This window comes from Coccinella septempunctata, chromosome 5, assembly GCF_907165205.1.
Source record: "Coccinella septempunctata chromosome 5, icCocSept1.1, whole genome shotgun sequence".
Classification (NCBI taxonomy): Eukaryota; Metazoa; Arthropoda; class Insecta; order Coleoptera; family Coccinellidae; genus Coccinella; species Coccinella septempunctata.
This window is the reverse complement of record NC_058193.1, coordinates 7,492,596-7,730,145: the sequence shown is the minus strand read 5'-3', so window position 1 is coordinate 7,730,145 and position 237,550 is coordinate 7,492,596. Positions and strand designations below refer to the sequence as shown.

At 37.5% G+C, this 237,550-nt stretch overlaps 5 protein-coding genes across 5 annotated transcripts; 1 reads left to right on the top strand and 4 right to left on the bottom strand.

Annotated features, from left to right (window-relative positions):
- Positions 1-1,130: 1,130 nt before the first annotated feature.
- Positions 1,131-227,274, top strand: LOC123314419 (rho-related BTB domain-containing protein 2). The gene is made up of 7 exons (XM_044899706.1): positions 1,131-1,595; positions 99,051-99,296; positions 99,380-100,141; positions 154,472-154,690; positions 154,747-155,022; positions 179,203-179,436; positions 226,799-227,274. Exons 2-7 carry the CDS (start codon positions 99,096-99,098, stop codon positions 227,096-227,098), a joined length of 1,992 nt encoding a protein of 663 aa, XP_044755641.1. The 5' UTR covers positions 1,131-1,595; positions 99,051-99,095; the 3' UTR covers positions 227,099-227,274.
- On the bottom strand, positions 8,660-10,567 carry LOC123313959. The gene has a single exon (XM_044899071.1). It carries the CDS (start codon positions 10,565-10,567, stop codon positions 8,660-8,662), a length of 1,908 nt encoding a protein of 635 aa, XP_044755006.1.
- Positions 62,704-65,844, bottom strand: LOC123313958. The gene has a single exon (XM_044899069.1). The coding sequence runs from the start codon at positions 65,842-65,844 to the stop codon at positions 62,704-62,706; it is 3,141 nt and encodes a 1,046-aa protein (XP_044755004.1).
- Positions 216,143-217,566, bottom strand: LOC123314420. The gene is made up of 2 exons (XM_044899708.1): positions 216,328-217,566; positions 216,143-216,233 (listed from the first exon to the last, which is right to left on the bottom strand). The coding sequence occupies exon 1, from the start codon at positions 217,563-217,565 to the stop codon at positions 216,543-216,545; it is 1,023 nt and encodes a 340-aa protein (XP_044755643.1). The 5' UTR covers position 217,566; the 3' UTR covers positions 216,143-216,233; positions 216,328-216,542.
- Positions 227,275-235,887: 8,613 nt separating the features above from the next.
- Positions 235,888-237,343, bottom strand: LOC123314460. The gene is made up of 2 exons (XM_044899762.1): positions 237,206-237,343; positions 235,888-236,269 (listed from the first exon to the last, which is right to left on the bottom strand). The coding sequence occupies exons 1-2, from the start codon at positions 237,219-237,221 to the stop codon at positions 235,962-235,964; spliced, it is 324 nt and encodes a 107-aa protein (XP_044755697.1). The 5' UTR covers positions 237,222-237,343; the 3' UTR covers positions 235,888-235,961.
- Positions 237,344-237,550: the final 207 nt, after the last annotated feature.

The window sequence follows — 237,550 nt, the reverse complement described above, 5'->3', positions numbered from 1 at the left end:
GAAATAATTCTGAACTTAATACGCCGCGCCGTCTCTTGACCAGGTTTCAGATGCATGCAGTGACTGCAGAATGTGACTACCCATATGCAATTACCAAGCTTCAGTCACATTCTGTGACTGTGACTCATTTGACTGTAGCATTGCATCCGAAGCACTGCCGAAACCATACCTTTTTTCTCAGATTTTCGAGTAACTTTGGTTTCGAAATACTCAGCCCTGGTGAATATTTTATATAAACGATTTTTGGTACCATGACTTATTTCGAGCAGTTCTATTACCTGTCAAAAAATAAACCTGACCTTTGAGAACACCCTGTATTAATTGAAAATTTGACACAAAAATGACACTGGTAACTTTTGATGAAGTTGATGGCGTCTTTTTGCTATATTTGACAGCTTTTGTTTTAAAATAGCGACCACCCCTGATTGCAGACGCTTACGATTTCAATTCAGTTAAGTTCCTAGACCATTTTGACACAAAATTATTCTTGGTAATAATAGGAAATTTCTAATCGATTTTTTCTCATTTTTTAAATTTTTTTTATTCAATAAGACGACCACACACGCACGGCAACTGTGAGGTAGTTATTTTTGCTGCCAGCTTTCGGACTATAAGGAACCAACTGACATCCGGTAATTTCAGAATTAAATGAATCAACGTCTACGTGTGTTGACAAATGTCAATTGACAAACTGAAAATCTACAATTATAAAAATTTTCACGAATTCGTCTGATGAAGAAGACCGATATAGACTCTGAAACGTAACGAAGTTATCATTTTCAATCAAGTTCCATTTTTGGTTCATTGTCAGGCAAAAAAAAATTCTATCATTCTGATTTGATCCGGACGAATTAGTGCAAGAATTTACGCAGGAGCAAATCGATTATTTCAACTTTTTAATTGGTTTTTTTTCGAGACTAGGAGTGTAAACCCTGAAGAAGTTCAAAAGATGCAGAGTCCTGAAAAAGATTGAATTTCAATCGATATCCCGAAGAGTTAGTGGAAAACTGGCGGAACTATCTAGAAGATCGATTTATTATTTGGGAACCAATCTATTACATAGGCCTTATAATTTTTGTACACATTAAAAAATAATTTGGAATAATTCATTGTGTAGTCGCTATGTACAATTATTTAATCAAGGACAAGAAATTTCGACTGCTCCCCACCATTTCCATTGACGTAATACAGAAAAATCAATGGGAGCATTCGCCGTTACAGCACGCGAAAACTCTCCGATTCTACGGACTGCTATGCTACGCGGATAGCGAATCAAGAAATAAATTCCCTTCAATTGATTAATAGTAGTTTGAATCCTCAATAGATACATCTTCCTATAGTGAGTAGAATCTTTCAATTAGTTCGCCGATGATGCATCCAACCTTGCGCCTTTTTGTTCTGTTCGACACAAGATAGAAAGTGCATCGAGATGCCTTTGGTTATAAATTTTGAGGTGAGGTAGCGGAGTTCTCGGATAGTTGAACCTATAATTCATTTGAAGAAACATTCAGTTAAAATGTGGTCTGGAGAAAACGTAGAACAAACAGCCCCTTCACGAGTAGATGAAGACTTTGACATTTTGTATTTTTTCTAATGTGAGTATTTTGCATCCAATTTTTCTATAAAGTTCATTGTACAGGATATTTATGAAACCGCAGTGGGCGTCGAAGTATTGTTATTTTGCCGAATTAAAAAATTATTACGGTTTTGATAGTAGAAGTTTCAAGAGATTTCAAGCTGAGTTGACAATAAAATAATTAATATGAGTGTAACTATGATATTTCATCGAGATTCTTCGTCGAGGGGGATTGAGAATTCAAAGTTCACTGCGACCATTTATGAACACCCTGTACTCGTATGCATCACCATAAAAAAAACAATAAATAGAAGCAATGAGGGATTTCTATCCAGTTGGCGCAAAATTCCAATATATATGGAGAACAAGGACAAATATGATCCACAAAGTGCCGTTGAAAATTCGTGTATTATACAGGGTGAGTCTTTGACTCGTACAAATATTTTAAAAGTAGAAACAATTTTTTCTCATACCATTTTCTACGATTCGGCCCGGATAAAGAGATAAAGCCATTTTAAGTTTTCATAATGTGCTATGCCCCTCTGGGAATCTACGAACACATGATAAATCATTTCAACCTTGAAAATACACTTATATATATGCAAAAAATGCAGAAAATATGCAGGAACTGTTTTTTTCCATTCCGTTCAGGGAACGAAATAGTATTCATAAATAATAAGTGACTAATTACCGATACATATTATTATTGAATATAATAAATTACCAACTAATCGGCAATAGTCCATCTTTGAGATATATATCATCAGGAGCTTTGTCTAGAATATACAGACTCTGCACAACATCTGTATATTCTAGACGAAGCTCCTGATGATGCCTTTATAGGGCGAAACATGTAGAGCAGGTTGTGAAAGAATAAAGATCCATTTACGTACGAGGAATTTCCTTATATTATTGAATATTCTACTCTCGATTTCTAATTCATATTCGACAAAAATAACGAATTCTGCTTGAAACCATTCATATCGCAGTGAAGATGGCTACAAGTAAAGATGTTGTGAGTGTCGTTCCTCGGAATTTGTCATTTAGATGCGCTGATTGTGATCGCCCTATGGCCAGGCTGGGTTTAAAGTGCAATTTATGCCCCAATGTCTTCCATAGTCGTTGTGGATCGCGAGTTGCTAAATGTTGTGGTCATTCCTTCTGCGGGTAACAAATCTGGGGATGAACAAGATCCGCGATCGGTGACAGTCATTGAAGCTGAACCCAAAGCTCCAGTTGTTGATGTGGAATTTTCATCTCACGAGTTTTTGAAAAGAATTGTGGCTGAACTAGAGGACAAAAATGGAATTCTTGCTGAGAATAATGCACTCCTGAGATTCAAGATCTCTGTCTTGGAAAAACAACTGAATGAAAAAACTGAAATTATTTCAGACCTGAATAAGAAGTTGGAAAACTCTACGAAAAAATCCAGTACAGATATCGCCGCTTCAGGTAAACAACAACAATACATATCGTCATCACGAGTCTTATCGGATGTTCAAAAAAATGCGGCACCTGAACGGAACAAGCGTATTCAATCTTCACATGTGAATCGATCAAGTCATTCACCTGATACTATAAACAATCAGATTACCAATGTTTATGAAAACTTAACCTCATCAACGTTGTCTGGAGTTGATTCGAAAGGTTATTCCGATGTTACCAATAGGAATATAAATAATCCTGAGAGAGATAATACAGATTGGTCAGTAGTTACGCGGAGAAAGGAGAGGAAAAATACACGACGTACATTGGTTGTTGGAAATTTCTCGGGTTCCTCTACGGTAGAAGGAATTATCAAATACAAGGCTTTACACGTCACAAACCTAACAAAGCCAACAACTACTACAGAGGATCTTACGACTTTTCTGAAGAATAACTTCACGGACGTTAAATGTGAGTCCCTGAAATCTAAACACCCAGAGAGTTACTCGTCATTTAAGGTTTTAATTCCTTCTACTGAATATGATAATGTAAAGGTTGAATCAAATTGGCCCAATAGATGTAGCGTCCATTCTTTTTACCAACGCAAGACAGACATTCAGGATCGCTGAATTCAAGCTTTTCAGATGTCCACGTTGACTCGGAGAGTGATATATTTAGGTTTCGGCTAATGCAGCTAAATGCGCGATCACTTTCCAACAAAATTAACAATCTGAGTGTTCTTGTGTCAGATAGCAATCCATCTATCATCAGTATTGCTGAACATTGGTGCGAAGACATCAATCTGAGCGTCATGTCGATACCTGGTTTCAAACTAGTATCAAGTTTCTGCCGATCATCAAGAGAGCATGGTGGTACTGCCATTTTTGCCAGATCTGGTCTTCAAGTGACAAACATGGACATTTCCAGGTTCTCCGTGGAAATGGAGTGCGAGTTCTGTGCGGTAAAGGTAGTTTTTGATAGTATGAAAATATGTATTTTGAGTGTCTATAGGCCTCCTTCAGGAAGTGTTAACGTCTTTCTTGAAAGGCTCTATCATGTTTTAGACTATTGTATTAACTCTGTTAATTTCTGTGCGGTGATCTCAATGTTGATTATTTGAGCGATTCTAGAGATAGAGATCTTATGGTTGATTTATTGCTTTCTTTCAATTTGAAGATATCTTCTTTACTGCCAACTCGCATTTTTACGAATGCGGCAGGTCATACTTCCAGTACAAAAGTTGACTATATAATTACTAACGCTGAGACGACGGTGTTTAAGGGTCATTTTAGCGATCACAATATAGTATGCCTCGATTATTTCTTTCACACTAGTGTTAAAGTTTCTACGAGAGCACAAAGATATACCTTAACTAGAAACATAACATCTGTAACTTTACAAAATCTTGTAGTGGAGATTTCACATGCCAATTTTGATAATGTATACACTGCGACTGGTACTGATGAGTCTTTTGGTTCTTTCGTTGACATTGTGCAGTCTTCAATAAATAATTGTTGTCCACTAAGACACCAAGATATTTCTGAAAGGTCTAATGTGAAATGGTTGACACCTGAAATTAAGCTGGCTAGTCAAGAACTCAAGAACCTCTATTGGCTGCTGAAAAATTGTAGAACTCAACATGCTTTGGAGGTCTATAAAAAAGCTAAAACCGACTATAATAGGCTTCTCAAGTCTTCAAAACTAGAATACCACAGCAATCTCATCAACCTGTCAGATAATAAGAATAAAACAGTTTGGAAAATTGTGAATCAAGAAACAGGTAGACAAATCAAATCAAATCAAATTTATTTCGACATTAATAGTACACACATTCTAAATATGAAGCATGATGATGTTATTCGTTTGAACATGAACGGTTCATTATGTTCGGATTCAGATGTGGTGGCTGATACCTTCGCGAATTATTTGTCGTCGATTGCGAAAACTTGCATTTTCGAAAATTATGGAGATAATATATTTCAGTTCTGTACACTAAGTTCAATTAAAACTGAAACTTTTTTTTCTTCCAGTAGATAAATATGAAATTATCAATGTGATCAAATCGCTCAAGAACAAAAAGAGTTGTGGAGCTGACTTTGTATCAGCTAGGATATTGAAGGAAATAGCGGAATACGTAGCTGAGCATATTGCTTTCCTGATTAACTCTTCGGTTATAGGTGGTATGTTTCCTACGGCCTTGAAACATGCAACAGTACTACCGATCTATAAGAGAAATGATCCTAATAATATAGCCAACTATCGACCCATCTCTATACTCAGTGTCTTTTCTAAGGTTGTTGAACGACTAGTATTAAACCGCATGACAGTTTTCCTCACAAAATTCAATCTCCTTTCGAGTTGTCAACATGGGTTCACAGCTGGGAGATCAACGCAAACAGCCGCCTTACAATTTTTCGATTTTGTTTACCGTTCTCTGGATGACGGTCTACTTGTTTCGGGTCTATTTTTTGATCTTACGACAGCCTTCGACCTTATAGCCCCTCAGTTCATTGTGAGCAAGTTGCATAATCTCGTTTTTCGGAGGATTTTTCTGAAATGGATTCAAAGTTTCATTTCGAACCGGACTATGTCTGTTAGGGTCCGTAACTCAGTTTCTCGAGTATTCTTGAATGAATTGGGTGTTGCTCAAGGTTCTGTTCTGGGGCATTTACTTTTTATCCTCTTCATTAATGATTTGCCTGAATACATTGTTGAATGGCTTGTCATTTTTGTGGACGATACGTCGGTGGCGGTCTCCGCTCGCAGCCTTGCTGAGCTTATAAGGCGTTGCGAACTCTTATTCGATAGTTTTGTCAGATGGTGCAGGGCTAATACTCTCATTGTGAACATCCCTTAGACTGAACTAATAATCTTTGAAATTAAAAACTATTTAAAAGAGCCTATTTCCATTCGTTGCTTAGGCAATGAATTGAAGTCCAAAAACTCAGTTAAATTGTTAGGTTTATTTGTTGATAGTAATTTGAAATGGAATGATCATATACATCATGTATGTAGGAAATATATATATATATTGTTATGGTTTAAGTTTTCTAAGAATAATTTCGTTTAGTTTGCTGTGTTAGGAAATTTTGGGTAGGCATGGAGACATAAAAAAAAAGAGAAGATTGTCAGTCAGAATATAATTTTTGAGAAAAGTCACTTATTTTTAGTAGAGAATTAAATATTTTTTTATAAGTTGCGATTCCGTTGCTTTGAATTACAAATTAATTTATAATATAAAATAAAGGTGTATTAAACGGATCGTAACAAAATGGCGCAACCAACGTGTGGCAAGTTGAGTGATGGAAATACTCAAAATTTTGAATCCAGAAACAAGAGTTCAGCTGGAGCACAGGAAAATAATAATTCTACTATACTTGATTTCTTAATGAAGTTGAAAGAAGATTTTAAAGAGTTTGCGGAAAGAATTGAAAATAAAATGGAAGAAAATTCGAGAGCAATGAAAGTAACAGCAGAAAGATTGGAAGATATAGAAAAAAGATTTGAAAATAGAATGGAAGAAGGTTTCATGAAAATTAATGGAACTTTCAATGAAAGAGTCAATAAAACAGAAGAGAAAATAGATAGGAAAATGGGTATGATGATGAGACAATGTCAGGAAGATTTGGAAACAACGGAAAATAACATTCGAAAGGAGGTGAGAGAGAAATTAGATATGGATATAAATAAAATTAAAGAGAATATAGACAAACAAAATGAAACATCAGACGGAGTCATGAACAACGAAAATTCTACGTCAGGAATAGTCAAGTTATGGTATCAAAAATGGAATTTCAATGGAAAAGTAAAAGCAAAATTCACTGTCCTGTTGTGGAATTACACAAGGAACAGAAAATGGGTGAATATCATCCAAAGAGTGAGAGAGGGAGTGGAATGGATTGGAGAGAGTTATTTAAGGAGAAAAAATAGAAAAAAATTGAGAAATCATAAAAAGTTCAAGAAAAAAGATTTAGGTTAATAATTGATGATTTTTTTTGTGTGTGTAAAATACAATTTGTTAAATTTATAATGTTTATTCCCAAAATTTTCAATTTGGGGAATAAATATTTTAATTTTGGGGATTTTGTTATGGTTTAAGTTTTCTAAAAATAATTTCGTTTAGTTTGCCTTGTTAGGAAATTTTGGGTAGGCAGGGAGATATAAAAAAAAAGATATTGATTGTCAGTCAGAATAAATGGGAGGAAAGTCACTTATATTTTTAGTAGAGAATTAAATATTTTTTTATAAGTTGCGATTCCGTTGATTTGAATTACAAATTAATTTATAATATAAAATAAAGGTGTATTAAACGGATCGTAACAAAATGGCGCCATGTTACGATCCGTTTAATACACCTTTATTTTATATTATAAATTAATTTGTAATTCAAAGCAACGGAATCGCAACTTATAAAAAAATATTTGATTCTCTACTAAAAATAAGTGACTTTTCTCAAAAATTATATTCTGACTGACAATCTTCTCTTTTTTTTTATGTCTCCATGCCTACCCAAAATTTCCTAACACAGCAAACTAAACGAAATTATTCTTAGAAAACTTAAACCATAACAAAATCCCCAAAATTAAAATATTTATTCCCCAAATTGAAAATTTTGGGAATAAACATTTTAAATTTAACAAATTGTATTTTACACACACAAAAAAAAAAATCATCAATTATCAACCAAAATTTTTTTCTTGAACTTTTTATGATTTCTCCATTTTTTTCTCTTTTTCCTCCTTAAATAATTTTCTCCAATCCATTCCATTTTTTCTCTCACTCTTTGGATGATATTCACCCATTTTCTGTTCCTTGTGTAATTCCACAACAGGACAGTGAATTTTGCTTTTACTTTTCCATTGAAATTCCATTTTTGATACCATAACTTGACTATTCCTGACGTAGAATTTTCTTTTTTCATGACTCCTTCTGATATTTCATTTTGTTTGTCTATATTCTCATTAATTTTATTTATATCCATATCTAATTTCTCTCTCACCTCCTTTCGTATGTTATTTTCTGTTGTTTCCAAATCTTCCTGACATTGTCTCATCATCATACCCATTTTCCTATCTATTTTCTCTTCTGTTTTATTGACTCTTTCATTGAAAATTTCATTAATTTTCATGAAAACTTCTTCCATTCTATTTTCAAATCTTTTTTCTATATCTTCCAATCTTTCTGCTGTTACTTTCATTGCTCTCGAATTTTCTTCCATTTTATTTTCAATTCTTTCCGCAAACTCTTTAAAATCTTCTTTCATCTTCATTAAAACATCCAATATGTTTGAATTATTATTTTCTTGTGCTCCAGCTGAACTCTTGTGTCTGGATTCAGTATTTCCATCACTCAACTTGCCACACGTTGGTTGCGCCATTTTGTTACGATCCGTTTAATACACCTTTATTTTATATTATAAATTAATTTGTAATTTTTTTATATCTCCCTGCCTACCCAAAATTTCCTAACACAGCAAACTAAACGAAATTATTTTTAGAAAACTTAAACCATAACAATATATATATATATATATATATATTTTTTTTTTTTTTTTTTTTTTTTTTTTTTTTTTTTTTTTTTTTTTTTTTTTTGCACACTAGTAGTGGTGTTTACATCTATGATGGCCCGAGCTGTATCAGTTAAGAGCCAGCAGAGTTTTCACTGCGGAAAGACAATTTGCCTAATAATTGCTACAGTTCCCAACACTACAGCCTTCTGCATCCATTGTAATGTGTTGTCTGGAAGTTGGAGCTCGGCCAGGTGTTTCGTGGTGTTAACGTGCACGAGTCCATTACTGCTGATGACCAGAGGAAGTATCCTCACCTGCCTCTCAAGTTTCCACAATGTTTTGAGTTCTCTTGCTAATTCTGTGTATTTGACGATTTTGCTGTCATAAGCTTGTGCTATGTTGTGGTCGAGTGGCACTGAGAAGTCTACTATAACAGCCATCCCCTCCTGTTTCATCCATAGTACAAGATCTGGACGGTTGTGTTCTAGAGGTCTGTCCGTCACGAAGGGAAAGTCCCAGAAGATTTTGGCCTGTTCATTTTCTGCTACCGCTACCGGTGTGTATTTATACTGGGGTGTGAAGTTCCCAATTAATCCCCATCGCAATCCGAGCAACTGGTGGACCACCTTGCCCATATTGTTGTGCCTCCCTAAGTATTTGGTGGATGCAAGTGGTGTACAACCCCCCGACAAGTGCTGTACGGTTTCCTCCAGTTGGTTGCAGATCCTACATTTCGTGTTTTCTACTTGCTGTTTCATAATGTATTTTGAGTAGTTCCTAGTTGGAACTACTTGATCTTGAATGGCGTGTAGTGCTGCTTCAGTGCTTGCGTATAGGTAATCAGCAACGAGGTAAGTATGAGACCGTGTTTTATCCACTTCTGGCTGATTAATGCTAGCGTGAAATCTCCCATGAAGTACTTTGCTACGCCATCTTTCTCTCATATTTTCTAGTGGATCTACATCTGTTTCAGGTTCTGCTGGGCTGGCTAAATTGAGGGCAGTATATTTTTTGTCCCATAACACCACTCTTTTGTGAACCGGTAAGTTGCTCGAGAGGAAGTAGTTTCTTAGGGATTTAATTTCTTTCTCGGTTGCAGCTTCCAAGCTGGACAATCCACGACCTCCCTCCGATCGAGGGAGATATAGTCGCTCGATTGCTGAATTGGGATGCAGTATGCCATGCCTCGTGAAACTGACGCGAACCCACTGATCCAATCGGCGCAGTTCCGTAGCTGACCAGGTAAGTATTCCGGAGGTGTATGTTAAAACCGGTATTGCCCACATGTTTATGGCAGTAATCTTGTTCTTAGCATTGAGCTCAGTTTTGAGAACTTTGTTGATTCGTTTTTTGAATTCCTCTTCAGCTACCTCCATACTGCGTTTCTGTCTGATCTCAAATGACTGTTGAATTCCCAGGTATTTGTAGGTGTTCTCTAGACCCAGACTACGTATGCTTGTACCGTTAATCAGTTCCATGTCACCCTCCTCCGCCATTTTCCCTCTCTTCACGTGCACAACCGAGCATTTCTCGAGGCCAAATTTCATTTTTATATCCGCGCTGAAATTTCTCACCAGTTCAAGTTCACCTTGTAGTTGTGCAGTTCCTCTAGCATAGAGCTTCAAGTCGTCCACATAAAACAGGTGAGTGAGCTTAGCATAATCGTCTATTCTGTATCCATAATTGCTGCGATTGAGTATGTTACTTAGTGGGTTTAGTGCAAGACAAAACCACTCCGTGCTCCAGTTGTCTCCCTGGAAGATGCCTCGTTTTATACTTATCTCCTTCGTTCGATATGACTTCGTTCCTTTTACTGACAGGGTGGTTCGCCAGGTTCCCATGAGATGTTCCCAAAGGTGTATTATGTCAGGACTGATTTTGTATATGCGAAGAATCTCAACAAGCCAGGAGTGCGGCACGGAGTCATAAGCTTTCTGGTAGTCAATCCAGCACATCGATATATTTTTGAGTCTTCTTCTGGCCTGCTTCGTGACGACATTATCAATCACCAATAGTTCTTTACAACCTCGGGCTTTCTTCTTGCAGCCATTCTGCATATATATATATATATATATATATATATATATATATATATATATATATATATATATATATATATATATATATATATATATATATATACAGGGTGGCCATTTGAAAACGAAACAGACGAGATTAAAGACGAAATAAATTTGCTCGGACAGGTCGATTTCTGTTTCGAGGGGGACAACTTAAGATGTAGGTTACGGACGCATAGCGCTACAACCCTTGGTACTACAACCCTCACCCCCAATTTTTGAATAGGGAAGATGGGGTGAGTGATACCTCATTTGAAAGGTATTTTTATACTGATTTCAGCACAGTAATTGTTTTTTCATTTTATGCATTATTTCTCGAAATATTCTTAACTAAGTATTTGAAAATGAAGTGGTGTTTTCATGGCACTTGTAGTGTTTTTTTGTGAAAAATCGACATTTTGAGCTTCAAAACAACCATGACTGTGGCTTCCTTCCTCCGATCCACTGACATAGAAATCTTTAATCAAGAAAAAAAAAGTGAAATTATTTCCACCCGCTCTGCAATTGAATAAACCATGTCGAACAATGAATTAGAACACATACAAGTCTCGATTCAAAACTAAGAATAATTCACATGTCAAAGAACCAGTAAGCCAACTTAATGATCTGTTCGTAATAAATAAAAAATTATCGATTCTCATTTTTTTGAAAAAGATATGAATTCAATAATCAACAAAATGAAAACATTATTGAAGCCAACTGAAAAAACACTTCATAATTAAGTCGGAAATCGTTTCACGAATTGGGACTGGAATATTTCTGTGGCATCATTAATGATTTGATTTTCTTACCTGGTAATCTGATTAGAGATATGTACGTATTTGGACTTTTTGGAGATTTCTATCGATCAAGTGTTACCGCATGTTATTGGAAATACTGCAAATTATATCGAAGATAATTTAGAATGAGTTTCAGCAAGATTGAGCTCCTTCGCAATACGCTTTGTTTGTTCGACATCTTGATTAAAGATTTCTATGTCAGTGGATTGGAGGAAGGAAGCCACAGTCATGGTTGTTTTGAAGCTCAAAATGTCGATTTTTCACAAAAAAAACACTACAAGTGCCATGAAAACACCACTTCATTTTCAAATACTTAGTTAAGAATATTCCGAGAACTAATGCATTAAATGAAAAAACAATTACTGTGCTTAAATCAGTATAAAAATACCTTTCAAATGAGGTATCACTCACCTCATCTTCCCTATTCAAAAATTGGGGGTGAGGGTTGTAGTAGCAAGGGTTGAAGCGCTATGCGTCCGTAACCTACATCTTAAGTTGTCCCCCTCGAAACAGAAATCGACCTGTCCGAGCATTTCTATCGAAAAAATTTATTTCGTCTGTAATCTCGTCTGTTTCGTTTTCAAATGGCCACCCTGTATATAAATGTTTATTATATGTGAGAGACAATAAATCGATCTTTGTTAAGCTGTGTAATTTTCATTGTTATTCTACTAGAAATACCGAAACTCTATCTTTACCTCTACATAGAACCACCAAGTTTGAAAAATCTTCCTTCTATCAGTGTATCAAGCTTTAAAACCATTTGCCTGATTCTGTTAAAGTAATGAGTAGATTAAATTTTAAGAAAATTGTTAAATCGCTAATGAATCGTAAGGCATATTATAGTGTTAGAGAGTATTTGGATGATAGAAATATGTTGTTCTAATAAATCTGTAATGTGACCATGTGACTTTTCCTATACCCAACATTGGGTCCAAAAGGACCAATAAATATTATGACTTTAGCCTTGCGGCTTTCACACTCCTCTCCAGAGGAAAATTCACTTATCCTTATTGAGCAATATGAGGTCTGGTCTATTGTGGGTTATTTTCCGGTCTGTGAGAACCGTGCGATTCCAGTATAGCTTGTGATGTTCATTTCCAATACAGCATCCGGATGGTAATTGTAATAAGGAACCTTTTTCGAACTTAGAAGTTGGTGTTTTAGTGCCAATTCTTGGTGAAGAATCTTGGCAATGGCATCATGTCTATTTTTGTACTCCGTGCCTGCGAACTTCTGACATCCCCCGGTGATGTGCTGGATAGTTTCATGTGTCGCACAGCCATAAAGACAGCTATCATCCGCCACTGACGCATCCTTGGCGATATATTTCATGTAGTTCCTTGTTTTGAATCACCTGATCCTGGATGGCGAGAATGAAGCCCTCTGTCTCAGGAAACAACCTTCCGGAAGTCAACCAGTAGTTCGACGCAGATATGTCGACGTAATCATGGTTGACCTCGTTCTGGTGCCTCCCATGCAAAGGTTTGCCAATCAGTTTCTGCAGAGTGTTCGACGGTTTCCAAGTGGTCCTGGTGTAGCTTTAACGGTGTAGAAGTATCAGCAACACAAACAACTTGATGGAGTTATGATGGAGTAGCCTTGCTCAGAAAATATTTTCGAAGCCCTTCAATTTCCTGGGTCATATCCTGGCAGCTCGGTTCCGTGATGTTTATTGTGTTTAGTCAGCATCGTCCTTATTTTTCTCTGTGAGGCTGCTAAATCGGTGGTGGTCCAAGAGATGATACCGAATGAGTAGATCAGCGCCGAGCAAGCGTAGGTATTGATAGCTTTTATCAGATTCTTGCTGTTAAGGCCAGTTCTCATTATCCTTCTCAATCTTCGGGTGAACTCCTCCGTTAGTTCTTTCTTCATCTGGGTCTGATTGATTTTTCTTGCCTGTTTTATGCCCAGATACTTGTATGTGTCTCCTTCCTTTAATGCTTCAATTTCTGCACCTTCCTTGAGTTTGAACGTACCATCTTCTATTTTCCCTCTCGTTATGTTCAGCAGTCGACATTTTTCTAGTCCAAACTTCATTTTGATGTCTTCCGAGAATTCTTCCATCATTTTCAGCATCAGTTGCATTTGCCTCTTGGTAGATGCGAAGAGTTTCAAATCGTCCATGTAAAGGAGATGATTCAGTTTCATCATAGTTCTACTGCCGCTTTTGATGGCAAATCCGTAGTCCGTAGAGTTCAATCTATGAGACCAGGGATTCAGGACCATGCAGAACCACAGAGAGCTCAGCGAATCCCCTTGGAAAATTCCGCGTCTTACTGGAATAGGTCCCGTTGTAATATTGTAATTATTATTATTACTATGACTTTAGCCTTGCGGCTTCCACACTCCTCTCCAGAGGAAAATTCACTTATCCCAGATATCTCAGATATCAAAAGGATTAAGCTCTGTTGGAGCCCTTTCCAGGTTTTCGGGCTCGTGGTGGTGGTCGGGTCCGGGTCGCTCCTCGGCTTCCTGCCGCCGGTTGGATTCCTGCTCCACCCGCACTTTCTGTCGGAGCAGACGGTGTTCCTCTGAATTTCCCATGTACTTGCGTACAGTTCTCGCCGTTCCGAGCAGTACCGCCTTCTGCATGACTCTATAGATATTTTCGTCCAACTGAAGTTTCCTCAAGTTCTCCAGTAGTTTCTTCGGTATCAGGCCTGTAGAAACAAATTCTTTACGTTGCTTAGGGCTTTTCTTCTTATACCTATCACAGTACATGAAGAAGTGATTCTCATTGCACAAGAGACACTTATTTGACTGACTCACTACTTGATGTACTCTGGTATTAGAAAACAAAATTGGTTTTGAATTGTTGGGTGGAGAAGAATGGTTAGAATTGGAGAAAGTTTTATTGCTATCCTCTAATGCTTCCAGAACAGTAACTTGATTTTCCAAAAAGGTCATCAATGAAGCAGAGGTTGGGGGTTCCAAGGAGCTCGAAATGTTACCTAAATGTTTTTCCCATTGTTTGTGCGTTTCTGAATCTAATAGAGAAACAACATGATATACCAAAATATCATCCCGAGTGTTGACAGGACGCTTGAGCACCTCAGGTGCTGCTAACGGGGTGCTGATGCCGGATTGTTCAGCAATGTCGAATTCATTTTGTTTGAAATAACTGGATTTTTTAATTTCATCACTGATTTCACGCAAGAACTGATAATGGTTTGATTCGAACTTTAACCAAATTTTATCTAAGTTTTCCATTCGAGTTTTGCAATTACTCAGTGTCATTTTTGAGGCACCATCTTTTTTGAAATTCGTGTAAGACCTCGCTATTCTAGCAGATATAGATTGTTGCTCAATCAATAAATCAGCCATTTTGTTCAATAAACGGATAATGGAAATATTAAAGCAGAAAGAGCAAATGAAGCAAAACAAAAGCAGTACCAGAAAACTCAGCCTAACAAAAGCAATATAAAATCAAACAATTTGCAGCAATTATGAGAAAGTTGAAAATTTCGAAGCAAATTTGAAACAAGCAAAAGAAAATTTCAAGCTAATTCGAATATTCGATGAATAAGAGCGAAATTCAGATAATATCTATCGTGAAAATTCAAATCATATGTGGCATTACAATCGTAAATATTCAAGATAAACAATGAGAATGATGGAATATATGGTTTTACAAGTGAAAGCAAATTTTTCCAATGTCCAGCAACGAGCAGAAAAAACATACAGAGTTCTGCAACAAGTGAATATTCAAAGATTTATATCAAGTTATTCACTGCATTATTTTCTTCCAAGAATGTGAAAGACAGAATTCCTGAAACGATGATGGAAAGTTGGTTACCTTATGGCCGATGATAAGATAATTTTCTTGACGAATTTTCCAAAATTATGTTTCCTTTCGCCTTAGGGCATCAAATTAATGCTCAGGAAATTAGTAAAACAGCATGAAAAATATGGCTCTTTGTTTCTAGGTGTGATATTTCTGACGAAACCAACAAGCAGATGAAAATGTGAATCTCACCAATCCAATTAATTTGCTGATCGGTTGATTAATTGACAGACTAATTGACCATATGACTGTCTTGAAATCGTCGTTGAAAATTCCGTGAATCCAAAGCAAAATTCAAAATCCGGCCCGAAGGACCAATAATGTTAGCAATGGACTTTATTTATTATCCATTTTCAGGGAGAAGTGGACTGTATAAGTTGTTCATTAGATCGTTATTTCTTGGAACGCAGGAAGAAAGACTTTTTAATTAACAATGATCTTTATTCGTTGTCAAGGTCGAATACAATCTGCCTAATTCACATTATCTCAATCTCCGTCAACATATGTCGAGATTCTTTCGCTGCATGCGTGATGGAAATATAAATTAAATGCATTTTTACAGTGACGGATCTGTGGATGCGAATATAATAATTATTGATCCTTAACACCTTTGAAATCAGGAAAATAAATTGCGGTCAGCAATGATGACTTACCAGAGAGACTTCACGATCATGGTCACACAGGTCTTTGTGGTAGGGCTGGATATCAGTCCAGCTTCCACGTTCCAAAATGCGGTGTTGAAAACCGAATCCAAGAACGAATGCGAAATTTTCCAAATGCGTGGTATGCGGTTATATTCAAAAGCGTGATAGTCATCAAAAACCATGAAAATAGCGAAATTTTGCGGAGTTTCTGTATATCAGTTCAAAGCGGAATGTGTCAATCAATGTAACAAATTGATAAAAAAACTGCTTATGTTTTCCATCCGGAGGGGCGAAGTCACCAGTGTTGATTTAGTTTACGCGTAAGTTTATGACATTAAGCCATCGCTTCAGCTTCAGAATTATTCGAAGAATATTCTAGTTTTACATCAACTCAACGTCAAATAATCTCGTAAATAATATATACGTGTTTTTGTTGACATTATTTCTGGTAAGGTGAAGGACAAAGTTTTACTAATGGTCTTTTTAGTCGACCACTTGCAGTTTTCAGTAGAGCAACTCTAGCAATACCATCCCAGTGGCGTAGTGAGGGGGGGGCAAGGGGGGCATCATGCACCGGTCGCTACTCACAAAGGGGCGCCAAATGGTTCACAAAACAAAACAATTGCTGGTTAATTTCAAAATTGATTTTTGGAAAATATATTCTAAATCAGTGTTATGAAATAGATGTTAAATCGTTAATAATAAGGAAAACAGGAACATTATGGTCTAAATCAAATTATAATAATATATTCACAATAAAAACTGACAGGGCTGACTAGACCTGTATCTGTCAGCACTTCCTTATGGCAACTACTCTTTGAGGTTACATAAATTGTCTCCTTTCTTGATTTTTTTGATATAGTTGAGGAGCCCAAGAGGGAAATTCGGGATTTACTCGAGCATGTCAGATCAGTATAAGGGGAGATACCTTGTAGCCTGTAAAGTATCTCTACCAAAACTTAGACCTATATATGAGGGGAATATGAGCCAGAATAGTAAAAAAAATGATCATTGTACATACTTGGGCGTGTCAGATTAATATAAGTGTGGTTAATTACATGTTGAAAAGTATATATTTTCGTAGTCTGACAATTTAAGCGTGACGAAAATGTGAGGGCGCCAAATTTGCAACAAAAAATTCACATGTACATTCTCGAGCGCGTAGCCTTTTTTTCTTATTACGAAGCTAATGATTCAACAATAATGGAAAAAATATAGTCTGAGAGTTTCAGCATGCTGAAGCAATAAAAATTGGCCATAAAGATCACAAAAATCAGTGTTTTTAAATTTTCTCCTCTCCTTGCCCGTTTTAAGGAAGGATTTTTCTTGCAGTTCTTATGCAATCATCATTATTAGCAGTGTTCATTATCTTGATTAGGGATTAGGAATGAGATAAATGTGTTTCTAAATGAAAATGAAAATGGTAGAGTACATCTACCAAAAATTAGATCTGTATATAGGGGGATCGTCTAGGACAGCCTGTCAGAATACTAAAAAAAAAGATCATTGTACATACTCGAGCATGTCAGATTAAGATTTGGTTGATTACATGTTGAAAAGTATAACTATATTTCCTTAACCTGACAACACTATTCAACAAGGGTTCTCCCACCTAAGAGATTTATATTTTTTTTTTATTAGGAATCCCTCACCTTATTACAAAAATAATAATAATAATAGTAATGTTTAGCTCCCGTTATCAAAATAAAAGACATGCGTGAATTGTCCATGTTCGCACTTCTGTACCCTACGATACTTTATAAAATAAACAAACTATTGAAACAAGTTCAGTTTCTGACAGCATTGAATGACTTTGAAAAAGAAGCCTGATTGTCTTTTGTAGAAGTGACCAAAAATTTTCTTGGCAATCACAAATCTCCGCAATATGTAAATATCGTCAAAACGTTACAGGCTCATCAAAAAATGGGATGCAACATGTCCTTAAAGCCCCTTTGCAACAGCCGAGAATTCTCTGGAGAATTCTCTACAAAATTCTCGCAAGAAAACGGCAGAGATTATTTTGTATGCAACTGAACAGAGAATTCTACCGAAAGTGCGTATGCAACGGTATAAAATTCACGGCGCATGAATATTCTGGGCTGTTGCAAACGGGCTTAAAAATACACTTTTTGCAATCACATATTAATGTATTTCCACAAAATATGGGGGCCGTAAGTGACGAGCATGGAGAGCGATTCCATCAAGACATCGCGTCATTCGAAAAACGCTACCAAGGCAAAGGGGAACCCTCTCTGCTTGCTGATTATTATTGGTCCATCGTTAGAGAAATACTGGAGTCGTCCTACAGCAGAAAAGAAAAAAGATCTAAGCGATCGGAATCTTTTACACCATTGCAAATATTATAATGCATTGTTTTTGTTAAAAATCATGAATATAATTATTAAAAAACAACAAGAGCTAACTTTTTATTTATCGTGCGTTTATACCTTAGCTACGAAGATTAAAAATATATATATTTTCCTTAGGTGGGAGAACAAAGCTATAATTTTGTCGCTCAGTGCAATTTAAGCGTAATAAAAATGTGTGGGACGACGCCAAACTTGCCAAAAATATCTTCTCCTGTACATTCTCGAGCGCGGTGTCTCTTTTCTTATTTTCAAGCTAATGGTTCAAGAATAACGGAAAAAATATAATCTGACAAAAATTTGTCATAAAGATTACAAAAATCAGTTTTTTTGTATTATCTCCTCTCCTGGGCTTCAAATTGTTTTCGCATTCCTTATAAAATTTGAAGCGCATAACATTTTCCACAAATTTTGTCTGAAGCAATTTTTTCTACATCTGCAAATTTTTGAGATATATGGCGATAAATGTACATCAGACTGGGTTTCTACAATGACCTTGGCCTTTCTCAATTGTGGCTCAGCTCCTCTCCTTTAGCGCCCTCTAATTCGAAAAAACTTGAGAGTATGTAAAATTGATTCAAAAAAAGTTGTATAGCATTTTATTATCTACAAATTTCATAATGAATACAAAAACGATCAGAGGTACAGGAAGGGAGATATTTGAAAAAATGCCTTGTTATCATCTTCAAACTGACAGATTAAGAAAACCCCCCTTGATTAATGGGTCAACATGTCTTCAACACCGAAATTAACCATCTGTATTGAAATCTGACACGCTTGAGTATGTACAAGTAACGATTTTTTTTTCATTTTCAAATGACCACTGAGACCTTCGAAATTGTCAGCCTTTTGAAAAGTAGCTTCCTTTGGGTCCAATTAACATATTTCCCAAATATTTGACATGCTCGGAATTTTTTTTTACCATTTTCAAATCTTCCGTACGGCTAGTCCCACCACGCAAACTGTCAGATTAACATTAATTTATTATCAGAGACACGCTCGAGTATGTACACCTGATGTTTTCCTTTTACATCTTTGAAAACCTTTGAAAACGCTTTTTCCACCGCTTAAAGTGCATGCCTCATAGAACCTTTTTTCTTTCTACCATCTATTCTTCAAAATCCACTAGGCCTCCACGACGCTCGAGTAAATCCCGACTAAGCATCGTCGGCTGCCCAACTAATAAGATAATAATCAATATAAGAATATAAGCATCATCACTGAATCGGACGAAAGGCGAATCAGCCTGCAAAGGTGAATCTCTATCTACAAGGTAGTTCTATGGGCTTACTACTATGTTACAATTTATAATTGTTATGATAAATATTTGCAGTGTACAAACATTCCTTCTTTCAGAACACTATTTTTATATATTTCCATTATTTTATTGACGATACGTAGCTTACGCTTGTTATTTTAAAACGATAATAATAATGTTATTCAAAACGATAATAATAATAACACTCTAATGTGCAGTACAGTAAAAAAAAATTCCGGAACATGAAAACTAAGGAATCGTCTATTTTTCCATACAGATACTTCTCAGATACCCAACAAATACAATGTTTAGTGGTTTTCTAGAAAGTAACTGTACTATATTCATATTAAAATTAAATTTGTATCCCCTTGAAAATAATGAATATTAACATTTTCATTGTTTTAAAAATGCGTTTCTTTTAATATTTCTTTATAAATTTATAAATTGAATGATACGTAACTTTTGTTACGTATGATCATATACATTTGCTTGAGCCTATTATCATATTTATCTTACTTTATTCATTCATTAATTTGCCAGTACCTATATTTAAAATATAATATTATATGTCTATATGGTTTTCGAATGAGTGTGGGGGGGGGCGCTAAAAGGGTATTGTGCCCCGGGCGCGAGTTGAGCTCGCTACGCCACTAACCATCCCTTCCGTGATATAATTCAATATGGGACCTACTCTGTAATCTGTGATATGGGACCCAATGGCTAGTTCAGAGGAGAAGATAGTTCATTTTTTAATAGAACTAGGGAAAGTTCTTTAGGGTTCATATTTTGCGGAGTACATTTGGATTTCTGATGGAGCGTATGTAAATACTCTCGAGTCCATCTATTTGAAAATCGCGGTGTAATCTTAATATTAATTGCCATCTAGTTAAGAGATCGACGCAAACACCAGTATAATCCGGATCAGGTATTGCAACTAGAGGTTCAAATGTCAAAAAATGCCCAGTCGTAAGAGCAGTTATGTCATTAGGAGCGCTACTTAAAGGACAAAGCGGGCGAGAATTTAAAATCACTTCTATTCTAATGATCAACGTATTTAACTCTTTATAAGTAAGAATTTGAGCTCTAACGACTCGTATCAGATGAGATTTCGCACTTTTGATATTAGCTAATATAAATGCCACCCATATGGGGTGCAGAGAGTGAATTGAAATACCGGGAGATATTTTCTTTCGTAGATGTATATACATTCCATGATTTGTTTCAAGTACTTGGAACCAGAAACAAAATTTGTACCACAATCGGAGTATACATTTGAACAGCGATCTTCGAGAAATGAACCGGCGAAATCCCATCAACAAGAAACATTCCGCTGTAAGATCCGAAAGTAACTCTAGGTGGACGTTTTGATAGCACAACAAATAAATAATGCAATGCCATTTTAAGTAAACCTATCTATCCATTGTGTCAGTTACTGAAGATGGAAACACCATCTAATTTCTTTTCTATGATGTAATATCTGTAGATCCATTGTAGAATGGTTTCCAATCATCAGTAAGTGAAACGATGGATAGATAGGTTAGGTTAGGTTAGGTTAGGATAGGTAGTAAACCTATCTATCCATTGTTTCAGTTACTGAAGATGGAAACACCGTCTAATTTCTTTTCTATGATGTAATATCTGTAGATCCATTGTAGAATGGTTTCCAATCGTCAGTAAGTGAAACGATGGATAGATAGGTTATTGAAAACGGCTGTTAATCGTAAATGTTTCCTAATGGTTTTATTCTCGCATCACGGAATTTATGTAAATTTCCCATCGTGGGTTCGAATGGTTTTGGATACTTTCTGAAACACTTGTAACATTTTGAAATTACTGAACGTATTATCCTTTTAGCAGACTATATCCAGAACATTTGAATCAAATGAAACAATGTAGTATTCACATCATCAGCATGTAGAAAATTAGTATGAATGTATGAAAAAAGCAATTCGGTAAAAATATGCTTACTAGGTAACAATATAGGATGTTTGCCATCATAAGGTAAATTTGAATAAGACAGACAGACGTCCTCCGACACATATAATTCCATTTTTGTCAATAAAAGGGCTGTTTTCTTAAATTTTTCGGAATTTTCCTCGCCGAGGATAATAACATTAATTCATTTTTTAACTCCGTTCGTTGAACTCGCTTATTATTTCAATTTCGATTCCTCATTCATCATAACAAATAAAATAAACAATGTTATAAACAGAATTACAGAGGCATACAATCTAAACTTAGGTTTGTATACTGTATGACCCTTCCAATTTTTGATGAATACCAAAAAAAAAGAGCAAGCCAAAATCAACAATTTCGCAGAGTCTAAACATGGTGAGGTCCACACTGGGCCACAGGAATATGCAAGATATTAGATGCACAAACAGTAGGTACATAAATATCATTTACTGTCAATTTAAAATTGCTCTATGTCGTCCCGGTAAGTAAAGCAGAAAGATATTCTGAATTTTCTAAAATAAAGTTTTTAATTTATCCCTATGTTGTTTTTTTTAATATTGAAATTCATTTTCAGCTGAGCAGGAACAAAACAATAAAACTTCGGACCGTAGTAAAAAAAGTGTGCTGCAGATGTGAACTATCAAATCTAGGAACTATGATCGTTTTTCTCTGATAAAACTTCAAATACAATACCATCTTCTAGCGTATTGAACCCACAAACAAATGAAATATACGAGAACCAAAACAAAAATACCGTCCCAGCTAAGAAAAGAATTAAATCTTTCGATTTAATAGATGTAGGTCCATTTAAAATATATATTGAGGGTCTAAACGGGAATATTGGCTCTTTACTTCCAATGAGCTAAGGTCAATTAATACATAGCCACGACAAAACAATCAGTGCAGGTATAATTGGTATCGATAAACTGGGAAGAAATAGACTATGCATTGAAATGCGTTCAGCTCTTAGTGCGAACAGGCTAATAGATTCGGAAATTTTGAAATCGAAAAATTTGGAAGCATACATTCCCCAATTCCTGTCACGAAGAGTTGAAGTAATCAGAAATGTAGCTGTTGACATCACAAAAAAGGAAATATTTGAGAATTTGTGTATACTCGAAAATGAGTCTATTAAAGTTTTAGAAATTAAAAGAATGAGAAAACGGCTAAGAGATGAAAACAACAAACAGACTGAAAACACTCGTCCTCTACCAATAATTTTAGTCACATTTAAGGGTCAAGTGCTACCAGAAAAAGTCTCTATTTTCAAAGTGGCTGGTCGAGTAGAACCGTACGTTCAGAGAGTTATACAATGTTATCATTGTTTATGTTTCGGACATATTTCGGAACAATGCAAAAGTGAACAACCTAGATGCAAGAAATGTGGCGAAGAACATAAGTTCGATGACTGCAAGGAGATATCAATAAAATGTGTTCATTGTCAAGGTAATCATTTCAGTACGGACAATGTTAATTGCCCTATTTATGATAAACAGAAACGAATTGAAAAAATTATGGCATTTGAAAACTACGACTCGATATAAAATTATATCATGCGGGTATTCCCCGAGAGCGTCCTAACATCCAGAAATTCATCGGTTGGTATGAAAAGTGCACATGCGTGCAAGAACGCCGTCAGGGCTGGCAAACCGGGCACAAAGCCGGGGCGACGAATTCTATGACGGAAAAATCAGTAGTTAATAAAACAATAGAAAATTTTTGACACTAAAATTTTGCTTCTTCAAAATCGAGAAGTCGCATGCCGCATTCCTCTCATCAAAAACTATCCCAGTCAGCCAATAAATTTGTCCCCTATGTCCCTTTATTAGGAGTTAAGCCTTGTTCAGATCAGGCGCTCAATTATCCAATGTGGAGGAACGTCATCCTTTGGGAAAAAACTTAATAACGTCACATCCAGGTGACAAAATTTCGGGGCGATAAAATGTCTGTCGTTCACCACATACGGTATTCAATTTACGAATTCGGACTCAATATGTTTTTTCAATAATCATAATATTTCCTATTGAAACTCTATAAAAAATCACAAATGGATTTCTAATTTCTATAAAGTTGATGTTTGAGAGGTTATTCGGTCGATTCTTGGATGTTGCAATCTTTCGGAATCGGTATTGAAGACAGTACGAATTAATTTCCTTCGCACACTTTCTGTATCACAGATCCATCCCAAATTAACGACAATTTGATTATCCTTAGGAAATTTTTTAATTATATAATGAATATAAAAATCACCACAGATTAGACAACGCAACGGTACTTACTTCAAAATCCATGAAAATACAATTACTTGGACGTTACACATTAACTAATGCCAACTACAACCTATTTCAGCATTCTATCTCGTATCTCAGAATTCCGACTTGTAACTCAGAATTCCGACTTGCAAGTCGGAATTCCGACTTGTAACTCAGAATTCTGACTTAGCAAGTCGGAATTATACATTTGGATTTTTTTCGTATGGCACTTCAGCGCTTTCTTACAAATGTCATAACATTTTGAATAGAAATTTCTTGGAAGATAAGTGTGAAGAAATTATAAAAGACCATACTCTCAAATGAAATATTTCTTGAACTTAAGGTATCTACCATCCTTATTGCTTATATACTATTATAAAAGTGGATGATAATAATCACATATTCCCATGATAAAAGTTCACGTGATATATCTGTGAATTCTATTCTTGTGCACAGTACTGTGTGTTCCATCTTCGTCAACAATCGTGCAATTAGCTTCAGTCAAAGAGACAACTGTAAAAGGACCTTTTCACCAAGGATCGAATTTTTGTTTAGCTTCATTTGTGATGAGAATTTTACTTAGTTGAGATAAATCTATATCATATAACTATTTACGTTTCATTTAAGCATTTTCGAGATAATTTCTAGCTCTATTTTGTGCCAGTTGCAACCTATAGCGTATTTCTTGGTGATAGGCTTCAATATTGTATAGGGTATCATCAACTCGATTATCGGAGAATATATCCGAGCTAAGATTTGCCTTCTTTGCAAAAACCAACCCATACGGTGTGAAATTGTGTTATATCATTGGGGTCGTATTGTACCAGAAAGTAAAATATTTTGTCCAGGTATCCCAGTCAGGCTGACTCATTAGAATACATTCTTATGACATCATTCAAGACTCTATGATTTCTCCCACATCCCCCTATACATATATCTATTATACCAATATTGATAACACGCGTTCTAGGTTACGGGAAAAAGTGAAGCCAAATTGCTGACAGGAATTGACTAACACGCATGCGCGAATTAGAAATTCGAAAATGAAAATCTAGATATTGGTTAGCTTGAATGATGAATCATTTCAAATTCTTAAGTACAGATTTCGAGAATAATTTTATATGAAGCGAAAGTTTATGAACATTAAATTTATCGAGAATGTATCCGTTTTTTTCAATTTTCAGATCAATCAACGAAAAGAGATCGAACCAAATAAGTGCATACAAACTATTCATCCAATATTATGATTTGTGAAATAATTGAGTTCTGAATAGGAATGGTGCAGTCCATACTCAGTAAACTCAAGAGAGACATAATAACAAGTTCGTTTTTCATTTTATATTAATGTTTCGATATTGCATGTACGTGTAGATACACATCAAAGGTACTCAACTCCTGAGTTTCCCCTCTTGTAAATCTACTCGATAGTCAATAGAAAATATTTTTGGTTCAACATTTAATGTAATATAATAATTCAATTGTATATAAAAGTACCAAGTGTTCATTGAAAGTGTATGCTTCATTAGAAGCAATACAAATATCAATTTGGTGATAAGAATATTTAAAAGATGAGAAACAGATAGATAACGATAATAAATTGAACTAGATTTATCACCTCAACTGACAACTGAATTTCAAAAGAATAACAGACTTATCCAGAAACAATGCAGATAATATACGACAGTAACCACACTAGAAAAATGTTTCACAGTCGTACAATTTTGTTGATTCCACATTACTTTTGTTTATCTCCGCAGGTTTGCTGAGAAAAACACATAATATTTTTTTTTATGAATCCGAGCGTTGCAAGTGATGCAATATGATGAAGTTTCATGAATTTTGACTTTTAATTATTGAAAATAAACCATAAAATACAAAGTACAACGTGATGCAAACCTGAGCTTGAACCTGATTCCAATCAATATCAACATTTTGTTAGGTTGAGGTCGAAAATATTCAAATGGTTGTGAAATAAAATCATTTCATTTCTGTGAGTTCATAAAACCATTTATCAGAAAGAGACAGAGCAAATCAGGAATTTTTATTCTTAATATTTCTGCACATGCGCAGAAGTCGATTCCTGCCACGGCCTGGCTTCAGTTTTCTCTGCCCCATTATCGATATAAAATATAAAAGATAAAGGCCTCTATAGTCTGACTGTGATAGGCTGTTGACATCCTGTCTTACATTGACATTGAATCTGCAAGATTCGAGAAAATTTCATTTCTATATTCTGTACCCATATCTGTTTTAACCTCTTCTATTGGTTCTTATATAAGAATGAAATCCTCTAGGATTTTTTTCGCCACCGTAGGAGCTTCTTTATCCGGTATTGGTGATATGACCAATTAGTTTACTTTGTGAATAACTACTGTAGATCGATAGAACCCAAATTAGAAAACATTCAATTCAGTGTCTCTTTTGTATCTGAGGCTTTGGTGAGGGATACCATTATGAAACTTAAGAATAAGAGTAGTAGAGACATCTATGGATTAAATAGCAAAATACTCAAGGGTTTGGTGAATGAAATAATTGGTCCGCTCACGAAATTAATAAATTTGTGTTTAAAAGATAACATCTACCCGAAAATATTTGAGGTAGAAAGAGTTGTCCCTGTTCATAAAAAGGGTTCAGTGCAAATGGTCAGCAACCATAGGCCGATATTAATTATACCTATATTCGCGAAAATCTTTGAGAGTGTTATCAAGCTGCAGTTAACCTCCTATTTTGAAAACAACGGCCTTTTTAACAGCTCTCAATTCGGGTTCAGAAGTGGCCTCTCCACGGCTGCTGCCATCTCAGAGCTCATGAAAGTAATAAATGAGGGTTATAGTCAGGGTTCGTACATAGCTGGACTCTTCTGTGACTTAAGTAGCGCTTTTGATTGTGTCTCCAGATTATAAATTACAGCGATATAAGCTCGGATCAGTGTGCAATTGCGCTTATAGATTCCTATTTATCTGATAGATCACAGTGCGTCGATCGCGAGGGGGATATGTCTGATATGTCGGATGTTGATTGTGGTGTGCCTCAGGGATCGGTCCTCGGGCCGCTTCTCTTTCTTATTTACATAAATGATTTTGTGGGCTGTGACCCAAATGCAGATTTTGTTCTCTTCGCTGATGACGCAACAGTGCTAAAAAAGCTCAGTCTAAAGAAAGAACTTTTACTCGACATCATGAGAGACTTGTTTTCCGTTGTCACCGAATGGTTCAGCACCAATCAGCTCAGCTTGAATGAAACTAAGACGGAGTTCATGTTTTTTTCAATGAGAGATCTGGGGGATATGAATCCACCTCATCCAATCAAATTCTTGGGTGTACTGATAGAGGGTAAGTTGTCGTGGAGTGCTCATATCGATAACGTTTGTAGTTGTATATCGTCAAGTGTTTATGCGCTGCGATCATTAGTGGGGGTTGTGTCGGATTTTATGTTGATATCTGTGTATCGTGCTTTTGTAGAATCAAGTAAAACATATGGTATTTTGTGCTGGGGTCATGATACTAGTGTGAAACGACTGTTTGGATTGCAGAGAAAGGCTATTAGAGTTATAGGTAGACTAAATTACAGAGATGAATGCAAACATGTTTTTCAAGATAAGAAAATACTTACGGTTCCCTGTCTGTTTATATTTCAATGTTTATTGCATGTAAGATCCCATTTGGGTGAATATAGGACACACCAGGATATACATGCACATAATACACGTCGAAGAGATCAAATTTATACTGATTTTCATAGAATTGATAAAATGAAGTGTGGTGTAACATACTACGGGCCCAAGTTTTTCAATAAGCTGCCAACCACTGTGAGGGCGATGCCTGCAAAGCAGTTCAAGATTTGTTTGAAGAAATATGTATTGAGTAAATGATTATTTACTTTGGAAGAATTTTTCTGTGATGATTTTATTGATATTTCATGAATGTTTAAAATTTTTTTTTCCAGTCGCATGAATAAATGACTTTAGCCTTGCGGCTTTCACACTCCTCTCCAGAGGAAAATTCACTTATCCCAGATATCTCAGATATCAAAAGGATTAAGCTCTGTTGGAGCCCTTTACAGGTTTTCGGGCTCGTGGTGGTGGTCGGGTCCGGGTCGCTCGTCGGCTCCCTGCTGTAGGTTGGATTCCTTCTCCACCCGCACTTCCTGTCGGAGCAGACGGTGTTCCTCTGCTAGTTGCTTCGGTATCAGGCCTGTAGATGAAATGACAATAGGGATGGTCTTTATATCTTTCAGCTTCCACTGTCTCCTGGTTTGTTCCTCGAGATCTCTGTATTTTGAATTTTTTTCAGTGTGTCTATCTAGAAGATTGTTATTATTTGGAATTGCCACGTCGATGAATAGTGCTGTGTTCTCATCCTTATTGAGCAATATGAGGTTGTTCAGTAAACTCAAGAGAGACATAATAACAAGTTCGTTTTTCATTTTATATTAATGTTTCGATATTGCATGTACGTGTAGATACACATCAAAGGTACTCAACTCCTGAGTTTCCCCTCTTGTAAATCTACTCGATAGTCAATAGAAAATATTTTTGGTTCAACATTTAATGTAATATAATAATTCAATTGTATATAAAAGTACCAAGTGTTCATTGAAAGTGTATGCTTCATTAGAAGCAATACAAATATCAATTTGGTGATAAGAATATTTAAAAGATGAGAAACAGATAGATAACGATAATAAATTGAACTAGATTTATCACCTCAACTGACAACTGAATTTCAAAAGAATAACAGACTTATCCAGAAACAATGCAGATAATATACGACAGTAACCACACTAGAAAAATGTTTCACAGTCGTACAATTTTGTTGATTCCACATTACTTTTGTTTATCTCCGCAGGTTTGCTGAGAAAAACACATAATATTTTTTTTTATGAATCCGAGCGTTGCAAGTGATGCAATATGATGAAGTTTCATGAATTTTGACTTTTAATTATTGAAAATAAACCATAAAATACAAAGTACAACGTGATGCAAACCTGAGCTTGAACCTGATTCCAATCAATATCAACATTTTGTTAGGTTGAGGTCGAAAATATTCAAATGGTTGTGAAATAAAATCATTTCATTTCTGTGAGTTCATAAAACCATTTATCAGAAAGAGACAGAGCAAATCAGGAATTTTTATTCTTAATATTTCTGCACATGCGCAGAAGTCGATTCCTGCCACGGCCTGGCTTCAGTTTTCTCTGCCCCATTATCGATATAAAATATAAAAGATAAAGGCCTCTATAGTCTGACTGTGATAGGCTGTTGACATCCTGTCTTACATTGACATTGAATCTGCAAGATTCGAGAAAATTTCATTTCTATATTCTGTACCCATATCTGTTTTAACCTCTTCTATTGGTTCTTATATAAGAATGAAATCCTCTAGGATTTTTTTCGCCACCGTAGGAGCTTCTTTATCCGGTATTGGTGATATGACCAATTAGTTTACTTTGTGAATAACTACTGTAGATCGATAGAACCCAAATTAGAAAACATTCAATTCAGTGTCTCTTTTGTATCTGAGGCTTTGGTGAGGGATACCATTATGAAACTTAAGAATAAGAGTAGTAGAGACATCTATGGATTAAATAGCAAAATACTCAAGGGTTTGGTGAATGAAATAATTGGTCCGCTCACGAAATTAATAAATTTGTGTTTAAAAGATAACATCTACCCGAAAATATTTAAGGTAGAAAGAGTTGTCCCTGTTCATAAAAAGGGTTCAGTGCAAATGGTCAGCAACCATAGGCCGATATTAATTATACCTATATTCGCGAAAATCTTTGAGAGTGTTATCAAGCTGCAGTTAACCTCCTATTTTGAAAACAACGGCCTTTTTAACAGCTCTCAATTCGGGTTCAGAAGTGGCCTCTCCACGGCTGCTGCCATCTCAGAGCTCATGAAAGTAATAAATGAGGGTTATAGTCAGGGTTCGTACATAGCTGGACTCTTCTGTGACTTAAGTAGCGCTTTTGATTGTGTCTCCAGATTATAAATTACAGCGATATAAGCTCGGATCAGTGTGCAATTGCGCTTATAGATTCCTATTTATCTGATAGATCACAGTGCGTCGATCGCGAGGGGGATATGTCTGATATGTCGGATGTTGATTGTGGTGTGCCTCAGGGATCGGTCCTCGGGCCGCTTCTCTTTCTTATTTACATAAATGATTTTGTGGGCTGTGACCCAAATGCAGATTTTGTTCTCTTCGCTGATGACGCAACAGTGCTAAAAAAGCTCAGTCTAAAGAAAGAACTTTTACTCGACATCATGAGAGACTTGTTTTCCGTTGTCACCGAATGGTTCAGCACCAATCAGCTCAGCTTGAATGAAACTAAGACGGAGTTCATGTTTTTTTCAATGAGAGATCTGGGGGATATGAATCCACCTCATCCAATCAAATTCTTGGGTGTACTGATAGAGGGTAAGTTGTCGTGGAGTGCTCATATCGATAACGTTTGTAGTTGTATATCGTCAAGTGTTTATGCGCTGCGATCATTAGTGGGGGTTGTGTCGGATTTTATGTTGATATCTGTGTATCGTGCTTTTGTAGAATCAAGTAAAACATATGGTATTTTGTGCTGGGGTCATGATACTAGTGTGAAACGACTGTTTGGATTGCAGAGAAAGGCTATTAGAGTTATAGGTAGACTAAATTACAGAGATGAATGCAAACATGTTTTTCAAGATAAGAAAATACTTACGGTTCCCTGTCTGTTTATATTTCAATGTTTATTGCATGTAAGATCCCATTTGGGTGAATATAGGACACACCAGGATATACATGCACATAATACACGTCGAAGAGATCAAATTTATACTGATTTTCATAGAATTGATAAAATGAAGTGTGGTGTAACATACTACGGGCCCAAGTTTTTCAATAAGCTGCCAACCACTGTGAGGGCGATGCCTGCAAAGCAGTTCAAGATTTGTTTGAAGAAATATTTATTGAGTAAATGATTATTTACTTTGGAAGAATTTTTCTGTGATGATTTTATTGATATTTCATGAATGTTTAAATTTTTTTTTTCCAGTCGCATGAATAAATGACTTTAGCCTTGCGGCTTTCACACTCCTCTCCAGAGGAAAATTCACTTATCCCAGATATCTCAGATATCAAAAGGATTAAGCTCTGTTGGAGCCCTTTACAGGTTTTCGGGCTCGTGGTGGTGGTCGGGTCCGGGTCGCTCGTCGGCTCCCTGCTGTAGGTTGGATTCCTTCTCCACCCGCACTTCCTGTCGGAGCAGACGGTGTTCCTCTGCTAGTTGCTTCGGTATCAGGCCTGTAGATGAAATGACAATAGGGATGGTCTTTATATCTTTCAGCTTCCACTGTCTTCTGGTTTGTTCCTCGAGATCTCTGTATTTTGAATTTTTTTCAGTGTGTCTATCTAGAAGATTGTTATTATTTGGAATTGCCACGTCGATGAATAGTGCTGTGTTCTCATCCTTATTGAGCAATATGAGGTCTGGTCTATTGTGGGTTATTTTCCGGTCTGTGAGAACCGTGCGATCCCAGTAGAGCTTGTGATGTTCATTTTCCAACACAGCATCCGGATGGTAATTGTAATAAGGAACCTTTTCCGAAGTTAGAAGTTGGTGTTTCAGTGCCAATTCTTGGTGAAGAATCTTGGCAACAGCATCATGTCTATTTTTGTACTCCGTGCCCGCGAACTTCTGACATCCCTTGTGATGTGCTGGATAGTTTCATGGGTCGCACAGCCATAACGACAGCTATCTCCGCCACTGAGGCATCCTTGGCGATGTATTTCATGTAATTTCTTGTTGGAATCACCTGATTCTGGATGACGAGCATGAAGCCCTCTGTCTCAGGAAACAACCTTCCGGAAGTCAACCAGTAGTTCGACGCAGATATGTCGACGTAATCATGGTTGACCTCGTTCTGGTACCAATCAGTTTCTGCATTTTACTTTCTGCAGAGTGTTCGACGGTTTCCAAGTGATCCTGTTGTAGCTTTAATGGTGTAGAACTATCAGCAACACAAACTACTCGATGGAGTTCTGACGAAGCTGCCTTACTCAAGAAATATTTTCGAAGTCCTTCAATTTCCTGGGACATACGGTTGGACAAATCAACAATTCCTCTACCCCCAAGATGTCGTGGCAGCTCTGTCCGTTCTATTGAGCTTTTGGGGTGATGTTTATTGTGTTTAGTCAGCATCGTCCTTATTTTTCTCTGTAAAGCTGCTAAATCGGTGGTCGTCCAAGAGATAATACCAAATGAATAGCTCAGCGCCGAGCAAGCGTAGGTATTAATCGCTTTTATCAGATTCTTGCTGTTAAAACCAGTTCTCATTATCCTTCTCAATCTTCGGGTGAACTCCTCCGTTAGTTCTTTCTTCATCTGGGTCTGTTTGATTTTTCTTGCCTGTTTTATGCCTAGATACTTGTATGTGTCTCCTTCCTTTAATGCTTCAATTTCTGCACCTTCCTTGAGTTTGAACGTACCATCTTCTATTTTCCCTCTCGTTATGTTTAGAAGTCGACATTTTGCTAGTCCAGACTTCATTTTGATGTCTTCCGAGAATCCTTCCACAAGCAGATGAAAATCTGCGAAACGTCGCCAAATATATTTTGAAAGTTCTCAAGTATTTGTCCTTATTCCCACAAAGAATACCCCCTGTCCTTCCACAATTTTCAGCATCAGTTGCATTTGTTTTTTGGTGGATGCGAAGAGTTTCAAATCGTCCATGTAAAGGAGATGATTCAGTTCTACTGCCGCTCTTGATGGTAAATCCGTAGTCCGTAGAATTCGATCTATGAGACAAGGGATTCAAACGTCCATTTTGATCAAAAAGGTTTTGAATGTTTTGATTCTCGTACCGCTTTTTGTTTATCTAGCCCGTTATAGTTGCTGATTATTGAATTTTTTTGTCTTATTTCTTGGTGAAAACACCAAAATATTGTTCGAAAATTATTGAATGGTGAAGAACTGTGGCATCCGATCTGTGCCATCTGTGGCATTTCTTCGTCTACCTACTGAGAGGTACTGGCGAGTTGAAAATAATGTAAACTTCTGGATATCTTCTCTAGACATCGCATAGTTTGCCTTTAGAGGTTTATTCCAGATAAAGAAATCTACAATTCACCTATTTCATATTGCCGCCTTTTCCATTTTCTTCGTAGTTTGGACGGTGGACAGTTCGGAGTTGAAAGTTGATTGGTATGATTAGTATAATATTAACTACTTCTGTGTTCGTTTTGGTTGTGAATTTAGGATCGATCTCTTCATTGTAACCAAATACAATTAAAATGTAAGTATTACATTAATTAAATGTGTAGTATAATGTCCAGAAACATACTTATAACCTCAAAAGAATCCACGCTGCGTGGTGACTTTTAGAGATCATTGTAATTTGATTGGAATAATCGAATAATATGGAAGGTTATTATAATTATTCAAGAAATATCTTTATAAAATTTAAAATCATATCATAGAGGATTTCAACATATTTCGATAATCTATATCTGCCGTTGTTATTCCCAAAATATTTTGTCAGATTACTCTTCCGACGATGATGAATGATGATACTCATTCATCATTTATTTGTGAATCACAAAATAATTCAAATTGTCCCAGAAAAGTTCTTGTTTTTGAAAACTCCTTCATATTGTTCCATCTTTGATTGAATACCAGTACAAATAAATAAAATCAAGTTCCGTAAATCAACCTGTTCAGGAGGACCTGACAACACAAATCTTCCAGATCCTTTCATGCAGCTAGTTTCTCTGTTATTTTAATTGAAAATAATCATCTCAACCATCATATATTTTGTGAATTATTGTTCTTATTTTGTAGATGTGATCCACAAAAAATCCCAAATCACTAGGAAAGATTTCGAATTCTATGCCAAAGATTGACGTTTTGAAACGTTTTGAAATGTTTTCAAACGTTCGAAAACTCAGTAAGGGAGGTGTTCCCACAGCCCGCGCCTGTCCGAACGAGCAGTTGTTCTTGATAATTCAACGAGGTCTCTCTAAAGTGCACCGACATGGAGCCCTCATTATCTAAAATTGCAATTTCTACTGAATCTATAGTAATCAGAGTCTCTGATAGTGATAATCTCTCAAATGAAAGAACTACGCCAAAGGAGGAGACGAACAACCTGGGTGAATTCTTTTCTGAAAGGAAGAACTTACACCCATTTCTGCCGCATTTCATTATCGGACAAAATTGAGGAAAAAGTGTCAAGAAAGACACCAATTATCGAGAGAGCATCCCAGCGTTGGTTAGACTGGCACTAATGATTTTTGGCTACAGGAGATTCTTATGGAAGTGTCATGTACCTTTACCGAATTTCAAAACCATCAATATCGAAAATTATTACCATGTGTCTGTGAATCCATCGTAAATGGACTCCATTTCAAATGAATTGATTAATTATGAAATCACGATTCGAGAGATCTCACCAAAATTCAAAATAAATTAAATACCAAGACCCAATAACTTATCACGGTCCACAGGTGTTTTCGATGATATGACGTCAGATGTGCAAGGAAATCCGAATCCCTTTGATGATTCGTCGGTTTACCGACATGAGACGGAACGGGATCGAGCTTTTTAAAACGTTTTGAAACAGGCTTAGTGAACTTTATTCGGCGTCGATGAGTGTTTACACCGCCTGTGCATATTGCGTGCATTGTTCGCAAACAGTGAATTATAATGAAACATTGGTCGCATTCAGCGGACGGAGCGCAAAGCGCTTCTGCTACCCATCTGTAGCGGTAGCGGTCGGGAACATGTTGAACGTCCGCTGGCAAGCCGAGATAGGATATAAGGCAGTCCAACAAGCTGTCAGGATGAGCTGATTGGTTGAGAAGTCTGTAGGAAAGACGCATAGACTTATAATACATGTTATTTATAAGTCTATGGAAAGACGTAAATAAACGGATTTTTTTAAGTATCGTTAACCTTGTGCTGGTTAAGTCAGTTTTTTTGTGTGAAAAATTACTTACTAGGTGTACTCTGTATCAATTGCGGTTCATCTACTTACCTACCTGTATATAAAAATGGAAAATTCAACATCCTTCTATATTTCTAACCATCAATTTCCATTTCATTTTCATCAACAAACTCAAACTCGTACATCTTCCACACTAAATAACAACTACTCAGTGCAAATACAACTTTCGCTCCTTTTCGCTACCGCTACCTAGCACAAATCAAATCCGCTCCCAAAAATGGCGTCCGCTCCAGAACGTGTTGAGAATGTAGCGCATATTTCACCGAACGTTTCCGCTAGCGTTTGGTAACAGTTGCGCAACTGTTTCGTCCGCTGAATGCGACCATTACTTTAACGGCATGTGGCGAAATGAGCTCGAGCTCTCTGAAACGTTCAAAAACAGGGTTTGCGAACTCTGTTCGGTGCCGATGACTGTTTACACCGCCCCTACTACTGTTTGCAAATAGTGTTCGCGAATAATGCTCGTTTGGTATAAATGCACCTTAACACGAGCATTGTTTTCGAACGTTTTAAAACGTTTTGAAACGTTTTGAAATGTTTTCAAACGTTCGGAAACTCAGAATGGGAGGTGTTCACACAGCCCGCGCCTGTCCGAACGAGCAGTTGTTCTTAATAATAATTCAACGAGGTCTCATTAGGTCCTTTCGTTTGCATAAAGAATGTAGCACTTTTCTACACTCGATTTGATGATTTACACCATTGTAGAGGAAGTGTAGTTTATCTGCACATGGTCAAAAGGAGATGTAGATAAACTTCACCTCCTCTACACTGGTGTAAATTCAATCAGCAAACGTATACTAAAATCGAATGTAGAAAAGTGCTGCACTTTTTATGCAAACGAAGGGACCTTCTGAAGTGCACCGACATGGCGCCCTCATTATCTAAAATTGCAATTTCCACCGTATCTATAATAATACTCTCTCAAATGATAGAACTATGCCAAAGGAGGAGACGAACAACCTGGGTGAATTCTTTTCTGAAAGAAAGAAATTATACCCACCTGCTAGATGACTTGAGAACGGACAAAACTGAACTTTTTAGAAATTTCTGCCGCATGTCATTATCGGACTTTAATATATTACTCGCCAAAATTGAGGAAAAAGTGTGAAGAAAGACACCGATTATCGAGAGAGCATTCCAGCGTCGGTTAGACTGGCTCTAATACTTCGATGTTTGGCTACAGGAGATTCTTATGGAAGTGTCATCATGTACCTTTACCGAATTTCAAAACCATCAATATCGAAAATTATTACCATCTGTCTGTGAAGCCATCGTAAATGGACTCCATTTCAAGTGAATTGATTAATTATGAAATCACGATTCAAGAGATCTCACCAAAATTCAAAATGAATTAAACACCAAGACATAATAGACGGAGAGCCAGAGCCAAAAAAAGTCTCTGAATTTCTTAGGCCTGGTTTTTTCTCAGGTGATTACAATCATAATATACAATAAAATGCTGCGGTCAGTCAAGTGGATGTTAGAACATGTGCCTCTGGTGCGCGGTCAAACATGTCGTGATTACCGACATAACAAAATCAATTTCTTAAGGCTGAAACTTTATAAACTTTTGTATTTTGGTATGTAAATCAAAATTATGATAGTCAGTCAACGTCCGATCGGGACACAGCTGGTCAGTCAGCTTCAATGTGCGTAGCGTCGTTTATAAGGATGCAATTCGTTTATTAAGCGTGAAATTTTTTTTGTAACTACTGATAAATAAAATGGTCAGTCAGCCATTCCATAGAACAACGCTCGTCAGTCAGTGGATAAGAAATTAAATTTTTTCGCTCCCTATAGATATTACATCATAATCATTCAATCATTTATTTTAATGAGCAACTGTTCTTTAAAATCTCAGAAAAAAAATTCGTTCAAAATCAACAAGATACTTAACGAACATGGGTATACGCACAAGTAAGAACTCATTGATTTTCAAACATTTCTAATATTTATATAATTCATTAACGATAACAAGCTATAAAGAATCATCACATGATTCATAATCTGAATCTTCATTTGAATCCATATCATCATTTTCACTATCGTGATCTGACAAGTCGAGCTCGGGTGTTGCAGAATCTGAAAAATAAATAAAATTCAGTAAAAAAAGTATTTTTGTGATTGTTTAATCCAGATAAAGATATTTCTATACTTGTATTTTCTTGTAGAGGTGGGATAATGACATCTTGTACAAGTTCTGGTAATTGGTCGACTTTGAACCAATCAAAGTCATATTTCTCATCCACCAATTTCCACCCGTAGTCTGTAGGAGATAGCTCCGTTGGAATTTGACGGTGAGCATTACGCCAAATATTTGAAATGAAGCTCACTCTTAAGAACTGCTGCATCAATTCCGATTGGCATGGTGGCATACTCGACCCATCTACATTCTTTATTTTAATTTTAAAAGGATCATTTGTGGTGCTTAAACATTTATACGTCTGTGAAAATAAAACGAATGTTGCCTCGTCAATTGATTTAATTTTTTTCAAGCCGTATAAATGGCAAATTCTTGAACCTTATTGAACATGTTATTCTGGTTGCTTGCATCTACAAGTCCAAGGTCAGCGAATCTTTTTTGAAAATCTTCGCTTTGCTTCATTATCTGCAGAGGTTTTTTTTACCTTTCTTGTAAGAAGCTGGGTTGAAATCACATCCAGTCAAAGCATGCAGTCCAGGAAGAGCATTGCAAACAGAATTTCTCAATTCTTGATGCATTCTACTGACATTAATCATCCTTTGATGCTTTCCAGTCACACGTCCAGTCCAGTCTACGCACATTAAAGCTGACTGACCAGCTGTGTCCCGATCGGACGCTGACTGACTATCATAATTTTGATTTAAATACCAAAATACAAAAGTTTATAAAGTTTCAGCCTTAAGAAATTGATTTTGTTATGTCGGTAATCACGACATGTTTGAATGCGCACCAGAGGCACATGTTCTAACATCCACTTGACTTACCGCAGCATTTTATTGTATATTATGATTGTAATCACCTGAGAAAAAACCAGGCTTAAGAAATTCAGAGACTTTTTTTGGCTCTGGCTCTTGGACTATAATATCTTATCACGGTCCGCAGGTGTTTTCTATGATATGACGCCAGATGTGCAAGGAAACCCGAATCCCTTTGATGATTCGTCGGTTTACCGACATGAGACGGAACGGGATCGAGCTTTTTTAAACGTTTTGAAACAGGCTTCGTGAACTTTATTCGGCGTCGATGAGTGTTTACACCGCCTGTGCATATTGCGTACCAGGGGCTTGACACTTCCTTACCCCCACCCCAAATACGGTTTTTAGTTCTGCAATCAATCGCTATGTGGCTCTGCATACGAAAATATATATCATATTCTCCACAGATTACTGTATTCTGACATATTCGATTTGTGAACGCCAACAGTGTCAATGTCAATATGCTTTAATGCAAATTCTTGTTTACAAACGAGATCTTATACGAGAGTAAATTAAAAATACCCATTTATTGAACTCGACAGTTTTATCAGGAAATCAATTTTCTTGTAAGAAATATTTGATTCAAAGAACCACGTAATTATAACATTAATCGTTTATACTTAAACCAATCCAACCAAACCCTTTAAAAATTGTGTTAATGGAAATGAAAGTCAAACTGTGTAGTCAGTTATTAAGCCACTCCGTGGGGTCAATGATGAAGCTCATTTCTCAATGGGGTAAGTATTTTTTGAAACATAATAATACCAAAATTTACTATTTTCCTTTTTAGAAATCAAGCATCCGCTTCAGCTTCACAGAGAGGCTATCGACACTGCTGACGTTATAACTATTCTTGGATGAGTTATTTGATTCGTTGAATGTATCCAGAGCTTGGACATCCACTGCGAAACTCTTAAAGAAGACGGTTAGTATTCAAACAGAACACAATGTTGTTTGGAAGCAGGCGATACAAATTTTCAACAGTATTTCATTTTATTGCCCTCGAAAGAAAAGATCCATTGTGGTGCCCACTTTGAAGAATATAGTGACAACATTGAACGCATTCCTTTACCTTACTCAAAAACTGTTCAATGATTATCACTTTAAATATATTCTCACTGGGGCTTTCAATCAAGATTGTTTAGTAAACTTTTTTGGGTACATTAGAGCACATGGAGTAAGGAATACTAACCCAAATGTTGAACACTTTATTTCATCATTATGAATATGAATATCGACAAGTGTTACGATCTGAATTGAGCTAGCCAGCTTGTCGATATTCATATCGTCGGGTGGTATGCATCTGAATTTATCCTCATTATTTTATTCATTGCCTCCCTGTTTAGGCGTGATCATTCTTTATTAATATTATTACTGTTTATTATAATTATTGTCTTACGAAGATATGTGACCCTATTGACATTTTACCACTGCTCATATATTCATTGCCATAATTATAGCTTATGTATTTCCATATTTTTTTTTCCTGTGCTGGGTATATCAATATATGTATATTTTTCACGACAAGTTTTATTTCTCCTTAAAATTCGCCCTAATAATCCATATTATACTATCGACGTCTAAAATACCAGTGAATGGGCTAATTTAAATTTCGCGCCATGCGATTGCAGTTTCCAGTTATACCGACATTTCTCCCGGTTAGTTGGGTGGCAGCCGCATGGGGGCGCTGAGGGCGGGATAAACTGTATTTTGCATCGTAGAACGTGAGTGTCAGATCTATTCTACTCTGTAATCTGTGTTGCGTGCATTGTTCGCATCGCAGTGCCTTATAATGAAACATTACTTTACCGGCTTGTGGCGAAATGAGCTCGAGCTCTCTGAAACGTTCTAAAACAGGGTTTGCGAACTCTGTTTGGCGCCGATGAGTGTTTACACCGCCCGTGCTACTGTTTGCAAACAGTGTTCGCGAATAATGCCCGTATGGTATAAATGCGCCTTTATGCGATTCTCCCTTGGTGAAGGTTTTGGATGCATAAGAAAGAGAACCTCTTGTCCATCAAAACTTTGAGAAAGGACAGCTCCACATGCTAAATCGGAACTATCTGTTGTCAAAATGAACTGTTTCGAAAAATCCGGGTATTTCAATATTTGTGGGCTGATCAGAGCTTCTTTCAATTATACAAAAGAATCTTGACATGAGATGGACCAGATAAATTGATAACCATTTCTTGTTAACTGATTTAATGGTTGAATTATTTCGGCGAAATGGGGAATGAATCTCCTACAATAATTGCCAAAGGCTACAAATCTCTTAACTTCCTCTGCATTTGTTGTTCCTTTGTCAGTAATATTGTGACCTAAAAAAGTTACTTCGTTTCTGAAAAAATTGCATTTCTCTGGATTCAATTTCAAATAAAATTTTCGACAAGTTTTGAAAACTTCTTTCAAGTTCATCAAATGGTGGTTTTCAGAGCATCCTATCACTATTTTAGGTCGTCCATATAGAGAAATGCTTTCTCCGGAGTAACTCCTGCAAAAGCTATTGACATCACCCAAACTATTGGGACTGACGGATAAACCAAAGGGCTACCGAGTAAGAAGCTGATTCTGTACTGAAAGAAGTCATGTCGCTGGACTCTTCATCGAAAAATTTGATGGAATCCTGAAAATAAATCATTAGCAGAAAACCATTTTGCCCTACCTGTCTTTTGCCAACCAATAAAATAGTGTTATTGTACTTTGACACTGAAGGCTCCATTATGTTATGTTTAAGCATATTCTGGACATAATATCTAATTTATTTTTTTTGAGCTATTGGTAGCCCATAGTTTTTCGTGTATACCCGTTTCGAATCCGACAATTTCAATTTTTGTTTGTAAAAATTATTGACTGTCAAAAAATCATCTTTCAAGGCAAAAATATATCAATATTCTTTACATAAACTGAAAACCTCTGACTCAGCATAGTCGGGCATTTCCTTATTCAATTGACTTATTAGCTTTTCATGCCTGTCGCTATGGTCTTCATCTAGCAAAAAAAAACTCCAGGAAAAGGTTCTTTACTCAATACTAATACACTTTATGAAATATTTTTGTGAGATGGTATCTCCCATCGGGGTGGTATGTGAATTTGATCATCCTCAACTCCGCTCAGAATAGGCATGACGATGTTTTTATAATTATGCCTGAGGTTCATGGTCCACCGACCGTAATCCAAATTAGTTATATTTTATGAGAAACTCCCTACCTAATATTCCATCTCTTGGAATTGGAAAATCATCGCTTACAACGTGAAAATTATGTCCGATAGCCTTTATAGCCAAATGTAATGAATCGGAATAAGAAATTCGAATTAATTTGGGATAATTGAAACGAGGTATTTATTTATTTATTTAATCACACGGCTATGCCATTTTACATAAAGATAATACCATACATATACATATATACATACAGGTACACATGCACCCATATATACAACAAACACCATAATATAAAAAAAAAACACAAACTGAAGCAATATTCATTTTGGTAGGATGTACTAAACATGTAATATGAGAAAAGTGAAAAAGGTTTATAACATAAATGAGCTTATATTCAAACGAGCTTGTTCCTAATAATTTAAAACTTGCGACTCAAAGTGTCTTTTCAGAGCAAATATTGTAGTTGAGAAGATGTCGAACTGGCAATTATTCGCTAGCCGTTGTGATCTGGTTAAAGGGCTGTTAAGACTATAGTTAGTTGGTGTGAAGCTTATGTGAAACACTTCTCTAGATCTCAAATGGGCAGGTCTGCAATTAAGACCTATTCTTACTTACAATCGGTGAAGTTATTAATCAGTTTGAAAATAAGCATAATGTCGAAGTTTTTTCTTCTCAATTCTAATGCTTTAAGACCGATCTGTTCCTGATTATAATTTTCAGATGTCAACGGTAGTCTCAACTTGAAAGTTACCCACAAAATTTTCTTTGAACTCGTTCAATACTTTGTTTATGGCAGTTATATGATGGGGACCATACTACGGATGCATACTCCAATATACTTCTAACATTTGCACAATATACTGTTTTCATTGCCTCTATGTTATTAAAATGTCTCATCGATCTCTTGATGAAACCCAGCATCTTGTAAGCCCTATTAGTTGTATACTGTATGTGTGCTATAAAATTCAGTTTTTGATCGAAATAAACACCTAAGTCCCTAACAATGCTTACGTCTTTCAATATTTGGTGATTTAGATGATATTCGAATATATATTGTGATCTTTGTCTTCCAAACCTCATTACTAGACATTTTTAAATGTTAAAGTCCATTTCATTTTTTGAGCACCAACTCATAATTCCATCAAGATCGAACTGAAGGAGTTCACAATCATTAATTGATGATATTTGCCTAAAAATTTTGAGATCGTCTGCGAAAAGTAGGAACAAACTGAATCTAATTGCCTCTCCTATGTCGTTGATAAATATCAAGAACAAAAGTGATGACAAGGGCGATCCCTGAAGTATACCGGATTCCATCATAAATTCTTCGGATAAGACGCCATCGTAGAAAACCCTCAAACTAATTCCACAAATACGATTTTCTATCCAGTTTATAAGCGGTGGGCCAATTCCTAGTGCCTTTAGTTTGGCAATAAGTAACCACTGAGCCACAGAATCGTAAGCTTTTTTGAAGTCTGTATATATTGAATGAACTTGCTTCCCTGTTTTCATAGATTCTAATACTATATCCATATACGTTAATAAGTTCGTCGTTACTGATCTCTTTGGTGTGAAGCCATGTTGCTCATCTAGTAATATATTCTTGAAAGAAGGTGAGATTTTATTGGCTACTAAGCTATCAAACAATTTAGGAATATATGAAGATTTGCATATCGGCCTATAATTTTTTATTTCCTTTTTATTACCCGATTTGAAAACTGGTATTATATAATTTTGTTTCCATTGATCTGGGAATATGCCCGATCTCATTGAGAGATTGAACAGTTTACATAAGGGAGATGCCAAACTGACACTACAACGTTTCAGAAATACCGAGAGGATACCATCAGGTGGTTCATCATTCCTGTCGTTTAGTGATTGTAGTCCGTTCAATACCTCCCCCACATCGAAAGAGCAATTATACGCGTCAACAGAATGTCGGTATTCGATATTTACGTCTCTAGGAACACTTTGCTTGAAAACTTTCGAAAAATTACTTTTGAACATGTTTGCTATTTCCCTAGGGTTACTGGAAACTCTGTCGTCTAAGTACATTGTGTTGGTTGCATCTTTATTTTGTTTGAGATCGTTAATGAATTTCCAAAAGCCAAAAGTATTTAGGATTTTCATAAATAGATTCTTCTACCGTTGATATATAGTCGTTATAACACGCTTGGCTTTCAATTCTACATTTATCTCTAATTGTGGCGAAATGGTTATAGTCATCATCTTTACGGGATTGTTTGAATCTTTTATGAGCTGCTTTTTTGCTCGAAATTAATTTCTTCAGATCATCAGAAAACCAATTTGGAAAGTTACCTCCTGTTTTCACTCTTTTAGGAACAAACTCGTTTATAATTTGATTGGTGACATTATAGAAGACACTGATACTTGGTTCTATTTCATTGTTAATTATCAAATTCCAGTCGGTTCCAGCTAAGCTTGTCGAAATATCATTGAAATTTGCCGCCCTGAAATCTCTGAAGTATACAGCATTTTGTTTTGTCCTACTCTTATCTGGCATAATATCGAAGCATAATGCAGGATGGTGAGGGTCGCATCTTACCAACTCCTCATCCGCCCTAAATACTTGGACGTCTTCGTAAGATACAAAAATATTAAATCTAATAGAGTGTTGTTTACATTTTTTATTTTATTGATCTGGTTGACGTTAAGCATTGCCATTGTATTACTTATAATGAATTGTTGTCTTGACATAACACATGGGGGATCATTTATCACATCGTTCCAACATTCGCCCGGTGAATTAAAGTCACCACAGCATATCCGGTTTACTTCATTATAATTGTCTACTATTGTCTCGAGTTCATTTGTATAGTTTTCAAATAAAATATCATTTGAATTAGGTGGTAAATATACATTTGTTATTATATATTTCTCTGAGTATATCTTGGTATAAACAAACGTAGCTTCAATATTGAGATCTGTTTGGATTATATGCGAATCAAACTTATTTTTTACTGCAATTAAAACACCTCCCCCTATTTTTTTGGTATTGGTGTATGAATCTCTATCTTTTCGATAGATTGAATAATTTTTTAAACCTAATTCAGCATTTTGAAAATCGGAAGACAGCCACGTTTCAGTTAACAAAATTACGTCGAAATCAGTGATAGTAACTGCCATAGCAAATTCGCTTAACTTAGTACGCCTTACATTTTGATAATAGCAAGTTAAGGGTTTCTTGTGAGCATTAGTTGAAAATTGTGTTAGTCTTACTGCGTATCCATCTTTGTAATCAGTACTCGTTTCGAAAGAGCCGAATTCTTATTCCGATAGGCCATGACTCGGGATGTAAAAGTTCCTCTAAAGAGAGATCACTGCTTCCGAATTTGAATGACTTCTTTGGGCTCTTCGATTTCAAATCAAAACATAGCATATCTTTAGTGGGCCATTTTTCTTCGGCATATGCTTTGATATTTTCAACTGTTGTGTCTGCTTGAAGACCTCCCAACCAAATCCAGTTTCTACCTTTTGGTGCTGGTTGTAAATGACTACTTGGTCTACCCCTACCGTCGAGCGCTTCTTCTCTCTTTTTCTTACTTTGATAGACTACTTCCTTGCCGTCCTCATCTTTTCTTACTTGGTTGTTCAATTGCACTGTTATCTTGTCGCTTAATAATCCTCTCTTTTTTGCAGTTTCCGCGTAATCCTGTTTTCTGGGGTTTTCTCTATGGTTTTTATTTTTAGAAAAACTTTCTCCTTCCTTATCTCGTTGTATGCCCCTTGTTTCTTCCTCGGCGAATCCCTGAGCCACTCTCTTAGGTTTCGTCCTATTTCCTCTGGCTTCAACAAATTCATCGAATGACATAAATCGAATCAATTCGATATTAGATTCCTTCAGGGATATGATTTCATTTTTCAGTTGGATAAAAGATTTTTCTATTGCTTCAGTTATGGATTTATTTTCGTTAACCTGATCTTGGCTGTCTTCTGCTTCAATATCCGTATTTGGATCGGATTCTTGAAGTTTCGACTCTACTTTAGTTAAGCAGATGTCGCAGAAGAATTTCAAATTTTTCGATTCAGTTATGGCCTTAAAAAGATTATCTTTCATTCTGGCGCATTGAAGATGTTCTTCTGCACCACAGAGACTGCACAGGATGAGTTTCGTGTTGACAATAAAGTTGTCCTTGCAGACTGAGCAGGAGTTCGTCATCTTGGTGTGTGCGGGTAGTCGGACTTTAAGGATGGGACCCAGACTATTGTATGCTTGGTGATAAGATATCAACTTTTTGTTACACCGTCCAATTGTAGGTGGTTATCTTCACGTTCAGTCGCAAACGCCCGAACTTGTTGGATTTTGAAAAATTATTTCTCGAACGTCCTATTTTTTAGCTTTCTGATGATGTAAAATTCTTTTAATTAAACTGGAAGTTTCCGGTGAAATACACAAACTTGTCAGAGACTCGTATAAACAGTGTTAACACGACAGGTTTCACTTGATTTAGTATCGCTGGAACCTTCATACATTGTCGCAGCCGTGCTGCAGAGGCGATTTTTAGTTGGAAATACGATACTTTGAGGCGCTTGAGATCAGACGGTATTAAGTCGTGGGAATTTAAATAATAACCAGTTCAATAAGAGTTGAAAGAGTTAGTGTCGCTCAGTCAGAAAATCGGCAGATATTGATACCCTACGTTTTCAGAGAGCAACCGGCGATCGGCGGCCTATGTAATTGATTCCAATATCCGGTGATAGGGACTTCGGAACATGTGAAAATGGTTAGTCATGAAGATTAAGAAAGATTTATCAGTTTGGAGACCCTGAGAGGAAAACAGTTCTCAGAATGCGAAGTAGCCGAAATTTTCTTGTAACCGCCGAGCTTGGGAACGCTGATTTTTCAACTCAGCAAGAATGATCGTCCAATGATTTCGATTTTGGGACGTTTTGGTACCACCCATAGGGTGGGAGAGAAAGACCGGGGAAAAGGTACCTCGGAAAAAGTTAGTCAGTCGGTCCGGGGACGTGATCTGAAAAATATCGAAAAATATACCCTTTCGAGTCGGTACGGAATAGTAGAGAGGTTATAAGTCTTTTGTAGAGTCAGTCAGTAAGGAAAGAGTATAGGGACTTAGAATAATTAGGTTGGCACGAAGTAAGAGGAAAACTAGAGGTAGATCACGGAATAGAATCGGAGACTCGGTCGGCTCATAAATTTTGAAAAGTTGCGTATAAAGAAAAGTCCAGTCCTTTGTTTGTTGTTGGTTTTGTTGAAGTAGGAACGGAATATCGGGAATTAGTAAAGAAGTAGTCGAGGAGTGATCGCTTATTTCGATTTGTAGTAAGACTAGATATAAAATTGTGTTGAAATTTTGGTTAGGGAAACTCAAAGCGACAAACGTTTGCGACTGAAAAGTGCGGGAAGTTCGGTTAAGTGTAAAGAATTCGCCGATTGGTGCGGGTAAAGTCTGGTGTCGAAAAGTTCTTCATCGGCAGCGTCAGACAAACAGTAGTCGAAGAAAAAGGTAGAAAGTTCCAATTTTTTTTATTCGTCCAGAGTCTTGAAGCTCCTCTAAAATTCATTGATTAAGTATTGATTAATATTGCGCGCTAAGTTGGGAAGTTGCATTTTAACCCAAGATTTTGGTTACGAAAAATATGTTTTATTGTTTTGCGCTCATTTGCATAGGTTTAAGAAATTGAAGATTTTTTTGTTGGTCGTCTTCGACCGAGTACGTATTTGTAGAGTTCTAATTTTATTTTGTCAGTAGATTCATTTGTTAAAGTTTTCATGAGTTTCATTTAAACTTCTCCCCAGAAAAAAAAAATATCAACTTCAAGACCTGTCCTTCGTGCGACGGGCCGGATCCCCATTTTTTCCCCTTTCGAGGGCCTTCGATTTGTGTATTTAACATCTTAAAATAATCACCCCATGACCAGTGGAAAGCCGCTCTTCCACTGATCAAGATACGGGGTGCATTATTACACAAATATCGTTATTGATAAATCCCAATGACTTGGTTAGCCTTCAGTGACGCCTTTGATATCTATTATTTTGGAATTATTGATTGAATGATGCGAAAAAATTTGTCTGTTTTTAATATAGAAACACAGCTCCCGTATCCACTAACATAGTTATCTCTCCTCTATTTGTTTCCGTTTCAATGACCACGAAATTCGAAAGTGATAAATCTAATTGGTAAATATGCATTCGTTGGTTACCTCCAATCGAACAGGTTGGGGGTCCGATTGGTTTTCCTGGTCCGGCATCTCCAGAAATCTGATATTGGTTTGTCCGTAACCTCTATAATTAGGTCTACCATAATTTCTACCCCTATTGGACTGATTTTGGTAAAACTGAGTTGTGTTGGAAATTTCTAAACCCACGTTGAGAACTTTGAAAATTCCTACCTGAACCACGCCTATTATTATTGAATGAGAGTCTATTTCGCGAATTATTATTTATAGAATAGATTGTTTGAAGATGATGACTGACCGCTGATGTTCACAAATTTTGTCATGATTTCCTGTATTGTACTGAAATTTCTAGCTTCAACCACTGAGCGAGCTCTTTCCGTATTCGCATTTTGACTCACTGCTCGTGCAGTAGTTTGTTTGGACTGCGTATTTTTCAGCCATCATCATCATTGCTGTATCCCGTTGCCGGGAATAAATCTACAAAAATACAAAAAAAGAACAGACTTATAATTTCTTGGGGCTAATTGCGACTGTGTGCCCTCCTGTGACTGAAAAGACCCAACCGTGACCTACAGATCCTTCCACACTCCGGGTATGGATAGTCACCAACTAGATCTGACCGCCGCTGTATTCTTCTCGAGTCTCCATTATAACTGTGCACCATAGGCCTCCACTGTGACCTGTCTAACGCTAGTTGTTCCCAGTTATGATTGGCATTAACTGATTTTAGGGATTGATGTAGTGTATTCTTAAACCCCTTATGCTGGCCTCCTGGTTTCCGGGCTTCCTCTGTCAATTCGCCATATAGAGCTATTTTGGGGAGACTTGTGTTCTGCATCCTCAGAATGTGGCCGCTCCATCTGAGTCGGGTCCTCGTTATTTGAGTCTCAATTGTTGTACAACTCGCGCGTTGCAAGACTTCTTTCTTCATTCGAAACATTGTGGAACCATCTGATATGCATTATTTGTCTTAGGTTACAATGTTGTTGCGTTTGTTCAAGCTGTTTGATATGTCGCCTGTAGGGCGTCCAGCTTTCGCTTCCGTAAAGAAGCGTTGGGAGGACGACTGCTTTGTAAACAGCTGTCTTGGTCTTCAGATTGAGGTCGTGATTTTGAAACACTCTGACCTTTAGCTTCCAGAATGCCCGTGATGCCGAATTGATACGGTTGTGTATTTCCGTGTCTAGGCTTGCCCTAGTATTTATGAAGCTTTCCAAGTATTTGAACTGCTCGACCCGTTCTAGAGTTTCATTCTCCATGCTGATATGTGTTTGAAGGCTTTCTGGCGGACTTACCAGGATTTTGGTTTTGTCGATATTGAGTCGAAGGCCTAAAGCTTCGTATATAAGTTTATATGTGTCCAGCATTATCTGTAGATCCTCTGGGCTGCTAGCGATAAGCGCGCAGTCATCCGCATATTGAAGTTCCGTGATAAACTTTGAACGGGTGTTTGCTCTGAGGCGCTTCAGGTTAAATAGGCCTCCATCGAATCTGAATCTAATTCCAACACCTCTTACGGGCATACTCATGTCAGCAATTATCGAGACAGCTATGGCGAAAACATTGAACAGTAAAGGCGATAACACGCAGCCTTGTTATATTCCAGAGTTGCTTAAGAAATGGTCGGTTGTAGAGCCATTATGCTGTATTCTAGCGGTGTTGTTAGTATGAAGGCTTTTACACACTGCTAAAAAAATTTCGGGTAGTCCAAGGCGTCCCATGATTTTTCATAGTGCTTTCTGATTCACCGAGTCGACGGCCTTACTCAAATCGATGTAGACTGTATAGATACTTGATTGTTGTTCACGGGCCTTCTCTTGCAGCTGTCGCAGTGTGAAAATTAGATCCGCCGTACTTCGATTTGTTCGAAAGCCGCACTGGGATTCAGGTAGAAGCTTTCTAAGAGTTGAATCAGACGATTAGCCATAATCTTCGAGAGAATTTTGCCGGCCACGCTAAGCAACTATATGCCCCTGTAATTGTTGCAATTTGACCTTTGTTCTCATAGAGGTTGATAACTAAAGCGTCTCTGAAGTCTTGTGGCACATCTCCTTGTTTCCAGATCTTGTGGAATAGTGCTGGAAGACTATTGACAATGTTTTCATCCAGGGCTTTGAATATCTCCTCTGGAACGCCGTCCAGACCTGGTTACTTACCAATTTTTATATTTTTTATCGCATCTAAGATTTCCGAAACTGCGATTTCGTCATCAAGCGATGTCATCGGACTATATGCGGGGAGCATATATCCATCTAAAATGGATGAATCTGAGTCGTTATTCTGATTCAAGACCTGCGAGTAATGCTCCTTCCATCTTTCGAGAATTTTTCTATCATCAGTTAGAATAGCTCCATGAGCATCTCTTATAGGAAAGTTAGCTTTTCTGCTTGGACCATAAACAGTTTTAATAGCTTCGAAAAAACGCCTATAGTCATGGTTATCGGCGTAAGCTTGTATTTCCCTAGCTTTTTCTTTCCACCATCTATCCTTGATTTTTCTTATTTCTTGACGGAACTCGCGTTTTATGTTTATAAGACTCTTTTGGGCTGCAACATCGCCAGGCCTGTTAATTGCCGTTTTCATCGCTTCGTGTTTTGCCTCCAAAAAAGGTGCAATATGAGTTTCGATGTCGGTGAACTAGTCTGGGGATGCCACGATCGATCGGCAAACTATCGACAACTTATCGATGTCGAATTCGATGAGGCGTTGTCGGCAATCTAATTACTCCCGAGAATTTTCGTGCTAACAAGATGTTCATACAGAGAATACTGATCTTCTTTGGTACAAATTTTCAACTATTCGACTCAAAGATAAGGCAGGAAAAAAGGGGAAAAACGGGATTATTGTCGAGTCGTGCGCTTGTCGTGAGCTTGTGGTACGTGGGCAGGTCCCCCTTGAATTGGGTCTCGTAATAAAATAGGTGTTCGTTATACACAGATTGTGTTATCCACAAAGAGCCAGCTGTCTGTGCCGTGTTTCCCTATAATTCCGGGTCACAGTTCTGAGTCTTGACATCTACCCACTCTGTCGTTGGAGTCTCCAAGGAGAATAATTCGTTCCCGTTTTGGAATTTTACTTGTATCAATGTATCAACGAGTGTTTCATGGAATGTGTCCTTTAAGTGGTCAGAGGAGTTCAAGTTGGGTGCGTATACTGCAATGATGTTCACAAACGTGTTAGTCGCTGCAGGAAAGCGTAAGGTCATTAAACGTTCTGAGATGCCAACTGGTTTTTCGGGTAGTTTGTCGGCCAGGTCGTTTCTAATGGCAAAGCCTACGCCATGTTGTCTAATTTTGCCTTCCGGCAAGCCTTTCCAGAAAAAAGTATACGCTTGTTCTACCAAGCTACCTTTGTCTGAAAAGCGTGTCTCGCTTAAGGCAACTATTGCAATGGATGTTAGTTGCAGTTCCTTATCGATTAGGGCAGTACGCCTCTCTGGTCGGTCGGCCTTGGGGTTGTCTAGCAAGGTTCTGACGTTCCATGCTGCAAAAGCTATGTGTTTTTCATTGGTGGTTGTACGATGATTCACTCGCTCAGGCACCCTCCCCCGGAGATCCGAATGGGAGGGTATTTTACCTCCGGATACAAATTTTGTCCTGTGCGAATGATCCATCTTTTTGTAGGAGCTGCATTAGAAGGTGTTTGAAAGCTGCACTGGTAACGCTGTCAGTGCAACTTTGGTTGCGGTTCCGAATAGATTATCTTGTGGCACAGGTATCCTGAGACGACAAGGTCTAAAACGTAACTCAAGCAACGCAGAGAGCCATTTCCTGCTCAAGCCAATGTTTAGGCTAGGTAATTGTGGGAAACAAATTTATACCGCTCACGATCGCCAGAGCCTCGTTCCTAAGAACATGGTGCACCGCGAGTAGGTGGGGTTGGCATTTGAGAGGAGAGGCTATAAAACGCATCCATTCCCCTTACACCCCATTAGGAACGCCCTCATTAGTATAAGCATTTTGTAATTTTTGTGCCAACTGTTCAACTTCAGTTGCAAAACTAGAATTTTTCTTATGATTTTGTTCTAAGTTTGGACGATAATAATAGATGAGAACTTTGGGCTTTAATGCAAACTTTTTAATTTTCTTACAATGACATCAAGATTATCTCCATCTGAAATTAAAGTACGCGCCTTTCCCGTATTTCTCGTCTTTACAAAGGATACTGCATTACCAGGATGATCTACACTATTGGCCTTACGAAGTTCTAAGGAATCTAAAAATGATCTTTGAATGTTAAAATTTCTGTCATACTGGTTTGGAATAATTTTACTACCTAAATTGAAAAATGCGACTGTATTCATTGCCATGATTTTTTCGCTTTCTTCGTCTTGGGACTCTTCTAATACTAATGTTTTGATCAATGCAAGAAACTGGAACTTGGTATTTGATACCTATATTTTGAAAAGATCTGACAACCTTGTCTCGAATATAGTGAAAATTATTTTTTACTGTTTGCCTATCTGAATTATCAAAATTTTGCCAAGAAGCAGCTACGGTCTTTGTGTATTGGTTGAAAAGAGCTACCAAATTATCTCGCAATTCGATTTTAGAAGATTGGCTTTTTGGAACATCCTTTTTCTCCTTCTCTTTTGACTGCTTTTTTATTTTTATTATTTGTGTAAGGTTATCAAACACATTTTTTTTTTGCTGAGCTTGCTCGAATTTAAAAATAAACACAATTCATTAGGAGCCCACGAGATTTTTCATTCGATATATAAATACATAAACTTCAAATATCATTGTTCTGATGGTGGAACACAAAAGAGAATATACATGTTCTTCAATTTGCTCATCTTTTTCGTGAATGTAGTTACAGCGCTTCACTGTCACCCGCGGATTGTTCTAATCGCTGCTGATATTGATGACATCGATGCGGCAGCCTCTCGTCTCACTCTCATCATCATAGTTTTCTTATGTGCCATTCAGAGTTGGAACAACATATTGAGCAGCAATAAAACCAAAATGAGATATAGCACAGTTTTCATGTCCTGAGATATTGTACTCACTCTCTTGCACAATAAAGTTCGAATTTACCGCCCCATTTTCTTTTTACCTCTTGGGTGGTGTCCTTCGAATCACTTCTTCACATGTTTCTTCTTTAAAAAACTCATAACTGACAGACAGTTCTACCGGTGGAATATTACTTGATATATGACAGTTGAGGTTTATATTTTCTATGACATCCGGCCTGCAGGACCGCCATGTAATGGGTTTTAGGATTATGAGAATGGAGATGCGTATTATACTGATGTTCTTAATGAATTTATTGATAATCTCCACGAGTAACACTGTAACACATAGGTGACCGTATCTAGTCAGCAATATTGCAACAGATATTATTTATGAAATAATCCGAAATGAATAAAAATAGAATAGGTATGCAAGTATCCAGGTCATTTCTTCGGGTTCTTCGAACCTACAATTAAACTAGAGCAATAATCCAAAATGCCTTACTTGCTGTAAGGGCGGGATCAACCTCTATCGGATGAAGCGGATCTGTTTCACCTCGGATGGTTTTGCATAGGTTAGTTTCTGGAATAAGTTCTGCATCCGGGTAACATATACGAGCAACTTTTCCCTGTGTTCGCCTTTTTATCTCCTCCAACAAATTCTCCACGTAGTTGACTGGCAGAAATGCTTCTTTCAGTGGGTTGCTGAAATCCTCCCAGTATTTGAACATATCCTCCTGGGAATGAACCAATTCCTAGCATCCTTTCGTAGTTATTCATAAACTGATTCAAAAACCTCTTCCAGGCACCCTTTACGGAATTCAGTCAGCCTCTCCACTTCTTCGAGAAATCCGGTTACGCTACCAGTGCCATCAAAGGAAATGTTCCACTTGTGTACATGGACGGTTGGTATTGTTAATCGGGACTCCGGTTCTGATCTGGCAGATGCTGTGGTAACTGTCTGGTCAGAATTCACCCCAAGGTGCAGGTAAGTGCGGGAAGGACACCCTTCGTGTAGAATTAAGCCATCTACTCGGTGTCGGTCATTCAAGTGTTGTCGTCCTACAGTCCTGTGACTGTGTGACAGGTATCGCCGGCAACTGTCGCAGTAATGCTCCACATGTCTGCCTTGCCTCATTCATGACCTGTTCTTATGTTGGATTCCTTACAGGTGTACCAGTACGTGAGACATTGACTGCAACAGGAGGATCGACATCATCTCCCAAATCGATCAGTGATGTCTCCACCCTTGAAGTCCTCTCCGGTTGGATCGGCGACAACCCAGATGAACTGAGCATCTCCACATCTAAAAGAGACCTCTGATCCCAGCTGGGTATCTGTGGCTGTCCATAACTACTGCAACTACGCAGCTCCTCTAGTGCTTTCAACTCCTGGTCTGTAGTCGCCTTCATTTGTTCAATTCCTGCTGAGGAAAACTTTTGGAAGGAGCAGTGTTTCAACGTGAGGGTTGCTGTAAAAAACCTACATACGTCCCATTATGGAGTATGCTGGACAGGTGTGGTGGCCATCGACTAGGTTCGATGAAAATATTTTGAAGTTCATCCAGCGTTGGACCATGCGCCTACCATACACGTACCCTCGCCCATCATATGATTATCGCCTTCGCGTTTTTGGTCCTAGTTTTGCCGAACGTCGAGGCAGGGGTGATCTAATTTTCACGTACCGCACTATGAATGGTCATTTTGGGGAGGAGGTGAAGGGGATGTATCGGCTGAATACGAATAGCCTGCGAGGCCATAGCTTCGAACTGCAGAAGGAAGCATTCAAGTCCTCAACAAGACAGATGGTTCTCTCCAACAGAGTGTTCACCATGTGGAATCAGCTTCCGAGAACTGTTGTGGCGGCTCCCTCGGTGAACGCTTTCAAGAACAGGCTGGACAATTGGCGCTCTACACGATAACCAGTACTCATTCTTGTTTTGCTTTAGGTTTTCTATCAACGAATCAATTGTTTATTTCAGAAGATATTTTGTATTTTTTGGGTTTATAGGTTTAACCAACCTCAACCCTTGTTCTGTTGAAATAAATAAATAAATAATTGTAACTGTGTTTTGTCTGCAGTGACAATAAAGTCCAGCCTTCCTTGAATGTGTATTAATCTAGTGGAAAGTCGCGAAAACTTGTTGGCCGCATTATCATAATTGTTCTGAACTTCTGAAGGGACTCCTCCAATCGGTGTGTTTATTTTGACAAATATCAATCTCCGAGGCAGGATTCAATGATGTTAAGGGCTGTAGAGGTTCATTAGACTGGAGCTCTTGTCGTAGCTGACTCCGTTTAGTCATCGCAGTGCCCGGTATCGATTGTCCCATGAGTTGTAATTCGTAGGCGAGTTCATCATTAAGTAACCGGTTCACATCCATGTTCGACATATTATATTCAACAAGTTAGTGTTGAATTCAGAACGCACTAATATATCATACCCGGTATGTCTTTCACAATCCGTTTAAGTTCTAAGTCCGACCCGGTCAGTTAATCGTTAGTCAACCTACTCACTTAAGTTCGAAGTGGGTCCCGATGTATCACAAAAAAAAAGTTCTAACGATCACCAAAAAATTTCAATCAGTCCAACTAAAGTCCGAAAATATTCGCGAAATACCGAACACAATCGCAAGTCGTTTTGTATAAGTCCGAAAATTTCCCGAAGTTCGAATAGCACCGGAATGCACAGGTTAAATTCACCAGATCGCAAAAATACCAAACAGTTTTTCCAGTTCAATAATAATAATAATAATAACTCTATTCATCCTGTAAGACATTATACATGCATAGGACAAGTCATAATATTATATAATGATTGAACATTTACAATCTGTCGGAAAAGTATTCACCGACAGTGTATTAATATTTGACATAAATTATGCTTTCTTTTCGACCGTTTGAGCAGCTCCGGGGCAGCTCCGGTGCATCTCGCTCGAGCACCGACGCGTTCTTTTTGATTGGGGCGTGAAGCACCGGAGCAGCTCCCGTTCCCTTCCCTGCCCCCTCTTGCACCGACCGAAATGCTGGAGCCCGTCGAGGGTCGAGGGAAACTCTTCTTCTCAAAACTCAAGGACAAAACTCCTCCAACAATGATGTCTGACATCATATATAAGATCCCCTGCCTGCAGTGTAATAAATCATACATCGGACAAACAAGCAAATACCTAAAGAAGAGATTGGATGAACACATAAGATCTGTCATCGAACCTATAACCAATGCCAAAACTGCCTTAGCTGAGCACTGCAACCACACGAAAACCACAAGTTCGATTTTGCAAATACGTCAATTATAGATCGACAACCACATCTATATAAAATACTCCTTCACGAAATGTTTCACATAATGACAGAGGAAACTGTAAATTTTAGAAGCTATATTCAAAATTTCAACCAAGGCTACTATAATATATTAAGAGAAAACCATGACCACAGTAGATCAAACATCTCTAGCATGCACGCATCCGATTGAAGAACGCCAGTTTGTTTTCCTTTCAATGGTCAATCCATCACATGTTGTTTTTCTTTCCTTGCGAAGATTTCCATTTTGTGTATTGTTGTCGGATGTTGTTTTTACTGTTGATTTAGAAGAAACCAATACAAATTGTAAGTGTTATTTATTCTATCTTATTGTAACGATCACATATATATTTTCTACTGTATTTGTGTAATACTGCATGAGATTTTACCTAATTACAGTGCACTGATGAAGACATTGAATATGTCGAAATGTCGGCCGAATTGAAGGTGTTTCTTCGCAATTCTGATCTCTCCAGTCATCCTCTGTCACGTTATCCACAAGATTTCACTATGGACTCTACCACAAGTAACGATGATTATAAATTGTATCGCCGTCGATCACCTGAAGATAAAGGCAGAACCACCATTAAAAGAGTTGATGGAAATGATGTTATAGTCGATAATACTTGGATTGTTCCACATTCACCACTTCTTTCCAAAACATTCAAGGCCTATTGCAATGTGGAGTACTGCGAGTCAGTGAAGTCAATCAAATATATCTGTAAATATGTCACAAAAGGCAGTGATATGACGTTTTTTGGCGTACATAATCCCAATACCAATGAAGAGATTACGCCGTATCAAATTGGTCGATATGTCAGCTGCAATGAGGCAATATGGCGGATATTTTCATTTCCGATACACGAACGTAATCCGACTGTTGTACACCTGGCAGTTCATCTGGAAAATAATAATAATATATTGACAACATTACATCATATTACATCATAATAATTTCTCTGCAAATTCGACAATACAAAATCATGATATATTCTCACCGCGAGCTCAAGAAAGCTCATTTAAGAGCTCGTGTTTGAGCTCGCCCAGAGAATCAACAAAAATTCAATAATGCATTCCTCTCCCGCAAAAACCAAAATACGGATCGTCCAACACTAAATTACAAGTACTGAGCTGGGGGACCAAGCGCAAATCAACTCTTGAAAACTTAAAACAACTCATGAATTGCCTGTCTTTCAAAACTAACCAGGTATTTGTGTGCTTTTTAAGGGAGTGAATACTCTGCGGTGACTTAAGATGTGCTGGTATAATATTATAAAATTGGGACAACCTGTAGAGAAGCGACGATCTTGTTTTCTCCTTAGCAACCCTGAGACCCCTAACTACCATATTCTCTGCCTGCCGCGTTCTATGAATTGAATCCGCGAAGTCAAGCCTATGTGTAAATTTCGGAATAGAAACTATCAAAGTCTTCACATAAAGTTGTCTGGGATCAAGGATCTTCAGCTCCCCGAACAATTTCTCGGTTGGATACAGAACAGGCTTCTCGAAGAGAACCTTCAGTAACCGCTTCTGCGCTCTCTCAATAATGAGTTAATATTTTCCTACGAGACCACCCCATGCACTAATTCCGTACTGCAGGACCGACTGCACAAGGGCGTAGTACACAGTATACCGCAGATCCCATGGCAAGATTTCCCTTGCGATGCGGATTTTATATAAAATTCTTCTTAATTTCTTGTGCAACTCCAAACTGTGGATATCCCACCTGAGGTGACAGTCAACATATACTCCCAGATATTTTGTGAACTTTACACGATTTATCTTGTCCTCGCCGAAATAAAGGTAGTCGTAATCAGGTAACAGGTTATCGGCCAAGGAAATGGGCAGGAAGTGTGTCTTCCTCATATTCACAGAGAGCATATTTAGATCGAACCACTTCTTCACTTTTTTTAATTCCCCTATGGCCATGTTTTTGACCTCCTCCCATGAGGTGTTTTCAAAAACAAGACATGTGTCATCAGCAAATGAAATTATCTTGGCTTTGATATTAAGATTGAGTAGATCATTTATATAATATATATGAGGAAGAGTATTGGGCCGAGGACTGTACCCTGGGGTACACCCCACTTAACCACTGCCTTACCACTCACAGCATTATTTATCTTCGTCTGCTGTACCCTACCCGACAAATAGCTTTCGAACAACTTGAGTGCCACGCCCCTTATTCCCACTTGTTGAAGCTTGTCCAGCAGTTTCCTGTGGCAAACAGTGTCAAATGCCTTCTTCAGGTCAACAAACACACAGAGGATCTTTTTACCACTATCAACGGCACCATATATATTCTCCATGACGACATTCAGTGCATCTACAGTTGATCTTCCCTGCCTAAAGCCGAACTGCAACTCGGAGAGAATTTCTAACCTATCCAGGTACCTTACCAACCTCGAGCAAAGCACTTTTTCAAATAACTTTGCGAGCACAGAAATCATCGAAATCGGTCTATAATTACCTGGGTCACCTCTATCGCCTCCTTTATGGATTGGGGTTATCAATGAAATCTTGAAATGAGGGGGGACAAAACCCTCCAATAAACAGGAGTTGACGAGGTCAACAAGGGGATCCACTATATACGGTGCGATTATTTTCATCAGAGTGTTACTGATCATATCATGGCCAGGTGCTTTGCGGTCCCCCAAGGATCCAATCAGTCTCATCATTTCAGATGTATCTGTCGGCTCTAGATGAAACGAACCTCCGAACCGTCCAGACTCAAAGTCGAACTCAGGATCGTTCGGCACCTCAGGAATATCATTAGCCAATGATTCACTAATACTCGTGAAGTATTGGTTCATCACATCCGCTATCTCCCTGTCTTCAACAATCTCGTTATCATCAATCACAATCCTATCCGGAATTGATCTAGATGAGCCACCACCACCAAACACTCCATTGAGCACATCCCATGTTCTCCCACTATCGCCCCTCGCGTCACTTATCTGCTGCCTATAATACGAAAATTTCGCCTTTCTTAAAAGAGTATTTAGTTTATTTCTATATGCTTTATAAATATCCCTGGCCTCATTGGACTTCGTTTTGAGAAACCTCTGAAACAATTTATCTCGAGTGCGTATAGACCTGATCAAACCATCCGTCATCCAGGGCTGCTTTCTCTTATGTGTTTTAATAGCCTTCAATGTAGTTGATGCGCCAAGACAACAAATAATGGTTTCTACAAATATTTCAGCCCTCCTTGCAACATCCACGGTGTCATAAAACTCACCCCAGGATATATGTATGAGGTCATTTTTCAATTTCTCGTAGTCAATACACTTCCTGAATTTCGTTTGAGAATTACAGTAACCCGGACTGGATAATGCGTGAGTAACAAGAGTCATATAATGATCAGTAATGTGGGTCTTCAGAATTAAAGGTTTTATTACCGCGCCCGCTCCAGAACTGCCAACAAAAACGTGATCGATACAAGATGAGGTGCTCTCAGTTTCCCTGGTAGGTGAGTTAATAAGCGATCGAAAACCATAGCCACTAAGCAACTCAAGATACTTGAGACTAGCAGAACTCAACTCATCCAAAATGTCCACATTAAAGTCACCCAGGAAATAGGTTGCACCGTGCAGCCTTGTGGACGACAGAAATGTCTCAAGATCTGAAAGAAAGTCATCAACCAACAATGGACGAAGGGTGTATTTCAATTCTACAAATATGGCTCAACGAGCTGAAACACCTCCAGCGAAAACATTGACCAGTTATTTTTCCATATGCCAAAGTGATCTATTTGCAGGAACTTTACTGTACTCTGAGATGCCATGCTACTATACTTGAAATGCTTCTTCAAAGAAATTTCAACGTCGAAGACAAGGTAATGTGGTGCCCAACCATCCAGATGTGCGTTCAACTGATGCTTTCAGTCGCATTTACACAGATCATCCGAAAAATGACGAATGTTTCTACTTGCGATTATTACTGGTGAACATTCCTGGGCCGATATCTTTCGAGTCTCTTCGAACTGTCGATGGTATTGTGTTTAGAACATTTCGTGCTGCATGTCAAGAGCTCAATCTGCTTGAAAGCGATACTCACTGGGATATAACAATCGCTGAAGCAATTGTTTCTGCATCTGCAAGCCATATTCGCACATTATTTGCCATCATTATTACGGCATGCTTTCCATCGAATCGAAGACATATTACATCGCATTCGTGTCACATCAGTCAATCCTAATCTAGAGATGAATGCGGAAATCCATAACCAGGCTTTGATTTTGATCGAAGACCTGTGTTATTTCATGTCTGGCAGTTTGTTGGTTAAGTTAGGAATGCCATCGCCTCTTCGTGGAAATAAGGACGTTTTCAATAGAGAATTGGAACGTGAACGAGAGTATGATCGAGATGCCTCAAACCACTTAGTACAAACAAATGTACCACTATTGAATGAAGACAATTGAAGAAGGGAATGGGGGCCTATTTTTCCTTGATGCCGCCGGTGGAACTGGTAAAACTTTACTAATCCCAATAATTTTAGCTCCTATTTGTGCAAAATCAGAAATTGCAGTAGCAGTCTCTTCTTCTAGGATAGCAGCCACGTTGCTAGAGGAATGCAGAACAGCTCATTCTGCGTTTGTTGCCGTTAAACCTGCAGATAGTTGAGTACCCAACATGCAATATTGCAAAGCACTCAGCAGTGGCAAAAGTTCTGACTGCAAGTAAAATAATTATCTGGGATGAATGCACAATGGCCCACAAACGAGCATTGGAAGAACTCAATCGGTCCATGAAAGACTTGCGCAATGATTCAAGATGTTCTGGGGGCGCATTGATTCTATTGTCTGGTGACTTCCGACAAACATTACCGGTCATTCTAAAATCGACGGCTGCCGATGAAATAAATGCTTGCCTAAAATCATCAACTTTGTAGCTCTAGCCTGGGTGTCCACTCGAAGCGTATTCGAGCGGCTACGCGCTCACGCGAAACGAGAGTGAACGTACGGCAAGCCGCTACAGATCCCAAGTAGCGTATTTCAATACAGCGTTGTCCACTGCAGGCGACTTCGAGCGGGCGTAGTCAAGCGGCTACGAGCTCGTACGCGCGATCCGCCTGAAATGGGATCTGTAGCGAGTGTAGCGCGTGCACGCCCGTTGAGCTCATTCATTTCAGTTCGGTTAAATTGAGATTCAATAAGGATTTTGTGCCTATAAAAGATTTCTATTGTTTTAATGGCTTCATCAGTGACCGAATTGAATCATCTTGAGTTTTTTCCTTCAAAGGAATTGAGCATAACTTTTGGCGGTCAAGAAATGGGGTTTTTTGTAGTTTTTCAATCATATGTCCTCAAGAAATACGGATATCGACTAATTACTTGGGAGAAAAGCTATAGAGCACTGAACTCTACGTCGAATGAGATCAAGTGTGTACTTTTCCTCACTAATGGATCCCAAAGTTGGGACAATTTCCAGAAACATTGTGAAATGTTATATTTCATATTGATTTCTCGGAAAAATCTTTGAAAGCAGCTTATACATGAGAGAAGTGTTAAACGTATAAAAAAGTTGTAAAACATTAAATTTCACATCGATAGAGAACACGCGTTCATTACACAAATACAAGTTTTTCGTTAATACTGGGTGGGCTTTTTAAAACGAAACAGACGAGATAACGGGCAGAATAAATTTATTTCGAAAAAATGCTCGGACACGTCGATTTTTGTTTCGAGGGGGACAACTTTTAAGGTCAAATTCACAACTATATCGCTTCAACCCTTAGTGTTAGAACACCAACCCCTAAATTTTGAATAGGAAAGAAAGGGTGAGTGATACCTCATTTGAAAGTTCTTTTTATCCTGAATTCAGCGTATTAATTTTTTTCTCATTCAATGCATTTGTTTTCGAGATATTCAATTTTGAATTTCGTACAGTACCAGTCATTCCGCTAACCATGCTATGTGAAATCATCAATTATTTGACTAATTCATTCTGTGATTACGATGGTAACCATTAATTGTCAACATTAGACAACGAAATAATTATTATTGGTAATTACTTTCTTCAACATTTAAGGTGGTTGTCTCGTCTGTTTCGTTTTAAAACGCCCACCACGTATTTCGAATTTAAAACGTCATAGACTATTTCGTGGTCATGGACAGTCAACGACAATACCTCTGATATTTGGCTCAACTATGATATACTCTAATATGGAAACGGGTTGAGGAACGCCGCCGTAATTTAGTGATCTATAATAAAAAAAATGTAGCTTTGTTCATATTCAATTTTCCAGGGGAGATAAAATCGAAAAAAAAACGAAAACATGCATTTTGGCCACCAAAAAATTGGCTGAGGAGGAAACCTAGAATAGTTTAGTTTTTTAGTTAGGATGAGTCGTTCAAACAATTGAATACTTATTGGAAGAATCTTTTCTCGTTGTTTTCATCGCATTGTCAGTAAAAATAAAATTCGATTCATTCAGTAGTACTTGGGAAATATATAAGGTCCATTCTTCGGTTGACAGTAGAGATGGTTGAATTCTCGATTTGATTTTGGCTATAAAAATTGCAGCCATCACAACATTGCAACAAACAATACTGGATGGAGAACGATCCTTCGGCTCCAACACTGAATTGAACGCACGAAGCCGCCTACACCTCTGTAGCGCCGCGCCGCCTGTTTTGTAGCGGCTACAAACGCTCGTTTCGCGAGAGCCGCTCGAATACGCTTCCAGTGGACACCCGGGCCTATGTGCAAAGCTACAATCAACTGCGATTTGCATTGTTGAGTGATCCATCTGCCAGAATTTTCTGTGAACAATTGCTGGATATATGGAGGTGTTCCGGTCGATCAATCAACATGTTTGATTTCATTTCCTCCAAATTTCGGCACTTTTTGTATCAACCAAGGATGAGCTAATAAGCAAAGTATTTTCAAATATAATTGCCAACCACAAAAACCTGAATTGGTTGAGGGAACGAGCCATTCTCGCGGCAAAGAACAAAGATATTAATCAGTGAAATTCGATAATTCAAAGTGAATATATTATATATAGATATTGCAACAAACGGGAATGAAACTACAAATTATCCTACTGAGTTTTTGAACTCATTGGATTAACCAGGTTTGCCACCACACAATTTACAGCTGAAGGTTGGATGAGTTGTCATTATGTTGAGAAATCTTAACCAGCCAAAATTATGCAACGGAACACGTTTGATGGTGAAACACCTTAAAAGTAACGTGATTCATTGCACAACAATAAGTTGTTCTATTTCCAACAGTGTTAACTCCGAATTACAGAAAAACACATTAACAAGAAATATTGAATGAGATACATTAAAATTCCACATTGAATGTAGAATTCACAAAATAATTTGTGTTTGCGCCGTTGGATATACAGATAATTGAAAATATCTTGGTTTTAAAATATATATTCGTAATTACAATCTCTTGGCTTAATCTAATGTGTTACATTCGATGTCGTACAGCGCAATTAATTCAATATGCGTTATCTTCCGCACAGAAGTCATATTACACATGTTTATAATATAAAGGCGTTCACATGCAATGTACAAACCGCGCACAGGGTGTCACAAACTAAACATCTTCCCCCCCCTCGAATCCCTTTGGACTTCGAGGAACTTCCGCTGTTGGTGGTACCGGCAGGGAGCAAAGATTGTGCACAGCTCTTCGGATGATACCCTTGGATGTGTAAAGCTCAGCCACTCTTGAAACTCCATCCGATCCGGGAAACAATTTCGAAACTCGGGCCATACGCCATTTCAAAGGAGGAACGTTGGCTTCCTTGATGACAACCAGATCGCCTTCCTTTAGCCCTTCTTGCTTGATGCGCCATTTGGACCTTTGTTGTAATTCGCTGAGATATTCATTCTTCCAACGATGCCAAAAATGTTGACGCATGCTCTCGAGGTTCTGAAATCTGCTGAGCCTGTTAGGATTTGCTTGTAAGAGATTTTCTACTGGCAATGAAGTGAGTGGCCTGCCTATGAGGAAATGTGCTGGAGTTAAAGGATTAAGGTCTGTAGGATCAGAAGAAAGTGGGGTCAATGGTCTGGAATTAAGGATTGCTTCAATTTGCGTAAATAATGTTGTTAGTTCTTCAAATGTCAAATGTTTGTCTCCTAAGATTCTAGTGATATGGTATTTGGCGGATTTAATGCCCGCTTCCCAAAGCCCACCGAAGTGAGGGAAGTATGCTGGTGAAAACTTGAAATTAATGCCCTCATTTGCTGCAAAACCTGAGATTTCTTCGTTATTTGTTTTTAAGAATCTCGCGATTTCGTTGCCCGCGCCGACAAAATTTGTGCCATTATCACATAACAATTGAAGAGGCTTTCCTCTTCGAGATATAAACCGTCGCAAGCATAAAATGAAAACATCAGACGTAAGGTCGCTTGCTACCTCTAAATGTAAAGCCTTAGTGGCAAAACATACAAATAGACATAAATAACATTTTGTTATTTTGCAACCGCGACCCTTTCGGTCTGTGATGTAAAATGGACCGCCAAAATCGACACCGCTAACCTGAAATGGAGAACTTGGGATGACTCTAGAAGCAGGTAAGTTGCCCATTAGTGGATTTAAACATTTAGCTTTCATTATTCTACATATCTTGCAATTATTTATGGTGCTTCTAGCTAAGATTCTACCTCTTAAAGGCCAAAATTCATTTCTTAAATCACTCAACAAAAGCTGAGGTCCACAATGCATAAGTTTGATGTGATGATAGGAAAATAGCAATTTTGTGAAGTTATGATTTATATCTAACAAAGCAGGATGTTTTCTATCATAGCTAACCTTCGACTTCTGTATGCGGCCACCAACACGAAGTATGCCATTCTCATCAAGGAACGGACTGAGCGACAACATACGAGAATAAGAGGGTAAGTTCTGCTTATTACTTAAAATTCTGATTTCATTTAAGAAGCAATCTCTCTGGTGCAGTTTTATCAACAATTGGAGTGAAGAATGTAACTCAACAGTGGACAATGAACTTGAAAATTTATCGACTTTATTGCGCGAATTTGAGATGAAACGTAAAACGTAGGCTACAGACCTCTGTAAAGTTGAAAATCTTGAATATTTATCGAAGTTTATCAAAGAGTTAACATGAATAGTAGAATTGAGTGTAGTCGTAGCGTGTAAACATTTAGCAGTAGTTTTCTTCTCGGGTAAATCGAGAATATTTTTTGTGTTCATTGTTTGAGGCCAGCTACAAGGATCCTCAAATAAAAATGGTGGACCTTCCCACCAAAGTGTAGCTGACTGCATACACTTAGGATTTACACCTCTAGAGGCCATATCCGCTGGATTTTTATCGCCTGGCACATGCCTCCAGGTACCAGATGCAGTCAATTCTTGTACTTCACTGACACGGTTGGCGACAAAGGGTTGCAAGTTACAAGCTTCAGAGGACAACCAACCTAAAACAATCGTTGAATCAGTCCAATGATAGGAAGAAGTTATATCACAACGGAGTGATTTCGCAACCTTTGAGCTCAGTCGTGCTGACAGTAATGCCCCGCACAGCTCAAGGCGTGGTATTGTCGTAGGTTTTACTGGAGCGACTCTGGTTTTGGCGCAGACTAATTTGACGAAAATGTTGCCTGAGCTATCTATCGACCTGAGGTAAATAGCTGCAGCATATGCTGCCTGTGAAGCATCTGAGAATGAATGTAATTCTATAATAACGGGCTGATTGATGAGTATATGTCTACCAATTCCGACCTTTGATACTGTGTTCAAATTAATTGTAAAATTCCGCCACTCTGATTCTAATTTATCATCTACTGGGTCGTCCCATCCCAGTTTGGATTGCCATAATTTTTGTAGTATTATCTTCGGCACGATAGTACAAGGGCTTAGCAAACCCAATGGATCAAAGAGTTTAGCAGAATTGGACAAAATAGTACGTTTAGTTACATTTTTGTTTAAGTTGATGTTTTCAACTGAAAATTGCAGAATGTCATTCAATGGATCCCATTTCAATCCCAAGACACTGGATGGTGAAGAAACATCTAAGTCCTTAGGTGTAGAGATATTTGACTGGAATTGAAAGATAGATGGGCAGTTTGTACGCCACCTTCGTAACGGAAGACCAGCCGATCTTAAAATTTCAGTGATTGATTGAACTATATGGATCAACTCAGCTGGGTCATCAGTACCAGAAAGTAAATCATCGATGTAAAAATCGTCCTTTATACATTTTGAGACTACTTCATCACTACAATCCAATCCAAGTTGGTGAAGACATCTCGTACTCAAAAATGGTGCTGATGCAGTACCATAGGTTACTGTATTCAAACGAAATACCCTAATGGTCTGGGTCGGATCATCGTGCCACAAAATTAATTGTAGTATTCGTTGCTCGGGCTCAACGAGGATCTGACGGTACATTTTTTCCACATCAGCTGACACCACAAACTTGTGCTGTCTATACCTCAGTAAAATTGAGAACAAGTCGTTTTGTACTACTGGTCCGATATATTGTATATCGTTCAACGATATACCCGTAGAGGTTTTTGCAGAAGCATCAAAAACAACTCGTAGTTTTGTTGTTTCACTAGTTTCCTTCAATACTGCATGATGTGGAAGGTAGCAACCAAATATAGGTTTAGGAATTTCAGTCATGTGTCCCAATTGTTCATATTCTCTAATAAATTTACGATACTCCTCTTTGAAAACAGGTTTGCGCTTAAATTTTTCTTCCAATTGCATTAACCTTTTTTCGGCAATTTTATATGAATCACCTAGAACTGATGAGCTCTCTTTTAGTGGTATTCGAACACAAAATCTACCATCATGTTCACGATGAGTAGTTCGACTGAATAAGTTCTCGCAGTAGTTGTTTTTGAGATTTTTATTATCTCTAGGAATTTCCTCCAGTTCCCAAAATTTTGCTAATTGTTTACTTATTTCCTTTGAGAAGTGGCAATATATTTTAGTATTTTTGTCTTTATCGTGAGTATTCCCCCTCATGGGGCCAGCTACTATCCAACCCAGGTAGGTTTCCTGTAATATAGGACCTTGATGTCCCAGGATAAGCCTATTTGGCTTAAGCAGATCCCAAAAGATATCAGCACCTAACAGTAAATCTATTACTGAAGGTTGATGAAACCCTGGATCGGCTAGGTGCAAAGAGCTAGGGACTCCTAGATTCTCGATACGCAAAGTACAATGGGGCACATTATCAGTAATTTTAGGTAGAATAAAGCAATTTATGTTCATATTAAAGTTGTTGTGAAGCGATTGTATATTTATGTTGCAATGTTCATTGACATTTAGTAGCATATTTCCCAAACCAGAAATATATTGATGATATTTTTTTATTTTGTAGATACCTAAATTTTGTTGAGCCTTATAGCTAATAAAAGATGATTGACTGCCGCAGTCCAGCAAAGCCCTGAGAATAAATGTTTTGTCCTTGTTTGTCACCCTGACCAACGCCGTGGAAAGAAGAGCTTGATTGGTGGAGACAGCAGACATAGCAATAGAAGTGCCAGATGAGCTTGCTACCGTGGACTCGACTGCAGGATTTGAAAAATTCGAATTTTCACTTGTATTTAAACTATTGTTATTAGTATTAACTGCAGATTGTTCATTTTTTATTTGTTGTATTGATTGTTGTAAAGGTAATTGCTTATGTAACAATGTATTATGTCTTCGATGGCATATTCTACAACCGCCCAACTTACATTGATAGGATTGGTGGCCGCCTCGAAGACAGTTAGTGCACAGTTTTAATGAAGAGATTTTAGCGATTCGCTCTTCTATAGGCAATGATTTAAATTTAGAGCACTCATGAATTTTATGTTCTAGTTTACATATAAGACACCCTTTAGAAGGTGAAAGATCATGTGAGGACGCAATGAAGGATTTGTTATTTATTTTTGGTAAGCTATGACGTTTCTCATTGTTCTTAACAGATTTACAAGCATTCATAGTTTCTAAGACAACAGATCTCTGACGAAGAAATGAATAAAATTCTTCTAAAGTAACTGAGTCTATATCACTCCTAAACTCCTCCCATTTTCTCGAGGTTACGGTGTCTAACCTTGAAGATGCAAAATAAATGATTATAGTATCCCACTGATCAGTAGGTTCTCCCAAAGACTTTAAAGCACTCAAATTTTTATTTAATGAATCCATAATATACCGCAATCCACTGTCAGTTTCTCGCTGTAGTGGTTCAATAGCAAAGAGACACCTTAAGTGTTCATTAATAAGAAGACGTTTATTGTTATAACGTTGGCTCAGTAAATCCCAAGCAACAGCATAATTATCATGTGATACTGTAATAGAACTGAGTATAGACGATGCTGAACCTTCTAAGAAGGATAAGAGATAATGGAATTTACTGACATTGTCAATACTGTTATTATCGTGAATTAATGACGTAAATGTATCTCTAAATGATATCCATTTGTTTTGATCACCATTAAAGGGTGGAATTTTCAAAGGTGGTAATTTAAGACTATTGTAATTATTCGACTTATTACTTATGTTAGACGAAGATTCATCGATAGCATTATTTTGAAAAGAATCTAATAGTGATTGAGCTTGAGCCATTAACTTAAAACAAATATTCTCAGTGATTTCACGCTCTTCCATTTGTTTAGATATATCTTCATCCAACAGTTCTATTTTTGATTGAATATCTTCAAAACCACACGACAATTCACGCATTTTATTCAATCTGATATTGACCTCATTTAAAATCAAATTTGATAAATCCTTGCGATTCATTAAAGGCGTTAAATATTTTTCAAAAAGTGTTATACGTGCTCTTAAACTGCCTCTTTGTTTTATTAAGTCCTTTAAATCACTCATCTTGTCGACGCAGAAAACGTTTCACTCAAATAATGATGGAACAAAAAAACAACGGAATCAAATAATCAAAACAATGAATACGTTACGGTTATTCCTGATAACGCAGCTGGGCTGATAACGAAAACGGTTCCGCAGCAACGAAGCGACTTCAAATGGTTATTAATCGAGATTAACCGTTACTGGATTTTCAAATAACTGTTATGCAGCTTTCAGAGGTCAACTTCACCTGAAATGATATAGTATTTGAATTAAATCGGTCAATAATTTGAGTTAGTTGTTAGTTGAAAAATAGAATGTAATGAATTACGCAAACTGAATCATGTGAAGGAAAAATTACAAAGGAATAAACAATGCACTTCCCTCTGCTTCGGAAACGATGAATTGCAGCAATGTGGCTCGCGATTTCCCAAGGTGGATCCTCCAGAAAATCTGTCGTTATTCTTGAATTTCGATGTTTTTCCACTGATTTCAAATCACGTCGGGGTCACCAAAAACTGTTTGCGCCGTTGGATATACAGATAATTGAAAATTTCTTGGTTTTAAAATATATATTCGTAATTACAATCTCTTGGCTTAATCTAATGTGTTACATTCGATGTCGTACAGCGCAATTAATTCAATATGCGTTATCTTCCGCACAGAAGTCATATTACACATGTTTATAATATAAAGGCGTTCACATGCAATGTACAAACCGCGCACAGGGTGTCACAAACTAAACAATTTGAATGAATTTGATGTACAATATTCAAAGAAAAAAAACATTCAAAACAATATACACCAGTCCAACATCCACTCATGAGAGCCAGCAGAACAATAGTAAGGATGATTAATATCGCATCTACTGGCAATCGAGTAATAGCGAACAAGCAAAATTCACTGGAGATTCTAAACTAGAGTTCTAAATAAACTTTTTAGGGTTTTCACTTCCAATCTCTGAAACAAAATCAATTAAAAATGAAATAAACGATTTGCTCCTGCGTAAATTCTTGCACTAATTTGTCAGGAGCAAATTAACTAGAAAAAATTGTTGCCTGACAATGAACTGAAAATAAATAATGTTGAAATTATAATTTTATGTAACGTTTCGGAGTCTATATAAGACTCCTTCATCAGACGAAAAATCTATTTTCGAAAATCTTCTGAATTGTGGCTTTTGTTTGACATTAATGTCAGGCAACAATTTTTTCTAGTTAATTTGCTCCTCACAAATTAGTGCAAGAATTTACGCAGGAGCAAATCGTTTATTTAATTTTTAATGATTTTGTTTCAGAGATTGGAAGTGAAAACCCTAAAAAGTTTATTTAGAAATGCAGAATCCTCCCCGAATGAATTTCAAAATAGAGTTTGTTCTCCCAACACCACAATAGAATAGATTACCCCTCCTGGAACCCAGACGGGGCACTAGAAATGGCAAATATTGTAAGATTTCTAAGCAATCTAATTTGTTATTAACTAGTTTATAAAGAAACAGTAAGGCATTTATATTCACTCTATCAATTAAGGATTCAGCACCAAACCTATAAAGAAGAAGATTATGATCGTTACCTATCGGTGGATGAGCTCCATCTTGCCTCCAGATCAGATATTTATAGAATTTTCTATGTACAGACTCAATTCTTTGTTTGTGATATTCTTATATTGGTCTCCAAACGATATTACAATATTCCAATCTACTCCTTATCAGGCTGTTAAAAAGTGATATCAGCGTGCTTGAATTTTCAAAGAATCTACCATTACGAATTATGAATTCAAGTGTTTTATTAGCAGCAGATCTCAGCTGATCGATGTGAGGAACAAGAGTACAACTACTATCACACAATATACCAAGATCTGTAATCTGCGTTATACGTGACAGCACAGTGCCATGGACTTTATAATCATATAGACGGAGAGCCAGAGCCAAAAAAAGTCTCTGAATTTCTTAAGCCTGGTTTTTTCTCAGGTGATTACAATCATAATATACAATAAAATGCTGCGGTCAGTCAAGTGGATGTTAGAACATGTGCCTCTGGTGCGCGATCAAACATGTCGTGATCACCGACATAATAAAATCAATTTCTTAAGTCTGAAACTTTAATAACTTTTGTTTTTTGGTATGTAAATCAAAATTATGATAGTCAGTCAACGTCCAATCGGGACACAGCTGGTCAGTCAGCCTTAATGTGCGTAGCGCGAGGCGTAGCGTCGTTTAGAAGGGTGCAATTCGTTTATCAAGCGTGAAAATTTTTTGTAACTACTACTGACAATATTATTAATGAATAAAATGGTCAGTCAGCCATTCCGTAGAACAACGCCCGTCAGTCAGTGGATAAAAAATTAAATTTTTTTCGCTCTCTATAGATATTACATCATAATCATTCAAAGTAACACATTTATTTTAATAAGGTACTTCCATGTCGCATTTGTGCCTTAAAATCTCAGAAATAAAATTCGTTCGAAATCAACAGTGTACTCAACTAACGCAGGTATACGCACAGGTAAGAACTCCTTGATTTTCAAACATTTTTAACTAATATTCATTTAATTCATTAGGGATAACAAGCTATAAATAATCATCAGATAATTCATCATCTGAATCTTTCATATCATTATTCTCAGTATCGTGATCTGACACGTCAAGCTCAGGTGTTGCAGAATGTAAAAAATAAATAAATTTGTGATTGTTTAATTCAGATAAAGATATTTCTATACCTGTATTTTCTTGTAAAGGCCCTTTGAACCAATCACACTCATATTTCTCATCCACCAATTTCCAGCCGTAGTCAGTAGGAGATAGCTCCGTTGGAATTTGACGGTGAGCATTACGCCAAATATTTGTAATGAATCTCGCTCTTAAGAACTGCTGCATCAATTCTGACTGGCATGGTGGCATACTCGACCCATCTACATTGATTATTTCAATTTTAAAACGATCGTTTGTGATACTAAGACATTTATACGTCTTCGAAAATAAAACAAGACATACAAATGGAAAACAAATCCTTGAACCCTATTTAACATATTATTCTGGTTGCTTTCATCTGCAAGTCCAAGGTCAGCGAATGTTTTTTGAAAATCTTCCCTCGGCTTCATTATCTGCAGAGGTTTTTTTTACCTTTCTCCTAAAAAGCTGGGTTAAAATCACTTCCAATTAGAACATGCAGTCCAGGAAGAGCATTGCAAACAGAATTTCACAATTTTTGATGCATTCTACGGGTGTCCGTGAAGTTAGCACCCACTTTTTCGAAAATGAAGAAAATTTTTTTTGCATTCGTTAGTAACTCGTTAGTAACTATTTGTAACACCAAAGTTTTCGTTTGTACCTTAAAGATACTGGTAGAAAAACACCGCATTCCGCTGGGTGCTAACTTCACGGGCATCCACTGTTCGATTTTTCGCGAAAAATAAAATACACTTGGGAAGTCCATCGTTAGTAACTATTTGTAACACAAAAATTTTCGTTTGTAACCTAACCTATGATGGGAAAATGACACCCCCAAAATGCGAAGTTAGCACCCACATTTTCGAAAATGAAGATAATTTTTTTTGCATTCGTTTGTAACTCGTTAGTAACTATTTGTAACACGAAAATTTTAGTTTGTAACCTAACCTATGATGAAAAAATGACACCCCCAAAATGCGAAGTTAGCACCCACATTTTTGAAAATGAAGATAATTTTTTTTGCATTCGTTTGTAACTCTTTAGTAACTATTTGTAACACAAAAATTTTTGTTTGTAACTTAACCTATGATGGGAAAATGACAACTCCCAAAAGCGAAGTTAAAACCCACTTTTTCGAAAATTAAGAAAATTCGTTTTGCATTCGTTCGTATTTCGTTAATAACTATTTGTAACAAAAAAATTTCCGTTTGTAACTCAAAGATACTGGTAGAAAAACACTGCATTTCGCTGGGTGCTAACTTCAAGGCCATCCACTGTTCGATTTTTCACGAAAAATAAAGTACGGTTGAAAAGTTCATCGTAGGTAACTATTAATTTTTTTTGCATTCGTTTGTAACTCGTTAGTACCCTGTTACTAAATGTTCGACACACATAATTTTTCATTAGTAACCTACTCTTCAATTGACAACACCCCTGAAGTGCAAAATTAGCATATACACATTTTGGAGAATTCTGAATTAGTGTATTGCTTCCGTAAGATGAGTACTTCCTCTGTAACTACATATATATTTATTGAGAAATTCTGAAAGTTTTGAGGAATTGAATGTGTGATATAACCTATGAATGCAATTATTATACCCGAAAGTTACCATACATTATCGATTGAAATTTATTCTGGGAGGATTCTGCATATCTTCATAAACTTTTTAGGGTTTTCACTCCCAATCTCTGAAACAAAATCAATTAAAATTGAAATCAACGATTTGCTCCTGCAATTGTTGTTGATTTCAATTTTAATTGATTGGGAGTGAAAACCCTAAAAAGTTTACCATACATTACTTTAAAATTTGTTTCACGAATATTAACAGATGAAGTATTATCGAAAGCAATAAAGTAATTCAGTATTTTCCTAAATGTGTATGTGCTAACTTTTCATTTTATTGGTGCTATTTTGTTTATTGCATATAAGGTTACAAATAAAAAATTATGTTTTACAAACACGCTCCCAGCGGAATGCTTTGTTTTTTTAGCACTATCTTTGAGTTATAATACGAAAATTTTTTTGTTATAAATAGTTACTAACGAATGTAAAAAAAATCATCTTCATTTTTGAAAGAGTGGGCGCTAACTTCGAATATTGGGGTGTGTCAATTTCTCATCATGGGTGAGGTTACAAACGAAATTGTACAAATAAAAAAAGTTACTAACGACGTTTATCTATTGAAAACAAAGAGCAAATGGAGATTTTCCTAAAAATGTGTATTTACTAACTTCGCATTTTGAGGGTGTCATTTTACCAATATATGTTAGGTTACAAACCTTGTTACAAATAGTTACTAACGATGCACTTCCAACTATATTCTAATAAGTAAGTAAGCACCCAGTGGAATGCGGTGTTTTTCTGGTATTATCTTTGAGGTACAAATGAAAATTTTCGTGTTACAAATAGTTACTAACGAGCTACGAAAGAAAGCAAAAAGATTGTCTTTATTTTCGAAAAAGTGTGTGCTAACTTCGCTTTTTGGGGGTGTAATTTTTTCATCATGGGTTAGGTTACAAACTAAAATTTTCGTGTTACAAATAGTTACTAACGAGTTACAAACGAATGCAAAAAAAATTATCTTCATTTTCAAAAATGTGGGTGCTAACTTCGCATTTTGGGGGTGTCATTTTTTCATCATAGGTTAGGTTACAAACGTAAATTTTCGTGTCACAAATAGTTACTAACGAGTTACAAACGAATGCAAAAAAACTTATCTTCATTTTCAAAAATGTGGGTGCTAACTTCGCATTTTGGGGGTGTCAGTTTGTCATCATGGGTCAGGTTACAAACGAAAATTTTCGTGTTACAAATAGTTACTAACGAGTTACAAACGAATGCAAAAAAAATTATCTTCATTTTTGAAAATGTGGGTGCTAACTTCGCATTTTGAGGGTGTCATTTTCCCGTTATAGGTGAGGTTACAAACAAAAATTGTGTGTTACGAGTCGTTACTAACGATGAACTTTCCAACTGTACTTTATTTTTCGCAAAATTTTCGTGATTTTCGAAAAGTGAGTGCTAACTTCGCATTTTGGGGTTGTCATTCTCTAATCATAGGTTAGGTTACAAACGAAAATTTTTGTGTTACAAATAGTTACTAACGATTTACAAACGAATGCAAAAAAAATTATCTTCATTTTCGAAAATGTGGGTGCTAACTTCGAATTTTGGGGGTGTCATTTTCCCATCATAGGTTAGGTTACAAACGATAATTTTTGTGTTACAAATAGTTACTAACTATGGACTTCCCAAGTGTATTTTATTTCTCGCGAAAAATCGAACAGTGGATGCCCGTGAAGTTAGCACCCAGCGGAATGCGGTGTTTTTCTACCAGTATCTTTAAGGTACAAACGAAAATTTTGGTGTTACAAATAGTTACTAACGAGTTACTAACGAATGCAAAAAAAATTTTCTTCATTTTCGAAAAAGTGGGTGCTAAGTTCACGGACACATTCTACGGACATTAATCATCCTTTGATGATTCCTAGTCCCAACTTCTATCTACGCGCATTAATGCTGACTGACCAGCTGTGTCCCGATTGGACGTTGACTATCATAATTTTCATTTAGATACCAAAATAGAAAAGTTTATAAAGTTTCAGCCTTAAGAAATTGATTTTATTATGTCGGTAATCACGACATGTTTGACCGCGCACCAGAGGTACATGTTCTAACATCCACTTGACTGACCGCAGCATTTAATTGTATATTATGATTGTAATCACCTGAGAAAAAACCAGGCTTAAGAAATTCAGAGACTTTTTTCGGCTCTGGCTCTTGGACTAATATAATGTAAAATTTTTTTCCTTGTGTATGACATAGCGTAACATTGCGATATGTTCAAATGTAATCTGTTATCGATGCACCACACTGACTGCCGATCGAGCGCTGCCTGAAGCCTTGCACAATCAGCAGCGTCTACTATTTTAAGAAGCAACTTCAGATCGTCAGCAAATAACAATACTATTACATCCATATTATCAATCAAATCATCAACGAATAATAAAAACAACAAAGGTCCAAGGTTGGATCCTTGGGGTAAAAAAGAAAGAGCAACAACCCTCAACAACAACATAACACATTCTATTTTTCAAATATGATCCAACCAACCCGCTTACTTTCGAACCAAAACCAAATTCAGATCTTAATTTGTTCATTAAAATATTATGGTCTATCCTATCAAACGCATTTTTTGCTTGACAGAGGGAAATATGCAACTATAAAGGATTATCTCATAGATCTTCGAGAAATAAGACAGGATTGAAATTGGTCTGTAGTTTGCAATCAATGACTTGTCACCCTTTTTGAAAACAGGTATAATTTTTGAACGCTTCCAGATTGTGGGATAGACGCCCGATGCTGCGAATATATTACAAATATGAGTCAACGGCACAGAGAAGACACCAATGCAGTCCTTGACTACGAAGCTTGGTACTTCATCAGGGCCAGCGGTGCGCTAGTTCGATAACTTTTTAGATGCTCGTAAAACACCAAACTCGGCAATTCTGCCAAGAGTAACGAATAAACTATCAGAATCATCATCAGATTCAGGTGTGTTAAGTGGGGCATCAAAAACACTTGAAAAGTATTCAGCAAAGGCTGATTCTCAAAGCAAAGTATAAAGGTGAGGAAGTTCTTATTCCCAGGATTCCGATGATCCTAACAGATATGCCATTTGAGTTTAAGAGAATTCAATTTTCTATTCGTATTGCGTTTGCTATGACAATCAGAAAATAGCAAGGCCAGTCCTTGGGTGTGTGTGGCTTAAATCTAGAAAATCATTGTTTTTCTCATGGCGTGTTGTATGTTGCGTATTCACGAGTCTTGCCGACTCGCCACCTTCTGCCCTATTCATTCTAGGACCCGGAAAACAAACTAAAAATATCGTTCATCACAAGGTACTATAATGAAGGAATTGTAAAATTCTCAAAACGAAAGTTTATAATATCTACAACAATTCGGTACCTACCTCTCAAATAAGGAGAATTCTTTTAATGCAAATAAAAATGTATATACCTATTTTAATGTAATTGAATTTGTTGTACATTTTGTATTTGTACTTTAATTGCACCAAATCTATCTCCCGCTTAAAAAAATACCAATGCTTACTACAACTTTATGTATCTCTAAGGCGAAACAAAGTTCGCCCGATCAGCTAGTTTTTACATGAAAAAACACAACCTCATTACATCTTTTACTTAAATAAAGGTGAATAATGGGAAATAAAGTTTGTACAAAAACTATTGGTGCATTTTTTCACTTGAAATTAATCCATTGATTAGTACATACTCCAATAATTTTTGAGAAAAAATTATTTTTCGAGATTTAGGATGATGCAAAACTTTTGAATCTATGTGTATATTGTTTGAAAAAACTAGAAGGTATTTTGGGACAAGGTGACGACAAACTACAATACGAACATAGCGTTTTTTTCATTTTTTATTTATTTATTTGCAATAAACAGGAATCCTAACAGGAAAACCTAATTACAAGGATCCACTAAGATCTAAGAAACAAAAAATATATTCATTCACACAGTGATCATGAACACAGATTGATTAAATTTAGAAAAAATAAATAAAAATAAATTCAGTAAGTTTTAAATAATAATAATATAATGTAACGCCTTTTTCTCCAGTATCTCGAGCCCCAGCTATTCCTTAAAGGGAAAATAGCAAACCTACCCTGGTAGCCCCAAGCCGAAGACAAGGTTCGGTGTTATCTGGGGTGTTAGCGATAACCAATGAAATTCAGAATCGGATTTCACAATTTCATTCGTTGTCTCGTGATAAGAAATACAATCGGCACAATTATTATAGTTTCGGTCGAGTGAAAATCGTAATACAATAGATAAAAGTACTTTACAACACTATCAATCATATACAAGTACACAAAATGGTGGATTCGCGGAATGAAACGGACGGAAAGAAAGAAAAAGGGGGGATCCGATCTCAAACGTATCGCGGATGTTATAGACTCGGTCGCCAGCCAGAACCAAAGAACCCTGAGTGGGCAAGGTGATTGGGGCTCAGTTCCAAACTACGGAACTGTAAGAAACTTACAGCACCGATAGAGAAAGGGTACAAGCTGGGTGACCACGCGGGTTTAATCCAGAGATTTCCCCCAACGCGGAGAAAGGAAACCGGATAAAGGGTGTACACCGGGTGACCACGTTAGTTTCCGCCTCTGACGGAGTTAGACTCCGGCCAGAAACTTCCCCCAACGCAGTGAAGGGGAAAAGGGTAAGGTTAGACAACGGGTTGGAACTGAGGTTCCCAAATAAAATACAGAAGGCTATCTTACCTTTGAACTCGGTAACGGATGAATGTCTGGTTCTTGACGGCACTATAAACTGCACGGCGGCGAAAAAAAAAAACTGCACAATTCTTATTCCGGCGGCGAATGATACGAATTAATCTTAGGTGGCGAATCATATCCAAATGTTGTTGATTACCAATGATATATTCAGAATCTGTTAAAATATCTGTTAACGGAAAATCAACTTTTGTAAAAGGTAAGGCAAATTTAGGACCTAAAGATAAAAAACTTTTAACATCCTCGGGTATGTCTACATTGGTGCAATCTACCAACCATGATGGGTCTGTTTTCACATTAATTTCTCTTCTGTCGTTCAACAATTTGGTGAATTTTGTTGAGTATCTGTGAACAATCACAGATACGAACTTTCAAACTTCCATTCGTACCTACACTGACCAAACAAATCGTTAGAATTTTGACTAATACTAATGTTAGAATTGTGGAATATTACAAGAAGACGATCAGGAATTATTTCTCGAAGGTGAAAGACACAGTTCCCGGTATACTCCAAACTAATCTTGTATATCAACTAAATTGCGGTGATTGTGAAGGTAGTTATGTAGGCCAGACCAAACAACTATTAAAGAATAGAATCCGACAGCACCAAAATGATTGTAAGAAAGGCCTTACCACCACAGGACTATCAGAACACTGTAAGAATACCGGCCATAATTTCGATTTTGAAAATCCAAAAATCCTTCACAGAGAAGACAATCTAGAAAAAAGACTGACCAAAGAAATGATTTCCATAAAGAACACCGAAAATAATGTAAATTTAATTACTGATACCATGTCCCTGAATAACATATATGTATATTAATTTGATAAAAAGATGCAAATGAGAATAAGAAATTTTTATGCATTACCACCGCAGGATTCAGTTTATGACTTTGCCAATATGCTTGCACATCTTATCACGTTGATTGTTGTCGATGTTGAAGATAACCTTAATTATCCATTCATACTAATGACTAGATTAGAAACGTTTTCCATTTTTGGAATAGAGCTTTGATCTCTCGGGTGAGTCTCTCCATTCTGTTCATTCCTAAGTCAATACAGTTTGATACATTGTGGTCAACTTTTATTTGTGTATATTTTTTTGATTGATGATTGACTGTCAACTTGATCCTTTTGTATTTTTTGTATTATTGTAATATCGTTGTTGTGTTTGAAATTGTTTTTTCATTAATTGTAGCCTGAGGAAGGTGAGAAAAAAACCACCGAAACGTCGCCATAGAGATCTAGCTTTTTATTGTTCCTTCAACCGATATCAACATTCTTAATATTTATATTGGAACGAAAATTTGAAGAATTTTTGAGGTATTTACATCTACTTGATCTCTCATGGCTTTCAATGTATAAATTACAGAATTTAGTCTAACGATCAAGCCACCACAGTGCAACCTCCAGCCCAATGTACGAGCAATAATCATGCCTAGAAGTTTGGTGTTATCACTGACCGGAACCTCCTCATCCATAATTGTGATACTTTCAGGGTACATCACATTAGATCTATTGCTGGAAAAGATCATTATGCTTGTTTTGCCTGCGTTGAGATTCAACTTGTTATCCATGCACTAATTTTGAATTCTTACCATCGTGTCTTTGATGTTGACTGAGAGGGACTCAACATTCTTACCAGTTAATATGACATTTGTATCATCGGCAAACAAAAAAGTATCCAGATCTTCAGGTACATCAACCACAAGCTCCTCATTCCGAATTTCTGTGGGCAAATCATCTATATAGACAACAAACAGTATTGGCTCCAGAATTGTACCCGGGAAAATACAATCTAGAACAGAAGCCTCGAACGAGATACATCGCTCGTCCTGAGAGTCCACCACAACAACCTGTCTTCTGTTACTCAAGTAAAGTAGCTCTCGAAGAGCTTAAGTGGTAATCCTCTAATTACAAATCTCTCGAGTTTCATAAGCAGGCGCCTATGATCGACGCAACCGAAGGCTTTGGATAGGTAGACAAAAAGTTCTGCCGGTATCCTGTGTATCATTTTTGCATCTGTTCGTTAGTTAGTAAGATATACACGACAAAGAATGCGACAGCTCGAAGCCATGGTATGCGTCATGAGTTGTTTTGCACCGAAAGCGATTTAATTTCAACCTACGATTTTCTGTTACTGAAATATGTTTGAAATTTACCATTCAGATCATTCACAAAATTGGAACTGATTTTTTCCATTGCAGTTCAGCTTAACATTAGTTGCATGAGTACACAAATGATTCATGAGTACACATTGGTTTTAGGAGTACAAAAAATATTTACCACGTTTCGTATAATTGTTTTTTCAACATATATAATTAGCAGTGGCGGATTTCCAAATGGACTAGATGTAGCTACGGCGGCAATTTTTTGTAGGCGGTAAATTCTTGAAGGAGGAAATTTTTCAGAGACTACTGAAAACGGAGAAGCAATTTTGCGTCATTCTCGAATTTTCATAGTAATATTGAAAATAATAATTAATAATATTCATTTACATGAAATATATTGCCAAGGATGCCTCAGTGGCGGACGAGAGCTGTCGTTATGGCTGTGCGACACATGAAACCATCCAGCACATTACCGGGGGATGTCAGAAGTTCGCGGGCACGGAGTACAAAAATAGACATGATGCCGTTGCCAAGATTCTTCACCAAAAATTGGCACTAAAACACCAACTTCTAAGTTCGAAAAAGGTTCCTTATTACAATTACCATCCGGATGCTGTGTTGGAAGATGAACATCACAAGCTCTACTGGGATCGCACGGTTCTCACAGACCGGAAAATAACGCACAATAGACCAGACCTCATATTGCTCAATAAGGATGAGGACAGATCACTATTCATCGACGTGGCAATTCCAAATAATAACAATCTTCTAGATAGGCAAACTGAAAAAATTTCAAAATCGAGAGATCTCGAAGCTGAAAGATATCGACACCATCCCTATTGTCATTTCATCTACAGGCCTGATACCGAAGAAATTACTAGAGAACTTGAGGAAACTTCAGTTGGACGAAAATATCTATAGAGTCATGCAGAAGGCGGTACTACTCGGAACGGCGAGAACTGTACGGAAGTACATTGGAAATTCAGAGGAACACCGTCTGCTCCGATAGGAAGTTCGGGTGGAGCAGGAATCCAACCTACAGCAGGGAGGCGAGGAGCGACCCGGACCCGACCACCACCACGAACCCGAAAACCTGGAAAGGGCTCCAACAGAGCTTAATCCTTTTGATATCTGGGATAAGTGAATTTTCCTCTGGAGAGGATTGTGAAAGCCGCAAGGCTAAAGTAATAATAATGTGATAACGAGAAGCCTCGGAAACAAGTCACTGCCTGGGGATCGTCAGGGCATGTCTGGAGCCAGCGCTGGATATGACAGCATGCGGGACGTCGGTGGCAGGATGTTGAGGAAGCTGGCTCCTGCTGCAAAAGAAGCTACAGCTCCAAAGCAACAACAGCAACCAACGAGTCCAATTCAATTGCCGACTCGAACCGCTGAAGGTGCTGCGCGGGATATTCAGCCAGTGCTCACCCAAGCAGGGTTAGTTAGAAAGCGAATGATGAGGACAGCGTCCGTGAATGAAACTATTGTGCGCATATATAACTCCATCACGGGACTAGGGCAGAACACGAACAACTATAGGAAAAGGCTCCATGAGGAATTCTGCAACGCCTACCCAAATCTCAATGTCACTGAACAACGAGTGGCAGACCAGTACCGCGTAATTCTGAGAAATGAACTAATACCAACGGCCCAAATCGACGCAATTAAACGAGAACTTCAGCGTCCGCTAGCAATAGAGAATAACACCAACACCTCTGATGAAATTCACATGCCTGGGCAACAACACCCAGAAGACATTGATACTGAAAGTTTATCCTGCAACGCAAGTGAGCCTGAACACCAGGACGATAGGGAAAAGCTCCACCGACAAGTTGACTCTGACATGAGGAGATACTTCGCCAAACTGGAAGGGACAGATCCTCTTCATCGAATAGCACCTCCTCGACTCAATACATCCAAGAAACTGTCACTTATAATCGACATTTTGAATAAGGACGTTTTACCTGAGTACCTACAGAACGGAAGTTCATTGGAATATCTGCATCTAGTTTTTTTACTGTGCAGCGCTAACAACAGCGAAAACCGTAGGGGCAAAAATTCGCCGAACGAACAACGATGGTCCAAAATTACACAAATTACACGCGCCGGCACGGCAGAAACAAAAAACAGAAAGGTTTAGAAGAGACATTGGACGACTGACGGAGTACTTGAACGGGAATCGAGGAATAAAGGTTGTGAAAGCTGCCAAAGAGATCATGGTTAAAAACAGGACACACACGGAACGAGAGACGGAGAATGCTACAGCTCACCATTGCCTCGACACTCTAAAGCAAAAATTAAGTCTGTATGCAGAATCCCTGAGGAGATATGAAAGCAGTCATAGCCGGAAAAGAGACAATAATTCATTCGAAAAGTCGGAGATTGAAGCAATTCATTATTAAGAATAAAAATTGTTTTCGATATATCAGTTGAAAAGCCCCTGTTGTAATCAAAAAGGAGGGAAGAGGAGGGGATTAAAATTAAAATTATTTCGTTTGTACAACTGTCTATATTATTTTCTAATCGTGCACAGCACAACTCTTCAGGAGTTAGGTGCAAGATCAAACAACTTATCTTAATCATGTTATTTACTGTATATTTCGGAGTTGTTCAATAAATTATTTGATTTTGATTTTTTTATTTTGACTTGATGTATCAGTATTGTTATTCGCGGACGAACTAAAAATTTTTCTCCTAATACTCAGTCTTACTGATTGTGCTAAGCTACAGGCAGCACATGATAGCCTATCAACATTGTGCGAAGACAATAGATTGAGTTTGAATATATCTAAATGCTATGCTATGACATACACAAGGAAGAGAATGGTAGTCAATTTCGATTATTGCACCAATGGTACAATGCTATTTCGAATAACCGAGATAAGGGATCTGGGGATCAGGGGCCAGTGGTTGTTCATTTGTGCCGCATATGAGACAATTAATACTCTCATTCATTATATTTATAGTTCGAAACACTAGAAACTTTCAGAACTCAAATACTTTGATAGCCCTGTTTAATTGTTTAATAAGAAGTCGATTGGAATACTGTAGCATCGTTTGGAGACTCATATATGACTGTCATAGGAAGAGCATTGAGTCGGTGCAGCGAAAATTTTTTTTTTTTAAGTTTTTAATGTGGAGGCAGGACGGTGTGTATCCTCCCATAGTCTATGACAATAATCTTTTGCTCTCTAGGTTCGGTAACGTATCCACTACGGATAGGGTGAATATATGTGCACTATTATTCATATGCGAAATTATTAATCGAAAAATCGATTGTTCAGAGCTTTTGTCATGTCTTCCGTTTCTAGTTCCTCGTTTGGGTTCTAGGAGTGACATGGTCTTTTACTGTGGGACAGGGAGAACAAACGCCAGTTCTCTATCTCGTATAAATTATGCTTGTGGAATAATCAATTCGCTCGCCAATGTATGTGACATTTTTTTCGACTCTCCTCGGGCCATAGTGCAGATCTATTTGTCGCGCCACACCTGAATTTCGTGAGGATTGTTAATTTGTTTTGTATTATATTACTTTGTGCACATTTCAATAAGTAACTGTATTCTCAATTTCTTTTTGTTTTCCTGTAATTGGGAGTGTATCCTGTAGAAAATAAACTACTTATTATTATGACTTTAGCCTTGCGGCTTTCACGCTCCTATCCAGAGGAAAATTCATTTATCCCAGATATCTCAGATATCAAAAAGATTAAGCTCTGTTGGAGCCCTTTCCAGGTTTTCGGGCTCGTGGTGGTGGTCGGGTCCGGGTCGCTCCTCGGCTCCCTGCTGTAGGCTGGATTCCTGCTCCACCCGCACTTCCTGTCGGAGCAGACGGTGTTCCTCTGCATTCCCCATGTACTTGCGTACAGTTCTCTCCGTTCCGAGCAGTACCGCCTTCTGCATGACTCTATAGATATTTTCGTCCAACTGGAGTTTCCTCAAGTTCTCTAGTAGTTTCTTCGGTATCAGGCCTGCAGATGAAATGACAATAGGGATGGTCTTCAAATCTTTCAGCTCAGCTTCCACTGTCTCCTGGTTTGTTCCTCTAGATGTATTTTGAAATTTTTTCAATGTGCCTATCCCGAAGATTGTTATTATTTTGAATTGCCACGCCGATGAATAGTGCTCTGTCCTCATCCTTATTGAGCAATATGAGGTCTGGTCTATAGTGGGATATTTTCCGGACTGTGAGAACCGTGCGATCCCAGTAGAGCATGTGATGTTCATTTTCCAATGCAGCATCCGGATGGTAATTGTAATAAGGAACCTTTTTCGAACTTAGAAGTTGGTGTTTTAGTGCCAATTCTTGGTGAAGAATCTTGGCAACGGCATCATGTCTATTATTGTACTCTGTGCCCGCGAACTTCTGACATCCCCCGGTGATGTGCTGGATAGTTTCATGTGTCGCACAGCCATAACGACAGCTATCATCCGCCACTGAGGCATTCTTGGCGATATATTTCATGTAGTTCCTTGTTGGAATCACCTGATCCTGGATGGCGAGCATGAAGCCCTCTGTCTCAGGAAACAACCTTCCGGAAGTCAACCAGTAGTTCGACGCAGATATGTCGACGTAATCATGGTTGACCTCGTTCTGGTGCCTTCCATGCAAAGGTTTGCCAATCAGTTTCTGCATTTTACTTTCTGCCGAGTGTTCGACGGTGTCCAAGTGATCCTGTTGTAGCTTTAACGGTGTAGAACTATCAGCAACACAAACTTCCCGATGGAGTTCTGACGAAGCAGCCTTGTTCAGGAAATATTTTCGAAGTCCTTCAATTTCCTGGAACATACGGTTGGGCAAATCAACAATTCCTCTAACCCCAAGATGTCGTGGCAGCTCTGTCTGTTCTATTGAGCTTTTGAGTTGATGTTTAATGTGTTTAGTCAGCATCGTCCTTATTTTTCTCTGTAAAGCTGCTAAATCGGTGGTTGTCCAAGAGATGATACCGAATGAATAGCTCAGCGCCGAGCAAGCGTAGGTGTTAATCGCTTTTATCAGATTCTTGCTGTTAAGGCCAGTTCTCATTATCCTTCTCAATCTTCAGGTGAACTCCTCCGTTAATTCTTTCTTCATCTGGGTCTGATTGATTTTTCTTGCCTGTTTTATGCCTAGATACTTGGATGTGTCTCCTCTCTTTAATGCTTCAATTTCTGCACCTTCCTTGAGTTTGAACGTACCATCTTCTATTTTCCCTCTCGTTATGTTCAGCAGTCGACATTTCTCTAGTCCGAACTTCATTTTGATGTCTTCCTCGAATCCTTCCACCATTTTCAGCATCTGTTGCATTTGTTTTTTGGAAGATGCGAAGAGTTTCAAATCGTCCATGTAAAGGAGATGATTCAGTTTCATCATAGTTCTACTGCGCTCTTGATGGAAAATCCGTAGTCCGTAGAATTCAATCTATGAGACAAGGGATTCAGGGCCATGCAGAACCACAGAGGGCGAGTCTTAAAAAAATTCTGCGTCTTATTGGAATAGGTCCTGTTGTAATGGAGCAATCTGCTGCTTTCATTTGAAGACTAGTACACCAGGTTGACATGGCGTTTTTCAGGAACTTAACAATATTGTTATCTTCAAGATCGTCAAGAGCCATTCGTGGGGTATAGAATCGAATGCTTTGTTGTAGTCTATGTACGCAGCGTAAAGATTCCTTCGCTTGGAGAACGCTTGATTGCAGATAACTGAATCTATTTATTAGTAGTTCTTTGCACCCTCGGCTGTCTTTGGTGCATCCTTTCTGTTGCATGGCGATGATGTTATTCCTTTCGCAATGGTTGTGAATTCGGTTTGAAATGCACGATGTGATCAATTTGTACATGGTTGGAAGACATGTGATTGGTCGGTACTTGGATGGGTTTTCTGTATTCCTTTGGTCTTTAGGTAACAGGTATGTTGTGCCATGTGTAAGTAATACTGGCATTCTTCCAGGATTTACAATGACATCATTTATAGCGGAGGTCAATTTGTCATGCATGATCCGAATTTTCTTGATCCCGAAGTTCTGTAATCCATCACGACCAGGTGTTTTCCAGTTGTGTAGTCCTCTGATAGCTGATTTTACTTCTTCAATTGTGATCATGTCATACGGCATCGGCTCATATTTTATAGCTTCAGATTGTTCATCTTCAATCCATCCGGTATCTCCATTGAACTGAGGTTTCGTTGATAATTCTTCGGTCCAGAATTGTTCAATGGCTTCCTTTGGCGGTAACTTTCCATTTTCTCCATCCGATGATGTGAGTGACCGGTAGAAAGATTCTTCCGACTTTTCGAATGAATTATTGTCTCTTTTCCGGCTATGATTGCTTTTATATCTCCTCAGGCGTTCTGCATACAGACTTAATTTTTGCTTCAGAGTGTCGAGGCAATGGTGAGCTGTAGCATTCTCCGTCTCTCGTTCTGCGTGTATCCTGTTTCTATATCCATGATCTCTTTGGCAGCTTTCACAACATTTATTCCTCGATTCCCGTTCAAGTACTCCGTCAGTCGTCCAATGTCTCTTCTTAGTCTTTCTGTTTTGTGTTGAATACGTTTCTGCCATACTGGCGCGTGTAATTTGTGTAATTTTGGACCATCGTTGTTCTTTCGGCGAATTTTTGCCCCTATGGTATTAGCCGTCGTTAGCGCTGCACAGTAAAAAACTAGATGCAGATATTCCAATGAACTTCCGTTCTGTAGGTACTCAGGTAAAACGTCCTTATTCAAGATGTCAATTATAAGTGACAGTTTCTTGGATGTATTGAGTCGGGGAGGTGCTGTTCGATTGAGAGGATCTGTCCCTTCCAGTTCGGCAAAGTATCTCCTCATGTCAGAGTTCACTTGACGGTGGAGCTCTTCCCTATCGTCCTGGTGTTCAGGCTTACTTGCGTTGCAAGATGCACTCTCAGAATCAATTTCTTCTGCCTGTTGTTGCCCAGGCATGTGAATTTCATCAGAGATTATTATTATAAATCGAAAAGAAAGACTATCGAATGCTCAAGAGAGGTCGAAAAATAAGGCCGCCACATGCAAGCCAGTGTCGAGACATTCATACCTCATAACAACATAAGCAACAAAGGAAACTGCAGCTGTCTCTGTTGAGCGACCCGATCTGAAACCATGTTGAGCATTATCAAGTATACCGAACTTGTCAAGATACTTCATCCTTGGGTTGAACACGACTTTTTCGAATACTTCAGAAAATACGCTCAGAAGAGAAATTGGTCTATAGTTCGTGATGTTTTGATTGTCGTTTTTCATAAAGATTGGAACAACCAGGGCCCTCTTCAGAATAGAAGTAAAGATGCCAGAACTTACAGAAAGATTAATACAATGAGTGAAATAAGTATGTACCTCATTTGAAATGAATTTGAGACAACGCCTGACAGATAACTAGCGAAAGTTTGCACGGCGTGATGGCATATGGTAATTTTCCTGATTTCGTTTCAAAATTTGGAGAAATTACTAAAACTAGAATATAGGATCAGAACATCAGATGAAAAGTTATGAACAGCTCCTGAGAAAAAATAATTCACTCAAAACTCATATCATGTAGATGTATAAAACATAATGTAGAGGATGAGCGAAATTCGATGGGACCGAATGGCAGCTCTGTCGCCATAAGAGCTAGGGAAAAATGAAGGGCCCGTTTTCGACCCCGATTTTCAAGAGACGGACCATGGCCAGAACGGCATCCTTCTTTCTCCCTCAGTTTTCAAGTTATAAGTGAAAACACATTTTTCGGCTCTTTGAATTAGTACCTCTACCGTGAAGTTTCAGTAATATCGAACAACAAATGCAATATTCTGCAGTAACAATCTTAGGCGGAATTCAGTGGCGAAGTCCTAGAGTTTTTTCAGTTCACCACTTCAGTGATATAATAGATAGTTTTATTTTTGAATATAAACCCTAGATTTTTTCAATATATTCCAGTCATATTTTTTTTGCATTCAGAATTTATAATTTACGTCGAGTTTTCAATTGTACTTCTAATATAAAAAACTCACAACCTAGTTCGAACAAGTTGGTAGGTTATTTTTATTGATAGAAGGATAATGCGTAGGTATAGAACTTTATGCTTCTTTGTTGTGTCAGAATATCAGGGACATTGACTATGACTCTCATTCCGGATATTTGAAAAGATAGAGTATTTTCCAATATGAAATGCATCAATTTCAGGAAATTTTTCAAACCTTAATTCGAATGAAAACGAAACCTTTTTAATTAATAGATAATCTACTAGTTGCTAGTCTACAGCCTTTTCGAATAATGAGGGCTATGCTAGAATACTAGTACAGGTTGATATGAATTAGTCATATCGGAATTCTTCTTATTCCTTCATGCTCCGAGCATATTTTCGAATATTCAGAATGAATGTAATCTTCAAACTCTCTGATAACCTGACACAACATAGAAACATAAAGCTCTACACCATAGAAATTATAACTTACAATGGAAGCGGTAAAGGAAAGAGAAACGTGTTGCCTAGAGAAAGATGGAGCTAGTAGTGGCAAAAAGCTCGATAAAAGCGTTGTTTACGAGTGTTTAGTTTGCTGTTGTTGTGCTTTTTGTGCGATTTTCCCCAGTGTTTTGAAATAAAAGTGTTTAAATAACACTAATACATAATGGTAAAATCTTGTGCAGCAATAAACTGTACAAACTGGCGGTAAAAAGAAAAAATTTCATTCCCATTGAGGAGGACTATTTTATGTTCATGGCAATAAAAATTTAAAAGTAGGATCAGTGCCGTCAGTATTCAACTTCCCTGATAAAACCCAAAAGAAAACTTTTAAAACCGCACAGCTCCCGTTTGAGGTCCTATGTTTATATAAACTTTTTGCCTAAAAATTCCCAAAGGAATAAACCCCTAAACTTATTGTATTGAATTTTGAAACACTCTGTATTCATTTGAATTGATTAAATAAACCATTTCTGCGATCGCAATAGAATTTATATTTTTCTTCCCGCGAAGTTCCTTGAATTTTCATATTCATGAATTTTTTCAGCTATAAAAACAAATAATCATTCAGACAATGCATGCGCCCAATATTTTCATGTTTGCTCCTAGAATTGTCATGAAAACCGAACAAATGACAGACTTTCCATACTCATTCAATGCTTTTTAAATGGAATTAGCGGGCTTTTTGCCACTACTAGCTCTATCTCTCTCGGCAACACATTCTTCCATAGCTCGAATATGGGAGGGCTCATCCATGTTAGGTTAGTATATCTATGCTCTACACGCATTATCATATTATCAAAGAAAATATCCTGCCAACATTACCGAACTAGTTTCTGAGTTTTTATACTAACTTGACTAGTTCACAGGTTTTAATTAAAATTTGGTTGACATGCATGCTTCGGGTTTCATCCCATTATCAAAACTCAATAAAATACATAAGGTCGAAAAATAAGTACATTATCAAGTGACAGAAGATAAAACAGGTGACAGGCGGAAATCTAGTTGATCGTTAACAATTGGAAGATTTTGTTTTTGTGCTGATGATATTTCCAAAATCTCATTAACAACAGAATTACACCTAAAGATTATGTTTTAGTGAGTTAGGACATTATTTCATTATTCACAAATATATCATTCGAATTGGCCGAAGTATGTATAAACAATAATTGGATCAAAATAAAAGAAAATTATCCGATTAACAAAAAAGAATTCATCAACATTATAAAATTCATTTTTGAAACTACTATTCTCTCTTTTAAAGGTATTTATTATAAACAAAAACATGGTACTCCTATAGGAACAACGCTTTCTCCGATTATTGCTCAGTTTGTTGTTGATTTATGCCCGGTACTTTCACCGCGAATCCAATTACCGTTGAGGGCGCTGCGAAATGTAAACAAACTTTGACGTTTGTCAGTACTCTTTTCGAGATTTGTAGGGCCTAACCATATAATAATAATAATAATAATAATAATAATAATATTTATTTCCATAATCAAACAATATTGAAAAGAAAATACGTCAATATAAGAAGCAACTGAACAAATATAAAACGCTCAGATTTGAAATTTATGATTTAGGTACTCCTTCACATCGTACGGTTCCAATTCTATCAACAATTTCTTGATTCTAGTCTTAAACTTATTAGCATCGAGAATTTGATAATTCCTCGGAAGTTTATCAAATAGTTTTAGGCACATATATTCCACATTCTTTTGTGTCAAAGTGAGCGAACACTTGGGAAAGAGAAACGGATGAATGCGCCTTGTTCTATTGCCGTTCTCATACTCCCTGAATAGATTATAATTGCTTTTCAAAAAAATCAAGCATCTAAAAATGTATGTCCCAGCAGTTGTGAGTATACCTTGACTCTTAAAATGTCCTCGACAAGATGTCCTCGCTGTTAGACCAAGCATAGCTCTGATAGCCTTTTTCTGGACCAAAAAGATTTTCCAAACATCCGAACCATTACCCCATGCCAAAATTCCATAGGACATGACCGAATGAAAATTAGAAAAATATACTGTCCTCAGCAACTCAGAGTCAGACTGCAGTGCCAAGACACGGAGTGTGTAGAGAACAGAGTTCAATCTACTCTGCAATGATCTTATATGTTCAGACCAATTAAGTTGATGATCGATAATCACACCCAGGAAACTAGTACTGGTGGAGATCTTGACAATTTGTCCAGAGAGAACAATATCTTCAGGAATATGAACTCTTGAATGAGAGGTACCGAAAACAACACACTCCGTTTTATTCGAGTTGATTGTAATTCTATTCGAATTACACCAAATCGAAATATCATAAAATCCCCTAGCAGCTATCCCAACAACCTCTGAAATACCAGATGCCGCCACCAGTAGATTAGTATCGTCCACAAACATGACGACTTCCCCCTCAGATTGAACTTCGAAATCTGCAAAGAGATCACCCAGATAAATAATTTCTTCATTTGCAGGTCTGCTATCAATAGCCAAAATACTCTCAACAGCCAGAGATTCTTCCTCCACCAAAATATTTTCTGGTAGGTCATTGATATATATTAAGAACAGAAATGGACCGAAAATACCCCCCTGAGGCACACCCACCAAAACTTCTGAATCTAACGAAACATACTCTACACCCTGGATCACCAGAGAAACCCTCTGTCGACGATTGCGCAAATAGCTCCTCATAAAATCCAACTGTTTATCTCTAATCCCATAAAGGAACAGTTTTCTTAGTAGATCTTCATGCACGACGCAATCAAATGCCTTAGAGAAATCTATGAAAAGACCGGCAGGAACATCACCACCCTCCAGGGCCCGAAGAACAGAGCGGATCATCTGATAGATTGCAGTCTCAGTACTCTTAGATCTTAGGTATCCGTGTTGACACTTAGAGAATATTCGATGTTTGTTGAAAAAACTTAGGAGCCTATTAACAATCACCTTTTCAAAGACCTTAGAGAAAGATGTCAACAAACTGATTGGTCGATAATTACCGAGCTCTTCTATACTCCCCTTCTTAAAAAGAGGTTTAACTACAGCAATTTTCAAAGAATTAGGAAAAATTCCTTCTTTGAAAGATGTATAAATAATATAGGCCAATGGTTCAGCAAACAATTTAATAGATTTCTTGAGAACCGTCATTGGTATACCATCATATCCGAATGAACTCTTATTCTTCATTTTATTCACCGTACGAATAACCTCATCAGCTGTAATTTCAAAAAGGAAAAATGATTTCCGGTTTCGACTGACAGGGCGAACATTAGATGTCAATGTGTCAACAGGATTATGTACTGCCGTGGAAGAGGAAATATCAATAAAATGTCTATTGAAAGCATTGGACAATTCATGGGGATTATCTGTGTTGATTAAATTACCTGCATTCACATTTCCACGGCCAGTTATCTCATTAATAATCCGCCAAACGGTTCTGCTTTTGTTATTAGAGTTATTTATACGCTTTTTTATATGATCCTTCTTATTCTTTAGGAGTATACCGTCATATAGCTTTTTAGTCTGCTTGTATAGATACGCAAATTCAGGTCGAAAAAGGGAAACTGTATAAAGGTAATCCAATCGTCTTTTTATTTCAATTACTTGAGGTGATTTGTCAAAATATCTTCTGTGAGAACCAGCAACCCTAACCGCTATCAAAGGAAAAGCCAAATCAAAAATGGTTTTAAACCTGCCGAAAAAATTATCCCAGAGGCGGTCAACATCACACTGATTTTCCTCAAAAGTGAGACCATTCCACTCCTCAGTCGACAACATTTCTAGGAATCTCAACATTGTTTCCTCATTAATCAGCCGAACATGTTTCTTTATAGATTTCGGTATGGATTCAGAGATATGAAAAGAAAATTTTTGAGAGGTGTGGTCAGACAGATGAGAAGGAACCACCCCAGTTACATAATCCCTTAAATTCGTTATAATATTATCTACGCAAGTAGAAGAATTAGAAGTAACTCGAGTGGGCTCATGCACCGTAATACAAGCACTGTAACCCTCGAGAAGCGAAATAAAAGTTTGTGCCTCCCAACTACAAGACAGAAAGTTAATGTTGAAATCCCCAGCGATTATATATTGAGTATTTTCAGATGTAAGCTTTTGAAGGATTGAATCGACTTTCTCAAAGAACAAACCAATATCACATCTAGGATGTGTATTCGGACGGTATATTGAAATAATTAAGTACTTTTTTGAGCAAATATAAGCTTCAATAGCAGAGCACTCGAAAACATATGGAACACTAAGTTTTACCAAATCTGAACGTTCTTTACAACATATTTCATTCCTACAATAGATAGCGCATCCACCATGTCGACCAGGTGGCCTGCAATATTTAGAAACTAATTTAAAACCGCACATATGAAGTGCATCGAGTTCGGAATCGCTCTGCCAATGTTCTGTGACAGCAACAAAGGATGCTTGATGATTGTTTACTAACTGCTCTAACCTCAAAATGCAATTTCTTAGCGATTGAACGTTTTGATGCAAAATTACAAAATTTTCTTTCTCGGTTCTATTGCTTTTCTCTTGTCTAGATGAAATAAAAAATGACTGATTTTACTACCTTCGGGCCATAGCTCTGGATTTTTGATGGCTTCAAACACCTGTGCAGGTACGGTCAACTTAAATGATGTGTACTCTTTTGGTCTGTTTGATTGTAATTTTTCACAAATAATTCCCTTGAATCCCACGCTGTCGAGATATTCAGCAAGCACCTCGGGTTTAAGAGTTGGATCAAGTTTACAAACATGTAAGTATCCATATTTCGGAGCTCCTTTGATCGACATCTCATCAGCTTTTCCACTACCGACAATACCTCTATCCATACGTCTAGATTTCCTTCTTTTTACTACGGTGAAATCATCCCCAGAAATGTCCTTTGAACTGCTTTTATTCGATACGGTGTTTAAATTTTCTTTATTCTTGGTTGAACTATTATCAGACCTAGAAGATGTTGGAAATGATGTATTGTCAAGAGAATTGTTTTCATCCGATCCAGCTGTATTCGAATTTGAGTTCGTTTGTATTAAGCTGCTGGTGTTCTTATATTCAGTAGATGCTTGACGCTGAGTTTTGTGGGCCGGATTGACATATATATATATATATATATATCTATTATATTTTATATCGATAATGGGACCTCGAAAATTGAAGCCAGCCCGTGGCCGGAATCGACTTATGCGCATGTGCAGAAATATTAAGAATAAAAATACCTGATTAGTTCTGTCTCTTTCTGATACATGGTTTTATGAATTGACAGGAATGAAATGATTTTACTTCACAACCATTCGAATATTTTCGACCTTAACCTATCAATATGTTGATATTGGTTTGAATCAGGTTCAAACTCAGGTTTGCATTACGTAGTATAATTTGTATTTCTTCGTTGATTTCTAGTAACTAGAAGTCAAAATTCTTGAAACTTCATCATTTTGCAACACTAGACGCTCGGATTCATAACAAAAGTGAAATATTATGTGTAATCCACAGAAAACCTGCGGAGTGCGGAGACTAACAAAAGTGATGTTGAATCAACAAAATTGTAGGACTGTGAATACATTTTTCTAGGTTGTTCACTATCGTATATTGTCTGCATTGTATCTAGATAAGTCTGTTATTGTCTTGAAATTCAGTTGGGAGTTGAGGTAATAATTCTAGTTCAATTTATATGATTGTTTTTTCAGCACTGAAATAGTGAAATATCTAAATCGACATCTATATATATATAAAGCTCAACTGTAGTTACTAGTATCTACAAGTTTCTCATCTTCTGGCAATATTCTTATTGCCAAATTGATTATTGTATTGCTTCTATTGAAGCATGGCTCTTTCAATGAGCACTCATCTGCACCTTTATATATAAAATATAACTACATATTACATTAAATGTTGACCAAAGAATATTTTTTATTGAGTATTGAGTAGATTTACAAGAGGGGAAATTCAGGAGGTGAGATAAGTATGATGTTGACACAAACACGCAATATTGAAACTGGTATGAAACAGTAATATTAAAAGAAATTGATTCCTCGCTAATCTCTTGGTGAAACATCGTTCTAACATAATTAAAACAATAAAAAACACTCGACTATACGTTTCACAATTTATTAAATTGTGAAACGTATAGTCGAGTGTTTTTTATTGTTTTAATTGAGTTATATTAAACGAAATTGTTATTATGTCACTCTTGAGTTTACTGAGTATAGACAATACCATTCCTATTCGGCACTTATTATTTCACAAATCATAATAATACTGAGTGAATAGTTTTGATGCACTCATTTGGTTTGATCTCTTTTCGTTGATTTATCTGAAAGTTGAAAAAAACGGATAAATTCTCGATGAATTCAATATTCATTAACTTTCGCGTCGAATAAAATTCTTCTCAAAATGTGTACAAGAATTTGAAATAAATCATCATTCGAATTCATTCAACGTCAAATATGAATATGATTCTGTTATCTGTGAATATGAAAACAAACTAACCAATATCTTGATTGTCATTTTCGAACTTCTAATTCACGCATGCGTACAAGTGGAATCCTCCCAACGATTTGGCTTAACTTTTTGTCGTAGTCTAGAACGCGTGTTATCGATATTGGTATAATAGATATATGGGCCTAACAGAGTTTTTCTAGTAAATCAAGATATTTATGGGAATTATCGGAAGTGAATTGATTGATTTAGTTTCGTAAAGAAAGATCAACATTCTTTGGAAATACTTCATTTGAAAGGGATGAATTGTGGAATAAAATCGATCGATGATATTGGTGATCCACTGTAGCTAGACACAAATTCCCTTTATTTCGCAGATTCTTTCTTGAAGTAAACCTAGGTAATAATGTTGAGGCAGCATATACTGAGTTTGTGAAGGAGGTAGAAACTATTTATCTTGATAACTAAAGCGTTTATGTGGAAGTTCTAAAGTTTCTATTTAAAATATTTTAATTCCATTTTTTGATATAGGTATTCCTCATACTGAAATCTCAAGAGAATTAAATATGATTCAGCTCATGGAACAAGTTCTACAGATGAGAAAGATGTTTTTGAGTTATCGAATTTTTAACATTGACAGCTGTCAAATCTTGGCTTCTAGGGGGTGTAAGTAGATGCGATGAAAAGCACTTTTTTCTGCTATGGTTTGTCGATATCATTTCCGAATTTGAAGTCGATCCTATGTCCAGTTTTTTAGTAATCGAATTTTTAACATTGACAGCTGTCAAATCTTGGCTTCTAGGGGGTGTAAGTGGATAGGATAAAAAGCACTTTTTTCTGCTATGGTTTGTCGATATCATTTCCGAATTTGAAGTCGATCCTATGTCCAGTTTTTTAGTAATCGAATTTTTAACATTGACAGATGTCAAATCTCAGTTTCTAGGGGGCGTAAGTGAATGCGGCAAATTAAATTTTTCTGCTTTATTTCGTCTATTAATCTCCTGAATTTGAAGTGCATTTTATGAACCATTTTTTAAAGAACAGTTACATTGAATGATGATGGGTGTTTTCAATATAACTTTTGAAATTTGAGGTCGATCTTAAGTACATACATTTTTTGAGTTAACATTTATTATTTTTCCCCTCAGCTTTCCACAGGCGTGATCAGAAATGAAAAAATGTAACGTAATAATAATAGTTCTCATATCATTCTAGAAGCGAGAATTCATGTTTGCATCGATATTCGCTCAACTGTACAGTGGCGTACGACGAATTCAAGGTCAAATTCTGCTATCTCATTCGGCTGTTTTCCCACCGGTTCAATTCTACCAGCATAAGATCACAATAGCGAATGTTTATATTCCTCCGTACTCTGACACCACAACACAATAGAAGAACCTGCCAAAACAATCGACCAACTCCCAAAACCACGCCTCATCCTTGGAGATTTCAATTGTCATAATACATTATGGGGATCAAAATTCACTGACAGAAGAGGGAAAGAGCTAGGGGAATACTTGGACAAAAACAATTTTATTTTGATGAACAATGGGAAAGGCACCAGATTCAATATTACAACGGGAGAAAAAACCTGCATAGATCTCACATTCTGCGATCCCCATCTCTCTACAGTGGGATGTAGCCGACTACCTGTATGGAAGTGATCATTTTTCTTTATTCATTGAGCATGAAGAACTACAAAAGAGAACGAGCACCATACAAACGACTAATACATATAATATTAAATTGGAAAACTGGAGCAATTTCACTGCAATTTCACTGCGATAATTCAGCTATCTACAGATGTCAACTATAATGCAGAAATATTCGCTTCTATAATAACAGAAGGCGCTAATGCAAATGTGGGAAAAACTAAACTCCCTCAACAACGCTGCGTACCCTGGTGGAATAACGAATGTAAAGTGGCCATAGAACAGAGCAAACACGCCTACTATACATACAGAAAGCGAAGAACAACAGAAAACCTAATACAGTTCAAGAGACTAAGAGCTAAAGCTAGATACATAGTGAAATCCAGCAAGAAAGCCTCATGGAATGAATACACCTCCTCAATAACTCCTGAAACACCACCAAGTGAAGTATGGAACAAAATTCGTCGAATTAACGGGGGAACAACTGTAAGAAAAATAACAAGCATTGTACATAACGACATTATTATATCGGACGATAAAGAAATGAGCAATGCTTTCGCAGAATACTATGCCGAATTATCTAGCGATAATAATTACCACCCCGAATTCAGAACCATTAAATCAGATACCGAGAACAACGGAAATTATTACATACAGGAAGGAACTCTAAATCATAATGAACTGAACAAACCCATTACAATAAGAGAACTGAATAGTGTTTTGGAGAAAGGAAAGAAAACTTCGCCAGGGCCTGACAATATACCATACATATACCTACTTGAACTTTACAACCAAATTTTTTCCACTGGAACATTTCCCACAATTTGGAGAGAGGCTATAGTAATCCCTATTCTTAAACCAACGAAGAATAAAATGCATGTGACCTCTTACAGACCTATCTCACTCACCTGCACAATGTGTAAATTATTGGAAAAAATAATAAATGAGAGACTCTCATGGCATCTTGAAGTGAACAACTTCCTCTACCAACAACAAAATGGTTTCAGGAAGCACAGATCTACCAATGACAATATTATAGCCCTGGAAAGTTACATACATGAGGCTTTCGCATGAGACCAAAAAGTAGGGGAGAGTTCCTTTGAATTGGACAGCCCATGAACCGGACGCTACAGTTTTCTACTACACTCGATAGTAATTCAGCATCCTTTACGTAAATCCCATTTTCGAAACAAGGCGCGAGCCACAGGTTCAGCCATTTTCCAAGAGATCTCGATCGATGTTGCGAAAATGGGATTTACGTAAAGAATGCTAAATTACTATCGAGTGTAGTAGAAAACTGTAGCGGCCGGTTCATGGGCTGTCCAATTCAAAGGAACTCTCCCCTACTTACCGTTTTCTTTGACATAGAGAAAGCGTACAACATGACGTGGAGGGCAAACATCCTTGAAACACTGAAATCATGGAACATTTGTGGAAACATCCTGCTTTTTATCCAGAACTACCTTAAGGACAGGATTTTTAGAGTCAAGGTGAATGGAACAACATCTAATCAGCAGTGTCAAGAGAATGGTATAGTTCAAGGCGGCAGTACAACTTTATTCGACGTAGCAATACAGGAGGTGGTGAAGAGTGTGGCAGAACCAGTAAAAATTCTGTTATTTGCTGATGATTTTACAATATACGTATCCGGTAAAAATGTACTTATACTGCAACTGCTGATACAACAAACCATAAAAGAAATAGAAAGGTGGAGTTCTTCAACTGGTTTCAGTTTTTCTTCTCAGAAAACGAAGGCAGTTATCTTCTCCAAAAGCAGAAATAAAGAAACAATTGAACTGCAGCTGAATAACCACTCTATACACCAAGAGAAACAAGTGAAATTTTTAGGGATGATTTTTGATGACAAACTAACATGGAAGCAGCACATAGACAGCATAAAGATTAATTGTACACAAGGCCTAAATATTATAAGAGTACACTCACATCACACATGGGGAGCTGACAGCTTCACGACCATCTACAAAAGTCTCATTAAATCTAAACTGGAATATGGTTTTCTAGCTCACTTCAATACAAGTGAAACAAACATAAAAGTTATCCAAAGGATAGAGTCCAAGGCCCTACGATTGATTACAGGAGCCTTTTGTACAACTCCCATTAAGAGCCTGTAGGTTTATTAGGAGAACTACCCCTTGAGCACCGCCTCAAAAAAACAACAATTACCTACGCTTTAAAGAGAACCACCCACCCTACTCACCTTAATCATGAACTGATTTCCCTAAACTATTTCGAAGATACTTACCACAAAAACCCAAATATAAGGCCATCCTTTCATCGTAGATTGAGTTGCTACTTGAATGAGATAAATTATGTCATTCCTGACCTGCTTCAGGCGTATAACATAACACCGCCTTGGATCGTCCCTACAGCTCACACTAACACCAGGCTTACAAAGTACTGCAGAAACCACATAAACCAACAAATAATTCACAACCATTTCAAGAGGATACAGGATGAATATATCAACGCACAATTCTATTATACTGATGCATCATCAACAGACGGAGGAGAAGCAGTTGGATTCGCGGTAGTTAGTCCTAGAGAAATTAGAAAATACAAGATGGAAGGAAGTGTATTTTCAGGAGAATTGACGGCAATACACCACGCACTTTTAGAAATATTCGATGAGCAACATGAACAAGCTCGATGAGTAGTATGTACAGACTCCTTGAGCGCAATTAAAATCATCGAACAATATTCATTTATGGCTTTTTTACCGACGTGATATTGTATTGTAGTTCTCCTGATGAAGAGATCGAGCAAGAAAAAAGATTTCACAATTTAATTGAAGATTGCTGCTACCCCACTAATAAAAATCGTTATAATTCACTTAACATCAACGAATTACAAATTATATATATAGAATATGCAAGTATATTTTGTTCAATAAATTACCCAAAAAATGTCAAACTATAACAGATAAAAAAATTTTAAAAAGTTGTTTAAAAACTCCTTGTCGACTTGGAACCATATTGTGTAAATGAATATTTGAGTTATTGTTTTCTTGTGTGAACATCAATGTTGGTTTTTCCCGTTTTCGACTAGTTTTCTCTTCAGAATTGTACTTTTGATCTTGAAAATAAATATATATTATTATTATTATTATATAATTGTTTATTCAGATAACAGAAATAAACATGATTTAGGTTACAGAGATCTTGCAAGGTATATAATCTAACATCATCATCGGATGAATCTCAAATAGTTCCCAGCAATTCTGCTCCTCTAGCTGTTCTTTCATTGCTGTCCATTGGCTCAACTTGCATATTTTCCATGAATATCAAATTATAAAATTAATTAAATAATTGATGTATTCGCAAAGGAATGATTATACCTCGTAACCCATGGAACACGACTGATATCAAATGATGTTGCTTGATTGATTTGCAGCCTCCTTGCTTCTATCCCCTTCTGAATATCTTTGCTTTCATTGATATTCGAGTATTAATGATTGATTTAAGATATTTTCCAGGTCGTCTGAATGTGATGGGAACTTTATCAGAACCGTTGGATTGGGATGGACAATGAACAACCCCACCAAGAGCTGGTAAAGTGTGTAGTGGTGGGTGACACAGCCGTTGGTAAGACTCGACTCATTTGCGCACGCGCCTGCAACAAGCAGGTATCTCTCTCCCAGCTTCTTTCTACTCACGTGCCCACAGTATGGGCCATAGATCAGTACCGCATCTACAAGGATGTTCTGGAAAGATCATGGGAGGTTCGTTTGGTAACATATACAATTAAATTTTCGTGCTTTTTGTTCTTGAATGAGCATTTTTATAGTGTTATTTATTGTTACAGGTTGTAGATGGTGTCAACGTATCATTACGACTATGGGATACCTTCGGTGACCACGAAAAAGACCGAAGGTTCGCCTACGGACGATCGGATGTGGTTCTTTTATGCTTCAGCATAAACTCCCCTATATCTCTCAGAAACTGCCGTTTGATGTGGTATCCAGAAATAAGGAAATTTTGTCCAAGCACTCCTGTCATACTTGTTGGATGCAAGAATGACTTACGTTTTATGTATCGTGATGAAACCTATCTGAGTCATTTCAAAGATAGATCACCTTTCATTAGAGCTACAAGAAAGAGTGATTTAGTAATGCCTGACGAAGCGAGGGAAGTTGCCAGGGAATTTGGTGTTTATTATTATGAAACCTCTGTTCTGACATATTATGGCATTAACGAGGTTTTTGAAAACGCTATACGTATTGCATTGATCGCGCGTCGTGACGCTCGTTTCTGGATGACCAATCTTAAAAGAGTACAAAGACCACATTTACAAATCCCTTATAAACCCCCTCCTCCGGTTGAACCTGAAGTGACAGTGGCTTCTAGCGCTTTTAGTGATCATTTGCGTCAATTATGGTTATCCAAACCCAACACGGATATTGTGTTAGTTTGTGATTCCGTGGAATTTTCTGCTCATAAATTCATTTTGGCTGCCTGTAGCAGAGCTTTTTATAAGTTACTCTCTGCGGATTTGTTGGCACGAAGTACGAGTGATTCAAGTATGGTTAGCTCCTTAGGTGATTTTGCAGACGACATGGAATATCTGGTGAGTAAACTTTCAATTATCCTAGCGCATAGAAATATGAGAATATTTTATTTTTACGTACCAAATTGAATGTGAAATAGTTGAATTTCAAATTTTCATTCTTTTTGAAATGCGAATAATGGTCTAGGGACATGCCCGAGGATGAACCAATTCGGAAAATGATTTGGGTGATAGTTATCACCGAAATCATTTCCAACGCATAACCTCTCATATACACCGACGTTCATAAGAACATTCGCTCAAACATTCGGATACGTTGGAGTTACAAATCCACTCGCACGCTTTTCAACGGTTCGATGGAGCACTATCGTTAGTTGAGACACGTAACATCAGAGTGCTGTTTGTTTTGATTCGTACGAGACTGGTTTTCAGTCGTTGGCAAATTTTTTCTAGTATAGGAAGGACACCCAGTGGTTTTCAACTCAAAACGAATCCCGATGTGGATGATAACATCAAATCGCTTTGAATCTTTTCGAATTTCAACGATTATTGCTAATGCTGAAAATTCTGTGGTTTTCGTTATCTGACGATTCAAGGGTATAAGGACACTATTTTTCTTTACTTTTTCGTAACACACTCATTACGAAAAATAATGCGTTTTCCAACCGGTAGCACAATAGTTTATTCCATTTTGAATAGGATGTGACTCTTTGAATTCAAAGTGAGTACCGAAATCGTCCAAACAAGCAGATCCGTCAAGCTGGATACTCGTCTAAGGCATTCTGACAAATATAGTCCATTCCAGAATGATTGACATCTCGGGTGGCTATGAAATAATTTTTTTTTTTTTATTGAATTTATAGAGATTTACAATCTACTTTCGAAAGTATTAAGTAAATGTGTTGTATGTAGAGACTAAGAGAAATTGAACATCAATTCACAGTTAAGATTACCCAGTTAGGTCGTTTGGCCAGGTTCTTTTCAACCTTCGTGAGTTGAACGGATTTTCTGTCAGTTGGTCGATCAGTTGGTAGGCATGTCCTTCTAGCTTCTGATGATATTTTCTCGAGTAATTTTCTATTTCTGTGGTGACATATGGGACTCTTAAATCCTCATGGATGGTGTGGTTGGAGACATACCAAGGGGCATTAACCACTGAACGTAGTATTTTAGATTGGAGTCTTTGGATGATTCGAATATTTGATGGTTTAGCGCAACCCCAGAATTGGATGCCGTACGTCCATATTGGCTTGATGATTGCCTTGTAAATAAGTAATTTATTTTGAAGATTCAATTTGGACTTCCTGCCTATAAGCCAATACATTTTTCGGATTTTTAAATTTATTTCATTTTTCTTAGCATTGATGTGTTGTCTCCAGTTTAGGCGCTGGTCTAGATGTATGCCGAGATACTTTGCTTTGGTGTCGACTGGTATTTCTTTTTCGAATATTTTGACAGGGGACATGTATTTCTTCTTGTTGTAAATGTTATTTGTACTGATTTAGCCTCATTGATGTTGAGTCGCCATTTCCGATGCCACTGTCCAAGGTTATCCAAGTGTTCTTGTAGATGTTTAGAAGCTGTTTCGGCGTCTTCATGAGATGCAAGTAAGGCTACATAGTCTGCAAAAGATGCTATGGTGGTGTTTTTATTTTCCGGTATGTCCGAAGTATAGATGATATATAAAAGTGGTCCCAAAATACTTCCATGTGGGACTCCGGATTTGACTTTCGAAGGAGTGGATATTGCTTCTCCATATTTCACTGCAAAATAACGGTCTGCTAGATAGGACTTTAGAATCATGTAATATGGTTGTGGGAGGAGTTGTTTGAGTTTGTAAAGCAGTCCGTTGTGCCAAACCTTGTCGAATGCTTGGGATGAGTCCAGAAATACTGCTGAGCAAAATTTTTTTTCTTCGAGGCTTGTTGAGATGGTGTTCACAATGCGATGGATTTGATGTTTTGTCGAGTGGTTCTCTCGGAAACCTAGTTGGTGGTCTGGTACCAGTTGGTGCATATCCATGTCATCTTTCAGCCTTTTAAGAAGCAGCTTCTCAAAGAGTTTACCCAGGATTGGGAGCAGACTTATGGGCCTATATGATTCCACTTTGTGTTCTGGTTTACCAGGTTTGGGTATCATTATAACCTCAGCATACTTCCATATGGTGGGGAAGTAGGATATGCTCATCATTCTATTGAAAAGTGTTGTGAGCAGTACGACAATTTTTCTGGGTAGTTTTTTCAGGGTTTCTGCCGTTATGAGGTCGTAGCCAGGGGCCTTCTTGTTTCTCAGTCTTCTAATCTCCTTGGCTACTTCTTTTGGTGTGAAAGATTTAATTGGTAAGGACATTTGACATGGAACATCCAGAAAAGTTTCAATTTCTGCATCGTTGATACCAGGATAGGGGTCATTTGGTGTGAACACATGTGCAAGATGTTTGGCAAATGTGTTGCATTTTTGCTCATCTGAGACAGCCCATTCTCCATTGGCCATTTTAATTGGAGATTTCCCCAAAGTGGGTGTTTTGAATTTCTTCGTGGCTTTCCAGATGCTGTGCTCATTTTTGTCATTTATATTTTCTATATAATGTTGGAATTGAGAATTTTTATATTGCTGCAGGGTTTCACGTAGTTTTCTGGTGAGTTGATTGAGTGTTGTCTTGTCTAGTGGATTCCGTGATCTCTGCCATTTCCCTCTTGCTCTTCGTTTTTCTACCAGCAGTTCCCGAATTTGAAGGGGTAGTTTTGTTTGAATTTCTTTCGTCCTTGAGTGTGTTGGGGTACTTTCCCATGCTGCTTTTTGAATCATCTTTGTTATGTTGTTTGCAGCTGTTTCTATGTCATCGGGCGTTTCTAAGATTATATTCATAACTGCATCTTCCTTGAGTATTCGCTGGAACATACCCCAATTGGTTTTCTCCGTCGTGAGTGAAGATTTAATTTCATACGATTTGGGTATTGTGTGAAGGGTTATTAAGACTGGTGAGTGGTCAGATGAAAGGTCTGGAGGATAGGATTCCGCTTGTACGTGGCGATTGTTAATTCCATTCGTGACGAAAAAGTCCAAGACATCAGGAATGTTGTTTCTGTCTGTTGGCCAGTAGGTCGGTGAACCTGGTGAAACTACGTCAAAATTTTTGTTTGTTATCACTTGCATCAGATTACGACCTTTGGGGGTAATTAGTCTTGATGCCCAATGGGTGTGCTTTGCATTCCAGTCACCTCCTATTATAAACCGTTGTTGAAAAGATTGAAAAAACGACTCATATTGGGATGTATCATTTTCATTTGATTCTTCAGACAGGAATGAAAATCTGTTTTTGTGTGCTTATCGATGAATTCCCAATAATTTCAGGGGAAAGAGATGAAAATTTCCTTTTTTGACTGTCTGCCATGAAACATTATTATCTGATGATGGATTCATGATTTTTAGTAGTTGTCCAAAGGACAACTAATATTAATTGTCGCAAAATTTGTTTTGTTTTGATGAATCGAAAAACGATAATATGTGTTTATTTTTACGTACGTTTGAAGCAGATTACTGTTCGCAGAGATAAGGTGTCTCGTATCTCAACACGCGTGTTCTCCCTAGCACAGCTGTCGCACGACTTATGAAATAAATTAAAATTAATTTAAGTTGGTAATAGCCCATAAGTTAAGATTTTGTGTTGCAATCTATGCACTGAACCACTGACTGACGATAATTTGAATTTTGTACTGCTGTTTATGTCCTTAATTCGTTCGTACAAATTGGGAACATTATAACGTGCGTTCAAAAAAATTCGTCGTCAAGTAGGCTATGGAATTTCAAACGTCGATATTGCGTATCTAAACGTAGTTCTTAGCTTGTGCTCTATTATTATTACAGGTTAGCTGTCAAGTTAGCGTTTTGGATTGTTGTTAAATTAAAATTACCAGCAAATAATAAAGATGGTTTTTACCGACGTACAAAAAGCATTCATTATTGAATCCTACTTCAGAAATGGGGAGAAAATAGAAGGCGAGTGGAAATATTCTGTTGAGAAATGTCTCAGCGACTTCAGGATCGAGTATCCCAACGTTGCTGTAGATTACCAATCTTTCCAGAGTACTGTTTCGCGATGTGTGAGCGTTTTTCGTGAAACAGGTAGCGTTCAAAGAAAAAAAGGAAGTGGTCGACCAAAGAAGAGAACACCCGAGTTAATCGAAAATGTTGAGAATGTGATGACAGAAGCTCCACGAACCTCTGTTCGGGTTTTATCTCAACTAGCTGGAGTCTCTGTTGGTACATGTCACACAATTTTGAAAGAAGACATCAATTTGTATCCTTATAGATTGACATGTTATCAGAAGATTGAAGAAGTTGATTACCCTCGTAGAATGGCCTTCTGTCAGTGGTTTCTAAACGAATTCATCGATAACCTGAATAAAGTTTTCTTCTCCGACGAAGCCTGGTTTCATCTTTCTGGATATGTCAACTCCCAAAATATGAGAATGTGGAGCAGTCAAAAACCGGAAAATTTTTACACTGAGACACCACTTCATTCTCAGAAAATTGGAGTTTGGTGTGCTATCAGTCAGAGAAGAATTGTTGGACCTATTTTCTTTGACGGAACTTTAACAGCAGAACGCTATAAAGAGGATATTATCATGCCTTTTATAGCTGAATTAAATTTCGAAGAATGGTCATATAGTTATTTTCAACAAGATGGAGCCAGAGCACACACAGCTGTAGAAACATTGGCTACACTAAGGAATATTTTTCAGGATCGACTCATTAGCCTCAATACTGAAAATGAATTTCCTCCAAGATCGTGTGATCTTACACCATGTGAATTCTTCTTATGGCCTCATTTGAAGAATTCTATCTTCCAATCACCTATTTCTAATCTGGACGAACTCAAGACTAGGATCATTGAAAAAATTCATCTAATTAACGATGATCCTTTTATATTGAATAATGTCTTTGAATCTCTCAAAAGAAGATGTGAGAAGTATTTGGAGCAAAGAGGAGGACATTTCCAACATCTACTTTAATTATATAGAACTCTTAAACGTGAAACTCATTGTAATGAAAATCCTATAATTCAGTTTCTTCAGTTATGGCAGAGACTGCCTCTGGTTATGGATTTTCACTGTCAGCGTCAATTCAATATTTTATTCATTGAGAAATAAACATATTCTGAGGTTCTTAGTGTGATTTATTTCTATTACCTACTGTTATAGGTACAACCTTTTCACATAATTGTAAGTACAAAAACCATAATACTCGATTCGTTCAAGATTCATGTCTTTGACTTAAGAACTCAGGTGTTTTTTTCTAATCGCCTCAGATTATTTGGATTCTTGTAATCTAATTCAATGAAAAAATGCTAATAAATCATTATTGAATGTGCAAGTAATTTTTTCTGAGAAATTGTCTTTTCATACAAAATTACGATAAATAGGTTAATGTCATCAATGTTTACATTTGGCTGTGATGACTGATGAGTGTGATGTAAGGAAAGAATTACGTTTAGTCACAGAAAATCAACCTACTAAATTCCATAGCCTACTTGACGACGAATTTTTTTGAACGCACGTTACTATCAATTCTGAATGCAGATTAATATACTCTGAATTCGATTATTTCTTCTTTTCAAATGCTTCTCTATGTTATATTTATTTATTCCAGTTCTGTTATTAAAACTACAGAAATTATTGAAGCTCTTTTATGATCAGATCTTAAGCTGCGTCTGGACTTTTAAGTCCTACTGGGATGTCAATCATTCTTGAATGGACTATAAATATGTTAAGAGAATTTTGTGCCAATTCGTGTCGTAAAAACAATTTTGTGCCGGTATATTTCTGAGATATTCCTACTCTTTCTATGGGTTTCCAACTTGACGCTGATAATTGTCTATGGATTTTCGACAAATAAATGTGATGGGAATCTTATGCCCAATTTGGACACAAAATTGCTATTATATTTATTTGCTAACTTGACGGACCTCATACAAGTGTCCCTCGAACTTCCACTTTCATTTAGTTTCAGAAAGTGTCCATTCATATGTCAAAATTTGAAAAAATATTTTTTTCGAACAATGGGCGGACAACGCCAAGCACATTTTTTTTTTTCACATGATTTGGATTTTTTCAGAAATTAACTATTTTTGTAAGCTCCAGCATACCTTTCCGTGTCACTGCTATTCTACGGATTTGAACCGAGTCGGAAGTGCGAACGACAAAAAAAGTTCACTGACGATGACGAATAGAACAAGCAACGGCAATTTGGAATTCCAACCAAGAATATAAACTGCCGTCCTAAAATCAAATGCCGTATATACAGATGCGGTCGAACCAAGAAATTTTATTATTATTATTTATTGGAAAAAAGGCTCTCGACTGCTATTTTCATTGACACAAGAAATTCACAGTATTGGAACAACGATGAAGTAAATTAGATACAATGAGTGATTAAATTTATTATTATTATGACTTTAGCCTGGCGGCTTTCACACTCCTCTCCAGAGAAACATTTACTTATCCCAGATATATCAGAAATCAAAAGGATTAAGCTGTTGGATCCCATTCCAGGTTTTCGGCCTCGTGGTGGTGGTCGGGATCGGGCCGCTCCTAGGCTTCCTGCTGTCGGTTGGACTCCTGATCCACCCGCACTTCGTGTCAAAGCAGACGGTGTTCCTCTGCATTCCCCATGTATTTGCATTCAGTTCTCGCCGTTCCGAGCAGTACCGCCTTCTGCATGACTCTATAGATATTTTCGTCCAGCTGAAGTTTCCTCAAGTTCTTTGGATGTTTCTTCGGTATCAGGCCTGCAGATGAAATGACAATAGGGATGGTCTTCAAATCTTTCTCTAGATCTCCGTATTTTGAAATTTTTCCGGTGTGTCTATCTAGAAGATTGTTATTATTTGGAATTGCCACGTCGATGAACTGTGCTCTGTCCTTATTGAGAAATATGAGGTCTGGTCTATTGTGAGTTATTTTCCGGTCTGTGAGAACCGTGGGATCCCAGTAGCTTGTGATGTTCATTTTCCAATACAGCATGCGGATGGTAATTGTAATAAGGAATCTTATTCGAACATAGAAGATGCGGTGTTTAAATGCCAATTTTTGGTGAAGAATCTTGGCAATAGCATCATGTTTACTCTTGTACTCCGTGCCAGCGAACTTCTGACATCCTCCGGTGATGTGCTAAATAGTTTCATGTGTATTGACATTAGACTTGCGGCTTTTACACTCCTCTCCGGAAAAAATTTCACTTATCCCAGATGTCTCAGATATCAAAAGAATAAAGCTCTGTTGGAGCCCTTTCCAGGTTTTCGGACTCGTGGTGGTGGTTGGGTTTGAGCCGCTTCTCGACTTCCTGATGTCAATTGGACTCCTCATCCACCCACACATCCTGTCGAAGCAGACTATGTTCCTATGCATTCCCCATGTAATTACGTACAGTTCTCGCTGTTCCCAGCAGTACCGCCTTCTGCATGACCCTATAGATATTTTCGTCCAACTGAAGTTTCCTTAAGTTCTCTAGTAGTTTCTTCGATATCAGGCCTGTAGAAATCACAATAGGGATGGTCTTTATATCTTTCAGCTTCCATTGTCTCCTGGTTTGTTCCTCGAGATCTCTGTATTTTAAAATTTTTTCAGTATCTAGAAGATTGATATTATTTGGAATCGCCACGTCGATGAATATTGCTCTTGCCTCATCCTTATTGAGCGATATGAGAGAGATTTGGTCTATTGCAGGATATTTTTCGGTCTGTAAGAACCGTGCGATCCCAGTAGAGCTTGTAACGTTTATTTTCCAATACAGCATCCGAATGGTAATTGTAATAAGGAACCTCTTTCGAAGGTAGAAGTTGGTGTTTTAGTGCCAACTCTTTGTGAAGAGTCTTGACAACAGCATCATGTCTATTTTTGTATTCCGTGCCCGCGAACTTCTGTCATCCCTCGGCGATGTGCTGGATAGTTTCATGTGTCGCACAGCCATAACGATAGCTATCGTCCACAACTAAGGCATCTTTGGCGATATATTTCATGTAGTTACTTGTTGGAATCACCTGATCCTGGATGGTGAGCATGAAGCCCTCTGTCTCAGGAAACAACCTTCCGGAAGTCAACCAGTAGTTCGACGCAGATATGTCGACGTTATCATGGTTGACCTCGTTCTGCTGCCTTCCATGCAAAGGTTCGCAAATCAGTTTCTGCATTTTACTTTCTGCAGAGTGTTCGACGGTTTCCAAGTGATCGTGCTGTAGCTTTAATGGTGTAGAACTATCAGCAACACAAACTACTTGATGGAGTTCTGATGAAGCAGCCTTGCTCAGGAAATATTTTCGAAGTCGTTCAATTTCCTGGGACATGCGGTTGGACAAGTCAACAATTCCTCTACCCCCGAGGTATCGTGGCAGCTCTGTCCGTTCTATTAAGCTTTTGGGGTGATGTTTATTGTGTTTAGTCAGCATCGTCATTATTTTTCTCTGTAAGGCTGCTAAATCGGTGGTGGTCCAAGAGATTATACCGAATGAGTAGCTCAGCGCCGAGCAAGCGTAGGTATTAATCGCTTATATCAAATTCTTGTTGTTATAACCAGTTCTCATTATCCTTCTCAATTGTCGGGTGAACTCCTCCGTTAGTTCTTTCGTCATCTGGCTTTGATTGATTTTTCTTGCCTGTTTTATGCCCAGATACTTGTATGTGTCTCCTTCCTAATGCTTCAATTTCTTCACCTTCCTTGAGTTTGAACGTACCATCTTCTATTTTCTCTCGTTATATTCAGCAGTCGACATTTTTCTAGTCTAAACTTCATTTTGATGTCTTCCGAGAATCCTTCCACCATTTTCAGCATCAGTTGCATTTGCAGCTTAGTAGATGCGAAGAGTTTCAAATCATCCATGTAAAGGAGATGATTCAGTTTCCTCATAGTTTTACTGCCGCTTTTGATTGCAAATCCGTAGTCCGTAGAATTCAATCTATGAGACAAGGGATTCAGGGCCATGCAGAACCACACAGGACTCAGCGAATCTCCTTGGAAAATTCCGCGTCTTCACACTTCGCACATTGGACTTCAGAATCAAGTTTTGTTTTTTAAGGAATGGAAATTTTTTTGAAAGATCTTCCGTAAATTTGCACTTTTTTTCTTATTATCCATCTCAAATAATCTTGAGAAAAATACTGAATTAAATTCAAGATTTTGACGGACATTTTGACGGACGTTTTCCAGTGACGGACTTCTTGGACGATTGACGAACTTTCCGTCCCAATGACGGACGTCTGGTCACTCTAACGAATATCCTTTCCGCCTTTCTCTTCATAAATTCTATAACTGGTTCCCATTCCAAGTCCTTGTAGATTTGTTTGTTCCTAACAAACCAGGGTACATCCATCGCCATTCTGAGGAGTTCATTCTCAGTGGCCTGTATTCTTTTGATGTGGGTCTTGGCTGCGAAGCCCCATGCCGCCGATCCATATGTGAGTTGTGGTCGCGCGATAGTTTTAATCATGGTCAACTTGATGTTCTTATTCATATGACTTTTTCTGCCTATGAGTGGATAAAGTCTACTCATTGCGGCTTTTGTTTTATCAACTGCACATTTAATGTGGTTTTTCCACAAGCTTCACTCCTAGGTATGTTGCATCATTTTCCATTCACCCTCTGTGTACAAGGTGAGCATATTTCTAGCATTCTTCGGGATATCATGAACGTATATTACGTTCAAGTACCGATCCTTGAGGCACTCCCGCTTCCAATTGTCTGGTTTGAGAGGTTGCTTCATTTATCTTCACATAAAAGTTTCTATTCCTCAGATAGTTCCTTATAATCTTGCACAGCTTGGTCGAATATCCTGCTTCTTTCATCTTGTAGATTAGGCCTTTGTGCCATACTCTATTAAAAACTCTCTCGATAGATCAGATCTAATCCTGTGGCCTGTTTGATCTGCATTCCTTCGGTGACGTATTCTATGAGCCGTAGCAATTGGAGTTCAGTCGAATGTTCTCGTCGAAATCCAAATTGTACGGGTGGAATTATCTTCAACATTTCTGTTTTCTCATTCAGCCTTTTAGCGATATCCCTCTCGATGATTTTTCCTAGTGCTGATAGTAGACTGATTAGTCTATAATTTTGAGGAAATTTCCGTTCCTTTCCAGGCTTGTTGAAAACTATCATTTCTGCAGTTTTCCATCTCTTTGTGTTATTCGGTCCTCATCACTCCGTTTGTTATATTCGTCAAGGCTGCTATTTATTTTCTAGGCAATTTCTTCAACATTTAATTCGTTATCCTATCTTCTCCCGGCGCTTTCCTGTTTTTCAATTTCATTATGATCTCTTTAATCTCTGTTGGTGAAGCCGGTTTTGGAATGATTTCGGTTTCCGGTGGTTCCATCATCAGTTTTTCGTTTGCCTCCATTTCTTCTTCTAGATCTTCGTTGTCATAATCATTTCTGTAGTTTATTCTGGCTTCTCTCTCAATTGAGTGGTCAAGTGCTTCGGCTTTTTCAAGTCTCGTATATACCATTCCGTTTGCTCCATGCAGTGGAGGTATGACTGTCCGTTCTCGTCGTAAGTGTTTTTGCATTTTTCAAGCCGAGTGATCTATTGCATTCAGTTCCCTCAATCTCTGGTGCCATCTGTTATTACGCAGTTTTGTTAAAGCATTTTTCAATATCTGACTATGCTTATGCAGTTTCTTTTCGTCTTCTTCTCTTTTTGTTGTTCTGTAGATTTTTCTGAGTCTTCTGTTCTTTTTATAAGTTCCTTTATATCCCTTGGCATATCTCCATGTGAATGTTTCGGAATTGGTTTCCTTATTCTCTTGGTGCTTTCTTCATAGGCTTCTTTCATTTGATTTTCAAGTGCTTCATCTAATTCATCCCGGGTGTTTATTTGGGGAATTTCCGTGATTTCCTCCTGAAGTAAATTCTTATATTTCTCCCAGTCTGTGAGATTTTTGGTTTGTGTCTCTTCTTCGTTTCTTGGGCCAGATGAATATTGTAACGTTTTCTTCGCTTGATTAAAACGTCCAACTTATTAAAATTATTTATTTCTACTTAATACACATATAACTCACAAACTAACTATTACACTACTATTTATTTCCACTCTTGTTTATTTCCACTAGTCGCTTGCACTGTTACTGTACTTGTACTTTACTTCCTACCTGCTCCTCCGCTGGGCTTATATAGGCGCCGGAAACATTCAGGTACCTTCGCGAACCTTTCGCGATTCTTCCAGAAGGAAGCGACCGCCCTGGTTCTCGAAAGGTCCGACCGCAAGGGCCGGACTGGTTACACTGTCCCCTCCTTAAGCCTGTTCTGTCCCAGAACAGATTTAGTGAATTTCTCCGGGGACCGTGGCGAAACTTGCAGTCATCACCATTCCTACAGTAGCCATTCTGATGGAAGTAGCACTCCACAGTTTTTCCAGGCTCCCTGGCCTGCTTTGGGTTGAAACTGCACACCAGGATCCGAATACCAGTCCCCTGAAATACCACCTCCAGCATGCTTCGCACAACTCGCCAATTCAGCTGGTCCAATCCACAACCGAGCTTGGGAACAGCTAATTTCCTAACTCCAAAGCGTTGAAGGTCTTCTTTCAAGCTATGCAGTGCCGTCCATAGATTCTGATAGGTTGGCTTCTGATAGGAATGTCGCTTGGTGACTAGGTAATAAATGAACCGACCTTCAGCCTTCAATTTCAAAACTTTTCCGATTCTTGGCTGCTGTCGCAATAGTTGTTCCTGACGTCCAAATTTATTTCTGAATACTCTGGCTATTCCTTTGCTCATACGAAGGTCCTCCGCTACGCAATGAGCGAGAGAGTATTCCTCAGACACGGTAAAGAGATCTTGATGTACTTCCTGTGTAGCGCCGAACCGTGCAACGCGTGTCTCACCATAACGATCCATAAACTTCTGGTAATCGCTGCTACCTTGCATCGGGGCTTCCACAAGACGTACCTCTTCTTTGTCCTGCGCGTACGGGGCTAATCGGTTGAAATGGACAACCTTTGGTTTTCCTCTGGGGATCTTCCTTATCCGGTAAACTACATCATTTATCCTCTTGATTATTTCATACGGTCCCTCCCACTGTCTCTGCAGCTTTGGTGAAAAACCTTTCCTCCTTTGTGGATTATGTAGCCACACCAGATCTCCAGTGGTGAATCCACCTTCAATAGCCTTGATGTCGTAGCGCATTTTCATTCGGTCACTTGCTTGCTGCATTTGATTGCGTACCTTGTCATGAATGTAATCCAGCTTGTTCCTTAATTTACTAACGTAGTCCTCCCCAGCTACGTCTTCTCCAGGCTTACATCCAAACTCTAAGTCGCAAGGCAGCCTTATTTCTCGGCCGAACATTATACTGGATTATACTGGATGGAGTTTCCTTGGTAGATTCTTGAACCGAAGATCTATATGCCATGGTGAATAGATGTAAATATTCATCCCAATCCCGCTGGTGATCAGAAACTACTTTGGCTAGATGTTTTCCCATGGTCCGATTCATTCGTTCGACCATGCCGTCTGATTGTGGATGAAGAGGTGTAGTCCTTGTTTTATGAAAAATTTGTTGCATACTTCTTGGAATAACTTCGACTCAAAATTTCGGCCTTGATCACAATGCAGCTCCAGAGGTATTCCAAATCTGCAGAAGAATTCTCTGACCAATTTATCAGCTACCGTACTTGCCTCTTGATTAGGAATACCGTAGGCTTCCACCCATTTTGGTGAAATAGTCCATCGCTACCAAAATGTACTTGTTTCCATGGTCTGTTTCGGGAAAGGGGCCAGCGATGTCGATAGCTACTCGTTCCATGGGAGATCCGACGTTATATTGCTTCATTGGTGCTTTTCCTCTACCATAAGGTCCGTTAGCAGCAGCGCAGACCTTGCATCTTCTACACCAATCTTTAACGTCCCTCTTACAATTTGGCCAATAAAATCGCTGCCTGACTTTTTCCAATGTCTTGGTTATCCCGAAATGTCCACCTGAAGTTCCGTTGTGTAGTCTGGTCAGAATGTCTGTCACACGGCTCTTCGGCACAATCAACTGAAGTTTCTGCTCAGTTCCATCTTCATTTTCCCAACAACGTTTCAGAAGACCTCCATCAATCTTCAACGTTTCCCATTGTGCCCAATACGACTTTACATTCTGGCTCAGTCTGGATACTTCTTCCCAAGTAGGTCGTCTACCGCTCTTCTTCCAACTCAGGATTACTTTCAAGTCGTTATCTTCCTCTTGTGCTCTTTGAATTTCTTCAGGTAGCCAGTCGTCTTCGATTACGGTGGTCCGCCTTAAATCGATTTTCTCTTCCAGGCGCGAACAATAGCTGGAATTCTGGGGACACTCAATGGTTTTGGTCGAGCCATTGTCTATCGCAGCGACTCCTTTTATTTTCCCAGCTGTAGCCCTTTCAAATTCTGGTCGATTTTGCTTGAAATGCCTCCTTTTGTTGCAGTTCCAGCACACAGCATTTTTTTTCCTAGCAAGCAATATTCTGCGGACTTTTTCTCTGACAATCTCCTCAACAGATCGATCTGTTTCTTGCTCTTGTCTTACACGAAGGTGTCCCCTATGCGACGCTTGCTTCGCTGCTTCGATTTCCAAAGCCTGGGCCAAGGCATCATCTACGGTTCTAGGGCGTGCTAGTCTCAGGGCTTGTTGTATTTCACTATCCTTTATCCCATCCACGAATGTCTGGATTGATAGCTGTTCCAGGAAGCTATCTGGAGCAGATGGATAAGCCAGCCTGACTAATCTCGCCACATCAGCTTCAAACTCCTGGAGATTTTCCCCTGTTTTCTGCACTCGGTTCTTTATTTGTGCATGGTATACTTGTTGTAGATGAGCATTCGCCATATCTTATCTGAAGTTTCGATGTAAGAACTTCGTAACAGGCTTGTTGACTCTCCGGGATCGTCTGTAGAATGTTGAGTGCCTCTCCTCGTAGAGCTATAATTAATGCCGTGGCTTTTTCGTTGTCGTTCCAATTGTTCGCCAGCGCAGCAGCTTCAAACTGTTTTTGATATGTCGACCAGGGTATTTTTCCATCAAAAGTTGGAGGCTTGATCTTCATTCTACTACCTTCGCCATCATTTTCCGCTTTCGCTGTGCTGTAGGGTGTTGAAGCCAGAATATCTGTTCTGTTTGACATTGTTTTCAAGGAATCTATCAATTTGGAATGATGTTCAATTATTCCTGCCATTTCTTCCAATTTTCCATTAACGTCGTCATAAACTTTGTCAAACTTTTCATCAACTCTTTCATAAACTTCGTCAAATTTTTCGTTCACTATTTCAAACTTCTCGTCTACTTTATCAAATTTGTCATTTATGGTTTCCAGTTTCTTATCCAATTTATCTGTAAGTTGACTCACCACATCATTACAATTTTCCTTAATCTGGTCCATTTTTTCATTCAATTTACAAGAGTTCTCGTCCATTTTCTCATTCAACTTACAAGAGTTCTCGTCCATTTTCTCATTCAATTTTCGAGAATTTTCTTCCATTCTTTCGTTCATCTTACTCAAAAAGTCCATTACCGCTTGAGTCTCCATTGCGTTCTGTAATCTTGTGGTCACTGGCATGAACAAATAACTGAAAATATTTATTTAATTCGAGCGATGTTGAACCTCACACGTGACACCAATGTAACGTTTTCTCCGCTTGATTAAAACGTCCAACTTATTAAAATTATTTATTTCTACTTAATACACATATAACTCACAAACTAACTATTACACTACTATTTATTTCCACTCTTGTTTATTTCCACTAGTCGCTTGCACTGTTACTGTACTTGTACTTTACTTCCTACCTGCTCCTCCGCTGGGCTTATATAGGCGCCGGAAACATTCAGGTACCTTCGCGAACCTTTCGCGATTCTTCCAGAAGGAAGCGACCGCCCTGGTTCTCGAAAGGTCCGACCGCAAGGGCCGGACTGGTTACAATATCGATTGTGGTCTGAAGTTCCGCCTTCTATTGTATCAATGCTGATTTCTTCAGTGATGTCTTTCATTACGACAATGTCCACTGCATCGGGTAGTCCGTTTACTCTTGGTATGTAGGTCGGTGTATCAGGTCCTATCACTACTGCATTAAGTTTTTCATCATAAATCTTCAGTCTTCTCCCTTTGATATTTTCTACCCTACTGTTCCATTCCTGCGATTTGCAGTTAAGAACACCAATTTTGATTTTCGGGTGTCTTCCTTCTAGTAGCATTTTTAGATCCTCTTCCAGCATGTCCTTATACGGTGATTTATAAGTCGAAATAATCTTCATTTGTCCTCGATTGGTATTCACAATAATCGATATTACTTCTACTTCTTGATCATTGAATATTTGGTCGAAATGGTGATCCATATTCCTTCTTGCCAGTATAGCAACGCCACCTGTGCTGTTAGGTCTATCATTTCTGTAGATATCGTAATTGGGAAATGATATCCGAACGTTGGGGTCTAGTTTCTTGAAGAGCTATGACATCCGGTCTCTTCTCTTCAATCAGTTCTTCGAATTCTAGTATGCGGGCTCTTAATCCTTCGACGATTATGACGATTATGAGATTGTTCTTTATAGTCGTATCAGCCATTAAATATTTTTAATAATTTGCTGCATCTTCCTCTCAATCTCTTTCTCCACATTCTGCATCATCGTGCTCAGGAGGTTTTTCGTGAATTTATCCAGTTCCTCAGTGATTCCAGAAATTCCTTTCCTGGTTTCGGCTTTTTTGGCGTTTTTTGCCTTTTCCGTCTTTTTCTCTGGTTTCTTCGTCTCTTTAACTGCTTTGGTTACAGTTTTCTGGGGTTTCTGCACTTCCGAGGAGTTTTGGGCTGGCTTCGGAGTATTTTGTATTGGCCTCGAGCTGGTTTGGTTCGATCTTGGCGATCTCTTGGTCTTTTTAGTGACCAATTTCCATTCGCTACATTCCTTGTAGCTGGCCAGATTTTCTTGCTCTCCACAGAGAACACAAGAAACATTTCGCTCCTCGTTCTCTCTGGTGAGCGTGCACTCCTTAGTGCTATGATTTGCCGAGCATTTCACGCACCTCCATGGAAAAGTGCACTTACTTTGGGCATGTCCATATCGCTGACAGCGATAATATTGTCCAGGCCCTGTCGTCCTTTTCTTAGGTTCACCAACACAATTCATGTTATAGAGCCTTCTCACCTCGAAGATACCCTTATTCTGGGTTTTAATCAGCAATAAGCGCATCGGCCTCTTTGTTATATTTGAGGTCATCCTTATTATCTCAGCATCGACGATCCCTCAATCGTCGGGATATCTGCATCCAGCGGTAGATATCTCAATACTACGTAGATTTTCTTCTCCTACTCCCGTTGAAGAGTGTAAAACTCCCTCCGTCATCCTTCTGTGATCGTCGGCGGTTTGTGGGACAATCCTTATACCGTCTTTTACCGTCGTCGATCTTTGTTATTTAATGCCGTTCCGCATTAAGGCGTTGGAGATGGAAGTCCATTCGGACGTACCTTTTTGGGTGACTAGGAGGATTTTTTCTCTTCTCTCCTCCACTGGAGTGGTTTTCTGTGGAGCTGGGTTTCCAGGACTCTTTTTTTTTTAAGTCTACATTGGAAGAGGAGCTTTCTTTTCTCACTTTTTTGGCGGGAAGGGATATTTTGTTTTGAGGGGTTTTGACCACCTTCATCTTCTGTTTTTGAACCGGTAAGGTCATTTCCCGGACATTTCTGGAAACAATGTTCTGTCTGAGTGTTTTGGAGTAAGGACTTTCCTTATTTTCCTCCTGCAACTCGCGCCTCTCCCTGAGATTTTTAATCTCAGCTACTGAGATACTACTAGATACGCATCAATCTAAGCTCATTCACCCTCGCTTTGAAACTTGCGTTCTCCTCTCTCAAAATATCGTGTTCGGACACGACATTAGCGATTTCTAACGCGTCTTCTTCCATTACGGAATCGCAGTCCGAATGGTCAGACATTTGAAAATCTAATTTATAATTACTATACTACTCAAAGCAATTTGAAATTAAAGTTTCCAAGACAAAAAAAAAATATATCTCATGCATAAAAACAAAACGACTCATCAAAAATTTTCTACGCCATGAGAAGAATCAGGTAACAGATACGAAAAATAAACTCACCTGATGCTTTCTGCAGAACAAACGATCTAGACCTGGACTCTGGCAGATGAACACATACAAGTATATAACCTACATAAAAATCACAGACGGAATCAAAAATTCCGTAGCTTTGCTAGTGAGCACTTTCACTTCGACTTTCTCTTCCATTTTCACTTTTACAGCACCATGAAACACGCCTGCTCCGGACAAGGTCTCCCTCGATACTGATATCTTACTTATCTCTTATCTTTCCTTAGGTTGGATATCCTTCCCCACATATACGGCCACTCCTCCATGTTCACTGTTATTTCTGACGAATATGGCCACCGATTTAAAGTTAGGCAGACCGTAATTGAGCAGTTGTTTCTTTGTTTTCCAATATTCTCTATTATATTATATATTATACCAATGTCTTCATTTTCTTTTATAATGTCTTCAAGTTTGTGCACTGAATTTCCTATTGATTGTACATTTTGATGGAGCACTGAAAAAGTCTGCATTGGGGTTGTTTGGGCTGCCGAGGAAAAACCGTCCTCGATGTTTCTAAAAAATGCTGCCCTCTAATGAAGTTGAATCTGTCGAATGAAATACCCACTGGCCAGAAGTCATTTTCATAAATTGTTTCCTTAAGAAGCTCAATGCAAATCTGAAAGATCAAGACTGGTCGGAAATTCACAAAATAGAAACACATAAACTTTATGAACAGTTCAATTTTCTTTCATCAAATATATTTGAAGCATTTAAATATAGCCTGTCCTAATGTAAAAATACCAACAAAACACAAGCAAAGGAAAATCATCAGAGATCCAAACATTATCCACCTTGAAAATCAGCTAGATGTGTTACTTCTGTTCAGTATGAAGGATGAGAAATACAAGGGGAAATACAAAGAAGTCAAGAAACAATATGACCAAATTTTCATTAAACAAAAATCCAAATTATTTGGGGAAATGATACAGTCAGATAACAGGAACAAAACTGTATGAACAATAATTAATTCCCTGAAGAATGGAAAAACTGACAAAAGTTTTTCCATGGAGGACTGTTCTCCTCGCAGTCGCAGATGAAATGAATGATTTCTTTGTCAATACGGCATGGAGTTCAATAAACAAAGGAGGGGATATGGTAGAAAGACAGGGTGAAATATTGAAACCATTGAATTTTATACATAAACAGGGCATATAAGACTAATAACTGGAGAGGAAGCAACATTTGAAAAACTGTTGAATGAGGGGATGTTTCATAAAAACAGACACAACCTTGTCTACCCTAGTAACTCACCTGAACCCACATCAATGCCGTGCAGCAGATGTTTATTATTTGATCACACAACCGAAAACTGCATAAGTCCTCTTGTGTGTACTAAATGTCAGGGCCCACAAAGAGAATCTCAATGCAAAACCACCCTCCCTCCCAAATGCAAGTCATGTGGCTCAGAAGATCACCAATCATGGTCGCATATGTGCCCAAAGCACCCCAGAAGACCGTTAGAGGGAATACCTAACGTCTCCATCAAGCCACTCAACAAAAATTAGGAAACATAGAAGAACTAAACAAGAAACAGAGCAGAATTCACGGCACAATTACTATTCATGATGATATAGTTAATACATATATAAGGAAGTTAAACAAACCTAAAAATACCAAAAGGGATGAACTAATCAACAAATTAAAAAGAAGATTCTCATCAATCAATATGAAAACGATACTGTCGCTGTTTTTTCAGGGAGCAGAGTGTATATTTTGATGTTCGACATGGAGAACCCAGAAGATCCGTCACCAACAGAGCCAACCCATAACAGCATTCTAATTCAATTCTGAAGTGAAAATTCTTTACAACAACATTAACAGCTATGTTCCGAAGAACAAATTATAAATATTTTCATTGAAAATAATGACAACAAATGTGCTATATTTGTTGACGCATAAATTGATGAGGATGATGATAAAGTGACATACAGGGATTGGAAAACTATCAAAAAAATAGGAAACAAAACATTAAACAAAAGTGGAGGAAGTATTGTGCAAGGCCACCCAACCATGAAAATAGGAAAGGAAAACCCACCAGTGCTGAAGAAACATTGAAATTAATGTCTCCACTTCACTATACCTTTCAAAAATGAGAAGCTGCATGTATTTTTGGTGTACATACATCCACACTCCGCTATTGAAGAAACAATATTCACCAAGGCAGCACTTCACAAGTACGCTATAATTATAGGAGACTTCAACGTTAACAGAAGTAAAAATAAACAGCTAAGTAAATTTTTGCAGAACGGGATATTCACTAAACACCTAACAAATCCAACATTTATTATGGGCAACAATCCAGACAGTACTCCGGACCTAATATTATACACTACTAACCTGAGAAGCAATGTCAAGAACGTGGAGCTTATTCCAGATCTGGGATCCAACCACCTAGCAATGGTAATCACTTGATATGTTGGAAATAACAGAAGATATACCGAAGAATACAACATATAACTTTATGCAATGTAATATGAAAGAAGTCAATCGGGAAATAATAAACTTCATAAAACAAAACTAGGGAAGAGGTATTAACGAAGTCTACATCATAGAATTCAACAACTCTTTATCAGGCAACATAAGAAAACACACCGCCATTGCTAGACATAATCCATGTCTTCATGAACTGCACCCCTATATCATAAAGCTCATCAAAAACAAAAGGAAAATGTACAGAGAATACCAGCAACAGCCCAAATCCGATTTCAAAAGAAACATAAATGAGGAAAAAAAACTCTCGACTTAACTAATTCAGAATATAGGAAGAAATATCGGTCGAAAAGTCTCCTCTTTGGTCTCATTTAGAGTTCTTTATTGAGTACTGCCAAGCTTTCGGCCATTTGCATGGCCATCCTCAGGACACTTTAAATCAGCGGTATGTACGATACTTCAATAAATTGAAACAATAAAATCTTACATTCAAATTGAACACAACTATTTCATGAAATCATAAGGGTATTGTAATAAAACACACTATAAGATAGTTATTCTATTGGCTATCCATTTCGGCGTTACGCCATCATCAGGTCAGCTGAAAAATACCATTAATGTAGTTTTACATATTCTACATATAATACGATCTCTTTAAAATTGTCTCTCAATAAACTAAATACAATAAAGATCATTTATCAAATCGGTGAGAATAACGAATATCCCAGAGAATTCATAGATGATGTTCTTACTTCAATAAAAAGAAAAATATTATCAACAAAGTATACCCCCATTATTCAGTTCAAAGGCACTTTATTTCCATTCCTTTTTATCATAAGTTCAACAAAAAGTTCATTCAAATCATGGATAAATACAATTACAGCGTAGTAAACAGGCGACACAAAACCTTAGAAAACTTTCTGATCAACAACAAGTCAAAAATTGACCAACATAGTGGCATATACAAAATAACATGCTCAGATTGCCCCTGTTTCTATATTGGCATGACGACACGAACCATGAGAAAAAGATTCACTGAACATCAAAAGAACCGACCAAACTCCGCATTGGGAAACCATTTGATGGAACAACACCATAGGACAACACTGGACAACTTGGAGATATTGCACAAGGGAAATAATTTCGGAAAACTTACATTACCTACTTGAACAACATGAAATTATCAAACATAAAAACAACCAACATCTATTGAACGACCTCTCGGATTTCGACGGGAACGTAAACATTTTCAAAATTATAGATTCACCATTGATCAGTTCAAACTTCCGCCTTCTACATAACACTGACACATCGACTGCCTTCCCCCGCCTCCATACCCCTTTTCCTTTTCCGAAATTCCTTCTAGAGAAGTTTTCACGACGCATAGACGACGAAAATTATATCATGGAAATTTCAATTTGAATGTGGATCTTTTCATTTCTGGACATTATCAAGAAATGCATAATTCAGAACAATATATGCACTGTTTAAGAAAAATAATATACTACAGAGACGGTGAGCATACCTCTGACCTAACCTAGAAATTAGAATATTTCGAGAAAAAATTATATGTTTTATTGTATTTAGTTCATTGAGAGACAATTTTAAAGAGATCGTATCATATGTAGAATATGTAAAACTACATTAATGGTATTTTTCAGCTGACCTGATGATGGCGTAACGCCGAAATCGATAGCCAATAGAATAACTATCTTATAGTGTGTTTTATTACAATACCCTTATGATGAAGTTGAACACACTCATGGAGAAATTCATCAATAAAGTATTTCATGAAAGTTGGAACAGTAACCAAGGAAAATACATTTGTTCATCCAAAACCTTGTATCAGTGAACATTCCAAAATTTAAATCACGAAAAGAAATATAAAAATCTTTCAAAGAAAGACAGAACACAGAATATCCACGAAAAAATGAAAACGCAAACAAACACAGATCTATCAGTCAAAAAATGTTGACAGCCAATAAAGCAATAAAGAACAATCATATGTCGTTGGGATACTATCAGTATAAGTATAAGTATAAGTATAATTTATTGATCCTTCCAGACATAACAATTTTATGTATACGACATGTCATAGATGAAATAATCAATTTTAGAATGTATTTTCCAAACTATCATACATGTACTCATTTATGGTGTAATACTCTTTTTTTAATAACAATGTCTTGACAACTTTCTTATATTTACTAAGAGTTAAGGTTTGTAAGTGGAAGATGATTGAAGAGCTTAATACTCTGATACATCGGGGACATCTCAAACTTAGAAGTTTTGTGTTTCGGATAGGATATTATTTCCTTGTTTCTAGTGTTATGAGAGTGAAAACTAGAAAGTTTGTTAATTCAACTCTCATTCTCCTTTATGTATATGAGACATTTCAAAATGAAAATGGAGGCCAAGGTGAGGATACCTTTCTCAACAAAAAAAAAGGCTACAAGAGGACCGCGGAGCAGCACCGGACATCATTCGTAGTATTCTTTTCTGAATTATGAAGGCCCTGTTAACTTCCGAGGAATTTCCCCATAACATTATATTATAGGACAAATGACTGTACACTAAGCTATAATAGGTACATATAAGGTGTCTCACAGGAAGCGTATCCTTAATTCTTGCTATTGCATAATAGGAGCTATTAATTTTTTTGCACACTGCATCAACATGTGTGTTCCATTTCAGATGTTGATCAATATGGACACCGAGGAACTTGATGCTATCGTTCGAAGGAATACTGGTGTCTACAACACTTATTACAAATTTTTTAGAACCAACATTTGTCAGTGAGAAATGAACCAATTCAGTCTTGCTGACATTCAGCATAATAGCATTCAATTGGTACCATTCCACAAAGCTCTGGATCAGAAGTTCACACAAACGCTGTAACTCCTCCAATGTGTTCGCAGAAACAGCTATAGACATCGTCAGCGAACAAAATTATTTTTATCATCCTCAGCAAAGCCCGGTTTCCACGAGAATGTCTTAAAATTTTCCTTCTTAGATAGGTTGGTAGGTCATTGATGAATAACTATATCACAGCATTGTGAATTGAGTCAGGAGGAGTTCATTGACTGTGTTAAACTTATTTTTGATACTACCTATTGCCAATTTCAAGGGAGATTTTATAAACAGGTGGTGGGTGCACCTATGGGTGGAGATGCCTCTCCTATTTTTGCACAGATTGTCGTTGATGATCTCCTAGAGGAGTCCCTGTTGCTTGTAGATTTCAGAGTACCTATTATGAAGAAATTCGTGGATGATCTGTTTTGCATAGTGCCTGAAGATAGAATTGACGAACTGGTCACAGTTTTTAATGATTATTCGGAACATATACAGTTCACTTGTGAGGTTGAACAGGGCTCCTCGTTATCTTATCTTGATGTCCTTTTATCACGACTGATATTTATCGTAAGAGTGTCTCGTCAGGTCGATATTTAAACTATAGATCTAGTCATGAATATAAACACAAAATAAACCTAGTGTTAGGACTAAGAGATCGTGTTGAGAGAATTGGCAATCCTGATTTAATACACCCAAATCTGGCCAAGTTATGAGGGCTTTATTGTTGGATAACTCGTACCCTCCTAGACTGATTAATGAATTATTATTCAACACTCCCAGTAGATCAGAGGTGAGACGTGAACTTAGAAGTAGGACTGAAGAGGTTCCCACAGTTGTCCCTGAGAATAACATTGAGACTTTTACATTCCCATATATCGATATATCCGGGACTTAACCAATAGAGTCTATTTCCTTTTTACTAAGGCCTTGTCATCTTATGTTAATAATATTAGGATAGTAAAGAGGATACCACACACTTTGGGATCTTTATTATTTTCCAAAACTAAGGACATAACTAGTGAACTTAATAAAAATAATATAGTTTATAAAATTAATTTTGGGATCTGTGAGGGGTCATATGTTGGTCAGACCGGTAGAAATTTGAAAACTATTATATATTGAAGGAACATCAGAGGGACTGTCAAAGTCTGAAACCATCTACCGGTTTGTCTACCCATACCGTTGAGACTGGTCATCGGATGAATTTTGATGACGTTGATATTTTAAGGAGCAGTAGCAATAGATATAAACGTATGTTCCTTGAATCTCTTGAAATAAAATATATAATAATATATAATATATAATAACTGGCCCATTTTGTCAGCTGTTAAGGAATATTTGTGCTTTACAGTTCAATTTTCGTTGTAAAAACAAATCTGTCAATATTTCAACACTATGGAATGAGGATTCGAAGGAGGATTTACTGTTCTTCTTCAAGATAATTTCCGTTTGACAACTTGAATTCGTGAGGGGGGTAATTCAATATGATTTTAATAAAACATAGTTGATTGATCAAATATCCAATATATTCAGTTGACGGAAAGGGAATTTTCACTATATCTACTCAAGAAGAATATTTGAAGTAACAGACTCGAATTGATTTCTGATTTTCAATACATGCTCACAATTCACATTACGTATTTCCAATACAGTTTCTTTGAAATATTGCTGAAGTTTCCATAAAACTTAGCTATATCGGCCCCGAATGTTCGTTCATCTGATTTGGTTCTGCCTCAAATTCCAACAACACCGAATTCTTAGCTGTAGTTCTTCATTGTCCATGCAGAAAACTGCACGACATGTTGAATAAATGAATGTTCTACACCCCTTTCTCGAAACTAATATATTTTCACACACCAATAATCGCTTATAAATACAACATTCGTACGTTGTAGCAAAGTATTCAAATTATTTATCACAGATAAAGAAAAAGCAGAAAAATTTTCCAGGCATTTCAACAGCTCATTTCAATATGATAAAAACCTCAAGTTTGACAAACATCATGAAAAAAATATTAACGACTGGTACAACAAATATTTCAATATAATCCACAAACATCATCAAGAAATGGAAACATTAAAATTGATGAGGAAATCTACTATGACATTTCACATAGGAGCCAGAGCAGTGCTCCAGGAGCTGACAATATTCCAAGGAGCGTTCTGAAAATGCTACAAAACGAAGTACATAACGAAATAATCAAAATATATGAACACTGGTTAAATACTGGATTATTCCCTAATATTTGGAGAGCAGGCACTATAATAACCATACCGAAACATAACACGGATCATCAAAAGGTACAGAACTATAGGCCAATAACACTGCTCCCTGTGCTGGGTAAACTGCTAGAGAAGATCATAAAAAGTAGACTTGAGGAACAACTTTGAAATGTCATACCTGAACATCAATTTGGATGTCGGCTCAAAAAATCAACTACTCTGCCAATTACTATATTTATATCTAACACAAAAAATGCCCAACTAAGTCGGAAAAAAACAGCTGCGATTTGTGCGATTTGCCTAGACATCAACAAAGCATTTGACAGCATTTGGCACAGAGGACTACTGTTTGAATTATACCAACTCGACACTCCTCACTATCTCATAAAAATAATCAAGGAATTCTTGGAAGAAAGAAAACTGACAGTTAAGATAAATGAGACGACCTCTTCCTGGTTCTCCCCAGAGCAGGGCACACCACAGGGTTCACCAATGTCCCCGTTCCTCTAAAACATATACTGCAGCAACATATATAATGAACCCTACAAGGCCTACAACTCTACACAAACAGTCTAGTTTCTTGGTTTCACAAATGGCGACATCAACCTAACCCAAGCAAATCAAAACTGATAATATTCAATCATAAGATACGTCCAAATTCACCAACAATCCAGATTGAAAACAACATCATATCACCATCTCCATCAATAAAATACCTAGGCATACAAGTAGACAACAAGGCCAATATGAAATTGAATTCCAACATAGCCAAAAAAAAAAAAAACAACAGCAAGAGCTAAACATTTCAGATGCCTTACATATAACGACCAAGGAATAAGTTTGGAAAATTCCATCAAAATTCACAAAACCATCTGTAGACCAATTTAAGAATATGGACATCCATTATATACAAACGTTGCGGACTCGGTACTGAGAAATATAGAAGTAGGAGAAAGAGCAGCACTAAGAATCATAACTCGACTGAGACACCCACTTAATAAACTCCACAACCCATCAAATGAACTCTTATATGAAAAAGCCAACATACTAGAGAAACTGAATAGAAGATTTTCAAAAAGATTAAAAGAAATAGTGGATGTCGAAATCATGTTCCACAAGGACCCCCCGGAACTAACCCACCCAGAAAATTTCCAACTCGAAGTGTGATGGACAGACTATCTGAGCTGCAGTGAAAAAACCACGTAGAAACAGAATGAATTTTTTTTTTTTGTATTCGTATAATTCACTAGGCTGAAGGACTTCGGTCGATGGCCAGTAAAGAACAGTTATTATTATTATTATTATTGAATTTCATTGTAAATAACTCTTTGGGACATGGGAAGTTTCCCGAAGCTTTGAAGGTTGCTATAGTCAAAGCCGTCTATGAAAAAAGGAGATATAAATGATTATAAGAATTATAGCCCCATCCTACTCTAAGATTTTTGAGCTAGCGTTCTGTAATCAGGTTGTTCACTGCTTTGTGGAGAATGATTTATTTTCCAAAAGTAAGCATGGCTTTCTAAGAGCAAAGTCAGTCCAGACAGCAATATTTGCTTTTGAAGATAGTGGATGCCTTCGAGGATGGAGATTTGGCATTGGGACTGTTCTTAGACTTTGCCAAAGCCTTTGATAGCTTGAGTGTGGACATTTCATTAAAGAAGATGGAAAAATATGATATAACAGGCTTAGCGTTGGAATGGATTAGGTCGTACTTATTATTATTATTATTATTAATGCAGTAAGAGCTGAGGCTTAGCCTTTGTAGCTCAGAATACAAAAATAAATATGTACAGAAAAAAAAATACAGGCAGTACAGTGAATATGCAGGCAGTACAGTGAATATTATAAACTATTTGAAGAAACACAAACAGGTAAACACAGAAAAAAGCACCACAGAAGAAGAGTCAGCAAAAACACAACCATGTTAGGTGTTGGTTGGAAGAGACCGATATGCATCATATCCGTTTTTGAAACTGTTCACGCTTGTCGCACCCACAACATCAGCTGGCAGTCCGTTCCAGGCCGTGAAGATTCTATTAAAAAAAAAGTTTGCCTTTGGGTAGTCTTAAATTTTTCTTTCATCAATTTGAACATGTGCCCTCGTAAGTTGTTAGTGTTACGGGTAAATAAGGATGTTAGGTCGACTCCCATCACATGGTTCATAACTCTATAGGCGAATATAAGATCACCTCTGAGTCGACGCTCCTCAAAAGAGGTCAAACCAAAGACACGCAATCTTTCCTCGTAGCTAGGTCGATTGCGACCATAGCAAATACGCGTTGCCCACCGCTGCACCGCCTCCAACTGATTCACGTCTGCCCGTAGGTTAGGACACCAGGCTGGGCCAGCAAATTCAAGAATCGGCCTTATGTAGGTTTTGTATATATTACAGCAGACAGTAGGGGAACAGCCACGAAAACATTTTGACATCGCGAAAACGAGGCTTCTAGCCTTCGAAGTGATCTTCGCTACATGTTGGGACCAGCTCAAATCGGACGTTATCGTCAGTCCCAAATCCTCATGTGCCTCCGTGGTGGCGAGTGGACGCCCACCAAGGAAATACGGGCGCCTCGGGTTCCCCCTTCCAATGTGTAGGACAACGCATTTTTCAGGATTGAGATCGAGCAGCCAATCCATTGACCAGCGCGACAGAGCATCCAAGTCTGACTGCAGCAGGGAATAATGAGACAAAGGGTTGTTGTAGATGTTAGTGTCATCCGCAAACTGCGAACAGGGTGATATCAAAATACGGGGTAAGTCGGCGACGTGTATCAAAAAAAGAAGGGGACCCAAAACAGATCCCTGCGGTACGCCGCTGTCAACAGATCTGGTTTTAGAGTAACAATCGGACACACTGACGGAAAATGTTCTGTTTTGCAGAGAAGCGGAGATCCATAGTAGTAAATCACCTCTGATTCCAAAGTGCTCGAGCTTAAATATGAGGCGCCTGTGAGGAACTCGGTCGAAAGCTCTCGAGAAGTCCAAATAAACGACATCAGTTGGAATGCCGCCATCTAAAGCCCTCGTCCATTCATTAATAGTCTCTAAAAGGTTGGTGAGAACGGAACGGCCCGGTAAAAAACCATGCTGAGTACTGGGCAGAATGTTATTTAAAAGTAGAAATTTTATCATCTCGTTCATTATCAGGCGCTCACAAATTTTTGAACATACAGATGTTAAACTGATCGGACGATAGTTATCAGGAGATAGTTTATCGCCCTTTTTGAAGATAGGCGTTACTGATGCTTGCAACCATTGAGACGGCAATCTATGAGAGCGGAAAGACTCCGTGAAAATCATCGCCAGCGGAACACACAAGGAGGCAGCACACCTCCTCAGAACCGCCGCGCTTATGCCATCCATACCAGGAGATGAGTCAACCCTCAGGACACGAAGCTGCGCCAACACAGCCTCGGGAGTGAACTGGACCGAACTCAAGCAATCACTACATCGGTCACATCCAATAGCAGGTATTGGACCATCCGGCTCAGCCGTGAAGGAGGCAGCGAATGATTCGGCAAATACCTCAGCTGATCCCCCACATCCCTCGACGGTTACACCATCCCTAGATCTCACAAGCGGTACAGATGACTTGGTCCTGAAGAAGGAGCGGACGTATTTAAAGAAACTCTTTCTATTCTTGGAGGACACCAATCTTCCTTCATACTCTCTCTTAGCATCATCAATCTTGTCCGACAACCGATTCCCGTATCTACGGTGATCATCGTAGTTATCGGGTCGCCTGCACCTCCTGTACCTCCGCCATAATCTACGTTTATGCTTGATCATTTCACGGATACTGCTGTTAATCCATGGACAAGATGAATTATCGTGGACAAGCTTTGATCTAGTATTGTCTTTGAGCGCCGACTGTACAACGTGAGCGAAGTCATTCCACATCGCCGAAACATCCAAACCCACGAACCGCTCCGTCCAATCAATGTCAGAGATCGAAGTGTTCACTCCCGCGTAATTGATGACATCGATCTTTTTCTTGCTGCTCACCTGGGTGGGTGTATAAAACTGAATTTTAGCTTGGAGGGTGACATGATCCGATTTTCCAAAAGGCGAAAAGTAATCAATCTGCGCTACAAGGTCGGAATCATTGGTAAGAACAAGGTCCAGCAAAGATGGTTGCTGCCCCGATCGATATCTCGTAGGCCTATCCACCAGCTGGAGCAGACCCAGATCGCGCACGAGGAGAGCATAATGAAACGAAGGAGAACCTGGTGTAGGCAGGGTCATAATGGGCCACGATAAGCCAGGTTAGTTGAAGTCCCCCGCAAGAAATACGTTTCTCCTCTCTGCAAGCGGTTTAATGTGCTCAACCAGCGTGATATCACCAGTACAAGCTCGTGGGCGGCATACACATCCAAAGGTGACAGCAAAGTCCTTAAATTTAATATCGACGAATAAGTTGTCAATGCCTGGCGCGTTTACAGAAGATATGGAAATGGTGGATGTGCCAATAATATTCTCCCTAACATACACACACACACACCGTCATGTCCAATCGTCGTGGCACAATCGCTGCGATAGAGCACGTAGTAGTAGTTTGTATATACTCACTCACTGTGTTCTTCAAGGAAGAACACAGCTGGTGGAAATATCTACTAACAATGGTTCTATAAGATCTAAATCACTTGAGCTGAAGTAAGAGTGAAGTCTTTGTTGCAAGAGTTATGGCAGCTGCTTGAGGACGTATTCCTGCATTCTGAGATATAGTTTGAGAAAAATGACCTGATTTTGAATAATAATGAAACAGGAATTATGCCACTTCATCCTGCAAATTCTGGAATACCACCACCAGAAAATATTGTATTAAAAATTAAGAATACCCTTCAAATGGATGTGTTTGATTCTTCGGCCTCTATGTGGATGAAGAACTAAATTGGCACTCCCATATACAGCAACTTTGCAATAAAGTGGGATCTTCAGTCTATGCTTTGAGGGATTATCTCAAAATATGTTATTATTATTATTATTATTATGACTTTAGCCTTGCGGCTTTCACACTCCTCTCCAGAGGAAAATTCACTTATCCCAGATATCTCAGATATCCAAAGGATTAAGCTCTGTTGGAGCCCTTTCCAGGTTTTCGGGCTCGTGGTGGTGGTCGGGTCCGGGTCGCTCCTCGCCTCCCTGCTGTGGGTTGGATTCCTGCTCCACCCGCACTTCCTGTCGGCGCAGACGGTGTTCCTCTGCATTCCCCATGTACTTGCTTACAGTTCTCGCCGTTCCGAGCAGTACCGCCTTCTGCATGACTCTATAGATATTTTCGTCCAACTGAAGTTTCCTCAAGTTCTCCAGTAGTTTCTTAGGTATCAGGCCTGTAGATGAAATGACAATAGGGATGGTCTTGATATCTTTCAGCTTCCACTGTCTTCTGGTTTGTTCCTCGAGATCTCTGTATCTTGACATTTTTTCAGTGTGCCTATCTAGATGATTGTTATTATTTGGAATCGCCACATCGATGAATAGTGCTCTGTCCTCATCCTTATTGAGCTGTGTCGTCGTTGAGAGCGGACGTGTAATATCGATCTCTTATTATATAACTCGCTCTGAATAAATTTCTGAGGGATAAACTCATCGAGGTGAAATTGGAGTTTTGATTTGAAATTTGTTAGAATGCCGCTTACACCTGATCAATTCAATGATGTGCAAAATGCCGCCGATGCTATGATGAGAAAAATCTGTGAAGACCAGGAATTTGTGAAAACATTGGTTGATTCGGTGTCATCTGGAATAATAAATGTGTTGAGTGAAAAACTAGGCATAATTGAGAGGAAGATTGAACAAGGATATGAGTAATATGAGAATGAATCATGCGGAGGAGATAAAAACGTTGAATGATAAAATCGAAAGTCTGGAAAGAAATTTATCGAGTACTTCAGGGGATCTCCCAGATGCTGCTCATATTGCGGGGGAAATTGAAGAAATGAAACGCAGGGAAAACAATATTATTGTTTTCGGGGTACCCGAGGAGGTCGATGACTCAACTTCATTTGTATGTGATATAGTCTCAGCAATTGTTCCCGATACTCCCATCGCCAGCCAACGAATGCATCGATTGGGTAAAAGACTCAGTGGAAAATCACGACCTATTAAAGTTCCTCTTACTAACAAAGAAGATAAATTCACTTTGATTAAAAATAATAAAAAGTTGCAGAGTATTGAGAGGTTCAAAAATGTATACATTAGACCAGACCAAACAATTAGACAGCGCAATTACTTTTCATTGTTACGTCAACAATTGCTCGAAAGTCAGAAAAATGGGGAAGATAACATTATGATCAGGTTTCGAAATGGGAGCCCATCGTCTAAGTTCATCCAACATTCGACCAAGTACAGATGTAAATAAACACGAGCTCGAGATTTGTTATCAAAACTGTAGAGGATTAAATACTAAAACACACACATTCATAAAAAATTTAACATCTAATTGCCAAAGTGTGATCGCCATTACTGAGAGTTGGTTGAATGAGAGTGTGTCTGATGGTGAACTGTTTCCGTCAAACTATTCAGTTTATCGCAAGGATCGTAGTACAGGGACACGGGGAGGTGGAGTTTTGCTGGCCGTGGATGATTGTAAGTACAATTCTGAGATATATGATTTTGATGGTTTCCTGAACTTCTGTAATATGAGACAGTGTAGTGCGGTGCGGAATCACAATAACAGACTTTTAGATTTGGTTATCTATCGGGAGGATACCGCGTGTGAGGTGCTTAGTGATGACGATCCATTAGTGCCAGCTGACCCACATCATCCTGGACTTATTGTGCGGGCTTCATCCTGCCTTGCCATACCAAAGAATTTCACCTCTACTGCCAAACGATATGACTTCAAAAATCTAGATGTGGAAAAATTTTATGGACTTCTCGGTGGTATAGACTGGAATCAGCTTTTGGGTAGTATCACAAATATACATGATGCTAGTGATGTTTTCAACACTGCCATTCAAGATGTTATCGCAAGGTGTGTTCCCAAGAAAAAATGTTCCTCTCGTAAATACCCATTATGGTTTACAAAGGACTTGATTCACAAAATAAAAGTAAAAAAACACTATCTCAAAATGTATAGAAGACATAAATTGATTTTTTATCGTGAGCGCTTCAGATACATCAGACAATCTGTTAAACTTGACGTGGAATCGGCCTATAGGGAATTCATCCAGAGGTCTCAAGCTGAATTGGAAAGCAATCCCAGTAATTTTTGGAAATATATTAATTCAAAAAAAAAATAAGTCACGAATACCGGGACACATGTGCTTTAATGATAAAATATTGAAAACACCTAAGGACATACTAGATGCATTTGCAATGAACTTTAAGAGTGTTTATGTCAGTCACAGCCAAAAACAGAATTCTAACTCTCATTTTGTTGAGTCTCCTGACTTGAGTCCGGTATTGAATATAGGTGATATTTCTGAGGATATGATTATATCTGCATCTAAAAAACTGAAAAACAAATTCACTATTGGTCCGGACGGTATCCCAGTTAATCTTGTTAGATCTCATATTGAACTATTCGTTAAGCCATTGCGTATACTGTATAACCTTATGATAACCTCCGGCACTTTCCCGGACATCTGGAAAAGTTTCGCGAGTGTGCCCCATTCTGAAGTCCGGTAAGAAATCAGAGATTGTTAATTATAGACCGATTGCCCTGATATCAGTTTTTTCCAAATTAATAGAAATTATTTTGTCAGATTTAATTTTTGAGCACGTACGAACATCAATTTCCAAGGGTCAGCATGGCTTTGTCCGATCTCGTAGTACTGTGTCAAATCTATCTGTATTCACGCAACATGTCTCCAAATCCCTAGATTCGAGAAATCAGATGGATGTAGTCTACACTGATTTCAGTAAGGCTTTCGATCGTGTGTCTCATGAAAAGCTACTTCGAAAGTTATTCCGTTTTGGTTTGTCGAGTGATCTTGTGTCTCTCTTAGGGTACGTTCATACCGAAGATGCATGGATGAGCGCGGTGGAGGTCGCGGTCGCGGTCGAGGTTTACATCGATGCCTGGCAGTACATGTCGAAGATGCTTTCCTTTCAGTCAAAGCTCATAAACGAACTGAAAAATAAATACGTTACCCTGGTGAATGTCACGTGATTTGAAGAGCGCCAATAAGCGTGCAAGGTACCTCGCGGCAACAGCCCGATCGCCATATAAAATCAAACTATTTTGTTCTGCGATCGACATCGCTGTAAACCGCGATGATAAGCGGCGAGGGTGAAAGGGTGAAACATCCTTGGTATGTACGGTCTCATTAGAATATGAAGGTTTGTTTTGACATCGATGTAAAGATCGCGACCGCGACCTCCACCGCGCTCATCCAGGCATCTTCGGTATGAACGTACCCTAAGAGTCCTTTTTGACCAATAGAAAGTACTACGTTGAGTATGAAGGATCGAAGTCATTTGTATATTCAAATGATTAAATGGTGGTATCAGGATCAAGAACAGGAAAATGATCATAATTTGGATCACCAATTTGAATTTGAAGAAGTCATTTGTGTTCAATGCGACTTCGGGAGTTCCCCAGGGATCAAATTTAGGACCACTCTTGTTTGTTTTATTTATTGATGACATTTTGGATATAGTTTGTTCACATAAATTACTTTTTGCGGATGATTTCAAAATATTTAGAGAAATAAAAAGTTTAAGATTGCTTTCTATTGCAAGACGATCTTAATAGGCTGTATAGATGGTGTGTTGATAATGAATTATCCTTGAATATAGAGAAATGTAAGACGATTACGTTTACGAGGAAACTAACACCGATTATTTTCGAATATAAAATCAACAGCTTGGAGGTGACGAGAGTAAACGAGACGAGAGACTTAGGAATTCTTTTTGATCGGAAATTAACGTTCTCTTCTCATATAAGAGAAATAACTTGCAGTGCTATGAAAAGTCTTGGTTTTGTAATACGCAATAGTAAGGAGTTTTCTTCGTTGAAAGCGATTTCATCCATCTATCAGGCTCTTGTTAGAAGTAAACTCTCATACTGTAGTGTGGTATGGAATCCCTGTCATAAAAAGTACATAGATTGTATTGAAAGGGTTCAGAAAAAATTCATTAAATTCCTTTTTTTGATGAAGCATGGTTTTTATCCAGATAGAAACTATAGTTACGAATCCCTTTTAAATGAGTTTGAGTTCGCTTCGCTTAGAAAGGTCCGTGAGATGAGTGACTTGATATTTCTTTATAAAATCGTGCACAATCAGGTAGATTCGATGGCTCTACTCTCGTCACTGCAATTTAATATTCCCCGTTCCACTTCCAGATCGCACATAACATTTCATATTGAGGTATCTAATTCCTATCATCATTTTTTCTGCCCACTAACAACAATGTGCAGGAGTTATAACAATCTGAGAAATGTTGACATATTCTTTCTTTCATTGTCTCAGTTCAGGAGATCGTTGAACAGCGCGTTGAGTAACTAAGATGATTAATGACTCATTATGGACTTTTTTTTTTCTTCTATTTCTAAGACTGTATGTTCTCTTAACTCTTGTCTGCCTCATCAACGTCGATGTATTATTTTGTTATTTTTTTTTCTGTATCATTGTATACACCTGTAATTGGGCCTCGGCCTGTTGGATGTATTTCTGAATAAATAAATAAATAAATAAATATGAGGTCTGGTCTATTGTGGGTTATTTTCCGGTCTGTCAGAACCGTGCGATCCCAGTAGAGCTTGTGATGTTCATTTTCCAACACAGCATCCGGATTGTAATTGTAATAAGGAACCTTTTTCGAACTTAGAAGTTGGTGTTTTTGTGCCAATTCTTGGTGAAGATTCTTGGCAACAGCATCATGTCTATTTTTGTACTCCGTGCCCGCGAACTTCTAATATCCCCCGGTGATGTGCTGGATAGTTTCATGTGTCGCACAGCCATAACGACAGCTATCGTCCGCCACTGAGGCATCCTTGGCGATATATTTCATGTAATTTCTTGTTGGAATCACCTGATCCTGGATGGCAAGCATGAAGCCCTCTGTCTCAGGAAACAACCTTTCGGAAGTCAACCAGTAGTTCGACGCAGATATGTCGACGTAATCATGGTTGACCTCGTTCTGGTGCCTTCCATGCAAAGGTTTGCCAATCAGTTTTTGCATTTTACTTTCTGCTGAGTGTTCGACGGTTTCCAAGTGATCCTGTTGTAGCTTTAACGGTGTAGAACTATCAGCAACACATACTTCTTCCTTCAATTTCCTGGGACATACGGTTAGACGAATCAACAATTCCTCTACCCCCAAGATGTCGTGGCAGCTCTGTCCGTTCTATTGAGCTTTTGGGGTGATGTTTATTGTGTTTAGTCAGCATCGTCCTTATTTTTCTCTGTAAATGCTGAGTATATTTACAGGAGCTAGGACAGGTGATGAAGAAGAACAAGACTAAGTTGAACTAATGCCGACGTTTCGTCCGTATATTCGAACTTTTTCAAGGCTATATACAAAAAAGATGCAATCAGAATGACAGCAAATAACAATGATAAATTACATACATTCAAAATGATAGAACAATTATCAACCAACAAACATGATAAATAGACAACAACAAAAAGATAATAATCTAAATTGGGTAAAACTGCGGTATACAAACTCACCAAGTTCATTCAGTCTGACCTAAAAGCTGTTATTTCTACTGATAGTCGGAAAGATTGCGACCAAGCCAAGACTTTGTCAATTTTCAATTCAAACTTTGAAAACGTAAACACCATTGAAATTTTATTTATTGATCGAGAGAAGCTGTTATCACATGTAGACAATGAAGACATATGAATGATATTTATGCCGGAATACGGGAATCGCGATACAGGAACAACAAATTTGTGTACATTTGACTCAGATCTTGGGTGTCAGTTCTATGGTTTACTGTATCGTTTAATTTTATATAGATCATTTCACTGATATTCCTTTTTCTCCAATTGTTTTCATAGTCGAGTATTTCGACATTGTCAAAATTGAAATGATGGCCTTCAGAAAATTTATGGGCCGCTAAAGCTGTGGAACTATCCTTATCCCGGAACCTATCATCACAGTCATATTTGTGCTGTTTGATTCTCGACTTCAGCAGTTGTTTAGTTTGTCCCACGTAACATTTATTACACCCCAAATATGGTATCTTATACACAACACTTGAACGGTTATTTGTGTGTGTTGGATCTTTGAGTCTTGAGAATAAAACCTGCGTCGTCAAAAGGTTATAAAAAACAAACTCTGTAGTTTTGGATTTCTGCTTGATTGAATGAGCAATGTTGTGACTCAGGCCTGATATGTAGGGGAACCTGAAATATCTCTTGTTCTGATCATCTGAACTAAGGGTTTCACTATTCTTAGAGGCGAATGGATTGTATTCATTAAATATTTTATTCACTAGAGTTGTTGGATAATTATTCATTTTCAAGATTTCCTTTATCTTCTTTATGTTTTCTTCGTGAAATATATCCGAGCTGAGGTTGGCTGATCGATAAATGAGGTTTTTTATGCTACCCACCTTATAAGATCTAGAAGTCTCCGAATGAAAGTTTATTAAGCGACCAGAATTTGTAGGTTTTACATACCATTTCGTCAGCAAAGTGCCATCCTCCTTACGAACCACTTTAATGTCCAAAAACGTCAACTCTCTCTCTTTTTCTTTTTCCATGGTGAATTTGATGCGTGGATGATAAAGATTGAATACTGATAGAAGTTCATCAGCTTTATCTGAAGGTATTGCTATGATTGTGTCATCTACATAAAGTTTGATGAAAGCGACGACAAATGTGAGTTGTTTTAGGCATTTTTCGATTAAATGTGTCATAATAAAATCAGCCAAGGACGGACTAGCTGGATTTCCCATCGCGGAACCGTCTATTTGTTGGTAAAATTCACCCTCAAACTGGAAATAACTAGACTCATAGATGTATGCTATTATTTCCAAGAATAATTTTTTAGGCATATCAGTGTATGATGAAATAAAATGCCATTTTTCTTTTATAAGTTCCAGCACCAGATCCCTAGGGATGTTGGTGAATAGGGAGACAACATCTAATGAGCATAGCATGAAGCCTTTCGGAAGGACACTGCCCTCACTGAATGACACAAATTCATATGAGTTTTTAATTGTATAGGGTGATGTTGAGTTTACCATAGATAGGACGTTGTGAACAAATTGTGATATGTTGTATGAGGGAGCGCCCAAGCAACTGACTATAGGCCTAACGCAGAGGTCTTGTTTGTGAGTTTTTCTTAAACCATATAATTTTGGAGGGACTGAGTTATGTCGTTTCATACGAATAATTTCAACAATTCATGTAGGAATAACTTCAACAAACTATTCAATGTTATAAAAGAAAAAAACACCAAAAAACTCAGAAACCTGTGCAATTCATGTCATTTCTTATATGGGAGAACTGGTGGTTGCAGTGATTTCATTTACAATTTTACTAACATTAACTTACCAAAAAGAGTCGAAAACATCTTGTTTCTAGGTCCTAACTTCAGCCTACCTTTTTATGATAGGAAAAACATCTCAATTCCGGTCATCTTAAAGGATTTAGAAAATTGTATACAAAATCTAGATTTAATTGACGAAGAAAAGAATCTACTCAGAGCTAAAAACATTAATATAATAACAAATTTTCGTATAAATTCCAACAAACAAATAAATCCTGCCCCATTCGAGATTGCTTCAACGAAACGAAAATCTTTCTTAGAGACCATCCAGACCTGTTGGTGTCGAGGTCTGATAAGGGAAACTCCACAGTCGTTATGTTAAAGAGTGAATATCTGGAATATATGTATAATTTATTGGCTGATAACGGAGTATACAAGAGGCTGAAAACAGATCCAACCTCAAAGCTTGAAAAGCGAGCTAATCAACTAATCACCGAATTAAAAATAACATTAGTAATCGATGAAAAGACTGCCCACCGTATGAAACGACATAACTCAGTCCCTCCAAAATTATATGGTTTAAGAAAAACTCACAAACAAGACCTCTGCATTAGGCCTATAGTCAGTTGCTTGGGCGCTCCCTCATAAAACATATCACAATTTGTTCACAACGTCCTATCTATGGTAAACTCAACATCACCCTATACAATTAAAAACTCATATGAATTTGTGTCATTCAGTGAGGGCATTGTCCTTCCGAAAGGCTTCATGCTATGCTCATTAGATGTTGTCTCCCTATTCACCAACATCCCTAGGGATCTGGTGCTGGAACTTATAAAAGAAAAATGGCATTTTATTTCATCATACACTGATATGCCTAAAAAATTATTCTTGGAAATAATAGCATACATCTATGAGTCTAGTTATTTCCAGTTTGAGGGTGAATTTTACCAACAAATAGACGGTTCCGCGATGGGAAATCCAGCTAGTCCGTCCTTGGCTGATTTTATTATGACACATTTAATCGAAAAATGCCTAAAACAACTCACATTTGTCGTCGCTTTCATCAAACTTTATGTAGATGACACAATCATAGCAATACCTTCAGATAAAGCTGATGAACTTCTATCAGTATTCAATCTTTATCATCCACGCATCAAATTCACCATGGAAAAAGAAAAAGAGAGAGAGTTGACGTTTTTGGACATTAAAGTGGTTCGTAAGGAGGATGGCACTTTGCTGACGAAATGGTATGTAAAACCTACAAATTCTGGTCGCTTAATAAACTTTCATTCGGAGACTTCTAGATCTTATAAGGTGGGTAGCATAAAAAACCTCATTTATCGATCAGCCAACCTCAGCTCGGATATATTTCACGAAGAAAACATAAAGAAGATAAAGGAAATCTTGAAAATGAATAATTATCCAACAACTCTAGTGAATAAAATATTTAATGAATACAATCCATTCGCCTCTAAGAATAGTGAAACCCTTAGTTCAGATGATCAGAACAAGAGATATTTCAGGTTCCCCTACATATCAGGCCTGAGTCACAACATTGCTCATTCAATCAAGCAGAAATCCAAAACTACAGAGTTTGTTTTTTATAACCTTTTGACGACGCAGGTTTTATTCTCAAGACTCAAAGATCCAACACACACAAATAACCGTTCAAGTGTTGTGTATAAGATACCATGTTTGGGGTGTAATAAATGTTACGTGGGACAAACTAAACAACTGCTGAAGTCGAGAATCAAACAGCACAAATATGACTGTGATGATAGGTTCCGGGATAAGGATAGTTCCACAGCTTTAGCGGCCCATAAATTTTCTGAAGGCCATCATTTCAATTTTGACAATGTCGAAATACTCGACTATGAAAACAATTGGAGAAAAAGGAATATCAGTGAAATGATCTATATAAAATTAAACGATACAGTAAACCATAGAACTGACACCCAAGATCTGAGTCAAATGTACACAAATTTGTTGTTCCTGTATCGCGATTCCCGTATTCCGGCATAAATATCATTCATATGTCTTCATTGTCTACATGTGATAACAGCTGCTCTCGATCAATAAATAAAATTTCAATGGTGTTTACGTTTTCAAAGTTTGAATTGAAAATTGACAAAGTCTTGGCTTGGTCGCAATCTTTCCGACTATCAGTAGAAATAACAGCTTTTAGGTCAGACTGAATGAACTTGGTGAGTTTGTATACCGCAGTTTTACCCAATTTAGATTATTATCTTTTTGTTGTTGTCTATTTATCATGTTTGTTGGTTGATAATTGTTCTATCATTTTGAATGTATGTAATTTATCATTGTTATTTGCTGTCATTCTGATTGCATCTTTTTTGTATATAGCCTTGAAAAAGTTCGAATATACGGACGAAACGTCGGCATTAGTTCAACTTAGTCTTGTTCTTCTTCATCACCTGTCCTAGCTCCTGTAAATATACTCAGCATGAACAACCAGGGACGTGATTCTTACTTCATTCTTTCTCTGTAAAGCTGCTAAATCGGTGGTCGTCCAAGAGATGATACCGAATGAATAGCTCAGCGCCGAGCAAGCGTAGGTGTTAATCGCTTTTATCAGATTCTTGTTGTTAAGACCAGTTCTCATTATCCTTCTCAATCTTCGGGTGAACTCCTCAGTTAATTCTCTCTTCATCTGGGTCTGATTGATTTTTCTTGCCTGTTTTATGCCTAGATACTTGTATGTGTCTCCTTTCTTCAATGCCTCAATTTCTGCACCTTCCTTGAGTTTGAACGTACCATCTTCTATTTTCCCTCTCGTTATGTTCAGCAGTCGACATTTTTCTAATCCAAACTTCATTTTGATGTCTTTCGAGAATCCTTTCACCATTTTCAGCATGTGTTGCCTTTGTTTTTTGGTAGATGCGAAGAGTTTCAAATCGTCCATGTAAAGTAGATGATTCAGTTTCATCATAGTTCTACTGCCGCTCTTGATGGAAAATCTGTAGTCCGTAGATTTCAATCTATGAGACAAGGGATTTAGGGCCATGCAGAACCACAGAGGGCTCAGCGAGTCTCCTTGGAAAATTCCGCGTCTTAACAATATTGGGATCCACCTTGTAAATCTTCAAGATCGTCAAGAGCCATTCGTGGGGTATAGAATCGAATGCTTTTTTGTAGTCTAAGTACGCAGCGTAAAGATTCTTCCGCTCGGAGAACGCTTAATTGCAGATAACTGAATCAATTAATAGCTGTTCTTTGCACCCTCGGCTGTCTTTGGTGCATCCTTTCTGTTGCATGGCGATGATGTTATTCCTTTCGCAATGGTTGTGAATTCGATTTGAAATGCACAATGTGATTAATTTGTACATCGTTGGAAGACATGTGATTGGTCGGTATTTGGATGGGTCTTCTGTATTCATTTGGTCTTTAGGTAACAGGTACGTTGTGCCATGTGTAAGGAATATTGGCAGTCTTTCAGGATTTTCAATGACATCATTTATTGCGGAGGTCAATTTGTCATGCATGATCCAAAGTTTCTTGATCCAGAAGTTCTGTAATCCATCAGGCCCAGGTGCTTTCCAGTTGTGTAGTCCTCTGATAGCTAATTTTACTTCTTCAATTGTGATCTTGTCATGCTGCATCGGCTCATATTTTATAGCTTCAGATTTTTCATCTTCAATGCATCCGGTATCTCCATTGAACTGAGGTTTCGTTGATAATTGTTCGGTCCAGAATTGTTCTATGGCTTCCTTTGGTGGTAACTTTCCATTTTCTACATCAGACGATGTGAGTGACCGGTAGAAAGTTTCTTCCGACTTTTCGAATGAATTATTGTCTCTTTTTCGGCTATGATTGCTCTTATACCTCCTTAGGCGTTCTGCATACAGACTTAACTTTTGCTTCAGAGTGTCGAGAAGTGGTGAGCTGTAGCATTCTCCGTCTCTCGTTCTGTGTGTGTTCTGTTTCTATCCATGATTTCTTTGGCAGCTTTCACAACCTTTCTTCCGCGATTCCCGTTCTAGTACTCCGTCAGTCGTCCAATGTCTCTTCTTAGTCTCTCTGTTTTGTGTCATGGTGGCGCATGTAATTTGTGTAATTTTGGACCATCGTTGTTCGTTCGTCGAATTTTTGCCCATATGGTTTTAGCCGTCGTTAGCGCTGCACAGTAAAAACTAGATGAAGATATTCCAATGAACTTCCATTCTGTAGGTACTCAGGTAAAACGTCCTTATTCAATATGTCGATTATGAGTGACAGTTTCTTGAATGTATTCAGTCGCGGAGGTGCTATTCGATGAGGAGGGTCTGTTCCTTCTAGTTTGGCAAAGTATCTCCTCATCTCAGAGTCAACGTGTCGGTGGAGCTCATCCCTATCGTCCTGGTGTTCAGGCTCATTTGCTTTGCAAGATGGACTTTCAGTATCAATGTCTTCTGGGTGTTGTTTCCCAGGCATGTGAATTTCATCAGAGGTGTTGGTGTTATTCTCTATTGCTAGCGGATGCTGAAGTTCTCGTTTAATTGCGTCGATTCGGGCCGTTGGTATAAGTTCATTTCTCAGAATTACGCGGTACTGGTCTGCCACTTGTTGTTCAGTGACATTGAGATTTGGGTAGGCGTTGCAGAATTCCTCATGGAGCCTTTTCCTATAGTTGTTCGTGTTCTGCCCTAGTCCCGTGATGGAGTTATATATGCGCACAATAGTTTCATTCATGGACGTTGTCCACTTCATGCGCTTTCTAACTAACCCCGCTTGGGTGAGCACTGGCTGAATATCCTGCGCAGCACATTCAGCGGTTCGAATCGGCAATTGAATTGGACTCGCTGGTTGCTGTTGTTGCTTTGGAACTGTAGCTTCTTTTGCAGCAGGAGCCCGCTTCCTCAGCATCCTGCCTTAGACGTCCCGCATGCTGTCATGTCCAGCGCCGGCTCCAGACATGCCCTGACGATTCCCAGGCAGCGACTTGTTTCCGAGGCTTCTCGTTATCACCATTTCCATGGGTTTGTGCTCCCCTTTCTCGGTTTGGGTGAGGGGTAGAGAAATGGGAGCAGAAAGAGCACCCCCATAAAGGATGTGAAAGAGAGAGGATAAAGGAATGGAACTGCGGACAGCAGGCGTAGCTGGCTGCACCGTCTACGTCGTTACGATGGCACCTGGCAGGCCATCTACTAGATAGCTGCCTGGCAGGCCAGACATTATTATTATTATTATTATTTATTGTGAAGAGTTGAGGTACTCGTAAGAAACAAAAAAAAATTAAGAAAATCCATGATGGGAGTCTACAGTCGTGATTCCATGAACCTATCATAGAGGTTCTTGAACGCATTTACCGATCTTGCATTGACCACTACGTGCGGGAGACCAGTCTACTCTGTTGGTTACGAAGTCCCTTCGCTGGTTGGTCGTGAAACTTTCCTTCGCCAATTTGAAGTTATGGTCCCTCAACCTGTTGACTCCACTTCTAAAAATAGAACCAATGTCAACACCGAAGCCGCCAGGCAGAGCTCTGTAAGTTATTATGGAGTCTCCTCTAGTTCTACGGTCCTCAAATGTTGGAAGCTGGAACATTCTGAGTCGGTTTCCATATGAAGGCCGAACGCGACCAAAAGGTATTCTTGTGTTCTAGCGCTGGACAGACTCTAGCATATTTATTTTTTTTATTTATTATAACAGACTTGGGCAGGGATTACATGATCCATAAGCCCGATTTATACATTGAAAAAGAATTGCTTATATGCTTGTACAAACTGGAAAAAAAAACACACAAAAAAAAATCCCACAAAGAGGAATAACCCGAAAAAAAACCCCTCAGCAAGGAAGAAATATATCCAATCTGTTCTTAAACACGTTAACAGGACACGCGCTCACAACCTCAAAGGAAGACTGTTCCACACGGAGAACACCAGATTCGATAGAAAATTCCGAGTAGCTAATCGTCCAACCCTCAATTTCCTCTGATGTCCGCGTAATCCATCGTTCACGTTCAGCACAAACAGCGACCTCAAACCACCATAATTGAACTTATACTATAAGTCATTATTAAGTCACCGCGAAGTCTTGATTGTTCGAATGTTGTTAAAGAAGCCGCACCAAGTCTTTGTTCGTATCGTAAGAAGGCAGCACGATACCGAACGACATTCTATCTACCTCTCCTCTGAGTGACGGCGACCAAGCAGGACTGACATATTCCATGATTGGCCGGACAAAGGACTGATACAGGAGCCTGCTCGTTGAAATGTCACATCTGGCAAAAGCTTTTTGTAGTTGAAATGTGACCTGCTTCGCTTTTGAACAAACAGTCGTTATATGTTCAGACCATCTCAGGTCACTTGCCACAACCAAACCCAACTCGCAATGGCTAGTCACCGATAACAAGATTGACTGGTCGACCGTATAAACTGATCTCGGGTTATTTTTGCCAATGTGGAGGACGCAGCATTTTCCTATAATGAGCGGCAGACACCAAATGCTGCACCATTTGGTTATAGCGACTATAGCGTTGAGATCGTCCTGAAGGATGTTCTTGGAATAGGCGTAGTTATACAATTTTGTATCATCGGCAAACGTAGCGCTTGGGGATATGATGAGCGGAGGAATATCACACGTGTACAGGATAAAAAAATAGAACCGAAAACAGATCCCTGAGGGACCCCACTGATGACAGGAGTGTCTTCAGTCGAGACAACGCCTCCCACTCGGACACGATAAGATCTGGAATATAGGAATGATCTGATCCAATTGAGGATTTCACCTCTGATACCACAGTGTTCTAATTTAGCAAGTAAACGGCGATGTGGTACCCGGTCGAATGCCTGCAAAATCAAGGTATATGACATCAATCGGCTCATTCGAGTCCCAGGCTTTAGTCCAATCATCAATGCAGGATAACAAATTCGTCAAGGTAGAACGGCCTGGCAAGAATCCATGCTGCTGGTCAGGGATGATATGTTCAGACAAGGCAGTACCTTTGAAACGCAGGAAGTTAAACTGAAAGGGCGGTAATTATAAGCGTTTAATTTATCCCCTTTCTTGAATATTGGCGTCACTGAAGCACATAACCAATCCTTCGGAAGTGATGAGGAGGAAACAGATTTGTTGAAAATAATTGTTAGTGGTTCGGCAAGGGACTGAGCGCAGTTATTCAGTAAGTTCGATGAGATACCATCTGGTCGTGGAGAAGAATACTTCTTCACCTTAGAAAGAAATCTTCTCACCAACTCCTGGTTGATCATTGAAGAGTTAATCTCCGAAGACGACTTGAGAAACTGAGGTAAATGAAGATGCGAAAGTCCCTGCAAAAATATCGGCCATCTCCTCGAAGCTATCGCACATTACGCCATTATGGTTCCGGACCTGGGGCGCAGATTCTGCTTGAATTCAGATTTGAAATCCGGAATAGGACGGATTATAGGAGGACGAATCACGTAAGGACTAAGATAACGAGATGGAAAAGGAAAGGGATTTTGCGCTTCGGAACGTGGAATGTGAGAGCATTCAACAACAAAGATCAAGAAATGTTCATTGAGCTAAAAGACAACAACATCGATATATGTGCCCTGCAGGAAACTAAGGTAAAGGGTAAAGGACAGAAACGGTATGAAGACTACACAGTTGTATATAGCGGCGTGGAAAAAAGAGAACGAGCAAAGGAAGGTGTAGCAGTGGCGATCCACAATAAGTACCAGAACAATATCGAAAAGTGCCATTACGTATCCTCTCGAATTCTAGCTATCGAACTGAACACTGATGAACAACAATTAATTATACTGTCGGTGTATGCACCGGAGGACAACAAACCTAGGAAGGAGAGGGAGGACTTTTTTGACCAGTTGCAGGATGTAGTGGAGTCATTCTCGCCGAATCGAGCTATGATAATTCTAGGCGACTTCAATGCTCGTGTAGGAAATGAGGTGATTCCTGGTATAAAGCAAAGGTTCAACGAGGGAATTTTGAATGATATTGGAGAACTTATGACCAGTTTTTGCTCAATAAATGAACTGCGTATCAATAACACTTTTTTCGACCTTAAAATGCAGTACAAATACACATTCACTAATACCAGAGGTCATGCCTCTGTGATAGATTATATAGTCACCAATAGACCCATACATCCAGGTCAGATCCTCGAGGTTAGAACTCTTAATTCAGCTAACATAGGAAGTGATCATAAATTACTGCTAGGAAAAATTAAAATAAAACTAACACCTAAGAAATATAAGCATTCGACAAAGCAAATAGATAAAATCAATATCGATTCCTTGTGGGATCTGTCCATAAGGAGAGGCTTAGGAAAAGATAGACACAAACCCCGTAAATAATTCAGATGACGTAGATGCAGGCTGGGTAAAAATTCAACAAAATATCAAGGACGCTGCTAACGAAGCTTTAGGCAAGCGTGTAGTAAAACGTGATACCAACAATGTAAGTAAGACACCATGGTTTTGCCAAGAAGTCAAGGCTAAATGTAGGGACAAGAAGATAGCCTACCTTAAATATAGATCCTCAAAAACCGCAGAATCTTACGAACACTACAAACGTGTTCGAAATGAAACAACAGCCTTGGTCAGAAAAACAAAAAATAGTCACTGGGAAAAATTTTCAAAGAAGATGGAAGATGATTTTTACGGCCTGCAGAAGCAAATGTGGCGATTCATTCGGAACCAAAGAAAAGAAATCAGAGAATTGAATGAATCAAGTAAGATCAAACAAGAAACATGGATCCAATACCTCACCGAAATGTATAAAGCAGACAGTCCTAGGACTGAAAATAGAATACCAGAAATAACAACGAATGAGGATATTGAAATAAATGAATCTGACGTGGAAGATGCTATCAGAAAAATGAAGAATAGGAAGAGTCCGGGAAAAGATGGTATAACGAATGAATTACTCAAATATGGCGGACCAAGCCTCACACGTCAACTAACCTGTTTGATCCGGAAGGTCATCTCCAGTCATAAAATCCCGGATGAATGACGGACGAGTATCACAATCCCAATGTTTAAAAAGGGTGACAAAAAACTTCCAACTAACTACAGATGCATTAACCTTCTCTGCACTTCATTGAAACTAACAACGAAGATCATAACCAATCAGATCAACCGCCTGATTACGCTATCAGATGAGCAACAGGGGTTTAGATCAGGGAGATCATGCACCGATGCGGTCTTCATCATCAGGCAGATAATGGAAAAGTCCATCGAATATAATAAACCAGCATATTTATGTTTTGTAGATCTGGAAAAAGCGTTCGATCGGGTTGAACTTGAGGACATCATACATCTTCTCCATGCCAGACAGATCCCTCATAACTTGATGAAAACCATTGAGAATATATATGAGGCAAACAAAATCCATGTCAGAATAAATAATGAGCTAACCCAGGCAATACCAGTTGGAAAAGGAATTAGACAGGGGGACTCTCTAAGCCCACTTCTTTTCAACATCATCATGGACGTGATAATACAGAAAATACGTAAACTGAGGGAATACAAAATGGGCGAATTAGAGATCAAGATCTTATGTTACGCCGATGATGCGGTCCTGGTCGCAGAGAGCGAAGATGATCTACAGCAGCTTCTTCATATGTGCAATCAGACGGCTGAAACGTTGGATATGATGATATCAATATCCAAAACAAAATGCATGACAACAGCAAAAATTCCAACACGTTGTAAGCTGGTTGTTGATGATAAAATAGTTGAACAAGTCATGAAATTCAAATATCTCGGTATAGAAATATCGGGATATGGAGACGTTGAAGCCGAGGTCCAAGAGCAAACCAACAAAGCCTCTAAAATAGCAGCTTGCCTCAGTAACTCAATCTGGCGTAATAAACATATTTTAACAGAAACGAAATCAAGAATATATAAGGCAACAATAAGACCACTAATGACTTATACTGCTGAAACTCGACCGGACACATCGAAGACAAAACGATTACTGGAAACGGCAGAAATGAAGGTACTCAGAAGAATTGCTGGAAAAACATTACTAGACCGAGAACGCAGTGAAGCTATTAGGGAAACATGTAGGATAAAGGATGTTAACACCTGGATACTGGATAGGAAGGTCGAATGGAATCAATCGAATGGACGACACACGAATTGTAAAAATTGCCCGCAACAAATCACCTTTGGGTCGCAGAAGTGTCGGACGACCGAGGAAGCGTTGGAGTGACAACTTAAGACCAGACTAGGCATGGTGACGAAGAAGAAACAGGCAATCATGCCTATTTTTGAAGTTTGAAGAAGAAGATTTTTTTATTGAAGATGTAACGTATCTGGAGTAGGATCTGGGATTTTGATAATCACTCTCAGATCTAGTACAAAGATATCTTCTCCATAAAGATCTTTTGGTCCTCACAAGCTTCAGTACACCCTCATCGATCCAAGGCTTAATCGGATTAGTTCTTATAGTGATTTCGCTTGTGTAAAAAGACGTAACTTTGTCAATAACATCCTTGAACTTTCCCCACATAATCTCCTCCTTCCGAAAAAGTCATAGGACATCAACAGTTCATTTGCTTTGTTGTAATCAAATCCTTCAACGGTTGTTTCGTGTAATCTCAGTTCACTGTTTATATTGAGTTGTAGTTCAGTCGATAGCACAGCATGATCTGCAGTGGCACCACGATCGATCGACAATCTATCGACATTTTATCGATGTCGAATTCGATGAGGCGTTGTCGGCAATCTAAATACACCCGACAGTTTTCGTGTTAACAAGATGTTCATACAGAGAATACTGATCATCCTTGGTACAAATTTTCAATGTTCAGGCTATAATTAATAATTATTCAATTCATTTTGCAGATCCTTATTCGAAATTCGCTCGATGGAATTCAAATAGTGTGCAATATTTTTCAGGTCTACAATACAAGAAGATGCTAGGATTCAAAGGTTGATTTAGATGTTTTGAACGAAAAATCCCTATTGATAGAGATATCGACAAGCTGAAAAATATCAAAAAAGGTCTAGTGACAAAAATTAACAATAAAATTGATTGTCGAAAAGATTTGCTGAGTTGTTTTCTGAGTGTGAGAAAAGTTATTCATGTAAAATATTTCAATATGCTACTTAAAAAGCCGAAGGGACAAGGGATCTCTCGTTGCACTGACAAATTGGCAACAAAATGGACAAAATAATTAATTAATTCCTTTTTTTTTGCTTCCATCATGAAATAAATTTTTTCTATGGATCCCACATATGCATATTATTTCGCCCCGTTTGTCTTCAATGCTCCCTTCTCCACCTTTTTCAGCAATTTTTCATTTTGATTTATAACGATGATCTATTCTCACATATTGAAGTTTGTTCTGTCTGCTTTTGGACACTTAGGCTATACATTTTTGATTAGTGAGCTAATAAGTCCTATTTGAATGATATAAGATGATTGTTGAGTATTTCCCATTCACCTCGTTTCTAGATATATCAGTATAGAGATAATATTTTATATGTTAGTTCAAGGTATATACCAAAAAATAATACTACATTTTAAATATTTTGACCTATATTATGACAGCACATTGTAAGGCAATAGTTTAACACGAGACAGCATTATAGAACATGTATGAAATGATACAGTTATAGAACATTAATGAGAAGCTACAATTGAGATGGTAAGGACGGTAAGGTTGCATTGGTTCGCATTTATTTCAATTATCTCTTAACTAACCCATTTAATGATAAGCTTCTGTGTGAATCATTATCTAAGCTACTACAGTTTTTTTCTTTTTATTCATTACAACATTGGTTTCACTCTATCAAACCAATTTATAGAACTGTAAAAGTTCGTCCCTGAGCCATATGATAATTTTTTCCTACTCAACATATCCATATTGATTTAAATAATGACTGCACCATGCTCATTAATGGTACTTTCCGTCTAAACTTCTAGTCGAGACACTTCTTTTGGAAGTTCCAATAACAATTAGCCATTATAGGATAGTATTTTCCTGCAGTACCTGGAATTGAACCTTTTATCCGAAAACAATATCCTAAAAACAAAAATTAATTGGAAGAAATTTCCTACTAATTTGTTGGGCCAAACAAGGACCAATATGACTGCGTTATTTTAACAATGAGAAAACATCCTCAAAAATTTTCAACAAGAGAACAGGCTGGACTTATGTTGATGAACCTTGCATACTAGGATTGTTTCCTTTTCTATAGTCTGCTTATTTTACAAAGCACATGCAGGTATTTGATGTGACCCAAGTTAACTGTTGACATATATACCAACTACGTATTTCCTTTTGCTAAATTTTCTAGGGTATGTGTTTAACATATCAATGGGAACTGAATGAGAAAATTCATGTAATAATGCAAAATTATTTTATATACCCAGCCTTTATGAGTTGAGAATTGAAATAATAGATTGGTTTTCAGCACATTTCTGACAAGTTTGAAGGTACTGTTTGAAATATCATACTTACTAAATGTATCACGAAAAACTGAATTGCTTTCCACTATCGTACTTGTTCATCAATTAGACATACTTTATACCTATACGGTTTTCTCACATATTTCCTGAAAGTTCATCTTTACTCATCTGTCTCTCCTAAATCATGATACTTACTCAAGTAAACTCTTATATTATCAAGCAGTTTTCGTTGTTCTACTGCATTTTTTCCACAGGTATAATAATATATAGGTCAGATAATCAATACAGGGTTGAGATAAAGTTTGACTCCGCTATACCAGTCCCAAGCCTGGGGTCTCATCACGCAAGAGGTGAGAAAGGAGGAGGGGGAGGAGTAACAACCTCGTTAAAAAACCAGGGTTCATCTGGCCCGGATGATAGCACCCTGTAAGGGCTCCTGCCAGGGTAAGGCGAACAAATGGGAAGACCGATCTCATGAGTCTTGAAAGACAGTCGGTATAAAGGAAGAACACCTTGATTAAAAATAACTTGGTCCTCCAGGTTGGGGGTTAGGACGTAGGGCCATCAACCCTGCTTCTGTAAAAAATATAAAAAAGCTTAAATTCTCACCAAAGATATGAAACCGGATGGATATAATCGGAGACGACTTGGCAGACGGAAAAGGATTTTGAGTTTTGGCACATGGAATGTGCAGGGTATGAGAAATAAACAGGATGAAGTATTGGAAGAGATCACGAAATTAGATATTGATATCATAGCCCTCTCTGAAACAAAAAAGAAAGGAAATTGAAGTGAGACTCTAGGGAATTACATACATTTGTATAGCGGTGTGAATCGGGAGAACAGAGCAAAGACGGGTGTGTCCATGTTGATCTCAAAAAAATATAAAAGTGGCATAAAAAACTGGGAGGCAATAAATGAAAGAATTCTAAAAGTTGACATAACAATGAAAGGATTTGATATGATTTGATTTGATTTGATTTGAAAGGATACAAAACGGATTTTATCAACATAAAACGATACACCGATACACCTGGAGACAACCCAAACGAGGACTCAAATCTATCATCGATTATATAATCACTAAGCAGAACACGGTAATCAGGGTGGACGATGTGAGAGTACTGCGGGGTCCGGAATGTGGGACCGATCACTATTTAGTTGGAGCTAAAATGTTCTTTCCATTGACACACATCGCGAAAGAAATATAGATAGATCCCAACGTTTCAAAGATACAGGAGACTAAATTCAATCTGGACGGATTCAAGGATGAGTCAACAGTATATCTCTACCAGGGAAGACTCAACAGCAAACTTCAACAAATAACTTACTCTTCTGGTGTTAATATGTACAACGAAATGATTAGATGTTTACAAGAGGCGGCATTAGAGTCCTTAGGCCCTTACACTCAACGGTGTGAAAAGAAACCTGACTGGTTAAATCCTGATATACAGAAAGTGATAGATGAAAAAAAAGAAGCATATATCAAATGGTTGAACTCTAAGGATGATGAAGATAGAAAAGTGTATAAACGACTGTGTATAGATGTAAAGAAAACAGTAATTCGCGCAAAAAATACAGCATGGGAAAAAAATGCAAACATATAGACCAGTACCTTGGAACCACTCGATCCACCGAAGCCTGGAAGACACTGAAGACAACAAGAACGAATAAAAGAGAAACTGCAGCAATCAATTTTATCTCATTGCAGGAATGGCAGAGTTATCATGGAGATCTTTTGACGGAGGATAGGCCTGAATTTTTTAGTGTGGACGATATGAATAGTTTCATGGAAACATCATTCACTGAGGAAGAGATGATCACAACGCAAGAGGTGAAGAAGACCCTAAAAGAAATGAAAAATAATCGTGCTTCCGGACCCAAAGGCATTCCGATAGAACTCCTCAAGAATGACACGAAAGAACTTCATGATCTGCTGACATATATATTCAACAACTTCCTCATAACACAGGAGATTCCTACAGAATGGAAAACAGCTTATATCACCTATATACATAAGAAAGGAGATCGTAAAATATGTTCCAATTACAGAGGACTCAGTGTTACTAACTCAATTTCCAGATTGTACAGCAGAATCATTAAAAATCGAATAGAAAGTGAAATACAAGGAATGGAAGAGCAAAGCGGGTTCAGGGCAGGAAGATCTTGTGTGGACAATATTTTTTGCCTCAGGCAGCTTATAGAGAAAAGAACAGAGAGAAATCTGGGACGCATTTAGTTTTTGTCGACTTTCAGAAGGCATATGATAGTGTACCACTCACTAAACTGTGGAAGGCCCTAGAAGAAAATCGAGTGAGCCAGATATATGTGAGGGCAGTACAAGCACTCTACGTTGACATCACAGCAAGAGTTAAAGTGGGCACCGAACTTTCCCAGGAGTTTTCCATAAAGAAAGGTCTTCGTCAGGGTTGCCCGATAGCCCCCACCCTATTCAAAATCTACCTTACTTCAGCTCTCAAACAATGGCGCAGAAAGTGTGAAAATATGGGTATCTCAATAGATGAAGGCATCAAAAGAAGGGTTTATAAGACCATAGTAGAAAGCGTCGCCACGTATGGAGCGGAAGTGTGGGAGATGACGACGCAGCTTAAGAAAAGGCTAAGAGCGATGGAGATGGGATATTGGAGGCGCTGTTGCGGTTTGACACTGCAGGACCGTGTGCGTAATGAGGATATTAGAGCTAAAGTGAGTGTAGACACAGATATCCTAGACACCATTGAGGCTAAAGCCCTCAGATGGTACGGTCATGTGGCGAGAATGAGTGAGGGTAGATGGCCACAGAGAGTACTTACCTGGGTACCACCTCAAAGGAGAAAAAGGGGAAGACCTTGAAAAACGTGGAGGGGAGGCGTCTATGAAGCGATGGAATCCAGAGGTTTACAGGATGGAGATTGGTAAGACAGAGCCCACTGGCGGCTGAGATGCGAGAGACGACAATAATGTTGTATTTAATCGCAATATATATATATATCAGATAATCATATAGCGAAATCTTTTCTTCTTTTCATTTAGCTCGTATGCCTTCGGTACTGAACTTCAGAACTAGGTATATTGCTGTTGGTGTACTTCAAATCTTAAATGTCTGCACTAACTGTTCTCGTAAACTGTATCAGATATTTTTGTGATAAATTCGATTTAATAACTCTGGATGTAGAAGTTTCTGATGCAATATGGTAAAAACCAACGTTTTCTGTACGGATCACATCATTCTGCTTAAAAATGTACATATAACCTCCAATTTCGTCTGTTTACATCTAAATTGAAATTTCTATTCTATGAATTTGACGACGGAAAGGAGTGTGTCGCTGTCACCTGTTTTACCTACATGTTATTGCGATCTTTTTGTCATGGACTAGAGGAACACAGTTGAATTCTAGAGCTTGAGAAAGCAACAATAAAGTTGCGAAACGTCGCTCATAGAAGAAGTTGGAGTTCTTTGTGAAATTTATTCCGATCCCACGACCACTATCAATCTTTAGTTGAAGGAATACGATCGACAAATTACTGAATTTCTATTCTATCTACGCCAATGCGCGCTATTGTGACGTCATTGGACGCAGCGGAGTATTTCCGATCTCCACTTGCGCCTCCTTTCCTATATCTCCTTGGTTGGGATTATATTTTGCGGAATTCATGTTGGTATTGTGAATAAACAGTGATCTATAGTTCTATTATGTGTGAATTTATGCACTGACCGACGATAATTTGAATTTTGTATGCTATTTATGTTCTCACTTTAATCCTACAAATTGGAAACATTAGTGTTTCAATTTTGAATTAATATGCTCTGAATTCAAATATTTGTTCTTTTCAAATAATTGTCTAGGTTATATTTGCATATTCCTCTTGTGTGAGATATTAAGCTGCGACTGGATTTTCAAGACCTACTGGGATGTCAATCATTCTTGAATGGACTATACAGGAATGCCTCTTATTTTTCCACAAAAATCAAGTATTCTTCAACACCTATAGAAATCTCAAGAAAAGATATCCTTATCTTTTAATCTTCCTAAATATGGACTGACGACAAGCCATAAACAAATGCAATGCAGATGCCTGAAACTTTTTAATAGTCTACCTGGAATAATACGGGGTTCAAGGAGAAAATTTTTAACCTTATTTTGAACTTAGGGCCTTATTGTCTTGATGATTTCATGAAGTAATTTATTTCTTTGTTGACACTATTTCATTTCATTAGTTATCAGTAATTTGTTATTGTGGCCATTGATTTAAAATAAAGACTGTTTGTGTTGTTGTTGTTATATATATATATATATATATATATTCTTATGAATGTCAGCAGTACATTTTTTGTTATCAAACAATATAGCATATGTATGAGTTTTAGCAATGGTAAGGGTAACGGGGTACCATACAATTTGCAGTATGATAAGAGCTTGGGGCAAAACCTCAGTATAAAAACCCTGTCTCCCCGTGAGTAGAGTGTAGTGATGACAAATTTGTTTACAGAATAAGCTTTTAATACTGTAGAGCTTCTTTTCCATTGATATAAAAATTTATTTATCCTCTTTTCATCCCGAAATAATATCTGATAACAAAGAAACAGAGCAGAAAACGAGAAAACAAAGTGAATAATAAAGCTTTCATCAAAACTTATTCGAAGACTTGATGATGAATGAAGAAGAATAAAATAATCATAGGTACATAACTTGTCCTTCAATTGCACTGGAGGGAATATCATCTCTGCGTAAAAAATCTTGTGCTAATCTTGGTGGAATTAGAAATGCCTTCAGTACTCAAATTAATAATATCCAAATCTTGCTTTTGACTGGGAGGGTCTTTCGATCAGGTCCAGTTTTCCAAGTGATGATTCTTCTGTTCTTCAGTTGTTCGAGAAACGCTACAGGACCCTTATGTTGGGGAATCATCTCCCGTAGATATACCAATGGTTATTCAGTAGAAAATTGAAAAAATGAGAAAGCAATTTTGAAAAACATCTGACACTTTATTGATCAATCTGAAATACTCGAAATTGTATTTCAGGTGAAGAATGAGCAAAAAACGTACAAACGGAGAGCTAGCTGTCAGGCTTTGCCCACTGCTAGGGATTGGGAGCATCCGGCATTTCAGTGCATCAGAAATATACAACCTGACGGTCAAACCATCGTTACATTATCAAAATTGGTTACGCCTGCTGCTGTTCAACAATGTTTGCAGTTTGCCTATACAGGAACGGTTGATAGAAGTGCACTGGATCTACAGGTATAAGCTTTTTCATTCTCCCCCTCAAAAGGATAGTGCATTATTTTTTTCTTCAGCAAACCAGAGATGCTGCCGAATTCTTAGAACTGCCTCAACTTCTTGTTCTATTGACAAAACATCCATTTCTAGATCCCGATTATCCGGATCTGAAGTATGAATCTTATTTGAAGCAAAGGTTCAAAGATATATGCCTCGATCAAGGCTTGTTTACCGATGTCATTTTCGAATTGGATGGGGGGTCCTATACAGCTCATAGAGCAATTTTAACAGCCAGATGTGATGTAATGAAAGCCATGTTCAGTGGGGACTTCAGAGAGAGTCAAGCAAAAGTTGTGAGTACCAGCATTTATAGATTGAAGTTTTTGTATTCATTTAGCAAACAAATATCATTTTGTTTTATGAGGTTGATACTTTTTGAAGGCCTCTTTTGTCAGTTTTTCATAAATATGGGTATATACAAAATTACAGTACAAAACTCTACAAAAATAGTCTCATCAATATTTTTCTTGGTTCGATTGGTTTGAATGTTTGAAAGATAAAGTCATGGTGAAAATTTTCAGTATAATTTTCAAAACTGAATAGTTATGAATAATTGTTGGTAAAAAATTAAAAACTTCATCCTGCTTACATAAATGCTCTCGGCATAGGCATTACTGTAGTGCTTCTAGAGCAGGCCTATATTACACGAGGTACACAAAAATTGATCTTATACCAAACGACAAAGGATATGAGTTTTGTAGTTTTGACAGATCAGTTGGAATTCCTGTTTATCCTTGTGTTAGTGGGTTGAAGAGTTTTATTTCGCATTGCATTTAAAATTTTCCAGAGAAAAATCATCAACATTGTATGGTGTACATAATGCTCCATATAGTCCAAGAGATAGAGCCAAAAAAGATTCTGAACTCATTAAGCCAGGTGGTTATAATCATAACATACAATAAAGTGCTACAGTCAGTCAAGTGTATATTAGAACAGGTGCCTCAGGTGCGCTGTGAAACATGTCGTGATCACCGAGATAATAAAATGAATTTTTTTAGGCTGAAACTTTATAAACTTTTGTTTTTTGTTATGTAAATCAAAATCATAATAGTCAGTTAACGTTAAATGGGGACACAGCCGGTCAGTCAGTACTACTGACTATATTATTAAGAAATAAAATGGTCAGTCAGCCATTCCGTAGAACAAAGCCCGTCAGTCAGTGGATAAGAAATCAAATTCTTTAGCTCTCTATAGATATTACTCTCGGCAGCTCGTCTTTCATTTATGATTGATTTCACATAAAATAACACTATCCTAAGTAAGACATTTATTTCTATGAGTCACTTCCGTGTCGCAGTTGGGCCTTAAAATCTGAGAAATAAAATTCGTTCCAATACAACAGTGTATTCTTAAATTTTTGTGATTGTTTAATTCAGATAAAGATATTATGAAGATATTTCCATACCTGTATTTTCTTGTAGAGGTTGAATAATAACATTTTTGTACAAGTTCTGGTAATTGATCGCCTTTGAAACAATCAAACTCATATTTCTTATCAACCAATTTCCAGCCGTAGTCAGTAGGAGATTGCTCCGTTGAAATTTGTCGGTGAGCGTTAAGCCAAATATCTTAATATATAAAACTAAGTCGGCCATTTTGTGAGTTACACCATTTATAACTCAAGATTGGATGAACTGCTCGTTATAAAAGATGATTTTTTGAATTCTTTTACGGCCAGGTTAACATAAAATTACATTAAAACTCTGAAAAGTTTGATAAAATGAAAAAAAAAAGGAAATAATTTTCCTTCCTGCGAATAATGCCAGTGGGTGTCGCTACGGTTTATAGCGTCTTAATGAAAGTATTATATTTGATATCAATTCGGTGAACTACATTTTCTGATGATATTATCGCATCTGAGTCCAGTTGTTATTACACCTGTCTTTCTACCGGTCTTCTAGGTTTTGAACAAACCCCTTTCTACAATTATCGTCATTAGATGGCGATGTAAAAAATAACTGTGTATTTTGAGGTGCCTAAATGTCTTAGCCTTGGATTTCTAAGATCTTAGCTCATAAGTAAATGCGTAACCGTAAAACTCCTGTCAAAGTTCGTACACAAAATTATGTTTATAATTTTAAAGTACTGAATTTAAACTAACGCGAACTGTGGTAGCCCGTGATTAGAAATTGAAATTGAACTCATGAATTCAATACTTCAAAATTAAACATGGTTATGTGCACGAACTTTGAGTTTTACGGTTACGTCCATTGTGAGTACTGGAACACTTGAAGAAGAAGAAGTGAAAGTACCACAGAAGAAGACAAAGTTTATTTCAGTAACCTGTGAAAGCCGCATTAATGTGACGTAGCAAATTGAAGTAGGTCAGTGTCTGGGTTCCAAACAAGGTTTATAAAATTAAGAAATTCAAGGTGAGTGAAAGAAACTTCTATTACGAAGACCAATCGGGCGATATCAACATTATTCCATAGATAAAGACCTTATAACGATAGATAATAATTCAACTACAGTCTTTAGTTCGAATTTTCAGCGTTGTTCTTTGTATGTTCCATTATATTTATTTTGTATTTGCAAAACTTAAGTGGCTTAAACATATAGTGATCAGTGGTAATTCGTTATTGAAACTATTCATCATCCATTTTATTCCATCGTTATTTTGATTTGTAACGATTTGTGTTATTCTCCAGTGTTATTTACGAGTCCACGTGCCAGAATAGCTAATACATCTCAACGAAGCCATTATGCTACCAGGCTTCGGAATATTTCGAGTCAATCCTCTGTAGAAGATCAAGACATAGCATAGCACGGGAGCAGCGCCGTGTAAGTATGGCCCGACTTCGTGAGTCACAAACACCAGAACAGAGAGAGGCAGTACGTCCAACTACTCAGATGGATATGACACAGCTTCGAGCTAATCGTAATCGTCCACGAACCAGAAGGAACCCAAATATAAAATTGAAAGGAATAGTTCAATATTATAGTTCAATCGACTACAGCTCTCACCATTACGTTTTAATTGGCCTGATGGAAGTAGTATGCTGCTATTGCCATGAATTGAGGTTTGCTGTAGAAATACCGGGATTGTGCTGTCTAAAAGGCAAGGTGAAATTGCCATTATTGCCTCCTCCAGCTGAGCCATTGCATTCTCTCCTCCGTGGAGAAACATCCGAGTCAAAAAATTCCAACAACACAAAGAAATACAATGGGTGTTTCCAAATGTCTTCATTTGGAGCGTATATAATTCAAGAACGTGGACGCAATCTAACATTCAAGGTAGGAATATAATGTTAACATTAATGATTTCAAATCACTCATTTTGTCTTCCCTTTCTGCTACTTAGATGCAAGGCCAGATTCACCATCGAATTGGATCATTGCAACCACTTGAAGATGCACAGCATAAATTCCTCCAAATTTACTTCATAGGCAATATGGATGATCAACTTGATCAACGTCAATCTACTAATGCAGATGTGAGAAGAATAATTCTTCTGCAGATCTGCAGCAACTACTTCATGAACATCATGCGTTGGTTCGATTGTTTAAAACTGCTTTGGAACGTATGCCAAGTGACGATCACAAGGTTGTGATTAGAGCAGATAAACGACCTGTTGGAGCACATGAACGCCAATTCAATTCCCCTACAATAGACCAAGTGGCAATTGTGATTGTAGGTGAAAACTTGGAAACGCGTGATATTGTTCTTACGCGTCGCAATACTGGTAGTACGAGATCCCACTGCAGAATCACTACGTTCATTACGTACACAGTCAAACACACAATTTTACATACGTTTATGGATAGGCGAATACACTGATAACACCGCAGCCTGTCAAAAGTGGCCGCAAGTCATTTTAAATAAATTAATGTTAATCAATATTCGAAGAGAAATTTCGTTCACTCCGTATTGAAATAAAATATCATCCACATCATAGCAATGCATGTAGAGAATACTAAAATCCATGGCTGCCGTTGCACACTTGGCCGCAACTACCTCGCAGCCAGGTGTAAGCAGGTAACATTTCGAAGTATTTCTACGTTCATAACGTACACGGATGTTTTTGATATCGAATTAAAGCTAATTTTTTTTCGAATATGATGATATATGGCTGCCTGTGAAAAAATGGCCGCAAGTTAGGTCTGCCATCTGTTGAAAACGCGAGATATCCGAAATAAAGTAAGAGAGAGTTCGACTCATTCTACACCATCGGGTTTTTACCCGATGTTCCGAGTTAGGCGGATCGGCCACCGAATGCGAAGTTGCGCGAAGCTGAGCATTTTCAGTACTAATATAATTGACAAGCTACGAATCGAGTGACGTAACTCGTTATTTAGCATTGAAAAAGCACAGCTTCGCTCAACTTCGCATTCGGTGGCCGATCTCCCGTATAGCGGCTACACACTGCCCAACTCGGTCGGGCCGACAAGCCGACTTGGTTGGGTTGGATGTGAAATCGGTCCGTGTGTAGCTATGACCGCCGACAGAGGATTTGTCGGGTCTTGTCGGATCCAACCGCACGACCGACCGACCAAGTTGGATCATGTGGAGCTCTGTCGGGTGGAAACGAGGCAAACGAGCTCATTCTGTATTCAGATGTTGACTGGAGAGGTATTCGCTGCTGCAAAAATGGCCGTCACCATTGATCCGAGCGATGTATACTCCAGCGATCGTGAAATTCAAAATTCAACTGACCAAGTTGGACGGCGGTCGTGCCGTCTGTACGCAACGCCCAATCTGGTCGTCCCGACCGAGTTGGGTAGTGTGTAGCCGCTTTAACACTGATATAATGGGATCTTTCACACGTGTTCCGGTTTAGTTTCGCACCGGAAAACAACCGGATTGCACTTTCGGCGGCGCTTATCGCCGCGAGATTTCCACCGTACGGATAAAACCCGATGAATAATTTTTCATCCGGTTGTTTTCCGCTAAAAACTCGGTTTCTGGGAAGTTCAACTCCCATACAGGTTGAAAATGTATTACGTACCTCAGCTAACAAATCTTCAGATGATGAAGATAAGTCTGATTGCGACGACGATAATGACAACTGCGATTATGAAAGCAGCGAGGAATCGGAGGAAAATGTAATATACTGATTTGAAATATCACTTGATTCAAGTAATACTTAGTGAATGAACAATTTTTTGTTATAAAATAAATCTCTTTATACTTTAAGTTTTTTTTTATAGTATCCATTAGGTTATTATAATTTTGGATTAAATGTAGAGTCGTTTCTACTATCGTTTGAACCCCTTGCTGAAAACCCTATCTATCGACGCACAGAACAAAACTGATTCTCCGAACTCGCACAAGCTTACGGAGCTTCTGAGGGGTACTTCGGTACCTATGGAGAATCAGGATAATATGAATATGAATATATATAAATATGAATATGCGCAATGACTTTAAACACTCACACGGCTAGCATACATATTCCTAATCTAACGAGTTGCGCGCCATCTCTTTCACTTTATTTCGGATATCTCGCGTTTTCAACAGATGGCAGACCTAACTTGCGGCCATTTTTTCACAGGCAGCCATATATCATCAAATTCGAAAAAAAATTAGCTTTAATTTGATATCAAAAACATCCGTGTACGTTATGAACGTAGAAATACTTCGAAATGTTACCTGCTTACACCTGGCTGCGAGGTAGTTGCGGCCAAGTGTGCAACGGCAGCCATGGATTTTAGTATTCTCTACATGCATTGCTATGATGTGGATGATATTTTATTTCAATACGGAGTGAACGAAATTTCTCTTCGAATATCGATTAACATTAATTTAAATAAAATTACTTGCGGCCACTTTTGACAGGCTGCGGTGTTATCAGTGTGTTCTCCTATCCATAAACGTATGTAAAAATGTGTGTTTAACTCTGTACGTAATGAACGTAGGGATTCTGCAGCGGGATCTTAGACTATGGAGAATTGCAACGAATATGTGAAACACAAGTTATCTCGATGAATTTTGTTTAATGGTTCGTTAAAATGCAGATAACTATTTGCTGAGATTTCGTCGATTGTTGCAGCAGTATTGTGTGGACACGTATTTTAAAATTGAAACGGAGCGCCTCACTTATATCAGAATGATTCAATGTCACTATGTTCAGAGGAATATATTCATTTACGAGATGCAATATCCACCGACCGAGATGCAGCTAATGTAGGTAGATTGACAATTTTACCAGCAACTCTATCACTGGTAACGATGGTTATCCACTGTATCGCCGTCGATCCCCTGAAAATAACGGCAGAACCACCATGAGGAGAGTTAATGGAAATGATGTTATAAACGATTACTCTTGCATTGTTTCTTATTCACCACTTCTTTCGAAAACATTCAAGGCCCATTGCAATGTGGAGTACTGCAATTCAGTGAAGTCAATCAAATATATCTGTAAATATGTTACAAAAGAGCAGTGATATGGCGGTTTTTGGTGTACAAAACCCCAGACCAACGATGAGATCACGCAGTATCAAATTGTCAGCTGCAATGAGGCAATTGGGCGGATATTTTCATTTCTGATACACGAGCGGTATCCGACTGTTGTACACCTGGCAGTTTATATGGAAAATGGACAAAGGGTGTATTCCGATTCTACAAATATGACTCAACGAGCTGAAACACCTCCAGCGACAACATTGACCAGTTTTTTTTTTCCATATGCCAAAGTGATCCATTTTCACGAACTTTACTTTACTCTGAGATGCCATGCTATTATACTTGAAATGCTTCTTTGAAGAAATTTCAACGTCGAAGTCAAGGAAATGTGGAGCCCAACCATCTAGATGTGCGTTCAACTGATGCTTTTGGTCGCATTCACACAGTTCATCCGAAAAATGACGAATGTTTCTACTTGCGATTATTGCTGGTGAACGTTCCTGGGCCGATATCTTTCGCGTCTCTTCGAACTGTCGATGGTATTGTGTATCCAACATTTCGTGCTGCATGTCAAGAGCTCAATCTGCTGGAAAGCGATACTCACTGGGATAAAGAACCCGCTGAAGCAATTGTTTCTGCATCTGCAAGCCAGATTCGCACATTATTTGCCATCATTATTTCGACAGGCTTTCCATCGAATCCATGTCAACTGTGGAATAAGTACAAAGATGACATGTCAAAACACATGTTACATCGTATTCGTGTCACATTAGGCAATCCTAATCTAGAGGTGAATGCGGATATCCACAACCAGTCTTTGATTTTGATCGAAGACCTGTGTTATCAGAATGAGCGTGGGAGAAACAATAGAAGCAAACCTATCATTGGTTCTTCAGATTCGACTGCTCTTTCGAGTGCACCTAAAAAGGTCCTATCATATGTGCATGTCTCAAGACTCAGCCCTTCAACTACAACGGATGATATATGTAAATTTTTGGATCAGTTCATCACTGATCTGAAGTGTGAAAAATTGAATTCGAAGCAACCAGACATTTATGCTTCATTCAAACTTACATTTCCATCGCAGTATATTACTAAAATTATGGATCCTACGCTTTGGCCACAGGGAGTAACTGTCAATAAGTTTTTTTTGAGGCGACGTCGAGAACAAGACTCAATTCCATGACTTCTTACTATTCCAACGAAATTACGATAAATAATCTCAAGTCGGATGAATTTAATATATTAAAAATAATGCAACTGAATGTCCAAAGTATCGCAAACAAGTTGACTCATTTGGAATTATTATTTGATTCAACTAAACCAGACATTGTAAGTGTTGCTGAACATTGGTGTACATCGGACCGAATTCCTTTTATGGCTTTACCCGGATACCAAATAGGTGCACATTTCTGTAGATCTAGCCGCCAGCATGGAGGATGCGCCATTTACGTCAGCTCCGACTACCAAGTGCAAAAGATAAACGTCGAAAAATTTTCAAAGGAAATGCACTGTGAAATATGTGCGTTGAAAATACGATTGGGTAAGTCAACGTTTTGTATTGTGAGCGTTTACAGGTCCACGGATGGAGATTTTAATGTCTTCTTGAATATGTTGCAGTATGCTCTCGACTATTGCAACTCTATTACTGATGTCTTGTTCTTGTGTGGTGATTTGAACGTGAACTATCTCTCTGTTGACGACTCCCTGAAAAGATCCCTAGACGATTTACTAGTGGGTGCAAATCTGACCGTCGGTTCACGTGAACCCACGAGAGTATTTACAAATCGAAACGGCAGGACCTCGGTGAGCAAGGTTGATTACATTGCTGCTAACTGTAATAAGACCGACTTCGAAGTTACCGTATTCGAACCTTTCATTAGCGACCACAAGGCAGTGGTTCTCGAGTATCACTTTCTCGATGCTGATGTGAAGGATATCCCTCACGTAAGATATAAAAGAAATTTATCACAAAATAATTTGTCCAATCTTTCTTCACATGTTTCTGGTACCAGTTTCGATCAGATCTACCTTAACTCTTCAATAGACGATAAGTTTCAAATATTCATTGAAATTTTGAGTTCCTCGGTTGACCGCAACTGTCCTCTTAGAGCTGTGAAACCTTGTTCTACTGAACAACCACGGTGGATTACTTCGGCCGTGGTCGATGCTCGAGATCGCCTCAGAAATTTCCACTGGCTGCTAAAGAACTTGAAAACTCAAGAGGCGGTTGATCAGTACAAAAATGCCAGAAAGTCCTACAACCAATTAATCAGAAAGTCCAAGAAAGACTATAATAGTTATCTCCTCCAAAAATCGAACAATATCAATCAAACAGTTTGGAAATTAGTTAGAAATGAAATAGGGATGAATGTCTGTAACCTGAAACACATTCAACTTAATATTGATGATGCTCTAATTTCTTGCCCACTTAGGGTCGCGGAGACTTTCGGTAGATATTTTGCGGAGATTAACAAATTAACATTGCAAGATCACTATGGGAATTCCTTGTCCACTCAGTGTACTACACACCGATTAATGCATCATAATTTTTTTCTTTTTCCCGTGCTACCGGATGAGATCACATCAGCTATCACCAACTTAAAAAATAGTTGTGGCACCGGCCCTGACATTATTTCAACGAAAATACTTAAATCCATTGCTCCTTACATAGCTGAGCATATGGCTTATCTAATTAACGAATCGGTCTCCTTAGGACACTTTCCTTCTGTCTTAAAATTAGCAAGGGTTACACCCATTCATAAAAAGGATGATATTACTGATATTGCAAACTACCGGCCCATCTCCATTCTAAGTCCGTTATCCAAGATCTTCGAGAGGATTATATTCAATAGAATGTATGACTACTTGGTAAAGTTTTCTATACTGACAAGCAAGCAGCATGGTTTTAGAATCGGGAAGTCCACTCAGACTGCCTGCTGCGAATTTGTGGAGTCTATTTACAAGTGCTTGGACAATGGAACCCACGTTGCTGGGATATTCTTCGATATTTCCCGTGCTTTCGATTGTCTCCAGCATCAATTCATAATTGATCAAATGTACCAAATGGGTTTTAGGGGTGTGTTCCTTGATTGGATAAGGTCCTACCTGTCGAAACGTAGGATTTTTGTACGAATAGATGATTGCGAGTCACAGGAATATGTCACTGATCTTGGCGTCCCTCAGGGCTCAGTCCTGGGACCGCTTCTTTTTTTACTATTCATAAATGATTTACCAGAATATATTGTTGCTTATATATTGATCTTATTCGCGGATGATATTTCCGTTGCAGTTAAGGCTTGCAGTGCTGACGAGCTTCGTGAAATCTGCGAGTACATTGTTCAAGCATTCACGAATTGGTGTCGTAAAAATACACTCATTCCCAACATGGCTAAGACTGAAATTATCAGATTCCAAATTCGCCATAATGAAGTACCACTCACCTTAAACTATCAAGGAGAGGAATTACAGTCTACAGACTGTGTTAAATTTCTGGGACTATTTCTTGATTGTAATTTGAGATGGGAACATCACATAGACCATCTTTGTAAAAAACTTAATAAGTCCTATTATGCAATATCCCGACTCAAGAACACTTTTCAGACAGATGCCCTGCTTCGAATCTACTATGGTATGGTTTATAGTCATCTTTGCTATAATGTGGTTTTGTGGGGGTCGTCAACGGTCAGCGGTCGTGTGTTTATCACCCAGAAAAAAATCCTTCGAATGATTTTTAAATTGAAACCTCAAGAATCCTGTAAGCCGATTTTCAAACAGTACAAGATTTTGACTTTGCCATCTATTTTCATTTTGAATACTTTGATTTATATCCGACAAAGTATCCACCTTTTGAACAGGTGTACTGATTTTCATGCATATAATACCAGAAATGATGATGTACTATGCATTCCAATGCACAGAACCACAAAGTTCACTTCATCACCAATGTTCATTGGCACCAAGCTCTATAATCACTTAAATAAAAAATTTAAGAGTATGACTGACAAGCAATTTAAAAGTCAGATTAAATTACTTTTGATCAACAAGTGCTATTATAGTGTTGAAGAATTTTTGGAAGATAAGTTATGTTAAGATCAAAAATTTCTTTTTCTTTTGTTTTTGTTCTGTACTATGTTAATTTTTTTTCAGAAATTGTCTTGACGTGTCTTATACATTTTTATTAATGTCTGGAAGGATCAATAAATCTATTCTATTCTATTCTATTCTATCTCATGTCTGGCAGTTTGTTGGTTGAGTTAGGAATGCCATCGCCTCATCGTGGAACTAACGACGTTTTCAATAGAGAATTGGAACGCGAACGAGAGTATGATCGAGATGCATTAAACCACTTAGTACAAACAAAAATGTACCACTATTGAATTCACAACAAAAGGGAGTTTATTATAGGATATTGGGGACAATTGAAGAAAGGAATGGGGGCTTATTTTCCCTTGATGCCGCCAGTGAAACTGGTAAACCTTTCCTAATCTCAATAATTTTAGACTCTATTCGTGCAAAGTCAGAAATTGTAGTAGCAGTCGCTTCTTCTGGGATAGCAGACACGTTGCTAGAGGGATGCAGAACATCTCATTCTGCGTCTAAGTTACCGTTAAACCTGCAGATAGTTGAGTACCCAACATGCAATATTGCAAAGCACTCAGCAGTGGCAAAGGTTCTGACTGCAAGTAAAATAATTATCTGGGATGAATGCACATTGGCCCACAAACGAGCATTGGAAGCATTCGATCGGACCATGAATGACTTGTGCAATGATTCAAGATGTTTTGGGGGCGCATTGATTCTGTTGTCTGGTGACTTCCGACAAACATTACCGGTCATTCCAAAATCGACGGCTGCCGATGAAATTTATGCTTGACTAAAATCATCAACTTTGTGGCGCTATGTGCAAAAACTACAATTAACTACAAACATGCGAGTAGCATTGTTGAGTGAAATTATTGGTCCACTGCTTTGTTATAAATCTATAGATAGTGCAACAAAAGAGAATGAAACTACAAATTATCCTACTGAGTTTTTGAACACATTGGATTTACCAGGTTTGCCACCACACAATTTACAACTGAAGGTTGGATCAGATGTCATTATGTTGAGAAATCTTAACCAGCCGAAATTTTGCAACGGAACACGTTTGGAGGTGAAACACCTTAAAAGTAACGTGATTCATTGCACGATACTCAAAGAAAAGTATAAAGGTGAGGAAGTTCTTATTCCCAGAATTCCGATGATCCCATCAGATATGTCAGTTGAGTTTAAGAGAATTCAATTTCCCATTCGTCTTGCGTTTGCTATGACAATTATCAAGTCGCAAGGCCAGTCCTTGGGTGTGTGTGGCTGAAATCTAGAAAATAGTTGTTTTTCTCATGGCCAGTTGGATGTTCCGTGTTCACGAGTCGGCAAACTTTCTGCCCTATTTATTCTCGCACCCAAGAGAAAAACTAAAAATGTCGTTCATCACAAGGTACTACAACGAAAGAATTGTAAAATATTCAAACCAAAAATTTATAATATGTACAACAATTCGGTACCTACCTCTTAAGTAAAGGGAATTCTTTTAATGTGAATAACAATGTGCATATACTCCACTTTTATTTTAGCACTCGGTTGGCCATGAAATGGCTAGGAGTTGTATTTGATTCTAAAGTTAAATTCGATTTACATATCGACCATGTCACTTCGTCCTGTAACACGGGGATTCATACTTAGCCAGAGCCGTGGTTTTCTCATCGAAAAACTGCAGTTATCCTTTATAGTCCGAGAGCTGGCAGCAAAAACAACTACCTCATAAGTTACCAAAGGTTTGGTTTGGCACTTTGGTTCAACTTTATTACCAAAACTTGAAACCGCTCGTCTGCCGGGCGTGAGTGGTCGCCTTATGGGATAAAAAAAATTGAAAAGATGAGAAAAAATCGATTGGAACTTCCTAATAGTTACCAAGATGAATGTTGTGTCAAAATGGTCTAGGATCTTAACTGAATTGAAATCGTAAGCGTCTGCCAACAGCGGTGGTCGCTATTTCGAAACAGACGCTGTCAAATACAGGGTGGTCCAGATCATAACCAAGAAATAACCACGTATTCTACATCAAAAATAAGCCTTAGTTTGTCATACGAACATATGTCGAGAAATGTTTCCTCTCCGAGATACGGGGTGTTAAAATTATAGAAAAAAAAAATGTTTTTTATTAATAACTTTCACACTGCTTGGAATATTTTTATGAAATTTGAGACATAGTTTTTGAGCGTCAAGGAGCACTTTTTGCATAATATCATTTCTTTTCTATTCTACCTGTGGCCTCCGTACTGCAGCGAGACTGAATATTTTCAGATGAAAAAATGATACGCCACTGGTTTTTCCGACAATAAAAATTACTTTTCAAATCCTTGTTTAATTTGGAGCAAATTCGGTCTCATGACTTTTTGCTGTACGAGGCACCGTTTCCGGTTAAAAAAATAAAACACATTCTCATGCAGGAAGAAATCGCAAAAATTTGATATAGCAATAAAAAGCTTACTACGGTTTTGTAGCAATTTTCTCCTATTTTTAGGGTAGATTAATTCGATTAGAAAACTCAAATGACAGTTTTGGTTTCCAATTACTCGTTTCAATACAAGCATAACCATAAAAGACTGTAATTTCTTTATTGTGGAAAGCAAAGTGTGCCATGGAGGATACTTCGTGAATTTGATAGGAATCCAACAACAAGCAGTCGAATAGCAGCTCGCACAATTCGATTTTCTAAGTCAAAAATTCTTGCAACCCGTCCAAGGTTTACGAGAAGGTGATGAACAACGAAGGTTATTTATTTGCCAATGGATTCTTCGTTCAATTGAGCAGAATAGAGACTTTTTAAATACTATATTATGGACTGATGAATAGTGTTTTAGTCGTCGGGGCGTGGTAAACTTTCATAACCAGCATGTATGGGCCACGAAAATCCATATCCCATTCGACCAAGAATTTAGTGTTAATGTTTGACTTGGAGTTTATAATAATCACCTATTTGCACCCTGTTTCTTACCAGAACGAGTTAGTGGTGAAAATTTTTTACAATTTCTAATGGCAGAGCTTGCAAATATGTGGGAAAATATTCCAGTAGAATCAAGATTAGCGGCTTGGTTTCAACTTGACGGTTGTCCAGCCCACTTTCATAGAAATGTGAGGAACTGGTTGGATAATAATTTTCCATAAAGATGGATCGGGCGTAATGGGCCAGTCAGTTGGCCTCCACGGAGCCCCGATATTACCCCTTTGGACTACTTCGTATGGGGGTTTTTGAAAGAAATCGTATATATGACTCCTGTGAACTCAAGGGAAAAACTTATTGGCCGTATTCAAAATGCTTGCGACGAATTGAGAAAACGAAATTTAGTTGCTGCTGTCGGATCTATTAGACGTCGATGTGAATTATGTGTTCAGCAAAATGGGTCATACTTCGAACATCTACTTTAAGTTCGTTTCGACTGTGGTTGTTAATTCTTAATTTTTTTTTAGTTACACGTTTCGTTCACAAAAACAGTCTTATTATTATAATATACCTACCATATCAAATTTTGGTGATTTCTTTATGCATGATAATGTGTTTTATTTTTATTGTCGGAAAAACCAGTGGCGTATCATTTTTTTATCTGAAAATATTCAGTCTCGCTGCAGTACGGAGGCCACAGGTAGAATAGAAAAGAAATGATATTATGCAAAAAGTGCTCCTTGACGCTCAAAAACTATGTCTCAAATTTCATAAAAATATTCCAAGCAGTGTGAAAGTTATTAATAAAAAACATTTTTTTTTTCTATAATTTTAACACCCCGTATCTCGGAGAGGAAACATTTCTCGACATATGTTCATATGACAAACTAGGGCTTATTTTTGATGTAGAATACGTGGTTTAAATTTCTTGGTTACGATCTGGACCACCCTGTATTCGACAGCGTCTGTTTCAAAATAGCGACCACCCCTGTTGGCAGACGCTTACGATTTCAATTCAGTTAAGATCCTAGACCATTTTGACACAACATTCATCTTGGTAACTATTAGGAAGTTCCAATCGATTTTGTCTCATCTTTTCAATTTTTTTTATCCCATAAGGCGACCACTCACGCCCGGCAGACGAGCGGTTTCAAGTTTTGGTAATAAAGTTGAACCAAAGTGCCATACCAAACCTTTGGTAACTAATGAGGTAGTTGTTTTTGCTGCCAGCTCTCGGACTATTACTATAATTGCGTGTTCAGTAAACAACATTTTGCATCTTGTTTATGGAATCCCAAATACGACACATATATAAATCGTCTTAAAAAAGTTCAACGAAAGATCCACCGCGTTTTGGGGTACAGATTCCATTTAAGCCTTACGGGAGGTGATCCCCATTAGACTGAAGTACTTCAATATGATAAGTCTCGGTGATCGAAGGGTTGTTAGCGATATTGTTTCTGTCTGCAAATTGTTAAGCCTTCTAATTGTCTTTGTTTGCTACTTTTTTCTACTTACTGTTCAGTTGTTATTATATTAATAAGGCACTTTTGTTAATTTTTTGTATTGTTAGTTTTTGAACACTCTTTTGGTTATTGGATTACCCGTTTGTGTTCTTTTGTGAATAAATAAATAAATAAATAACAAATTTTTTTTTATGTTCTACATAAACATGTCTACCTATCTTTTTGGAGCAATGGTAAGGAAACCTTATAATAATTTAGAGTATTAACATATTTTATATTGGTATAGAATACTGTGATTGTGATTAATTTTGCAGTTAAATGAAAGTAAAAAACCTGGCTCTTGATTTTAAAATTTCTTTAGAATTGTGTTTTCATTATTTAATTATACACTTTCAATTAATGAAAGAATTCGGATTCTGCTCATATTTTTTGAAAAAGATTGGCAGATGTTCGTAAGGGAGAACATGCTTTTCATTTTGATTCTTATTGGTGGATCGAGGTATTGTAATCCGACTAACGAGATCGCTCACATAATATGATTTCTCATCAAATTTGGAAGCTAATTTATCTATGTGTTTCTTAATGGTCATTATTCCAGAAGAATCGTGGAGAGTCGCTATTCTTGTATATTTGTTTTCATTCAAGATAATTCTAAATATTTGGTTCTGGAATTTCTGCAAAGGACTAAAGGGTGTTGGTTTTATGTGACACTAGGCAGGTGCAGCATATGCCATAATTGGTCGAATTACTGAAGTATAAATAATTTTTGGTTCCAACTTACTATTTTTGTACAATAGAGAATGTAGATATTTTTTAGCCGCGTAGGCTTTTTCTAGTGAGTTTTCAATGTGTTTACGAAAATTTAGTCAGGTATCAAGTTCCATTCAGTTTTTTCTCATTCACGCGAATCTTCCATTTGCCGTTATAATGCATCAATGAATTTAGCCGGTATTGTAACGTGCGTTCAAAAAATTTCGTCGTCAAGTAGGCTATGAAATTTTGAAGGCTGATGTTCGGTATATCGACGTTCAAAATTCCATAGCCTACTTGACAACGAATTTTTTTGAACGCACGTTAGAAGCCTTGAGGCTGTTGTTGCGCTAAACGGGTGAGCGTAAATAGCAGTGTCGTCTGCGAAGAGGTCAGTTTTCGTAAACCTGGAAGGTCATGAATGTATAAGTTGAATAGTTCGGGTCCAAGGACGGAGCCCTGAGGTACGCCTGCTTTAATTGTTTTAGTTTCTGAAATTGTGTCGTTCAATTTCACGGTGAATTTTCTATCAACTAAGTAAGACTGGATAAGCTTTATGATGAAAGGCGGTAGTTTGAGCTGTATCATTTTGTATAATAGTCTTTGAACCCAAACTCGATCGAATGCCTTTTCAATATTCAATAATACCATGACCGTATTTTGTTTTTCAATGAACGCATTGATAATATCCGTAATTATTCTTGTTAATTGATGAGTGGAACTATGTTTTTGCTTGAAGCCAAACTGATATGGGTTATGCATTTCAGTTTTCTTCAGTGTTTTCTTTAATATATCCAAAACAATTTTTTCTGTGAGTTTACTCAGCATCGACAACAAACTGATGGGACTGTAGCTAGAAGGGGAATGCTTCTTTTTGCCGGTTTTGTGAACGGGTATTACAAGAGCGGTTTTCCATGAGTTAGGCCAATGGCTAAATTTTATAATTGCATTAATTATATACGTCATTTGCACGATACATTTTTTGGAAAGATTCGTAATGAGTTTGTTGTCGATGTTCTCCAGTCCTGGGGATTTTTTGGGAGGAAGGGTTTTGATTAGTTTTTTCACATCTGAAGGGTTAGTAAGGTATTGATGAAATACATTATTGTGCGCAGCCTATGTCGTGAACGTTTTCGAAAGTTTTTGCTAACAATTCGGCTTTTTGATCATCCGTGTCATAATTTGAATTGTGGATTAAATTTGGGACGCTACTAGGTTTTTTTATCAAGCTTTTTGTAACCTTCCACAAGGAACCGTCTGATGGGGTGAGTTTCTGCAGTTTTTCACCCCATTCTCGATTTTTTAATATTTTTATTCCTTTTTTGATTGTGTGAGTGGGTGTCTCCGAGTTTATTTTTTCTTGGGGTTCGCGAAAACGTTGCCAACTTTTGCGTGTGCTGTCTCTGAGTTGAGAAGTGCCGTGTGTTCTTGATCAGCCTTTATCGAGCCACCAAGCTAAGTGCAGAAGGAGGGTTGGTTCCGTGTTTCCCTTTCCTTAGGAGCCCCCTTTATGCTACCAGACCAGTGGAGATTCATCTTAGTTGGACTTAAGCCATTTGGGTTAGATAAGAGCATTTTCACCTGTTCAGGTGCTCAATATCAATAAATCATCTGAAGTTGATCGCAAACTCACATTGAAATATTCCATATAGATTTTTGCAATATTTTCTACAACACCACCACGTAAATTTGGAAAGCTCATTCATCGATTCATCGAACGTGAAATTTAACGTTTTGCTTAAAACTTTTATTTTTAGCAATATATATATTCTCATTTGGACATATTCTATTGATATTTGACCATTATAAGTGTTTCCGTGGTTTAAAAATAACGGGAAATTCACTTCTTTCGAACAATATCATGATTTTGAAGGAAAAAAACAAAAAATAGTAACAGGCAGGCTAACTCTGAAAGAATTGAGCAAACAACAAAATCTTATGTGAGACATTTTAATAATGATAATTATAAAAAATGTGAGGGGCTCACTGGCTGTGACAAAAAATCATTATTGTTTTGTTGGCCATGTATTTTGTTTTCCAGTGTTAATAGTTCATGGAATAAGAGCGGTATTTCCGATCTGAACAATCTACATAGATTAATCAAGAGGCATAGTAGTAGCAAATCTCATTTGCAGGCCATTATAAAAAAAAAAACATTTGGCAGAATAAGAATTGAGCATATGCTAGATCATCAACAGAAACTAGCTGTGGAAAAACACAATGAAGAGGTAAAAAAAAATCGCGCTCTACTCAAAAGTTTGATAGATGTAGTATTGTACCCTGGAAAACATGAGCTTTCTTTTCGAGGACATTCTGAATCCGAAAGTTCAGCTAATAAAAGAAACTATGTCGATATGATGAATTTCATAGCAAAATATGATGATACTTTAAAGCATCACTTGGAAAGGTTTAAGGGAACATCCAACTTGATTCAGAATGACCTTATCTTTGTATTGGAGAAGTTGTTCTGAAAAGAATCAAGAAGGAAGTGAACGAAGCAACATTTGTTGCTATCATTCTAGATGAGACAACTGACATATAGAATTCGAGTGAGTTATCGAAGATTATCCGTTATGTTATAAAGAGAGGCGAAATAAAGGAAAGATTTTTTGGGTTTGTTGATGTTTCTATGCACCGAATAGCTCAGTGCTTGAATGACATAATTCAGTTATCAATTGAAGAACTTGATTGTCGTGCAAAATTAGTGGGTCAAAGTTACGATGGAGCGGCTGTCATGGCAGGACACCTAGGTGGTCTGCAGGCAAAAATTAGGGAAACATAACCATCAGCACTTTTTGTACATTGCATGGCACATGCAGACTCAATTTGGTGATGCAGCAGTCTCTTAGTAGACTAAAACAATGTAAAATTTTTTTCCAAACCCTCAGTGGCCTAGCGGCATTTTTTCCAAATCTCCCAAATGATCTGCTGTATTGGATTCCGAGGTAAAAAAAGATTACCTAGAGTTGCTCCTAACTCGTTGGACTTATAATAGTAGGCTAGTAGAAACTGTATTCGAATATCGGCAACCACTAATCGCCTTCTTTTCGAATATAATAAATAATAAGCAAGAGTGGGATCGTGAAACAGTGGTTTTTTTTACCGGATATTCACATATGCTACTACAAGAAACTGATTTTAATTTTTTGTTACTAATATTTTCGGAGATATTTCCATATTGTGATCATATCTATAGTGTTCTGCAGAGCAAAATCAATGATATTAATTTTTGTATAAAGAAGATACAGAAATTCAAATCTATAATTTTGTCGAAAAGGGAACAATTCGAACAATTTTGGTTAAAATTGGAAAATTTAGAAATTCTGTCCAGGGAACAAGAAAGAAAAAAACGTCGAACAGAAGATACTGTGGACAACCAGCATTTAGATATAAAAGCGCAAGCTCGCAAACTTTTTTATGGAATTATAGACAATATTTCCGTTCATATTGATGACAGATTCAATAATTTTGAAAATTTGAAATTCCTGGAGCTTGTCAACTTCAAAGAAGTGAAAACAGTTTCGGAAGAAGCCTTCAATTCTTTAAAACAAAATTATTCAAACTCCTTTGACTTTCCCTCGCTGCGTTCTGAGCTGTCTGTCTTATACACCACTTCAGAGGGCTTGAATAAAAATACCATAATCGATTTTTTGAATTCAATCCGAGAAAGTGGTTTACAAGAAGCTTGTCCCGAAACTTTCAAACTATGTGAATTAACACTGACTATACCCGTAACAAGTACTTCTGCAGAACGAAGTTTTTCTACCCTGAAAAGAATTAAAACTTTCATCAGGAACTCCACAGGTCAAGAACGGCTTTCTGCATTGGCGATACTTTCAATTGAGAAAGAACTGATTCAAGATATTTCTGGTGAACAGACTTTTTATGATGATGTTTCAGATCAATTTGCCAAACAGAATCGGAGACTGGAGTTGACATACAAATGAAGATAATATAATTATATTATCCTATTTCTATTTTTATTCTGATATATATGTAAATAGTATATTAGGTATATAAAAAAAAAAATTGGGAATATTATCAGCAAATTGTATAATTATATAGTTTCCTTTTTTCCCTCATTTTTCATATTTGAATCTGCTATAATTCTTTCATTCTATTTCTTTATGTTTATTCCCAAATAATTTCGCCGACATCCTTCAGCAAATGAAGGTATCAACATATTCATTTGATAGAAAAGTCAGCTTCCCTAATTCCCAAAGTCTAGACACGCCACTGAGTGGCTGGAATCTTTCTAAAAATATTTTTGGAAGCTTCATATGCAATAATAGGAAATATTTCCATAAAATTTTAGAAAATTTTTTGGAATATATTAAGCGTTATCCGACGTGAAATATTTCTGCAATATGCGAAAAAATATCTTGCGAAGTCTCTGAACAATATTTCGCCAGGGTAGCTGAATAACTTAATAAATTACATGTTCCTGAAGAATTAAGCAATACTTCGAATATATATCTTCAAAGTGATACCAAATTTTTGAGGATTTGTATTTTATAAATTCCCGTGCTAAATATTGTTCAAAGACTTCGCAAGATATTTTTAGAGGAACATTATATTTATATGTATAAGGTTTTCCTGAAATAGTATAGGAAGGTTTTATTTGTATTGAGTAGATCAAAATCAGTTGAAAAAGTTCACTCATTTTCCATTTACAACATTAAAATATGAATCAATATACACGAAAAGGAAATTGTTGTCGACTACTGGCATTCCAGGAATGAATATATTTTTATGATTTTTCAGAAACAGAAAGTTTTATATTTTGTCAATTTAGGGTCATGAATGTTCTTCTACGAAGAATTGGGGTGATTATCGCAAAATTGGAGGAAAAGTAATTAATATGTATTTTTATTGAATTAATTCAGAAAGTTAATTGAGCAGCAGTAAATTCGGGGTCTTTATTGAAGATTGTTGCATAGCATTTAGCTTCGAATGATGCTCCTTACTTGAGGGTTTTGATCTGAATAGCATACATATAATTTCAAAATTGACGCCCACTGGGGAAAAATCATTTATGAAGAACCTGTCAGTACTAGATGATACTACATTGTTGGTATGGAATATTTATAGTACTGAAAAGATACACTTTACTGAAGAATGTGTTTTTCAACTTGTCAAATTCCTGGTCGGTTTGGTAATAGAACAAATAGATGTTAACAGAAGATTATATCGTGCAAGTCTCTAACTTTGAACAAATTCACTAAATGGAAGGCAGTTTTTTTGTTGTAAGAGCGATCGGTAGTTTAAGTTGCGCTATTTTTCATTCAGAAAAATGTTGTACAGCGTGACCTCAACATGATGATTTTTTCAAACGACAATCTTAATGTTTTTATAACTATTCTTAAAGGGTGCTATTTCAAGATACACATGCGCACCCAAATATTAAGTTCTTATTTCTTATTCTTTTTTTCGATCTTTCAACAAACGTTGTTTTCCACAAAACGACAAACTAATGAATATCCTCGCTGAGACTCTCATTAATTAGTTTTATTCAACTATTTATGATTATCAAGAACCTCGTGACATTCTATTTTTAAAATACCTGAGTTATTTCATTAAGTTGAATCAGATTCCCTCGTTTTCGAATTAGTCGATGTTTGTTGAATATCTTTTCAACGACAAGAAATAAGACTTTGATATTTGGTAGGTACCGTAAAACGGGGTTACTTTGAACCACGTGGCTACTTTGAACAAAAAATAAATTTCGTTATATTGACTCATATTGAAATAATCATTAGGTTTAGCGACATCTAGTTTTCACCACTCAATTCGCCACACATTTAAGAATGGTATGGCAACAATGGTATGAAACTTATTTCTATGAAGTAGGCAATCTCGGCATTTCATTTCTAATCTAAAAAAGTAACATTCGAAAAGGTGTGCAAACTTCTGTTGCTGCAGCCGTAAGTATTTACACTAAATGTTCACAAAATATATTTGTTACAACAATACATTTTCATAGCAGAGCTATATTGAAACAATTTGAAATATTTCAACTTACTTTTTTTGTATGAATTTTTTATTACAACAATGAGGTTAGACATCGTTTTCGGGGTTACTTTGAACCGTGTTCAATGAAGAAGTCTTTGCGTGAAGCGTCCAGAACATATGGAATCTCATTAGGGACGCATAAACTGCGCGGAAAGCATGTAAACAATATTGGCCACCACCTTGCCCTGACAGAAGAGGAGGAAATTATTATAGTAAAAAGCGTCCAGATCCTGGGGTAGTGGGGTTTTCCTTTAGATTTGAGGGACACAAGAAAATGTGTCTTTTATTACCTGTCCAAGTCTGGAAAAAACATTCCTCAGTTTAAAAATAATTATCCATCTAAGGAGTGGGCGTTGGGTTTTTTGAAGAGACACAAGAACCATATAACTTTACGAAATTACCAAAATATAAAGAAAAACAGATCCGCCGTTTCAGCAGAAATGGTGGCGAAGTTTTTTGTAAATTTGAAAGAAACTATTCAGGGCGTTGAGCGAAAGAACATATTCAATTACGATGAGACAAACCTGTCGGACAATCCAGGAGTAAAAAAATCATCTTCGCTCTTACCTGAAAACTTTGAAAATAGATAGCTTTCAAACAGTGCAACAGTGCCAAATATTAGTTTAGTTCCTTTCATTTTTTATTATGTTAGAATTCTGTTGTTGATAATAAAATACCTCGTTTTATGTAAATTGTGTATTTCTGTTGAATAAATTTTTTTTTCTTCCGAAAACAAGAAGTTTCTAGTTTTGAAGTGTTCAAAGAAACCTTATCTGTGGAGTTACATTGAAATTGCATGGTTTCATTATATGCTTTCAAAGTAACCCCGACTGCGGGGTTACTTTGAACAGCCACAAATTAATTAAAAAAAAAATGTTAATGATCGTTTTGAGATCTCATTTTTTTGTCATTAGACAGGTCGAACTGACGCCCGTAACATATATTTTTTTGGAATTTTTCATTCACTGCCTTACTGGAGATATATAGATTCAAAACAAAAAATCGTTCAAAGTAACCCCATTTTACGGTACATACATACTTAAGTGTAACTTGATAAAACCTTCAGAAATAGTCTTAAAAAATAGGATAGTCATTAGAAAAAATTGAGAGGGTAAGCACTTTGTGAAAAATGTACGTTGATTTCGGAAATCAAGATGATTTCGACGATGATTTCGGGATTTCGAATGATGATTTCGGGATTTCGGATGACGAATTCGGTCTTCAAAAGTACATCGATTTCGGAAGCAGTTACCCCCTCGGAAAAAATTATAAAAATTGTGCTTGTATATTTATAACAAAAAAACTGTGCTTTATTCACAGAATTTGTTTGAAGTTAGACTCTCACAATCCATAAAGTGAAGGCATTATTTACAAAAAAATGAAAGCCCTGTAAAAATTCACATCACGAGAACAATTCTAGTGCAGATTCTCATTTTGGACAGCAAGTAGTCGTGAAAAGAAACACAAGATTCATTATGTTCTGAGAGTAAGCTGAAGAAAATCAAAAAATCTCAGGATATGAAAAAATTGTAAAACTCACTTTTTATTCCGTCCAGCATCTGATGTCATCCAACCAGATCCGTATGGGAAACACTTTGTATGATTTCGGCATCTGTCGCTTCTTCATATTTTGCCCTTACATTAAAAGCTACTGCAAAATATTCACGGTATGATACAACTTCAATCAATATATATTATTTGCATAAATAGGTGAACAAATAATAAAAAATGAAAAAATACGAGTAGAAATCCATAAAACATGGAATTCATTACCTCCCAATCGCATATGTTAAAATCTCAGAACAGAGATACATGGAATGGACATTCAGTGCTAGAAATTAATGTTTCGTAGTACAGACATTCGATGTTTCTCTGTCCAGTGCGACACTAAGGCAGTGGCGTTATATTGAAAAATTTACATACTTCCCATCTATTCGTACTGAAAATTGATGTGACACTGATCTCCGAAACGAATGTCTATAGTTATTGGCGACACTAAGCAACTATCTCACTCCAGTCTTTGGAATGTTTATTTTCCATTCCATGTATCTATGACTAAGGTTAAAATAGCTATTAAAAAAAGAATAAAGATTTATTCGGAAATTCGATTAAAAAGATTCAACCTCTAGTTCAACCTGGTTGAGGTAAGACCTAGGGTGAAACTGTTGAATTGTGATGAAAAATAATAAAAATGAACATATACAAATATTTCGAACTGTAATTTACATTGTAGGAGGTGTACAATTCGGGATTCCGAATTGTTGAACCGCTGCCTTATATGCGTAAAAACCCATTGCCAATTTTTGTGGGGAAAACCTAAGCCCACAAAAGTCTCTTTCATGTCCAGAAGGTGTGATCTACAAATAGTCTAAAGTTGCATCCACATTATGCCGCTGTGTGTTGAACTGGCATATGGTGGATGAAGCTGTAGATCACAGCGTGGACGTCCCATTCGCTACAATTTCAGGACTACGAGAATGCATGCTGTTTTGTGTTGCTCTTTTTTTTTAGTTCTTGCTAAACCGAGTGAGAGAATTCAAAACTGAACTAATCTACATTTTTCAAACTAATATAAGGTACCTATTTAACCATTACACAGTATCAGTTTTTATATTGCGTACTAGTCATCATATTCGCTTATATATTATGTAATGTGATTGTCAATATTATATTGAAAACATTCTTTATAACTCGCACTGGGTCTTTTTTATGGTATGACGAACAGGCAGGTTCGACTCGCACGATATATTTCTGTTTCATTTGGAAGTTCGAAGTATTTCGATCAGTTTGGAAATAATGAACCAGTGTGCGGCTGCATTTCATCCTGTATACTGTTCATGCCAAGATTTTGCATTAGAGCACCAGAAAAATGTTAATGACATTTTTTCATCACAGTTTCAATGATTTTTTAATTACAGATAGAATTTCCTGGAGTGAGGAAGTACACATTCCATAAATTACTATATTTCTTATACACGGATGACGTTCCTCCAGTATCTGCAGTGAGATGCGTTAACCTACTCGAACTAGCCAATCGTTTGTGTTTGCCAAGACTAGTTAATTTGGTTGAGAAGAGAGTTATCGAGGATTTGGAGCATATGCCACCAAGTGAAGCAATTGAGCAATGCTTGAGACTTCTAGAACCTGTCAAAGTAAGTTGCAGTCCAGGTGTAGACAATTTCAGATTGGGAATCCTTTTTCGAAAGTTAAAGTAATGATCAATTTATATTATTTCCATGCATAAAATTTCCAAAATAGCTTTTCCTTTAATACACCAGAAGGGTTATTGGTTATTTGACGTTTTTTTTTTTCAAAAACTTACCTGTTAGTTATATGAAGCCGGTTTATTTAGCAATTTCAACTACGATGGTTGAGAAGACAGCAAACAAACAATTTATTACGGATTTCATCAATTTGTACAGGTAATTTACCGCCTTTTTTATTTTTATTCGACACAGTAACCGCGGCCGCCACTGCTAAAAGATGTTTCCCCTTCAGTACCTACAGATCCGAAACGACTGAAAAATAACTGTGAGGATTTACCGAAGTGTGTGGGCAAAACAGGATGGCGATCAGAATCGTCGGTTCGAATCGCGGCGATACGAACGGATAGTAAAGAACGAAGTCTGTGGCCGGCATAAGTATTAAATTTCAACATACTATCAACCATATGGGTGCACGGTAGTGCATGAACCTGCCAAGACGAGCCTGCAGGCCTGATGACGTCAGCAAAGTTGTCCGATGTACGGAGATAGGGAATGAGCCATACTGTTGGTCGATAATCCTTGGGCATTATCTATCTTTTCTCGAAGTGCTTCGTCTCTTTTTTTTCGAACTCTCAGAACTTTGATTTGTATGTTACCTGATACGTCAGGATATGATGTCGGTTATGAAACTGAGCAGCAAATGAACGAAGTAGGACAGCTGAAAAATTGCCTTTTAGTTCGAAAACCATCAGAAAACTATTGCATGAAAAAATAGAAAAGTTGGAGCAATGGAGAAGAAATCGAAAGGTGAGTGAAATGAAAAAGCTACGTGTCAAGCTTGTAGGTTTTACCCAGGAACACACAACACACTCAGAAGTTGAAAACTATATCTGATAAAACAAGATGATTTAAGTGGTGAAATTAGAGTAAATTTTATGCGAAGAAACAGAAAGCCCAGGCAAATTGGGGTTTTGGTTCCTAAGAATTGCTAACAAGCTGGAAATGGTTTCAAACAACGGATGGCATCTTTCTCCTCTCGTTGCACTCTCGTGTCATAGCAAGCGTTCTTTTGCGTACAAGTGGATTACGTCACCATACTGCCCCCCATCGTACACCTCTGGTGTTCAAGACTTTAGTATTCACTTCAGCTTTAATGTCATGCATCGACTTTGATGATTTCCCTCTTCAACGTACTATTCGCTGTCTTGACAGTCACCACCCTCAAAGTTCCAACATCTGAAGGATGAAGCTGGATTACTCACCACGAGCCATTTTTCTGGTGGCAAATTTTAATTCTTGATGAGAACCAAGGTACCCAATTTGAGACTGGAATCTTCTATTTTATTCTTTCTTTGATGAGTCAGATACAATTTCGGCCATTGGCGCCGAAATTCCTGATGTATCAGTTGGATGAGTTTGTAGCGTGATAGTCTGTTCATCTTAACATCATCTAGAAACCTGTCCTCTGCCAAATTCATCAAGGGTTTTCCAAGCAAAAAGTGAGAAGGGGTCAAAAGAACAAGGTCGCTTGGGTCAGAAGACCTAGAATTAAGTCTTCAGTCTTCAATTTGAATGAGAAATATCCTAAATTCTTCATAAGTTAGAAGAGTTTCTCCTAATACACGGTACAAATGATACTTCACACCCTTGATATTTGACTCCCAAAGCCTTCCAAAATTTGGTGGAATAAAATTCCAACTGATTAGCCTTGTACTACAATAATTTTATTTATTTATTTATTTATTTATTTAACAACAGTAACGAGTAGAGGACAAACCTATACACTCGATTCACAAAGTCTGGAAAAATAAACATCTAATGCGTACAAACGGGCGCGGGTAAATAGAGTCTAGGATCAAACAAAGCCACCTTAAAACCGCAGCATGAACACAACACTCGAATGCACCCGCCACAGCGCAGTCCGCACACCGACAGCACACCAGAGGTCCCTCACCGAGAGGACCTCCACCTATCGTAATTGTTCTTGAAGGAGTTTATTGATGATGACTGAACAGCCTCCCCGGGCAATCGGTTCCAGTTATGAAACACACGATTAGGGAGAAAGTGTTGACGTTGGGCGCACTTGAAATTCTCCCGTCTCAGTTTGTAGATATGCCCTCGTAGATTGTTTCTGTTCAGAGGGAACATATCGCGAACCCTCCCACCGAATTGACCCGTCACAGCTCGAAAAGTGAAAATCAGATCGCCACGCACACGCCTATCCTCGAATAGTGTCAAACCCATTGCACTAAGTCGCCGCTCGTACGGGGGTCGGCTCGGGCCATAGTGTATACGAGTGGCCCATCGCTGCACTCGCTCAAGGACCTCGGAAGCGGCCCTCGTGGAACACCACCAGACCGGACCAGCGTATTCAAGTACTGGACGAATATATGTCCTGTATATTAATCCGAAAGCTCGATCGTCGCAGCCTCTAAAGGATTTGTTCAATATATATGCAAGTTGTTTGGCTTTGGCTGCTATGCTTTGTATGTGGGCGGACCAGCTGAGATCTTCCGAAACTGCAACGCCGAGGTCCCTGATTTGAGAGACTGGGGACAAGTTAACTCCACCAATGGTGTATCTCTTTCGGGGGTTGTTCGTTCCGATGTGGAGGACGACGCATTTACTGATGTTGAGGGGGAGTAACCACTCCTCGCACCACCCCTGCAAAGTATCCAGGTCAGACTGAAGAGTACCGTGTTCCGTTATGGGATCATTATAGAGCTTTAGGTCATCGGCAAACTGTGACAGGGTGGAACCGAACTGTCGAGGCAGGTCGGAGGTGTAGAGGAGAAAGAGCAGGGGCCCTAAAACGGAACCCTGGGGCACGCCGGAAAGTACGGACCAAGAGGATGAAGAGAGCGCGTCGCCCACACGCACTCGGTAGGTACGGCCAGATAAGAAGGCTCTAATCCAGCTGAGCAGCCTCCCCCGGATACCAACGTGCTCCAGCTTTGCCAATAATCGGCTGTGCGGCACCCTGTCGAAAGCCTTGGAGAAATCAAGGTATATAACATCTGTGGGCCGACCAGAGTCAAGTGCCCTCGTCCAATCGGATATGCAAGAGAGAAGATTTGTGGTGGTAGATCTCCCGGGGACAAATCCGTGCTGCTCGTCAGGGATCAGCCCAGTCGAAAGGGAGAACTCAAGAAGTTGTTCGCTTATAATTCTTTCCAGCACCTTTGAAACAGACGACAGAAGGCTAATGGGGCGATAGTTGTCAGGTGAGAGCTTATCTCCGCTCTTGTAGATTGGAGTAACAGCTGCGTAGAGCCAGTCGGAAGGAAGTGATTGGGTAGCCATGGATCTACGAAATATGACGGAGAGTGGGGCAGACAGGGCAGCAGCACATCGTTTCAGAAGGAATGGGGTGATACCGTCAACACCAGGAGCAGAAGAAACGTTGAGCTTTGAAAGGTGGCGCTCCACCATCACCTCATCAATCTCGATGTCTACTATCTCTGTGCAGGATCGAGGGCCCCGAGGGGTCGGACACGCACCCGGTGGCTCGGGGGAGAAAGATCGAGAGAAAGATTTCGCGAGAATGTCGGCCGACTCCTCGCAACCACTACTCAGGCCGCCCGAGTCACCTCTGACAACAGGAACGCTCACGCTGGTGCACAAGGAAGATCTCACATATTTGAAGAATTTCTTCTTGTTCTTGGAAGCGGCTAGTTTATTCTCAAAGTTTCTTTTAGACCTCTGTAGCGAGGTCGAAACATAATTGGAATAGTTTCGGTGGACGGAATAGTCGAGTGTGGATCTGGTCCGCAAGTATCTCTGCCACAGAGACCTCTTCTTTCTGATAAGCCGTAATGAGTGATCGTTGATCCAGGGTTTCAGGAGGTTACGTCTTTCTATTATTGTATGAGTGATTTTCAGTGATTTTCAATAGATTCTTGAGTTTCCAACAAAAACTTAAATAATGATTTCAATTTACCCTGAGCTCTCATAAATTTAGAGCCGTTTTCCTAATAAATATGAGATGAAATACCTCTTCTAGAACAAAATCTCTTCAAAGTCGCGATAAAGGATTCTGTGTCTAAGCCAGGTAGGTACTAGTTTTTAATGAACTTCCTTTGTTACAAAAAAGATAAAGACATGTAGGCTTCATATGTCTTACAGCATGGGCGGGTTTAAGCTTATACCTAAAACATGATCGAACAATTCCTTTCGCCACATGCTGATGTTATCCGAAACTTTTGTGTAATTGCAAGCAGCAATTGAGGTCCAGCATGAAAAAGTCTCAGGTGTTTATTCTGAAGTACTAAATGATTAAGAATAAGCTTTCCATCAAAAAGTAATGGGTTGTTTGGGTTTGTACAATTAACACGTTGACTGCGTTATGTATTTTTCAAGATTCGTTTACCGTGCGGTATCGGTCCCCGGAGACCGATACCAGAGCTTTCCTCTGGTGCGGTATAGGTCGCCGGGGACCAATATCTAAAATATTGTTCAATGCCATATTGTGTAAGATTCCTCGAACGTTACCTTAAAATCGGAAAGTCTTAGTTTATTATTATATATAAATTTGTTATGGAGTTAGCACATGAGGAAATATTGGATCTCACTTCAATCGCACCAGAAAAGAGATTCTATATCGGGGACCGATATCGCAGTCAACATGTTAAACACTTGGGTTTGTACAATTGAACACTCGGTGTGAAAACTTTTTTATTTCTAATTAGTTTTTGGGCTGACAACTTGTTTCAATCAATCTTATTACTGTTAACTACTCAAAAAATACTTGAATCCAACATTCAGAAAAATAAATAATGTAACGAAGATAAATCTTCAACGTTTTCTCCTCCCCGTAAAGAACATATTTCTTCACCCATCTCTAAACATCTCTTACATATCTCTAAACATCTCTTACATCTCTAACATAGCTTGGATACTGGTCTACGATAAATACCAATTTTTAATTTACTATCCACAACTCTTACTTCACCATCCTCTCCCATGCTCCTCCCATATGTGGACTATATGGAGGTATAAATTTCCACTCTATACCATCAGCGCATAAACCTTGGCTTATTACCTCATTATTCACCTCTTCATAAGCTCATTCTCTGCAGCGTGAAAATTCGTTCCATTGTCTGTTAGAAACATCTGAGGTTTTCCTCTCCTCGACATGAAACGTTTTATCGCCAGAAGGGTTGAATCAGTGTTTAGTGTCTCAGCAATCTCAATGTGCTCTTACTGACATAAATGTAAATATAATATATAATAGTACACCACACCTTTTTTCTCTTCGCCTACCAATAGTGACTTCAAAATGTCCGAAAAAATCTATACCTGTATACACAAAAGCTCTATCCCTAAATCCTCTCAGGTTTCCATGTAGAATCCAACCCAGTTTAGTTCTAGACAGAGCCGCAGAATTTTTCGGAACTTCTATTATTTCACTAGTAACAATCTGATCGCAGTTATCTTGACCTATGAGGTTTTAAATTTGAATAATCAGCAAAATCAATGTTCCTAAAAGCTGTTTCCACTTTTCTCTTTAGTTCTTTGCATTCACAGATTGAACAGGAAGATCCATGTCAGGATTAATAATAATAATAAGTCATAACATTTATTAATCTGTTAATCAACTTATAATAGTTGCTCACACAGATCGTGGTATTTTTTCAAAGGTGCTGCTCTTTTATACTACAGAATAATTTCCTTCCACTCATTGGATTTCTGTGAAAGATATTTGAACCGGTTAGGTATGTGAATGTATACTTTGTCTTCAATAATCCGGAAATTATGATATCGTAAGGGATTCTTTGTAATATTATCGAACAACCTATCGTACCATGGATCTCGCAATCGGTCGCAATTAACAGACTTATTTTTATCGGCTTGGACTGAGGAGATGGCTTCTTCAGGTGCTCTGGACAAACAATCAGGCACTATATTTAATTTACCTTTCCTATTGTTATGTATTGAATGTATGTATTCGTTATCTGAGAAACACCACATGTTCCAATGATGGTAATGTTCAATGAGACGGAGTCAGGCCCGTCAGTTGTATGCTAGATATCGAATGAGATTTATATTGATGCTTAAATAAAATTCTAAAAAATCCAACGTAGTAATTATTATTCTGGAAGATATAACATTGGCGACGAGGATAAAAGTCGATTAGTGAGTTCAAGATGTCTGATAAGCTTGGTGCATTACGTGAATATGATATTCATAGTGATTGGACAATTTATAATCGCCGTTTGGAGAGTTATTTCAAAGCGAATGGTATTGAAGATGATGAAAAGAAACGGGCGATTCTTCTGAATTCGCTGAATGAAGAGGCCTACAAACTGATGTATAATTTATGCATGCCAGTCGTTCCAGAAAATAAGCAATATAATGAGTTAACGTCCATATTTGATGAGCATTTTAAGAGCTCTTTGTCACCGTTTGCAGCTCGCTATAAATTTTATAATTCAGCAATGGATGCCCACGAGACAGTAGCTAACTGGGCTGCTAGAGTAAGAAGTTTGGCCGGACAATGTGAATTTGGCAGCACTGTTTATGACTGGGTTCTACGAGATCGTTTTATAATTGGTTTCGAAAAAGGACCCATTCAAGATAGATTATTCGAAGAGAAAATTACATGCAGTTTCAGTGACGTCATCACCATTGCATCCAGCAAAATGGCGGCCCAGAAAAATTCATGTATGGAGGAAGTTAAAATTGAACCAGGCTTACACCATATTTCTCAGCATCCAAGAACGTCCAGAATCGGCGGAAAAAGTGTACAGTTTGCGGTCGACGCAACCATTTCACCAGTGATTGTAGGTTTAAGGATTATACATGTAATGTATGTAATGAAGTAGGTCATTTAGCGAGATTATGTCCCAATAGGGAACATCAAAGAAATGGTCCAAAAAGGTTTCAGAATTTTATAGAAGTCAAAGATGATTTTTTTAATTTGACAGATACAAAATCAATCAACCAATTCAATGAACCTTTTTTCGTTCATGTTTATATTGATGAATTCAAACATAGGTTTCAACTGGATTCGGGAGCAAGTGTATCTGCAGTTTCATATTCTTTTTGGTTAAATAACTTGCGTAAATATTCATTGAGCAAAGCTGAACGTAGCTTGTATTTTTACAATAGCGATAAAATGTTTCCGGCGGGTGTTTGCAAACTAAAAATTAGATTCAGGAATATCATAAAGTGGTTAGATATTTACGTTATCAAAAACGGTGGACCTCCTATTTTGGGTCGGGATTTTATGTACATGTTTGGTTTGAAAATTTCGAGTTCATTTCATTTTTTTACCTCAACAGAAGACTTAAAAAAGAAATTCTCACACGTATTTTCACCTGGATTGGGGTGTTTCAATAAAGAAAAATTATCACTGAAATTGAAAGATGCAGATATATCACCAAAATTCATTAAAGCCAGACCCTTGCCTTACGGTATCAAAGAAAAGGTGGAGAAGGAGATTGATAGACTCATCGAGTTGGGGGTATTGAAACAGGTTGATTATTCGAGATGGGCCTCCCCTATAGTACCTGTACTCAAAAAAGATGGTTCAGTACGAATTTGTGGTGATTTTAAAATAACGATCAATCCCCACCTCGAGGTTGATCAGTTTCCTCTTCCACTTGTTGACGATATTCTGGCCGAACTAGGAGGATCAGTAATTTTTTCTAAAATAGATTTATCACATGCATACAATCAGGTTGAATTAGAGGAGGAATCGCAAGAGTTAGTTACAATAAGTACTCATAAAGGTCTCTTTCGTTATTTGCGATTACCTTTCGGAGTAGCTCCGGCGTGTGCTAAATTTCAGAAATTGATGACAGTGCTTTTTAGCGGTATACCAGGTGTAAAAGTTTTTGTTGACGATTTACTAATAAGCGGAAAGAATCAAGCTGAACATGATGAGCGTTTATTTCGAGTCCTAAATATTATGGAAAATTCCGGATTGAAAGTGTCTATAGAGAAATGTTCATTTAATGAAAGGGTAGTTCAATATCTGGGGTACACAATTAGTGAGGATGGTATTCATGCGAATGATGAAAAGATTCAGGCTATAAAAGAAGCACCAATTCCTAAATCAGTAACAGAATTGAAATCGATTTTAGGTATAATAAACTATTACGGAAAATTTGTTCCAAATTTGGCAACTATTTTCTATTCTAAATTCATGTGGAATAGAAAATGCGATGAAGCATTCTCTACAGTTAAAAAAATATTAATGTCAAATAAAGTTCTATCACATTTTGATGTAAAGTTGCCAATTAAACTAACAACTGATGCTAGCCCAGTTGGTTTAGGAGCTATGATTTCACAGGTTGATAATACGGGTGGAGAACGGGTCATTTCTTATGCATCACGCACTTTATCATCTGCTGAAAGAAACTACAGCCAGATTGAACGGGAAGGATTAGCGATTATTTTTGGTATAAGTAAATTTAACCAATATTTGTTTGGAAGGAAGTTCACTTTAGTGACAGACAATAAACCATTAATGTCCATTTTCAATCCGGCAAAGGGAATCCCTCAATTTTCCGCAAATAGACTGAGGAGGTGGGCCGTTTTCCTATCAAACTATCAGTATGATGTTGAGTTCATTAAATCCGAGAGAAATGTTGCTGATTTTCTATCCCGGTCACCAATTAATTATTCAGAACCTATTGATAATGTTGATGTGAATTATTTAAATTATTTTCAGAATAGTGATGTGAACATGAATTTTGAGTTAATTAAACTGAAAATACGATTTGATCCACAATTGTCTAAAATCGCAAACTTTGTTAAAAATGGTTGGCCTAAATTCGCAAAGAAAAATGATGAGTACAAACGATTTTTTATAATCGCGGTTATAAAAAAGCAATTAGGCAAGTGTGTTTTTCTTTGTGAGATTCCTGAACTCAATTATGCTAAGTGGAAACGACATATTAATCAATTAGTAGAACGTAATAAATTCATATCAAGTGCTACCAGTTCAAACTGTTTGCAAATTCCTAAGGATCGAGCGGAGGCATTGGATGTTACAACGGATGAAAATTCAAATTCGGAGATTTCCGAAAGTGAATTAGAAAAATCCTTAGTTTCTCAAAATGTTCCTGATGATTCTCCGGATGGGCTTGCTTCCGAATCAAGTACCAGGCGTAGACCTAAACGTAATGCAAGACCGCCTGAAAGGCTTGTCTATGAATAAAGAAAAAGTAAGAAAATTGTTTCACAAAAACTGTTAGTATTATTATAATTTTCGGAAATGTTTATTTTTTTGTTTTGAAGTTTCATTCCTTTCAAAGGAATAGGTGGGAAGGGTGTTATGTATTGAATGTATGTATTCGTTATCTGAGAAACACCACATGTTCCAATGATGGTAATCTTCAATGAGACGGAGTCAGGCCCGTCAGTTGTATGCTAGATATCGAATGAGATTTATATTGATGCTTAAATAAAATTCTAAAAAATCCAACGTAGTAATTATTCTGGAAGATATAACACCTATGAACAACGTCAAAGTCATAATTTTGTAATTTCAGACACCATCTTCCCAATCTGCCTTTTGGATCTTTCAAGTCATTTATCCACTTCAAGGCGTAATTGTTCGTGACAACGGTGAACTTCCGACCCTCAATATAACTCCTTAAGATTTCTATAGCACAAGTAACCTTTAGGATCTCTAACTGCGTAGAGCCAAATTTGGTTTCATTTTTTGTCAGCGACCTAGATAAATAGCAAACTACGTGATCGCGACCATCATATGTTTGATACAAAACGCATCCCCAGCCCTGTGCTGATGCATCGGTCTGAAGAATTAAAGGAAAATTCCAATTGCGACATGAAAGTATTGGAGGCGACACAAATGTAGGGGAGAGTTCCTTTGAATTGGACGGCCCATGAACCGGACGCTACAATTTTTTAAAACACTCGATGGTGATTTGGCATCCTTTACGTAAATCCCATTTTCGCAACAAGGCGCGAGCCACTGGGTCAGCCATTTTACAAGAGATCTCGATCGATTTTGCGAAAATGGGATGTACGTAAAGGATGCCAAATCACCATCGAGTGTTTTAAAAAACTGTAGCGTCCGGTTCATGGGCCGTCCAGTTCAAAGGAACTCTCCCCTAGTCTTAATTCTAATGAAAGCCTCTTCGCATTCCATCGTCCAATTCCACTTAATGTTTTTCTTCTCTAGTGAGTGGTGCAAGATGCAACAAAATCAGGAACAGACCTATATACGATAGAAAGCATTCCTATTACACGTTTCACATCTTTAGGATACTCTAGCCTTGGCATTTCAAAAATCGCTGATACTTTCTTGGGATTTACTGATAGTCCGTTTCTATCAACAGCAAAACCCAAGTACTCTAATGGATCTCTACAAAAAACACATTTCTCTTTTTTCAATATTTTATCTTAACCGCTCAAATACTTCCTCTAAAATTCTTAGGTGCGTCTCAAAATCCGGTGCTACTGTAATCAAGTCATCAAGATACACGAATACGTATGGCTTTAGATCACCGAAAACTTTATCCACGAATTTTTGAAATGTTTGAGCGGATCCATGTAACCCCCAGCTAGCCGTCTATACTGAAAGTGACCTTTTCCTGGTACAGTAAAGGCTGTATATTGTTTTGAATTGTCATCTAATGGAACCTGAAAATAAGCATTTTAAGTATCAAGTCATATATTTTGCATCTCCCAGAGAATCAAGAATTTCGTGAACGAAAGGTGAAGGATACTTTGGTTTAACCGAAACTTTATTCAGTTGTCTAAAGTCAGTTACAAATCTATAAGAATTAACCTTTTTCTTGACCATCAAAATTGGTGAACACCATTCCGATTTGCTGGGTTCATTAACGCCTAGTTCAAGCTTAAAATCTAATTCTTGATTTATCTTACTTTGTAATGTAGAGCTTACACGGTAATATCTCTGTTTCGCGTCATCTTTAATTTCTATAACATGTTTTATAGCGTCAGTGCAACCTAATTTGATGTCTTTAATATCCTCAAAATATTTATCGATAATCAAATTGAGCCTTTTTCGTTGTTGAGGTGTTTAGTTTCCCGCAGATTCCAAATGACAACTTGAATTCGAGAAAATACTTTCATTTGATTTTTTATCAGAAAAAACCATTTGTCTTTACGCAAGTCAGGAATTATTCCAATTTTTACCCAAAAATTTTTTCCTAATACAAGTTTATATCGTGATGGTCTTATGTAAATGTCAAAAACAACAGTTTTATTTTCTAGCGAAATTGGAACACAAACTTTTCCTATACAAGGTAAACTCTCATTGTTTGTCACTACACAACCCTGTACATTAGACTTTTCTAATTTTGAACCCTTTGTTTCTAGAATTTGCCAACCTTCGTTATTCATGAAAATTTTGTTTGCACCACTCTCCAAAAGCCCATTAAATTTATTACCAAAAATGTCTACTTATATAAAGCGTCCGTAGCTTAGTGGTTAGAAGAGTCGGCTCAGTATTTCGCAACCGCAAGGTACACAACTGCATTACGTTTTTCGTAATGACGAACGCACTCTTATTGGTTAAAAATTTCAGGGTATGTAAAACACGAGCCGGTGGTCTTTGATATATTTGACTCGATCGAAAGAGAATCTAGAATAAATTACAGACCTGATGACGATAATGATGATCTGGAAGAACTAGTTGAGAACAACGAAGAAGAAATGGACGAACCACCAGTAGACGACAAAATAGAAAAACCAACCTCTCCATTCGAGATAAAGGAGATAATCAGAAGCTTGAAAAATAGAAAAGCTCCTGGAAGTGATAAAATAACGAATGCTATGTTGAAGAAATTACCTAAAAAAGGTATAGCTGCTCTCACAAATATTGCAAACGGTATAATGAGGACTGAACACTATCCGAGAAAGTGGAAAACTGCAGAAGTCATAGTGTTCTACAAACCAGGCAAAGAAAAAAAATTTCCCCAAAACTACAGGCCGATAAGTTTATTGTAAGCCCTAGGAAAAGTAGTAGAAAGAGTAATCGCCAGGAGGCTTACAGAAGAATCTGAAAATCTAAATCTCATTCCAGCAGAGCAATTCGGATTCAGAAGAGATTACTCAACAGAACAGCAATTACTGAGACTCACAGAATACATAACAGAAGGATTCCAAAATAAACAAGCAACAGGTCTTGTACTACTAGATGTCGCCAGAGCATTCGACAGAGTATGGCATGAAGGATTGATTTACAAAATGAGATGTGCTGGATATTCAATCAAACTGTGCAAGTTGATTAGGAATTATTTAAGGAACAGAAGATTCTACGTGAAAGTGGAAGGAGAAAACTCGACAACCAGATATATGGAAGCAGGGGTGCCTCAAGGGTCAGTACTTGGGCCGTTTCTGTATAACATATTTATTCACGTTATACCAAAATCTCCAAGGACTATGCTAACGCTATATGCCGACGACACCGGAATCACAATGCGACATCGCAAGCCAGAAATCATAGAAGGAAAATTACAAGAAGCTATAGATGAAATAAATGACTGGTGTATTAAATGGAAACTAAAGCTCAATGGACAAAAGAGCCAAGCGATATTATTACCAGAAGAGGAAACTGAGAACTACAACAAATCTAGAGGTAGATGGAGAAGAAATCGAGTGGAAAAACGAAGCGAAATATTTAGGTATCACCCTAGACCTAGACAAAGGTCTAACTTGGAAAAGCCATATCAAACAAGCCGTTGACAAAACCAAGGCAGCGATGAATATGCTCTACCCGCTGAAAGGTAGAAAGAGCCACGTGTCAAACGAGACAAAATTGAAAATAATCAAAGCCGTTGCTAGACCACAACTGACCTGATGGATCAAGAGCTTGGGGATTCGCGGCAAAGAGCCATATACAAGGAATTCAGGCAACAGAAAACAAGCTACCACGATGTGCCATAGATGGGCCTTGGTTTGTCAGGAACTAACAGATATATCGAGATTTGAAGTGGGAAACCATCACCGAATTTATGAAGAGGAAAGCTGAAAAGTTATTCGAAACAGCGAAGGAACAACCAAACGACGAACTCAGGAGACTAGTGGACTACGATCCGGAGGAAGAATGAGAATTTACAAAAGGAGACCGCGAGATCAATTAAGGAGAGATTAAAATGAGTACGCAAACTTATTAAAACTATACTAAGAAGAGATATCCGAAATGGACGAACATGAAAACCCTAGCACGACAATGTGCAAGAAGAAATTAACCGATCAAGGGATAAATGGTTTATAGGCAAATGCCCGGAACCAATGTGAAGCAGGTTAGGTTTAGTGGGTCGTGAACTCAGGAGAGTGAGTAACCCCACAGCTGAACCCATAAATATTCAATGTGTGAAAAGATAATTCGAAATTCAATTTTGATATTCTGAAACTTTTCTTCGATATTAAAACAACTTCAGAATATGTCCAATGAGGCCGAAAATCTGAAAATCTTCTACGGGAAGCACTCGATTCATTCGCCATATTTAAAAGAATTATAACTAGATATTTGATTTCTGATACTGAACGATAGACGGAAGTTTTTGCTTGATATGCTTCTATAGATTTTGAAACAAGTACAACAATCAATAAATAAATTTCATATTATATTATAGTTATACTTTCAAAGGCAAATAATTGGAAAGAATTACTCGGTGGATAAACTAAAATATGCGTTATAATCAATAGATTTAAATATTTCGCTTTTAAAAAATGGTATCAACGACGAGACCACGAGACTTTTACGAGACTCTTGAACGAGACTCGAGACGAGCCGAGACTAGGAGCCTACGAGAGTCGAGACGAGACTTCGTGTCTTATCGGCGAGACGAGAAGAAACTAAAGTCTCGTCTCGTTGGTCTCGTGGGCATCACTTACTTTGAAGAATCTCAATATTTTAACTTTTTCTTAGCTTAATTAAAACGTCAGACTGATTCAAATTATTTATTTACACTTAATACACTTAGGCCCGGTACTTTCACCTTCGAATAAATTTTATTCAATGTCAATAAGTATCTGTCAAATAATTTCCTATCTGAAGGATACCTTATTTCGGTGCTTTCAGATCATAGACATATAGTCTCTATGTCTATGTTTCAGATGAAATTATTTATTTGACGAATAACAATTCTATGAAAACACGGTATACTACTTTTCACTGATCAATGTAAAATAAGATACATCATTGTGGAAATTGTCATAATTCCAACTAGAAAGCAAATATTTCGTGAAAATCACACAAATAATAACCATACATCCAGAATCTAAAAAATTCAACCAATTATGACGTACCGACATTCGATCTATGACAAATAAAATCTCATTAACGAGTTTCAATGACAGATTTATTCGATGAATAACACTGTCTGAAAGTGAAAAGACTGCATTTTTACTTATCCTAAGAATAAGACTTATCTATCGAATAAATTTAGTTATTCGCACGTGAAAGTACCGGGCCTTATTCATTCAGCCGTCATGTCGCGAGTACGTGGTATCGTCTGCTCTGAATGCGTGAACAAGATCGATAGAAATGATGAAGCAATTGATTGTAAATTGTGTGAAGGTTAGTTCCATATCAAGTGTGTGAAAATTCCGACTGATAACTTTATGGAAATGCGCGAAAAAGGACGCTTGAACGAGTCGATTTGTAAAAGTTGTAAATCCAAAAAAATTTCGGAATATTACGGAGAAATTGATGCTATCATACGTCAAGCAGTCAAAGAGGCTATTACTCCTCTACATAAGGAAATTGAAACTTTGAAAAATCTGATCGTTCCACGAAACGAACAAATGAATAACTTATTATCGGAAAACCGCATCCTTAAAAAAGCTAAACAAATCACAGCTGAGCGGAATCCCCTTGATAAGGCGGAGGATACTAACTCGGGGTCTACATGTGGGCGTTCGACGGTCGCTTTGTGGAAGACTGTTGACCGAGTGACTACAACTGATCCCGGATTATTAAGAAAACTTTCTGCCGACCGTTTGCCCCCGATTAATGTTGAAAAAGCTGCAATACCAGCAGAGGCGTAGCAAGCTCTTGTGACACCCGGGGCGGAATTTCAACTTGTCGCCCCCCAACATTACATAACATTGTTGAGCTTTTTTTGTTTGTTAACAAAATTACAAGTTTTTATTTGAAGTGTTTGAAACATGGGCATAGAGGTGTGAAGGGCAACACGTAAAATATTATATTTCAATGAAAAAAATCAGTTTTTTGCACAAATTCAACAACTTATCAGCATCTTTTCTTTCATAACTTCTTTTTTCTGACTTTGCTCTCTGCAAACTGAGAAATAGTCTCATCAAAGTCGATCCCTCTGGCTACACCATGCTCATTGGAAAAAATAGCCAAGCAAGATAGTCGAGCTTGGCTCATAGTAGATCTGAGATAACTTTGGATAAGCTTAGTTTTGGAAAAACTCAGAAACACATAATGTAAGGTAAACTCCAAGTGCTAACGTTGAATTTGGAACAGAATCTGGAAGCTCATACTCGACATTAAACTGCAATAGTCTCAAAGAACTGCACTTCAGAGCTTTTTCTTCAGGAACGCTAGCCGCACTTTTAAAAACCTCCTCAGACGTGGGATTTCTTTCAAAATGTCTGAAGACATTTCTTCATAACTCCAAACTAAACTGCCAACTAATTCTAGCAATTCAGTTTCTGAACTCTTCAACAAGTTCTTGGTCTGCAAGATAGCACAACTGATTGATATCAGTTCCATGCCTTGGCAACGAGTGTTTATTTTTTCTTGAAACGTGTCAATAGTGTGTAATAAACGCACCCCAGTACCTCGATCAGTAGAAGAGCGGCTTTCCACTGATCATGGGGTGATTATTTTTTAGATGTTAAGTACACAATAAGAAGGCCCTCGAAAGGGGAAAAATATGTGGATCCGGCCCGTCGCACGAAGGACAGGTCTTGAAGTTGAATATTATTATTTCTGGGGAGATGTTTAAATGAAACTCACGAAGAACTTTAACAAATAAATCTATTGGAAAATAAAATTAAAACTTCTCTTACAAATACGCACTCGGTCCAAAACGACCAACAAGAATCTTCAATTTCTTAAACACATGCAAATAAGCGTAAAACAATAAAACATAGTTTCATAACCAAAATCTTGGGTTAAATTTCAACTTCCCAACTTAGCGCTCAATAATAAATCAATACTTTATCAATGAATTTCAGAGGAGCTTTCAAGACTCTGGACGAATAAAAATTGGAACTTTCTACCTTTTCTGCGACTGCTGTTGTCTGACGCTGCCGATGAAAACTTTTCGACACCAGACCTTACCCGCACTTATCGGCGAATTCTTTACACTCAACCGAACTTCCCGCACTTTTCCGTCGCAAACGTTTTTCGTTTCAAAATTTCCTATCCAAGATTTCAACACAATTTTATATCTGGTCGTACTACGAATCAAAATAGACGATCACTCCTCGAATGCTACCTTACTAATTTTCCGATAAGCTGACTTTAACTTCCAATTATTTCCAAATTTCTTCAACTACCAAATTCCTGATATTCCGGTTCTACTTGAACAAAATCAACAAAAACAAAGGACTGGACTTTTCTCTACACTGAACTTTTCCAAATATCTATGAGCCGACCGAGTCTCTGATTCTATTCCGTGATCTACCTAGACTTTTCTCTTACTTCGTGAAAACCTAATTATTCTAAGTCCCTTTTCTCTATCTTTAATGACTGACTCTACAATGACTTATAATTTCTCTACTTATCCGTACCGACTCGAAGGGGTATATTTTCGATATTTTTCAGATCACGTCCCCGGACCGACTTAAAGGGGTATTATTTTTGATCACGCTCCTCGGACCGACTGACTAACTTTTTCCGAGGTACTTTTTCCCCCGGTCTTTCTCTCCCACGCTATGAGTGGTACCAAAACGTCCCAAAATCGAAATCATTGGACGATCATTCTTGCTGAGTTGAAAAATCAGCGTTCCCAAGCTGGGTGGTTACAAGAAAATTTCGGCTACTTCGAATTCTGAGAACTGTTTTCCTCTCAGGGTCTCCAGACTAATAAATCTTTCTCAATCTACATGACTGACCGTTTTCACCCGTTCTGAAGTCCTTATCACCGGATATTGGAATCAATTACATAGGCCGGCGATCGCCGGTTGCTCTCCGAAAACGTACATTGTATCAATATCTGCAGAATTTCTGACTGAGTGACACTAACTCTTTCAACTCTTATCGAGCTGGCTATTATTTAAATTCCCGCGACTTAATACCGTCTGATCTCAAGCGCCTCAAAGTATCGTATGTCCAACTAAAAATCGCCTCTGCAGCACGGCTGCAACAATGTATAAAAATTCTAGCTATACCTCTTTTCAATTATCTCAAAATAATTCGAATTCTCTTATTCCGATTTATTACAATACTCCCCCCTTTTAAAAAGTTTTGGCATCGGATGCCACAACTTTTCCTACATCATCATATATTCGTCCAAAGTCCATCATCTTACTCTTTCCTAAAACTAACATTCACAAACTTAAGTTTCATAAACGAATTTGTCTCACAATTCATAGTTCCTTACTCATTATTTAGACTACTACTGTTCTAAACGACTAAGGTGGTATGTTCTTCGCACAACATATAAGCCAATTTCAGAACTCTTCCGGTACCTCTTAGCTGTGTTAACAAAATTAAAAGAGCCGAGGTACCCCCCAAAACAAATAAAATAAACAAAACATAAAACACTGCGCTACAATTATTTAATCAAGCAGTCCTTTCATCCCTTCTAGTATTTTCCCAAAACACCCCACAATCTCCAGCATGGAGTCTTTTCACTTTACGGAATTGCTATTTCACTTTCGCGCACACTTTTCGCTTAGTCCCCTGGTTGCTACGCTTCCTGCCATCCTCTCGTGTCGTTCTCACACAACCATAGACATCCTCGGAATCATGTGGAATAACTCTTCAGGTGAAAAACCAAAAGTTACCTCAGGTGGAAAAGCTTCTTTACACGGAACGCCACTGTTCAACCCGTGCTAATGTCCATATCGTATGATCATCTGGGTTACGAAAACACAAACTCAGTTCGACCTTGTTGACGCGGCACATTATTCGGCGCATCGTTTACCGGCTATGTCTCCAGTCCAGTGTGGTATCACTATTGGTAAAATTGGGTGTAACCCTGGATATTGCTCGATTTGTTTTTGGTAGCGTACTTTCGACGTCGGATTTTGCTCGCACCTTCTCGCCGTTATTCGTCTCCCATAAGTTGAAAACATTCTTCACTGAGTGATGCATTTGATTAATCGCAGTTTGGTGAGCTTATTCCATACCTTCTTCATCGTCAAAATATGTAGTGAACAGTCTATGTCCCGCCGTCTCTAATCTAATTCTCTTCTGGTTTCCTTCCACTCGCATCTCTCGAAGAACCTTTTCAAGCTGAACCATCGTCGTTCTACTGATGACCATTACGTCTACCTCTGGATGATGAATTTCGAGCCTTAAATACGGACCAACATTGTTCCATAAACTTCACTTGATCAGTTCAGCATACCCTCGTACGCACACGTTCACATTTGAGTTGAATGTCTCTCATTTCTTATTTCTAATTCTTTGACGCACAACTTAACATTTCTAATGAAATAGCCGCAATATTCGGTTTTCCGCACTATGGTATACTATCGCCGTCGCCACCTGGTAACTAAGGTTAATCACCATTCAGAGGTTATCCCACTGATGATGACCTGATGATTATACCTTCCTTCTGGTTGAAAATCTGCCATGGATTGTCTTTCAAAGATACCTTCTGTTGGATATTGATTGGCCAAAACCAACTTATCGACTAAATACAAGAAAAACGAAAAAACACATGCAAAAATCATACAAAACAATTCATCTCCCATGAGCATGCAATTTAATCATGGAGAAAACAATAACCATAAAAATACCTATCATAACCATATCAACGAAACTCGACCTTATCGTAAAAGCATGCAGAATGTTGTGCTCACGTTAAAGGGCGACCACAACGCTTCTTCATAATCCTTTTCCGTCAAGGATTATTTCTTTCTCATTTCATCTACTTCCGATATTCTTTATTGATGATATTTGAAATCATCCATCAGCAAATCACAATTAACCCCTATATCGTTAATCTAACTTCCAACATGAAACTCCTAACACAACCGAAAATGACACTGCTCCTATGAAAATCTATCACTCAATAATGACTCTAGCTGAAACTTAACTAAAAATACGTCAACTCGACGGTGTCTCTCCCGAAACCTCTCATATTTAATACATCAAACAATCTTTAACTTCAACGATTTCAATCTAAACGAAAATGAAACAATTGCTATATAATGATCAAGGGTTTCTCGAGAGATTAATTCGTGGCGCCCATCTGACCCAAAAAAAATAAAGAAACCCCTCTTTATACCGTTCATTTCCCTTACTATAAGTCAATATTACCGGACCTCCTTGTTATTCTACTTATAATCTGTGGAATGGAAAAGGTCGATTATTCCTTTTTCAGGACTATCAGCCAAAATGTCCTGCCACTACCCAGAAAAAAAAAAGAAGAAGAAGACCCTTTTCAGGTTGTGACTCTCCGGGTCAGTGAGAGCCCCTGGAATCTGCGAAAGGGCAGGAGTCGATTCACTTCTCCTGACAGGTCAATCCCACAGATTTTCCTGCCGCTACCCTGATCTCCTATCTGATTAGGTTGGGCTCCATCTATCTGGGGGACGCCTAATCCTGGTAGACCTCCTTACCACCCTTTCTGCTTCCTCTTGATCGTTCTCCATTACCTCCTCCTCATCATTGCTCTCTAATCCCGTGTCTGAATTCCGTGTATGTCTCCCATACCCCTGTGGAACCATTATCGGATGAAACCTCCGAGGTTTCCCTATTTCCGAATCTGTCTCACTAAAATCCTCAAATCTTTCCTCTCTTCCTGACAAATGTTTGTCAGGGCGCTTTTTCCGAACCTTTGCGACATAAGGCTTCAGCCTGTTTACTCGAACAATTCTGCTCTCCCATCCCCCACATTTTCGTATCCTACAGGTTACCGAATCAAACACTTCCTTGATCCTGTATGGCCCTAACCATTTCTTTCCCAATTTTTCAGATACCTCCTTGAAATATACCAAGTCTCCTACCCTAAATTCCATCATCTGATCTTCCTCTGTATTGACGTCCCATGATACTCGTTTACTTGATTTCGACGCCCTGGGTCTATTTTCCTCTTGATACTCCACTTCGTTCGTATCCACTACTATTTCAGTAAACTTCTCTTTGCACCTTTTTCCTTGTTCCCTGTTATCATCCTCATCTCTCTGTTTCTTCCTAGTATAACCGGTACTAATTTTTAAATTCTTCCGAATTTCCTTCCCAGTTCCTTCCATGCAACTCCTTTGTTCATGGCAAACATCAGTTTCCCAGTTACGCCCCTGATCTACGTCGATCATCTGCTCTACGTTATCGATTATTCCCATATTCGATTCTGCCAACTGGCATTCCTCCGTCGCGACCGTCCTTGGCACGCGTTCGCTAATCCTTGACCCCCTGGGCCCCTTTTCACGTAAGTACTCAGCATTACTCCCTATCATTTCCGTATTTCTCGCTAAGTTTCCACGTTCAATATCCTTAGTATTCTTATTTGAGGCTGCCTTTTGCCATGCCTCCACCGGTTTCCCCTTTATTTTTTCATTCCGAACACCTGAATTCTCCTGAATTCCTTCCGCAACTTCTGCTCTAACCATCGAAGACCTTTCTTCTCGCAGTTCCCAAGCTACTTCTCTTTCACCGCTATTCTTCTTGCTTCGTTGTACATTCTCATCTTCCCTTATCGGGATTTCCACCAGTGACTCTAGGTTCGCCGACCTATCACAACCCTTGTGACCTACCCCTGCTAGGTCCGGATTTTCTATTCTGATAGTATTAATACCCCTATGTATGTTATCCTCTTGCTTCCTGGGTTGGAACTCCCGCAAAAATGGAGACAATTGGTTGGAAATAGCTTCCGTATTTCGATTCCCTTCTCTAGTTGAATGTTGTGTCATTTCTTCCCCCCTTCGTTGAATCATTTCCAAATTTACATCACCTCTTCTTATTAGGTTTGTAGGTTTCTGCAGTCTATTTTCCCAAAAATTCTCTCGTCCCTGACGATTTTGTCTTGTGCAATCCCTAGCCCAATTACCGTTTTGACCGCAAGTATAACAATCTCCCTGAGTCATTTGCCCTGACCTACTATAATTCCTACACTCTCTAGTGAAATGGCCCGATCTACCACATGAATAACACCCTTTTCTGGTGTTTTGCTCTGCATTCCCCTGACTCCTCCAGCTATTTTTACACTCTTTCGCCGAGTGACCCTGCTGCTCGCATAACTGACACACGTTTTGTGTGTAAACTGCTGATATTCTCATGTTTGATGACCTTTCTTGTATCATCCTTGTTGCGGTCTCTTGTAATTTGACCAGTCCTTCCGCTTTTTCTAAGTCCAAATTTTCTTCCCTTAATAGCGCTATCCCCATATCCTTCATTAAATCCTTGCGCAACCCTGTTTTGAATTGGTTCAGTATCAGATCTTTATTTTTCTTTCTGATTCCCGCTTCTTCGTCTGGCGATGCTCCGCCCAAATCTTCCCGAAGTAATTCCGCGCCTAAAATCCGCAGCCTAGTACAAAATGATGAAACATCTTCATCATGTCGCTGGAAACAACGACTTAAATTCCACTGACTCTCCCCTGGCAATTTTGATGGTGTAAATTTTAAAATTAGCCGCTGTTTCAATTCCGAGTATTTCAATTTATCATACACCTCATCAGACTTAAAATATTCGTACGCCGCGCCTATCAGTTTTAATTTCAATAGAGTAAGGGTTTCTTCCTCACTCCATCCGTCCAATTTCGATCTCAACTCTAATTTGTCGAAGTACCGCTTCGCGTCTTTTCCCGAAAAACTATCAAGGGTTGTCGCAATCATCCCCAACGAATACATAAACGGAAATCTCATAACATCTTTCTCAACCACCGCAGGGGTGGTAGCACTAGCACTAGCCGCCGGCAACATTTTTCAAAACCTTGTGAATAACCTCAATAACAATTTAATCCGAAAACTATCTTTAAACTCCGCAAATTAAACGAGGAAATCAAAACAATTATATCAGATTCACGATATTTCAAAGTATGAATCAAGTATTCCTATTCAAAAAAAAAAAACTCCCAAAATACGCTGCGCACACACGATAGAATTAATCAAACTATAAACGCCAAATACTCTCCCTAGTAAAAATTATATCAATCTTATATGGAAACGCCCTAAAAGACAAGTTATATCACCAAAAAAAATATTATCCTGAACGCAACTGTGATCCCAAAATTAATGAACGCCCTGAAAAAAAATTATATCACCAAAAAAAAAATATTATCTTAAACGCAACTGTGATCCCAAAAATAATTAACGCCCTGAAAAAAAAATGATATCACCAAAAAAAAATATTATCTTGAACGCAACTGTGATCCCAAAAATAATTACGCCCTGAAAAAAATTATATCACCAAAAAAAAATATTATCCTGAACGCAACTGTGATCCCAATAATAATTAACGCCCTGAAAAAAAATTATATCTCAACAGCAAAAATAAAATTCAATAAACAATGTCCTGAAAAAAAAAAAAAACCTGCAACCCTATCTTGTCCTAACTTTCCGAATTATTCTGTAAATCAAACCGATCAAAAATTACATCCAACTGACTTAAAATTCCGAAATATTCTGACGTTTATTTGATCAAAACACTTAACTTGAAATTACCAAAATTCCAAATTTCACTTAAATGAACCAATTAAATTCAAATGACCGAAATTCAAAATTATTTTATCCTCCAAATTGATTAAAAAACAAAGTAATTCAAATTATTTCACCCTTAACTCCGTGTTCAAATTCTAATAAAACAACATTAACAAACGTCTTAATTTTCCCTATCTGCTTTCCCTAAATTGATTTTAATTTCGCAAAAATACTTGAATGAAATTGACTGATTCTCAAACCCACTTTTTGTAACAAAATAACCGATCATTCAACTAGTCACTGATAAACAAGAAAGGAATTATTATACACGCCAAAAAATTATAACTTGATTGACGACTTTTTCTAAAATTTTCGATAAACTACAAGTCTAAATTCAATAAATCCGCGCACACAACTTTGCGTTCAAAATCCTACGTAATTGATACTCAACAAAAAAATTTCAAAAATTATTCACTTCAAAACCATCAAATTCCTGCAAAATCGAAAATTTCAAAACACACAGCAATATACACTTCAAAAAAAATAATTCACCTGAAAACAATAAAAGAAAAAAAAATATCTTTAACCATCAGCCAAGAATGCACCCTCAAGACAATAAAATTGTCGTGAAAACTTAAACTCAAATCTTCAATACTGATCAACTACTTTATCAATTTTCTTAACGTTTCCATCAATCGATTAATTAAATCTTCCACAAACTATTGAACACCAACGTTCTTCACGAATAAAATTTTTCCAACTATCTCCCGATTAGAATTGATAACTTATCCGATTTTAAAATAAAATTCAGATCCACTACAACGAAGAGTAACTAACGAACTTTTATCCGACTCTACTCAACTTTCTCTAATATCACGGCAGCTAGACTTGAACGAAAACAAAAATTTCTGTTCCCGACTCTTCTTATCACTTTTAACAAAATAACTCGATTATTCTCTTGAAACAAACAAAATCGACGCAAAATGAAACTATTCTTGGCAATAAAAATAACTCAGAGTTCCTTCATCCGAAAGTCCTCAAATTCATTGATATAATCGCAACTAAATCCATCAATCAACCCTTAATCAACCGCAAAAAAAAAAATCTTAAAACACAATTCTCTCAATACTTCTACAATGGCTCCGATTGAATTATTGGATTTTATCTCGACTCACTCCAGACCAACTAAAACTTCAAAAATCAACTTCTCAAATAAAACAATTTTGGTATTCTACCCCAGAAAAATCAACTTAAATCCCACCTAGCTGTCACCAGTGTAATAAAACACCCCTTAACTTTTCAATATGATCCTCTTCCCCATCCGAATTAAAAATAATTATGTCGTCCAAATAAACCATGCAAGATTGTCCGGTCAATCCTGCTAATGTCAAATTCATAAAACGTTGAAATGTCGAGGGCGCGTTCTTCAATCCGAAAGGCATCTTTAGATATTCGAAATGTCCCTGAAAGGTACTGAACCCAGTCAGGGGAATATCCTTCTCCTCCATATCAATCTGGTGATATGCTTCCGCCACATCAATCACCGAAAACAGTGTCTTATTTCCTGCACTGTATCCCTGAATTAAGTCCGAAATGTTAGGTAAGGGGTAATATTCTGTTTTCGTCACGTTGTTGAGTCCCCGGTAATCAATACACATTCGTATTTTATCTTCCCCATTAGGCAGCCGTTTGGTAATAAGTACCACCGGTGCAGACCAGGGACTAAAAGAAGGCCGAATCACCCCCGCCTCCAATAATCTATCAATTTCCTTTCTTAGTACTTCCCGCTGATGATAAGGAATTCTATATGGTGCTTTACAAACAGGTTGCGCTCCAGGTTCCAATGTAATGGAATGTTTCACCTTCGTTGTACTAGTCATTTTTTCATCTTCCTCTAAAAATAAATCCTGATATTCCTGTATCAACTTTTTCAATTTTTCCCGAATATTTCCCTCTAAATGATCTACACTAAAACCAATTTCGTTCCAATCTCCACGTTCCAGATCAATTCTTCCGATTTCGTAACTTTCCTGACCCCTATCTACGACTTCGCCGGAGACCGCTTTAGCGATCTTTTGTCTTTTCACCAGTCTTACTTCACTGCGCGATACATTGACAACCCGAATCCATATTTTCTGCGCCTTCTCCATCAAACAATTTGCCACGAGAATATTTTCGTTTCCCAATGGTATGGGCTCACATACCATAACTGCCCCTTCAATATTTCCCACTAACTTAGCCCTTACTAACGCTTCCGAACGGGCAGGTATTGTTACTCCATTCTCGATTAATACATCATTGGAATTATTATTTGATTCAATTAAACCAGACATTGTAAGTGTTGCTGAACATTGGTGTACATCGGACCGAATTCCTTTTATGGCTTTACCCGGATACCAAATAGGTGCCCATTTCTGTAGATCTAGCCGCCAGCATGGAGGATGCGCCATTTACGCAAAAGATAAACGTCGAAAAATTTTCAAAGGAATTGCACTGTGAAATATGTGCGTTGAAAATACGATTGGGTAAGTCAACGTTTTGTATTGTGAGCGTTTACAGGTCCACGGATGGAGATTTTAATGTCTTCTTGAATATGTTGCAGTATGCTCTCGACTATTGCAACTCTATTACTGATGTCTTGTTCTTGTGTGGTGATTTGAACGTGAACTATCTCTCTGTTGACGACTCCCTGAAAAGATACCAAGACGATTTACTAGTGGGTGCGAATCTGACCGTCGGTTCACGTGAACCCTCGAGAGTATTTACAAATCGAAACGGCAGGACCTCGATGAGCAAGGTTGATTACATTGCTGCTAACTGTAATAAGACCGACTTCGGAGTTACCGTATTCGAACCTTTTATTAGCGACCACAAGGCAGTGGTTCTCGAGTATCACTTTCTCGATGCTGATGTGAATGATATCCCTCACGTAAGATATAAAAGAAATTTATCACAAAATAATTTGTCCAATCTTTCTTCACATGTTTCTGGTACCGATACCAGACGATAAGTTTCAAATATTCATTGAAATTTTGAGTTCCTCGGTTGACCGCACCTGTCCTCTTAGAGCTGTGAAACCTTGTTCTACTGAACAACCACGGTGGATTACTTCGGCCGTGGTCGATGCTCGAGATCGCCTCAGAAATTTCCACTGGCTGGTAAAGAACTTGAAAACTCAAGAGGCGGTTGATCAGTACAAAAATGCCAGAAAGTCCTACAACCAATTAATCAGAAAGTCCAAGAAAGACTATAATAGTTATCTCCTCCAAAAATCGAACAATATCAATCTAACAGTTTGGAAATTGGTTAGAAATGAAATAGGGATGAATGTCTGTAACCTGAAACACATTCAACTTAATATTGATGATGCTCTAATTTCTTGCCCACTTAGGGTCGCGGAGACTTTCGGTAGATATTTTGCGGAGATTAACAAATTAACATTGCAAGATCACTATGGGAATTCCTTGTCCACTCAGTGTACTACACACCGACTAATGCATCATAATTTTTTTCTTTTTCCCGTGCTACCGGATGAAATCAAATCAGCTATTACCACCTTAAAAAATAGTTGTGGCACCGGTTCTGACATTATTTCAACGAAAATACTTAAATCCATTGCTCCTTACATAGCCGAGCATATGGCTTATCTAATTAACGAATCGGTCTCCTTAGGACACTTTCCTTCTGTCTTAAAATTAGCAAGGGTTACACCCATTCATAAAAAGGATGATATTATAGATATTGCAAACTACTGGCCCATCTAAATTCTAAGTCCGTTATCCAAGATATTCGAGAAGATTATATTCAATAGAATGTGCAGCATGGTTTTAGAATCGGGAAGTCCACTCAGACTGCCTGCTGCGAATTTGTGGAGTCTATTTACAAGTGCTTGGACAATGGAACCCACGTTGCTGGGATATTCTTCGATATTTCCCGTGCTTTCGATTGTCTCCAGCATCAATTCATAATAGATAAAATGTACCAAATGGGTTTTAGGGGTGTGTTCCTTGATTGGATAAGGTCCTACCTGTCGAAACGTAGGATTTTTGTACGAATAGATGATTGCGAGTCACATGAATATGTCACTGATCTTGGCGTCCCTTTTACTATTCATAAATGATTTACCAGAATATATTGTTGCTTATATATTGATATTATTCGCGGATGATATTTCCGTTGCAGTTAAGGCTTGCAGTGCTGACGAGCTTCGTGAAATCTGCGAGTACATTGTTCAAGCATTCACGAATTGGTGTCGTAAAAATACACTCATTCCCAACATGGCTAACACTGAAATTATCAGATTCCAAATTCGCCATAATGAAGTACCACTCACCTTAAACTACCAAGGAGAGGAATTACAGTCTACAGACTGTGTTAAATTTCTGGGACTATTTCTTGATAGTAATCTGAGATGGGAACATCACATAGACCATCTTTGTAAAAAACTTAATAAGTCCTATTATGCAATATCCCGACTCAAGAACACTTTTCAGACAGATGCCCTGCTTCGAATTTACTATGGTATGGTTTATAGTCATCTTTGCTATAATGTGGTTTTGTGGGGGTCGTCAACGGTCAGTGGTCGTGTGTTTATCTCCCAGAAAAAAATCCTACGAATGATTTTCAAATTGAAACCTCAAGATTCCTGTAAGCCGATTTTCAAACAGTACAAGATTTTGACTTTGCCATCTATTTTCATTTTGAATACTTTGATTTATATCCGACAAAGTATCCACCTTTTGAACAGGTGTACTGATTTTCATGCATATAATACTAGAAATGATGATGTACTATGCATCCCAATGCACAGAACCACAAAGTTCACTTCATCACCAATGTTCATTGGCACCAAGCTCTATAATCACTTAAATAAAAAATTTAAGAGTATGACTGACAAGCAATTTAAAAGTCAGATCAAATTACTTTTGATCAACAAGTGCTATTATAGTGTTGAAGAATTTTTAGAAGATAAGTTATGTTAAGATCAAAAAATTTTTTTTCTTTTGTTTTTGTTCTTTACTATGTTAATTTATTTTTCAGAAATTTTCTTGACGTGTCTTATACATTTTTATTAATGTCTGGAAGGATCAATAAATGTATTCTATTCTATTCTATTCTATAACTCACAAACTTACTAACGGTTGTATTCTGCTTTTTATTCGTAAGTTACGAATCTGTAGAGCACGATCGATCTGTAAGTTGCAGATTGACAGATTCGTAAATAATGCAATTCTGGAAATGTTTCTGTCACTATCTCATTGACAGTGTCACTTTTGAACTACTTATCGTGAATACAACAAAACTAGAACAACTTGGGGTTTGATTAAACCACTAACTGGTAAATGTAATTCAAAAAAACAAGCTCTTTCATCTGTAAACCCACAACTGCTCGTGAACGATTTCAATGACTATTTTGTACATCAAATAATGTACAGAAGATTGTGGGCGGTTAAAGTATGTGAATGGATCCTTCTTTGTTTTTGAGGTCGAAAAACCGAAATTATTCAAGTTGCTGCGCAATTAAAGAATTCCCTATCTTCAGGATATGATCAAATACCTAATTATATCATTAAAAAGGTTATTCACTTGTTTGTCGAGCCACTGAAATATATTATAGATAAGGCCAAAGATTATAGAGTAGAAAGATAGGAAACGCCCTCATATCGCTAGTACCAAAGATTATAGAGCAGAAAGATAGGAAACGCCCTCATATCGCTAGTACTAAAAACCGACTACATTTTGGCCAGTGAAAACACGCGTGACAATGAGATGGCGCTAAAAAAGCACTGTCAATACAGGAAAACTTTTTGATAACAGTTTTCTGTTTTTTAATTGAGGGGCGCGAAATTCGAATTGTATTTCTCGTATTGCATTCCAATATTGACTTTGTTTCTATCAGAAAACAAACATCCTGAGCGACAAAACAAAAGTATGGTTTTGCTTTGTGATCAGGATGTTAGTTTTCATCTAAACATTGTTTGGAATCAATTGATATCAAGGAAAAACGCATAAAAAATTTACAAAAATTGAAATGGTGGGCAATAAATGAAGCTTTAACTAGGACACTTAAGTATATGGTGATCTGCTATATGTCGAAGGCGTTGTTTCTGTACAATAGGTTGTTCTAAATTAATGAACTTAGTTGAATATGTAAAATATACATATATCAGAAATTAATATGAACCAATATTCAATATACCATCATAGCATACATATTCCAGTTACTTACATATGTAGGTATTGTTTAAAGAATTTTCAGAACCACACTTAAAAAAAAAACCTTACGTGCATATGCAAGACCTGTATGTCAGTATAGTTTCTTGGTGCTTTTTTTATGATTTCCTTATGATATGGTCTCTTCATGACACAATATACAAATTGATTAATGAATGAACAAAACACTCACAGCAGGTTTCATAAAATTTTGACTTTCCAAACAACAATTTGACAAGCACTCGGTTCCCAAATGGAAATCAATAAAACCTCTGCATTTCTGTATATATTGAGAGAGTAGCAATTGAGAATCATTGAATGGACCTATAAAGATAATAATTTCCCCTTAATAGGCCGTTCATGCAAGGGATGTTTTCTGCATACAACAATTTACGTCGATGTACGTTCTCAATTGACCTGCAGTAAAATGTTCATTGCACATGGTGTAGTTAGTAGTGTTTGCTGAAGTAATTGTCTTCAAGTCCTGAGAATTGTATCCACTTCGGAGCACTGAAAATTAGAATCAATGAATGACCGATTCACATGTTACGACTTTTAATACTTACGCTTCCATTCTCCTTAGTTGAGTGAAAAACTTAATCACGTAAAATACATTATATTATTTGATCTACCCTTCTTCACCATTCAATAATTTTCGAACAATATTTTGATGTTGTATGATGATAAGACAAAAAAATTCAAAAATCAGCAACTAGAACGAGCCCGATAAACAAAAATCGGAATCAGGGGGGTGAAACTCCCTCAGTAATGACGTGAATCGAGTGAACTGCTGCCATCTTTGAAAGGTCAGCGAATTAATATGAAAAAATGTTAGATTCCCACGCTAATAATTCTGCGCATAAACTAGAGTGACTTTGTAGCATAGACTAAGTTAATCTTTGATTCTGCGCTTGTGTGTAAAATTGATATGTCAAATAATCAACATTCGATTCCAAATTTGCTTTTTCATTTTATTATAAGTTTTCGTTGTGAGGAAATATTGTTGTGTACCTAAATTCAAGAGCAACGAGAAAAAGTGAAAGAAGCGAGAAAAAATTGCCTGTTCTTATGGTTCCTTATAGAGTTATGGTTGGCATAATTCTTCAGAAACCGGACTATTAGGAATTCGAAGAATAAATCCTTTCTGATCACGTAGGATGTATTACCAAAGACGAGGTATGATTTTGTCATGAAGTGCTTGAAAGCTTTGCCAAATTTGAGGTATTTCATCTTATAAAAGATGGATAAGTTTCATTTCATTGATTTTTGTTTGTTTATCATATATTCTATTGTTATTCAATTATCATATGTGAACATTTCATATAATAAATTGTATGTATGAACTCAGAGTATTATTTGTTACATAGTTGTTTCCAAATAAAATAAAATTAACTTATCAAAGCGTAAAGTGCGCTCTCGATAAAATAATAGAGATTAGTTTGCTGACTTTAAAGAGATGGCGCTGTTCTTCGTAACAAAATTTTATTCGAGAGTTTCCCATCTATAGTGTTTATCTATGATCGGAATGACAATCAAAACATTCAAAACCTCTTTGATCAAAATTGACGTCTGAAATCTTAAAAAATTTCATATATTTCTGCAAATGGCAGAATTAATATTTTAACCAGTCCTAGCGTCTTAAAAACACGCGTGACACACAGATGGCGCTCAAATCGCTTTAGTCGCCTCGTTTCCCATCTTTCTACTCTATAATCTTTGGCTAGTACTAAAAACCGACTACATTTTGGCCGGTGAAAACACGCGTGACAATGAGATGGCGCTAAAAACGCACTGTCAATACAGAAAAACTTTTTGATAACAGTTTTCTGTTTTTTAATTGAGGGGCGCGAAATTCGAATTCTATTTCTTGTATTGCATTCCAATATTGACTTTGTTTCTATCAGAAAACAAACATCCTGAGCGACAAAACAAAAGTATGGTTTTGTTTTGTGATCAGGATGTTAGTTTTTATCTAAACATTGTTTGGAATCAATTGATATCAACGAAAAACGCTGTTGGATGTGCTATATGTTTATTTGCAATTCATAAAAAATTTACAAAAATTGAAATAGTGGGCAATAAATGAAGCTTTAACTAGGACACTAAAGTATATGGTGATCTGCTATACGTCGAAGAAGTTGTTTCTGTACAAAAGGTTGTTCTGAATTAATGAACTCAGTTGAATTTGTAGAATATACATATATCAGAAATTAATATGAACCAATATTCAATATACCATCATAGCATACATATTCCAGTTACTTACATCCCTAATAGCACACAACGTCCTTGGGACGTACAATTCATGTCCAATTCACGTCGGAACGTCCATGGACTTGATTCGTATGTCCTTAGAACGTCCGTTTCCGGACAGTTTTAAGCGGTGGACACATATGAGCGGCCGCGGCCACGATCACAATCACTGTCGTGATCACGATCGCGATCGCAAGATGTAGAGAACACATAAATATGCGCGATCAGGGCCATAGACAAATATGACAGGACCGTTCACCATTTTCAAATTTTGAAATAGCCAAATATATGTAGGTATCATTTAAAGAATTTTCAGAACCACACTAAAAAAAACCTTACAGACATATGCAAGACCTGTATGTCAGTATAGCTTCTTGGTGCTTTTTTTTATGATTTCCTTATGATATGGTCTCTTCATGACACAATATACGAATTGATTAATGAATGAACAAAACACTCACTGCAGGTTTCATAAAACTTTGACTTTCTAAACAACAATTTGACAGTCACATGGTTCCCAAATGGAAATCAATAAAACCTCTGCATTTCTGAATATATTGAAAGAGTAGCAATTGAGAATCATTGAATGGACCTATAAAGATCATAATTTCCCCTTAATAGGCCGTTCATGCAAGGGATGCTTTCTGCATACAACAATTTACGTCGATGAACAGTTCTCAATTGACCTGCAGTAAAATGTTCATTGCACATGGTGTAGTTAGTAGTGTTTGCTGAAGTAATTGTCTTCAAGTCCTGAGAATTTTATCCACTTCGGAGCACTGAAAATTAAAATCAATGAATGACCGATTCACATGTTACGACTTTTAATACTTACGCTTCCGTTTTCCTTAGTTGAGTGAAAAACTTAATCATGTAAAATACATTTTATTATTTGATCCACCGTTCTTCACCATTCAATAATTTTCGAACAATATTTTGATGTTTTCACCAAGAAATAAGACAAAAAACTTCAAAAATCAGCAACTAGAACGAGCCAGATAAACAAAAATCGGAATGACAATCAAAACATCCAAAACCTCTTTGATCAAAATTGACGTCTGAAATCTTAAAAAATGTCATATATTTCTGCAAATGGCACTCAAATTAATATTAAAACCAGTCCTAGCAACTTAAAAACACGCGTGACACACAGATGGCGCTCAAATCGCTTTAGTCGCCTCGTTTCCCATCTTTCTACTCTATAATCTTTGGATAAGGCCTTTATAGCAGGTATATTTCCGTCTGCACTTAAAGTTTCAATTGTATCACCTTTATATAAATCTGGTCCTGTTGATGATCTCGGCAACTACAGACCGATAAATCTTCTAACAGCCTTATCGAAAATATTTGAAAAGATTTTCTGCTCAGCCCAACATAGATATATGAATAAAAAAAGTACAACAACTGCAGTTTTTGAGTTAACTCAGAAGGTCATAGAAGCCTTAGAAACGGGCAAAATTCCGGCTGCATTATTTCTTGACTTGTCTTAAGGCTTTCGATTGGGGAAATCATGATTTACTGTTGAAGAAACTCGATGCATATGGAATTCGAAACAATCAACTCAAATTAATTCAAACTTATCTTAAGAAGCGTAAACAGAAAGTACGTATTGTTGTGGATACGATTTCGATTTCGAGTCAATCCTATGTAGAAGATCAAGAGAGAGCACGGGAGCAGCTCCGTGTAAGTATGGTACGACTTCGTGAGTCACGAACACCAGAGCAAAGAGAGGCAGTACGTCGAACTACTCAGATGGATATGAGACAGCTTCGAGCTAATCGTAATCGAACGAGAAGGAACCCAAATATAAATTTGAAAGGAATAGCTTTTCAATATGATAGCTCAATCGACTACAGCGATTCCGTTGTAATTGGCCCGTAGGAAGTAGTATGCTGCTATTGCAGCATTCTCCCTACGTGGAGAAACATCCGAATCAAGACATTTCCTATCGAACACACAAAAATACAATGGGTGTTTCCAAATGACTTAATTTGGAGCAGATATAATTCAAGAACGTGGATTCAATCCAATATTCAAGGTAAGAATATAATGTTAACATTAATGATTTCAAATCAATTATTTTGTCTTCCCTTTCTGCTATTTACATCCAAGGCCAGATTCACCATCGAATTGGATCATTGCAACCAGTTGAAGATGCACAGCATAAATTCCTCCAAATTTACTTCATAGGCAATATGGATGATCAACTTGATCAACGTCAATCTATGTTGTAATGCAGATGTGAGAAGAATAATTCTTCAAGATCTGCAGCAACTACTTCATCATGCATTGGTTCGATTGTTTGAAACTGCTTTGGAACGTAGGCCAAGTAACGATCACAAGGTTGTGATTAGAGCAGATAAACGCATTGAACTCTATGGGCATCGCGATACAGGCAAAATGAGGAAGAGTGAAAGGGAAGATGTAGAGCAACCTTTCTCTCTCGCACGCCGTTGCTATTAGCAACGTAAACATTTCAATGTGCGGGAATGAAAGAATGAACCAGAGACAAACAACAAAGTTTGTCTCTGAATGAACTATTCGAACTGAAAATATTTGAAGGTTTGATACTGATTGGAAAAATTCACTTCTTTCTCTATTTCCCAAATTGTTCAAATCTTTCAACGAGTCGGTTCGTACTAAAAATAATTAATCATTAGTTAGTTAGTCATTCTAATCGAAATTTCTAAAAATTTTGCACTTTTTTAGTGATTTATGATGTTAATCATAATTTCCTGAATTTCGGGAACGAAATTTTTTAATCACCCTTGCAGCCTTGATGAATTAATAAAATAGAAGCTTATGAGTAATTTGAATATAAATATTAATTATAATCTTGAGGCACGAATATAGGAAATGATCTTCTGAAAAGCCTCGGATAAAGCTTTGGAATCATATGAAAAGCAGTCTCAGCAAAGACAGAGTTGTCTCTGGAGCAGAGACAGTCGTCTCTGGTGTCAGTGCGAGAGACTTTAAATATTCCAAATAGTTCAATATATAAAAGGAATCATATCAAAAAGTAAAGAACAAAATTGCTGAAATATTTTTATTTAACATAATTGGGACAAAAATGTTACATTTGCTCAACAATTATAAAATAAAATTAATTTAGTCATTTTCCGACAAATAGTAGAGGATCCCCATGAAGTTCATCATTCATTAATTTTGATTGATGGAACATTCTACACTAGCCCTAGTGCACTCTTCATGGTCGAAATAAATCCTAAAGCGAATGTCTTTCGATAGTGAAAAAGAATGTTGGTATCATCAATTTCCAATGATTCTAAATATTCTATAGTTTCACTGAAAATTTCCTCAACATACCTCAGGGAAGAAGATCTAATTGGAGCTTTAAACCCTCTCCGGAACAGATTTCTAGAATTAAGAATGTCAAACACTCTATCAATTTTTCTAATGAATTCAACGGTAGCGGCACTATCTTCGAATTGTAAGTTCTTACATTTGTTACCAAGAAATTCCATAGCATCTGCTACCCCATTACTCATTGTTTGAGTAGCTAATCTGACATTCATAATTCTATTTTTATAATTGATATGCTGAGATGAGAGGGAATTAGCCAACCTTAGACCTTCCTCCATTTGAACTTTTTCTAATTCCTTGACAAACTGCCAAGAAATGTTTCCTGTGGGGGACTGCAAATTTTTTTCTGCAAATGTATTTCTACGGATACCAATTCTTCCTTCCTGTAGCTTTGGTCCAAAGTTGTAAAGTAAAAGGTTTTCGTAGAGGGAACCTAAAAAAATGAAAAACATAAGGCATAATTCCTAATTATTTACTGCTTCTCTCCTTTTGTGGATTCTCACTTCTGTAAAACTGCACAGAAAAAATATTATATTATATTATATTTATGTCCCCTGCATTATGGCATCCGTTTCTAACACAATACTGGACCATTGTTGTTATGAAATTCTTCTTATTCAAAATGTTTTTTGTTACTGCAAAAACCACTTTTGTCACTCTGGGAAACACATAGACTTAAAAAACACTCACCAAAAAAACTATATTTAAGCTTTGAAAAAGCACAAGAAAATCTGTTTAACAGCTAACTTGACTTGATATATAGACATTTTTCGAGTTTCTTAGGAATGTAAATCGGAAGTATATGGCTTCTAAACAATTTTTCACCATGATTTTTACTAAAATACTGACAAAAAGACATTAAACAATGTAATTTAAAATTTATCTACGAAAATGACATTTAAATTTAGGTTATAATAGTGTAAACAAAAACACGCTAGAGAGAGAAAGGTTGCTCTACATCTTCCCTCTCTCTCGGTCACAATTTTCGACGAATTTTGCTACCTACGAAGGCATTCCAGTTCCCATAGAGTTCAATGGATAAACGACCTGTTGGAGCACATGAACGCCAATTCAACGCCCCTACATTAGACGAAGTGGCAATTGTGATTGTAGGTGGAAACTTGGAAACGAGTGATATTGTTCTTACGCGTCGCAATACTGGAGAATTGCAACGAGTATATGAAACACGCCGTTCATACGATGCTCTGCAATACCCGCTTATGTTCTGGAGAGGTGATGATGGATATCATTTCAATATCAAGATGATAAATCCATTGAATGGTGAGTACCCATATTGAAATTTTAAATGTTCACTTAATACAAATTTGAATTATTTGATTTTAGGCTAGGAAACTACCAAGAAAGTTAGCTCGATGAATTATTATGCATTTCGTTTGATGGTTCGTCAAAATGCTGATAACTATTTGCTGAGATTTCGTCGATTGTTGCAGCAGTATTTGTTACATTCTTCAATAACGGAAATGGATTTTATTGCTTCTTGCCGGAGAGAAAAAAGTGGAATTGGGCCACTCGTCCTTCAACTAACGAGGAAATATAAGCGACACCCTTCACAGTGTTAAAACCTGAAGACAATGCCAATAACCCGATTTTAAGGCAAGCCACCAACGAAATGCACCTTACCTTGTGGTTTGAGATGGAGTCTTGAAGGGCCCTTCTTATCTGCAGCCGCAGCTTACTCTTGAACAGCACACAAACCAAAGCCGCACAAACACCGCGGGTTTCACAATCTATTAAAAAACTTCAGTTCTTTTGCGTTCATAACGGAGAAAATTATGATATTATCTCGGATTTCATCCACTATCGGCGATTTACTCTCAGTACATCTGTTCTACCGTTCAATTTCATCTTCAAAAAAGTCACATGCGAGCAACGCGCATACACATGCACGCTTCCTTGGGGTGACCGGCCACCGAATGCGAAGTTGAGCAAAGCTGAGCGTTTTCAACGCTAATGGAATTGACAAGCTACGAATCGAGTGATGTAGCTTGTCATTTAGCATTGAAAACGCTTAGCTTCGCTCAACTTCGCATTCGGTGGCCGGTCACCCTAAGGAAGCGTGCATGTGTATGCGCGTTGCTCGCATGTGACTTTTTTGAAGTCAAAAGGGAAAGTCTTTTAAGCACTTCTGTTTGTGGAACCATTTATTTAATCATCCGGTGACATGTTTCGGCTAATCGCCATTATCAAACCAAGGGACTCTGAAATACCGATTGAGGTTTTAGTTGGAAAATTGCTAACAAAGTTTGCTAACAAGAAATAAACAAAATAAATAACCTACAATGCAAAACTTACGATTTTAGGTTCCAAAGTCATACGGTAAAAAACATATCAGTCAAAAGGTAAAAGCCAAAAAGTACACATAAAATCGGATCTAGATCAAGTGAGCATATAAAATGAAAGATATGACAGATAAACAAAACACAAACGGAAGACGAAAAACTACATTCGCGCAGACAGGTTCCTGCTCTTCTTCTCTTAAGCGAGAACAGTGGCGTCGGCAGAGAGAATCAATATAAGAGTTTATAAGTGTCCTTTATGTTGTTCGTCAACATCGAATTTAACGCTTTGTATTCTGTACTCTTGAGGTGTTTGTAAATTTCCACTTCTTCTAGAATTTCTTGTCTGTGGTTGAATTCGCAGTGATGAATTAGATGGGTGTTCTCCTCTAAATCAAACTTGTGTTTTTCTTCTCTTAAATGACAACCAAAAATTGATTTGTCATTATTTGGGTTATTTGCACTAGCCAGATGTTCTTTGGTCCTTGTTCTAATGGATCTGCCGCTTCTCCCCACATAAACGACATTACAACCTGGTTCACCACATTCCAATCTATAAACGCCCGGCTTGTCCAACATGTCGATTGGGCTCTTGTTCCTGATGAGGGATTGGTGTAGGGTATTCTGGGATTTGAAAGCCACTCTAGTGTCCTCTACCTGCTTTACTACGTTGGCAATTTTATATGAGATACCACCGTAGAACGGAATGCAACAGAACTTCTGATTTGAATTATCATCAGTTCCCGGAGTTCTTGAGTTCGGTTCTTCTGTGGTCCGTCTTCTCCTTGCCTTATCAATAAGTCGATCAATGATATCCGAGGAATATCCGTTCTCTACCGCCAGATATTTTAAAGTGTTCACCTCCTCAATATAAGCTTCCTGGCTTAGAGGAATATTAAGTAGCCTATTGATATTAGAGTTAAAGACTGCCATCTTATGACCCATATAATGACATGATGTTTTACTAATTTTGGTGGAAGTTTGCGTGGGTTTTCTATATATACTGAACGTCAACTTGTTTTGTTGTCTCCTGATTGTGAGGTCCAGGAAGTTTATTTCACGATCCGATTCCAGCTCCAGCGTGAAGTTTATGTTCAAATGGAGTCCGTTCAACCAATTGTGGAACTCTCTCAGTTCCTCTTCGCTACCAATCCATGCTATAAGGATGTCATCCACATATCTAAACCAAAAAAGGATTTTATCTTTGAAAGGATTGTTCACTATAAAAATTAGCATTTTCTCGAAGTAGGACATGAAAAGTTCGGCGAAAAGAGGGGAAAGGCAGTTTCCCATACTAAGTCCTTTCTGTTGAGAAAAGATTTCACCCTCAAAATTGGAGAAGTTTTGTTGAAGGCATAATTCTGTGAGCTGGTACGCACACTCAGTCAAGTCATCAGAAAGTGGAGAATCTATCAGTCTGTTCTTGAAAATTTTTAAGGTTTGCGGGACTGGTACAGAGGTGAACAGATTGCTCACATCAAAAGAAGCAAGCATGGTGTTTTCTGGGATTTGTAAGTATTTTATTCTTCTTATCAGATCCAAGGAATTATCAACACTGAACTCTGATTTGAAGTTAATTGTGGACACTAAAAGTTTGTTGAGGTATTTAGATAATCTATAGGCTAAGCTGCCACAGAACGATACCACTGGTCTAATGGGAATGCCGTCCTTGTGACATCCTTATAGCATGGATTGGTAGCGAAGAGGAACTGAGAGAGTTCCACAATTGGTTGAACGGATTCCATTTGAACATAAACTTCACGCTGGAGCTGGAATCGGATCGTGAAATAAACTTCCTGGACCTCACAATCAGGAGACAACAAAACAAGTTGACGTTCAGTATATATAGAAAACCCACGCAAACTTCCACCAAAATTAGTAAAACATCATGTCATTATATGGGTCATAAGATGGCAGTCTTTAACTCTAATATCAATAGGCTACTTAATATTCCTCTAAGCCAGGAAGCTTATATTGAGGAGGTGAACACTTTAAAATATCTGGCGGTAGAGAACGGATATTCCCCGGATATCATTGATCGACTTATTGATAAGGCAAGGGGAAGACGGACCACAGAAGAACCGAACTCAAGAACTCCGGGAACTGATGATAATTCAAATCAGAAGTTCTGTTGCATTCCGTTCTACGGTGGTATCTCATATAAAATTGCCAACGTAGTAAAGCAGGTAGAGGACACTAGAGTGGCTTTCAAATCCCAGAATACCCTACACCAATCCCTCATCAGGAACAAGAGCCCAATCGACATGTTGGACAAGCCGGGCGTTTATAAATTGGAATGTGGTGAACCAGGTTGTAATGTCGTTTATGTGGGGAGAAGCGGCAGATCCATTAGAACAAGGACCAAAGAACATCTGGCTAGTGCAAATAACCCAAATAATGACAAATCAATTTTTGGTTGTCATTTAAGAGAAGAAAAACACAAGTTTGATTTAGAGGAGAACACCCATCTAATTCATCACTGCGAATTCAACCACAGACAAGAAATTCTAGAAGAAGTGGAAATTTACAAACACCTCAAGAGTACAGAATACAAAGCGTTAAATTCGATGTTGACGAACAACATAAAGGACACTTATAAACTCTTATATTGATTCTCTCTGCCGACGCCACTGTTCTCGCTTAAGAGAAGAAGAGCAGGAACCTGTCTGCGCGAATGTAGTTTTTCGTCTTCCGTTTGTGTTTTGTTTATCTGTCATATCTTTCATTTTATATGCTCACTTGATCTAGATCCGATTTTATGTGTACTTTTTGGCTTTTACCTTTTGACTGATATGTTTTTTACCGTATGACTTTGGAACCTAAAATCGTAAGTTTTGCATTGTAGGTTATTTATTTTGTTTATTTCTTGTTAGCAAACTTTGTTAGCAATTTTCCAACTAAAACCTCAATCGGTATTTCAGAGTCCCTTGGTTTGATAATGGCGATTAGCCGAAACATGTCACCGGATGATTAAATAAATGGTTCCACAAACAGAAGTGCTTAAAAGACTTTCCCTTTTGCTTCATACCTAGTGCTTCATTATGGGATTTTATGAGTTTATTTTTGAAGTCGCCGTAAGGCTGACCTTACGGCGCAAAACGTTGGCCAGCTAAAATAATAAAAATAAAAAAAAATAAAACCGGAAAAACAAAACAACTGTGAAAAGTCTCTATAATGCCATGTTTCAAAATTAATAATTCCGTGGTTACGGAACATACGCCACCCCCAAGGTAAATATAATAAACCTTAACCCAAAAAAAAAAAATGAAAAAAAATCATTACATACTTAATGACTATGAGTAGTTTCGATTTGAGAAATAATACTAGGAGAAAAGAAAATTACAATTAAAGTAATTGTTCAGCGGACATCATCAGCAGTAGAACATGATTCGATCGGTAAGGGACTCAATTCGTTCAGAGGTCGTTGTATTATACCGGATTTGGTTTTAACATCCGCCACACTGCATAGTCCATCTATCCCATTTCAAGGGAGGTAAAATGTCATTTTTGATAAGTACAAGCGAACCCTCTGTGAGCATATCAGAAGATTTCAATCATTTATTTCTTTGTTGCAGCGTATTTAAGTATTCACTCTTCCATCGATGCCAAAAATGTTGAATCATTTGTTGAATTAGATGTCATCTTTTCAAACGATGTGTTTTGACTTTCTTGTAATCGTGATCGGGAACGGCACTCAGGGGTTCTAATGTTAAGAAGTGCCTGGGAGTTAACACTGACAGATCATTAGGATCGGAACTGATTGGTGTGAGAGGTCGAGAGTTGAGTACCACCTCTATTTGAACAAGAAGTGTATAAAATTCTTCATAATTTAGAATCTGATCACCGATTACCCTTTTGAGGTGAGCTTTCACGGACCGGACCCCAGCCTTCCACAAACCTCCCATGTGTGGGGCATGACCGGGTAAATAATAATGACTAATAGTCTCAGATTCAGCGCATTTTTGAACCAACGCATGTAATTCTCTACTCGCACCGATAAAATTACTGCATAGGCTTTTAAAGTTTTAACACCCCGGTGTCGACTCATGGTAAGGAAGAAAGGACCGCAAAAATCTATACCCGCATGCGAAAATACTTTGGACGGAGAAACTCGAAAATTCGGCAGATCTCCCATAACTGGCTGGGATAAAGCAGGATTAGTTTTCCAACACTTGACGCACTTTGAAATCCTGGAACAAATAACCTTTCGCGCAGAAAGAATCCAAAACTGTTGCGATAACACGTAATGCATAGTAGTGATACCTGCATAAAAATATTTCTTATGGAAAAAATCAATAAGCAGCTCCACAAGTCTAGATCGTGAGGGAAGCAGAAAGGGATGTTTTTTATCGTACGATATAATATGTGCATTTGAAAGTCTGCCCCCTACCCTTATAAAGCCTTCAGAATCGATGACGGCATTTAATTTTTTGAAATATTTTGGAATATTTCTTGAATATTTAATGTTTGTGTTCGCTTAACCAAAATTAATGTAGCGGTGTGCATGTTAGATTAATTAAATGAATTGCCAACCTAAAATTTTCCTTTGGTGTGATTAACAAATCTCATCATGTAACACAAGACTCTTCGAATAAAATCAAGAATCGAGACAAGACTTCGTGTCTTATCGGCGAGACGAGACGAGACTACAGTGAAGTCTTGTCTCGTTGGTCTCGTGGGCATCACTAAACTTTATGTACTTTCAATGTAAATATTTGAAGTTTTTACTGGCCATCATCTGTCTGAATAGACAGAATTGAACAAAATTGTTGCATCGATTAATAATGTAACCGAAATATAAAAACTGAAGTCGGAGAAAATTTATTATATTAATCTGACAATCAAAGAGAATGTTTCTAAATAATAAATGATTTGAACTTTGTGATTTTATTACTCGATGCATATCAGAAGGGCTACTTCATACAAGATTTTTTTGGTATTATTCACCCTTTAAAGATGCAATCACTAGAAGCTATCAACGAGTTGGCGGTTCATTTTTTTTTAGTTTAGGTTCATGGTGTAATACAGATCAACACTACTTCGTAATTCGATTTATTCCGATAAAAGCATAGACCTTCTAATAATTTTCAAGGGGCTCCTTTTTTCTCTAAATAAAAAGGTTGAAAAAATATTTCGAATTACTTCCACACGAAGGAAATTTTGTAGATAAATATAATTACTGATATATTTGAAACACTCCTGTGTATGATCGTCCTGCATATAATATTAACTTTAGTTTCAAGCAATCATAATATAAAATATACATCATCATTATCATCATCATCATAAATAATGCAAATCTTCAAAATACTGATGGGTCTTGAAATACCTATGGACGCATTATTTTTTTTTCCTTCAGAACACTGAAATCCACAAACATGCACCTAAGTGACTTAAGACTTATTTGTGCATAGCGTATTTACCATGAATTTCTTTGTTTTGTTGTTAATTCTACAAATATCATAATATCCCTCCTTACTCACTTACTTCAAAACTTTTATTAGGAGTTTTGTTTGTGAAGAATTTTCGTCGACAGAAAATTAGTTACCATCTTGTCCAAAAATTGATTCCAAATAATGGGTTAGAGTAAACAACAGAAACATGAAAATTCGAAATGTACAGGGTGGACAAAATTCGTTGTCTACTGAGGGGATATCGAGAACTATAGCAGCTATAGAAAAGAAAACGGATGTCAAATACAAATCTGAGAAAAGAATCGGCCAATTATTTCTAGATTTTGAGTTGAACAACAATTCAGAAATTGGAATTTTCAATAATGCTAGCTTGTTTCAACTCGTTTTCGAAATTAATTATGACATACTACAGGCACTTTCGGAGGAGTAATTTAAATTTGATTTCATTGAATTTTTTGATCCAGCCAACTTCCAGATATATTCCTTCATCTTGCTGCAAATTGTTTACTGATTTCAAAAATGTATCACATGTAATTATTCACCTGAATATTTCATTTGAAAAAACTATGAACTTTTTTCTGCTTTCAGTTTCACTATTGAATAATTAGACATAATAAGCAGGTAAGCGTCACCATAGCGACTGTTAAACATACATGATCAATTTCGATTATAATGAATGCAAGCATTTCACGACTCCCAATATTTTTTAGAAAAGTACTCATGAAGATTACGAGATGCAACAACCACTTATGGTTCATTAAACAGAGTTTATTGAATGGTATAAAACCAAAGTACATGAAAATCAATTACAAATATAGCTCACCCCAAGCAAAATCTGCGGTAAACATTTCTATCAAAACCTGGATCACGTTGGAGATAAAGAAATGGTACAAGATAAGGGACAATAGCAAACTTCACCTGAAAGTAATATATAGTGAACTAACCTACCGGATTAGCCCTGTGGAGTTCGATTATTTGGATTTTGGCATCAGAGATGAAGTGCGGTTTTTAGGACACAAACAATATCAGGGCCGAAACATCCTTGACAAAAAGAAGAACAACCGAGATGAAGACCCTGAGGACAATAGAGTATACACTGAACGATAGGCAGAGAAACGAAGCAATAAGGGAAAAGTGTCAAACAGACGCTATCGATGGATAAGGGTGGAAGAAGGAATGGAACCAACACGTAGATGGAATGAGTCCAGATAGGATGGCCAAGATTGCAAGAGACAACATACCACACCGAAGAAGACCCCTGGGGCGCCCACCATGGCGAGACAGTTGGCAATCTACATCCTAAGAAACAACAACATAGAGAAACCGGAATTGAACAGGCAAAGTACCTCCTTAAAGAGGAAGAAGAAGAAACAATATTAGAGTCAATTTAAAAAACTACAAAATCTTTTGAGTAATGTTAAAATGAGTGAGAATAGTTCGTCATCATATGTGAGTGAAAATGACATAAACTTTCATGAAAAGGTGAAGAATTTTAGAAATGTTCATTTTGAGATCTCTGAAATGAACTTGTTGGAAAAAAGGTTGAAGTATTGCCCGAATAGATCTCGCTGTTAATGTTGAGTAAGCTTAGAATAGAATTGAATCATCAACCAAACAAAATTTGGAAAAATCAATGTGAAGAATGTGCGTATCAAGAATTTTTGACGGTTTTATAATTTTCATTGACACTTGCAAACAATTAATTTCATAGTGCCATAGCAACCATCGATCGAAGGGATATCCTGATATGAATTTGAATTATTATATATTATCTCCAAAAAGTATTCATTATTTGAATTTTAATCAAAATGGGATAAAATTTTGTATACGACACGTGAGTTAAAAATGTATATATCACTCGAAGAAATCAACCCACTCGCCCTACAGGCTCGTGGGTTGAACTTTCTTCTCATGAATAAACATTCATTTAACTCACCTTTTGTATAGATACCTAATAATTTTCTTGACACTTTTGCGATAATTTATTTCGTCGCTAGCTTGGTGGTTAGAGCTTCGGCTCAGTAAATTGCAACCGCAAGGTACTGAGTTCGATTCCGGGCTAGGTAAGAAATTTTCTAGTCGATACGGGTATGGGCCACCATTCACTGTTGGGTTAAAATTAACAGGACACAGTAACAAAGCCTACACAGAACACAACTGGTTCTCCGAGCTCACACAAACTCACGGAGCTTCTGAGGGGTACTTCGCTACCTACGGAGAATCAAGATAATATAGTATAATCAGGATAATAATATGGTATAGTATTCCTGTCCAATCACGTCGTATTTTGAAAATGTAAGGCCATCTGTCTCCTGCTAGCAACCGAAATAATGTTGCCAACTTTATCATTCCTATTGTATAGGTATATTCTAGAAATGGTTTGACATTTCAATTTTTCTATTTTAGAAATTGCCTCTGATAGGCATTTAGTAATCGGGAGACATTCAAAGTCGATTGTATATAAAATCCAGCTTCGAGATATAGAAGAATTGAAAGTAAGAACACCCACAGCATGTTGAGAAATCCAAGTTGAATTTTCCAAAAACGTAAACGCCGAATTTGAGAATAGGTTATATTTTGGAAAATATTTTGTAGAAATTTTTTTATTATGTTCATGTTCCATTGCAACTATTCTTCTATTTTTTTTTGGAGGAATATACTAACTAAAAAAGTTCAGTGTATGGTATTTTAGAAGGAGGTAATCGTATTACCTTTGAAAAAAAAACCTACAACCCCCCTTTTATATTTAAGATTTAAGGAGTTGTAGTCATCACGCTCACAGGGTTGATATAAATTGATTGGAATCAAGCGATTCGTCCCCCTGTGAACCAAAGTTTTCTTCTTTTTTCACCATTTCTGATTCTGCATGGTGTCGAGATATTGGGGACACACTGTATATTAAACAATCAGCCTTCCTAAAACCAAGAAGATACAGCAAAGGACACGCAGTAGGAGATCGGGAATACTCGGGTGCCTCCATCAGCGTCATACTAGCCGCGCAATGAAATTTTTATACATTGGCGTAGCTCACATAAAATTAGGTGGTGCAGTGACAAATTCTAATTATTTCATTTCTCTCTATAAACTCTTTCAACTTGAGAAAGTATCTGCCGCACTTAACTTATTCATTAGATAAACAACATTTTCGCAAGTTGAAAGTGTGTTAACCTATATTAGAGAGATATGGAAGAAGCGTATAACGCCGATGTACGCTAATAACGTTATGCGGTAATGGAATAACGTCTTGCGCTATCTGGCTCAGATTTTAGTCGTATGGAAGATACGAATTTACGTTATTAGCAACAGATGATCGATAAATGTTAAAGTTTGTTGTCGATATAGGTTTCTAATGCTTTTTGGGTTGAATTTATGCAGTTTTTGTGGATTATGTGCGTTTATATGGATGCATATCTACAGGAATTTTTGTTTGCGGAGTTGGATTAAACTGTATTGAAAAATACCTATTTCCTATTGAAAACAAGTTACATAATTCATAATCATCAATATGGGATTGAAATAGGTACTCAGAATTAAACACTATAGAATGTAAATTTCTATTTTAATTCGACTCTTCTTTCATGTGACCCATTAATTGAAGATATACACTTTTACCTTTGGTTATTAGATTATTCTTGAGGAACTCATTTTGTCTCTTCTGCTACTATTCTCTTAAAAAAAATTCGATTCAATGTCAATTAAGAGGCCCCTGTTTCAAAACATAACCTATTTTTGTCAAAACAAATGGAAAAATAGAAGTGCGCAAGGCAAGAAAACAACGTTAATTACGATAAGGTGCCACGTTATCCACCCGTTTAGAGATTTGAAGTGCGGACAGAACGTTAGCATAAATGTAAACGTTTACATGACAAATAACGTCAAATATAACGTTTACGTGTTGTAATAGCGGCTACACACTGCCCAACTCGGTCGGACCGACAGCCCGACTTGGTCGGGTTGGATGTGAAATCGGTCCGTGTGTAGCTATGACCGCCGACAGAGGATTTGTCGGCTCTTGTCGTACAGCCTAGCCATCCAACCACACGAACGACCGACCAAGTTGGATAGTGTGGAGCGTTGTCGGGTGGAAACGAGCTCATTCTCGTATTATTATTCTGTATTATTTGTGTTCTGTGTTCTGTATTCAGATGTCGACTGGAGGGGTATTCGCTGCTGCAAAAATGGCCGTCACCATTAATCCGTGCGATGTATACTATCAATTTGGATTTTGATTTCGTTTTGCTGGAACTCTCTTTTATCTAATATCTAATATTGAGCCTCGACAGCTGGAATAATATGCATAATAAAGAGAATTTTCAACTTGGAATTATTTTATTATCAATGAAATGTTTAAGTGTTAGAGACAAGAGAATAGCAGTGGAGTTTCAGCCATTTCCTTACTGAATGTAATCTGGAAACGAAGTTCCATAACTTAATCCTTTGGATAACTTTAAAATCAATGCTGATTTCCTATAACTTTCATACATTATGAGAAAATACATGGGAAATGCAAACAATGACTGTTTAAGGTTATTGAGAATTGCATTCAACAGTCAAAATTCGGCCATTCGCAAGTCATCGGTGCTACTCGTTTAACGTTCGGTTAACGTACGTCGATGTTTAAGGTATACGTGGGGGACCGCTAGTTTACGTAGGCCGTAAAGCTGACGCTAACGTTAACGTTAAAAACTGACGAATGAGCATGCGTAGATGTCAATTATAACGTTAATGTTTACGTTCATGGCACTTCAACTCTCTTTTTACGGGATGCGGTAACGTTAATACCGCCCGTTATTCTGAAAATGGAAACACGCATGCGTCGTAACGTTATTAGCGCTTGACGTTATTACCGCATGACGTTACAGATGCTTCCATATCTCTTTATTCTTTCTTACTTTACTCATTGTCTATGTTACGCCACTGCTGACGATACCAGTTGTACCCATTCAGCTTGGCATTATAGTCAGTATAGTCACCAGTCACGTCATCACTTCTCCGACAAAAATTGCATTAATTGCGCCTCCTTTGCTAATAAGTAATTGAATGTTTAACTTAATTTCTTTTCCTTCGTTTCAGTTACATAATGGACATCAACTGGCGGATTGGTGTATGAACCATTTATGCATCAACTACAACAAATTATGCAGGATGTCCCCTCGCAACCTTCGTTTACTACATCCTGACAACCAAGATTACTTGGTAGAACACCGGTGGCCCCCAGTTTGGTATCTTAAGGACTACGATTATTATCAAAAGTGTATCATAGAAAGGGACAAAGAACTTAAACCTTCTATTGAATCAAGTTCTGGATGTTTATGTTTCTCAAACAAAAAATCAGATTCTGACACAGCTTTATCAATTCGTCAGAATATCTGATCGTTATTATCAATTTGGTCCGAAATGTTTTGAAAACTTCTACACGAAAAAATGGAACCGTTTTTATTGTTTCGAGAAAAGAAGGCACTGCACAGCCGCTTTACATTGTACATTTGATCGGATATACACATGTCCATCATCTTTTTTATTACATTAAATAAAAATTCGAAACCGTTTCAGATTTCTCTTTTGCCTTCACCCGAAAGAAAAGATTATTATTATCTAATAGAAATAGTAGTTATAATAAGATAGAAAATGATCGAACTATGCAAATAATCCCCACTCACTTATAAAGACGGAGGTCTTTGAATAACTTTATACTTATTCGAGGGGACGATTGTTGAAGCCGCCCAAAAAACTTTGTATAAATAAATCCCGTGAAAGCCATGGGAAGGTGATGAAGTTTTTAATGAGGTTGTTATTGGCACTTGAAAGTTTCTCCACTTTTTATAAAATAAAATTACTTTTTTCTCAATCCTTTCGGTTATTTTCGTCAAGTGAAGACATGGAATTCTAACTACGATTATGCTGAAATTGTGTGCTCTTTCCCGTATGGTCATGATATAAATAATTGGCAACAACCTATTCGATGAAAAGGCCATTTTATCATTTGAACTGAATTTTAAGTACACCTCTTTGCCACAGTTGTTTTAGATATTATGGTTTAGTTCTCACCAGTTTTTATTCGTACTTTGAAATTGAATTTGTAGTTTATTCAAACAAACTGGAGTGGAGTGTCATTAGATTGTAAAAAAAGATGTGGGAGGAACCCACGCATGAATTTCGAAATAAAAGTTTATTTTGAAATTCAAAGTTAGATTCTTCATATTCCGTTTGAAAATGTTTACCTATAAAAATTTATTGACCGCAAAGAGTTCGCGACAAATTTCAAATGATAATTATTGCTGATATTGAGCAACTGAACTGGTGAAAATGCTATGACTTACCCCAACGGGCTTAATACCAATAGAAGTTGATGAAGCTGCACAACATTTCACCAACATCGTACAACAAGCTGCATGGCTTGCAACCCCCCAGGAAGAACAACCCAATGAATACATGAGCACCCCTTTATTCATTCGAAAATTGTTCGAGAACTACATGCAGAACCTATCCCCTGATGATCATAGCCTGTGGAAAGCAACAAAAAAGTTTAAAAGACCCACTCCTCGAGTCTCTCCAATACGAGCCAACAACAACCAGTGGGCACGCACAAATCAAGAAAAAGCAGATACATTTGCAGAGCACCTCTACAACGTGTTCGAAGAGCCTGAGGAAACATCTGACTCCCCAAATATAGAAGAACTGCTTGATACACCTTGTCAAATGTCACGACCGATCCGACACATAAGCCCAGCAGAGGTTAAAAGGGAAATAAAAAAACTCAAAGACAGAAAATCCCCCGGGTACGACCTTATAACATCTGAAATCCTCAAAAAACTGCCTAGAAAAGCAATTGCTTTCCTCACTACGATTTATAATCGCATTCTGCAATTGTGCTACTTCCCTGTCATATGGAAATACGCCAACATCATAATGATACACAAGAATGGTAAACCCCGAGAAGAGGCAACATCATATAGACCCATCAGCTTGCTACCCATACCCAGTAAAATATTCGAGAGACTACTACTCGAAAGAATTCGCGAAGAGCACAATCTGGCAAATATTCTTCCCAACTACCAATTCGGCTTCAGGGAGAACATGTCCACTATTCACCAAGCCCACAGAATAGTCAACACTATTGCTAAAACTCTCGAAGATAAACAATACTGTACTGGAGTATTCCTAGACATAGCGCAGGCCTTTGACAAGGTGTGGTACACAGGACTGAAATTTAAGATCAAATGTACCCTGAACCACAACTACTTCCTCCTTTTGAGTTCTTATCTAACAGAAAGATATTTTTCAGTGAGGTTCAACGACGCCACGTCAGACCATTACCCTATAAGATCTGGAGTACCACAAGGTAGTGTTCTAGGTCCTTTGTTCTACCTCTTATACACGTACGATCTGCCAGTTAGTAATTCCACGACCGTGGCCGCCTTTGCGGATGATGTCGCTGTTCTCTCAGTAGACGAAAACCCAATCATCTCATCAACTAACATGCAGAACCATCTGAACCAACTGAACTCTTGGTACAAAAAATGGAGACTCAAAATGAACCACTCCAAATCAGTTCAAGTGACGTTCACAACTCGCCAAAGCAATTGTCCCCCAGTCGCAATTGATGGATTACCTCTACTAGTTAAGAACAATGTAAACTACCTTGGTTTGCACTTGGATCGACGACTCACCTGGGAAAAGCACATACAAACAAAGAGAAAACAACTAGACATCAAATCCAGACAGATGTACTGGCTACTGGGGAGAAAATCTAAACTTTCCGTCAACAAGGTATTACTGTACAAAGTAATGCTGAAACCCATTTGGACATATGGCCTGCAACTTTGGGGTTGTGCGAAATCATCAAGAATCAACATAATACAAAGATTCCAGTCAAAAACTCTCCGTTCTATGGTAAATGCTCCTTGGTACGTAAGCAACAAAACCCTACATGAAGACCTTCAAATACCGTTTATAAGCAAAGAAATCAAAACAGTTGCCACCAACTACCAAAACCGAATAACGGGCCATAAAAATGACCATATCGAAAATCTGTACAGGAATGGACCACCCAACCGAAGACTGAAAAAATTCTGGCCTGAAGACCTACTACAGCATCAATAAATAAGTGCTGGTGCCAGTGGGCACCTCACTTCCACGTCTATTACTTTCATTTGTTTTTCTTAATACTCCCTGTGAAGTAGATTGTAAAAAAGCAATAAACGATACTAAAAAAAAAATACCACCTTAGAAAATTTCACCCTTCAATGGTGACCTGACCATAAAAAATGGATATCATTTAGAGATACCTATATTTCTCCAATTCATGATAATAGCAGTATTGGCAATGTCAGTAAATTTCACTACCTAAGAGCCACTTGCACCGTTTTATTAACTCTTTGACTTGCACCGTCGTTCAAAAGAACTGGATTAATAGTAATCCACAGATCTGGATATTTTGTTGGTTTAGTTGGTACTTTGGCTAGCGTCACGTTTGCCGTTTCGCGCAGAACTAGAAAAATTTGGGAAATGGCAGATAAAACTGTCCAGAAATCGCTCATGCAATTTCACGACAAATGAAAAAACATGTCTCTTCACTATTGTTGCGAAATTCAAAAATATTATAGAGAATAAAAAACCAATGCGGTCACGAACCAGGACAAAATGAATACGTGAGAGAAAGTTGCGAGAGAATTTAATTCATTATCTCCGGGGAATGTGCATAGACCTACAAATATATTGAAACGATTTTATGAGAATAAAAAAAAGGAATTGCGGAAGAGATGTGCCAATGGAAGAATTCATATTAGAGGCACTGGTGGTGGTCCTCCACTTCCAGAAAAAGACAATCATACAAGTGATGATTTACGGCTATCGATCGTAAATGAGAAAACTGTGTGCGGAATGAATCCACCATATGGAGGTGATGTAGACAGCGAACCTGAAAATGAAATTCAGAATAAGGCTGATGGGTTGACAAGTCAGGTAATGAAATAGGAATTCGTATTTGACCCACCAGGCATAACTGATATATCGATATATGTAAGTGGATATATATTATTATACATTACATTATATTATCCTGATTCACTTGATATAGAAATTACAATTTTGGTACCATAGCAATTCACAAAGAAATTATTGTACAGTGAAGCACTGCATATCAAAATGCCCTTAGTTTTTGAATCGAAGTAGTAATTTTTATTTTATAGGATGAAGAATCAAAGCCTTTGAATACTCCTAGAGTTTAAATTCCAGAAACTTCAGCACATACACAGGAGAATGTGAGTTATGTAACAATATTTCAAACTCTTAACTAAATTGTGTCAATAAAACAAAAGTTGAAAGTTGAAAGTGAAATATAAGCATTGAAGCAATAAACCAACATTGACTCATTGATTTTAGATTCAGAAAAACAAGACATGGGCATCGTATAAAACGTCAGATTTATGACAAAAGCTTAGCTTCCCTTTGGGAAGGAGAACCTCAAGTGTACCATCTCATTCTCGAGATGAAAATATACCTGGTGAGAATATCGAGCAAATAATTTGGAAATTTTTAAAGTCTATTTAAATTTAGGTCCCTCCACAGTTCAGAAAACACCAAAAAATAGCTCTCGAAGACGAGTTGTAAAGACACTCACTTCCTCAGATGTAGATGCAAAATATGACAAATTATTAGATTGCCGCCTAGAAATAGCTACATATACAAAAAAAGAGTTTGAGCAAAGAGTTCCACAAAATGCTGCTAAACATGAAAAGGAAATGTTGCTTGCCGATATTGAGAATAATAATAATAACTGTTCTTTAATGGCCATCGACCGAAGTCCTTCAGCCTAGTGAATTACACGAATACAAAAAAAAATTCATTCTATTTCAGTTTTTTCACTGCAGCTCAGATAGTCTGTCCATCACACTTCGAGTTGGAAATTTTCTGTGTGGGTTAGTTACCGGGGGGTCCTTGTGGAACATGATTTCGACATCCTCTATTTCTTTCAATCTTTTTGCAAATCTTCTATTCAGTTTCTCTAGTCTTTCCTTGATTGGCTGTATGTTGGCTTTTTCATATAAGAGTTTTTTGATGAGTTATGGAGTTTATTAAGTGGGTGTCTCAGTCGAGTTATAATACTTAGTGCTGATCTTTCTCCTACTTCTACATTTCTCAGTACCGAGTCCGAAACGTTTGTATATAGTGGATGTCCATATTCTAAAATTGGTCTACAGATGGTTTTGTAGATTTTGATGGAATTTTCCAAACTTATTCCTTGGTCGTTATATGTAAGGCATCTGAAATGTTTAGCTCTTGCTGTTGTTTTTTTTTTTTTTGGCTATGTTGGAATTCAATTTCATATTGGCCTTGTTGTCTACTTGTATGCCTAGGTATTTTATTGATGGAGATGGTGATATGATGTTGTTTTCAATCTGGATTGTTGGTGAATTTGGACGTATCTTATGATTGAATATTATCAGTTTTGATTTGCTTGGATTAGGTTGAAGTCACCATTTGTGAAACCAAGAAACTAGACTGTTTGTGTAGAGTTGCAGGCCTTTCAGGCATTTTTGTTCTGTTTTTTCGTGTGAAATAACTATTGTGTCGTCAGCATATTGTAGAAGGTATTGTGATTGGCTGGGTGCATTATATATTACGCTGCAGTATATGTTATAGAGGAACGGGGACAGTGGTGAACCCTGTGGTGTGCCCTGCTCTGGGGAGAACCAGGAAGAGATCGTCTCATTTATCTTAACTGTCAGTTTTCTTTCCTCCAAGAATTCCTTGATTATTTTTATGAGATAGTGAGGAGTATCGAGTTGGTGTAATTTAAACAGTAGTCCTCTATGCCAAATGCAGTCAAATGCTTTGTTGATGCCTAGGCAAATCGCAGCTGTTTTCTTTCGATTTAGTTGAGCATTTTGTGTGTTAGATATAAATATGGTAATTGGCAGAGTAGTTGATTTTTTGGTCCGAAATCCAAAATGATGTTTAGGTATGACATTTTCCTGTTGTTCCTCAAGTCTACTTTTTATGATCTTCTCCAGCAGTTTACCCAGCACAGGGAGCAGTGTTATTGGCCTATAGTTTTGTACCTTTTGATGATCCGTGTTATTTTTCGGTATGGTTATTATAGTGCCTACTTTCCAAATATTAGGGAATAATCCAGTATTTAAGCAGTGTTCATATATTTTGATTATTTCGTTATGTACTTCTTTTTGTAGCATTTTCAGAACGCTCCATGGAATATTGTCAGCTCCTGGAGCACTGTTCTTGCTCTTATGTAAAATGTCATAGTAGACCTCCTCATCAATTTTAATGTTTTCATTTCTTGATGATGTTTGTGGATTATTGAAATATTTGTTGTAGCAGTCGTTATTATTTTCTTCATGTTTTTTGTCAAACTTGAGGTTTTTATCATATTGAAATGAGCTGTTGAAATGCCTAGAAAATTTTTCTGCTTTTTCTTTATCTGTATATTTTGCTTGCCTCATTTAAGGTTGGTATACTATGGTATGTTTTGTATTTGGAAAGCCTGTTTACATGTTGATAGAATGTTCGTCCCTTTGTCTTATTTATTTCATTGCACGCGTTCATCCATGTATGTTGTCCGAATTGCTTGATCATGTTGTGAATGCTCTTGTTAATTTCATTTATGTTTCTTTTTGTCTTGATGAACTTTATGATATAGTAGGGGGGAGTTCATGAAGAGATGGATTATGTCTAGCAATGGGGGTGTGTTTTCTTATGTTGTCTGATAAAGAGTTGTTGAATTCTGTGATGTAGTCTTCGTTAATATCTCTTTCCTCGTTTTGTTTCATGAAGTTCATTATTTCTCGATTGACTTCTTTCATATTACATTGCCTAAAGTTATATGTTGTTTTCTTGGGTATATCTTCTGTTATTTCCAACATATCAAAGGTGATTACCATTGCTAGGTGGTTGGATCCCAGGTCTGGAACAAGCTCAACGTTCTTGACATTGCTTCTCAAGTTAGAAGTGTATAATATTAGGTCCGGAGTACTGTCTGGATTGTTGCCCATAATAAATGTTGGATTTGAAAGGTGTTTAGTGAATATCCCGTTCTGCAAAAATTTACTTAGCTGTTTATTTTTACTTCTGTTAACGTTGAAGTCTCCTATGATTATAGCGTATTTGTATAGTGCTGCCTTGGTGAATATTGTTTCTTCATGTGTGGATGTATGTACACCAAAAATACATGCAGCTTCTCATTTTTGAAAGGTATAGTGAAGTGGAGACATTAATTTCAATGTTTCTTCAGCACTGGTGAGTTTTCCTTTCCTATTGTCATGGTTGGGTGGCCTTGCACAATACTTCCTCCACTTTTGTTTAATGTTTTGTTTCCTATTTTTTTGATAGTTTTCCAATCCCTGTATGTCACTTTATCATCATCCTCATCCATTTATTCCTCAACAAATATAGCACATTTGATGTCGTTATTTTCAATGAAGTTATTTATAATTTGTTTTTTTCGGAACATAGCTGTTAATGTTGTTGTAAAGAATTTTCACTTCAGAATTGAATTTGAATGCTGTTATGGGTTGGCTCTGTTGGTGACGGATCTTCTAGGTTCTCCATGTCAAACATCAAAATATACACTCTGTTCCCTGAAAAAACAGCGACAGCGTCGATTTTATATTGGTTGATGAATCTTCTTTTTAATTTGTTGATTAGTTCTTCCCTATTGGTATTTTTAGGTTTGTTTAACTTCCTTTTATATGTATTAACTATATCATCATGAATAGTATTTGTGCCGTGAATTCTGCTCTGTTTCTTGTTTAGTTCTTCTATGTTTCCTGATTTTTTGTTGAGTGGTTTGATTGTGACGTTAGGTATTCCCTCTAACGGTTTTCTGGGGTGTTTTGGGCACCATGATTGGTGATCTTCTGAGCCACATTACTTGCATTTGGGAGGGAGGGTTGTTTTGCATTGACATTCTCTGTGTGGGCCCTGACATTTAGTACACACAAGAGGACTTATGCAGTTATCGGTTGTGTGATCAAATAATAAACATCTGCTGCACGGCATTGGTGTGGGTTCAGGTGGGTTACTAGGGTAGACAAGGTAGTGTCTGTTTTTATAAAACATCCCCTCATTTAACAGTTTTTCAAATGTTGCTTCCTCTCCAGTTATTATTCTTATATGCCCTGTTTGTGTATTTGTTGCTCTTGATGTTATTCTCTTACAGTATCTATGTTTTAGATTGCGATTATTTAGGTGTTGGCTTATGTCTTCTTCATCAATAGATTTTTCTACGGCAGTTATAACTACTGAGAAAGTTTTTTGTGGTTCTTTTCTTTCCTTTGTTCTTTCCTATGGTCTTGTTTCGTTATATTTAATTATAATCTTGTCGATTTTCAATTCTTCTAGGGCAGCTTCGAGTTTTTCTTTATTACCATTTGATTTTAGCAGATAGCCCAGTTTGGTTCTCAGAATAATATCTCTTGATTGCGGAAATTTTTTATTCCATTCTTCAGCCATTCGAATTCTGTCTTTTATAATGGACTCGTCGACTGTTAGATAGAAAAGAAATTCGTATTCAGCATTTCGAATTTCATTCATTCGTGTGGAAAGCGAGTTGAAGTTTTTGTCTATTTTCCGTGAGTGCGTCATTCTTTGTTGATTATTTATGTTTATATTTTGTCGCATTGGCATATCCTGTTGTGTTATCTGATAACTTCTGTTGTCCAGATGCGTTCGATAGTCGCACCGTATTATCGATTGTGGAATTTCTTTATCGCATGAAGGTACTTTTTTGTTGGGTCCAAGTTGCGTGGGAGAGGTTGGATCTCTGATCCTCTTTTTTCTATGTCGGATTTTTTTCCATTCACCATTTTCTTCAATTTCCATCACAGTGAATTCTCCATCACTTGAAGAATTCATAATGAATTCAGGAGATCAATATAAGTTTATTGAAAAACAACGGAATCGTAGGTTTATCGACCGAACGCGACAGATGCACATTCGAGAATTTCAACTTGAGATTGAAAAAGAAAAGTTGAAAAGAATTAGGAGGTCTGATTATTATCTATAATAGAAAATAATATATACGAAAAAGCACAAGTATTGTAACGAAACTTTTGAATAAACGTGCATTTCAATATTTTTCAAAATATTTATTTATATTCAACAAATAAAAATAATGGTATGTAATAGATATGGACAGACAGATCTACAAGTTTGAAAAATAACCATTGATCATTTGGTATTGGTAACTCTCATTTTCTACACCTTGGACGTCTTGCATTTAACCCATAGTGATAAGGTAATCCAGTTCTTCTTCATCAATGTCAAATGGCTGTGGAGTATCAGATTCATGCATATCTCTAGCTATGTTGTGCAAAACTGCTGTAGCAGGAATGATAGCTAGAACTGTTTCCATTTTAAGTCGCAATCCATGAGCCGGAACAGGAAATCTTCGTTTCCATATCCCTATTGACCTTTCCACTGTGTTTCTTGTTCGAATAAGTGACTCATTGTACAGTGTTCGTGCTCTGTTTATAGGGTTACTCAATGGTGTCAGAATGTAATTTCGTACCTCATATCCACTATCACCTGAAATTAAATGATGAACCAGGCTCTATTACATAGTTGTCCCCTAATTCTTATTACTGGAGCTTAAGAGGTTTCCTATATACAGTCCCTGGCCAAATTATTAGACGCATTGATTCGATGCAAAATCTCAAATAAACACGCTTTGAAATTGGTTATTAGGTTTTGGTTTTTGAATATTGAATTATTAAATTGAATGTATATGTTATATATACGCCATCTGTAAATGGTTTTCACATATAATATATCATATTATATTGATTTATTGATAATTCAACATAGTTGGAAATGAAATTCTAATATTTTGCTGAGCCACCTTGTGTAGCTTCATACTATCAATGCAGAATTGTTCGGTTTGCTGCATTCGCGGATGATGATTTTATATGTGGACTAGCTGACCCGGCAAACGTTGTTTTGCCATATAAATAATTTCCTTTTGTATGTTGTATTATGTATGTATCATAAAAAAATAGAAATTAAAAATTTTGTCTAAAAAATAAAAAAAAAATTTAGGGGTGGACTACCCCTAACATTTAGGGGGATGAAAAATAGATGTTGGCCGATTCTCATAGATACCGGATAAGCACAAAAAATTTCATCAAAATCGGTCAAGCCGTTTCGGAGGAGTATGGCAACGAAAACTGTGACACGAGAATATTATATATTAGATTATCGAAATAACGTCCGAACCTTCAGCACGCAAGACGTCCACAACAAGACATATGTACTGATTCGTACTTTAGTACTAATATGACAACATCAAAAATAAATGCCAAATAGAACAATTTAATGAAAGTCCTAGATAAAACTGACATTCTGTGGAACTGAAATTCAAATATTTTGCTTTTTCCTCCGACAATACCAGTAAAAATAAAAAAAATCCTCAGTGCGTCCAATGAACTGGCCAGTGTGTTTATAGAAAAATATCCTTTCCTATACCTATATACTTCAGCATCACGCCAATCCGCAAAAATGGTTTTCAAAAACCGTAATCAAGTAATCACTAATTAGAAAATTACAAAAGCACTTTCACGTAACTTAATACCAATTGGACGCGTGAAAATTTAATCAATCATAACGCCGTGACAACCATTTTGGAACTGATGTATCGTTATTTATTGGTTAGGTTTCAAAGTTTACGATTAATCTTCTATTTAATCTACCGAATTTGGGGGATTTACTTTAACCGCTAGTTGAGGAGGTTAAACGAGGTTTACGACACGGTGCAAGATAATCATATAACCTTAACTTAGTTTTGGACTTAAACTATTGATTAGTTCTACG

Coding starts and splice junctions, on each gene's coding strand:
- LOC123314419 (XM_044899706.1), top strand. CDS start 99,096: ATGGACAATGAACAACCCCACCAAGAGCTGGTAAAGTGTGTAGTGGTG. Junction 100,142..154,471: donor CAGACGACATGGAATATCTG/GTGAGTAAACTT, acceptor ATTGTATTTCAG/GTGAAGAATGAGCAAAAAAC. Junction 154,691..154,746: donor GAAGTGCACTGGATCTACAG/GTATAAGCTTTT, acceptor TTTTTTCTTCAG/CAAACCAGAGATGCTGCCGA.
- LOC123314420 (XM_044899708.1), bottom strand. CDS start 217,565: ATGTCCTACTTCGAGAAAATGCTAATTTTTATAGTGAACAATCCTTTC.
- LOC123313959 (XM_044899071.1), bottom strand. CDS start 10,567: ATGCAGAATGGCTGCAAGAAGAAAGCCCGAGGTTGTAAAGAACTATTG.
- LOC123313958 (XM_044899069.1), bottom strand. CDS start 65,844: ATGCAATTGGAAGAAAAATTTAAGCGCAAACCTGTTTTCAAAGAGGAG.